General features: G+C 49.9%; 10 protein-coding genes across 37 annotated transcripts; 6 read left to right on the top strand and 4 right to left on the bottom strand.

Moving 5' to 3' along the window:
- The first annotated feature begins 1,782 nt into the window (after positions 1-1,782).
- On the top strand, positions 1,783-13,434 carry FASTKD5 (FAST kinase domains 5). Of its 9 annotated transcripts, XM_030013012.2 has the most exons (4): positions 1,813-1,881; positions 2,374-2,494; positions 5,783-5,856; positions 6,362-9,111. In XM_030013012.2, exon 4 carries the CDS (start codon positions 6,400-6,402, stop codon positions 8,872-8,874), a length of 2,475 nt encoding a protein of 824 aa, XP_029868872.1. In that variant the 5' UTR covers positions 1,813-1,881; positions 2,374-2,494; positions 5,783-5,856; positions 6,362-6,399; the 3' UTR covers positions 8,875-9,111. The 9 variants fall into 9 exon arrangements, with proteins under 9 accessions (XP_029868864.1, XP_029868872.1, XP_040976334.1 ...); XM_041120400.1 differs by lacking the exon at positions 5,783-5,856; XM_041120513.1 differs by lacking the exons at positions 1,813-1,881; positions 2,374-2,494; positions 5,783-5,856 and adding exons at positions 4,572-4,657; positions 13,346-13,434 and having other exon boundaries at positions 6,362-8,750.
- Positions 13,345-22,120, top strand: UBOX5 (U-box domain containing 5). 6 transcript variants are annotated; one of them, XM_030013066.2, is made up of 5 exons: positions 13,345-13,442; positions 15,370-16,552; positions 19,533-19,694; positions 20,029-20,108; positions 21,191-22,120. In XM_030013066.2, exons 1-5 carry the CDS (start codon positions 13,389-13,391, stop codon positions 21,479-21,481), a joined length of 1,770 nt encoding a protein of 589 aa, XP_029868926.1. In that variant the 5' UTR covers positions 13,345-13,388; the 3' UTR covers positions 21,482-22,120. The 6 variants fall into 6 exon arrangements, with proteins under 6 accessions (XP_029868926.1, XP_029868935.1, XP_040976463.1 ...); XM_041120529.1 differs by lacking the exon at positions 13,345-13,442 and adding an exon at positions 15,152-15,294; XM_030013075.2 differs by lacking the exon at positions 20,029-20,108.
- Positions 22,121-27,761: 5,641 nt separating this feature from the next.
- LOC115344879 (vasotocin-neurophysin VT) lies at positions 27,762-29,606 on the top strand. The gene is made up of 3 exons (XM_030022861.2): positions 27,762-27,950; positions 28,465-28,666; positions 29,347-29,606. Exons 1-3 carry the CDS (start codon positions 27,762-27,764, stop codon positions 29,508-29,510), a joined length of 555 nt encoding a protein of 184 aa, XP_029878721.1. The 3' UTR covers positions 29,511-29,606.
- Positions 29,607-32,104: 2,498 nt separating this feature from the next.
- On the top strand, positions 32,105-32,783 carry LOC115338880 (neurophysin 1-like). The gene is made up of 3 exons (XM_030007884.1): positions 32,105-32,224; positions 32,382-32,602; positions 32,666-32,783. The coding sequence occupies exons 1-3, from the start codon at positions 32,105-32,107 to the stop codon at positions 32,781-32,783; spliced, it is 459 nt and encodes a 152-aa protein (XP_029863744.1).
- Positions 32,784-33,727: 944 nt separating this feature from the next.
- On the bottom strand, positions 33,728-37,568 carry MRPS26 (mitochondrial ribosomal protein S26). The gene is made up of 4 exons (XM_030022845.2): positions 37,249-37,568; positions 35,764-35,901; positions 34,864-34,987; positions 33,728-34,468 (listed from the first exon to the last, which is right to left on the bottom strand). The coding sequence occupies exons 1-4, from the start codon at positions 37,536-37,538 to the stop codon at positions 34,337-34,339; spliced, it is 684 nt and encodes a 227-aa protein (XP_029878705.1). The 5' UTR covers positions 37,539-37,568; the 3' UTR covers positions 33,728-34,336.
- On the bottom strand, positions 37,567-41,012 carry LOC115338883 (progonadoliberin-3). The gene is made up of 5 exons (XM_030007900.1): positions 40,983-41,012; positions 39,331-39,471; positions 38,644-38,710; positions 38,420-38,548; positions 37,567-37,585 (listed from the first exon to the last, which is right to left on the bottom strand). Exons 2-5 carry the CDS (start codon positions 39,467-39,469, stop codon positions 37,567-37,569), a joined length of 354 nt encoding a protein of 117 aa, XP_029863760.1. The 5' UTR covers positions 39,470-39,471; positions 40,983-41,012.
- A 2,730-nt stretch (positions 41,013-43,742) lies between these two features.
- PTPRA (protein tyrosine phosphatase receptor type A) lies at positions 43,743-173,528 on the bottom strand. Of its 5 annotated transcripts, XM_030016082.2 has the most exons (26): positions 173,177-173,528; positions 145,243-145,379; positions 130,869-130,963; positions 113,658-113,729; positions 83,158-83,350; positions 73,412-73,490; positions 72,617-72,979; positions 69,798-69,815; positions 62,617-62,701; positions 61,192-61,265; positions 58,179-58,315; positions 56,207-56,297; positions 55,641-55,717; positions 54,493-54,529; positions 53,108-53,205; positions 52,843-52,962; positions 51,717-51,883; positions 50,700-50,835; positions 49,762-49,911; positions 49,545-49,638; positions 48,092-48,168; positions 46,384-46,518; positions 45,866-45,991; positions 45,226-45,377; positions 44,772-44,907; positions 43,743-44,067 (listed from the first exon to the last, which is right to left on the bottom strand). In XM_030016082.2, the coding sequence occupies exons 6-26, from the start codon at positions 73,482-73,484 to the stop codon at positions 43,993-43,995; spliced, it is 2,421 nt and encodes an 806-aa protein (XP_029871942.1). In that variant the 5' UTR covers positions 73,485-73,490; positions 83,158-83,350; positions 113,658-113,729; positions 130,869-130,963; positions 145,243-145,379; positions 173,177-173,528; the 3' UTR covers positions 43,743-43,992. The 5 variants fall into 5 exon arrangements, with proteins under 5 accessions (XP_029871942.1, XP_029871935.1, XP_029871927.1 ...); XM_030016075.2 differs by lacking the exon at positions 130,869-130,963 and having other exon boundaries at positions 83,267-83,350; XM_030016067.2 differs by lacking the exon at positions 130,869-130,963.
- A 285-nt stretch (positions 173,529-173,813) lies between these two features.
- On the top strand, positions 173,814-181,979 carry MAVS (mitochondrial antiviral signaling protein). Of its 2 annotated transcripts, none has more exons than XM_030021487.2 (7): positions 173,814-173,882; positions 174,657-174,786; positions 174,907-175,081; positions 175,480-175,712; positions 176,140-176,725; positions 177,631-177,785; positions 178,310-181,979. In XM_030021487.2, the coding sequence occupies exons 2-7, from the start codon at positions 174,670-174,672 to the stop codon at positions 178,994-178,996; spliced, it is 1,953 nt and encodes a 650-aa protein (XP_029877347.1). In that variant the 5' UTR covers positions 173,814-173,882; positions 174,657-174,669; the 3' UTR covers positions 178,997-181,979. The 2 variants fall into 2 exon arrangements, with proteins under 2 accessions (XP_029877347.1, XP_029877336.1); XM_030021476.2 differs by having other exon boundaries at positions 173,842-173,882; positions 174,369-174,786.
- Positions 181,980-185,496: 3,517 nt separating this feature from the next.
- PANK2 (pantothenate kinase 2) lies at positions 185,497-205,073 on the top strand. Of its 5 annotated transcripts, none has more exons than XR_003922750.2 (8): positions 185,497-185,816; positions 195,554-195,906; positions 196,961-197,214; positions 198,221-198,397; positions 198,653-198,776; positions 201,232-201,357; positions 201,821-202,501; positions 203,106-205,073. XR_003922750.2 is itself a non-coding variant. In XM_030009598.2 (7 exons), exons 1-7 carry the CDS (start codon positions 185,588-185,590, stop codon positions 201,869-201,871), a joined length of 1,314 nt encoding a protein of 437 aa, XP_029865458.1. In that variant the 5' UTR covers positions 185,497-185,587; the 3' UTR covers positions 201,872-205,073. The 5 variants fall into 5 exon arrangements, 3 of the variants coding, with proteins under 3 accessions (XP_029865458.1, XP_029865472.1, XP_029865479.1); XR_003922749.2 differs by having other exon boundaries at positions 201,821-202,059; positions 202,345-205,073; XM_030009598.2 differs by having other exon boundaries at positions 201,821-205,073.
- A 1,899-nt stretch (positions 205,074-206,972) lies between these two features.
- On the bottom strand, positions 206,973-239,399 carry RNF24 (ring finger protein 24). Of its 6 annotated transcripts, none has more exons than XM_030009682.1 (7): positions 239,345-239,399; positions 231,187-231,268; positions 220,542-220,691; positions 213,923-213,965; positions 212,873-212,914; positions 209,748-209,827; positions 206,973-208,686 (listed from the first exon to the last, which is right to left on the bottom strand). In XM_030009682.1, the coding sequence occupies exons 3-7, from the start codon at positions 220,682-220,684 to the stop codon at positions 208,548-208,550; spliced, it is 447 nt and encodes a 148-aa protein (XP_029865542.1). In that variant the 5' UTR covers positions 220,685-220,691; positions 231,187-231,268; positions 239,345-239,399; the 3' UTR covers positions 206,973-208,547. The 6 variants fall into 6 exon arrangements, with proteins under 6 accessions (XP_029865542.1, XP_029865505.1, XP_029865515.1 ...); XM_030009645.2 differs by lacking the exon at positions 239,345-239,399 and adding an exon at positions 233,655-235,412; XM_030009655.1 differs by lacking the exon at positions 231,187-231,268 and having other exon boundaries at positions 239,345-239,397.
- Between the last annotated feature and the right edge of the window lie 41,758 nt (positions 239,400-281,157).

The raw sequence follows: 281,157 nt of genomic DNA on the forward strand, positions 1-281,157 counted from the left end.
CTTTCCTGGGGCACAAGGGCTGCTCGTGCTCTTCAAGCACTTGAGAACAAGCACAAGACCATGGTGGTGGCCGCAGGGCTGGATGAGATATCTGTGTTCGAGGTCTCCCCCCAGTCTGTAGCTCAGATCCCCATGGGTGTCTCTGGAGCCACTGGGGACGTCCCAGGAGACTGAGAAAGACACAGGCTTTCCATCGGTCCAACAGCCGATGTCCAAGACCTCCCAACATTCGTGTAAGTGACTGAATTGCTCCCAAGCCAAGCTCAGACCCGAGCGATTTCCAGGTGAGGACACACTGGGGAAGACAAGACCCAGGTGGAGACACCAGGCACGGCCCTGGAGCCAGCGGTAGCGGGTATAGTGGCATGAGCTAATTCTCCTTCCCTCCCGTGCCAAGACCTCGCTCGGAGCAGCCGCATCTCCCACTGCAGCATCTCTCTGCGGTGTCCCCGGCCCTGGGGCTCAGAGGCTGCCACCGCCCAGAGAAACCTCTGCTGTGCTGGGGCTGTGAGCTTGGGAAGGGAGACAGTTTGAAGGAGCTGCTCTCCGGGCTGCGGGGAACGGGGCAGGGAAGCGTGGGATGTCCACCGATGGGCAGCGTGATGCTCGGTTGGGGAACAGGGCTGTTCCCCTGGCACGAGTCCTTCACGCAGCTGAAGGAGCGTAAAACACAAGCAGCCGAAATGCCATCAAATTCGTGTTGGATCCCCGAACCGTCGGGGTGGGGAGAAGGACGTTGCCAGGGAGGCGGTTTTGCAGGCTGACCCCAAGCTGTTTTGCCTTCCCCTCACAACCAGGGAGTTAACCCGATGCCCAAAAACTCCTGTCAGTTTGCAGGTTTTTCACTCAAATGAATCCCGCCCCAGCTGCTTTGTCAGCGTCACATTAAAGCAACATTCAGATCAGCATTATTTTTCTAAAAAAACCCACCAAACCCAGCACTTTTCCCAACACCAGCTTTGCTAGAGAGGTCTCCGGCTCTCTCATGACAAAGCTGCTGCCTCCCAGGGCAAAAAAAGCGTGTCAGGGATTTGACAATTTCCCTCAGACCAGGTGTAAGGTGCCATCAGCAACGCAAAGCTTTTATTACAGTTGACTGCAACTAGCGTGGCTCTCCTTCAACTCCACTTGGTCTCCTGAAGATGTGATTTCCTCAGCTGCCAGAGAATAAAAGGCTGATGCGCTGGAAGAGGTGAAAAGGAAATTCACCTGGTAGAAAGATTAGGAAGGGATGCAAGTGCTTAGTAAGTCTGTGCGCCATGCCCTGCCTAACGCGCTTCCGTCCTCAAGGGCTTATTTAATTACTGTTTGCCAGTGATTCAAAGCCCGCAGCGGACAGAAGTGTCTGGCCGCAGCGGAGCCGTGAATACTTAAAATACTCAAAAACCCGTCCAGACACGGCCCTGGCCAACCGGCTCTTGGTGGCCCAGCTCCCCGGGGCGGCCATGGAGCCTCACGGCCGCTGCCCGGCTCACCCTCCGGGCCTGCAGCCACCGTGACTGGGGTCGGCTCCCAGGGGAACGCACCTCCGGGCCGGCACCGAGCGACCGAAGGGATTTCCCCCCCCCGCCCCGGCCCCGCCGCACCGACATGGCGGCCTCCCTCCTCCTTCCCCGGCCCTGGACAGCCACGTGATCCCCCCTCCCGTGTCACATGACTCCCCCTCCCTTCATCACGTGGAGGGGGGCCGGGCCGCCGCGCCGCCGGCGCCACCCGCCGGCCGCCCCTCCGTTTGCCCGACCGCCGCTCGGCCTTCTTCGGCTCCCGTACTTCCGGAAGCGCGTCGCCGTCAGGTGACCGGAAGCTGGCGACGGAAACGACGGGGGAGGACGGGGCTGGCAGGGCGGCAGGGCCAGAACCGGCGGCGGGCGCCGGGCCCCGGTGAGTGCGACCGGGCGGGCGGGCGGGCGGGCAAGCAGTGCGGGTCGCCACGTCCCCTTCTCCCTCCTCTCCCCCTTCCCTTCGCCGCCCCCCCTCAGCGGGCAGGGGCGAAGCGGGCACAGGCGCATGCGCGGAGCCCCCTCCGCCCCCCCAAGGCCGTGCCCGGGGGCGGCAGCAATGGGGGTGTCACTGCCCCACTGGTGTGTGTGGATGTGTGTGGTTAGGTGTTCTGTCCGTGCAGGTACAGCCGTCTGGGGGAGTGGCGGGGCTCGGTGCTGCCGGCGGGGCCCGCCGGGCGGCCGCTCTGCCCCCCCCCCGGGGGTGGCCGAGCCCTTCGTCCTGCCTGCTGCCGGTGGGGACCTAAAAGGGAGGGAGGTGGTGGGGGGGAAAAAGCAGAGACAAACAAAAGAAGTGACGGGTTTGCACTCTGACGTCGTAATCTCTTGGGGGGGGGGGAAACCACCACTCCTTTTCTGTTCTTTCTGTCTTCAGCCCAGGTACAGGTGTTCAGTGTAGGCTCTTGGCCAAAACGAGGTGTTTCCCCCCAAACGTTGCACTGCTGGGACCTGGAGTTCCTCACGCGTGCCGAGGAGATGCCGTCTGCCCTTTTATTGTCAGTGGTGCTGGGCAGGGGGAAAGCACGGGGCGGGGTGGTGCGCTGCAGTGGTGGGTGGTCTCCTAGCGTGGATCCCGTGAGGAGTCCCTCTCAGGATTTCAGAGGGACCAAAAGCCCAGACAGCATTTCAGGGTGCACCTCTATCCCCTTTCACAGAGCTGATACTCGGAGACGGGTGGCATCCCTCCAGGAATGTTGTTTTCCCTGGTGTTCAGCTAACGCTCAGCTGTGCAGTTGCACTCTTGGCCGAGAGCTCAGCTGTAAGTGTGACACACAGACAAGTACACAAAGATGTTTCCATCCCAGAGGACCTCCATCAAGTGCATTCGCAGGCTGCAGGGCCCAGCTCCAAAACTCACTTTCTGACTGGCTTTTTGGAGTCACTGGTAGCGAAATTTCTGGAGAGACTTGCCCAGAGGTGGGAAGGAGTTTGGCTGTGTACAAACGAGAAGAGAAGCACAGTGGGAGGAGGAAGGAAGGCCAATTACTCAGGGTAAAAGTAAGAGAGGAAAATGGAGGAGAGGTGTAGGTTGAGTTGGAAGAAAAATGCTGTAGAAACTTCAAAGATCACAAAGATTTAGGCTGGGAGTGGGTGAAAATCATGGGCAAAAGGCCACTTGGACCCAGCCTGTTTCTTTCAAAGGTGCTTGAAGTATCTCACCCAGCCCGACCTCGCTCCCCTGCGCATGGTCGTCTCATTTTTTGCTGGATTTGGAGCAAGGGAGGAGAGGAATATTCTCTTCACTCAGTAGCTTCCCAAATGCATCACAGCTTAACGCTAAACTACGTGGATGGTATTCTTAGCAGCACGCGACGTTCACCTTCGGAGACTTCGGTGCGGGAACGCTGTGGCTTTGATTCTCTGTCTTTGAAGTGGGGCTGTCATCACCGAGAGGGGTGTTTCTGGTAACAGCAGAGTGCTGGATTTCATAGGTAGTATCGCCTTTCAACAGCAAATAGAACTTGTTTTAAATAAAACGCGTGTGTCTCCATAGTGCTTGTCAGTCTCTCAATAATAGAATAATAGATAGAAAACATGCAAAATACAGTCAGACAAGAAAGTCTCTCGGAAAGCCTAGATAGGCTAAACCTTCTCTTGTCCCAGATCATTTTTGCAGCTTGAACCAGCCCCTCCGAGTGTCCTCCAGGACAAGCTCTGTGAGGTGCTAGAAGAGGGGATGGTGTCAGAGGGGATGGCGTCTCCTTCCCCCAGCCACGGTGCAGATCTGAGCCTTGCCCACTTCACGGCTGCCTGTCTGCAGCCACATGAAGATGGCATCTGTCACGTGCGGCCAGTTCAGGCTGGACATCACAGCCAGTAGAGCCAGAAACGATATTTTCATCAAACATTTCTTTGTGCTAAACAGCAGAGCTTTGAAATCCAGCTCCTGCTTGCTGCTGCTGCTGGCTTTGTGAGGACTGGGCTGTGCCGCAGTGTCACAGCTCTTGGCTCAGGTTTTACTGCTCAGGTTCTGAGGGGGCTTTTCCTTTCCTTTGCTCGCAAGACAGTTTGGAAGAGGTAGTCTCTCCTGCCTGTCGCGATTTGACTTCTCGCGCTGGAAGGGGACGGCCGTGACCTTGCAGCTGCCTGGCTGCTGGGGAGTAGCGCTGCTGTAAGGGTCAGCAGTGCCTGGGGTCTGTGGAGCAGAGCCTGATCTGCACCAGGGGGCTGCCTCGTGGTGTGCTTTGAGATACAAATAAGGTGCCCAGCAAGCTTAGCAGCAATTGAGCATCTCACGATATTTGTCAGCCATTTGCTAGTCATCTTAAAAATGCATTGGCCTCTTTATCGTACCCTCCTCCTTGCGTGGCGGTCTCCAGAAATCTTCATTTCAGCTTGCCTTCCTTCTTTTTCCCCCAGAGCCTCCTGTTCTCCACCCAGATTGCTTTTTTCACCTCTCCTCCTGGGGTGGCTGAGAGGGGTACTGCTCCGGCAGCTTCTCCTCACCCAGCAGCTAGTGGTTGCTGCCCCCAAGCTCTGCCTGTGGAGCAGAGGATGTGAGATCTCCTCGGCTGCCTCAGTGCAAGTCAACGTGGTTGGTCCCAAAGGACTGAATTGAGCCATTTGACTTTGCACTGGAGCAAATCAGGAGCGCTCCCGTGCCAACTCTGTGCTGAGATCCTGTCCTCAGACAGAAGCCAAGCCTCAACAAGACAGAGGTAAAGCTACCTGGTGAGAAAACAGCCTGCAGAGAGCAGCAGGCTGCTGGTGCCTGTGCCAGATCAGAGATGTCTTGCCTGCCTGTCTGCTCCTGTTACTGATTTTGCTGCTGTGAGAAAGTTCAGGGCGCACAAGAGACAGCAGAGGCTGCTGCGGGGAACCATCCCCCCAGGAGGCAGTACCCCACATCTGGCACCAAGAGGGAGCAAAGACCATCACTTTGACTCTCCCCGTCCTCCCTCCCTTCCTATCTCACCCTTCCTTGAGAGGAGGTGATGCATCACCATTGCGATGCAGGAGTAGATCATCTAATGGGTCATGGGAGACGGTGGGGATTCTTGTACTCAAAAAAAATCCAGCTTACGTTCAGCCAGAGCTGCATGTGATCCCCCATCCCACCGCAGCCCTCTCCTACTCAGATACCCCAAAGCCACAGCGTTCATCCCACCTCTTCTTCCCCCAAGGCATCCATTTTGCTGCTGCAAAACTGAGTTTGCCTGCACCAATTCGACATCTTGATCTAGCCCTAATCAGGAAGCCACATGTATAAGCTGAGCTCAGAGGGATGCCCATAAAGGATTTATTTCCCCCACACAGGGAGCACAGAAGCTAATGCGTATCGCTGTTGCAGTGTCTCTGCCAGGCTTCGGCTTTCCTGATTGCTCGGCGCTCTGTGGTAGTGAGAGCACAAAGGATTTTAAAGAAGTTGAAAATGTCTGATCTAATGCATCTTTGGGGTTGGCCACATGTGGTGGGATAAGGGTGTGCTACACAGAGCGCTGAGCTGGTGCTTTTTTTTTAAATCAGCATCTGAATCATTGTAAACAGGCTCGTTTGGCAGCCGCTGCAGGCTGGCAGCATGCAGCTTAACTCCTGACAAATTTCTCATCCTCGCTCTCTGTGCTGTAGCTGGTTTAGGCAGGAGTTAGGAAGGCGCCAGGCATTTTTAAGCCTTCTGCACCCTAAAACTATGGGAGATTCTCCCAAGTCTGAAGCATAAAGTTCTGTTCCCTCTGCTTCTCAACTCGAGATGTAGCATCTCATGATGATTTGTGTTACTTCTCCCATACTCTTCCCTTTGTTCTGGGGCCACATTTCTCCTCTCAGCTAATCTTTATCTTCAGGTTACGGGCCAGCTTTCACTCTGTGGACTGGTTTTGCGGAGACTTTGCTCAGAGCCTCCACATGCTGTCTCCAGGTGCGAAGAGCAGTGTGGCACCCTGGATATTTCGACAACTTGTCGGGGGGTGGTGGTTAGTGTTTCAGACTATGGTGACTGAAGTAGCAGAATGCTCTCTTTGAATACATAAAATCTCTTGAAGCTGCAGCTCTACTGCAAAAATATGTTTTCATTGTTTAGAATGAAAAAAAAGCAGTTTGGGTCTCTTAAAAATGAAAAAGCGATGACTTTTTTCTTAACTCCCACAGTCTCTGCCAGGTTACTTGTAGCTGCTGAGTAGCAGGTAGTACCCGTCTGCCATGTACCCTGACTTCGGGTATGTCAGGTCACCTGGGTGCTTGTCTTGAACTGCCTTTGCATGAGGTGATGTTCGATAGCAGCTGCCTTACGGCGTTGCAGGGAAACAGCCGCCTCGGCTAGGGGAAACACTGGCATCGCCTCACTTTTGGTAGCGTAAAGGATAGATTAAAAAGTGCTTCGTGTTAGGTGGAAGCCACTCATTCTTCGTCTGCCCTTTTTTCAGTACCTGGAAGCAATTCTGACCCCAGTAAATTGTGATCCATGGCTACAGTGCTAATATGCCGAAGATTTCCAAGACTGAGCAGGGTGACTGCATTTTCGACTACAGCCAAGTGCAAGGCCAAGAGCGGAAGCAGCAAAAGTGAGCAGGAAAAGGAAGAGAACCCAGAAACGGCCAACACCAGAAGCGAATCTGCAGCTACAATCCAGTTGCTGAATCCACTGGACTACAGAGTATTGTATAATCCATCTGCCTATGCCAAAAGCAGAGCTGCCTCCCAGCAGCACGCTGCTGGGAGCAGTGGCCAGGCTCTCGGTGACACTTTCACCAGCCCTGGCAGGGCACAGGTTCAGCATACATTCGGTAACGCCTCTTCTCAAGCTTTGCCTTCCGTCAGAAATGCCCTGCCAAAGCCCAACTCCAAACCGCTCCTCAAGCAGACCATCTCGGCGTGCCTTTCTGTGGCACAAACCAAGGAGGAGACAGAAGAGGATAGAAGAGAGATGCATGACTCCAAGGAGGACCCTCGTGTGTTTCAGAAGGGGAGGCCTGAATACAAATCTCTCAGCTATGACAAGTTTGAGCCAGTAGAGACCCTTCCTTTAGAAGAAGGTGACTCGATTTTACACAGTGTGGCCGTATGCAAGGGCAGCCAGAGCCCAGGAACTATCACAGATTATTTTTGCAAGCTGAGTCGTTTGCCAGTGGAACAACATGCCGCATTGGTGTCCGAACCCAGGTTTAATACACTGTGTCGCTGTGCTGTCAAAAACATCGGGTTGTTCAGTACTTCAGAACTCATCGATATTTTGAAAGCTTGTGTTCGTTTGGTTGTTCCACCCACCCACCCTCTGCTGAACGCATGCGAGAATGAATTCTGCCGGCGAGTGTGGGACATGAACCTGGACCAGCTGCTGCTGGTGGCTGATTGCTGGCGCTGTCTGGAGCGTAGCGTGCCTTCCTACCTGAGCATTTTGTTCAGCTATGCCAACATGCACTGGAAAGACCTCACTTTGCCCCAGTTTGTTCAGCTTCTTTATATCATAGGTGAAGGCCGGAGGTCACCCGCAGACTTGACGCAGAAGGTGGAGAGCATGATTTTGAAGTACTTGGACTCCTTCACCTTGGAGGAGGTGGGTGCTGTCTGCTTAGGGCTCTTCAAGTCCCTCAGTGGTATCTCTGACCACGTCATGAGAAAAATTGCAGACAGAGTCTACCTGCAGATGGAAGACATGAGCACTTACGCTTTGGTGAACGTGCTTAAAGTACTCCGCTACAGTCGCGTGGACCACTTACCCCTCTTGAAGGAACTTGGGAAGGTTATTCCCGCTCGGATTCCTACAGTAAACATCCAGGGCATCATGCACATCACTCTTACCTGTTCATCCCTACACTACTTTGACGAGGGCATTATGGCTGCTGCAGCCATGTCTTTGCCTTCTAAGGTGACTTACTGCCGAAGCAAAGATGCTGCCAAGTTCTTGTGGTCGTTCGGATGCCTGGACTATGAACCGCCGAACGAGGAAGAGTTTTACTCCAGCCTGATAGAGCAGATGCATAGGAAACTCCATGAATTTAGGAAGTATCCAGAGCATCTCCTTACTGGTTTGCTTGGCCTGGCATTTGTCAAACGCTTCCCAGAGGACCTGATAGACTATGCTTTGAGGGATGAGTTTGTCCAGAAAACAAGAGGTAGTAAGTATGAGCTCAAAAAGGACCTGTTCACGCTTAGTAAGAGTGTTGAAATTGAGTGCCCGAGCTACCAAGGCAGCCGCCTTCCACCTCAGCTTTATCAAGAGATGACCGAGATGGTTTTGAATTTTGCAGAGCAGGAAATCTATGTCAGGCCTGAAATTGTGGAAGCTGCGTCTCTTCTCGAGAGCATGTTAGGTGGCCCCGAATATGTGAAAAACCACATGATCCTGCCTCACACGAGATCGAGTGATCTAGAGGTTCATTTGGCTATGGATGGACATCCCATCCCTTTCAACTTAAAGGACCCTATTACAGATAAGAAACTGAAAGACTTCGGAGTTAGTCTAACAGATGACTTAATGACTCAGCTTATAAAAGGGAGATGTAATAGCCAGTCTCCTGTGGAAGTGGAAAATGAAGCCAGGACTCCTGGGCAGGAGTGGAGGGAAGAAGCAGGAACACCAAATGCAGGGGATAGTGCTGCGCTTTCAGGTGGAGCTCTTCTTGCAGGTGCCAGATTGCAAGTTGAGCCTAAATCGGAGCGCTGTCTTGAAGTCCCCCCATCTCTTACACTGAACCGGCAGCCTCAGCAGGTGAAACTGGCGATTCAGGTGTCCAACCGAAACCACTACTGCTACTGCTCCAAGCGGCTCTTGGGGCTGCACTGCTTGAAACGGCGGCAGCTGCAGCAGCTGGGGTACGTGGTGGTTGAGCTTCCCTTCTGGGAATGGTTTCCTCTGCTCAAACGCACGCGTTTGGAGAAACTGAGCTACCTCCATTACAAAGTGTTTGACCCAGCGCTGCGTAGCAGGCCTGGCTAGTCTGGTATAGTGCTCGCTCAGAGGCTGACACTGCCTCCCAGATGCATCTCTCTTTCTGTTTACTGATTAAAATGGTCTCTGAGTGTTGGTTAAGTTTTTGGCAGGTCCTCTGTGTGCTCAGGCTGCCTTGCTGTGTTAGTCAGTTCTGCTCTGCTGACAGTCATATGTCCCACACTCTCCTTTTGTACATACATCCTCAAATGCTTCCATGACAAATAAAAACTACTGTCCTATTCATTTTTCTCTGTGATTACCTTTTTCTCCACCCTAAATGAAACTGGATGGATTTGGTGGCTCTGTGAGAGCAGAACGGTGGTATTTGGGAGGGAATTGGGATGATCTTTAGTCATGAAGCTGAGCTGGGTGCTAGGAATGCACATATGTATTTCCTTACTGTTTCCATCACTGTCAAGCTGGGGCTGGTAGTCAGGCAGTCTGAGTTTTTCCTTTAGGAGCTGTGCACGAGCAGGACAGAGCATGAAAGCTGAGTGGTGAGATGGAAGCTGGGGCTGAGGGTTGGGGTGCTCTGACCCTGAGACATTAATTTCATGCTCGGCTCTCAGCAATGCCTGGCAGAGAGGATTTGCATCGTGTTCACCCTGTTGATACCGTCTGCCACCGAATGGGGCTGACAAATCCAGGTGATTCCCCTGCCTGGGTGAAGATGAGTCCTGTGCAAACCAGACTGCAAACTCTGGCTGTGTGAAGCATCTGCTCTGGAGGCTGCTGGTTTCACCCTCCATCACATGGCTCACTGTGTTATTTTCTTGCTCAGGATGTGGCCTGGTGTCTGATTTCTGCATGTCACTGTGAGGACAGAGTTGCTGGCATCTTCCTGAGCTTTCAGGTGGTGGTTCTTGCCGAGGGGAGGGATGTTTCCTGAGGTGCACAGGGCAGACTCTGCATCTGAGCAGAGCTGAAGGGATTATTTCACATGGAGCAGCAGATGAAACTCCCATTCCCACTGCAAAGGCAGCTGAGCTGTTCTGGCGATTTTGCCGTGCAGCATTTCAAGGTGCTGAAATTAATCCTGAGGTGGAGGATGGGGAAGAGAGGTGGCAGTAAGCAGGTTGCTGTCCCAAGACAGATGCTGTATATTAGCTCATTTTGGCTGCCTGGTTTCAAATGTCTGGGCTCGTTTTTTTCCTCTCTCAAATACTCAGCGTTATGGAGCACCTTAGTTCAATGACGACTATGCACGTTCCTTACTGCAGCAGCTCTCTAGTCTTGGGTAGGACACCAGGAAGGCACTTAGTGAGTAGCTCCAAAAAGCCTGGTTTTAAATTACTTGCCCAAGACCACAGAGGATCTTGCTGGTATAGAAAAGGACAGAGTGCAGTCCTTCAGGTCTGCATTTCACCACCTAGTCGAAAGATCTTCATTCACCTTAGGGAAGGCACGCACTCGAGAGAGATGGACGCTTTTGTGGCGTCCTGATGGCACTTCATAGTCTTTAAGTCCTTCGTGATCTTTGAGTTGGTTGTTTTGATGAGTAATGACTTTAGTAATGCAGTTTTGCAGGTGTTGAATTTTTAAAGTGTTCATAAATTCAGATCCTTCCTCGTGCCACAACCACGTGAGTTGTCACTAGCACAGGAGACCTCCACACAAGTTTGGGGTGTAATGGCATCAGTAGCCGTGGGAAGCCACATCTGCTGCTCCATCCCATTCTTTTTCCAGAGCTTTTCACAGTCTGCATTTCCCAGGCTCTTTGCTAGAGGGGTCCGGGGCTCACTGTCCCCATCTGAATCTGGCTGCTGCTCTGATCAGTTCATCTCGCCTGCTTTTGCCTGTCCCTGCTGATTCTTGTTCCCAGCCTGCCTCTCTGGCCTCAGCCAGCCCCTTTACTTTCCTATCACAGTGTGTCCAGCCAGCTCTCGCTTTCCTTCTTTACACAGAAGCTTAGTCCTAGTCTTATTCCAGTTTCTCATTTAATCTGTCCCTTCATCCCCACTGTCTGTCTTCTGAGTTGTGTTTTCATGGGAAGAGTGAAAAAAACACAGCCATGGGTAAAAGCAACTCAGTGACCAACTTTAGCTGTGAAGCAAGAGTGCAGCAGAGCTTTTCAGAAGAAAGGAGAGCAGTGACTTGGACGTGCAGAATAGTGCCTTTTCTTAGCAAGATGGTGAACCTGGAAAAATTAGCCTGAGTTGTTTAAGTCTGTCAGGGTCACAAACAGGTAAGAGAAAATCCTGTAAAATACACCTATATATACATACATAGCTCCTTGTGCTGCAGAACAAGGAGGAACTGAATTGAAAGACAGCAAGTTGAGTGAGAGAATAAATTGTTTGTAATTAACCAGAGCTAATTGCCACAGATTATTAAAAGCATGGTAGAAAAGGATGAAGATTTAGAATGCAACCTCAGTAACAGCCCTAGGCTTGGAAGAAGACGTGAGTCTGTCCTGAGGGATGGCTTGCACCCATCTGTGATTTGCCTAGCATGAGGCAGCACTTAGAAAGAGGAGGTTGCATAGCGCAATGTCCGAGGGAGAATTTGACATCTGCTGTAGGCAGGATCTCAGTAGACAGCGGCTCATGAGAAGTGAGTTTTTAAAGCGATGATTTTGCGGGGGTGCAGAGGTGAAGGTGCCTCTCCCTGCTCACCGACATTGAGGGAAGGTCTCACCGAGACTTGCTGAATGCGAATGCACCAGTATGGTCAGATTGGAATGGAGAAGTCTTCAGCCCAGGAAAGAGATACGAGGAGAAATAGAACAGAGAGTGAATCTTGAGTCATTCCAAGAAAGGGAGCAAAGAGAGTTAATTTGCCATTTTCCATAATACCAGTGTTGAGGGCCAAGCTAATATACCAGGCAACAGGTTCAAAATGAACCAAAAAGAGTAGTTTTGTCACACAGCCTGTAGTTAAACCAGCAATCTTATTCCCACAAGATGTAGGTGCCAAAAGTCAAACCAGTTTAAAAGCCTGTTTGAACAATTCCACACTGGCAGCCCTGTACTGGAAGCTTCTCGGGCTCAGGCAGCCAAGAAAGTAGTATTGGAGGAGCGTTGGTTTGTACTTGCCCTGTTCCTGTGTTCCCTGTTGAGGAGCAGGAATTGCTCCTGATGGCTGTCAGACCAAATATTGGGCTAGAAGGGGTGCTTGTCTGGCAAGCTGCAGCTTTCCCTAAGTTCACACTGCTTTGGTTAAACATTAGCATTGTAACCTTCAAGTTCTGCTCTCTGCAGGCTTGGCTTCTATTGTGTTGATTTTTGTACGTGGGATTTGTACCGCGGGTACCACATTTCTCGTTTCAGACTGTTGCGCTCGATCGTTGGCAGACCGGACTGCACCCGCACGCTTAGCAGGCAGGGAAAGCAAGCTCGTTAACGCTCTGCATTTCAGTGGCCGGACCGGCGTGCCCCCAGAAGGCCAATTTCATTTTGGCTGAACTAACAGCTTCAGTTGAAAATCATTAAAGGGCTGCTTGTTCTTGAAGAAAGCCGTGGGTTCCTGATTTGTGAGGTTGCCCAGGGCAATGACATATTAAAACTAAGGTTAACGTAAGGTTAAAACTTTTGCCTCGCAGATAATTTCATTCTTAAAAGGGTTCTGATATAACCAATTTGAGTCACATTTTTTTGAATGGAAAAGAAGGTGCGTTCACTTGAGTTTCGTTAATGAACGTTGTCAGAAGAATCAGCTGGGCCGGTGTTCAGAACACAGATAATCTCTCTCAGAGCTATTAAATGCCCTCTGCTCCCTTGGAGCTATTAAATACCGATTATTAATATTTGTGTTTAATCTTAGCTTACATCTGAGGCTCCCAAAGCCCTCAAGAAACATTTCTCTTTGCGGCAGCGGTGTGTTAGTGCTGACTGGTGTTACCCTCGTCCCAAGAGGCCCCGTCTGAGCTTGTTGCGTTGGGTGTTGTCCAAAAGCGCAGGCAGGTCCTGCCTCAAACCGCTGAAGGCAGCGGATAGACGTGGCGCGCACGGAGACAAACCAGGCAGTTCAAGGCCACACGGTGGGAATGGACACCGGCTCTTTCCACCTCGCAGCGGTGCGGGGCTGCGGTGCTGAATGCCCCCGTCAGATCACAGAGCAGCCCGTCCGTGTCCTCCAGGTCCGACTGAGGCTGCTGAGAGCTCACACCAATTCCTTTGACAACCGCATGTGATATTCTCATGCTTTACTGTATCTACAAAACCTCCTGCCTCTTTGATAAACTTTCAGATCTAATTGCTAGTCTATCCATAGGTAAGACATTTCTAGTTAAAATAGCCATTTTCTCTTTGGTATTTCTCCAGGGGTTCACTGATTAATATTAATGCAATTTTTTCTCTCGATCCCGTCTGTCCACCACAGTAATTTGGGTTTATACTGGCTTCACCTCCTGGACTCAGATCTGAGCTGCATTTTAGGAACTACCGAGCTTGTAATTCATACAGGCTCCGAAACACGAGATCCTTCCACTGTTCACTGATGTTCACTTTCTTTATTTTGCTTTTTTTTTTTTTACAAGCTGAATCTGATGCTCAGAAAGTGAGCTCTCTCCAACTGCCAAGATGGTAATAAACGTCTGTCTCCCACAGTTCAAGCCAAGAATTCACTGCAACAAGGTAAAGTCATGATGTGTGGGGTTTTAGGGAGCTGGAGGGATGGAGGAGTTAGGTGGAAGTGGCATGCTGGGCTGGTTGGGGCTGGAGAGGGCTTGTTCGCTGCTCATCTGTGATAATTAGCAGTGTTTCTGGAAGACTGATTTTTGGGTGGCCATGCCAGGCTACCCTGAGAAAACAAAGCAAAGGCAACTCACAGTAAACTCCCGTCATTTTGTGTGGTCTGGCTGGTTCAGAGAGGGATTTTAACATGGGAGGCTGTGTATATGTCCACTGGCGACAGAAGTGTTGAGGACAAATGCGGTCCCAACCTAGGTAAGCTGTAGGCTCTTCAGTCTGCAGAGCTGAGAGCATTTTTGTCAATTAAAATCATTTTCCGGTGATGTGGGAGGGTTGTGATTTGGGTGGTTCTGCTCACACCTTTCTCTTCCAAGCTCACCAGTCTCCTGTCATTCCCAACAAGGAGGTTTTGTGAACCGATGTTGGGAATCTGTCCTCCTGGGTCCGCTTCCCCTTTTGTGCTTCGGTCTTGAGAGAGTCATTGATGTGCGAGCACTAAGAGAACGCGTGTCTGGGTGCTTGGGATCTGCAGCTCATGTGAAGATAAAAGCGGAGCTGAAGGCTCAGTACTTTGAAAAATCAGTATTGAGAGATTTCCCAGAAGTTACTCTTCAAAATTTGGTTTGTCCTGTCTATGCTTTGGTCAGTCTTTGCCAGGTGGTGTTAGAACACTGTATAACCTCCTGCGACTGCTTTAATGTGGTACACACTAATTGTTGGAAGGAAGAAGGCCTAATTTTGCAGGATCTCATAACGAGACAATGTTATGTGCTTATGGGTATGCGTGCTTTGACTTGAGATACCTTTTTCCCTGCAATATTAGAGCTTTCCCTTTGTCCAGTAGAATATGCAGCTCTTGGCAATGTTTGCTGAAGTTAGTGTACTCTAGAAGTAATTAAGTTTTCACCCAGCATCGTTGGAATCTCTTAGATACTAACTGGTTTTTAATTCAAAGCAACTTTTTAATTGTAAGTCTCCCCACCAGCTCACACCCCAAAATCCAAGACAGCCTTGGATTTGTAAGTATTGTGCTGCAAAAACAGCAGTACAAGCGTGACCATCCATCCAGGTGCTGTGTTGAGACCTGGCCGTGCTATGAGGTTCAGTGTGATTGTTGTGATCAGGAGGGTGTAGAGTGACCGTATTAAGCAGGTGGAATAAATAGATATTCCTTGCTGTTATTTGTTCATTTAGCAAGTGCTGCAGAGTTTTTAGGCCCCAGGGCTTCCAGAAGAGGGAGTGGGTAGAGCCAGTCTGCCCAGGAGCAGACCAGAGGGTGGGATTGCATCTTCTAGGAGACATGGGGTGGAACCCAGCCTGGTTAGACCAATCTCCCTCAGGGATGGGTAGGATTGATCCCAGAGCAGGAGGAGACAGTTGGCTAGCTGACCTCCAGAGGTTTCTCTGGGATCCTGTAACTGCGTGATTCAGAGTACATTTCCACATGGTAGGATAAGCTGGCATAATGTTTCACCACTGTTGAAAGAGAGGAGACTCCCGTCTGCCCCACGCACACATGCTCTGCTCCCAGCCACACTCTCCCACTTGATTTAGTTCACTGACCCAGCCAAAACCACAAACCGTCCATAATTTTCCTCTCTTTTAGCAGTGAAATCAGCTCTGCAAATGGCTGGCCGGGTAACAGAGGGTGCAGAGAAGAGCAGGTGGGACCATGTGGCTGGAGGAGGGTGGGAGTGGGTCTGGTCTGCCTCAGGAGCAGGGATCTCCTCTGTTGTCTCAGCGGCACATGAAACCGCAGCCTTGGTTCCTAGTTGGTGTCATCTTGAAAATCTATATAAGTGCTTGTGAAATTATAGTTTCCTTTTATTTTCTTGCTTCAAATTAAATCCAGTTTTCTCCTGAAACACAGATTTCTGCTGATGGTTATGAAGTGGAGAATCTGATCTCCGAAGACCTTGCCAGGAGAAATCGTGGTTTCCGCAGCGAATACTTTATCAAGCCTCCAGTCCACGTTACGATCTCTTTTCCCTTCAACATTGAGATCTGCAGGATTAATATCGACATCTCATCCGGGGGATACCAAACCTTCTCCGGGCTCGAAGTTTACACCTCTACCTCATGCAATAAAACCTCTTGGCAGAGCCCTGAGGGTCAGTTCTCAGGTCTGGCCGGTCAGCCTGTGTCGGACAAAGACACTTTCACACTGGTGGGCAAAGCTGTCTTAAAAAATCAAAGCAAAGTGACGTTCGGCCACAGAGGCTTCAAGCCGAGGCCTCCCTTCCATCAGATGGAAAATGTCTTCTCCTACCCTGGCTCTGCATCTCAAGACCTCTGGAACAAAGGGCCCGCCTCGCTCAGCAACGTGTCGCACTTAAAAATCTGCATCACCCACGTGGCCGGAGGCGGCTTGCCTTGCATTAAGAGGCTGGAGGTGTGGGGACAGCCTGCCAAATCGTGCCCACAGGAGGTGATCGAGGGTGTCTTTCAGGTAGCCTCCCAGTTCTTCGCCCAGGATGTCGGCAGCCTCAAGCCAGAGCTCTGGACGCCGATGGAGAGCGACTGCGTGCCCTTCAGCGCCAACGACAGCGAGCAGCAGACCCTCCGCAAGCTGGTGGATGTCGTCCAAGACATCCCTGAAGAATTCCTGGACCCCATCACTCTGGAGATCATGACCTTCCCCATGCTCCTGCCCTCCGGGAAGGTGATCGACCAGACCACCTTGGAAAAATGCAACCGGAGTGAGGCGTCTTGGGGCAGGGTACCCAGCGATCCTTTCACTGGGGTGGCCTTCAGCCAGCACTCGCAGCCCCTACCTCACCCTACCCTCAAGGCCAGGATAGACCACTTCCTCTTACAGCACAGCATCCCTGGCACCAACCTGCTCGGGAGGCCTCATGCCTCGGAAATGCTCGTACCTTCTTCCATAACGATGTCTTCTCTGAAAAGGAAAATGGACTGTATGGATCAGAGCTCCGTGCAGTCACCCTATTTTTCTTCTACAAACTTACTTGTCATGTCTACCTCAGAGAACAGTGCTAAAAAAATGAAAACTGACAATGACTCGCATTTGATCCAAATGGACTGTTCGACAGGTATCGTGGCTCCCTAAGTCACTTGTGTTTCTTGAGTGTCTTGACAGACTGGGGCCAGGTTTTCAAGTCAGGAGGCTCCAGCACAGATTCCCATCCCGCCTCTAGAAAGCTTTAAGGGTGTTGTATTTTGCAGTTGGTAGACGTTGTGGAAGTCAGGTCATCGTCTCATTCACCTCCCCGCTCCTCAGCACAACCTGCCATCCTGGATGGTGCTTGCTCCCATTCTCTTTGACTTTGTCTCTTCTCTAGGCTCATTGTTCTTGCTGTGTTACCTGTGCAGTCTGTTTCACGGCCCTCTTGTTTGCTCAGGTCGCCGTGTTTCCCTTTTAGTTTGTATTTATTTCCTTTCTCCTTCTTGCTTTCAAGCCACTGTCCATATGGAGACAGTGTTTTTCTCACAGTGTGCTGGTTTGAAGTTTCTTTATCACGGGTGATTTATTACCCCAGCCATCCAGTATGTTGTTCTTCCATCAGCAAGAAAATATACAACAGCAGGAAAAGAAATGTCTGGTGGTGCAGTGGTGATGGCACGGGGGGGGGTCCTGGCTGGTGTGGATCTTATCACGGGAGTGAGGTGGGGAGGAAAGAAGGAATGGGGCACTAATCCTGCTCACGGATTTCCCTGGCCAGGAACTGCCAGCCTGGGCTCTTGGTGCAGCTGGTTCCCTGCACGCTCAGCGTCATTGCACAGGTTGTGTCCCCGGGACACGCTGGCTCCTTACCTTCTCACGGGGCTGCTTTTCCTGTGGCAGAGGCTGAGCTTGGGGAGCATGTCGCTGCACAGCCTCCGGTCTGTGCTAATCTTAGTGCAGCAGCGCAAGGGCTTAGAACCGACGGCAACAAGGGAATTGGCAGGCAGTGCTGCCTTCAGAGCGGGGAGGAGACAGCACAGGCTGGGAGAGACTTGCACAGGGTTTGCAGTTAGTTAAAGCAGAAAACCAGGTAGTGACATTAGGCAAGGGACTTGACTTGTGCCTACAGGGGAAGGAAATGGGCACTGGTTTAATTTTATCCTTGCTTTTCTCAGCGATCTGGTAGCAGCACCGCTGGGCATAAGCTCCAGGAGGCAGAAAAACAGTCCAGAGCTGCAACCCTGAGATAAATTCCCTGAAAAGCTGAGTACTTTCACCCACCTCGGTCCCCAGCCACGCCACAGCTTCTCACCAGGCAGGCAAGGCAGCGTTGCGGCAGTGCAGGCAGACCTTTGGATCCGCCGAGCGCTGGGAGCAGACGTGTAGGATACTCTTTGTAGGTCCAGCAGCATTCGAGTGCTGGGGCGGGCAGGACTGGCGAGGAGACGACGGACTTCAGAAAGCAAAGGTGACCTGTGGTTTAAATTCCAAGGAGATTCACACCTCTCTCCCCAAAATCTGTTTGCTCTTTGTGGTTTATTCTCTAATGGCTAGTACCTTCAGCCTCCCGTCCGTGGTGAAGAGCGTGGCTCCCAGGCAATTGCTCCTCTTGACTCCACCCTAGATCTTTCGCCCAAATCCACATCTGTTTTGCCACGTTTGCTTTTTCCCTTGTTGGCACAGGAATTCCTGAAACGTTATTGGAGTTGCTGGCAGTGCAACTGTTACGTGGGTATAACTGAACTGCATACCTTCTCTCTGGTATCGTTAAACTGAGTTACTGCTTTAGGGAATAATCCCACTGGAGGAGGAGGGTAAACTTAAGCTGGGAGGTAGAAAAGAGACGACTTTAGCAATCTTGTATTTAGATGAGCTTGAAGAGAGCAGCTGTGTCTGTGAGGCCGTCTGCTGCAAGCAGTCTGGTCTGAGTAGGACGGTGTAAGTACACGGTGCATGGGTAGCTTCTGGTCACGTAAGGGCTGTCTCTCTAGGCAGGTAAGTCGAGTTTTCTTGTGTTCTCTAGTTGTCTGTAACATGTCAAAAAATGGCCCACAGCTTCTGACTGCTGTTAGTGCCTGCTGGTACCTGTCACTCCCTTCACCTTTCTCCCAGAATTGCCCAAAAATGTTTCAAGGAAAAAGCTTAGGTGGTCGTTTGATTTTAAGCAAATTCTTTAAAGGCTTGGTTGAAAATAATTATGTTTGGTGGTACCGGAAAGAGTAGGAAGAAGTCAGACTGTACATTTCTGCTCTGATCTCTCAGTCTAGAGCTCATTCCATGTTTTAGGAGGAATCATTTGTTATTTTTATTGAAGAGGCATGTAACAGCTCCCGCTGGGGATGTGCCCCAGCCCCACAGGAGCCGGGACTGCCCTGTGGGGTCTTGGAGCTCCCAGGGGAGCCGTGCCTGTACATAAATAAAAGCACAGTGTTTGGCCCAGGGAGCTCATGCTTCAGTATTTCATCAGCCTTGATTGCTGTAGCAAATGTGCAGCACTAATTCAAAGGTCTTCCTCTGGGAGATGGATTTAACAGAATTAGTGATGCAGACAACATTCTCTTAATGCATAGTCTTAATTAACGCCTTCCGTATTGCACAGGACAAAACGCTGCAGGGAGTGGTCCAACCCTGTGCCTTTGGCTTTATCCCTTGACTCAGAACTGGGACAGAGAGAAAAAAATAAGTCCCCCGGATTTTGTTAGTGGCTTAAATGTTCCCAGTTAGCTGCAGGAAGCAAGCCTGGGAGCACTGGGCTGGGACCCTCGGTGGAGCAGGCCGAGGGAGCTGCCTGGGATTTCAGAGAGAAATGGGTTTCGGGATTATTTGGAGTTTTGTCCTTTTTCAGACCTGCAGGTAGAAGCCGGCACCTGAATGTTTGTTGGCACTGGGGCATGACGTGAATGTCTGTCAGTAATCCGTAGGACTTTTCGTCTTTAGGACCCAAAGGAGATGAGGTGCTACATCCCCATCCTGGCACCTCAGTGGGGAAAAGAGACCTCTGAAGAAAACAAGTGCCAGGGCTCCTAAAACCCCAAGTGTTGTCCCAAATGTTCAGGGGCAAAGCAGCATTTCAGTTGCGCATTCTTTTTCCCAGCATCCGCTTCTCGAGCTTGTGCTTCTCTTTGCAGATCCGGTCTCTCACGAACAAAAACTGTCGGAGAGTTTGGACACTGCCTTGAACTCGGCGCTGAGCTCAATGCCCTCGTTTACGGCCAAGCTGATGAAAAGCCAGCAGCAGGCGCAAAGCGAGGGAGGCTGCAGCAGTTCGTGGAGCGTGGGCACCGTCCTCGGTAAGCAACAAGCACCGCTGGTTCACCTTTGGGAGCGAGAGAGGGGAACTGGGACTGGGTTAACAGGGAGGGTTGTGCTGCTGCTCAGCATCTTTCTATGCCTCTTCAGACCCCAAAATATTACATATATTCAGTATAAAGGTATTATATTGTCTCCCAGCAAGCTTGACTTAAGAATCCCTAACTACTGCTTTTTTCTCTTGGCAGTTTTAATGGTTTATTCTCCCAGTGAGGCAGGTTAGACCATGTTGACCCCCAGAAAGTGAGATATGTTGTCCGTGTCCACAGTCAGAGCAGGGTTCACCATGAGTCCTATGATTTGCCCCCATTGTTGGCTGTCGCTTGTCTGCGCTGCCCAAGGACGATCCTGGATGCGTTGCGCTGGGACGCGGTGCTCAGCCCAGCCTGCACCAGGTTAGTTCAGACTGAGAGCTCGCCCCGCGTCGAGTCTTTGGCTCTTTGCAGAGCTCTGCGATTTGGGCTGAGTGGCTTAAATGTTGCCTGTTAGCTGCACAGAGCAAGCTGGGCAGTTGTCACGTGGATGGGGAATGAGTCTGGTGTGGAGAGGCAGCTCGAGAGGTGTAAATCTAGCAAATACCGTGTAGCATGGTGACCCTTAACAGGAACAGGTAACGGTAGCAACATCACAGGCTGACCAGCCAAGTGTGTGCCCAGAATCCCATCAGGTTTGAATATATGTAGGCCAGGTTGTTGAGTCCTCGCAGTTTTCATCCCACCTGCTAGCTAGACACGCTAATCCAGCTGCGTACGCATTCCCAACATCATTTCTTCGGGGTGCAGGGAAGCATTGAACCCTCATATGTCCCTCCACAGGCTGATGCCCTAACTGCTGGCTTGCTCCTCTTCTTGCCCTGAGCGAGGATCTGCCTGCTCGTGGCAGAGAAGAGGGTTCAGAGGGACCAAGTGACCCTGAGAAAGGGCCGGGTCTGTGCAGCTCCCAGTGTCCCTCTCTCTCTCTCTCTCTCTGAATAGCTTTTGCTGTTTTGCAGTGACATTAAGCTATTAAGCTTTTTCCTGTCCCCTTTAAAATTGCTGCTGTTTTAAGAGTTGCCTGAGTAGCCCTTGATAGGTAGCGTGTGACAGGAATGCAAAATGATACCTAAAGCATTTCACTCGGGAATTAGTGATTTTAATCCGAGCGTTGGAAAAGCGGAAGGGAGGCCGATTTAGTCTCAGTAAAAGTGAAAAGCCCTTTACAGTCATCTGTCTTCAATTAAAAGCCTGATGGTGCAAATGCTGACGTGATCCAGCCCCTTCTGAGCACAACCTGCCCCAGAAGCTAGACCGATCCCTTTCCTTACGGTAGCGATAGAGAAAACGGGCCACGGTCCTGAGCCGTGAGCGCCTACGGCTGTGCCGTACATCTGCAGAAAGCGGGGCCCTCGGCTTGTAGGCAGGATTGGGCACGTAAGGGGTGGCACAGCGTGGGCTTGTCACCCCCCGCGACCGAGCCGCTTCTCCTGTCGCCTTTGCAGAGCACGGCAGGAGCAGCCAGACCCAAGGATGCGCTTCCTGCGGCAAAACCTTCTCCTCTTATTTCAAAACGGAGTCCGTTTACCAGCTTCCCTGCGGCCACCTCATGTGTCGCCCGTGCTTGGCCGAGAAGCAGAAGTCTCCATCGTCAATACTGTGCGGGAGTTGTAAAAGGTCGGCTGCCACGCACGACGTCAGGAGGGTTCACTTCTGACCCCCTCGGCTGCCGGAGCCTGCCGGGAGGACGAGAACAAGGAGCCGCTGCTGTTCCCTGTGTCCGTATTGATCCGTAGGAGGACGAAGGCCTTTGGAGAGCTTGCCAGATGAGCACCCGTAATGGCGGAGAGGACTTGGTCTTCTTGTGCTTACAGAGTAGTGGGGGGTGGGGGGTTAGAGCATCGCGCCAGAGCAAAGCGATCTGAGGATAATAAAAGCCATAGCTTCTTTAACAAGGAATATGTATTTATACAGAACTGATTTCCACCTGTCGCACCCGCCCTCTTACCACCATCCCAGTGGCTCAGTGGTTTAGCATAGGTGCCTTTTGGACTGTGAGTTTAGCTTCCCTGTGAGTTAAAACCATTTACATATTTGACGAGCAGCCATTCGGTCGTGGACCAGGCAAAGTCCTTGTGATTGACAACATGCAAGCTACCTGACTTCTCCCCTTCCCCGCCTCACTCCCCTCCCTCCTGCGGTGCTCTCGCTGTGCTGCAGGAGCACGTCGTTCATCCTGGAGTCCAGCAAGTCACGAAGAGAGGCCGTGGTTAATGCGTGAGTAACCGGCAGCGACCTCATCCTGCTCATACAAACTCTTGTAGAAAAGCCATCGCATTACACCAAACGTCACTCTCGGTTTATGTTGTGTGACTGGACCAGCTCCCGTCTGGCTGATAGACATTTAAGCCTTAATAAAATTACGTTTAAAGTCAGGTTCTCTTTCTGACTCGTAATTGGTCTCATTGTGCGTCTTAATGATTTCGTGGAGTGAATCTCTTTGCAGAGTACTGAATAAATGGGCTGGAAAAAGCTAAGCCGACACAAAGGATCTGCAGACACGTGGGTTTTAGAGGGGTTATCGCAGCAGCCGCGTGGACCGTCACAGGGTTGAGACTCAGATACCTAAACCCGAGGAGGTCTGGTCTTCAAAGTGCTGTTCAGAAAAAAGCCAGAAGGAAAAATCACTCGCATACGTTCTGTCTCCAGCGTGTCCTGGATGTGCCGAGGAGTAAGGTGACAGCAGAGGGTTTTGTCACCTGCATAACCCCCTGCTGCTGCCACTTAATTAGTAATTTCTCTCTGCGGAGCAGACATTACTCGCTGGTGTTGTGTGCCAGTTTCTCTGGGGTCACGAGCCTCCAGCTGACTCAACTCAGCTTTGCATGTAATACCTTTATTCTCTCTTAAAAGCACCTACTTGCTGAGCAACCCCTAATGTTCGTGGCTTTCTGGTCATGGGAAATAGCAGTCTCATCAAGCAACTGAGACGGCTTTGTATCAATCAGCATCGAACTGATCTTGCTCTTCGTCTGCGTCAGTGGGAGTTTGTAATCCGTCTCCATTTATAGCAAAAATAGGAAGTCCCCCATCTTTAAATAATAAACGCTTAGAAAATAGGCAAAAAGATTCCTAAAAATCCCACGATTCAGAGGCAGCAAAACCCCTCTCAATTCTGTGGTGTTGTCGTGTTTGCAGTGAACCATCCTGACATGATTCAGCTCTCACACCTCCTCCGCCCCAGATCTCCGGGGAACGATCGCTGCCGCAGGAGCTCCCCATCCGCGCAGCCGTCTCGTTCTTCTCTGGCGCTAACGAAGCCCAGTCGCCTCCGACGAAACCCAAAGCCGCCGGCTCAGCCAACCATCTCTCCTGCCTAAAAGTTTCTCGTGATATCCTGCCGGTGGGCAGCGATTCAGGCTGGGAGGCATCTCGCTGGGGTTGAAGGCGAGTTTTCTCTCCAGGTCCCCTTCGTTCTCCAGGGAGGGACAGGGAGAGAGCGCGGGACCTGACGGAGCAGAGGCTTTGGCAGCAAGTTTCAACCCCTGTGTCCCCCTCTTGCTGGTACAGGGAGGGCGAAGGGATGAATTTCCCTCTGCGCCCACCTCTCATTGCTTAGGGGAGGACCACGTACGCCCAGCTCGTCCTCCTGATCGCTCCCCTCGCAAACGAGCGGGGCACTGAAACCTCTGTGGGCAGCAGAGACCCTCTCTGCACCCCGAGAAGATGGGCTTGGCGGTGGGCGACACGTAGCCAGGACTTCCCATGGGGTCTTCTGCCTGGACAATTCCCCGAAAGCTCCCACGCAGAATGGGCAGATGCCACCAGCAAATTTATTTTCCGGCACCGAGTCTGTCTTCTCTTCGGGAGGCGAGGAACGGCCTTTGATGGAAGGCCTGAGCAATTTCCTCTTAACGCTCTCCTTCCAGCGCTTTTAGGAAGACAAATCCATCCCTTGCTGGTCAGCGACCTCCCGACGTGACATCTGCATCCCAGTGGGATGGATTTGGACGGACAAGTGATAAAAGCAGCGCCGCAGCAAATCTTGACGGTGGCTGCGCTTCCTTCTTTAAATGAGCATTAGAGCTATTTTCCATCATGTCATGGAAGCAGAGGAGCATCTTTAGCCGTGACACGAGAAAAGAAGGTGCTGCGCTCAGCCAGGAGGTGCAGGATCCCCCCCCCCCGCCATCAGCCTCCAGCCATTAACCCCCATCAAGCCGTGAATTCACGGCGACTGGCTGAAACGCTTCGTGACAGGCTAGCTCTCCACTAAATGCTGCGAAGATAGGCCCATTTGAGGAGCATTTGCTCATCCAGACAGGAGAAGGGAGCGCTCCTTTGTCAGCCTGACCTGCTTCCTATCCCCAGCGCACAAGCAACATGTTTGAGAAGGTTCTCCTTCTCTGCTGCATCCCTTTCCAGCCACAGCAAAGGCAGGATAACGCACAAATTGGTGAAAATCTTCCAGTTTTCCATGCGGTACCCAATATCCTCTAATTTATTCTGATTAAACTTTGTCACTTTTTGACCTCTGTGGGCTGCGGCAGAGCACCGCAACCTCCATCCTTTCTCCTGCCTCTGGAGGAGCGCTCAAAAAAAAACCCTCACAAAGCTAATAAAGTTCCCGCTGTTAATGAAGGATGGTGGGGGGAATATTCTTGTGGTTTGCACTGACCATGTGCAAGGGTGTGATCACTCAAGGATTGGAAAATCATCGTCATTTCTATGCAGCAAAGATGCTTTAAAGCTACGGGTGTAGCCGGAGGGTGTTTTAGGAGTGAAACAGCGCAGGAACTTTGCAGGTCGCTGCCGGACGCCCCGTTTCCCATCATCCGGGTTATTCCCTGATGTGAAAAGTGATTGGGAAGGGCATAAACGGCGAAGCTCTGCGGCTGAACCCTTCCAGCATCCATCCCCCAGCCCCTTTGCTGATGTGTAGGAAGAGCTGGGGCCGTATTTCAGCTGAGCCGGAGGGATGGGGAGGGTGGATTTGAGGATGCTGCCCACTCCCCAGCCTGTGGCAGGCCTTTGGGGCTTTCCTCCGTGAGCAGAGGCGAGCTGGGTTATAGATAGCAGGCAGCTAACGCCGCCGATTAATGCTGCAGCGCCCGCCTCGCCCGCCTCGCATGTCGTTAGGAGATCAGCGCTAACGAAGGGGGCTCCTCTGGGGCCCCAGGAAGAGCCTGGGGAAGAGCAGGGACGTGGCAGAGCAAATCCGGTGCTGGAGACGCGGAGACGGGACCCCTGTGGCTGATGTGGGGGGATTTGGAGCACGGGTTCGAGTAGCCCCAAAGCATCAAGCAGGAGCTGGATGTGGGTTGGGGGCTCCAGCATCGCCCCGGGGCCGCGGCTGGGTGCATGTGAGCATCACTGCCCAGCAAGGATGCTCCCGGCTGGATCTGCCCAGCCCCACGGAACCCCCATCAGCCTGAGATCACTTTGTGCCATGACTCACCCCAGATGACCTCAATGTTTTCATCCCCCGAACCCCCTTTTCATGTTTTCTATACATTTTTTGCCTCCCCCTGCTTCCCCCTTCCCACCTCATCCTCCCCTTGATTCTCGTAAGTGATTCTGCGTTGCGGCTGCGGAGCCTCTGCAACTTGGAAAAACATTTTATTAACCTTCCTTGACTTTAAAGAGCATAATTACATTTTAATCTCATATTCCCGCGTTATCATTCCAGACACAGAGTCATTTGAATGCAGATCGTTCCCGGCTAATGTAATTTTACGATACAGTAATGAAGAGACGGAGCATGAGCGTAACACCCAATTTAGAGCTGACATTTGGGTTTCTTTTAAAGAAAAGTTTTCCCAGCCGAGGGCTTTTGCGTCCTCCTCGGCCCTGCAACGCAAGTGGGTTTCGGCTCCCACTGTGAAGGGATAGATTTGGATGGGGAAACATGGCCGGTGCTAATAATATTGGTCATTAAAGCTGCCCACGGCTGCCCCACGTGAGTGATTCAGCATCTCCGGTGGTGGGCACGGGTCAAATTTGGGAACTCACCACTCCCTTGGTCCCAGGGAGACCTGAGTCAGGGCCTGCAGTTTTACCTTCATCCCAACCGGGGGGGGTTGGGGGGAAAATCACCCTCATTTTACCCATCAAAAAGCCCAGGAGCCCGCCAAAAACCAGGACCATCACTCCCCAGGTTGGTGCATCAATCCAAAATCAGAGGGCAGGAGACAGGAGCAGGCTGGGACCCCCAGCACCACAAGCTTTGCCCCAAAATAGATGCTTGCCCTTACCCCTGCGTGCCTCAGTTTCCCCTGGGCGGCGAAGCGATGCTCTGGGCTTCATCTCCCTCCAACATCCCTCGCTGGTGCCTATGAAGCCCAGCACGGCGCTCTCTTTGCTTTTCAAAGCATTTTGATTTTTCTGGGGTGGATCACAGCAGGACCACGGTTTCCTTTGGGATGCTCGAGCAGAGCTGCAGCCCCTTCCCCACCCCGGGGTACCACCGACCCCTTTGCTCCAACGGGTGCTGAGCCAGTCCGGGTCGCTGATCTGGCAGAAAAGGGATGTTAATGAGGGTCAGAAAATGAGGGATGCTAATGAGGGTGGGGGAAAAGCCATGCTCCAGCCACCCCAAGTGACCCCCAGGCTGATTTTTGTGGTTCTCTGCCTCCATGTCCCACCTTTGATGAAGATGAGTTCAGGGTGGGCTGAAGGGTAGAAAATCACCCAAGAGGCGGGACCACAGCTGGCAGCAACCCCCCCCCCCCATTGCCCACCCCATCCCTCCCAGCACCCCCAAACGAGCCCCTCTTAATCACCGTGAGCCAGCCCCAATGCTTTGGGGGGCCGGCAGCAAATGCTCGTTAGGCGCCCGATTCCCTTCTGCATATTAATTTCACGTTGCCGAGGTCGCCCTCAGCATTGCTGGAAAGGGAATCTGGGACTGGAAGGAATATTCATGGCGGGATGGGGGGGCGGATTGTTGCTGCCGTTTGCCCCGTACTGACATTTCCGACAGCCCATCGGTGCCACGAGCGCGCTGGGTCTCAGCACAGGTGGGATCCGCTGGTTGCCAAGAGAAGGGTCGATGCCCCAAAGGTGCGGTGTTTTGTTGGTTGGTTTTTTTTTTTTCTTTTGCTCTCCCCCTCTGCCGTTGGTTTCTCTGCCGTCTCGTTTCTCGGAGAAACAGAGGTGGGAGAGGCAGGTGAGCCGTGGGCGGCAATGACGGGTCCCTTTGGGCGCGGGTTGTGGCAGGGTGCCGCTCCACGCGCCGGCACTCTGCGGTCCGGTGCTGCAGCTCAGCCCCTTGGTTTAGGTGCGTCTTTGTGCACCCCAGAGTTCTTCCCCCAGCCCTGACCCCATCGCTCCCCTCCCGGACCAGTATCATTCAAACCAGCACCCCTCCTAAGCTGGCATCCCTCCCCAAACCAGCACCCTCCAAACCAACATCCCTCCCCAAACCAGCAACTTCTGAACGAGCATCCCTCCTCAAACCTGCATCCCACCCAGACCAGCATCTTCTAAACCAGCATCCCTCCCAAACCATCACCCCTCCCCAAACCAGCATCTTTCCAAACCATCACCCCTCTCCAAACCAGCATCTTCTGAATGAGCATCCCTCCCCAAACCTGTATCCCTCCCAGGCTGGCATCCCTCCAAACCAGCACCCTCCAAACCAACAACCCCCCCCAACCCAGCACCTTCCGAATTTTCATCCCTCTCCAAACCCAGCACCTTCTGGCCGAGCACCCCCTCCCCAAACCCGCCCCCCCCCCCCCCCCCAACCCCATCCAGCACCCTTCCCCATGAACTGGCCATCGCTGGGGTGGCCAGTGCCCCTCGGAGCAGTCACGGCTTGGGGGGGGGGTGGGATTCACCAGCCCTGAGCGCTTGCCGCTTGCGCTCCTGCACTGAATCACTTCAATTACAGATTCGCTTGGATGCGATTTGGGAGAAAAAAAAAAAAAAAAAAAAAAAAAAAGGACAGGGGGAGAAAAAAAAAAAAACAAAACAACAAAAAAAACCAACCCAGCCCTCTTCGTCTTCCTCCTCCTCCTCCCCTGGGAAGGGGCGACAGCAGCATAAATAGCAGCCGGCACAGCACGGGGCCAGATGCAAAGCGAGCGGCAGAGCGGCCGGCTTCCCCTGGCACGCGTGGCACAGCCGCGAGCACCCTCGACCATGGCGGAGCCTTCGCTGCCCCTCTCCTTCCTCTGCCTCCTCGCCTTGTCCTCCGCCTGCTACATCCAGAACTGTCCCCGGGGCGGCAAGCGGGCCCTGGCCGACACAGCCCTCCGACAGGTACGGGATGGGATGGGGGTTTGGGGGGGACACGATGGGGCTTTTGAGGGGGGGACATAGCGGCTCCGTGGGTTGCAGAGGCTTCTCGTTATCTGCGGGTACCCTCGGCCGTGCCACGCTCCCCCCACGAGCGGCGCGGTGCTCCCCGTTTTTTTGGGGAGGGCTGGGGGACATGCCCAAGGGCACGCGGTGGGGCGGTGGCGGAGGAATGAGTGTGTGTGTCCCCAAATCGGTGTTGTCACCTCAAGGAGGGGACAGGGCTCGGCTACAGCCGAGCGTCTCTGTCGGGGGGGGACATGGGGGGCAGCAGGGAGCCCCCAAAATGGGGCTGCCGGAGATGGGGACGAGACAGGTCACCCCGTGCCGGCGTGACACCGCGAGGGCTGGCAAATCGGGGAGGGGGCTGCTTTCAAATACAAGGGAGGGCAAGCAGGGTGTACCCCACCTTTTTTTTTTTTTTTTTTTTTTTGGGGGGGGGGAGCGTACGGGGGATTCAAGTGGCTCCTTCCCCCAGTGCATGCCCTGCGGCCCCGGGAACAGAGGCAACTGCTTCGGCCCCGGCATCTGCTGCGGCGCCGAGCTGGGCTGTTACCTGGGCACGGCAGAGACGCAGCGTTGCGCCGAGGAAGACTACCTGCCTTCACCCTGCCAGGCCGGCGGGCAGCCCTGCGGCTCCGGCGGCCGCTGCGCCGCACCCGGCATCTGCTGCACCGCCGGTAATATCGGGGGGGGGGGGGGGGGTGTTGGGGTCAGCGGGATGGGGGTCTGGAGAGTTTGGGGTGTCTTGGAGCCATGGGGGGGGATCGCAAGGGCATGGGTCTGTCCTCCGGTTAGCCTTCGCTTTACAAAGGGGAAACCGAGGCGCAGAGCGGCAGCAGTGGTGTCTTCGTTTTGAGATAATTTTGGGATAGTCAGATTCGGAGTAGAAAAAAGGAAGAAAAGTTTTACAATGAGGGTGGTGAGGCACTGGCACAGGTTGCCCAGGGAGGTGGTCGATGCCCCATCCCTGGAAACATCCAAGGTCAGGCTGGACGGGGCTCTGAGCAACCTGATCGAGTTGAAAAAGTCCCTGCTCGTTGCAGGGGGGTTGGACTAGGTGACATTTAAAGGTCCCTTCTAACCCAAACCATTCTGTGATTCTATGATAAGGATTGGGCTCGGAGCTCCTTCCCGAGCCTCCACCGTGAGATTTTTCCCAACCAGGCACACACACAGCCTCCCTGATGTGCCGGAAAAAGCCCAGGCAGTCCCGCTCCCTGGTTAACAGGAGGGACAAAGCTGGAGCGCGAGCTGTGCGGGCACCCCTGGCTGCCACCAACCCCTTCCCCACCTGAAAATAAAACACTCCCTGTCCCAAATAACCCGTCCTGTCCTGACGTTTTGCTTCCTATTGAAGAAACCTGTGCAATGGACGCCGGCTGCCTGGACGAGGGCAGCGACGGGGCTCAGGAGACGGCGGAAAAGAACCTGACGGTGCTGGACGGCTCAGCTGGAGATCTGCTCCTCAAGCTCATGCACTTGGCGAACCGACAGCAGCAGGGCAAGCATCCCCTCCTCTGAGCCAAGGCGCCGGGCGTCCCCCCCCCCCCCCATCACCGATCCCCCCACCCCAGCCTTGTAAATACGAGACCCAATAAAAGTCCTCGTGCACTGTGATGGCTTCGTCTGGGGTGCTGGGGATGGGTCGCCAGGGCTCTGGGGCTCCAGGGGACCCATTTGGGGCTCAGGGATGGCGGGGTGGGGGGGTTGGAGGTTGGTTGGCCGGTCTTCATCCCCCCCCCCACCCCAAATCCCCATCCAGCCCCGTGCGGTTTGGCTCCCATCCGCAGCGGTTTTGCTGGGCTGAGTGCAGGATTTGGCCCCGTCCTTGCAGTGCGAAGGGAAAGAAGCCCAGGCAGAGCTGGCCTTCGGGATCTGGCCATCGGGTCCCACCCCAGGAGCGCCGGCAGCACCCATGGGTGCTGAGCGTCCCAGCACCCCCAGCCCCGGGAGACTGGGGACTGCTGGGGGTGCCACCATGGTGTTACCTCTTGGCCAAGACCCCTCTTTGGGGCAGATTCGGGTCCCCCTTGCCTTCAGGAAGCAGCACGGCAGGCAGCATCTACTAAAAATGATAAAAAGTAAGGAAAACCACCCGCAAAAAATCCCAAGAGCGGAAAGATTTGGGTTCCCAGCTTTATACAACGCCCCAGGGCTGGTCTCACCTTTCCCCACCATCGCTTACCAAACTGGTCCCCTCCAGACACTGATGGGCAGGATCAGTCCCCGGGTTATTGCACCATCACCCCCCAAATTTGGGGTACTGTTACCCCAATCCCATTCCCTACCCCCTCAACGGATCTCTTACCCTGGCGGGGTCCCTGCTCCGGGCTCTCTCCGCGCCGGGATCTGACCACGGAGTGGGCGACAGCTTGTCCTTTATAATGTCCCCGAGGGAGGTGGCACCTCCGAGGAGGTGGAGCTCCTCCACGCCAGCGGGACCCATCCTGCCCGCATCAGCTCCCCGCACCTCGAAGGGGGTGCAGGATTAACCCAGTGCCTGGTCTCCGTGATGAGCATCTTATCCCAGCCCTGGGGAGGTGGGCGACCCAAAATCACCCCTAAATCATTGGGAAAGGGGCAACGCCAGCACCGATGGGTGACTTCAAGCTGGACACGCATGGGATGGAGAAATTGGGGTGTTAAGCCCAGCCCGCCCCAGGATGCAGGATGTGACCCCCAACGTCTCCTGCAGCAACAGGGACATGAGGCTGAGCCGGGATGATGCTCCAGGCTGACGGGAGCCTCCGCATCAGGGCATCGAGATCCCAAAAAGCACCAGGAGCTGATAACTGGGGTTTTTTTATCCACACTTATCTCCCCGAGACGCATCCCAACCCTGCCCGTGGGGGTCCGGGCACCCCCAGACCAGCTGTAGGGGCTCTGGGTTGGCGATTTTCCCCTCCACCCCACGCCGCAGCGGGACGGCAGCCGGGGTTGAGGGGCTGGGATGTCACACAGCAGACGCTGAGCCCCGTTTCCCGCCCATTAACGCGGACCCCAGCACTTGGCTCGTCCCCAGGGACCAGGACTCACCAGCTGCCCGACCCCGGGTGGGTGACACGGACCCGGCTGCCCTCCCTGCCGGCCACGCTAAGTGGCAGATTTCGAAGCAAGGCAGAGGGGACAAGAAGAGGTCACGGCTTTCGGACCCTGGGCTGCCTAATTCCCAATTAAGCAGGCGCAGGGAGGGACCGGGGTAATGGTCTCGATAGATGTAAGATTTGTCCGCAGCAGAGGAATTTATTCAAGGCAGGAAGCTCTTAATTGCGGTAACGAAGGCAAGGGGTCAGGGTGAGCAGGACTCTGCGTGCTTGCGTCAGGCTTCGGCCCCGTCCTCCGTGCCGTTTCTCCAGGGGGGTCCTTCACCTGCTGATGACATACACGGTCCAGGGCATCACATTCAAGCCCCCATGTGCAGCTCCAGGGCAAAAGCAAAGGGGAAATTTGGGTTTTCAGGCCTTTGCCGATGAGGTTTGGTGTTTTCAGGCCGCCTCGGTGCTGTTAGACAAAAGCAGGCGAGGACGGGCTCGGTGTCACCAGCATCCCAGAGCAGGACAAGCCCAGCGCTGAGCATCCCCCAAAGGCCAGGCAGAGATGGGTGGAAAGGACCAACGCGGCGTTTCCCACCCCAGATGCTCCTGGAGGACGATACGGGTTTGGTTTCCCGCCCCACCAGATGGGATTTGAAGCCAAGGGACACACAAAGCCCCTGCTCACCCCGTTCCCGGGAGGACACGTCCCACCAGGCTACGGCGATGCCTGCCTTCACCCCTACCCAACCCACGTCAGCAAGGTGGGACAAGCCACAGCTCGGCAGCCCTAAGGGGTTGGCAGAGAAGGGACCCCAGCCCCAAACAGCATCCGCAGCCTCCGCACGTTTCCCCTTCCCGCCGTCGGAGTCATCACCAAGGAGAAAACCAACACCTTGGCCTCGACCTCACGTCCTCGACCTCTGGCTATTAGCGGAGCCCTTCGGTGTGGAAAGCAATGCCTTGTGGTTTTTAAGGGAAATGGGTGACGCCGGTGCCGGCATGCGTAAGCAGGAGCCAGCACTATATATACACGACCACTCGCCGGGACGAGAAGCCGAAAAATCTCCGGACCCCGCAGCCATGCCCTGCAAAGCGCTCGCCGTCTGCCTCCTGGGGCTCCTGGCTCTCTCCTCCGCTTGCTACATCCAGAACTGCCCCATCGGGGGAAAACGTGCCGTCCTGGACATGGACATCAGGAAGGTACGTCCCTGCGGGCCGGGAGACCTCCTAACCCCCTCCTTCCCATCTCCCAACCTTCCCTGGGCTTCTGCAGGGAAGACCAAGGGAAAGGTTCAACCTGACCCCAGATGTTTTCTCTACTAACTCCCCGCACCTTTCTTCCCCCTTCCCCGAGCAGTGCATGCCCTGCGGTCCCAGGAACAAGGGCCACTGCTTCGGTCCCAACATCTGCTGCGGAGAAGAGCTGGGCTGTTACATCGGCACCTCCGAAACCCTGCGGTGCCAGGAGGAAAACTTCTTGCCGACACCCTGCGAGTCGGGACACAAACCCTGCGGCGGCAGCGGAGGGAGCTGTGCGGCCCCCGGCATCTGCTGCAGCAGCGGTGAGGGCAGCGCTGGGTCCGCGTCTCTTTTGGGACCCTCGTCACAGGGGTCCTCACACACGTGAGGGGGAATTCAGAGTTACGGTATAGAAGCGGGAGAAGGGACGTTGTCCAAGGGACTTTCTTTGTCCCATCCATCTGTCCGTCCATCTCCCCAACAGCCAGGGCCAGCACACTCAGGGCAGACTCGATCCTGACCCCAGAGAAGACGATAACAGACCGTGAGGTTTCAAGGGAAGGGAGAAAGCAGACAGCAAACAAATCAAGGGGGCTGAGCAAGCGGTAGGATTCCTGCGGCGCACGGCAGCCCATGCCCCCTCCTGCTTTCACGATAGTTTTCCCAAAATCCCAGCCTCCTCCCTAAGTTAGACGCTACCAGAGATCCTGCTACAAATGCTGCGGAGCTACAGGGCACCAAGTGAACACGATCTCGCTCGATGCGATTAAAAACCAGCAGGGGGGGGTTCTCCGAGGGCTGGTTTGTGCCATCTCATTTCACGCGGTGCTTTCCCCTTTCTCTTCCCACACAGAGGGCTGCGTGGTTGACTCATCCTGCGACCAAGAAATGCTGTTTGCGTAGACCACCCGGGAGAGAACAACCTGCAGGATCCCTTATCTATCGAGCTGTACCAGCCCTACATCAGGCCGAGAACAGACAAGCCAAGGTCTGTGACTCAGATTTAAGTGATGATCTCAATTAGAAATAAAACTTGTACAGAAAAAAAAAAAAAAAAAAAAAAGTCTTGAGTTTTTTGTGCGCTTGCCTGCTTTAGGTGCAGTCTCAGGAGGGCTGGCTGGAGAAAAAAAGCTATTTTTAGGAAAGCATAAATAAAAAGCAAGGATTTAAGGTTAATTCCTGCAGCTGGTGTTTTATGCGAGTGAGGGAGGGCAGAGGGACCTGTGGTCAGTCTGCCTGTGCTCTGCTGAACCACAGCAAACTCCAGGCTGGTGTCGGGCAGCCCCAAACCAGCGGGTTTGGGGCAAAGCTGAGAGTGCAGCTTGGTCTGCAAGACCACAGTAAGCCAGAAGCACCAAAGAGGACCCAGAGTAACTACAGCATTATCTACAACTTAAGCCCCAGGGGATGAGTAAAATAAGGCTGAAGGGGGGGGAATAGAAAAGGAGACACATAAAGCCACTATCATTTAGGCATCCTCTGCACATTTGCTCATTTAGCCACACCAACAGATGTGCAAAGGAGGGTTTAAAGTGTGAACAGGAACGACGGGTCCCTCCACCACAGCAGAAACCAGAGGAACAACAAATTCTTTCCCCCAACAACAAAAAGCAGAGGGTCAGCATTTCCTACAAAGCCATTCAGACCTCGTTTTCTTTTGAAAGCATCTAGAGGGGTCAACATGCAAACAGTGCCAGGGCTACACTGGGGAGCTCAGAGCCAGCATCTGCCTCGGGACCATTCCTGCTTTTCCCCCGCGCTACACGCTTTGTGTGAAAGCAGGAGGGATCCAAAGACGTGGGAGGTGGAATCGCAGAGAGTCAGAGCAAGAGGCACAGGAACACCAGCAGCTTCACCACCGCCTCGCAGGGCTGAGACAGACTGCTGGTGCCTTTGCCGCTTGTTGCGAGCCCAAGTTTCTCCCTCACCCTCCTTCCCGCAGGCACTAACCCTTCAGAAGAACCACAGCCAGACCCGCAGGCTTTCTCCAACAATTCTGTGGGCCATTTATACATTAAAATAAAGAAACCAGTTCGTAAGCAGAGCCTCTGGGCAGAAACCAGGCCAGCACCGCTAAGACAACACCGTCCGTTTGACGATCCGCCCCTCCTTGTCGATGGCGAAGTTGTAGTTGCGAGGGTTGTCCAGGCACTCCTCGATCCGCGCGTCCAGGTTCTCTGGAGTGATGAACGTTTTGGCTTCCTCCTGAACGAAGGAGAAGTACTGGCTCTTAACGCACGTTAGCGGACGAGTCACTACAGGCAGCACAGGAGCTGCGGGTGCCCACAGAGCTCATGGATCTCCGAGAGACCCTGAGATGGCACCAGCATCGCCGGGATCTCAGCAGGAGCTGAGTCCAGAACAAGGAAACCTTTATTCTCTCACTCAGGATTATTCCACCCTGTTTTCAGAGCTCTCACTCAACCTCTATCCCATCCACACGCTGTCAACACTCCTGGAAGGCGCTAACACTTGCATTCCCAGCTACCAACACAAAAAAATCTCAGGAAAATAAGCCTACAGCTTCCACATTGCTCCCACAGGCTGCCATCAAATCCCTGCTGGCAGCGTTCCTCCCAGGAGGCACCAGCTCCTCTTACCTGCAGCTGGAGAACCTCCATCTCCTTCTCTTTCAGGAAAGCCTCCAAGAGCCTGGCCTTGCTCTCCACAGCCTGTAACTTCTGCCTCTTCTGTTCTTCCTCTTCTTTCCTAATTCGTTCCATTCTGCCATACAGAAAGGAAAACAAAACAGAAACGCTTTGGTGAATGCTCACGGTGAATGCAGGGTGGCACTTCAGTGAGACACACTAATCCCTCGGGATGCAAAGCCACCAAGTTTGAGCGCAGCCAGAACAAACGGGAAGGAGCAGAGCGGTGGTGCCAGGGAAGAGAGCCCCTGCTGTCCCCAGTGTGGGGACGAAGAGAATTCCCCTCCTGGGAGAGAAAAATTAACACAAAAGCTTTCAAACAGACCGGCACTGACAGGCGTGCTGCGGACCTGAGACCTAGCAGGGTTTGGGAGCTCCAAGTCGGAGCACGCAATTCTTCTGGCAGGACCTGGATGTGGAAGCTGGAGTCCTTTGTGATGGGCCAAGGGACAGCTGGTGGGGATGGGAGAGCCGGGCTTTTCCCTTTAACCTTCTCCCGCTTTCGAGATCTAGCAGATGCTGATTTTCTTGGAAGTGTTGACACGCTTCCCGTGTCTGACCAGAGGATGGCTCCCTGGGAGCGGCGCAAGAGGGAACGTGGAGAAACTTAGCGGGAAGTCATCCAGAGCTCCAGAGCTCGGTGACTTACCCCTCAGCAGCGGGAGGTGCTGGAAACATGACCTCTGGGCATGCAGATTTATTTAAAAAAGGTCAAAATTTAGGTCAAGTATCTTTGTAAAAATTAAGCCTGACTCTAACCGACCCGGGTGTCGAATGTAGCTCCGCACGAGCAAAAGTCAAAGCCACGAAGGGAAGCGGCCCCCTCCCGACTTCGCGCGGGGCCGGGCTGACCTGCGTGCCCGCTGCCGGGCGTTTTCCGCCTCGTTCCAGGCCATCAGGCGCCGGTGCTCCTCCATCAGCTCCGCCGAGTCCTCCTGGGACAGCAGCGCTTCCCGCTTCTTCTGCAGCACCTCGGCCCTGAACTCGGCCCTGCCCGGGGGGGAGGCCGCTGAGCTCTTGCCCGGGGCTGGGCGCCTAGGAGGTTCTCCCAAACCCGCCCCATAGCAGAGCCAGCCCCACCACCCTCACCCTCCTCTGCCCCACCACGGTCCCAGTCCCACCGCCCTGGCCCTTCCCTACCACGCAGTAACCTGGGGTCTAGCCACCCCTGCTCCAAAGTGGCCCCAGACTCCATAACCCTTCCCTGCCCCACAGCCAGCCACAAGCCCCACAGCTAGCCCTCTCCCTCACAGCAGCCCCACAGACCCACATCTAGCCCCCCAACCCACCTCTGCACCACAACAGCCCCAAACGGCCACAAGCCCAACCCTCCCCTGGCCCACCACAACCCTATAGACCTGTACCCAGCCCCCTGCCTCACAGCAGCCCCACACGCAGCCCCCTGCCCCACAACCAGCCCAACCCACCTCTGCACCACAGCAACCCCAAACAGCCACAAGTCCAACCCTCCCCTGCCCCACTGCAGCCCCACAGCCCCATAACCAGCCCCCTACTCCAAAACCAGCCCCCTGCCCAGAGCCACAGCCAACCCCCCCCGACCCCTCCCCTGCCTCACAGCCCTATATCCAGCCCCCTGCCCAGAGCCACGGCCAACCTCCCAACCCTCTCCCACAGCCCTATACCCAGCCCCCTGCCCCATAACCAGCCCCCCAAACCTTCCCCTGCCCCGCAGCCCTATACCCAGTCCCCTGCCCCATAACCAGCCCCCTGCCCAGAGCCACAGCCAACCTCCCAACCCTCTCCCACAGCCCTATATCCAGTGCCCTGCCCATAACCAGCCCCCTGCCCAGACCCACAACCTTCCAACTCTCTCCCGCAACCCTATACCCAGCCCCCTGCCCCATAACCACCCCCTGGCCCATAACCAGCCCCCCAAACCTTCCCCCGCCCCACAGCCCTATACCCAACCGCCTGCCCAGAGCCACAGACAACCTCCCAACTCTCTCCCATAGCCCTATATCCAGTGCCCTCCCCCATAACCAGCCCCCTGCCCCACAGCCAGCCTCCCAAAGCCTCCCCTGCCCCACAGCCCTATACCCAGCCCCCTGCCCCATAACCAGCCCCCTGCCCAGAGCCACAGACAACCTCCCAACCCTCCCCCACAGCCCTATATCCAGCCGCCTGCCCCATAACCAGCCCCCCAAACCTTCCCCAGCCCCCTGCTCCATACCCAGCCCCCTGCCCAGAGCCACAGCCAGCCCCCCCCAAACCCTGCCCTGCCCCACAGCCCTACACCCAGCCCCCCCCCCGACCCTCCCTGCCCCACAGCGGCCCCAGGCCGGGCCTCGTAACCCTCCCTCCTCCCCGGACGGGTACCGGAGGGCGCCGAGGACCAGCCGGTGCTGCCGGTACCGCTCGATGACCACCAGCAGCTCCTCGGGGTCGACGGGCGGCGGCACCTTCAGCCGCGACGCCTTGGACTTGGCGGGGGGGTCATGCCGTGTTTTGCGACCCCGCGCCGGGATTAACCGCGGCCCCCAGGCGGGACCGGGACCGGGACCGGGACAGAAGCCGGGAACGGCTCCGGGTCCCGGTAGGACGGCGGGACCCAGCGCGGCCCCAAGGACCGGCCCCGCTCCGCGGCAGCGCCTCAGCGCCGGCAACATGGCGGCGAAAGGCGCCGCCCGCGCAGCATCATGGGAAAGGGAAGGCTCTGAGGGGGCTTGGCGGGAAATGTAGTGCGGGGGGGGGGGGGGGCAGAGGGAGAGAACCCCCCCAAAAAGGGGACAGGACCCCCCCAAAAAGGAGACAAGACCCCCCAAAAAGGGGACAGGACCCCCCAAAAAGGAGACAGAACCCCCCAAAAATGAGACAAGACCCCCCCAAAAAGGAGACAGGACCCCCCCCAAAAGGAGACAAGACCCCCCAAAAAGGGGACAGGACCCCCCCCCAAAAAGGAGACAGGACCCCCCCAAAAGGAGACAGAACCCCCCAAAAAGGAGACAACACCCCCCAAAAAGGAGACAGGACCCCCCAAAAAGGAGACAGAACCCCCCAAAAAGGAGACAAGACCCCCCCAAAAAGGAGACAGGACCCCCCCAAAAGGAGACAAGACCCCCCAGAAAGGGGACAGGACCCCCCCAAAAAGGAGACAGGACCCCCCCAAAAGGAGACAAGACCCCCCCCCAAAAAGAGACAAGACCCCCCCCAAAAAAGGGGACAGGACCCCCCCCCAAAAAGGAGACAGGACCCCCCCAAAAGGAGACAGGACCCCCCAAAAAGGAGACAGGACCCCCCCCCGACCCCCCAAAAAGGAGACAGGACCCCCCCAAAAAGGAGACAGCCCTCTCCGTGGGACACAGCCCCCCCCCCCAGCCAGGAAACAGCCCCTCACCTCAAAACACGGCCCCCCCCTCATGAAACACAGCCCCCCCCCCACAGGACACGACCCCCCCCCCCCCCGTATTGAACACAACCCCACGGGACACGGCCCCCCCCCCACAGGACAAGACACCCCCTCCCCACAAGACATTTATTCCCCCCGAGCCCATTTATTCCTCGGCTTGGCGGGGGGGGGGGGTGTCTGTCGGTCGCGGGGGGGTCTGTCTGTCTGTCCGTCGGTCCCGGGGGGGGGTCTGTCGGTGGGTGCCGCTCAGCGGCGGCGCAGCGCAGCCCCCTGTGAGGAGCGGGGCTGGGGTCGGTGGGGGTACCGGCCCCCCCCCCCGTGTCCCACCCGTGTCCGTGTCGTCCCCCCCCCCCCCCGCCACTCACCAGCAACGGCTCCTCCCGCCCAGGGGGGCACGGGGGGGGGGCGGCAGCGAAAGAACGGGACCGAGACCTGGGGGGGGGGGGGTGTAAAACCCCCGGGATGGAGGTGGTTAATGAGGGGGGGGATAATTTTTTTTGGGGGGGGGGGATAAATCTGAGGGGGATAAAGCTGAGGGGGGTAACTTGGGGGGGGGGAGATAATCGCGGAGGGGGTTAATCTGAGGGAGGGGATAATCCAGAGATCAGAATTTGGGGAAGTGTAATGCGGGGGGGGGGGGGGAATCTGAGGGGGGGTAATTCGGGGGGGGGGATGGTTGTGGGAGGGGGTCGTGGGGGGGTGTAATTTGGGGGGGGGGAACTCTGTGGGGAGATAGTCACGGGGGGGGGGGGGGAATCTTGGGGGAGGGATAATCCAGGGAGGGGGATAACCTGGGGGGATTATAACCCTGGGGGGGTGTGATAATTCGGTGGGGGGTTTATAACGCCAGGAGCGGGGGGGCTTTTACCCCTGGGGGGGGGGGCTACAAGCTGGGGGTTTGGGGTGTCACCCTGGGGGGGGGGTAAACCCTGGGGAGGGATGGTAACCCCAGGGCAGGGGGACACGACGTGGGTGGGCATCGCCCTGGGGGGGGGGATCATCACCCTGGGGGGGGGGATCATCGCCCTGGGGGGGGGGCACAGGGCCCTTACCTGCAGGGCCCGGGGGGGGGGCGAGGTCCCGTTTGCCCCCCGGGTACCAGCCGTGGGACCAGTGCTGGCCGGGGCAGCGGGGGACGGCGGAGGCCAGCAGCAGCAGGGCCAGCAGTAGCAGGGACCCACGGGGCGCCATGGCTGGGGGGGGGGACATCGGGGGGGGGGGGTGTGTGAGGACAGAGGGGTCCTTGTCCCACCGGCACCCAACACAGGGGGTGCGCCGGGGGGGGGCTGCTGGGGGGGGGGTTGGGGATGGGGATGTTGGAGGGGATGAGGACCCATGGGTGCTCTTTGGGGTGGGATTGGGGATGGAGATGTTGGAGGGGATGAGGACCCATGGGTGCTCTTTGGGGTGGGTTTGGGGATGGAGATGTTGGAGGGGATGAGCACCCATGGGTGCTCTTTGGGGTGGGATTGGGGATGGAGATGTTGGAGGGGATGAGCACCCATGGGTGCTCTTTGGGGTGGGATTGGGGATGTTGGAGGGGATGAGGACCCATGGGTGCTCTTTGGGGTGGGATTGGGGATGGAGATGTTGGAGGGGATGAGGACCCATGGGTGCTCTTTGGGGTGGGATTGGGGATGGAGATGTTGGAGGGGATGAGCACCCATGGGTGCTCTTTGGGGTGGGTTTGGGGATGGAGATGTTGGAGGGGATGAGGACCCATGGGTGCTCTTTGGGGTGGGATTGGGGATGGAGATGTTGGAGGGGATGAGGACCCATGGGTGCTCTTTGGGGTGGGATTGGGGATGGAGATGTTGGAGGGGATGAGCACCCATGGGTGCTCTTTGGGGTGGGATTGGGGATGTTGGAGGGGATGAGGACCCATGGGTGCTCTTTGGGGTGGGATTGGGGATGGAGATGTTGGAGGGGATGAGGACCCATGGGTGCTCTTTGGGGTGGGATTGGGGATGGAGATGTTGGAGGGGATGAGCACCCATGGGTGCTCTTTGGGGTGGGTTTGGGGATGGAGATGTTGGAGGGGATGAGGACCCATGGGTGCTCTTTGGGGTGGGATTGGGGATGGAGATGTTGGAGGGGATGAGGACCCATGGGTGCTCTTTGGGGTGGGATTGGGGATGGAGATGTTGGAGGGGATGAGCACCCATGGGTGCTCTTTGGGGTGGGTTTGGGGATGGAGATGTTGGAGGGGATGAGCACCCATGGGTGCTCTTTGGGGTGGGTTTGGGGATGGAGATGTTGGAGGGGATGAGCACCCATGGGTGCTGCCTGGGGTGGGTTTGGGGATGTTGGAGGGGATGAGCACCCACGGGTGCTGCCTGGGGTGGGTTTAGGTTGGAGATGCAGAGGGGATGAGCACCCATGGGTGCTCGTTGGGTTGGGATTGGGGATGGAGATGCTGGAGGGGCTGAGCACCGATGGGTGCTGCCTGGGGTGGGATTGGGGATGTTGGAGGGGATGAGCACCCATGGGTGCTCTTTGGGGTGGGATTGGGGATGGAGATGCCAGAGGGGCCGAGCACCCACGGGTGCTGCCTGGGCTTTGGGTCCACCATGGGCAGACCCCCCCGGGGGTGCCATTAGGGTTTGATTCGGGGCGAACAGGACCCACCCACCCACCCACCCCGGGGTCCCCGCGTGCCCCCAGCACCCCCCCACTCAGCACCCCGCCGCCGGGGCAGCCTCACCTGGCCGGGCGGGTGACGGTGGCAGCGGTGTCCGGCTGGAGCGGTGGCCGGACCGGGCTGGGCACCGCTATTTGTAGGGATCGGCCACGGTGACGTCGGCCACCGCTCCCACGGGAGACCGTGACCACGCCGATGGCGTCGGCCTCCCCGTGCCGGCGCCTCCTTCCCCCCAAATCCCCTCGGCAATGCGGGACAGCACCCTGACACCCCCTTTTTTTCTTTTTTTTTTTGGAGGGGGGGGTGTCTGCCCTGCTGACCCCGCTCTGGCTCATCACCCAGGGCTGGGGAGGGTTGGGGGTCCGGGGACCCCCCTGGGAATGGGCTCGTTTCTCGACGCAGCTCCCGACGGCTCAGAAAGGGCCGGATCCGGATCCAGCCCAGAGGGTCCCCAACCCCATGGACAAGACGCTTTGCAGCCCCCGGGGGATGCTCTTGGTGAAGGGGGGCTGGGAGGGGAGCAAATTCTCCGTGCCTCAGTTTCCCCACCCAGCACCATCCCCAAATTTCACCGGTTCTTTCCCCATTTCAGGTTTATCGCCCCCAAATCGGAGCTGGATGCTGGCAACAGCCATGCAACGCAAAGCCCCCGGCTCCGGGGGATGCGACGGAGCCCGGGAAAGGGATTTAGGCAGGATCTGGCCCCGGATTATCTCCAGCAGCTGCTCGTGCCTCTGCTATTTGCAGTTGGATGCGGCAGGATTGGGCCACGGCAGACGCCGCGGTGAGAGGTCGGGGCAGCTCCCCAGACCCTGAAATTCCTCCGTCCCCGCAGCGATCGTGGGAAGGAAGGAAAAAAGGGGGCAAAAACCTCACTAATATCGTCGGGGAGCAGCCAGCGCCCAGAGGGCAGAGGCGCTTGGGGTGGTCCGTGTCCATATCCGCCGCCCCCCGCCCCAATCCCGGGAAATCCTGCCTGGATGGAAAAGCTAAGCTGGAAAACTCGGATACCCCGACTCACGGCGTGCCTTTTCCCATGATTTCCTAGATTTCAACCGCATGTCCCCCGAGTCTTCCCTTGGCTGGGCAGGGATGTCACCGTCCCCCAGCCCTGCCACCCCCCCCCCCCCCCATGCTCCTGACCACCGCCTGGGTGCCCAGCCAAATCCTTGGGGTGAAATCTCCGCTCCGAACCCAGTTCTCCCAGTGCCTCCAGCGGGGGACAAAGCTCCCCCAGTTAACCAGCGCATGGTGCCCCCCACTGCAGGAGGACCAAGGAAGGCATCTCATCAGACACCTCTTTATAACAAAAAACCTATTAAAATCAAGCATATTAACCTATTTTTTTTTAATATTGAAGCGCTGCACCCCTGGGTCCTCAGGACTTCTCTCTACCCTTAGGACTTTTCTTGACCCTTTGGACTCTTCTTGTGCCCTGGCCCACCACCAGCGTTAGGGTTTCCTTACACATTTCTTCTTCTGGGAGGGAAATGATAAAAATCGGCAGTTATTTTTTGCCTCCTTTGATAAACCAAATTCATCTCCAGGATGGAACCTCCAGTGGAAAAAAAAAGGAAAAACCTCTAAACTTGTCTGGAGGGCGGCAAGAGCATCCCCCAGGCTGCAGAAAGGTCTCCCTCAGCTTTAAAAACCTGCGAGTGCTTTACCAGTGACCATTTGGAGACCTTCTTGAGGTCTTAAACCGCAAGAGGGTAGGTTGAGATTGGACACGAGGAAGAAATTTTTTATGATGAGGGTGGTGAGACAGTGGAAGAGGTTTCCCAGAGAAGTTGTGGATGCCCCATCCCTGGAAGTGTTCAAGGCCAGGTTGGATGGGGCTTTGAGCAACCTGGTCTAGTGGAAGGTGTCCCTGCCCATGGCAGGGGGGTTGGAACTAGATGATCTTTAAGGTCCCTTCCAACCCAAACCATTGTATGATGCTATGATCTCTTGAGATGCTAGGAGAAATAATCTGAAATCTCCTCCGGCATCTAGGGATGGAGGTCCCCTGGTCCAAGGACGGAGGCAAAAACCTGCAGCAAGTTGTCAACTCGAGACTGCTCAAAAATTTCTCTTTCGCTGCTGTTACAGACCAAGAAGAGGGAAGGGTTTGGGTGGCACTTGGGAAGAGACACAACGGGTGAGAACACGGACCTCGGACCACGCGGAGCCGCTTTCTTCTCCAGCCAGAGCCCCCAGACCCCACGCAGCAGCATCCCTCGCTGCTGGGAGCCCACCGGTACCGATCCTCCTGGAAGGGACCAGCGGGGACGGCAGGGCCACTGCGAGCATCCTCGGCTCGGGGACGCAGGGGTCCCGCTCCGACCCCGATCCCCGCGGCAGGTCTAAAATCCGGCAGCAAACACACGGACGTTTCCTTCAGGGAGCAAAAATCCTTTTGTTTTTCTGGGGTTTGTTTTTTGGGTTGAAATCACAATGGTCGCTGCGATGGTCATTAGAGTTTCCAAACCAGCAGCATGTGGTGGCCTGACCCTGAAGGAGGAAACTTTTTTGCTTTTGATACAAAAATTGGGGTATTTATATATATACACACACACAGAATAAGCTTTTTTTTTTCTCCTTTTTTTTTTAAAGAGCTGACCAGCAGAAAAATGTGAAACCATTTCCCTGCAGGTTGGGAAAAGCTTGTGCTTGTGGGGTTGTGGGGTTTTTTTTCAGATGAGATCCAGGATATCTTTTTCTTCTTTTTTTTTTTTTTTTTTTTAAAAAGGCTTTACTCCCTCAAAAAAAAAAAAAAAAAAGGATTTACAAACAAAATAACAGCCTGTATCAACTCTCCAGAAGAGAGATGGTATGACAATATTAATCCAAACATCACGCTATTTAATTCCCCAATAAAACATTGGAAAAAAAGGAGCCAACAGTATCTGCACTAACACTTTGCTACATATAAAATCTCCAGCTAATATGAAGCTTATGGTACCAACCTCTAAAACAGTTAAGATATATACACATATTTTTTGGGGGGGTATATTAACAAACAGAATATTACAAAATATTAAAGAAGGCAACTCTTCTGTCGTTTGTTTCGGGACATGGATTTTTTTTTTCTTCACTTGAAGTTGGCGTAGTCTGAGAAGGCGTCGATATATTCCTGCACCACCTTGTAGCAGAATTCGTACTGTTCCTGCGGGATTCGGGGAGAGCACAGTGTTAGACCAAGAAAATCCACACACGAGACATAATTTGATGCTTCGTGGTCTGCGGCAAGCTGGGACCAGGCATCGTCAGGTGTCCTCAGCCCAGACCAAGGGCAGGAACTGGATTCTCACCCGTGAACAGGTCCCATCTCCTTTGTGCCCCCAAAAACCAGGCTGCCCCCCCTCCTTGCTGGGGTGCCATCAGCAGAAGAAACTCTGCTTCCCCCTTTCTCTCTGAGGTCCTATTTTGAGCCCAAAAGACTTTTTTTGTAAACCCCTGAGCATCCTTGCAAACCCCTCTTGCGAGACCTCATCTAGTCCTGCCTGCTCCTCCCCTCCCTGCCACGCTGCACGCCCAAGCCCATGCCACAGCTGCTCCGGGACAGGTTTCCAGGTTCCTGGAGCCCATAAATACGTGGGCTGTGGCTGAGGATGTCTCCAAGGAGGCTCCTACAGCTTGTGTCAGTGTTCAAAAGGGGCTTGATGCCTTCAGCCAGCCAAGCTCCACTCTTCCAGATGACTTAACAAGAGGAAGGGGAGATACATCCTGACCCACCTCCATCCCTTACTCTTCCATGGAGAGAGAAAACCTTCAACCGAGGAAGTTTTTGCTCAACATTGAGTCCCCAGCCCATTCTTGCTGAGGTCTGGGGTGGCAGGAGGAGCGTGGGGTGGGCTCAGCTGCGCTTACCAGTGTCTGCACCATATGCGGCCTCTGTAGTCTTAAACTCTTCACTGTCTGAAAGACGTCGAGAATCCCTTCTGCCTTCACCCTTTCCAGGACAGTGCTCAGTGCACAGAAGGTGCCTGTTCTTCCTGCTCCAGCACTGGCAAAGAGAAACCAGAAGGTAAAGGAAACCATCCGTCCTGACCATCTTGGTTTTGCTGCGGGGACAATCCATAGGGGAACCACCGGAGAACTGGAGGAGCCACCGGTCCTGTCCCAGCCTCACCCAGTTTAGCTAGGACATGCACTACAAGACTGAAGCCTCTGCTTAGGTGAGCAGGAAAACCCCGTACCACGTCTGCCCGGGTTGCTCCCGCTCAGCCCAAGTCTTCTGAGGGACCTTTGACCATCTCCCAAGCGCCTTGTAGAGCAAGTCCCCTTGGAGGGGTGGCCAACCCCTGCTCCACCCGGGCTTTACCTGCAGTGCACAGTGATCGGGTGGTTGCCAGACTGCTGCTGCTGCTTCTGCACAGCCGCGATGATGTTGATCATTCCCTTCCCGTCCCCGGGGATCCCAACTTCTGGCCAGCCGTGGAAATGAAACTGCCGAATCTGTCGGCTCTTGTTTTCCTGCCGGAAGAGCACAGCTCGAGGTCAGTAAGTTGGTGGGAGACCCGTACCAAGAAACCCACCAGCTCAGGGCTTTGGGAAAACCAGTGGCTTAGGAAAGCTGTCTGCTTGTGGAGGGGAGGCATTCCCGTGACAGGGACGAGGGCAGGATGTGGGGAAGGAGGAGGGAGGCTGCGTGGTGGGCACAAGGACAAGGCAGAAGGAGTACGAGGGCTGCTGGGTGGCAGCAGGGCAGAGGGGCTGCATGAGAAGCGATCAGCAGGACAGGAACCCTCAGGGGTGGGAGGTAAGCGCAGGGAACAAAGTGGAATTGCAGGGGATGGACGCTGCTTTGGGATGATGGGGAGACGATGGAGCTGAAGATGCCAGAGGGCAGGTTCAGCACTTGAAAGAGGAATCGCAAAGCACCGTAAACATCAGCGAGGCTTAATGACAGCCAAACCCAAGAGCACCCAGAGCTCCCCGCAGGGAGAAGGCCAGACTCTTACCCTGGTGTTCGTTACCAGCAGGTCCCGCACTGTATAGCTCTCGCACTCCTCCTCTTTTTTCAGCTCCACAGTGATGTCTCCATAGGACACGGAGCCGTCAGACGGCCAGTACTGGGCACACTTCTCCTGAGAAAGCATTACAGGAGGAGACAGAGTGAAGACCCCGTATTTTTCCCATGGGCTTGAATAGAAGAAGTCTTCTCCTGCGGCTGGCAGCTGCCCAAAACCAGGTGGGATCCCACGGGCTTGTTACGGAGAGGAGGTGCCCACTGCACCCAAAGCTGCTTTGACAACTGAGGGTCCAGAGTTGGTTTATCGAACATCTCCCCACCCTGGGTCTAAAACCAACTGGATTCTTTGCATTAGAAGTAGAGGCTGAAATATATTTCCTGCCAGAGAAAGGGTGAAATAGCACCCAACGCATGTAGCCCTGGCAATGCCAGGGCCATCGGGAGATTTTAAGGGTCGCATGGATTTATTTTGCTGGTGCTTAAATGCAGCTATCCCTGGGCACTTACCTGGCCTCTCTCCTCCAGCTCCGTTAGCATCACTATGGAGCAGGATTTCCACTCCCAGATCATCCTCCAGAAGTCCTCTATCGTGTGCTGCAGTGGTCCTTGGCTGGCGATATAGGAGTCCTTCTGGCGATAACCCTGCAATTTGAAAACAGGGTTAGCGGTGAATCGGCAGCGCCTGGATGCTGGCAGCAGTGGGAGGAACACTCTTGGACACCGTCGGGTTACCAAGCTCAGTTAAATTTTGGGAGCGTCATGACCGTCCATGTGAAAGACCACAGCCTGGGCAGAGAAACCTGCTCTCACACTGGGCTACGTCCCCGCGCACGGGTGTTACACCACTGCTTGGCAGCCGAGGTGCCATCAGCAAGCGCTTTACTGTGGTAAGACCTTTGTTTTTAAAGAAACGCAGCAGGAGGAGGATCGTATCCTCTACACATGCGTGGCCTTATCCATTTGTTGAAGAAAGATTTGGGTTTCAGGCACTCCTAAGTGATGTTGCAAAGTCTGAGTGCGGTAGCAGAGCCTTGCCTAAGCTTCAGGTACTTCAGGTATAATTTTTACTGGGGATTTCTGGAAGAAGTAAGCAAAACTAGATGGAACTAGTTGATCTTTAAGGTCCCTTCCAACCCAAACCATTCCATGATCTACGATCTATGAAAACCAGCAGTAAGTCTGATTGACTGGCTCTTCCACAACCACAAAGTGCTTCTGTTTCCAAAACCCCTCCGACGTTCCCCTGTGCCCTTGCTGCAGACTGTGACTAAAGACGCTTCGTCATTTGGAGCCTGTCATTTAAGCAAAGTTCAGCAGAGGCAGGAAATTGAATCCTCAACAAAAATTGCTTACGTGACATTTAAGCTTTCTGATCTCAATGCAGAACAAGGCGGCTGCTCCCAGCTGCGTTGTGTCGGATGCTCACACAGCCAGAGCAACCCATGGGGACCCAGCAAAGGAGATTTCAGGGAGCAATTAATTTGGCATGTTATAACTGGGAACATGCTGGTTTTACTGGTTCAACCCATGGCAGTAATTGTCCTTTGGGGGAAAAAACCCCCTGCCATTAGGAGATGAAAATAGAGATTGGGCTAGAAAAGAGCAGGGCTCTGTCACTTAGCCAGTGCTGGCATCACTGCATGAAGATAAATACTCATACGAGATGTCTCCCTGAAGTCAACAGGATTACTCACGAGAAAAGGATGTGCAATCACTTACCTCCTCCTCAGAGTGAGGAAAGCACTTAACCTCTCTGCCTTGCCTCTTCCCGTCACCCAGACAGGTATAATGGGATTGACCTGGTTTTTCTCAAGGGTTTTGGGATCTGTGTATTGCTCCATTACCTAATCGAGTGGATGTTTTCTGACCAAATGAACAGTGCCATATAGCAATCATTTCCACAGCTACGTGCATCCGCTTCTCCAAAGCCACCATCAGAGCCCCGAGTTGTAGAAGTGAGACCAGGATTTGGAGGCTCTGCTCAGGCTCCAGCTCTCCTCTCCCACCATCCGTGGGTCACAAGGAAACTATATACAGAGCAGTTTCTTGGAGAAAGAAACCAGCACCATCCAGTGACACAAAGCAAAGTCAAGTGGAAACAGCCTTACAAAACCCAGAGAAGGAGTGTTTTGGGACAAATCCTTTCCATAGGAAGCAGTGTGAGGTAAAGAGTTTCCATTGGGAGAAAATGGAAAGAAGATTAAAGAAGACTCACATCAATGAAGGAAGCGTTTACGTAGTCTGTGTTCTCTTCACCTCTCTTCACTGGAATGATTACTCGGTTGAACTCATCTGAAACAAAAGTGAAATGATCTGAGTTTTCAGGAACACCTTCAAAGCATGACTCCTTGATAACCATGCACGGCCTTCAGCTGGGAAGTCACCAAGCTCTAGGTGAGAGGACAGAGATATGGGAAGGGGAGCCCTGTGTTTACAGCACCCGACTGGGACAAGGAGGCTCAATTCTGCCTTCTGCCATGCCCTGGTTTGGGGAAGGAGAAGCAGATGCCAAGGACTCCAGGAGCAGGACCTGCTCAACCCAGGGCCCCCCTTCTCCCTCAAGGCAGAAAGCCTCAGCAGCATAAACCTGCTGAGAAGAAAGTCATGGCGGGGACAGGGCAGAAAGAAAGCAAGAAAGCCCTGGGGGCAGTGTTATATTTGCCCATGAAAACCCACCTGCCCTTGACTCTGCCCCGTTCCTTCATGCTATCCTGGCTTGAGAAGGGGGTTGGACCAGATTGATCTCCAGAGGTCCCTTCCAACCTCAGCCAGCCTGTGAATCCACTACTGTGCGGACAAATGCCTCTGTCTCGAAAGCGCCTGAGCACTCACAGAATCACAGGGTGGTTGAGGTTGGAAGGGACCTCTGGAAGTCATCTGGTCCAACCTCCCTACTCCAGCAGGGCCACCTAGAGCTGGTTGCCCAGAACCGTGTCCAGATTGTTAGATCTCCAGGGACTGAGACTCCACAACCTCCCTGGGGAATCTGTGCCAGTGCTCGGTCACCCTCACACTCAAAACGTGTTTCCTGATGTTCAGTGTGTTCCCATTGCCCCTTGTCCCATCACTGGGCACCACTGGAAAGAGCCTGCTGTCTTCTTTGCATCCTCCCTTCAGGTATTTATAGACATTGATGAGACCCCCCTGAGCCTCCTCTTCTCCACGCTGAACAGTCCCAGCTCTCTCAGCCTTTCCTCCCAGCAGAGATGCTCCAGTCCCTTCACTGGACTCTCTCCAGTATGTCCACATCTCTCTTGTACTGGGGAGTGCAGTGCTGGACACAGTGCTCCAGGTGTGGCCTCACCAGTGCTGTGTAGAGGGGAAGGATCACCTCCCTCGACCTGCTGGCAATATTTTGTCTAACGCAGCCCAGGACACCACTGGCCGCCTTTGCGGCAAGGGCACGTTTCTGGCTCACGTTCAGTTTGATGTCCACCAGGACCCCCAGGGCCTTTCCTGCCAAGCTGTTTTCCAGCTGGGTGGCCCCCAGCACATACTGGTGCCTGGGGTTGTTCTTCCCCAGGGGCAGGACTTTGCACTTCTCCCTGTTGAACTTCATGAGGTTCCTGTTGGCCCATTTCTCCAGCCTGACTGCTGTCCCCCAAACCACCCAAACAGTCCCCACACCCACCGGCCGTGCTTTCCCCAGGCAGATGAACAAGTCTTACATGGAATTATCTGAAGCACCCTGTTCTTCTTCATGTTTGCCGGCAAGTTGCCCGTTCTCATCTTGTCATTCTGAATTTTGATTGAAGTGAGCTTCTGCAGAGGAAGAAATGAAAGCAGGGACAGCTTTCAGAGCCACCCAGTGCCAGGCAAGCACATGGTGGTCCCTGCAGCCCAACACCGTCTGAGCGGATCCACCAGGACAAGAACGATGCTCACCTTGAACTCCTCTTCCAGCCCGTTGCTGCTGGTCCCTGGCACTTTGTTGTAGATCTTCTGAAGGTGGATCTCTAATGAAGTCACCTCCAGCTCTGTGTCACCGTAGAGATAGTGCTCCAGAAGTGCTTGGTATATAAACACATACTGCATCTGCAAGGGTTGCAGGGAGAAGCCATCAGCCTCTGCTCCACGCTCAGCAAGTGCATCCCGGTTCCCATGCACACACTGGCTGCAAACCCACCGCCCCACTGCCCACCCGTGCTCGCTGGGCACATGGCACCCCTCCGAGACCACAGAAAAGTGGGTAACAAACTTTCTGTGGCTGTACGGGGACTGGGACCTTATTTGCTACACCACACAAAGGTGACATGACACAAAACTTTCTCCAAGTCTGGAAAAAAGGAGGCTGAGGGGAGACCTTATGGCTCTCTTACAACTACCTGAAAAGAGGTTGTAGCGAGGGAGGGGTCAGTCTCTTCTCCCAAGTAACTAGCAATAAGACAAGAGGAAACAGCCTCAAGTTGTGCCAGGGAAGGTTTACATTGGATATTAGGAAAAATTTTTTCAGCGAAAGGGTCATCAAGCATCGGCACAGGCTGCGCAGGGAAGTGGTGGAGTCACCATCCCTGGAGGTATTTAAAAGACGTGTAGATGTGGTGCTTAGGGACAGGGTTTAGCGGTGGGCTTGGCAGTGTTGGGTTAACGGTTGGACTTGATGATCTTAAGGGTCTTTTCCAACCTAAACGATTCTATGATTCTATGAAGGGGATTAAAAAGAGCAGGACCCAGTGAAAGGCTCACTTGATGCAGCATCCTTCCAAAATAAGGGATGATGCTCAGCCCTCACGTAGGCTTCACTGCAGGCCAGGGACTGACTGCACAAAGGAAATCTAACTCCAGCGAGCAGAGCCCGAAGGAAACCGCAGCAGCACACTTACATCTGTCTGTACCATCTGGCAGCGCTGAGCCCGGATCCGGCTCACGAAGCCGTATACGTCCACCTTCCTCTCTGCGTGCATCATGTCCAGCATGGCATCGATGACGATAAAAGTGCCCGTGCGTCCTACGCCGGCACTGAAAGAGCAGAAGGGACAAGCAGTCAGTGCAGCAGTGTTGGTGTTGGGGTCCCTTGTAGAGTGGCTGGGAGCGAGCCAGACGCTTCCCAGCAGTGAGTAAATAGCAAAATCTGTTTTGGAGATGACAGAGGTCCTCAGCCTGGTGTTCACTGTCGCCTGGGTTTTGCAGAGAGATGCACACAGCATCTCCAGCAACCATCGCGACTGGAGTGCAGGAAGGCACCGAGCAGGGTGAGCCAAAGCGAAACCTGAGCCATTAAGAAGAATAAAGAAGAGGCCAGCAGACGCTATGGAAAGACAAAGCTCTTTTATCGGCTGCCTCCTGAGAATAAAGCTGGAAAGGTTGATCTGGGAGGCTGCAAATGTGATCATCATCTCTGCCTTTAACCATGGGGCCTTCCCTTATTGAAATATGGACAGCTTCTGTGGCTCCCCCAGGCTTGCTGCTGTGCCTGAAACCACTCCACATGAGGTGAAACACCGTGGTCCCCATTCCCAGGCATGCTGTCAGTTGAGTACTGCCTTCTCGCAACAAGGGATATTGGCCTCTTGTGCCCAGGGCAGCGGGGAGATGCCAAGGGAGATGCCACCAATGCCCAGCAGTGGTGTTAAGGTTGGCTCACTCGGCATCCAGCTAACCCAAACAACCACTCAACATGAGTTGTAACACCATCACATCGCTAATTCCAAGAAGTTCCTTCAATTCAAATGCATTTTTTTTAACATTCCCATGTAGAACATTCCCATTTAACATGGGAAAGTTAAACAAAAATAACAAAAAAATGCCTAACTGAAAAAAAAAATCCCTTTAGTATTTAAATAAGAGACGCTTTCCAAGTGACCCTGGAAAGGCAGAGGTCAGCCGTGACCAGGACGTACCTGCAGTGCACTACTATTGCCCCCGCGTATTGGGGATTACAAGTCTTCACCTTCTTCAAGAACTTCAGCATCCCGATGGGGGTGAAGGGGACCCCGAAGTCAGGCCAGCTGGTGAAGTGGAACTGAGTCACCAGGCGCTGAGGCTTCTTGTTCGTGACGTCGCCGACCTGAAGGGGAAACGTGTATTCAGGTTAATGATAAATACTCAGATTTGCCTTCTTTCCCTAAAAGCAAGGGCAGAGAGGGAGCTACAGCCCCAAGACTGAGCTGGAAGGCTTAAGAAGTACTAGCATCCACAAGCCGAAAGGGCACAGGCCCAGGCTCCGGGGCCAAATTAGTCTCTAAAAGCATGACATTTTACTCGCCTAGTCTCACATCCCACATCCTAGGGATGAGAGATGCCAGCCTGGTCTCGGCTGTGGCTCCAGCCTGGCAGAAGCTGCTGTATTTCATTCCCAGCCAGCTCAAACAGAAGCTGCTGCTCCATCTTTTCCCACACCTCTGCTCACAGCATCCTCAATTAAAGGCAGGGGAGGAAACCACCCTCGTCCAGGCTGTTGGAGTGAAGGGCGAGGCTCAGGAGAACCCCACTTAGGGTCCAGACAGATTTTCAATCACCAGCTCTTCCTTGCTGGCCTCCGAGAGCAGCAGGAAAACAAACAGAGCGACTAAAGCATCCAGAGCCTTCTCGGAGGATGAGAAAACGTAGCGACAGATGGGAAAGCAATCAAAAGCAACGCATATGGTGCTGGATTTTGTCTCAGCTCATGGTATAAATGTGATTATTTGCAGGCGTTAAGTGTCTGTGGGTGACAGCAGGAACCGATACTGGTAACAGCAAGTGCTGGAGTGTTAGAGGACTGAATTTCAGCCTTGGCATCCATCAGCTTCCCTGCTCTCAGTACAGCCATGCTGGTACCTGCTGGGAACAGGCTCCCAGGTGTTTAAGGTGAGTAAAATCTTAATAGCTCTGGTTAAAAATGGACGCTGGGGTCATTTCATCCCAACTCTGCTCTCACAGCACCTCAGAGGAGTCGAGGACCATGCCAGCACCTGTTGGATGCCCAGCGCAGAGAGGGGAGGGATGGGATGGGATGGGATGGGATGGAGATGCGAGCCCCGGCACCTGCTGGATGCAGAACTTCCGCACGGTGTAATCCACCAGGACGGTCACATCCTCCACGGACACTCGGATGTTCCCGTATGTCCAGCAGCCCTGATCCGGCCAGTACTGAGCACACTTACACTGCATGGAGAGAAAACAGGCGCAGGTGAGCTCTGGTCCCTCACAAGCCTGGGACCAGCTCCAGGACATGCCCATGGGCATGAGATGTGCCAGATTCGGACAAAGTTGGGTTAGATACCAGCCCATGAAGCCTTCTGGCACCTACCTCTTTCCTCTCTTTCAGGTTGGTCACCATGACAATTGTCGCTGTGTTTTGCTCCCAAATCATCCTCCAAAAATCGTTCACGGTTTCTTCCTTTGGTCCTAAGGGGAAGGTAAAAACAAATGTGGTCTTTGGGATCAACCCCTCAAGCACTGAGACCAAAACCCAGCGTGTGAAGTCACACATTGTGGACGATGCAACACATTTTTTGCCAATAGATGTCAGCACAGGAGGTGCTTTGGTGTCCAGGAATGTCGGCTAACCCAAGGAACAATCCTATCGCACAAGAGCTGGGTTTTTTTGATATGTTTTATGATGAAGAATTCAATTTTTAGCCCAAGAAGGGGAAATCGCACAAATGGAGCATGAAAGCGACTTGCCCAAGGTCACTCAGGGAAATTGTGGCCATTGCAAGTAGCTCGCAGAAGTCCTGTCCCCAAGCCTTGTGTTTTAACCACGGGATCCCATTTCAATATAGCACAAGAATAGTTACCTGCTGCCTGCCAGACAAGGAGCTGACTCAGACTAGACCTCCCCTGCCAAGCCTGAGGCTAAGGGCGAGCCAAGAGAATAGCAGAGCCAAAGCTTTACCCCAGCCTGGTACCGCTGATGGACCCGATCCAGCCTTCCTTCCTCAGCAAAAGCCAGGCAAACTGGCAGGCAATGTCCTAACCCAGTTGCAAGTCAAGAGTGGAAATGCAAAACACCTCCCATGGGCAGGTAACCCCCTTTTGCTGACATGAACCTCCCTGCGAGTGGGCATCTTGGTTTTAGGGACGTGTTTGGACCGGTACAAGGAAAGCAAGAGAGCTGGATGGCTACGGATGGTGCATGCAAGCTGGTGATGCACTGTCTGGGGGCAGCTGAGCTTGGGAAGACTCGTGATGCTTTTTGCTCTCAATAGCTGATAGTCCTGCCTCCCCTCCGAAGACCACAGGGAAATTTCTCTTCAAAGGCACAAGCCCATGTTCTTGTCTGCTGAGGCTTAAAAAGGAGGAGAAATGAAAACAGATCAGCGTGGTGCTCTCTGTAATAAAAGATTAGGGGAATTTAATTAAGCAGCTCACTGGCAGTATTTCCAGAGATCACGACCACCTGCAGCTGTGGGCCAGGGTGGAAGGACAAGGCTCAGGGAAGAAAGGCTTTGACACCCTCTGGCATTCGGTATTGCACAGGTAGGGCTTCTCTTCTTCCCCCAACACATCCGGCACTAATCTTTGACCAGGAAAACCATTTTTGGAAAAAACTGTGGACCAGCTAAGCCTCCTTTTGACCAGGAGAGCTCAACAAGGCGCTGTGCTGTGGTTAGACTGGCACAGATTCACAGAGCAGAAGGATCCCAGCCCAACTGCAACCAGACAGAGCTACAGGAATAATCGAGCATTTACCTTGTGCAGCAATGAACTTGTTTTTCTCTTGGTACCCCTACAGAGTAAAGGAGAAAAAGGAAGACAAATGAAAGCTGAATTTTTTTCTAACACAAGAGTCATGAAATGCATCTGCATCATGAATAAACAGAGCCATCACCTGCTCTGTTGCTCAATGCCCCCTGTGCAGCGAAGGGGCTGCAGCCTCCAAGGGGAGAAACAGCACTGTCAGCGGGGCAGCAATAATGGAAAATCCCTGTGCAAAGAGTCCTTGCCCCAGAGCAACACTCCCCACGCTCATGTAATGTGGGAACGACCCCACTTGTTGACACAGAGCGCTAATGAAGTGGTACCCCACAGCCCTTCTGCTGGGATCAGACCCTGCATCCAGAGCATCACATGAAAATCAGCATTAATCTTCGGGAGATGGGGCTGTTGAACTCATGGGGATTGATTTTGTGTATTTCTTAATGGATATTATTTATTGGCGAAGAAAGTAAAAAGCTCTTTTGGGTCTTGCTTTTCTTCACGTGCCTCTATCTCTCTCAAAGTCTACTTCTTCATATTACCCTTCCAATTTATTTGAGCTATATGGTGATAATCATATAGGACCCATCTCCACCCAGAAGCAGAGCAGGGCAATGTTGCTTCTATTTCAGCTGGGTTGCTTGATTTCTTTTTCATCCCCTTCCCACATCCAGTCCTGTAAGCTGGGAAGTACCGATGATTAACCAGCCACACCACTCATCAGCCATTCATCAGAAATCCCCAAATCCTGCAGGAATGGCTTGGCTTTGCAGCACCCTAAGGAGTGTAAGTGTGGAAAAGAGAGGTGGGAAGAGATGTGACCATGGCAAAACAGCTGAGCAAGGGCAGAGATACAGCCAGAATTTATGAGTCCCAGCTCTCAGCCTCTTATTCCAATCATTTTTGTCTGGACTCATGACACGGAGCAGAGCACAGTGAGCTCTACCACGGCCACACAAGGGTTACAAGATCAAAAACCAGCATCATTTATTGCTCTGGAGGACATGGGGAGATGTTAATGTAGGAGGTAGTCTCTTAACCATCCTCTCCCAGGCACGAGTCACACGCCGTAAAAGTGGGACCAGACACCACCAGCCGGGGCACAGCCAGTGGGGATTTCCCCTTCAAATTACAAAACTCACATTAATGAAGGAGGCGTTGATATAGTCGGAGTCAGGAACCCCTTCAACAGGAGTCAGGTGAACCCTGGAATGATCATCTGGAGGAAAATTGAAACTCTGCATTAAAACCAACTCCCTCCACATAGCTGAAATCTGGCGTAGTGAGAAAGCCGGGTGTTGGAGCGGAGCCCGGGCTTGCTGACTCCCCTGCACACACAAACACCTTTATGCCCCCAAATTCTTCTCGCTTAAGCCCAGAGAGGTGCTAGACCTCACCCAAGGAAGTTTTTCTTCTGCAGAGCGCACACATTTGAGGAAGCCGCTGAGCCAGCCTGCCACCCCACGCCACCTGGCAAGAGCCGGCCGTCTTGGCATTTCCCATCCATTTCACTTTCCACGGCTTCCCAGCCACTGACGGCTCCAGGGAGCTCCTCCTCAAGGTATCTAAAGCTAAAGCAGATGCAGCCACCCATCTGGGAGGCGAAATGACCTCAACTGTGTCCTTGCCCATCCCAAAAACAGGAATGGGGAGCCCTGGCAGGAGCACCAGCCGTGTCTCCCCCCGCCCAACCAGCACCAATACCTACAGGGCAAAATGTTCACGTATCTGTTCTTCTCCTTGTTCTCCTCCTTGGAAGCAGCTTCGCACGTGGCCTGTATAGGACATGCTGGGAGAGCCTGCAATGGCAGAAAAGGGGGTTTTCCATGATGTTCTTACTCACGGCATGGCTGTAACTACAAAACAACTGGTGTGTCGATGCATGCTGCATCCGAGCACCCTGCCCCCTTAGACATGTTCCCACCACCCACACCCCTCAATTCCGTCCCAGCACCAGTTCCTCCTTCCCACTGAGCTCAAGGTGACCATTTAAATAGCCTGGGCTGGACGGGAGAGAGCAAATCCCTTCTGAAATGTGTATCTGGAATCTCACGACCCATGAACACGAGGTGGCAGCAAAGCCTCCGACACCAAACCCACCAGCCCAGGGATCAAGGAGCTCATTTCTTCCCACGGAGGTTCCTGCTGAGATTTCCTCCGTTAACAGTCACGCTAATGGTGACCCGAATAAAGCCCCCATCACCAGAGCGCGCCCAGCGATGGGAAGGAGCACCCATGCAGGGAGTTATTCTTCATCCAGCAGTGCCGGGGACCTTTGGGTTGGGGGGTGCTGGGGTCACAGGCGATGCTGTCCCGGTAACGGCAGCCGGGTTTCACACTCGAGCAGAGGAGGTGCTTCCCCAGCACCGTTATTCCACATCCTCTTTGAATAGCGAAGAGGATGAAAACGTATTGGAGGTATTCGCCATCCCTTCCTCCATCTGACAGGACAGACGTGCTTTGGCAACGGAAGTCTTCAGGGCAATTGAGTATTTATAACCTGAAAAATCCCCTTCCGCGGGCATTCATTACACCTATTTAGTTTCATCGAAGTGCAGCCAGGAAGGGTATCAAGTTGTGCAACAGCTGGAGAAAGTCGAGTGGCTTTTTTTTTAATCTTCTCATTGTCCTCATATTGCCGTATCATGCCTTGGACCTAAGGCTTTATGTATTTGCAGATGGCACCTTTGCAGTGCAGATGACCAGATCAACAATGGGTTTTCTTTCACTAATTAGGCTGGTGGAGAATCCAGGTAGTTCAGCAGCTCCTATGTTACATGCTGTGATACTCCAGCCTGTTATTTAACTTTGTCCCCTACCTCAGTACTGCTCTGCCTATTTTTGTATTGCCTAGGTGAAACAGGTTTATCGTCACAAGAAGTTGCAGAGCTCAGCAACATCAAGAAGAGGTTGTAGCCATCTCAGAAGAGATGCTCTGGCATCATGGGATAAGCACAATACCTGAATTACTACTCACTGCTGAAGGTCAACTGTTGTCCTATAAATGGCCATCATTCTGTTTCAGGGTTAACAGCTCATTGAAATAGATAGGGTCATTTCTGTTTCTCTGTCAGAGCTCATTTTGGCTGCTTGTGGATTTAAGACAAGGACACAGCACACCTTCACACGCCATTCATGTTGGTAGTGTTTCCCTTGTAGCCATGAGGATCGGGAGGAGGGAGGCAGCGCTTGGCAGGAAACCAGCAAGCAGCGAAGCTCTGGAACACCCCAAAATGTCCAGGATACCTTCTGAACCCAGAAAAACATAACCCCATAGCACCACTTGCTAGAAAACCTCTGCTTTCTGTAGTGAATGTGAGGGCCAGCGGCTTGCCCACCACCACAGCAGATTTAGGACCGGAATCAGTCCTCCCACCTTGCAGCCCTTTGAGAAACCCGAGGACCAGGCAGACCATCACCGCCTCTGTGAAGCTCCCAGATAAGCTCTTCTGAAGCACAGCACCTGGCACCGGTACCATTATTTTATTGACTCAGTTAGCCCCTGGCATGATGTGCCATCCCCAAGCTAGGTACCACTGCACACTGCAGCTCCTTTCTGATGTACCAGCTGTTTTGTCCCAGCCCTACGAAGTGAGACCAGGTTTTTCCCTGCTGTGCATTGTAAGCCCAATGCCGAGAGCAGCCTGCGGGATTTAAGGGCAAAAAGCGAAGACACTCACATTGAACTCCTCCCGAAAGAGCTTGTTGTCATCTGCCATCCGGCGGTTGATCTCCTCTTCCAGCTTATCAACAGGCAGAGGTGGGTATTTACGGTTGGTGCTGGGGGAGCGGGCAAGCAGCGGCATGCTCTGAGGCTCTGCAACGACACCCATGCATCAGAGGTGCCCACCCAGCCGCTCCCTGTGCCCAGCACTCACCCATGCCCAGGTGGGCACAGGGACCTCACACACTTTTAGGGCCAACTCGCATTCTTACTATCCCCGTATTTTCATAGAATCATGGCATGGTTTGGGTTGGAAGGGACCTTAAAGATCATCTAGTGCAAACCCCCTGCCATAGGCAGGGTCATCTTCCAGAAGATCAGGTTTGCTCAAAGCCCCGTCCAACTTGAAAATTCCTGGCCTTTTGCTCTTCCTACGGACCATGCACAAAAATGTGGGGATGCTGTGATAACATAAAACTCTTTCAGCACCCTGTGGTTGAGCGTTACGTTATCATAGAGGCAGGATAGGATAACGAGGACCAAGTCTAACAACCTGAGCCAATGCTATAGGCTTGGGGAAAAGTGGCTGGAAAGCTGCCCTGCGGAAAAGGACCTGGGGGTGTTGGTCGACAGCTGGCTGAATATAAGCCGGCAGTGTGCCCAGGTGGCCCAGAAGGCCAACAGCATCCCAGCTTGTATCAGAAATAGTGTGGCCAGCAGGACTAGGGCAGGGATCATCCCCCTGTACTCGGCACTGGTGAAGCCGCACCTCGAGTCCTGTGTTCAGTTTTGGGCCCTTCACTACAGGAAAGACATTGAGGTGCTGGACCGTGTCCAGAGAAGGGCAGCGAAGCTGGTGAAGGGTCTGGAGCACAAGTCTCATGAGGAGCGGCTGAGGGAACTGGGGTTGTTTAGTCTGGAGAAAAGGAGGCTGAGGGGAGACCTTATTGCTCTCTACAACCACCTGAAAGGAGGTTGTTGCAAGGTGGGGGTCAGTCTCTCTTCCCAAGTAATAAGTGATAGGACAAGAGGAAATGGCCTCAAGTTGTGCCAGGGAAGGTTTACATTGGATATTAGGAAAAATTTCTTCAGCGAAAGGGTCATCAAGCATCGGCACAGGTTGCCCAGGGAAGTGGTGGAGTCACCAACCCTGGAGGTATTTAAAAGACATGTAGATGTGGTGCTTAGGGACAGGGTTTAGTGGTGGACTTGGCAGTGTTAGGTTAACAGTTGGACTTGATGATCTTAAGGGTCTTTTCCAACCTAAACAATTCTATGACTCTATAATAACATGAAACTCTTCCAGCACCCTGGGATCAACCATTACACTATCAGAGTCAGGACAGGGCAATGAGGACCAAGTCATCAATACTGGGGGATGAAGACCAGCTTGCTTTGAATTTGGACTTCACCCTCACTCACATGGAAAGTCTGGCACCATCACCGTGACATAACTCCCAGGTGAACACAGCAAAGGTAGCTGTTGCTTGTGGTTCCTTAGTGAAGCCAAGAAAGGCCACGCGAGGGTTATACCAACACAAGTGACGGTTTATGAAGTTCACACCTTCGTTTACAGCAATGTAAAATGGGTAGGGAAGGTCTTAGCTGCCAACGTGAAAAAAAAGGTGCTGATTTTCAGTTAGTGCTTGCTCCAAAGGTGTTTGGTTTATGTGGAAGGAGCTCAGAAAAAGGATCTGAACTGAGTTTAAGGGGTGGTGGTTCCTCTTCAGCTCTTACTTTGGTGCCTACATATGGATGGAGATGCCCAACTTCAGACCCTCAACAGGCAGCTCTGGCTCAAAGCCAGAAAACAAGACAAGCTCAGGGACAGAAGAGTTTAGACATTACAGCAGGCTTGCACAAGACTTTAAAATTACATTTATGCATCTTTAAGAGCTCCAAAAAGGTTTTTATAAAAGACAAACAATGTATTCCCTGCTTTCTCTCAGAAATGTTAGTTGGTGTCTACAGTCAGTGTGAAGATCTAAGTTTTAATCAGCTGTCATCCTAATTTAAAAGGGTAGAAGGATATTTAATTATTTCCCAAAGATGTGTTTTTTCAACAAAGATTCTTATTTGAGTCAAAGAGATATTGTGAAAACTCAAGAGGAACTGTGAGTAGTTTGGTGTTGGAAGTGATCGCCCATTTTAATATCAACCACTTGAGGGCAAACATTTTGTCACTGGAATGAAAGTTGGGAAATAAATTTTCATTCTATAAAAGTTTGTCAAAATCATGGAAAACAGAGAAAGTTCAGAACAAGAAACAAATAAAAATGTAAATTTAAAAATATTTTCCTACAAAAATATGAGGCGGGAGAACAAAGCCTCCCGAGTCCCCAAGCGCTGTCATTGCACTGGGTTCAGGCTGTGACAGTGCTGCATCCATGGGCTTTCCCAGGTTTTTACAGAGGTCTGTCTTCTGGTGTATATAGTTGTATTATTCTGGTGTATTTATATTTATTCTGGTGTATAATATTTATATTATTCCCACCAGGAATAATATAAATACATACTCAGGACCACCTTCATACGTCCTTCCAAGACCACACTCAAACAGAACACAATCTTCATTTTCCTTCTTACACATTTCCAGCAAATCACCTCCCCAAACCAGTATTCAGCAAGTGTTTTCCAAAAGATGCCACTGGGTATTACGTTGTCTACATGCCTGTCAAGTTGCACATGTCTTATTGCTGTGTTGGAAGTGGAAAGGCACTGCATGGTCAGCAGACCAACCTGGGTAGCTCTGTGCTGCCCAGAGAGCTGCCCTGGAGGGCATAAACCAACCCTGCTTTTGCCACTTCAAGGGTTTTATGACGTTTTTGTAATTTTTACAATTTTTAGGAGAATTGCTGGTTATTTCACTAGCTAACTTTGGCTGATTCCAAGTGGGGAAAAAACCCAAACTAAAATATTCCATTGTTATTCTGAAGAATGTTTGCATTGACCCCTTTTGATCTGAACAAAGCTTATTCCTTCTGTGAGATCCACTTTTGCTCCCCGTGTCGCACTGCTGCGGGCCTCACCTGCATCATCCGTCCGGCCATTGGACAATCGAAAGGAGTTGGAGTGACTCCCTGCTTGCTTGTATTTCTTGAACCTACCGAAGACAAGGGAGTGGAGAACGTCAATAGATACCCACCAAGAAGCCCAGGTTACGTTCTGGATGAGAGATGCAGCCATGAAAGGTGTTCCACACTTTCTTATGGCTTGATGAATTAGCTGGTGGGTCCAAGAGGCTATGGGACCTCTAAAATATTGCCTACGGGCCTAACTATTAACTGACCACATCTGGAAAGGCTGTAGGAGACCAGAGCAAGGTGAAAGCCAGGAGGAGAAGCTTTATGGCTGCTTTTTATGGAGGACACCCCAAGGAGTTCCTGCTCCATGGGCTGATTCAGCAAAGAACATAAACCCCAGGTTGATCTGTCCTTCTGCAGCAAAGCCCTTCTCCATGTGCTTTTAACTTGAAACAGATGCTTATGTTCCGTTTGCCTGATGCTAAGGGTTTTGCTGAGTCACCGGGCAGACGGTGGTGAACAGAAACCCTTTTTTCAAGGGCTGGAAGCTAGGTGGAGAGGACTCAAACTCTGCTGCTGCCGAACTTCCAGAGGCAAAACCCTCATCAGGTTCACCGCTGCGAGGGCAGGCCTGGAGCCAGGATACGAAGGGAATTTTTCCACTGCTAAGGAAATTGTTTTTTCTTTTTTTTTTTTTTTTTTTTTTACTTATTTAATCACCAAAATGGTGAGTAAGTTAAAATGTTTACTGCAGGTGACTAAACACCCTCTTCTAGCTGAGCAGATATGCACTCAGGAGCTGGGAATGCTACATTTTGAGCAGCCCAGATGCTTGCATTTTTTAAAAATGGACCTAAGGCAGCTTTGTTATGTTATAGTTCCAGGTACGGCATCACCTAACACTCCCAACAAGCTCTGGTCATACGCCACCTCGCAGCGGAAGATGCACAGGCACGACATACAGGTCTGGTACCCAAGGCAGAGCTTGGCTCTGGATTTTGGATCACGTTTGATATTAGGATGGGAATCAAGGAATAACACACCCCATTATACATGCAAAGGACTTTCTGGCTCAAGCATTCTGTTCAGCTTCCCTGGATTACTCAGTCCAGCACCCTGAGCCTTGCAAGGGAACCTTACCTGCTTTTTAACTGCACTGATAGGACTTCGGTTTAATCTACCCTACTAAATATGACATTTTCAGTAGCAGAACAGGCATTACCCCTCATGAGGATCAGCATTACAGAGAAAGGAATAAGCAACATTTACTAGATAGCCCCAAACATAATTTTCATTATGCTTACAGGTTTCTTTTCAAAACATCGGCTGTGTCAGCTTTTAGCTTAGGAAACAGCACAAAAGGCTTATTCCCGCTCATTCAGTAATTAATTTCTGTCAAATAAGGGAAGTCAGCATTAAAGCATTTCTTACCTTAACATGTACAGCACAATAATAATAAATACTATGACTAGAAGGGAAGACAGGGCCACCATCACAGCTATAATTGGAGTCTCATCTGCAATAGGAAAAGAAAGGTATGGTTATCAACATCGAAAACATCCAGCACCATCATTTAACAGGGCAGAGCTCTACAATTTCTGCTTGCAAAATACTACTACTACTACTACTACTACTACTACTACTACTACTACTACTACTACTACTGATATAGTAATAAAAGTATTGAGTAAGGTTACATTTCTCCAGTCTGACAGTGAAGACAGATACATGATCTAAGCGAGCACGATGTATCTCAGATACTCTGAGGTTAGAATAAAAGCTGTAACCACTATTCAAAGCACCTTAGTCTTTTCTAAGAGTTGTTCACCGTGAAACTGCGACCTTGCAGATGAAAACAGCGACTGAGAAAGTTGTGAGTGGGGGTTAGGGGTTTCTTCTGCACAATTGAATGTGCCCATGGTGGCCCACCAGCCACCAGTAGAAGTTCCTGCTTTATCACCTGGGGACCTACAAAGTCTTCTGCCTGAGACATAAGGATCCATACGAGAAGTTTCTAAACAAACAGGTCCATGAGTTTGGTATAATGGGATAAGGAACCTTATGTTAAAATAGGTGAAAACTGTGGCCTTCGTAACATCCCATAGACACTTTTTTTGTAAAACCGTCATGGTTTTGCTTCCAGTTCCTTGTCAAATAGGACAAGAGGGCAATGCTTCATGCTGCATCTGGGCTCTGAACACCTTCAGGCTGAGGTTTGCTGGAGAGGTTCAGGGCTACTGAGCTACTTATCGTCTGTCTGGCTCATCGCAAAGAGGTGGCTCCTGCTGGGACTTCTTTCACAGAATCATAGAATAATTTGGGTTGGAAGGGAATTCCAAAGATCATCTAGTCCAACCCCCATTCTTTCCTCCCTGGAAATATTGAGTTTAGAGAGGAGGTGATGTTAGACAACCCATTGTGCAGGCTCTGCACCACAAGGCCACCAAGTATGAACTAATTTGGCTCGCTTCATTGTTCACTCCCTTGCAGACGCTTCTCAAGGGCAGGCACCGTGCAATTTGCTTGCAAACACACTTAGATTAGCCACGTCTGAAACATTCCCATCCTTTGGGACCCACAACAGTTTTTTTTTTTTAAATAAGCTATTTGTAACTTGGCCTGGAGGTCAGCGAAACAGTGGTCGGCGCAAGGAAATTACCCAGATGGGGCTGGAAGCCAAGCAACGCTAACCAGATAGGAAAATGGCCCCGAAGGGCATTTTTCCAGATAAATGTGGATGCTAGTGACGCCAGCTGGGGGTATTTTCATTTTCCATCAGCTCGCTCAATTTGTATGGACCACAGCACTGTGTCTACACGCTTCAGCCCCCTGAGACTGCAGGGCATGACCTCTCTTTTCACCTTCTGTGCATCCATTTCCCTGCCAGGGCAGATTCCTGCTCCATGTGTCTCAGCAATTTCAGCCAGCAGATATTCTTAGGTGGGATTTATTTGTCCATCTCTGACTACTGAGCTACCAAGGGGCACTCTGGTTATATCTCTGCATTTGTCACTCTGTGGCCGTGAGGTCTAGAAATGTTATTCCGATCAAAATATATGATTTTTGTCTAATGATTTGAAGGCAATGACCTGGTATGGCAAATAAAAACACAAAACCCTCCCGGTTTTGCCCATCTTTGTTCTTTCCATCTACTGTCCCCATGTGTCGGCATCTCCCCCAGCCCAGCAGCAAAAAGCAAGGAATTTATTGGGACGCATTTCTGCCTCCTGCACGCTTGATAGCTGTTTGAGCCTTAGCATTACCCGTGAGGCTTTCCAAAAGCAAGACTAGGAAGGCAAAGCAACCACAGAGCATCTTAGCCCAACCACAGCCAGCCCTTGCCTCTCTAACATGCTTCTCATTAAGACCTCCGACCATAACCATCATCACCATCCTGGCTGGAGGAGGGGAAGGTGACGAAGCCCGCAGCGCTATGCCCCCGCTACGCATCGTTGGACCATTTCTCCTGCCTTGGCTGCAGTTAAGCTCAGCCTAACCAGTGCTGAGCTGGGCAGGGGCTGCTGTGGCAGCGCCGGTTGGCAGTCGACATGATTTACGGGCAGGGGTTTCAGCAGGGGTGCCTCTGGCAGCAGGATGCAGGGAGCCTGGGAGGTTGGTTTTTTTTTTTTGTTTTTTTTTTTTTTTTTTTGCAGCTGTTCTTTCGACACATCTGGCTGGATGAGTTAGAGCTTTTCCACCGCGGCTGCTAACCACCGGCGTGCTGCCCGGCCCACCCAGCAAACCCCAGGCAGGAAACAAGCTGGAGGGTCCCCAGCCGGTCCCTCCTTCCCCAGCCAGCCCTGGAGAGCGGTGCCAACCCCCCCCGCAGCTCCATTCCCGCTCGAGCCTCGGCCCCGGGGTCTTCACGCTTGCAATTCGCTTGGAGAAGGGACAAGGACTCAACCCGCTGCTTCCACAGACCTACAGTGCTGGAGCACCCACGGTGGTCCAGAGCCTGGAAGGCACTGTGATGCTTCCATCTTGTCCTAGCACCTCTGAGGAGCCAGCAAACCATCTTCTGATGCTCGAGATCATGTCTCCAACTGTAGGTAGAGGTGCTATATAGTGGTCTATAGGCTGTCCCCTATACATCATGCAGACCCAGGCGCAACCGCCCAGCAGAGAGGGACAGGGCTAAGCAGCCCTCCTTGCTCATCACTGTCAATGCCTGCCCACAAAAAGTGAGTCAAATTGAGCAGGCAAGAAACTATAGGATCATGAACAAAAAAAATGACGGTCAAAGAAACAGAAGCAAAGATGTAGGATCAGTATTTCTTAAATAAAACCCCCAGAACACGAGATGCCAATCTGGAAAAGCATATCCTGCAAAATGGTCGCAGAGGAGGAGCAGAGCAGAAGCAAGAGTTTAAATCCTATCTCTGAGATCCCAAGTAGGTTTTAAATCACAGGCCAGCTATGTTCCCTGCAAACATCGCAAAGAGCCTGCAGGAAGAGATCCGTGATGCAACCTTTATTTGTTTTCCTGCAATATTTTCTTCCCAGTTGTATTTGGGAGGTGGAAGAAGAAGCCACCCCAGACACTGCAGCTCAGGATAAACCAGTGAGCGTATTCACAAAATACCTTAAATTACTCCCTTGGGACAGCATCGCATTCATGCACATGCTTTGCTCGGGACAAGGCCAGACTGCTGTTGTATGCCGCTCAGCACAGCGGTCCTCCAGCCCCATCTCCTACAAGGTGCTACCACGGCAGTGAGCAGTGTTGGGAGAGGTATGCAATGAGCAGAGCACTGCTTCAAAGCCAGAGGATCCTCCTGAGCTCCAGGTCTCTCTGCTGCTTTCTGTCCACCCTGGTGGGATACGGATGCGTTATTGCAACCCATCTGTAGGGAAATGGGAGAGTGTTCATTGCCTGCTTTCTTCAAACCATGCCTGGATGCATTTCTGGAAGGTAGGCATGGCCCTTTCTGTGCCTCTGTGAACCTCATGCAGTTCAACAAGGCCAAGTGCAAGGTCCTGCACATGGGTCGGGGCAACCCCCGGTATCAGTACAGACTGGGGGATGAAGGGATTGAGAGCAGCCCTGCTGAGAAGGACTTGGGGATACTGGTGGATGAAGAATTGGACATGAGTCAGCAGTGTGTGCTCGCAGCCCAGAAAGCCAACCCTGTCCTGGGCTGCAACCAAAGCAGGGTGTCCAGGAGGTCGAGGGAGGGGATTCTGCCCCTCTGGCTCCATTTTCGTGAGACCCCACCTGCAGTACTGCGTCCAGCTCTGGGGTCCTCAGCACAGGAGAGACATGGATGTGTTGGAGCAGGTCCAGAGGAGGCCATGAAGATGATCAGGGGCTGGAGCACCTCTCCTATGAACAAAGGCTTAGAGAGGTTGGATTTTTCTGCCTGGAGAAGAGAAGGCTCTGGGGAGACCTTACTGTGGCCTTTCAATACTTAAAGGTGGCTTATAAGAAAGATGGAGAGAGACTTTTCACCAGGGCCTGTAGCAACAGGACAAGGGGCAATGGTTTTAAACTGAAAGAGGGTAGGTTGAAGCTGGGCATAAGGAACAAACGTTTTACGATGAGGGTGGTGAAACCCTGGCACAGGTTGCCCAGAGAGGTGGTCGATGCCCCATCCCTGGAAACATTCAAGGCCAGGCTGGACGGGGCTCTGAGCAACCTGATCTAGTGAAACATGTCCCTGCCCATTGCAGGGGTGTTGAATTAGATGATCTGTGAAGGTCCCTTCCAACCCAAACCATGCCAGGATTCTACGGTGCAACCATCAGATGATCCCTTCAGGAGGTGGCACATCAGGAGGCATTAGTGTCTCTCCAGCCAAGGACCGTGGTTTTCTGCTTACTGAAATGACTGCTTTATCTGTTATGCCAACTCCAGGCACTGAGCAGGAGAAAGCAGGGCACTTCTCATCTCCACTGCCCCACTGGGAAGGGATCTGTCTTGCTGATACATCCTCACGGCTGTCTCAGACGCAGAGCTTGAGCCTGGAGCATGGCATCACCCCTTGAACAGGTAAAGTCATAAATATTTGTGCAGCTTTAGTCTTTTTACCCTGGGGAAAGCAGGCAAGACTTTTTAGTGAGCTTGACAAGGACACCTGGGTCAGCCTCTCCCTTCAAGGTTTGTGAAGGATTAAACCATCTCTTGTAGCACAAAAAGAGCTTAGAGATGCCTTAAAAGGCCACAGTTGCTAAAAGGGGATGGGAAGGACTTGCAGAATCTGCAAGAGTTGGGTGCTGCTGGGAAAGGCAAACCACTAATTCCCATCAGTCTGACTTCAGGAAAAAAACCTTTCTAACCAGAAATCAGAAGACAAGGCAAGCAGAGCCACCTGCAAACATCCTTCCATGCTGCTCAGCACCGATGCTGCAGCACATGCAGCTCCAGCACTCAACAGCCCCAAAGCTTGCAGAGATCTCTTCTGCTGATGCTGTTTTGGGAGGGGGATGGAAATAAAAGGACTACTTGCTTCCTGCAAGAGTCATAAATATAATAGTTGTCAAAGTGTACCTCCTGTCTGAGATACACCACTGGGAATGGTTTCACGTGATAGTATGAGTTCAAGCCATAAGGCAGAAGATTTTCACTAATTCGGATAAATTCACTTTTGTGCTCCTCATCTTCAAAACAACCCTCAATCAAGAATTTGTTAGGAAAGCTTTTAATTGTGGAATATCGTTGTGAAGGTTATTACTGTAACTTTCCTGATAAGAAAACTACCTATTTCTCCTCTTTCCAACGTTAGAGATTAAAAATCTTCCAGCAGTTCCCAGGGGACACACATCTGAAATGAGACCAGACATGTTCCCATGGCTCACCTCACTGTAAACCATCACTCAACATCCTCCTGAGATTTAATGAAAAACTCCAGCACAAGCTCAAAGGCCTTCAGCTCCGAGCAGAGCTTATCTTGTCCTGGTTAGTCCTGCAGAAGTCAGTGTACCTGGATTTAATCTGCTAGAGTTTCACAGTTCTGTCTAACCTTAAGAGGGTCTAGTGGCAAAGCCCCCTTAATCTAGCAGAGACTCACCTTTTAAATGGAAAAGCCACATAAGCTGATGGGAGGGTGGCTCTTGCTGTAACCTGCATCAATTTTCTTCATTATGTGATATATTCTATATATGATGTGATATATTCTACATATGATGTGATATATTCTATAGTGGTTAGGGGGTATAATTTGGGAAAGATGTACTTAGATCAGAAAGAAACACGTTAGCTAACCCTGTGTCTAACTAATCCCACATCTAGATGCAAGAACAAATCAAAACAATTCTTTTCTGTGTCCTTTACATATCCAGAAATTATTAAAATATCAGAGAAGATTGTTTCCTGGAATAAATCAGAATAGAAGCACTGACTGCAACTCCATCATCTTAAAGCAGGAGAAGAATGACCTGTAGAGACAGAATTAGTCCCTTTAGAGTCACTGGGAAAACAACATATCCCCAACATAACCCAAGCCAAGTTTTACCAACAGCTGTTCTTAATGGCAACAGCAGCCCCTCCACTTCTTGCTGTCACAGTTTTGCTCCCAGTGCTGCTTCGTGGTGTCGGGGAGCCAGGAATTGTGACCAATTCCCCTATAATAATCCTCCAAGTCACAGGACTTGGACAATATTAATTATTTTACTAGTATTAATGTTAATATTAGCAATATTCATATTGATATTGTTAAGAAGTCAGATTTTTCCCCATTTTTCATTTCTTTGCTCTCAGGAGCAGGGATGAACAATGGCAGATATCACAAAATCAGACCTAAGCCATGCCAGATCCAAGGGAATTACACTGAACATTTCTACAGCAGCTTAACCATTATTTTAAATGAATTCATTCCAACCTCTATCCCTTTTATTTCCTCTGTGCAAATGTGTATTGACAGTAACAATCGCAGAGCACCTGTCTTTTCCTCCATAGCATCAGCAGGACAGTGTGAGCTTGGCACACCAAGCAGCATAAAGTGGATTGCCGTGGAGTTTACAAAGCTGAAACACCCATCAGAACCGTGATGAAAACACACAGAGGAAGCTTGTTTCTATAGGTAGCAAGGAGCCCAGCTGCACCTCCGCTCTACCTGCTCCTATACTGCCAAAGCAATGAGTAATTGCAAATATTCTGGTAGTGATGACAGTTCTTAGAGCTAAGAGATGGAAACATGTGCCTAAGTGCTATTATATTACATGAAATGGCTTTGTGCTACTGCTTGCCAACAGAATTAAGGAGAATAATAATTATTCACATCATTTGCAGAATGGGTCCAGATCAAATAGGGTAAGTCACAGTCAATAAAGACAATTCACAAGCAAAAAAAGAATGAAATTTCCTGAATGGCTTCTTAGACTTAGGTCATCCAACTCTAAGGATGGTAATGCTGGTATTTTCAGAGCGTGCAGCAGGAACTCTTTGTATCTAATAGGACATGCACAAATTGGTACGGGATTGTTTATCTCTAAAAAGAAGAGCTCAACGCAAATTAAGATAGCACTGTGTCACTAGCTCTTCTAAAGAGCTTGATAGGCTTTGTAAAAGCAATTTTGGAAGTGTGTCATAAGGAGCGCTTTCTAATAGCAGAATACTTCTGGAAATGTTTTTACTGAGGGCTTGACTAAAGAGCAATGAAATATAAAATTCTTACCTCTTCTGTCAGAGTTACCTGCAGAAAAAGAAAACAAAAGTCTCTTAGCAACAAAGAAATATACATTTTAATAAGTCAGGAAGGATCAAAGACCAAGACAGTAACAAATTTAGTAACTCTCATCATCTTCTTGTAAATCCTTCATTTAAAACACCAGCTACAAAGCCAGGATGTTAAACTCAATTTCAGCCTTCACTTAGTAGCAAGGAAAAAGGAACAAAAAGCAACTTTTTATCAGCAGAGCACGGAGCTGAAGCCGAGCTATAACACTGATAAAAACACAACTACCGCTTTTAATCGATAACACAGTCTGTTTAACCCTATAACCAGCAAGTCACTAGTGTAATTCATTAGCACTTAAATATTAAGAGATAACACTCGTGCATAATTTTAAAAGAGCGGCTGAGCCAAGAGTTCAATTAAGAGCAGCTGGGCTCAAGGATGGGGACGATGAGCATCCAAGGAAAGCCTCTACCCGCTGTTTTGGATGTCTCATCTAGAGGAAGCCACAACAAACCTGTGCCAACGAGAGCACAGCCCAGCTCTCCTGCTGCAATGCTGCCGGCACAGGCAACCCGCGCCCCTGTTTTACATGTGAAGAGCTGCAGCACGGGGTTGAGGACAATCTTGGTAGGTTTGGAGAAGCAGGAACTGCCTGTACAACATGTAATTCATGCGGTGCCTTCTGCCCTTGTCCCTCTCTTGAGCACCACTTAATTCTTTCATGACTGATATCCAAATATCCCATTGAGACTAATGGCAAGGGCAGCCCTAAAACTAATTTTGCTCCTTGACAAATTACTTGAAATAAAGAGAGAATCGGGTTTGGTCATTTGTTCTCGGGACTGACATCAAGTGAGAAGCCACATCTGGTCTTGATAGTGCAATGGCCAATGTGTCATACCAAACAACACAGGAGTTCACCAAAACCAGTAACCCAAGTCATAGAAAAAGTAGCAAAGACAAAAATTATAAATTCAGTCCCCCACTAGCAGACATCATATTACAAAATCCAGATTTTAGCAGTACTTAAGGCTTTTGCCTCCATCACTCCCATTCAAAGGCTACGTTTATTCTGAACTTGCAGTGTGCGTGTATTTAAGGTTACTCTGGACTCCTTCACTCTGCAAAAATGCCTTGAGGAGTTGTGTTTGAAAGGAAGCTGGATGAGCTCAGGAATGGCAGGATGCTAAGAAAGTTGGGTTGCAAACTTCCTTCAGCCACATCCCCTCCTATGTTGGTAGCAAAGACAACTTCACTGCAGCTTCATGGGCTGTGGTTTCCAAAGATGCCCAGAGGAAGAGGGCACACACTGACTGTGACACTGACATGAAGAGGGGTTTAGATACCCAACACCCAATATCCCTTGAGAAATTTATTAAGGAATGTACACTTGATATCTCCCTGCATTAACTCCAGTATTATCTTCTTTCATTCTTTTCTACCCCACCACCAAGTTACCCATCCTGTTTTTCCACTAAATCCTTCACTGCCAAGGCTTTCACCATAAGCTCTAGTGGGCACTGCTATATAACTGTTGCAAGTAGTATCAAAGCTGGGTCTCAAACGATGCAGCAATGGACAAACCATGGCTGAAGAGTCACAGATCAGCTAAGATTTCTGGTCCCCTCAGCCTCTTTTTGCCTGATTTTTGCTCTTAACCTACATTAAGCAGCCAAACTACATTCTTAGGGGCCACTTTTATGATGTGCCAAGAGGGGAATGACAGCAGGATGGCAACAGAGACAACTCCTGCTCATCTAGACCTTTCAAAGATTAAAGTAGCCCAAGTAATGGGGAAAAAAATGATAATGTAAGCATAGAATCACAGAATGGTTTGGGTTGGAAGGGACCTTCAAAGATCATCTAGTCCAACCCTCTGGCCATGGGCAGGGACATCCTTCACTAGATCAGGTTGCTCAAAGACCCATCCAACCTGGCCTTGAACACTTCCAGGAACAGGGTCTCCACCCCATCATCGGATGTGCCAGCAAATGCAAGACTGAGATATCCAGCACGTGGAATACTCTGCTCAGTAAGGTCTCACACCATTTCTCCTGGTGCTCATCATGGTGGAGAGAGAGCACCTTCAGATGGTTTATCAAATTATGTGCAGCTTGTGTCTGCAAGCAGTTTAGCAGCCATCAGGTGGAGCATACAGATTACCCTACCAGATGGGCCAGCACCATCCTACCACATCATCCTGCATCCCCAGCTTGGCTAATCTTGGATAATGAACCAACTTATCAACCTTCCCCAGGAACTGGATCTCAACCCTGGTTGGCCACTTCTAGTCTAAACCTTACATCCTTTGGGACAGGGACTGTCTTGCTGTGTGTGTGCTTGTAGTGCCAAAAAGCATGGCTTGAGCCCATGGTGGCTACCAAAATACAAATAAATGTAGCAACACTCTGGATAACACAAGCTCTGCAGCTGAGCAGCAACCCGGAGTGATTTATTGCTATTGCCTACAAAGACTGGTTACGGATCAACTTTTCAGCCAGCACCTGGAAGCTGTGCAGTACTAGCCCTGTTTCACACTCCGGAAACCACAAAAAGTGATGAAATTCATCTGTGACAAAAGTGGAACGAGATCCTAGGGTTTCTGGTGCCCCAGCATCTTGGCAAGAAGCCCAAACCTTTGGTAGGATAAATTTTTTCTGATCTTGTCAGTTCAGGGAGTTATATTGTTTCGTATCACCATGGAATTTGCCCCAGTGTCTTCTCATTCCCTTTTGTTCAGCAAAACAAAAGAAGAGCGAAGAAAAAAACCTGGAGGCAGGGTGGCCTGGAGAAGAAGAGGTGAAGGAGATGCCTACCATTGTGGGAAGCAGAAGAGGTCTCTTGTGTCGTCACCGTCGCACTGACATTCCTCTCCGTCGTCTCCGCTTCTGTGCTGGGGAGAGCGGTGCGTGGAGTAGATGGCGTCATGCTGGGTAGCAGGGAGGTGGCTGGGGGCACGGGCACAGTTGTCCGCAGGGTGGAGGAGTTGAAGCTGACAGTGGTAGTGTTGGGGGACATCCTGGTGGCTGTGGTTGTAGGTGGCTTTGACGCCACGGTAGAAACAGTCACTGGAGTGCTAACGTTGAGGCTGTTTGCGCTTGTCGTAGCCCCATCTTCAGGACCTGCTGTAGGAGCTTTGGTGGGGCTCCTGGGGGAGGTGGGCACTGTCGTGGGTGGCTCTGTGAGAGGAGAAAGCACAAGGGAACCTCCATGAGATACCTTTCTGCAACACTGGAAGGTTTAGATGCTGGAGATTTGTGTGACTGTAATTACAAGGACAAAACAGCCAAAAAATCCTGAGTCCAGGACAGGGAATGCCTTGCACAGCATGATGATGTACACCCTATAAAAGCTGGTAACTGGAATACATATTATGATATCAAGGAGGTACAAAGATTAGAGCCCCTGTGAGAGAGGATCAATATTTGCTAGAGGCAAAACCTGCTGGTCCCATTTATGAGCACCTGCAGCCCATCACCCTCTTTCTGACACTTCACACTACAGTCAAGTGGAGGGCAGAAGGGGTAAGTCACTGAGCACGTGAGCACTTACTCCTTTGATCCTAAAGATGACTTAGGGCCAAAAGAGCGGAGACAGCAAGCATAGTTTACCTGTCGTAACGTTGTTAGCACCTACGCTTATCAGGCCACTTCCGAGCAAAAGGAGAAAGAACCACAAATCCATGTTGACCTGGGGAAGAGAACAAAGAACAGTTATTTAAACCCTCATGCAACATCATCCCAAAATAATTCAAACTGGGGATGCCACTGTGCATCTTGTGTATGTAGAGCTGGAAAGGAGGAGTGAACGTGTGGCTGGAGTCCCTGCAGGCATGTGGATAGGAAGGATTTATTGATATGTTCATGCATTCCCAATGGGAGGGTGCATGGAGAGATGCCAGTCTGGTGGACCAGCGAAGGCGACCAGAGATGAAGCAGGGAATGAGCAAACTGTGGGAGACCATGAGAGAAACGAGCTATGAACCTGAGCACCAAAGATAAGTACCTGGTCTTAAAGGAAATTAATAATGTGTTCATGTAACGGTCTGCAAATGAGTGTACTTTGAGCAAACTGAAATACAATACATATGAAGTCCATGGCAAGGAGCCTGGATCCAAAATGGCCAGGAACTGGAGGCAGGGAAGATAGGAGAGGTCAGCTCCTCCTGCGGGCAGTGCCCAGCAGATCCCTGCCAGCTCGCTGAAGCCCCTGCCTGTTACTGGGTGCGGGCAGAACACAGGCACAAGGCCAGGCTCAGCTCCATTCAAACCCCATCAGATTCCCTGCACGTGCAGATGAAACAAATACCCATAAATATTAATCCAAGGTCATCTGCAAGTACAGGCTGCACATTCGTTGTACTGTACGTTTCTTCCCAGGAAATGTCCTGCAAAATTACAGGACGATGACATCAGTAAAGTTGTTTCCCCCAGGCTTTCTCCCCCAGCCCTTTTAAATACAAGGTTTTTATGGCGATATCTTTCCTCTGTAGACCTCAAAAAGCTCCTGAGAAATGGGTATCGTCACCTCCTCCCAAACAGATATGGATCCAGAGGCTCAGGCAAACGACAGTGAGATGTGAGACATCATCATCCTGGCCAGAAGAAAGCCCAAAGCTGCCAAGCCCCAGACCAGCACACAGCCCTGGGGCCTCACAAGGACGGGCCAGCATCTCACATCTGCTCCGAGCCCAGAGAGGGCTCGGAGACACCTCTGCTACATGCCATCGACCGGCAGCTGCTGTACAACTCTCTCCTGTTCTTCAGGTTATTGTCACACGTCCAGTTGCATCTTCAATATCTCCTGGGAGAAGGCTGCGAGATCTCGCTGCCAAGTCAACTCAACAGGCTGCCAAGAAAGGGTTTTATTCCTGATACGCGGTCTAAGCCTCCCCCTCTTAAATACATCTTGTGTTGTTTGTTCTTGTTCTATTTATTTAAATCTGCTTCAATCTAGACCCATCCCAAACTCCGGGCAAAAGGACAACACTGAAGTCATCAACATGCTGGAAACGATATCAGAAACACAAGATCCTCCCCACCCCACCCAGGAGTATCCTCACACCAGCACCACCCACTTACATGTTTTTCCTCCCCCCCGAAAGAAAACCTGGCAAAAGTCGAACTTACTCAGTGACCAAAAGGTCAGACAAACCCTGAACCAGAAGGAAACCAAGCTCCAGAGATAAGAGTTTTCCTTCGGCTCCCTCCACGGCCAGTCCTGGGGCAGGGCTTTCTTCAAGGGGTCCCACTGGTGCAAGCAGCCAAATTTCCAGAGGGTTTCATCACTGGTTAAAATATCTGTCTGGATGAATTTGAACTGATTCAGTCCTCCTGCCACTGGTAAGAGGAGGACTGGTCCTGGAATACCTCCCTGAAGCTCTGCTCCAGGCTGGGATGTCTGGAAAACCCATAACTGGTAGGTTTTCAATGGCATGCTCCACTCTTGGTGCTCGTTGAGGTCACTCAACAAGCAATTGCACTCCAGAGCTGAGTTGGTCCTAAGCCAAAGAGGTTTTCCACCCCTCCAGTGGGGAAAGGGAGCTCGTGTCCTCCCCGTGCTTAATTGCAACCGGGAAGCACACGAAGCTGCACCACCAGCAAGAATGAAAGCAACTTGCTGCAGGAGACAGATCCTTCTAGCATCCCACTGTGAAAACCCACAGAAATAGGGTGCTCTTCGTGATCGGACCCACACGCAAAGGCAGAAGGAACGTAAGCCCACGCTGAATCTCCAAACGAACTTAGCAGCAGCACTGAGATGCTCCTGAAACCTCACAGCGACTGATGAAGGTGCTAAGGTCTCACCATCACAACTGCTTCCCTTGCCGGGAACCCATCACTACCACAACAAGAAAACAGTAACAAGGTAAAGGAAAAGACCTGGCTCTTCTGCAAACACTACTAGGGAAAAAAGGGACTGTTCGCTGTGTTTTGATGAATATTTGTATAGAAACGCCATTTTTGTAGGTGGATGTGGCTCCTTTACTCTTCCCCTCACTCCATTTCTGAAAATGAGAGTTCCCATTCATTTGGGATCCTGTTCATTTGGGATTCCTGTTCATTTGGGGTCCTGTTCATTTGGGGTCCTGTTCATTTGGGATTCCCACAGCTATGCCAGTGCTAGCTCCCCAGTAGCAGTTTGACCCAAGAGCAGACAAACCAGTCGCTAACGGGGATGCTCCCTCTGCACTGGCATCCCACTGGCTCCTCACGCTGAGATCTTGCTCCTCAACACCTTGCCCATAATTAACCGACCATTGGAACACCATATAGATATCAATCTCTTCCAAGCCTTTCTTAATGGCTTCAGGGATCTTTTGAGCTGGCTGCTCCAGCTCTTGCAGCACACCTCAAATACCAGGGGGAATGACAATTTGTTCATGGTCACTCAGCAAAGGGGTGGCAGAGCTGGGACTGGACCCCAGAGGACCTGGTTCCTCTCCTGTCTGTGGCCCTGGGAGTCCTTTTGAGAAAGTTAAGGAAGGAAAGACCTATGGCTTAGCCCATACTGAACCCACACACACTCCCTAAGGCCAACAGCCAAATGTCCCGTTGGTCCCTGAAGCTCTTTTCTCCCATCCTCAACATATTTTCCCTTGGTATCAAAAGCAGGACATGGAGGGTGGGTGGAAAGAAGTAAAAGCTGTAAATCCCCTCTTCTTTCTGCCCTCCGTTACGGGAAAGTAACCCACATACAATAAAAGAGCTTGGTTTTATCTCCACAACCACGATTGCTATATGGACGAGAGCTACAGGTGATTCCTGGACCAGCCTTGGGTACCAGTTGCAAAACCCCTTTGGGATGGTGGGATGATCATAGAATCATAGAATCATTTAGGTTGGAAAAGACCCTTAAAAGCATCGAGTCCAAACATCAATGCAGGTCTCTCCTTTGCTGAGCCAGCAGCACAGCTCCGATGCCCTGGAATTACATCAGTGGGCAGGCAGCTGCCTGCCTTTAAAACCCCCTTGATATTACATTTAATAAGTTCATTGATCCTTGAGCGGATTGCATTAGGAGGAAAGGGTTGGCAAGGGGAGAGAATACTGAGTTTCCCCAAGCCTTGCCCCGTTTTCATGAAAAAAGCTGGATGCAGGCAGTCTGTGCAGATCCTGAGTTTTTATGGTTTTATTACTGTGAATGTCAAAAGAAACAGGACGCCGGGCAGCCCCCCAAGAGCATCACGGCTTGCTGTGCAGATCATTACACAAAAATCCCGGGAGCTGCTCCTGTGACCGGCAATCAGCTGCCAGCGCCGCTTTATCACCTTAAAACCGGATCCAGAGCAGAGAGCGGAGCAAAAGAGCCCTGCACAAGGGGAGGGCTGTGCCAGCCCAGCTCCCGGCTCCCAGCCCCTGCTATTAAACACTCCCTATTCCCAAATGCAGTATAAATAAGTGCCAGCGGTACGCCGTTACCCGCTTCTTAACATAAAAGGCCTCGAGAGTCCTACCCCAAAGCTGGAGAAACCCGAGTCTCCCTTCCCCCTCGGCTCCCTCCCTGCTGGTTTCGGAAACAGAGAGGAAATACTTGTAATGTTATCAACATAAACACAGCTCTTGGCCGGCTGCAACATCCTGCGAGCTCTGCAGAAAAACACCCTGACGTCACGGCGCCGGCTCTGCCGAGGAGAAAGAAGCCGGTTTCGGCACCGCTGCCCCGGCGGGTTGGGATGCTCAGCATCGCATCTTTGTTTTAAACCTTCCTTTTCAAAAATCAGGGTTAGAAACCTGAATAATCGCTACCGGTGTTTTCAGCAATATTATATAGATATATATTTTTATATATTTTATATATAGTGTATATGCACTGTGGTCTCCCATACACTGCTTGAGAGCTTCCTATAGGAAAGGCTGGGTTTTAGGCTGCAGGACGTATGTTTTAAAATAAGTGGATCTTGTCAAGACGATTGATGCTGGGGGGCGGGGAAGGAAATAATCTCTTTATAAAGTAATAAGTGGCTTAAAAATGGTCCTTGTGTGTGCTGCTGCTATAGGGGGATTTGGATGCAGGACCACCTCCCCGTGCTTCCAGAAAGCAGAGAATTAGTATTTAGTGCTGCAGAAACTGCCCAGATCCTATCCGGATACAGCCGTCCACAATCAAAGGCAGGATTTACCCCCACCTCTGACATATTCCTAATTCCTGGAAAATGAGGCAATCTTTTTCTATGTGCAAGGAGGAGACATGACCTGAATTCTACCCGGCTTTCTGGGACCCCAGAAACCGCTGCTGCTGTCAGTAGGATGCTAAAATGTAGTGGCTCAACCGAGACCACCCGACTGCCTTGTGCTGGCCCCAACCGCAGTGAAAAATAAAAAAAATTGTTCAGTTTTCTTTTTTTTTTTGGCAGGAAAGAGGGCAAAACTAGGAGCAAGGTTAGCATTTGCACCGGTTAGCTCTTTGAAGCAGCTCACAGTAGGACAAGAACAAGCATGAGCATAAAGAAAGGGGAAAAAGGTCTTTTTTTTTTTTTCTTTTCGGTGGCAGCAAGCCATCCGCATGGCTCAGCCACCCTGGAAAACAAACCTGCCATTCCCTCTCCCCCTCCCTACTCCTTTTAAATCCCGTTTGTGGTTTTGCAGCCTCTCACTGGAGCTGTGATCCGCAGCAGAGGAGAGCTGCCCACGGGCTCATGCGATGGCAGAACAATTGCGCCGGCACCGAGTTCCCCTTCCCCATAACCCCAAACCTCTCCCGTTGGATGAGATGCAAAGGATGTAAAAATAATGATCAGGATGAGCCCCGCTGCTGGGAGCTCCGCACCGAAAAGCAAAGCCTGGTCCCCTACGAGAAATCACCCGGGGGGCCAAATGTCTTGCGGGGGCTCCTTACACCATGCATTGATGTCTTCTCTTCGTTAACACCGTGCAACGAGCTGCTTCGGCTCCGAACCGCGCTGGGATGGCTAAGGGCTGCAGCGAGCTGGCCATCGCAGGGAGAGGAACCGTTGAGTTTAGGGAGGGAAAAGGGTTTTGTTGCACTAATACGCAGTGACTAATTCCTTGCATGTGTCTCCGAAGCTGAAACGAGGCCTTTGATGTGTCACTGAAGATTATTCCCCCACCCCACCCTCTGCTTTTCCACTCTTCAACAGAAAAGATGAATCACAGCAACCATTCACCCCTTCTGAAAATCCACTTCATTTTCTTTTTTTTTCTTTTTTTTTTTTAGCTTTTAAATAAACAGGCGGCCTCCACATGAGCGACAGCCGCTGTACTGAACGGCGCACGAGGAGGTGGCAAGCCTGCGGTAAGGGCCTGGGGTTTTGCTTTCTCCACCTGCCCAACCTTCAACAAATCGCTACTTTCCTGCACCTCGATATTCGCTCATGGCATGGTTTGGGTTGGAAGGGACCTTCAAAAATCACCTAGTCCAATCCCCCTGCCATGGGCAGGGACACCTTCCACTAGACCAGGTTGCTCAAAGCCCCATCCAACCTGGCCTTGAACACTTCCAGGGATGGGGCAGCCACAACTTCTCTGGGCAGCCTGGTCCAGTGTCGCACCAGTCTCATCAAAAAATACTTCTTCATTACGTTCAACCTCAACCTACCCTCTTGTAATTTAAAACCGTCGCCCCTTGTCCTGTCACTGCAGGCCCTGGTAAAAAGTCTCTCTCCGTCTTTCTTATAGGCTCCCTTTAAGTACTGAAAGGCTGCAATAAAGTCTTCTGGAGCCTTCTCTTCTCCAGGCTGAACAACCCCAAGTCTCTCAGCCTTTCTCCATAGAAGAGGTGTTCCAGCCCTCTGACCATTTTCGTGGCCCTCAGTCCAACAGGTGAACGCACAGTCCTCTTTCAAAGAGCAACATCATCATACGTGCATGGAGGGAACCCGACCCTGCTCCCACCTGGCTTTCAGGGCATCCAGAAATATCTAGCACTGTTAGGATGATGTTAAAAACTACTGGCCTGAACCAGGATCAGTCTTTCACATGGATGTAATCTTTAGTGAGATGTTAGTCTATCCCATGCTGATCACATGGGCTCTCATAGCACACATTGGCAGCAGCAAAGTGCATGAAACCATCGTGGGTGGATGTAGAGAGCATCAGGTGTTCACCAGCCAGAACTTGGAAGGAGGTTCCCCAAGCTCCCTTCCTACCTCTGCCACCAAAAACTGGAAATCCCTGTGCTTCAGCCTGACCTACCATAAAAAGGCTCCCAGACTGGCTTTTTTCACTCTGTAAGTGAAAGACGCAGGTTTAATTCATTCAGAAATATTTGCAAGGACCTTTGAGACCACAGTTAATTATAACTTACTGGGTCCAGTCCTGTTTAACATCTTCATTAATGATCTGGATGATGGGACAGAGCGCACCCTCAGCAAATTGGCTGATGACACCAAACTGGTGTCTGACTTAGAAGAGTGGCTGATACTCCAGAAGGTCGTGCTGCCATCCAGAGGGACCTCACCAGGCTGGAGAAATGGGCCAACAGGAACATCATGAAGTGCAACAGGGAGAAGTGCAAAGTCCTGCCCCTGGGGAGGAACAACCCCAGGCACCAGTATGTGCTGGGGGCCACCCAGCTGGAAAACAGCTTGGCAGGAAAGGCCCTGGGGGTCCTGGTGGACACCAAACTGAACGTGAGCCAGAAACGTGCCCTTGCCACAAAGACCACCAGTGGTATTTGCTTACCATGCAACGGCTGCATTAGACAAAATATTGCCAGCAGGTCGAGAGAGGTGATCCTTCCCCATCTACTCAGCACTGGCAAGGCCATACTTGGAGCACTGTGTCCAGCGCTGGGCTCCCCAGTACAAGAGAGATGTGGACATACTGGAGAGAGTCCAGCGAAGGCACTGGAGCATCTCTGCTGGGAGGAAAGGCTGAGAGAGCTGGGACTGTTCAGCCTGGAGAAGAGAAGACTCAGGGGGGGTCTCATCAATGTCTATAAATACCTGAAGGGAGGATGCAAAGAGGACAGAGCCAGGCTCTTCCCAGTGGTGCCCAGTGATGAGACAAGGGGCAATGGGCACACACTGAAACACAGGAGGGTCCCTCTGAACCTCAGAAAACAGATTCTGAGTGTGAGGGTGACCGAGCACTGGCACAGGCTGTCCAGGGAGGTTGTGGAGTCTCCATCCTTGGAGATATTAAAAATCTGTCTGGACACGGTTCTGGGCAACCAGCTCTAGAGGAGTAGGGAGGTTGGACCAGATGACTTCCAGAGGTCCCTTCCACCCTCAGTCACTCTGGGATTCTGTGATTCTGTAACTTATTGTCCTGCAAACTTTTCAGAAGGCAAACCTGCTGGGATTTAAGCTCATAATGGAGTAAGATAACATCCAGCACTGGAAGGAGAACCCTACAGTGTGCAGGATGTATTTTGGGATCCCACCAGTGCCCCTCCAGCTCTACGCTGGTGTCCAGTGAACAAGCACCAGTTACTGCACACCATGATGGCCCTTTGCCAGGTACGAGACAACCTTTACTGCCTCAGAGCCACTAAAGAAGAGTCAAAAGCTGCTCAGAGGAAATGAGCCCATTATAGCCTCTTCTAAAGGAGGTTGGAGCATCTCAAGACTGATAAGCAAGACTCCTAGAAGAGCCTTCAGACTAGGGAATTATTATCCCAGTTAGGAGACAGGAAAACTAAACTGATGAGGTTTTAAGCAAAAAAACAGAGACAAACACCAATGAATGTGGATGCTTAAGTAATCCAGACATGAAATAGTTCAGGCTCCTAAAGATATGCAGAAATGTTAACAGTGGGTATCTGTCCTCTGTAACTGCGGCACATCAGATCTTAGTTTTCTGTAGTGCCTTACTTTTAGGAAAGAAATCTCTCCCTCTATGTTTAAAAACAGGCAAATACTAACATAGAGCCTAGAGACTTGATGGTCTCATGCTAAAAATACAGAAGGAAAAGCCAGGAGATGTAGCCTTCATTCACGGCTATGCCAGGGACAGATCAGTGGCACGTCTAAGACCAAGGCACTCGATGATCTCCAGCCCTTGCCCATCGAGCTGCACAGACAGGTACTCCTGGCCACACTGCTGGCACAATGATCAGAGTCAATGAGCAGTCTGGAAGCTGCCCTGAGTGCCTCGGAGGGGAAGAGCTACAAATACATCCAATTATTTTCCTAGTAATAATTTTCCTAATAACTCTTATAATTAGGATGGGTTTAATGCGCCCTCAGCCACTCTTTTCTGCCGACACCGCGGCTGTCTGATTGTGGGAGCACGTGCCAGTCCCTCTTGCACCTCTCACCATGTGCAGAAAAAACCACAGGATGGGTTGGGGAATAAATTGTGGAGGGAGACAGAACAGGATGAGGACCTTCTTGGACCTGTAGCAATGGAGAACGACCAGCTGGAGAGGGTTTTCTAAAGGACACGGCATCAAGGAACATCAAGGCGGGACAGGTAAAAGACAAGAGAAGGTGAAGTTCTAAAAAAAAGGAGAGCAGTGAGCTAAGCCCAAGGGAGCTGTCAGGTCAGGGAGGATGAAGATGAAGGACCGACTCTGAGCCTTGACCAGGAGGAAGGTGCTGGGGATGGAGGGTTTCACTGCAGGCCAGGCTGGTAAGGGATGGTGGGGTGGAAGGAGCTGCGTTGCAAAGGGGAGAGGGAGGTGAGACTTCCTTCTGGGGTAATTAAAACATATCTGCTGAAGCAACACCCCAAGAGCTTGTAAAAAACCCTGGCTAGCATGAGACCAAAAACCATGGCCTCCTGGTGTGCTTCCCCCCGCAGGATGGGCATCGCAGCTGCAATGTGGTGCTGGGAAGCGGAGAGTGACTGCCCGAAAGGCTCGAGTGAAGCTGGTTCATCTCACTATTCAAAATAATGAATTAATAAATAAATAAAAAATCCCCAAACGTCAAGTCATACAGGAATATATTTCTCTAAATATTCCATTTTAGGGTGGCCCCTTCTTTGTCCCAGGCATCATTTGTAACATGTACAAAGAAAACATGAGTGCAGTTCACATACCAGCTACAAAAAGGACCGGTTGCTTTTGATTGAGGAGTCAGGATGAAGCATGGCCATTATTTAGCATAACAACATCCCTACCTAGCAAGATGCCTTTCAGAGAATGAGCGAATGGTACATGGGGAGGAGAAACAAGGTTTAAAAAAAACAAAAACAAACCCACACTAAAAATAAAGCCCAGCTTTTGGGCTCAGCCCTTTCTGCAGGACCGAGATGAAGTCCCAGCTCCAAGCAGAGACCGAGCCGGGGAGCCGGAGCATTCGGGTGGCGAGTGTTCAGAGCATCCTACTTAAAACAAAGGTGTCAGAGGGGATCATTCGCATGACAGCCTTAAAATCTCATTACAGAGGCTAAGCTCCAATTAAAACGCATGCGTTCGGTCATGCAGCTTAATCGCTGGTTGTGCTTACCCTGAAATCCGCCCGGGACACCTGTAGGGTGCGGGGAGCAGCCAGCCCGTCCCACGGAGCAGCCCCTGGGCTAAGAAAGTGCCGTGGATCCGTAAAATCACCAATTTACCTGCGGTAATTCTGCACCGCTGCTCAGTTCAGCCCTGTTGCCACAGTAACACTTCTGGTGAAGCCGAGATCACTGATTATGAAACTAGAAAAAAAATCAGAGGCTGCTAATTAGGATATACTCCAGTTCTCAAAAAGCTCCATATTAATGACATTACAATTGCGAGCGCAGGGAAAATAGATGCCAGAAAGCATCGCTTCGGTCAGCATCGGCAGCCGCCACCAGCCGTTTTTTGGGTCTTTTTATATATGGGTCTTAAAATTCAGCTTGCAAATTCCCTGTAAATTCAGCTTGTTTTCCTTTTCTTTGAACAAACGTGCAAGACTCGGTGGAACAGTCTTTACTCTTTACATATATTTGCATGTATTAGACTAGAAAAAAAGGGTCAAGGACGATGTACAAACGGCGATAGCCACAGCGGGGCCAGGGATCCATCCCCTGCATCTCGCATTAACTGTGTTTCTGTCACAGTTTGCCAGAGAAAGAAACCAAAAGCCCAATTTTACCAGTGGCTGCAAGGGTCTATAAACAAGGTTTGCAAATGAGGGGAACTGGAGTTTAAAGCGTTTTCCTCTCTGACTTTTATTTGAGTGCCAAAAGCATTTTGAGGCATGTCTTCTGCTGAAGGCATCAAGCTGAAAAGTCTGACTGGGAGCAGTTGTGCTGCCAGACACAAGTGTTTTTCAACACAATCTACAAATAAGATACTGGAGTGTATTTCCAGGTGAAAGGAAAATGGCCTGACAGGTATTTCTGGAGCTGCAAACATAGAGTGATGGTGCTTTAAAAAATCAGCTCATCAAAACGCCTTAATTTTTCCATTCTCATCGGATGATGAATCTACCAAGAGGATGAAATGGTGCTAAACAAGCGGTCCTAAGGACCAAAACTGACTTAATAGCTTATAATATTCATTAATGCAATGGCAGATTCTGCATTCCTCCATCATCCAGGGCTGCCGCATGATGCATAGCCCGGCTGCTTGACTTCAGCCAGCTCCACTGACGGGGACCAGGAGCCACAACCTCCGAAGGGGATGCAGAAGCTGAAAAACAAATTGCTGGTGAAAGCTGTGCCCTGAGCTCAGGCACAGCCTTGATTTTGTCCTGGGGAAGGGCAGGAGTCAAGAGGTGCCAACATCTTCCAGTCCAACACCATTGGGCTGTGATGCCCTGACCCAGACACGCAGCAGAGCTTCTGGGCTGTGACTTTATACCCCTCCGTGTCAGCACACAGGATTTCAGAAGCTTGAGCTAAAACTTTTGGTCCAACAAAGAGAGAGAGAGAAGAGCTCTCCCCTGCAAGCAGCAAGGAAGCTTTAGGCAAGTAAATGTAAAAGTCCTAAGTGGGAAACACAGAATCATCAGTTGGGGGTGACCTAGAGACTTCAGCTATCACCTAGCTGACAGCAAGGATGCCGTTTTTATGAGCATCTTTTGCCCAGCCGAAGGCCATCACGAAAGCAAGCTGCAGCTTATTTGTAAAGCAATGCAAACGGCTGCTGAAGCTCTCATCCAGGTTGCAGGTGAAATTTGGATCAAAATGCAACACTGCGAGCTCTGACGCTGTTGCTGGAGATATTAAAAGCTGGAGCAATTGTAGATCATATGTGACCCACCAGAAAATAAGAAGAGAAACAATCGCGCTCTGGCCATCCCAATTTATAGAAAGTATCCCAATACCTACTTCTTAAATTAGGAGAAATAACTGGAGAAAAAATACTATATATATATATAATAAGCCTCTGAATGCTGCAGGGCTGTGCTCTCCCTGTAGCACAGGCAACGGGCACTTCACATCCACAGCAAGAGCTGACAGCACCCGCCAGCAAAGGACAGCCTAAAACAATTGAGGGGCTTTCCAGAAGGCAATGCTACCCCAACTGCTGGATGGAGCTCCTACCAATTACCCTCCCACAGCCTAATTACACCTCATCAACTCCTGGTTCAAGTAGTACAGGGGACTAGCGCTGGCAATTAAGCTGACGACTCAGGTAAGGGCTCTTCCCCAGGCTGCCCCAGGATCGATGCTGCAATGCTGTCGACAACCCTTTCCCTATGAAGGGTGAAAAGCAAAGTGCTGCACTTGGAGAAGAATCAGGGAACCACTTTCCCCCCACCACTTTGAGGCAGGAAAATAAGTGAGATATTAATTTTTTTCTTTAGCAGCATCACCTAAAGCCTTGAAAGCACAGGCCCCCTGCTCACGATGGCATGAACCCGTCTCTTCTCCCACTCACCAGTAATACTGGGGATATGTTAGGTGTAGTGTTAATTATGTATAAATGTGATTTATTAGCTGGAAAGAATGCAAAGGGCTGATCTCATATGCTAAGACATCCATTGACCACTACGTAAGAGCAACTGGCCAAGAATGAGGGCATCCCAGTCCCAAGCAGACGGGGATTGCCATGTTACAAATAACAAATTAATAAAACCTGTGGGATTCAGCTGCCATCAATGGTTTAGTTGGAGGCAATATTTCTAACCTTTTAATAGGCTTATTTACAGGAATTAGTCCTTTAATGCTGTGTGCTCATGTATATAGTACAGTATAAGCCAGTTCAATGCGACCACAGAGAGAACATCTGCTTTTGTGAGCAATTAGGGAAATTATTGCCAATTATGGGGACTGCAGGTAAGAGCAGCTGGGGAGAGAGGCTGTCTATGAGGAGGGATGGGAAGCTTTTCAAGATGCTGATGTGAGTGGGAAGTTCACTGAGAACATAAATATCCTGGCAGAAAGGAGCCTGCGCCCAGAGAGCAGCCAAAATATCCTCAGCAAGGAAAGGATTTCGGGGCCAGCAGAGTTTTGGGGCAACGTCCGTTATTCACGCTGTTGGCATTTCGAGCAGATCAATCTCCCAAACATTTCTTCTCATCAGCCCACGCTCCTGAAAAAGGACCAAACTCTTGTTTGCCTCCAGTGGCTCGATTTCCACTTTCCATTTTTTTTTTCCATCTATTTTTTCCATCTGTCTTTTTTTCAACTATTTTCCTTTCCATCTTCCATGCCGAAGAGCGGCATCCTTGTTCAAGACAAAGCGATGCTGCAGGCACAAGTCTTAGAGCCACACCAAGCCGGGCATCTTCTATCATTGCTACTGCTATAAACCTATTCCATATAAAAATATATTTATATTTTTATATATATATAAAAATATAAGCCTATTATAAACCTAATATCATAAAGCTATTATATATATTTTATATATATTGCTATAAACCTATCATAAACCTAATATCATTGCTACAAACCTACTTCCTGCTGACACAAGATTATGCAAACTGAAACAATCCTAGTCTTAAACAACAGGGTGGGTACAAGCCCCTCCAGATACCAACACAAAACCTAATGCTCAATAGTTCTGAAAAAAAAATATAATGAAAATGCAGTTTCTTATCCTTAAAGTGATTAAACAACAGCCTGGGACGACTAACTTTTAGCCCTCCCATGTTATTCACAATTCATTCTCTATTTTAATCTCCCCAACAAAAGGCTGAACTCAACCATATTATTGTCAGCAAGGGCTTTTATCATCAGCCTTCGAAAGGGTCAAGGCATGGGAGAGAACAATGACTCTCACAGGAGAATAAATACAATCTAAACAAAAATACCCTGTTGCTAAGGTTTAAATCAGCGGTTTTTTTGGGCACAGACGGGTAGCTGGGAATCCTGGTGCCACACTATATAAAAAACCAGGGGAGAACTAGGACTCGGATGGGGAAAATAACCTGATACTCAGCCCCGTTGTGTTTTTCCCTCCAGGTTGGCATTTAAAATATGAGTATCATGTAGCGGACTTTAAACCAAAGCCAACGGCTGGAGCATGCTGCTGTTTCCAGCAGCCGATGCTCCACCTAAGCCCATGCATTGCTCCAACCTCTGCGGTCCTGGGCTTCATGTCTTGCTCCAGCAAGGGCAAGAGGTGAACCATGACCAAAGATCTCCACGGTGAAACCTCGAGGTTACTGCAGCACTGGTGGCTAAGATGTTCACAAGCTTGGCAGATGGCTGCTGGGAATGATCCGTGCCGCGGGGCTGGACGCCGCTCTTGTCAGCACGGCAAGAGGAAAGATGAAGTTGGAGGAGCAAGCTTTGCCGGAGCAAAGAGGTCCATGGAGATGCTGGCCACCTTGCCTGCACAGCCACAGCACAGATGTTGGGAACGTCCAGCTAGGACCTCCTCTCAAGGAAAGCCCCAGCCCAAACCGCAACGATTTCTCTTGTGAAATCAACCCTAAAAGCAACCGCAGAGCACTGTGTGGTTTCTACATCCTTAGCCAAGGGAGCAGTACCTGTTTTTGGGGTTTGGTAGAGAAACATCCTTCCCCAGCAGTGATATGGAAAGGAACTGGGTTTGGCCGTGGTGTCCTTGCTGCTAAACAGAGCTGCCAGCTTTGCAGCAAGGGTTTCCAGCAGCAAAGTTGCTCCTGAGTCAAGAGTGACCACAAGGCCAGGAAAACCATGGCTGACAGCCCTGGCAAGGTGCTTCAGGGTAGAAGGTTGGGTAAGGGGACATCAGAGCTATGGTGGTCCAGAGCTTCCTCCCCTCTAGATGGAGCTCCAGGAGAAGCCTGAGGTCCCTACCCAAACAGAAGGCGGACGCATCCCATCATCACCAAGCATCGTCTCCTGACCTACAGCTTGGCACTAGAAAAGAGGACAAGTTTGCAATGGTAATTTCATGAAAACCAACAAATCGTCAGATTAATTATTCTCTCCTGCAATATAGCAGTAAAACGCCCATCGTGGCAAACTGGAGACAGAGTACAGAGCCCCCCCCAAAATTTTCCCCTCCTTTGGCAGGGCAATTCTCCACCCAAAAACTGCTCAAAAGCCTGAAACAGCTGCTGTGATCAGGCACAACAGGCCACCACAGCGGCAGCAGCTGCTGGAAGGAATGACTTCTCTGAAAAGTTTGGAGATTTTATTTGCACTGGGACCATAAATATTTTTGCACGCACATAAGCAGCGGTTAGGTGAAGTATCTTGGCCATTTCGTGTGCAAAAGAAAAACCACAAAGAGGGAATTTCAAGTTTCCTTGATGACAGCAGCCTGGAGCATATGAAAGACAGAACAGAGTCAAGGTAACGCTGGAATTCAGTTTTTATGGCTCATTCTGTTTTTTTGCCAATAAACAAGGTGTCCACAAGCAGGCATTAAATATCACCTTGTGTCACTTAGATTTTAGTGATATTCAAATAAACATTAAGAGGCTATGGCAGAGTTCAAATCCCCCTGTATTAGGCACCTAGGCCAAACAGCCAAAAGTACGCTAAATTAAGTTAATTTCAAACCTATCCAGAATGACGGAGCACTCAGGTTAAATATTTTCATTTCAATAGCAATGCAGTGGATAGCAACCGAGACATCCCCATCTTTGAAAGTCTTTGCTGTCCCAGCCTTTTAAAAGGCTTTGAAAAGCAGCATTCCCACAAAAACACCCATTTCCATCACGCCTTAGCTAGGAGCATAATACACAGAAGGATCCTCAGTATTGCCGTTAAATAAGAGACCCCCCAACCAGGCATTAAATGGTACAGGAGCTCGCACACAACAGAGAGCGCTTTCTGTAGCAGCTTGTTGCTGCACAAATACAAGACAAAGTCTGTTGCTGAAGACCAAGACTGTATTTGGCGGCGCAGTGGCCCAGCCTAACAAATTTGTCTCATTTTCATAGAATCACGGCATGGTTTGGGTGGGAAGGAACCTTCAAAGATCATCTAGTCCAACCCCATTGCCATGGGCAGGGATATCTTCCACTAGACCAGGTTGCTCAAAGCCCCATCCAACCTGGCCTTGAACACTTCCAGGGATGGGGCATCCACAGCCTCTCTGGGCAACCTGTGTCTCACCACTCTCATTGTAAAACATTTCTTCCTTATGTCCAATCTCAGCCTACTCTCTTTTACTTTAAAACCATTACCCCCTGTCCTGTCGCAACAGGCCCTGCTAAAAAGTCTGTCCTCATCTTTCTTATAAGCCCCCTTTAAGTATGGAAAGGCTGCAATAAAGTTTCCCCAGAGCCTTCTCTTCTCCAGGCTGAACAACCCCAACTCTCTCAGCCTTTCTTCATACAAGAGGTGTTCCAGCTCTCTGATGATTTTTGTGGCCCTCCTCTGGACCTGCTCCAACAGGTCCATGTCTCTCCTGTGCTGAGGACCCCAGAGCTGGAGGCAGTACTGCAGGTGGGCTCTCACCAGAGCGGAGCAGAGGGGCAGAATCCCCTCCCTCGACCTGCTGGACATGCTGCTTTCGATGCAGCCCAGGATACAGTTAGCCTTCTGGGCTGCGAGTGGACATTGCTGGCTTGTTTTTCATCCACCAGTACCCCCAAGTCCTCGGCAGGGCTGCTCTCAATCCCTTCATCCCCCAGCCTGTATTGATACAGGGGTTGCCCCGACCCACGTGCAGGACCTTGCATTTGGCCTTGTTGAACCTCCTGAAGTACACATGGGTCCACTCCTCAGGCCTGTCAAGGTTCCTCAGGATGGCATCCCTTCCCTCTAGCAAATCACCTGCACCACTCAGCTTGGTGTCACCAGTTTTGATTCCATGAAATGCAGCCTGCTGAAGACCAGGGGCCAACCTGGCTCAAATCCCTGCCGTTCCCCTTAGTCCAAACCAAATCCAGTCCAATCAAGTCCAATCCTTCAGTGACATACATCCAGCTCTGAGCTGTGCCCTGCCCGAAATCGGATGCTCAGCATTTCTAGATGATTAATCTATGGGTTTGGTTTATCCCAAGTGAGCAATGTTACACCCCAAGCCATCCCATGCTTGTACAGCAGTGGGGTGAGAGGAGGAGAGGAGTGCTCTTTTGAAGACCCCCCCCACCAATGTTGCCATAATCGAATGCAAGGATGCACCAAACAGGAGGGAGAAGAGTAGGAGATGTCATTTTGGGAGGTGCACAAGGGTTGAAAACAGAGTCCTATGGATGGAAAAAAGGCAACATCCAGTACGTACACAAAGCAAGAGGGATGTTATGAGCGATCGGTAGATTATAGGGCTATTTTTGGTCATTTTGACCTTAACAATACCTTCATGTTAGGCACTGTTCTCAAAAGCACTGCTTCTAAATAATTTCACTAATCTAGATGTCATTTCCAGAAGCGCCTTAACATAAACATGAACCGCATGATGGAGTGTTTGCACTGGGTCTCCAACCAGCCTCCATTCCTCTCCCCTCACAGCTTTTACAGGCATCCTACGGATTCTGGGTGTGATTTAGCTGACTTTAAAAAACAAGTTCTTCAGATGTTATGGGATCGCTTTATATCCTCTTTATATCCCTGGTACTCCATTGTATGGATGCTTGTACAGTTATAAGGTTGGATACTGAGTCCTCCCCATCTTTGACTGGTATAGAGCATCAGCTATAGGAAAGGAAGACTTGGGAGGCTTTGGAAAACATGGTGGCATCTTCATTATCAATTAATTAATTATCCCATGAGCAGCACAAGAAAGGGTTCAGTTCTGAAGTGCCCGCTGGTTGCTTTGCTGAAGGAAAACCCCTGTATCTCAACCACCACTTTGCAGAGGCTGCCAGCATGCTCGTGAGAGCAATTTTGGCCACCTCCCAGCTCCAACGCTGGCAAGTGAAGACAATGGGCACAGCTCAACCTCCAAAGCAGATCTTGCACCATTTGAAAAGACTTGCTCCAGAAAGGGAGAGCACAGGCAAAAGCAGGGCAGCCCTTGCTCTTTCCAGGTGGCCCTTCTTAGCAGCAAAAGGGCATTTCAGGTGTGGGATGCTCTTAAACTAGCTGGAGGAACCAGTTATAAATGGCAGGTGCTGAGATACTTATTAAGAGTCAAGCAAGGAACATCAGAAGTGGTGTGGACTGGAATGAAAATTAATGAGTTAGAAATAAATGGCTAGCAATCCCGACTCGCACCCCAACACGTCTCTGACTATGAGATTAATGTATAGACAGAATGAATCCAATCCCATCTTCCCCCTGACCTATTTGGGCATGGAGATAAGACCCACAAAAACCATCTCGCAAGATCCGACACGGTGCTGCTGCCATTGACTCGTTTACATCCCCACCACTGCTTCTCCCCCTGCCCTAGAGGATACTTTGCGGGACAGAAGAAGCAGTAACATCTCTGAAAGCTGCTTTAGTACAAAGGGAAAGACCCCTTCACCTGGAGGGAAGGGAAGGAAAGTTTGCGGTGACCCGGTTGCAGCTCTTGCTGAGCAGCTTTAACTCCTCTCATCCCAGATTAGCTCCTCCGAACTCACAAGCGGCAAAGCTGTTTCACTTGCTGGAAAGATGCCATGTTTGTGTGTCAGACTAAACATCTGTGCTTTTAAGCCCTGGATTTTCAGATCAGATCTACGTGTTTGGAGGGGGAAAAAACAACATAAACTGTCTGTTAGGGGAGTTTCATTGAACAGAGAAACCATTATTTCTTCCTCCCCATCCCCCATATCACCTCTCCTCCTTCTACCGGCAAAGCGGTTCAACAGATTTCAGGAAAACGCAGAGAAAAAAAATATTGTACATTTTCTGCGGTCAGTTCTCCTATTAAGTCAGAAAGAAGCTACCAGGAACACAGCGTGCAGTTGGCATCTCCCCCTTCTGTCTCACCACTGCAGGGAAGTACTCGACTTGGGATCTTGGGTTTGAGGACCAGGTGGACGGTCTCACCCCCAAGCAGCTTTCTGGGACAGGTACCCATGCAGCCAGCCCCAGGATCAACTGTCATCCTTAAACTGCATCAGACACAGTGCCAAAAACACTCAAATCCAACTGGACCCTCACTGCCAACCAAGGATGCACTCAGCTTTGGAGAGTTGGATTCCTCATTGGGAAGGTCAGAAAGGCTGAAGACAGAAAGGTCATCTCCAGCAAAGACCCCAATGGCTTTAATTGAGCCAGTAAGGTGTGGAGCAAACAGATGGAGCCATTTGACAAGATATGGCTTGGTGGTCTAAGATAATTTCATTCTTCGAGCTATGGCTGATTAGTTTTATCTCATCAGCAGAAAACTCTCTGAGAAAGTAGCCAAGAAATCCCCCAAAGCCACAGGTGTCCTTGCAGTGTTAACTGCTCTGTTGGCATTGTATGAAAAGAAGGGAACATTTCTGCCTCTGATTTACTCCATCTCATCAGAGGGTTGCACAGCTGCTCCTTCTGTAGGTCTAGGCATGAGGGTGGAACCAGCTCAGTGGTGAAGGAGTGACTTATGGGGACCTCCTGTCACGGTGTGCCCAACCCTGACGCCACAGCCAGGACACCCCACCATCGCCCCGGCACACATCATGCAGAGGCAGCTGTGGCCTTCCTTCCATCATGCTAAAATACACATGGTTTCCCTCAGCAAATCTCTGTGTGCACCAGAGTCTTCCCGCATCCTTCTGCTGTCCTACAGAGCTCCCTTTCCCATCGCTCTCCTTCACCTGCAGACCTCTGTACGACAGAAGTAGCAGCTATAAAGTAAAAACAAGCAACGCTTCACCAACGAAGGGATGTGCTGATCCTTCTCCTTCCCACATTCACAGCACTGTGCAATGGGACTACTCTGTACATATCAGCTCTTGGGGCAGCGGCTGTACTTCTGCTCAGCACATGCTCCGGTAGTTCTCCACGCAGGACCTGGCTCCGTGGGACCTCTATGTGGTATCACAAATAAAAGATGAATCACACTTAATGAATGCAGCATTCCCCACCTCTGTCAAAATGGTAATGCTTTAGGTATGAAAATGAGTATGAAACTGGGAAAGGATGCTGGTCTATCCTGTGAAGATTGTAGTTGTGTGCTCTCATGCGTTTCCATTCCTGCTCTTACAGGGTACTTCAAGGGAGACCCCACTGTAAGAGATGACAGGATCCCTCCCATTTGGTTTCTGGGGCTCCATCAGTTGACACGAGCTCCACGGCAGCCCTTTCACCACCCTCCCAGCTCTCCACCAGTGAGCCCTCACTGCTGCAGCAGACTTTTGCCCCCTGCTGACACTTGTCCCCACCCTCACTTTGAAGACAAGAGTTAAATATTTCTTTTTTGACAGCCAGGTTTAACACATCTCAGACGATCAGTTCAACCACACGGAACGCAGTCTGCGCTTATGGTCTGATCCCCCACCAAAGGGGCACCCAACGTCCCACCATCACGGTCATCTCATGTGCCTCAGCATCTTTGTTCTCTTTGTTGTCATCTAGTTTTCCCGCTTAGGTCTCACTGTGGTGGTGAGGATGTTTTAACACAGACAGAAGCCACGGAACGAGTCTCCATCTTTGGAGATCTTCAAAAGCCATCTGGACATGGTTCTGGGCAACTGGCTCTGGGTGGCCCTGCCTGAGCATGGGGTTTGGACCAGATGTTCCTTCCCACCTCGACCACTCTGGGATTCTGTGAATTTGCACCACAAAACCTTCATGTTGGTTTTCTAGCATATAGCCTCTCCAAGACCACTCTCACTGCCTCCAAAGTAAAGCAGCAGAAGTTAGCTCTAAGGCCGGTGGTGAGCTTAGGCATTGTTTCCAGCTATTTTGGAACTCTCCGATGAAGGTGTGTTAATGATCAGTGCTTGCAATCCAAGTAGAGAGGGTAAGTCAAATCATGGCCATCTTCCTTTACAGATGGCACACTCAGCTATAAAAACATTAACCAGCTTGTCAAGAGGTCCTCCTAGCTATATCTACCCAACAAAGGCATCTACCAGGGAGTGATCCCCAGCCCCTCGAAGCAACCCCACTGCTCAGGATCAGCCCACCTGGAGCAAGCCCTGTCCCCACTGCCCAGCACTGTGCCCGTCTTGTCCCTGGGTCCCACAAGGTCCTCATGGCCCAACAGCATCTTCATGTGGGGCATTTTTTGCTTCTTTTCCATTTCAAAAGACCCAAGATATTACAAGAGGTGTGATGCAGCACACCAAAATTGGGGGTTTAACAGCTTGGCAGGTAACAAGATGAGTCACACAAGCACAGGAGTATATGGGGCCATTTAATTGCACAAGCCCTGCAGTAACCGGAGGACTCAGTGGGGCAGGAGAAGGGAAATCTGGCGCCTCTTGTTCACACTGAGTGGGTCCCTGGAGCAAAGTATTCCCCGAACCACTCCTATGGTATGAGGATCTGCTTACTTGCCATGACAGGGAGGCAGGGAGCCAGCCTGGAAGCAGGTGACAAGCTGGGCAGCCAAGGACAGCAAGGCATCCTGAGTCCCAGCCTTTGGTCTTTAGCATCATCGACATCCTTCCTCGCTGCACAGAAGCTTCAGCTTCAGGGAGCCAGCTACTGTTTCCACTTTTTTTTGTGTCTTGCTGTGTACCCACCTTCGCTCTCCCAGCCCAAGGGAGTTGCCATTCAGTCTCTTTCCACCCATTTTATAGAGGAAACCAGTGCAAGGATCAAAGGAGGCTCCTGGGCGGGAGCGGCGAGCGTCTGATGTGAAAGGGCAGTAACTGGAGAGGTGGCAGCAAAGAGACGCATTAACAGGTATGGGGGCTGAGCAAATCAAGGGGTTGCTCCTTTCTGCTGGAGCCTCTGGCCATGTAACCTGAGTGCCAGTGCAGAAGATGCCGAGAAGCAGAGGAAGGAGAGAAAAAAAGACCTATGTTTGGACTGATGAAAGAAATGGGTGACAAAATACAAGGGTGAGCTCCTCCTTCTGCTTCTACTTAGTGTCGTTGCATCCTCAAATGACCCTCATGTTTTACTGGAAGAGGAAAATTTGATTTAAAGTCTTACCCTGGAAGTCCTTTGGTTGTGCTAGATGAAAGAAGCTCTACTCGGGAAGTGAAGCAACCACAACTAGGAGCTAAGTCCCTGCTGAGCTGAGCCCCGGTGTTCCCGCAAAACGGACTAACAGAAGTGGCCTTTTTTCCTTCCTTTTCCCCAGCAAGACTGCAAAATGAAAAGCATCTCCGGCATTTGGCTATCCCATGCCCACCAGCAATGTGTGTGGTTTGGGTGGTAGAAGAACTAAAGGTTTCCAATGCAACTTCTTACCCTCCCCACGTGTCCATCTATCTCCCATGTGGTTTTTGGAGCAAAATCCATGTTAAGGCAGACAGGAGTGGATTTTTATTTTTTATTTTTTATGGATCCTTTGTAGTGCTCTGATCCAAAGTGCTCTTTAGCAGCTCCGGGAGGACAGGTCCCAGCCTGTTGCTTGCTTGTATACCGAGGGAGAGAAGAACGCTCCCAGGGTTTTGCATCGCTCGCTCGCGGATGTTCAAAGCCATCTGTTAACCTCGGGCCGTATCATCCCAGCTGTTTTCAAGCAGGACTCCTCCTGTAATCATGATGGTCTCAAGTCGGTTAAAGGCAGGGCCAAGGCTATATTTACCTTGGCATCTGATTGCCAACGCTCTGCCTTCCAGAGTCCTCCTATTTCCTCCTTAAGTAATTAGTAGCCTGTCGGTGGGGAGAGGAGGAATGAGGAACTTCACCCCATTATTGCTGTGTCTTTTGCCACTGTAGCCTAGCCCTTGCCCATGCCCAACAGCTGTAGTTTGTCACAGTATCGGGAAATACAGAAGTTATCAAAGAAAACTGAGATTCTTCTTTTTGGATGTCATGGGGCTTAAGCTGCTTCCAAAGATGAGATCCAAGGTCACCCAGAAGGGCTGAAGCCAATAAATAGCCCCACAATTGGTTTATAATCCATGCTAAACAAGCTCAGTATATCAGAATAATGTTCAGAAAGGTGAAACACCTGCTACATATTATTTCAGTAGTTCCTGTTGGGGAAAAAAAGACATCACACCTTGCTGCTGCTGAAGAAAGCGTTAATCCCAGGCTCCGTGAACTTTCGCATCCCAAATGCAGCACACCAAAACACACTGCTGGCATGAGCAGTTGTCCAACTGACCCAGTTTTTTTTACAAACTGGGTGAGTAAGGACAAAACCATCTTATTTTCTTCAAGAAAAAATAATTCACATTAAGCAAGGTACAATTCTGGCATTGCTGTCCACACTGTATGACACGCCGTCCTCTCCTGACCTATTTACGGAAGCGCTGCAGCGAGTGTTCCTGCAGGGGGGATGGCGTTATCCACCGTGTAAAAGCCTAAAATTACACTGCTCTACAAAGAGCTGGGATAAATTGACCCCTCTAAGCAAACGGGTTGCCAAGCTTTTATCTTCTCTTCATTGTTAACTTACACTGAAGCGGAATAATTAGACGATACGGGGCTATACAAGGCACTATTGGAAAGCCCTGCCTTAGCAACTCAATTGTATCTGTAATGCCCACGTTGGCTATTATATATACCTACTGGTTTGGAAAGCTGCTTCTGATTTCACACTCATTCGATACAGGTACATTTATGATTTTTGTCCAATTTCCGCTACCTAATATTATGGCAAAGGGAATTAGTTGTGGATTTTGGATTAGGAAGGCAAAGTGACTTTAAAAAAAGTGGGTGGGTGATTGCTCCTGCTGCATTTTCTTGCCCTTCATCCAGTCTAGGCGTAAAAGTCTCAGGACACAGATTACTTCCGCTTCTCTGCAGAGTTCTGCCATGGTATTAAAAAAGCACAATGAAAGGGACAATAAGCATCAAGATGTGTCTAAAATTAGCAGTTTACAAAACAATCTAATTTTATAATATCCCGAGTACAATAAAAGCAAAGAACAAGTGGGCCAATTATTTAAAAGTTGCAGGATAAAAGGAAACCTTGATCAAAACTGTTATCAGGAAAAAAAAATCTATCTTTATTGTGTTGCAGTTTTGATACTAACTGAAATAACTTTCATGAAATTACCATTATGCTGCTAAGAATTAGCTAAATTGAAGCAACACGCCAAAATCACACTGCCTTGCCCAAGCGATCAATGAGAACAGCCCACAATTGCATCGTTATTTTCTGCCAAGTTTTAAATTCCAGTGTATTTGCCAATGGTTTTCCCTTTGTACACCTTGGCTCCTCACACAGGAGAGCAGAAAATGGATGGGTTTATTTCCACATGATCTTCAGTTATATTTGCATTTTGGGTCTCAAGTGGTAGCAAAGCTGCAGCTCCCAGACTGTAAGTGAATGAGTAATTTAAGTGGAAAACACCGAAGTTGCATTTCCATTGGTGTTATTATTATTTTTAATATAAATCTTAAACAAGGAGCAAAATTTGATACAATAGTCCCAGCAAAATACTATTCCTTCTGCCACGGCAGATGAAAATGTCCTTTAACATACTGGGGGAAAAATAATATTTACAAATCACTGCTGAGAGGAGGGATGCAAAACTGGCAGGGGATCAGAGATTATGCAGCATCCAACTTCTGCTGCCCCTCACAACTGGGAGAATTCAGAAGGAATTAAAGTTGTCACGGGAATAAAATCGCTGTCAAGGAGAACGGACTTTTTCTCCTGAAAAGCCATGTCCTCTTCCAAGGGAAAAAACAGATCCAGCAGAAACCTGACCTTGCACTTGTGTAAGGGGATGGACGTGCTCTGAGCACATCCTGCTCACAAGCATAGATCTAGGGGAGGTCTCTGCAGGTTTTTTCTTAGGAGAGGACACCAGAGATGGACATGCCTACTATCTGTGGTTCAATTTCTCACACTTGAAACAAGGAAATATGAGCCCTATAGCACAGAGCCAAGGAAAGATGGACGTTATAGTTCACATGGCCTCAAAAATAGACACATATAAACTGTGTTTACATGCCCCAGTGTTTCAAGAACAAATATAACCATGAAGTCAGCAACTGCAGAAAGCTACTGATACTCTTCAGAGATCTAATGAGTAATCTTTCTTCTGCTGGCGATAAAATAACAAGGTTTCCTTGTACGGGTTTTCCACATGAGACCTGCTGGGCTTAGGTTGAATGCTCAAACCCAGCATCCTACTGCTTGACCGCACTGCAGACCCAGGCTAAAGTTGCTTCTTTATCCAATGCTCTACAGTCCTCCTCTTCCCTGCTCCAACTATCTCTGTCCCGAGAACAACCTTCACATTTAGCACTAAAGCAAACTTTAATCCATCTTCTTCCTAAATGCTGCGCACAGTCCACTCTCTCACCTTTTCCCTCCTCCCAGGCCCTACAACCATCTCCTCCACCATGACATTTCCAGCCTGGCTGCAAAGCCACCCTTCCTAGGTAAGATATTATCCTCAGATCTCTCCATCCCTCCTCGGAAATTCATACTAAGTCATAAATCCTTGCTTTTCTTCCCATCAACAGAAACAGCAACCACCTTGATAGATAAATAAGGCTAGCGGTAGACCACTTGCGACCTTCAAGCCATGATTCAGCCACAACACATCAAAAGCCATTAGCCACATAATTTAGCGTCACAAGCAGGTCAAATCCAAACATGCTTCAAAAGGTTTTCTCAACACCAGCCTGCATGATGACCAAGGTTAGAAGAGAGGGGAAATAAAACGTTCATGGCCAGCTACGTTCTGCCCCGATTTCTTACCCATTCTCAGAGGTCTGTACCATGGAGCAAATAGGAAATGGGATTTCTTGTGGGTAAAAGCAATGAAAAAGCTATTCAAATCTCAGTGAAACAGTATTCAGTTATTAAGCTCTAGAGCTGACACCCTACTGACACAAGACAGTTTTGGGAGATGCCTCAACTACAGCTTCAGGAAAGCTGAAGAGCGATCACTGCTAAGATGGTTACACCCTTCTACATCTAGAAATGGCTAGAGCAGGGGCTAAAGAGTCCTTTTTAATTTAAAATATTTTGGAGTAGCAGAATCACAGCCCAGAAGAACATTAACCCTGTAACAACTGACCAATCCCTAATACTAGCAGACACCTCACCAGTCCACCTCCCTTCCCCACCCCTCAGCAGAAGGAAATGAAAACCATATGAACTGGACGGGGAAGAGATCGATTAGATCATCTTGTCCTACCCACCACGCAGCAAAAGACTGTTCCCTACAAGAAACTTCCCAAATTACTCCATCCAGTCTCACTTATAAAAGTCCAAATCAATGGAGTTTCCACCTCTTCTCTTGGGATATTATTCTCCCTGCAGCCTAAAACATCTCACTGCCAGGAAGCCTTTCCTATCAAGACTTTCCCTTTGAAAATTTCTTCATTTCAATTTGCAGTCCCCCTCTCTCCCCTGCATATGTGCATTTATGAACTATGCTAATTAAACAGATTAATACCAAAAAGGAATTACAATTTAGGAATAAATTAGTTTATTTTCCTTTCATCCTCTGCAAAAAAGCCCAACATGTCAAAGAAAGTCTAAGACTCTCTGAAATCTTCCATTTTTAAATTGGTCCCACTGCTCATAATTACACCTCCCCTCTACCCATACAAGTTACTTTGCTTTTCTTTCTCCCCCTCCTTTTTGGGGGAGGAGGGAAGGAAGGCAGAGAAAAAAATGAGAAAGGGTGGGATAAGGGAAGAGAGGAGAGGGACCCATCCCATCAGACCAGTCTAATTGCTTGCAACGCTCCCAGGCATATGAAAATGCAGGTTACGATACCGGCTTTGCCTGATGAATATTCCTAACTCCATTTCAGATGCAGGATCTGGGTTTATCCAATGATTGGCTTTTCTGCAGCTGGCAATAGGTTCCACTTCACATAAATACCAAGGAAAAGAAAGGCTGGCTTCTGGCCAAATTGCAGGCAGCAGCTTGGAAAAAAAAGGACCAAGGTCTGAAATGCTGCTCCAAAAAAATTATTATTTCTTCACAAAAATTGGAACAGCTGCAAGAGACAAATGAACCCCCAAATATCCATCAGGCTGGTGGTTACAGCACGTACTGGTAAAGGGCGTCACAAACACAATGGCTTCGACTGAAAACATCCTAAAGAAAGCCTTAATTGGAAAACTCAACTCCAATCTGCCAGTGCCTTTCCCCAACAATTTTCAATATGTAATTTTACACCCAGATCTACCTGTCTCATGGCCTGTTATTGGTAATGGATATTCTAATTTATTAAAAAAGATGGTTGTTTTGGGGCTTACTCATAATGGAAATTCTCACACTTTAACAAATAATTACCCATTCGATCTAAGAGCCCTCCTGCTACTTCAGGATCCTGCCTCCGAGTTGTCCAAGCAACACAAAAGGAAAGTAAATGACAATTAATACTCGATACTTTCTCAGCCTACACTTTTAAGGTTTCTCATCATTATCAACTTTAACTTAACTGCAAGTTCTCAATTTCCAGGTAAGTCTGGAAAGCACATAAAAAAAGAAGTTATGGGGAAAGATGATGGCAAATGGTTGGAATAGTCCTCTTGAGTTTACCTACATGACTTGGTTTGATGTGCTAACATTTGGATGTTAATGGGCAATGGCCCCTCTTTTAGAGGTTATGCATTCAGTCCAGCCATATTACAAGTAATTAAAGGCTGTTCCCATCACATGAATGTTCCTGCTGCCCCCATTATCATTGCAGCTGGTGTCCAGCTCAGCCCAGCTTCAAGTTAGAATCATAGAATCATAGAATCGTTTAGGTTGGAAAAGACCTTTAAGATCATCGAGTCCAACCATCAACCCAACACCACCATGCCTACTAAAGTTTCAAAGGTCTATGCTCACGTTCAGGAGTTTTGCTGACTGGCTATCTTCTTCCTTCTTGTTCAAAACATTTAACCATGTGTCCTTTTAGTGCTTTGCCAAATAAAAACGCCTTGCTATACAAGGGTCTGAAAGCCAAAGGGAGCATTTTTGGTGGGAGGGATGCTCCATGCAGGAATCCCCGTCGAGAGGGATGGGAAGGAAGCTCACACTGCAGAGGGACTATCTGCTTGCATTAGCAGCAAAGATTTCCCACCCTTTTACAGTATGGTCTAATATTTAAAAATACTCAGCTGACTTCAGTGTGTCCACATCTCTTGTGCCCTTTATTTTTCTGACGGCTTCTCCTGGACGGGAAGTACGGGAACATCCAAATTGCAGCGACCGAGCAAAGAGCCAGGAACCACTGCAGTCACTGGCCTGGGGCCAACTTTGGGGTTTTTGTTTAAAATGCAACTTATAGAGAGCTATAAGAATAAATATGTATTCTAAATGCTCTAACACTTATTAGAGGTCTAAAAGAAAGCAGTCTTCAAAATAGGAAATGCATATCCAAAGGGAAAGCTGGAGCACAAGCAGGCAGCCTGCCCTTCCTTCGCTGCACGTCTCCCTTTCTTGGCTGCGAGGCGCAGCAAGGAAGTGATTATAAAGCATTTATTTGCAAAATCACAGCCAATAAATCCAATAGCAACAATACCCTCCCTCGCATTGCTTGTTCCTTGGTGGGGGGGAATGAAGGAGAGGCATAGGTCCAACAAGCAGGCAGGTGCATGGCAGCAACTCTCCTTTCCAAAGCTTTTCGTGAAGCGTTCAAGCCCATAAGGTACAATATTCATCCAGGCTGTCCCCTAGCTCTGCAAACGCCGTTTTTAAGGCCTAGAAAATAAAAAAAACCTGGAAAGGCTATGAAGGTTGTGATATGAAAACCTCTGAAAAGGTTAAAAAAAAGGACTGGGCTGTTGAATGAGGAAATGAGTAAGGGAGAGCGTTAGAGAAAATAAAATGGTACAGAAAAAGCCATCTAAATTCTCCTCCCCTTTCCTGGATACAAATGCCATCACAAGAAAACCATAGGAAGCGAATCTGACTGCTTTGAAAATCACTGAGGTCAAAAGCATGACAGAAGAAAGGAAAAAAGATTAAACAAAGGGATGATATAATCTACACAGCTATAATTCAAACCTTTGAGGTATAAATAGCTACACTACAGGGATCAAGTCAACCACTAATTTACAGCACAATCAGGAGGGGGGGAGGCAGATACCCATCGCCACAAGCAGATTAATCCTTAATTGCTAATTTTTGCATTTCTGACACCTTTCTTTGAAGTACCAAAGCTGGTACCATCTCACAAAAGGCACTGGCAAGCCTGAAAATTGCATAGATGGGCCTTGCTGCTGCTTGTTCAGGGCTGCGATGGCCCATGCACAGTCCCAGATGGTTTTGTGGGTCCTCTGTGCAAAGAAAAAAGGAGATGGCTCTAATCCATAGGCACAAGAGACGATCAAAGCCCGGTATCTGCCAGTTTGACAGAAAGGGAAGCAGGACTCGGATGATGGCTCATGTTTCACAATGTTTTTACAAGACCTTAATAGCAGATAAATACTTACTGGGATATTCAAATACTTTTGAGCACTTAAATCACTTCAGCGGTTTTGTAAATCCCTCTAGAAATACTCCTAAGGACAGCATGTACGATGCCGAGATAAGAGGAGCAGGATCATCAAGATCATCAGCTAGTGGAGATGGTGGCTTTCAGAACGGGTCACCCAACCACTCCTCCAGTTTTCTGTCCTTCCCCCTTGGCTCATCTTTATCCATGCAGGGAAGGAGATGACAGTGATGGAAACGTAACTGTACGGCATTTTTTCAGTCCCCGTATACATCCCCTCTATCACATTAATTTTTAGGGGAGAAATTGCTTCACTCTTCACTGCATTGCTAACTTCTTGCTTGGTTCAAGAGCATATCCCTGGATGCAGGGGGAACGGCTGTGTGTTTGGTGCTTTCTTAGTCATACTGGCTGCATTCAGACATCCCTTGCACATCCTCACATGTCTAACAGGTTGATTAACTGCCAGCACCCTGCCTCTGCTAACACGGGTCCTCATTGCGTGCAGTCTATTTAAATCGAACAAAAAAAAAAATCCCTGGTATTTTTTGAGTTATGAGATACAGCGTTCAATGTTTCACTGAAGAAGATGAAAATTACTATCCAGTAACACACCAGACTTTGTTTAGCCAACAACTTTCTTCAAACACCATCTAATCAGTCACTAACCTCTCGATGATACCCAACCTATGCTATACAATGCCTGGGCTCATTGCTTATGGGGAGCATCCAGGTCCCACTACCAGGGGCGGCTGCTTTGTGCCCCCAGTGGGTTATTTCATTAAGATGTCTGTCTGGAAACCCTACTGCAGGATGAGTGTGCAGCTAGTGGGAAGAAACATCTCTCGACGATGCATACTTTCCTACCAAAATAGAAGCAGCATCTTTGAACACAAACAACTTTTAACTTACAGCACAGCAGTCCTTGGACAGGAGATTTGAGCCAACCTCTTCAACCAGCTTTAACTACTGAAGTCATGCAGTGAAGAATTTGTTGAAGAGCGAGTTTTGTTTTCTGTGTCACAGTGGCCACGTGCTCCAGTTGGATTAAATGCCATGTAGGCTGGTGAGAAAAAATAGCTTTGTTCCTCCTCAAAACCAGAAGTTGGACAATTCACAACAAAACTGGTTCAGTTGCAAAATAAAAGTCACCAATACAAATGCTTAAAAAATAGCACATTTTACCAAATACAGATGTTAAAGCATCCTTAGGAAAAAAAAACAAAACAACAAAACCCACAAAAAACCGTCTGGTATGAAGCCCTCTAAATATATGTTAAAAAAATTGTGCAACAGAAAATTCTTCCATAATTTTGCTCCCAAGAACAAAGACCAGGGCAGATCAGCAGCTGAAAGGGTCTGAAAGTTGTCTTGCTGTGAGCCTTGCACTTCCCAGTTACCACCCTGTCCCATGCCTTCCATGTCCCTGGTACCCTGAAAACAGACACAGCTGGTGACCTTGTTCCTTGTGGCCAGTGACCATGGCTCCCCACCACCCTCACACGCAATTAGCATTAATAGTCTGTTTTGAACATCTAAAAGATCTATTCTGCTCTCATCAGAATGAATGATGCTCCCTTGGATGGAAGGGAGCATCTGATTGTTAAAAATCCCAGTTAGTTTAAGATTGAACAGTTTAAAGCATATTCAGAATCTGAATTAAAGAATCTGATTTAAAGAAATCATAATCACCAACATTTAGGCATAAATCTACCCAGACTTTTCAGTAAGTCCTTTTAAACAGCTCTGACTTTTTAATTAAAAGCAGAATCACGGCAGAGGGGAATTCACATTGACGCTGGGTTTTGCAGATGTCTATCGAAGCCAGATGGAGCCATCCCCACTGCTCTCACTGCAGGGCAGCACTAACGCCACATTTCTATTTTCCAGAACTCAGTTTATTTTCCTATCCCGTAGAAAGGCTCTTGCCTTGGTTACTTTTGCTTTCTGTTTAGCTTGCAGAGAAGATATTTTGCACTTGGGATGAGCTCAGAGTGAAGAAAGTATCGATGCCTAAGGAAAAGTGCTTGGTTTTCTTTCCCAACTTGTTAATAAAAATATGTGTATGAATGAAATAATTCAATCGGAGATGCTGAAAAGCAGAGGGCAGGTTTTAAATAGTACTTTTCCTTTTAAAAGGAAAAGTCTGGCTCATGGTGAAGAGAAGCAGCAAATCAGTTCATTTCTTCCCTTCTGTGACTGAGAAAAGTTTATTAAAATTATCATGATTGTTGCATAAGAAAATAAAGTCATTTCAGTACAAGCAAGACTGTGAACTACTGAAGAAGAGCTTCTCCCTCTGCTAACGCTCACAATATAGGGCTGCTTTCATTAGATTATAAAGCAGCAATGCTCAAAGCACAGTATGTGGACCAAAGGTGATCCTGAGCATCCCAGTGATCATCTGCCTCACATCACTTCAACAGCATTTTCAATTAAGCACTTGATAAAGATTAATCATCATCTTCAGCAAGCTGACAGCCATTCAAAAAGCACAGAAACAGCTACTTTAAAAACAATGAGAACTCTTAAACTCCTGCCTGAGGGAAGAAAAAACTAGTGTCTAGCAGATATTATCTTTTTTTATTAAAGGGCAAATAAAATTGAACCAGGGAGTAGATATTTTAAAGTAGTTAATGCAGAGGAGAAAGTGGGTTGCCATCCAAAATCTCACTAAAACATCTTCCCAAATGATACATTTCAGGCCCTACTCAAAGCACATAAAAATAACGAAATAGCTATTAAATAGGTTTCGATCGAGCCTCTGGCTGGCGCTCAGGAAGAATACTTCACAGATTCACCTCTAAAGCAAAACAGCATAACTGGGGAAGGAGCCACCAGGAGAAGGTGGCAGCATCCCCCAGCAAAGCTGATCTTCCGTTGAGCAACTGGCTCAAAACCAGTGGTATACGGGGCTTCCCAGTTTGCTTTTGTGCCTGTGGATACCTGTTAGCATCCCTACCGTAATATTTGAGGGTGCCTTCAACGCTGCTGACAGCACCCGAGCCAAGCCGGGTGAGTGGGAGCTGGGCTGCCTCACTGCAACCCAACGGCCTGGGCTGGCAGCTGAAGAGCAGAAAATTCGTTTCCTGCAACTGGTCGTTTGAGGAAACAAATCTTCATTATGCATAACATGTGTCTGAGCTCTCAGACAGCTGACCTGAGCCTCTAATAGCTCTGGTAGGAGCACCAGCAGCATCAGCGTCGAGGTCTTCTTGCAGCCCAGCACCCGCAGGGTGCTGCAGGACCAGGGCTCTGCCTTTCTTCAACAGCAGTATTTTAAAAAAGCGGTGACAAGCCAGCGAGGTGGCCTGACGCGCATGGTTAGTGCCCCTGCAGCTGAAGGCAGTGATTCATTGCAACTGGAGTTTCAGAATGTTTTTTTGACTAACTGGTGTCTTTAAGGGGACATCTAGTCTAGCAATAGGATTAGAGCGTGCAAGCAGAATCCCTGTCCTCTCCATTGAACATTCATTCAAAGATGCAGACTCGGAAGAGAACATCCAGCCAACACCACCACTCCCGCTGCAGCCCTCCACAAGGAACCCCAGGTGCAGGAGTCATTCCCAGGGTTTCTGACTTGCATGTCTCAGTTTGGGGAAGCACTGAAGGGCAGAGCTCCAGCCCTTCCAGATAATTTGCTTTTTGCTCAGATTTAACTCTTTCCCTCCAGCTCCTTCAAGCTCATGCTGTTCTGCGTCATGCTGTCCCACCATTTGCCTTACCACGTCTATAACTTAAGAGTTCGCCTTTGGGGTGAAGGAAGCGAGATGCCGGGCATCCCGGCAAGCACCCGCTCGACGCCCATCACTTCTTCCTCCGGCGCATCTCTGAACACACCTCTCCGAGTCTTCCTGCGCAGATTAAAATGCACCAACGCAATGTGCATCTTGACCACACAATGTGCATCCTGACCAACTGCTCTCCTGAACAACCCAACCCAGCTGCAACAGTTACTCGAGACATCTTTCTGCTGCCTCATCTCTAGGGTCGTTTCCCTCTCCTCCTGCAGAGCTCTCACATCCCCTCAACTTTTCTCTGCAAGGAGGAACACTGCACTGGGTAACACGCAACAGCTAAACCCAATGGACTGCAGCTGCAGATACCTTCCTGCTCAGTCACACCTGTACCTCAGAAGCTCAGATGTCAGTTTAGATGCCATAATATCCACTCATTTTGCGGGGGTATGGCAGCATTTAATCCTCAAAACTAGTTTGCTTCAAATACAAAGCTTTTTGCAAAAACTAAGACACTGGTTTCCTTAGTGGCATGGTCTTGTTCACTCGATCTTGTTGACTTCTCCAACCCCCTGTACGAGACTGGAAGCAGTCTACATTAATTTTTTTTTTTCTTTTTAGATTTTTTTTTTAAGGACCAGGTCTCGTTGAACTTATAACCTATAAACTTCCTCTAGAACTACAGCAGTTTGACCTTATGCTTCCTCAAAGCTCAGTACAAGGTAAGACCTGAAGTTGCCAAGAACATCTGCTGAGCGAGGTGCAGTCAAGCCAGCATGCTGTACCAGCAAGGCACCTTGCAGTGGGGAAAGGAAAGAACAACGCAGAAGTAAAACGCAGCTTCATTGTAGTATAAACTCCATTTATATTTGAAGTACTTTAAAGAGCTTTTTCCCTCCCTCCAGCTCCTCGAAGAGCTCCTTGACCTTGCTGAATTGCTCATCAAGGCACATGCACCACATCAAATGGAAGCAGAATGTGGCCAAGCTGCAACATTTACTCATACACAGCCCCCATCCCCACAAATGCTCTCTGCGGCAGCAAAACCTTATGGATTACAGTATTTGTTTCCCCAAAATATCATATGCTTCACCCAGTACACCACCCTCCTCCTGCACTACACCAGAGCTAGCTCATACACTGGGCAGAAGCACCTGGGTAACAGAGAGGACAGGCGAGAAAGGGAGTATGTCTTACAAAACACATCAGCCTTGACGGGTATCTATAAAATGCATTCAAAAAGCAAGTTTGGGAATTAAATTCCCTGTCACAGAGCAACAGTCAACCAAAAGCTAGTGTCCCTCTAAAACTGTCCTCCTCCTTGGTCCCCAGATAACCCTTCCACCTTCCCCAAGAAACAATTTACCTCCTTCCCCAGCGAGCACATCCCTTGGCTCCGCGGGTACCAACTGTCCTCTCTCTCAATCAAAGTGTTATTATATTTGGATGAAGCTCAGAGCAACTGGCTGGGCTTGTAAGACCGATAACGCATTTTGTCTCAGAACTGGAGGATTTACGCATCAAAAGCTTGTCTGCGTCTCCCCAACTGCAGCAGTTTACCTCCTATTAGATATTACTTCCCATAAAATGCACCTACCTTAGACCATCATGGGTAAGGCATCACAGCATTTGCAAATACTCTGCTCTCCCAGAGAATAAGTAATTATTCCAGCCGGTCTTATCCCCCTGTGTACATCCACATACAAAAAACCCCCAACCAAATATCTGCTTGCCCTCAGCATGACTCTGTGTGAAAAGGGAACAGGTCCCTGACCAAGCATCAGTGGTTCCTCACCGCAAGTAGACCATACACGTGTATAATATAAGTATGACAAATCCGTCTAACCACCGACTGGAACTGCAAGAGGTCCACGCGTCGCTTGCCAAATTCCCACAGCATATGTAATTTTTTTTTCTTTCTTTTTAATCCCTGCATAAGCCACAGAAGATTTAGACAGCAATATTAAAGGAAAAGTCACTGGTCAAGGGAGAGAGGAAAATACCGGTGATGGTGCCAGCCCAAGGACAGGGGATTTCCATGCTTTGCTCTTGGAAAGACCTGATAGGACTGATATATTTGTTTTAGCTTTCAGCAGGGAACTTCAAGGGTTCGGACTAAAAAACACCTAAATAACATTACGAGAATTGAGTGCTGGAAAAGGCGATATGAGAAGTTAATGGTGTTAGTAACCACCGACCTGTCTAATCCCATCGCTGACCTGCACCCGGCTGACCGAATGTATTCCTGAAACCTGGATGTGGTTTACAGCACACAGTAAGGTCTTGGGGCAAGAAACCTATTGGATGCAATTCCATAATTTCATGGCTTTTGGTTTATATCAGCTGGACCAGATGTTCTCCTCTGGCCCCTCCAGCTTCAGTGTCCTCCATATTTGGTACCATGAAAAAACTGTCACTAAAGTAGCTGCACTTGTGTCTTTACCAACAAAACCCACATCTGATTAGATTTCCTCTCCTTGTCTTAACCAGGCATTTCTGCCATCTGGTCTACCCAAGTTTTTGAATACCTCTGTACAGCCACTGATGGAAGCCTCCTGTGCTCCAGGGAGGCCACTGCCACCTGAAGTTGGGGTTGCTGAAGACCTTTCATCTGCTCTTCTCTGTTTTCCACCATCAGATAGCAGGGATCTTCTCTGTTAACACAGTCTCCTGAAACGGCGAGGATGGGGGGATGAAAAGGTAACGTCAGCATGAAGGATGCCCAGAAAAATCAGGAACAGGCACCACCGATTGAAAACAAAGATGTCCCTGTGCCACTCAGTCCTTCAGGGGCATCTCCCGGCTCCCAGCAATGATGAAGGAGCCCGCATGTTGTCCCTTCTGCGTCTTCACTTCCTCAACTTGTCATCTCCTATTATTTTTCTGACCAGGAGTAGATAAACTCCCCAGTGGCGAGGAACTCGCCTTCACATCTGTTATGCAATATTGATCAAGCAGAGCAACGCAGGTTTGGCTGCAGCTAGTAAGCATTACTTGCTCAGAAAAAGATGCATTTTGAGCTGTAAAAATAGTCATTTAAATCGCCTAATATGTTACCTGCCCAGTTTGAAGGATCAATTTTATTGAAAGAGATGTGGATCAACTCAACCCTTTCATGGGACCAAATATAATCAAAGCAGAGGTGTGTTTGAAACCATCAACATGAAAACAATCGTTCCTATGGACTGAGGTCCACCAGTATCAGCAGTAACTGTGTTTAGCTATAATTAGCACTGCTTGATCTCACTGGAGACACGATGTTGAGAAAGCCCTTAAACTTAGCAAGCAAACGCCACTAAAAACTGAACCCAGGCTGCAGACTGCAGCTGCAACCCTCCTGAAAGCTGAAGCTGTGGCTGCTACACCCTGCAGAAACAAGGGCTGGCAACGTATTTTCGAGGCAACCACCAGCTTGGTGCAGTTTTCCGTTTGACTCAGGTGACAGGTATGTCAGCTGCTCGAATCAGTTTTTCAGGACCGAATTTCAATAAAAATGACACGACTCAGAAGGACGCAAGAGCAGTTGGTGTCTGTGCACTGATAGTTATGCCAAATTAACATAAAAATGAGGTCTTCCTAAACACCTGCAAGAGGAAACCTGCTTGCAGAACAAGCTACTGAAAAAAAAAAAAAAATTACTATTCAGGGAGGTAGTTGTCAGAAATAAGACAGAGTGTGGATGTGTGTGTTTATACACAGCAGCTCCAGGTACGGGTTGCAGGTCCCAACATGCTGCCCGGTGTGGTTTCTGTAAGCAGTTGTCTCCTTCACGTCCCCAGCCTGCAGTCAGCTTCAACAGCCGAACGCTGGAAGTGTGTGCTTAGTCCTGACGGTCTGTGAAACAGTTCATACAAATCCCAGGGTATTTTTAGCATGCAGCAGGCCAGGTCAGCTCACATCGGTGACGAGAAATTCCATGTAGCTGTTTGAAGCTTCATAGGAAAGAGGTGGGGAGAAGTACCTACGGAATTTAGGAGCACCAGTAATTTGTGATTTCAGGTCTCAGGGCAACCTCTGCGCTTCCAAAAAGCCCTCCAAGGGTCAGCCTACACATCAACAAATACCAAAATTTGACAGCAATTTTAAAGGTTTGAGAAGGACCACAGCTGTTGGTGGCTTCATCTGAAGCTACAGGAGCAAATCTTCCAAGCGGGGGAAAAAAGCACTTCTTGGCTTGGACACCATCCAGTGCAAAAGCCACCAGGGTGAACCAGTGCAGGACTGAGATGGGACCTAACCCATCACCTCCTCTTCGTTTCTCCTGCAGTTTGCTCACAACTGCATGGACTCAATGAAAAGATCAAGCTATGGCACCATCGCACTTTTTTGAAGAGCAATCCTTAAGAGAGAGGGTGCAGGGTCCGACTGCTGCAGCAGCCGGTGACTCCACGCTGGCGGCTACAGCTGGAGGGGACAGAGCCACGCAGCAGCAGCACGCTGATGACAAATTAAATTTCAAGTTAATACGGGAACGCATACCAGAGGAACGAGGCAACCACAATTACTGACTCTTATCTCGCAGGAAAGATCTTTCAGTTATTGTGGGTAGCACCGAAAACATCAGCTCAGCGATCGGCACTGCTGGAACCAGTGAGAAGAAAACCACACATGTCAAGCCCTTCTGCAAATCTACAGGGCACGTCCGCTTGGCTCCCACCTCCCAAAACATGTTGGCAACACAGCTGGAAAAGGCACAGGGAAGGATATGGATGGTCTGAAGGTAGCAAATAGCTTTGGATGGATTTTGTTGAAACAAGATACGTGGTTTTAGTACTCACTCAATACAACACGGCACTCAGCTCGGCACTGCACCAGTATCGATATGACTGCCACCTCCACGCTTGGATGGTTTTCTGCCCTTTTGAGTAGCTTGCTGTAAGCCTGTACTTACCTCCAACCATATGCACAACCATAACACACTCAAAAAACCCACTGGTGCCAGGACACACACACAGCCTGGATGGTATCCGCATCAGATGGCGATTATCAGTGTATCTGGCAATGTTTTGCATTCTCAAATACAGACAGCTCAACACAATGCCATGTCTCCATCACATTATACACCTCGCTCCTATTGCTTTCAACATGCACTGGTGCTCTTCCTGACCCAGGACCATTCACACGAATGGTGGGACCACTAATGCCCTACCTGTCTCATCGCTTACACCTGCACCTGATGCTCTGTGTCATGGGGATTTATTTCAGTAAATGAAGAAATTCTCCTCCTCATTTTTCCCTATTAAAGCCAATTTTTGAGAAAATAAGTACATTACACAAACTATTTTAGATGAACATCCCAACATGTTTACCTTAACCTTTTCTACTCTCTACAAAAAGAAAATAAAGAATTAGAAGCAAATTATTTAATACCATCAGGTTTAGTCAAATTTTAAGTGAGGATGACAGGTTTAGCACCCATGTAGAATTTTGAGTAAAATAAAAAAGCTTGCCTTTCTACATGAAACCTGGTTTTAAGTCACCCAAACTTCAAGTGATTCTTTCATTGCTCTTCTTATTCCTGTGAGACACTGTAATTTTAAATATTGGATAATTTAAGTCTGCAGCTTGAAGGTTTCTTCAAAACATCAGCTTCTTGCTTTTTGTAGACAGACTGATGACACTGTAGCTAATTTGCTTAATTAGCGATTTACAGAAAGATCTCTCTACGAGAATGTGAAACCCTTCAAATGAAATGCTTTAAGTGCAGAATCAAGAGACCATCCATAATGATTGTTTACTCCTATCTTCTACGTATTTTTGGGCCACACTATTTCAATCAGCAGCTCCTGCGATTGATGACATTATACTTCCTAAATACAAAACTGCACTCTGCAAGAGGCCAAGCATAATTGTCCCAAGTTTCTCCTAACAGGAGGATGTTGCTTTTTAAAAAATCACGCTGGGATGACAAGGAAAGAAGTCAGCACATAAAATAAACACACACATCCAGACGCTGTTGCACAGACCAGAAGGAGTCTTCCCCTTGGTTTCAGCAGCTTTGTTTCTATTACTCCATCTTCCCTTCCCCCAAGCACTTGGCTTTTGCTGACCGCTGCATCCAAGCACACAAATCCTTCTCCTAATGGGTGCTCTGGTACCGTGGAGCACAGGGAGAAGGCTTGCACAGATGTTCATTTTGTAAGAAACAATAATTCATGCAAATCCCTGCTCCAAGCAAATTCCACAGTAGTGCATCTTATCACAAGCCAAACAAAAAGTAGAAATACATTTGAGAACCATAAACCTGTATTAAAAGAATTTGCTCTTGTTACAGCTTGAATTTCCCCCTCTCCCTCCAACTACTCAGCCAGTAAACTATCCGACACTAAACACCAACCAAACCACTAATTCTGCCCGTGCTAATAAGAAGTGTAAACCCCAATTGCAACATAAAGCAAAGCCTGTGTTAAAGTACGATAGATGTAACACACTCCGCGTTCACGCATAATACTTTCTTACACATTTACAGTCCGAATAAATGCATGAACAAAATCCTCGCTATGATGTTGGTCTCACCAAACACCTCACAGGGCTCCAAAGCAGAACATCCAATTTTGCTATATTTAGGGTATTTGCACATTGCAGAGGTTTGTTATATTGGTGGGAACTCAGAGACAGCTCTACCACCTCTTCAGGCTTGTAAATTGAAATGTTATGAGAGTGTGTAGAGCAAAGCCTGGAAAGGCATAGGGTTCTCTTGCCTGAGTAAATCCAAGACAGCTTTTGCACTGCAAATCGCTTGCTCTCTGCTCCTGTCCTCCTGGGTTTTTTTGACTGCAAGGGGAAAGGTTGACTCACATTTAGGAGTCTGTATGGTGACTACGGTGAAGACCCTCTTTCCTATTGCAACAGGAGGCAGAGACCAGCAGCGACCATTGCACCACCCTGATGATGCTTCTAAGCACAACAGCCATGGCAGAAATGACCCAGCAAGACAAGAATCTAGACATTAAAATATCATAAAAACCACTCATAAATATATTTAACTCTGCACACATTTGTGTTTTGTTTTCCAAGGTTGTCCAATAGTTTAGTGCTTTTAACATCAGGGATTTTCCTCCATTTCATTAATCAAGAATTGAGTACTCTCTTGCCACATTTGGAGATAGACCAGCTTTCCACAGAAGCTCAAGATTATGAAAATAAACTAGTAAAATATATTTTTAGGTTTGGGGTTTTTTTTTTTTTTTTAGATGGCAAGTTAGAACCTGAATTCCAACTCAACCACTACGTTTCAGCAGAACAAAAAAATCCCTGTGCTGAGTGCTCTCAAATAAGAGTCATGCCCCTTCCAACTCTGCACCAACAGAGACCTTATTATCCTTTGGGGGAGGAAGTCAGATTTTTTCCACTTAGTTACATTCCCAGGTAGTTCTTAAATAAGACTTCCCTTCCCTCTGTGTTTAAAGGGACACTTTAACAAAAGTTAATGTCTTGGCTGTGTGCTGCTCCATACTGCCATCGTTGTGTACTGAACCCTAAAATAGAGTGATGACTGGCTGGCCACTGGCCAGCACGATTTTATTTCAAAGAGAGGACAAATGCCAAGAGGCCAAAATTAACAACACTTCTTCCTACCTTAATTATTATAAGCAAATCGTCCACCTGCATGTCATTAGGAGCCCATAAAGGTTCTTCCAGTGGTGCCCCCTGCAAACAAACCAAAAAAAAAAGCTTTTAAAACCAAAGAGTTAAAATTCAGCAACATCTTTGGACAACAGTATTTTTACTGCTGCCAGCAAGGTGATTCCACTTCATTTTACCTATATGCAAAATGCTGCTTTTCATTATTGCTCAAGCTAAAGACACACTTGAAAAAATGAAAATAACTTTTAAATACAGAAGGCAAAATCATGGGAGTTTCCAGGGTTAAAAGTGCTTTTGGGCAGAGGCAGCAGCAGGTGATTACAGGTCAGCAGCAGCAGTTACAAATGAGAAGGAGCTTCACAGCTCCTGAAGGATGTTCACAGCTTCACTTGATAGGTGCACTGCTGTTTGTGGTAAAGTAAAGCAAAGCTTAGGAGGGTCCACAGCTAGAAGAAGTAGATAATTTTTATCGTAGTGAAGGCACCATATTCACCTTGGGCTCCTACTAGTATGTATTTACCCAGGTGCAAGCGGTTGGGGCATGTGAAAAAGCAGTTCCGTGTATGTGCATTTATTCCCACCCCAAGGGAAGGGGCCAGAAAGCCACACTGTGGTCACTGGCACTTCTGATGGCCACGTTCCAGTGAGGCAGCCATCAGAGGACTTCCCCAAGCCCAAATGTCTCTGGATACAGACTTTGTAGGATCAAGTGCAATCCTAAAGGGAACGGGCTGAAGCTTGCCCCTGTGGTTCAGGTGACCTGCAGTGATGTTTGTGATGTTTTCATGTGTCTGCACAAAGCAGCTTCCCTCCCCACCAGCTCTCGGATGTGGGTTCCTCACTCCATCGCAAAGCCGCACCGCAGGGCCTCGTGGTGTAATCATGAAGTCGAGACTGTTCTGGTTGATCATCACTTTTACATGACAAGCCAAGTCGCTCCCGCTCTCTCCATCTCTGTTCTCCCTCCCAAAATATGTTTTACCTACATCAGCTCTGAGGCAGCAGCAGGCTCCTTGCAGGAGTTTGCAGAACCAACCCTTCCTTTCACTAATCGCAGCTTCTGGGCTGATGCTATACAGTAAGAAATTAGAAACCTGAGGCACTTCTAGATTTAGAGTTGAATATATTTAACCAAGTTAATATTTTTTTCCTATCGACATCTCTTCTCCCCAGCCTTGGGCAGGATGCGACCCAGCCATCTGCTTTGTCGGTGCCAAGTAGCTGTGGAGCTCAGACATAATCCCCGGGTGATCTCCTCGCTGCTTTTCATCCTACTCAAGTGTTGACTCGAGCACTTGTTCAATTAGACAAGTCTCAGCACTTCAATCAGATAGGCGCACAATGCTGATTTTTACCTCCACAGAGAAGAAAAAGTCTGATTTAGTCGAGTGTGATAGAACCAGGATCTTCAAAGCAATGAGACCTGGAGATCACGTCTGCTCTGAAGTCTGCCAGAATCGCTGCTTAACCCGAGCAGACCACCAGCAACCAGCAACTTCCATTTTAAGAGAAGTTGAGAAAGAGCAGATTAAAAAGACATTGGATCTGGCAGGGAGGAGGAGACCTGGGTTACTTTCCCGCTATTTCTTTTTTAAGGCAACTGGAGAACGGCTGAGGCGTCTGCTTTTCTCTTGTCTCTGGCTCAAAGCGAGTAACCCACAGATGTGCTGAACTTGCCGGTCCCCCTGTACCACTTGCATTTTCTTCCTTATAATCCAGCATTTCCTGACACCTCCCAGCAACACTGCTGTCCTGAGGCAGAGGGGTCTGGGGGCTGCAGAAATGCGGTCCAGCCTTCAGCCTGTCCTCTCCTCCCTGTGCAATGGGGATGAGGTCCTTCCATCCTCCAGTTAGCTATATGCATCTAAAACAAAGGGGTAAATTTTACAGGACCAAATCAGGAAGCTGGCATGAGCAACTGTGCTGTCAATATTTTCATGGTCAATTTAATCCTTCATTCATAAAGCTGCCAGATTCAAAACGCAGCCTCGGACAGTGCTAAGTGCAAGAAAAGTTGGAAGACTTTGCATTCATCTCCAGCTTCAGAAAGGCTGATAGAAGGAAGGACTCCCTTTCCCTGCCATTATCAGCATCATCTGAGAGTTAAAAGGGAATCGGCAATGAAGCTGAGTTTTTACAAAGCCTGGAGAAAGACACATGCAGTAGACGCTCATGGCTCCTTCCAGGATGAGGCCAACATCATGCTGAAGGAAAAACGTACACTGGGAGGTAATGAAAAAAAGCAAATGCAAAGGCAGAATGAAAACAAAAGAGCCTATAAAAGCTTATAAAAGTCAATGCAACACATTTGAATAGGTTTTAGAGCAGGTTGTGTCTTAGATGGCTGTAAAAACAGATCAGCAACAGCAGAAGAGAGTAATTCATGATGCATGCATGACTTGCAGTGACTCATAAACCTCGTTCCTTTTAACAGGTAAGGAGCGCGGTGCAGGCATGCACTCAAGTCACTCGAGTATGTAAGAGTAGAAACATCTTATGTTATACATACTCACAAGAATATCTTACATCCACATCTGTTCTTAGAAATTAGTCATACGGCCTGCGTGTAGAGGAAACACGATTGCCAAAGAGCAAACGTACAACAGAACTGAAAGGAGGTGGCGTGTCCCACATTCGGCTTATTCAGCCCTGGCCACATACAAGCCTTTCCACTCATCTGCCGTGCCCTGACCCCACTGTGCCCCAACGTGCCAGCAATGTAATCCGCTTGCCAGATAATCCTTCAAAAACGCGGTATCCTGAGGATCTGGTGCAGTCAGCTGACTGCGGTAAGCCATGGCTGCAACCCACCGGCCTCGGGAATAGTAGGATTACTATTTGTAATTATTATTAGTGTATGTTAGTTGTATGTTTGGATGAAAGCAATTTAACCAGGTAAATGTATACACTGTTATAGCACATCAACAGTAAGGAAGGCACGCTGGCTATAGGAAGGAACTTCCATTCTCTACAGCCAAAATTCAATTTTCCGTCTGGCAGCATTAGGAAACTCAACACTGACCTGATCCAAGTATTTGTGGACAATGCTGTAACATAAAGCTGCTTCAGAGCCTCAGTTATGAAAGAAACCCCGGGACTCAGCAGCCAAATGTCTTCCAGTACAGTGCTGTGCTGAAAGATTAAAGACTGCTTTGCAAACCTTGCAAGCAAAGTGAAGGAGAAGGTCTACCTTGTGCTCTCATATTTTAGATTCACAAGACAAAACAGTTTTATTGGTAAGATGTCGGGTAAATTGGTTGTGTTTGTATATTTTTTAAACCAACAAATGAAAGATTAAGAGCTGTGTGCTTGCAAGCTCACCCACAGGCTCCATCCCCTGGAGATGGACTGGTCCAAGGGACAGTCCTTCAACTGGCAGAGCGCAAGTTAATGCCAGAAGAGAGTTCAACCATGCTTATATCTCAACAAATAACAAAGGCAGCTTATCTCACAGAGCTTGGGAGCCCCAAAACTGCAGCTCGACTGGTGGCTTCCCATCATCAAATGGGAAAATGCTATGGATGATGAGTTACGTGCTTGGGAGTGAACAGCTCCTAGTAATTCAGGGGTGTCCAGACACCTCAGCTGAGATCAGGGCCCTATCATGAGTTATAAAGAACTGTAGGATGTTCCTTCCCTGAAAAAGCAATTACATCTGCAAAGAGTACCTACAAAAAGATGGACGGGACCATGAGAATGGTGCCATTCCTTGGTGTTTCTTCTCTCCCAGAGTAGTCCAAGCAGAAGGTCAGTGACCACACTGGTAGGAGAGCCCAAACCCAATTCACAGCCTGGTACCCTGTTTTACCCACTCCATTAAGGCTGCTACACCTCTGCAGCCACTCTCCGTAGCAAACAGGCATACTTAAAGTCATGGGAATGAATATTTTGGTGGATATGGTGGACCAGCAGGCATCCAAAACGAGAACTTCACTCAAGCTGCGCATTTCTGTGCTGGATCATCCTGCTCACTAAGGAAAAATTTTACAGCGCAACACCATTTCTTTTATAAAAATGACGAATACAAGCACACAAACTAAGAGGTCTCTTTTGGAAGAACCCCGCTGAGAAAGTGCTTTGGGAACAGCCACACTAGGTGGGACTTCAGACAAAGACAGCAGGTTTGTTAATCAAGAACATTAATGGTATAAAACTTTACACAGAAAAATGTTCAAAATCTGGGGTTGGCAAAGATGGCTTACAGTTATAGGACTCCTCCATCTCTTATTAAAATAATTAAAATAAAAGTAAGGCAGGTATTAGTTGGCTAGACGGCCCCAAATCCCGCCGCCTGCGTAATCCACCTGAAAGCCAAGTGTATCAAGGCAAATTAAAGCTGCCTTTAATCCATGCAAATCTCAGCACAGGAATCTTTTATTCTCTTACCTCCTGCCGCGAGTTTATTCCTGCCCCGCACCCCCTCGTGCTGCCAGAGCTGCGGGGGCAAAACAACACAAAGCTCCATATTTTAGTAACACGGAGAAGAAATTTTGGACCTTTTACACATTTTGGGGTGGACGCAGCTTTACACTTTCACGGTTGGGTTGAGACTGAACCCCGTTCCACCTGTGCTTGGTTTAATCATATGTATCGACACACATAAATTAGGGCAATTTGCGCATAAATTAGGCAGCATCATTATGCTAATTGGGATGGTATGATTGTGCCGAGTGTGTTTGCAATCTGCCACAATCCTCTGGGACAGCACCGGGAGTGAGTTGCTGCATCTGAAAAGGCCAGTGCTCCGCCGGCATCCCGCTGCGGCAGGTATGGCCACACGTCACCCTAAAGCAAGCCTAAATAATGGAGGAGAAGGAGTGAGAAGACCTGTTGGGATTTGCTTTGTCTGAAACGCTGGTTTCTTTTCTAAGCTATAACGCTAACCTGAAAGAATAACTCTACTTTCTAAAAGTTGCATCCTAACCTACCCCGTGATGCATGAAACAGGACGATTATAGATAGGGGCAGAGAGAGGCTGCTAGAAAAATAAACCACCATGGTGCAAACACCAAAGTGTATGTAAGGCAAATAAAGAGCAGGAGACTCAAAGTCCCTGCACTTTGCTTTATGAAACCTAATGCGAAGAAATAAGTCATCCTCACAAAAAACAGAGCCTCTGCACTTCACCCCTTCCAGCCCCCACCTTAATTGCAACAGAGGTTGGGATGCTCGCCAGGATCGGGGCTGTATCATAGCGTATCCCCGATGATCCCTGCCCTAAAAGAAAAAGAACACCTAAATCTTACCAACCGAATGAACAAGGATAATGGAGGAACAAATAAACTGCAAAGCGACAGAGGAACAAATAAATTGCAAAGCGACAGCTCCTCCTTTTTGAGATTCAGCTAAATAGCCATACATGAGTAGGTCAACCTAGTGTAGGTAATTGTCAAGGTAGACCTTCAGGGTCTTCTATTAAAACATGGAGGTTTTTTTAGATACCCTACAGGTATCCTGCAGCCTGAGCCCCGAAGGCCTGCGGGGCCGTGGTCGATGTCCCTGTGCAGAGGACGGCATTGCGGAGCTGCCGGTGATGCTCAGCTCCAGGGGCTGGGCGTGGGTCTGGTGTTGCACCACACCTCCCTTCTCCTTATGGGTACCAAGGGATGCTCCTGAAGCCATTCAATTTTCCTACCAAAACTGGTCACTAGTTTAGCTGCCAAACAGGATCATTATGATGAAAAATCCTACCTGTGGGACTTGAGCTCTCTCCCTTCAGAGGGAATTCGAGCTTGGTTTATTCTCCACAATGCAGCCGGGAGTTTTTCCTCTGACAGACACACTGGCACTTTGCCTGGCTAAAAAACATACAGCAGAAAAGCACCATGCGCTAACCCACCGCTAAAAGCGTTTAAAAAAATCAACTTTGGGCAAACCATATGGTAACACTCACTACACCACAGGTGAGAGCAAACACAATACGCTCTGTACAGCGTGAAGTAAAAATAATAATTTTTCAGAGAATAATGATGCTTAAAGACCAAACCGGCCCAGGAACAGATGCCCAAGTGAAAGGCTTTTAATGCCTTCAACCTCAGCGTTTCTGCACTTTTGCATTTCTTTGCTGCTTTGACCTTATAAATATCAAGGGATGGTTTTCGCAGCAGCACCCAGAAGCTGCCTGGCTGCAGCACGGGGACAAGCCATGCCCCGCAGACCTCCCAGGCTGAAAATATTACAGAATCCTGCAGAGGTACCTGGAGGATCAATGATCAAAGCCACAAACCTTGTTTACAAGCAGGCACAGCAAGCACGCCAAACTCAACCCAAGGCAAAGGAAGCAGGGATAAAAACGAGTTATTGCAGGAAAGGGAAAATGAAGGTGAAAGGATGACAATACTAAAAGGGCAGTGGCACACAGAAATTGGGGGATGCTCCATAAGCAGCAAGAGCAGGGAGCAAATTTGAGCTGCCCCAGCTACAAGGCCAAAGGAATTAGCAAGGCACAAAGCAAAAAAACCCACAGCCAGCTTCCTTCTGCTCTTCTGCAGCTCTCCTTGAGCACAAGTGGCTGTGTGGTGGCTTTTTTACCCCCTTCTTTAAACAGACCCCCCCGCCCAAGTAGTTTAGCAGTGAAAGCAAACTCATCTCTCCCTCCCTAAAAAGTAATATGGATGCTGGCACCATCCAGCATTAGCACCTTAGCACCCAGTAATTCCCCAGCCTCTCCAAACACCGAATACCTTGGCACAGCAGCAGCTTTAAAAACCTCTTCTCCCCACCCTTTGGTGATAATTAGTTTAAGTCTGTCACCAGCAGATCAGTTTTGGATTGCAACTAAGCCAAAGCTTTATGAAAAGGTTTTGTCCAAAGACTCTCCATATCAAATCAGTTCAAAAAAGGAAGATACAAAATATGAACTGGCTGCACCATCAGTTTGAACAGCTTCTGCTGCTAAGAAGGGAATACAGCAAGACTTAAAAAACAAGTTCAATAAAGTTTTCTTCACTGTTTTATTTCCCCTTAAAGCATAAGACCAATTTGGTTTTGTTTCCATCAGAAACAGTTTCTTTAATTGTTTCTGATGGGAGCACAACGCAGGGACCCGGCGTGCAAAGCTGCCCCAGCCCCTGCCAACTCCGAGTTAATGGCACAAGGCGCTGATCTGCTTCGCTACGGCAATTCCTGTAATTCAAGTCTGGCAAACAATTCCTAGCCTGAAAATGGGACAGCATCCAATCATTATCTCCTTTCTTCTATAAAAGAATTAAAAAAAAATCCAGCCTATTTACTCTACCTGCCTATTTACCGTACTGGCAGTACCACCACGCAGGCATGACAGCAACAAATGCCGGCAGTTCTTGCAGTTTTGCCTGTTGATGTTTCTCCTTTCATCCCAGCAAAAAGCATGTCAAAGCTAAACGAGCAATCAAGAGCAAAGAAAGCATCTGGCTGCTTCCCTGACAACTGAACAAACTGGCAGTTTTCAGAAGGTAAAGCTTTCCTACGCTTCTAAACAAGGCAACTAATTTTATGGTTGGACTCGATGATCTTAAAGGTCTTTTCCAACCTAAATGAATCTATGATTCTAATATGCAGTCACGTTAATTTTGGTGCCAGTGCTTCCATACATTCTCACTAATCCATTCATCTGTACTTAACCACCCTAGGATTTCCTGCCCCCAAAATAATTTATTAAAGACCAAAACCATAATCAGTTATCTTGTAGCTGCATCAATTGTGGACCTATTCCACCCCAGTGCAGACACCAAACCCTGGCTAAACACATGAACTCGGCGTACCGCACACAAACGTAGGTGAAAAGGTTTTGTTTGAACGGTTTCGCTCACTGCGACACACCTGATAAGAGCCTGCAGCAACGACACACCCGGAGATAAACCAGACGGGTTCAAATCTTCAAAACCCAACTAGGCATCCTGAACGGGGCGGGGGGGAAACAAACACATAAAGAAAACACGCTGTGCGTAACAAGACCATTTCCCTTGGCTAACCTTTCTGCTTTCCTTTCCTCGCCATATCTGCGTGCGCACATAGAAATCGTTCCCTTGCATTTTCTGAGCTACCTTCTGGCTCCGCTCCCGTGGATGGGCTGCAGGGCTGATGCCCGAGTCCCGGTGCAGCAGCACGTCCAGGAGCATCTGGCAATCTTCTCTGGGTGCCTGGCAAAATTCAGGTCTCCCTGTTTCTTAAGAATACTGGAAGATGCAAAGAGACCGGGCAAAGCTGTTTGAAAAGAGGTCTCCTCTACAAATTCAAGTGATATAGTTGGGGAAAAAAAAGAAACCCAGGCATGCAGAGGCAGCTACCAACCCCAAGAGCCACGTCCCGGGAAGTCAGTGGATGCTCAACTGTATGCGAGAGGCGCTCATCAGTGATGATTTGATAGTCAAATATTGGCATATGGGCCAATATGGATATAAGTAGATATGTAAACAAGCTGTGACCCTACCTGAACGTATCTTGGGAGGCACAGCAGTTTTCCTGAGCTCCGTGCCAGGGACACTAGAGCTGCTGAACACATCATACACAGGGCAATGTGCAGCCCACGCTGAAGTCTCATTGCTAACCTAGCAAAACTTTTGCAACCTTTTTATTCCTCTTCCTCTTTTGACTTCCTTAATGAATAAACATACTTATGAAGGGGGAAAAAAAAACATTTGCACGACTCAGTTGTCCCCTGTGCAGCCCAGGTTTGCTAGGAGCAGCTCGGATGGGCAACAAGACATGAGATTTTTAGCAGGGCAAGGGGACACGATGGCACGGCAGCACTACACACGCTGCCAACGAGGCCAATTTCTGCTGGTGGCTCAGGGCTGGCTCCGTTTTCGGGAAGGCATGTTAATCTGACCCACTCAATGAACAGAGCTGTCAGGACATACAACTTGTTTGCAGGAGGCTTGGCCGTATCCTATACATTTTGGGAGTGAATGAATGTAGCAAGCTGGCATTTGTGCTTCTCCAAAGGTTTTGGGAAAAAAACCTACATCCCCATCATGCTGTTGGCTTGCCAGATCTCGAATTCAAGAATTTCTATGTCTGACCAAGGGGATACACGGGATACCCCTAATCCAAACGCCATCCCGATACGGCAAACACAGCTACACGCTGTATTGCCACCACCTGCTCCGCTCACCAATGCAAATCAACCCGATGGAAAGCTCCTCGTTCCTGCCAGGAGAGGTTTCAGTTTTGTGACCCACACGTTGGGTTTTCCTGACCATCATTTCACCAAACCCCAGCCCAAAGACTGCCAAGTCACCGGGCAGAGCTTTATCCGCTTGAAGGCAACCAGGAGCTGTTTTTAAGGGAGATCCACGTGACGCAGCTTGTATGATGGACTCAAGCGGTGGTTTCAGCTGTGATTTCCGTGCACACAGGCGGCAGAGCCAGGGCAGGGACACCGAGTGACCCTTCAGGAAGCAACCCAAGAAACAAGCTCCAGACAGATTTCTAAAAATGGTTATAGCATTGGACAGTGATAGGACGTTCTTCATTCCTCCGCACAGATGGATTTCTGAGCTTTGGATATAAATACAACATTGTTGTAGCCAGGATATTGTGCTTTTCTCTTCCGGGTCGCAAGTTCAGAGCTACAGCAAGTCATGTTGCTCAAAAAGCAACGGCTCCTTTATGGCTGTTATTAACGCTTGGATTCCTCAGCACCTTTTTTGTTGGGCTCAGGGTTAATGCAACAACCCTGGACCTTTTCCAAAGGCCAGTCATCTGCATCGTGAGATCTTTTATCAGTGCTGATCAGGACACCCCGTTATGCACCTCTGCAGCACCTCGAACCCGGTACTGCTCCAGTTGAACATCAAACAAACCCTCGGTGGACAACGATAGTGCAGAATAAGGCTTTTAACAAAAGTGAAAGCTGAATATGGGGGAAAGGACCAAAGGAAAATGGGTTTTCACTTCTGGTACTGGCACCGCACCACGTCAGTGCATTCATGGAGGAGTTTCACCTCCAGGCTTGACTATCAGGCTCTGATTTTAGATTCACTGTCAAAATAAAGTTTGCGAATAAATCCACTCAATTTTATATAGAACAAGGATCCATGAACATTTTTTTTTTGCTCACATTTATTTATAAATGGCTTGAAACAACACACACCCATGTACGATAGGCGTTGCCCCAGCAGTAACTGGGGATGGACCCTTTGCACACTGCACAACCAGGCTTTTATTTCTTGTGGATTGCTCAGCACTTTGCACCAAAGATTAATGTTGGCTCTGTTGTAGCTTTTAGGCTGGATGAAATTCAGAGTTTTGACACTTCCCCCCCCGCCCCAAACACCACTGAAGTCCATGTGGACTCAGAGGACCTAAGGAACAGGAGAATTACAGCACAAATCTTTATGTGCATCAGGTTTGAAAGCATTAAGCATCTCGTTAAGGGTGTTATTACATTACAAAGGGACTATAAGGCAAATTTCTGGAGATGTAGCCCCGGAGGAGTCACCTCCTGGTCCATACCGCCCAAATTCTCCCAAACAGTCAAAGACCGAGGACCCAATTTTTTTCTGCAAGAGTTTTTGATGTTTCTGTTGGAGGGATACAGTGGATGGCAGGACAAAACCTGTGGGACTCATCATGCCGGTAGCAGGACCCCTTCAACACTGCACGAGGAGTCCTACCACGGGAATTTTGTAACCTTTGGACATATTGGAGATGGAAAGTGGAGCCAAAAGTCATGGACAAGACCTCCTCATGGATGGAAAATCTTTGACTGAGCTGTGGTGCCAGATGTTGTGTGCAGCTGTGGGGCTTCAACTTAATCCATCACGGTGATCTCCCATAGTCTTCAGACAACCGAATGCAAGAGAGCTCCATCTTCTCCAGGGGTTTCTGTTTTGTTTCATTAGTGGAGATCCTGCTCCAGCAGTAAAGTAAGCCATTCGGTTCTCTGGAAGTCCTTTCCAACCATCATATTTTTTGTTTAAAAATACAAAATGCTGCTTTAAATGGTTGGGTTTGTTTTTTTATTTAAAACCACACATTTTCAGTTTAAATTTGCTCAGGTCCTTCACCCAAGCAAAAGCAAGTCTCCAGCCAGGACTGCCTCCCCACACAGATGTCACGTTCCTACCTTAGCTACCATGACTTGTTTGATACGATTAATTACCTAAGCTTTAAAAGAAAAAATTAGCAGTAAAGGTGCCTAGTACTCAGCCTCCCACCACACCAACACCCTCAGCGTTAGTATTGCAAACTCTGAAACCCCAGTGCAAACAAATTTGAAATTGTTTGTTTCAGTTGTAAATACAATGATTGGCACTAGATTGGCACTGCTACTTTTTCTAGTGCTGGACAAGATAAGGCTTTAGGCAGCCGGCGCAGCTCTCAGCATCGCACCCGCTGCGCTGGGATGCCCTGTGGTCATCAGTCACCAGAAGGAACTGTAGAAAGCCAACTTGGAGGCTCCTGCCCCATCCACCGGACAAACCCGTGGAGGGAGGGTGTGTGGGAAGCACGAGAGTGACAAATTAAACAGCTGACTTGTATGCAAGAGGTTTCTCTGGCAGGGCTAAATGTGTTTTTTTCGCCCCCATAGATCATGCTCTTTGCTGAATTAGGCACTATGGAAGTGAAACTTGTTTCTGCAGATCATATGATGGTCAGGCACTTGGTGCCTGAGACGATCTTCCAGGCTTGGCAGCAGGAGGCACTGGGGCAAGAGCAGGAGCTTGGCTTTGCCTGTAAGCCCAAGAATAGCCAAGGCACACTCTCACCACCATGTCTGATGGAGACCCTTGAGCAGTGAAACCTATCCCGGCTGCCGCAGGGTGCAGGACAGCATCAGAAGACCCTGTGTGTTGATGGCCCCAGCCTACCAGGAGCATCAGCTGCAACAGGCATTAATAAGACAGGCTACAACAAGACGTCTATATCTAACTCTCGAGATACATAGCTGCTTTTCACAGACTTTTCACAAGCCTAAGGAAAAACAAAGAAATCCATCTACCACTTCTTAGGGAGGTATGTGCTCCAGGTAAGACAGTCTCCTGGGAAAAAGGAGAGTAATTTTCTTTTTCTATTTCCACTGCTGGCCTGCAGCATTAACAAAACCAAATTGTTTTACCCTAATCTATCCCTGTTTTCCTTACCGTCCTAAACCTTGTCTATTCAAATGAAGGTTTTGCTGCAGAAACTTTCACTGGTGGCAAAGTAATAATCAACGAGCAAGCGTACACATGGGGTTTGACTCTGCATACATGTAAATCAACAGCAAAGCTTCCAACATTTCCAGGGTACACGTTTTGCAGCAGCTCCAGCTGGGACTAAGTGCACTTGCGTTCCCACAATACCATAACAAAACAAAATAAAGACAATCCTTTCTCTATCTCCGATACTTGAAGCATTAGTGGATTATTTCTCTTATTTTCCTTCTAATAAATGAAATAATGATTTTCAGGGACTTTTTCCCTGATCTGAACAACTGTTTCTCCAATTTTGCTGATATATGCAATAAACTGCAAGCTCTCTCTATAGATGCTGTTTATTCCAGTTGAATTTAGTTAGGAAGCTGCTGTACTTTCAAACACAAAAGTCCCAGCAAAAACTGAGAACAAGAAAACAGAATTCAAGTGCCAAGATGTTACAGATATCATATAGCCGACCTCAAAGATGCAGAGGAACTTCTGGGCTGAGTAAGAGTAAAAACTGTGCTTAGAGGGAGATCCCCACTTCCACGCAGGACGGGAAAGCTCCAAGAAGGGAGGTGGGGAGGAAAGGACCTTCTTGATCTGTACAGAAATATTCTGGATTATCCCAAAAGACACACTACAGCCATAAAAGCTTTCTAGAGGAATAAGGTGGTGATGCACACACACATTCAAAGCTGTTCTTTTCCTCTAAGGCAGTATCATTTAAACAGGAGAGTGATGGTGGCTTGGAAACCCTGCATGCTCCTAAAGAGTTAAAAAGTAGTTATGGAGACTGGCACGATTAAAATTCTGGTAGAGTATATTTAAATTGCAGGGAAAGCTGAGCTTGTCCAACTGGATAGTCAGACCGCAAGTTCCCCCAAATAGGGCTTTGATTTTCCAACACAACACCTGAAATCCTCTTCTGCTTTTATAAAACACATGTGGAATCACGCTCCCTATTGCACAACATGGCTTGAGGAATAATTCCAGGTATATAGGTATAAACTGGAGGTAATCGCTCTGGAAGGGCTGAGAATTTCACTGGCAAGAGAGAAGATGACAAGGCTGGTCCCTGGTGGCAATGCTGCCTTGAGAGCTACCCACAGCGGTAGCACCTACCGATGCAAGGTCATGGGTGGCTTTGCTCAAGCAAGGCACTCGATGACAAAGAAATATGAGCAAATATCCAAGAAAAACACTAAAAGCAAGCAGCTTTCGTGGTCCATACAACCAAACCCAGGATTCATTTACTGGGTACTTTGCTCTGCTCTTCCAGGCAGTACTTTTGGGCTGTAAGGTCAGCCTTATCTGAGGAGTCAACTCAGAGAGGGGAAGTTGTCCACGTGTTTTGTGTCCATGCAGCCCATTACAAGGAGGTGAGCTCACCTTTGAGGGTTTCTTCCAAATACCTAATTTTCATAAAGGTGTTCTCAGTTCACCGAGCCTTCTCTGAAATATATTGCTGCCCCAAAGCTCCCACTTATTATTTCTGTACCCTTGCATTTCCCCCATGCTGCTCTGACACTCCAATAATTGCCACTGTTTCAGTATTTTTTCTTTTCTCAAGTCCGCTGCTTTTGCCAGCCTTGTTTTAAAATATGCTGCCAGGTTGAAATAAAACCTGAATGCATTTTGCTTAGCCTGTGAGGGGCAGGTCAGCACTGAGAGGGGAGATCTTCCCCCCCCAGCAAAAGGCATCCTCTGTGCAGACCATGCAACCATCTGAATACACTGTACACAGGAGCTCCCAGTTATCTCTTCTGGAAGGGACTACACACCACCATGTCCCTTCTCCACTAAGCCAGGCTGCAGTTTAAAGCTGGTTTTATCAGACTTAGTCTAGAACACGTGTATGGGATCCAGGAGCTCCCAGATTTGGATTACTTTCATAAGGAAAATAACCTGAGCTCTGCTGCAGATGAAAGCACAGAGACATGAGGCGCTTGAAGCCATCCTGCCCTTTGCTGTCTGCACCTAAACTATCCCCTCTGACACCGGGATTTTTATTTTGCTACCTCTACTGCCACACGTCAGACAAGCAAAAATGATTGTGCAAAAATGACTGCACATGGGTATGTCTGTATATCAACAAACCGAGCTGTGCAGTCACCACTCCAGAGCTGACACAGGAACGATTTTGCAGCTTTATCCCACGCGTTCGTTTTAAAAGCATCGTGGATTGACAGGAGCCAGTTCAATGGACTCACAGGAAGGCAAGGGCAGGAACAGGCTGAGAACAAGGCTGCCGCTTCCCTCCCGACAGCAGAAAGCAGCACACACCAACCATGAGCTGCTTTTGTTTTACATCTCAAAAAAAAATCCACCATCGCTTGCTCCAGGACTGACAACTGCCTGTGCAAGCAGCAGGGCTAAAAACCAAACTGCACCTTTGCTAAAAACCAGACTTTATGGGGTTTCAATCCTGTAAAGAGGCTTTTAAAAAAAAATAAAGGTAAGAACATTTCAACCCAAAGCAAATCCCAGAAGCAAAAGCCTCCTTTGGATGCTGTTGGAGGTCAAAGGACTATTAAGCACCTAAAAACCCAGTAAGTGACATTAAGGGACATTAAGGGATGCTGTACAGGTGCGGGCTGGGAAGATCTCAGCCGTACCCCGACACCACCTGCTCAGGGCACGTCCTTCGCCACGCCGTGGGGTTCCCAAGCCTCGGTGGTGCTTTCGGAGAGGAAAGGCAAGAGGCCCCGACGGCGGAGCCTGGCTGAGCCGGGCTGTGCAGTAACCACTAGCAACTGTGCCTAATCCAGCCCAGAGACAAAACTGCCAGGGCTCATTCATACCCACGTCACGTGCTGAGCAGAGTTTGTGCATGGCCACAACTACTGCATATTTTTTTTTTTCAGTTTAAGCTTAGTTTTAGAACATTTTTTTTTTTTTTTTAAATAAGCATATTTAAATAAGTTTTTACAAAGATGCAATTTTAATAGATAAGGTTGGGGTCAGCTTTAGTCTAAAGGATGCACAAAAGCTTTTTCCACTGCATATTCACTGTACAAAATACATTTATTTCAGTGCTTTATTTCCATAGTATTGCAGAAATTACCAAGAAAGAAGCTGCTCTAGTGCTGATGTTCTTGATTTTTTGAAAGAATTACAAGAAAGAACAGAAAAATCATGTTGAAGAGAAAAGGATGAAATCAGCAGTTGTTCTGCCCCATATTCAGGGGACAGCATTGAAAAGCCGCCTAAATGACAAAATAATGCCAGCACCACATCACCTATTAGGTGTATTAAAAGCAATGAATGTCAAGACTAGAAGCAGAAAATCTTAGAAATGCCTGTTTTCTACTGAGGTTTCAGAAGACATGAGTCATCAGACACATGGGCTAATGAACTGGGACCAAATTTCACTGAATTGCTAATCCAGATTTTTGGTAGCTTCAAGAAATTTTTATTTTTAATTTTAATTCTAATTTATCTGATGCTAAGTTGAGAAAGCCAAAGATTAAATGAAGACAGAAAAGCTTTCAACCCCCTGCTTTTGATCTATGAATACAGTGGAGGTGGGATGGACCCAGGTGCACAAGGAAAGACAAGGAAAAACTTGAGGTATGTGGTAGCTGCACAAATACACATATATTTGTCCCTTTTTCTCTCTGGGCACACTCAGTTACCAGCACCAGGCGAGAAAGGGATTTAACAGCTTTCCAGCGTCTCCAAGAAGGTCAGGCAGAAGAACAAGCCAGGCTCCTCACAGGACTACACGGTGGGAGGACACGAGACAACGGGCAGAAGATGAAACAAGAGATGTTCAAACTGTAGGGAGAAGCTTTTCCACCGTCAGGTCAGTCAAACAGGTTGCCCAGAGAGGTTGTGCAATCTCCATCCCTGGAGGTTTTCAAGACCCAACCAGATAAAGCCCTGAGGAGCCTGGTCCAGCCTCACAGCTGACCCTGCTTGGAGCAGGAGGTTGGAGTGGAGACCTCCTGAGGCCTCATCTAAGCACCTGAACCACTCTGTGAGCCTGTCTTCTCAAGTATCCCATCAGCAATTAAAGCTTGTGCCACAAAGTCAGCCTGTCATGCTACAAACACACAAAAACCTGGATGACGGAATTATTTTATTCTGTATAAAAATGGGTACACAAGAGAACAGAGGTCCCAACACCTCGTTTAAGAGGCATCCCAGCACTGCGATGTTGAAAACCTTCTAGATAACAACCTGAAGCCCCCCCTTTTGATGTCACCCCTTTCCTGAGATTCCCCTCCACACTAACAAGACCTCCCCCCCCGGCACTGTGCATGCAAACAGCCTGCCGCCTCCCCAGCCAGCCCGGGGAGATGTTATTCTTCTTGCAAAAAAAGAAAAAAAAAAATCCCCTCGATTATTTATGCCGCTCTTTGAACAACACCAGCTATTGTCAGGGAGTGTTTTACAGCTCTGAATGTCACATTGAGAGTCCGGTCATGCCAGTAGGAAAGCCTGCCACTGCCACGTCCCAGCATAAAACGCTTTATTCAAGGCGCCTGGAGTCCAGCGCCGGCTAAAACCTAAAAGGAAGCCGGTGGGTGTGACAGCCACATTTTATACAATGATATGAAATGAAGCAGGCAAGGGTGCTAGATTTTTTGGGAGAGTGTAAGGTAGAAAAACTACAAGGAGCATTGTACAGAGCCAGGTGAGGCTAAGTGACCGAAAGCTTTGGCTCAATGTTGCTCCAGAGGAATTGCATGGAGAAGCGTGGGGGCGAGCAGAGCTGGAGACCTTCCCAGCAGGACCCGGGGAGAAAGCAAGGAGGGAGCTTTTGCTGTCAAGAAAACCGGGCTGGCTCAGCGGACAAGAAACCCGTTTCCTGCCTGATTGCGACTGTGTGAAGGGAAACAGGGCTCTGGAGGCAACCGTGCAAACAAAGCACAGCTACCTTCAACTCCCACCAGGCAGGAGCAAGAGCTTGGGAGCACCCAAAAACCACTGAGCCATGGCAAGTTTTAAAAAAAAAAAAAAAAAAAAAGGTTAAAAAAAGCAACAGGCCCTTTTCCATGGTGTGTTACGTTACAAAGCAAAACTGGAAGGGTTGCAATCTTCCTCTGCCGCACCCCGAATGCCAGGTTTCAGGTTACTTCACCCGACGTACCTGCAAGAATTTTCTCTGAAGCGCGTTATTTCTACCGTCTCCGGTAACACCTAGCTCTTACAGCCAGCCTTTAATCTGCAGATCTTCAAAATGTCCTGCAAAGAAAGCAAGTGTCATTTCCTTCCCTCTCCCACACCCCCGTGCTCCAACGAGGAAGTTATAACCCAAGTGAAATAATAAATATCGCCCAGCAAAAAGGGAATGCAGTTAGCGATAGGAAAGCCAGCGTCCCCGTGTTACTCTAACCTACAGGATCCATCCTTCCAGCCTCCGACTCAGGAAACAGCTTTTCATCGCCGGGTATCAAAGCTCCTCCCAGTTTTGGCATATCCACCTCTTCTGCCTGCAGAACTAGTTTAAGCGCTGAGGGTTTGAGGTTTTTTTTAACCAGTTCGTGGATATTTGCACCGTATCCAGCATCGGTGCTCACAGCTTTTCCAGCTGCCGTTGCACATCTCACGGGTCTGTTTACCATCAGCAAACATCTGAGCAGTAATCCTGGATTTATCGCTTCAGCTTCCTGATAACTCCCCCACGGCTGCTCCCTCAAAGCCCAGAAATCCAGTTTACTGCCCTTCGCAAGGGAACCTCTGGGCATTTTGAGAGCTGTATCATTTTATCTCCCCCACGATCTCAATTGACTGTGAAAATATTTGGTGAAACTTATTAAAAGCTTTCCTGATATAGGTGCGCAGACTCTACCACTACTTCTGCCCACACAATTTTCTCTAACATCCAAAAAAAAAGGCAAAGGCAAACTTTTTTTTTTAAATACAGTCCTATGCTGCTCAGCACTCCTGTTCCCGTTATCTCTGAGGTGCCCATGAATTTTTCCAGTGACGACACCACGCTGCTGCATAAATCTCGATTTATGCAAAACTTGATCCCTTTTCCACCCATCTTTTGAGCAAAGGGTTTCTCTTTTCCTTTAGCTGTAGCCTGACGATTAACTGCATAATAACTGGAAACCCATGCTGCCAAAAGACTCGTGTGTTGCAGTCCTTTGCTAAACGCTGCACAAAAGCCTTTAGACTTCAGAGGATAAGAAAGGCATCAGGAGTACATACAGCTTCAAGAGATATAATATCAACACCTAGAACAAAGAGAGCTACATGCAAGCATCACCCTCAGAACTTTCTTTTTTTAAGATACTGCCTTTTATTCTCAATTTTAAACAGCAGCAGCAGGGAGACGGACTTTACTGAGATCACCAGCGAGGCTGGTGGCAAGGTGCCACAATCCACCGTGCTGTACCCATTAGGTACCGCTGCCTCCTGAGCCGTGGGATGGAGAGATGAAGAGAAAGGCTTTCAACACCAGACGGCAGCTCTCTGCAGCAGGCAGAGAGCATGCGGAGTGTGGTCAGGGAAGGGCTGAGAGGTACAAAGGACCTGCACCCCGTAGCTCTCACCTACCACCTATTGCACACTGCGCATCTCCTTTGAGGTAGTCAGTTCATCTCTCATTTAACAGCGGTGTGGTAGAAGGCAGCCTGGGCTGAGTTCATTAATTCAGGTCAGACCCCAAAGCTGAGAATTGGAGGGTTATGCCTAGATGTTGAAACAATGGCAGTTTTGGAAAAGCAATTAGTCTCCCCACTAAAAAAATAAAAAATTACTGCCATGGGGCCCCATTTCGTCTGAAGGCGAAGGCCTGGGTGCTGCTGCACTCAAACTGATACGAGCGCAGGGGTGAGAGGCAACCCTGAAGGCACGTGTTGTAGCAGCAGGGCAGAGGGTCTGTCCTCATCCTCAGTGAGATGGTCTGCAGAGCCCTGAACAGGCTGCCCCTGAATGCTTCCATCCAACCCATGTCCCAGGGGGGAAAACCAGGGGAAAACTGCTTTCCTCCACTTTCCACCATACGTAGCTCTGAGCAGAGCTCCCAGTTGGGGTGAAGACAGGACTGAGGACACACAATGATGGCTGGGATGCCTAACGAGAACTGTGGCCAGCAGGTTGAGGCAGGTAATTCTCCTCATATACTCCACTCTCATGAGACCCCCACCTGCAGTACTGTATCCAGCTCTGGGGTCCCCACCAGAAGAAAGACATGGACCTGTTGGAGCAGGTCCACAGGAGGGCCACAAAGATGATCAGAGGGATGGAACACCTCTCCTACGAGGAAAGGCTGAGAGAGTTGGGGTTGTTCAGCCTGGAGAAGAGAAGGCTTCGGGGAGACCTTATTGCAGCCTGTCAATACTTAAAGGCGGCTTATGAGAAAGATGGGGACAGACTTTTTAGTAGGGCCTGTTGCAATAGGACAAGAAATAATATTTTTAAACTGAAAGAGGGTAGACTCAGAGTAGATATAAGGAAGAAAAGTTTTACAATGAGGGTGGTGAGGCACTGGCACAGGTTGCCCAGAGAGGTGGTCGATGCCCCATCCCTGGAAACATCCAAGGTCAGGCTGGACGGGGCTCTGAGCAACCTGATCGAGTTGAAGATGTCCCTGCCCATGGCAGGGGGGTTGGACTAGGTGACATTTAAAGGTCCCTTCCAACCCAAACCATCCTCTGATTCTGTGACTGAAGCCACATCATCTCCATGCCCAGGACAAATAGAAACGTGAGCAGCAGCTGTGGCTGCAGCCCCAAGACTACCCTGACCTCTGGTGTTGATAATCCTTTAACTGAAGGAACTTCTGATACATTTGACCCCGCTCACAAGTTGTCCTCTCCTACATGAAAGGTGGCCAGAGCAAGCTAGAGGCAGCAATATCACTTAATAGTGAAGAGCTCCCAGCTTCCTTCCAGGCACTCAGGCTGGAGAAATAAAAGGCATTTAAAGCAGGCGACAGAGTTTTTAGAAGATGATCCGTTCCTCCTGAGGTCTTAGTGGTTTGGTATTTTTAAGCCATGCAGTATTCAACCTTCCTCAAACAACTCTAGATGGCACAGAATACACAAGGAAGCCTGTGCCTCTTTGGGGGCACAGTGCAATACTTTTCCTAACCAAAATATTATTATTGAGCTGATGTAATATTGATCAAGGGATAACTTCATTTTCTCCCACTCAGTTCTTCCCCCATTGCCACTGGGGTTCATGTTGGCATATGTTATTTTCATGCAGACAGAAAGTAATTATAGGAAAGCAATCATTGGGCTACATTTTTTAAATTTAGTAAAATATTAATGAATAAACTAATTTTTTCATTTTTCATGTCCAGTTGCTACATGCACTGAGTCTATGACTCCACCACACCATGGATGAGACGCCTTCTCCACCACAGTCCAGACAGCAGACCTACCTGAAAACAGCACCGCTTGAAAGCTGTGGTTGATAACTACTATCTTCAGAACAGAATTCTGCAAGAATCAGAGGATGGTTTGGGTTGGAAGGGACCTTTAAATGTCACCTAGTCCAACCCCCCTGCCATGGGCAGGGACATCTTCAACTCGATCAGGTTGCTCAGAGCCCCGTCCAGCCTGACCTTGGATGTTTCCAGGGATGGGGCATTGACCACCTCTCTGGGCAACCTGTGCCAGTGCCTCACCACCCTCATTGTAAAACTTTTCTTCCTTATATCTACTCTGAGTCTACCCTCTTTCAGTTTAAAAATATTATTTCTTGTCCTATTGCAACAGGCCCTACTAAAAAGTCTGTCCCCATCTTTCTCATAAGCCGCCTTTAAGTATTGACAGGCTGCAATAAGGTCTCCCCGAAGCCTTCTCTTCTCCAGGCTGAACAACCCCAACTCTCTCAGCCTTTCCTCGTAGGAGAGGTGTTCCATTCCTCTGATCATTTTTGTGGCCCTCCTCCGGACAAAAGAGAACAAAGCTTTTTGGTTAAACAAAATATTGCATCTTCTTTAGGCATTGAATAACCTCTCACATATGCTTCATGCACTTATGGAAACCACCCAGGTAATATGCAGCTTTCTGCTTTTGTAAGAAGCTGATGGATTAGAAACCAACTTGAAAGACCATTTGCTAAATTTGTTGAAAGTATTTTATCACTAATCACTGGATTTGGACAACTAGTTTCTCCCCACTCCGAAAATGAAAATTTAATCTATCAGATTCAGTTAAGTAAAACAGAGAAACTATTAAACATGCAGGAAAATTTCAGTGTAAACATTGTAAAGTTGTCTTAAGACACAAACAAGCAGGCTTGTTGCTGCATCGAGGTGTGTGAATATGGTCACCATCATCATCAGACCATGAAATGCCCATCATGGTGATATTTTTTAGAAAGAGAAATTGAAGTTCAACTCCTGTAGGTAGTCTAAATTGAAGATAGAAGGGTTTCTAGGGTAAAAAAAAGCTACAATTTTAAAATATTCAAAATACAAAATTGACTTGGGTGAGTGTTGCACTAACCAGTCTCAATGAAGGCATAAAACCTTTGTTCTTATCTTTCCCTGGGCGTGCACCACTGCTGCCCATCATGTGTCTTGTTGAGAAGCTATTTCAACCCAGCTCTCTCCACAAGCTTCATAAAAGGATTTCATTGCAACAAACGCCAAGGCAAAGAGAAAGAATGACTTAAAAATCCAAATAAAGCTTTTTTTTTTTTTACCATGTAATTGCAAATAACAAACATATCTGTGGTTTACAGAGGAGGCAATAAATTAAAGCTACAGTCACAAATCAGACCAAAAAAAGATACTTAAGTCATTCAATCCACCACCCTGGGATGGCTGTGGCCCCATGGGATGCTTCTCAGTTTTGTGAAAGACTTGGAGTCCTGAACTGAGGAAGTACAACATGAAGAACACTCTCAGAAGTTTTTTTTCTTATAAAATTAAGCCAGCCCTCTGGTGCTTCCTGAGCACAGCCTCTTCGGTTTGGTTGCCGCAAAAGCAAACGGTCTTTAGCAAATAAGCTTTTTATTTGTGAACTGAGCACATCATATAAAAAAAAAAAAAAGTCTGATCCTCAGCAAAATGGTTGCGTGTGTTTCTTCTGTAACTACCCGAAGATGGCTGCGACACTTCAGTTTCTAGAAAAAGAAACTGGCACTTAACATCTTTTTAACTTTAAATTGGTGCAAAAAGATGCATTTCAACCCATTAGGAAGCTAAGGACCCCAGCATTTTAACTTCCCCTCTGATAAAGGCTACAACAGAACGGTCCCATGAGATCTACCAGCAGCAGCAGGACCTGGTCCTGGAGATAGCAATAATTCTGCTCACCTTTGGCTACTCTCACTAGACACTGCAGAATTAAAAAAAAAAAAAAAAAAAGCCAATCTCCTATATTTTTTTCATTTTCATTGAGCTATACCCCCTCAACGAATACTCAGAATGCATGGGGTGCCTATTTCCATAACTTTGGTGAGCAAAAGTATTTTAGGAGTGGTCACTAAACAAAACAAGTTGAGGAGGTTTGGGTGTTGTGGTATTTTTCTTAAATTTTTGTTATTTTTTGATATTTTGAGTTTGGTATTTTATATAAAACCTGTAGCCAGACACATCCCAACTCCTGGAAGTTAGTGTGGAAGAAAAAAGCCCTATAACCACATACCCATGGACTCTGCACTAGTTTCCACTGCACTTCCAGAATACATTTCAGAAAAGAGAATTTAGGGTGATTGAAAGTCATTATGTCAGAGATGAGTTTGTCTGAACAAGTATATCGTAAATACTTCCTTTCCATCAGCTGAAGTTCAGCTGGGTGGGAGTCTATACAGACAGACACCCCTCCAAGTGCAGGGTTTGGTTTCAGAGCAAGTCCATCCATTAAGACCGTTAGGACTTTCGAACGTGGTATAAGCAGGAGAAAATGCCAAAGCTTAAGTGAATGAGCTTTTCAGCAGGTAAATCCAAGACTAGGGTGATCATGGCTGATTTAGGCTGTGCTGTAGCCATCTCCCTACACCACAGATGTGACAGCAGTACAATAGCATGAATAATTTTTCTTACTCACTCCCTACTGAACGACAGCATTCAGGGTCTATATTAAGAACATGAAAACGATTAACATTACCATTAACCTCAGCCCCACCCTAATTGCACTACATAAAAGCATACGTAACAATTACAAAGATAACATTGTGTGTCATAAATATCACACACAGGAATACAGCAGTCACAGCATTTGTTTCCTGACCCGGGAAAGCTGCTATAATTGTAGTGTATTGTGCTCATAGAGGATTTAGGCTTGGAAGTTGGTTGCCAACAGCCCTTGTTTGCTATAATTTCCCATCAGGTTCATAAAATGCTTTGGGTTCCCAATCAACACCGTGTCAATGCACTGCTCCGAGTTCTGCACCATGTGGTTCAGCAGGAATTTCACGTTCTCGATGGAAATAAATCAAGATCATCCTGGGGATATACAAGCTAGATGTGGAGTTGTCAAGCAATTAGAGCAGAATTTGCGTGTTTGGGATTTTTGATGCACATTTCACAGCTAAGGGTGCCTAAACTAAAATCATCTTTGCTCTTGGAGACCGTTCATCCAAGTCAAGAGGACAGATATTCAGGAGACCATTTTGTTTTTAAGTAATTTGGCTATTACATCACACATAATTCAGAGGTTTGCCATTTCAAACCTGGACAGCCTCCAGGGGCTGGTGTGAAATTACTCAAATTCACAGAAACCACCACACCCTCTTGGATGAGTGCTCTGTCCATGGCATTTTCCCCTCCTGGTGGAAACCATCCTTGCAAGCAAAATTCTACCAAATATTCCCCCACCCCTTTCTAGATAAAGAATTTAAACTGCCCAGATTACAAACTTGAGGAGTGTAAATGATACCTCCCTTCCAGTGAGCCCCTAATGATGTAGTACCTGACAAACCCGCTGGTTTTTGAAGTCCTGTCTTTATAAAGTGGTCTTTCATCTCAATGAAGCCTTCTCCATTCCGTATTTCCAGGTAACACCAATACTAGCTTTTAGCTCTAAATGCTTTTCTACCAAGCTTAGAGAAGGTTAAAAGCAACACTTTCACTCATACTGCTATTTTCCAATTAAAATTAGCAGATGACAGTGACCCAAATAGACAGTGCTGGAAAAGGGGTTCTCCAAAATGAAAATACCAACATTTTTGATGCCCCTAATTGATACTGTAAGCTGTTAGCATCTCACTTTTATCCCCGTGGTAACCTGCCGGTTTAGGTCTCTTCTCGATTTCATCTTCATTTTCCCCCCAGGAAGAACAATCATTTCCACATCAATCCCTCCTCCTTCCTTACGTAAGGTCTTTTATAAATTATATAGAGGATTTCCTTTTCTGGGCTATTTCCCTGAAAGTCATCAAGTTGGGCTTTTTCTCCTGCCACTGGCAGTTGTGCTCTAGCTGCGATGCTGGTTGTTTGCTGAGGACCCTGCAAGGCTCAGCCCGAGAGGAAGACCAGCCTCCCAGAAAGGTTTCAAGGGTGCAGCTGAACGCTGACCATTCTGTAACGGCTCAGCACTTAACGATAAATACCTCCCTCATTAGTATGCTGAGCTACATTAGTTCTGCCGCTTACAGCGCTAAAGCACTAAAGTGGGGCTGAATCTTTAATTTCACAGTATGCAACGTGATGCATTAGATACTCGCGGGTCTCCAGGCATGGGGCACTGACGGCATTTACACAGCATTTTAGATGTGTGAGGTGCTGCCAGTAAATCTGTTAATGCCTGTAAAAGAAGGAGCACATGCCTCCGAGTGAACAGAGATGAAGTCATCTGTACGTAGAATAGGGGATAATGCGGCAGAGGGTCAAAACAACTGCCCAGTATCACACGTGAGGCTTTGGTAATACCATGACCTCAGTTGAGGAGTTGGCATCATCCTACAAAGCAAATATGGATTACGTAAGAAGCGAATTTATACTGCAGACTTTCCATCAAGCCTGGGAAGTCTTACGATCTCTCCACTCAATTTCCCTGCTACTCAATTTTCACAGAACTTGCAACATTTGAAGACTTTGAAGTTTCTCAAACATGGCTGAAATTGCTCAGTGGTTCAAAAGGTTACTTGAGATGGAGGGGCTGATAAATGCAGACTGTGTCCTGTCACTGCTCTCCTATCTTTAGGAAATTAAACTTAAGAACACAACACTTTACTCATCATTATATGAAAACTATGAATGACAGTCATCACTACAGTTGTACCTGTACCTATCAAATATTAGCATTTTAGCTAATTTCTGCACTAAGAACTCTTTGTCTCTATTGAAAACAATGTTCCCCAATGAACACAAGCAATACATCAGCCCTGATGACCAGCTCAGAGTAAGACCAACCAAGGCTAGGGAATAGTTCCTTGTACTCAAAGTTTAAGCAAAAAGGTGTCAGGGATAGCAAAAGGCTCCTAGATACTCAAAAGAGGACTTGCAGTAGGATTCTTCAATGCATATGTAGCATTATGGCTTTAGAGGCTTTAAAGGCATTGCGCAGATTAATCAAATAGAATAATGATCTCATAGTGAAGTGTTGAGCTGGAATTAAAGAGATTAATGTTTGGGTCCCAGCTCTAGAAGTTCTCACCCTTGGGGAAGTCATATCAACTCCTGCATCTCGCCTCTCCTTTCCACAAAACCTCCTTTGACTTACTGATTGTAGAACCTGAGTGAAGATGCCAGAGGGAAGGCCCATTCCAAAGACCTTTATCATTATTTTTTCCTTAATACCTGCTATGAGGCACTGTCTTGTTTTATTCATGATTCTTTGAAGAAAGATCTTCCATCTTAAGTGAATAAAAACAAGTATGTGTTATCTTTTTAATAGTATCATGTGCTTCTACTGGCGAAATATGATTCTGAACAAATACTCACATGAACATACCAGAAAATGTGCAGTGTAATTTCACGTAATAAAGCATTTGATGGTACTTCCTTACAAGGTGTTTGTAGACCCAAAGGTTCGGTCAGGCAAAATTCTGAACTTATTGGAGCACTTCTTGGCCTAAATTCACACAGACGCAGAAGGGCACTGCAAGAAATACTGTCCCATACAGTTCTGTTTATTTTGTGATCTCCCATTGCTAGATCCCTAAAGACTTTGGTTCTTCTAGAGTTAAAGCAAGGCTCTTCCTTTTGTTTCTGAAGCTTACATCGTAGGAAGCAAGACATTTAACCATCATGGTTGATTTCTAACTCGGTTGCTCCACACCAGCTCACCTGTAAACCCCTAAGAGTCTGACATCTGGCATTTTTAAGAGTTCCCATATCCCAATTCCTCTGTAAACCAAAGAGGACTTCTTGGAATGTGGCTTTTTCTGAAGGCTCTTTGGAAAAGTTCATTAAGTTCAAAGTCAGGCTAGCAACCTCACCATTGCCCGAAACAGAAAATGCAGGCCAGATTGTGGTGAGGATGAAAAGAAAGGGGAAAGTACATGGGTCGAAGAACAACAACAAAGTTCAGTCACATGTCAAAATGCTTTTTTTGTTGTTTTTTAATCTAAAATCAAAACTTATACTGAATCCAAATTTGTGCTGTGCAGTTTAACGAGGAAGGGCAGACTTCCTTCACCACGAAAGGATACATATAGCACACAGACAAGTGACATAAAGAAGAATTTGCAATGCAAAGATAACTGTGTTTCAGTGGTGACATCTGTGTCATCCATAACCCAAAAGCCATCATCGTATGACACCAGCAATAGGTGACAGTCAGAACTGAGACACTAATGACCACAGCAACCAAACCATCCTCCCCACACTCAGCCTCAAATTGCACTGGGAGGTCTCAGAAATCCCACAAGATTTCAACCAATCTCCAATTGCCTTGAAAGCATAATTAACTTCAATTGTCTTTTGATTTTATCTCCATTTTCTCAGGTTCTAGGCTATTTGGGAAAGCACGCCATGTACATACACGTGGGTATGCACACTGGTGCATGCACATACTTGTCTGCAGTTACCAACTTCCCCGTGTATCTGCTTTTCTCAGGGCCTCCTCGGAGAACAAAACTTAGGGAGGAAGCCTAACCTTTGGGAAATTCTCCTTCTTATCCTGTACGGTCACCAATAAAAAGATTTCTGCTCCCACCGCACGTTGCTGATACAGATGAGCTCAAACCAAGGGAGCATTCAAGCTCAGCTTGGCTCTGCTAGGCTCAGCTCTCCACTTCCCCCAGTGTTTTCTGAAAAATTGCTCTCACAGGGATTTCAAAAAAAGATGCTGACCTGGCCCTTGCAGTAAGGAAGATATTTTCTTCCCTCCTCCACATAAATTTTAAAGTTTCCTGAAAAACAGAAGGACAGGATTTGGAGAAAGCGATGGAGAACGTATACAGAAAAAAGACCGAGGAAAGTCTGACCTGGGCTAAAGACTAATTGACACTCCAGACTACACCCACAGCTCTGTCCATTTTCCATTTATTCTTCTGAAGTTCCCTGGCAGCAGTTGGGGCACCAGAAACCAAATCTCCAAATGTTGCTGCTGTCTGCGTGATCGTACGCCCCAAGATGTGAGCACATAACTCACCTTCCAGGAACTGCAGCAACCAAGTTCCCCCTCCACCCTCTGTATCTTGCCATATGTTGTGAGCCTCTAAATCTCTACGTCACTGGGAACTGAGAATATTTTGGTGGAATTTAAAGACAAATAATAATGATCAGTGTTGCTTCCACTGCAGCAGCGCTTATAGATTCCTACTGAAGAAATCAGTGCTGGATCTAGCCAGAGATTATACACCTATTCGTTCATCTCCCCTTCTGCCAAAAATGAGATTTACCAGAAAAAAAAATGTTTTTAGTCAATCAAGGGTCTCAGTGAGTCACAGGCAGGTGATCTACACTACCATTCTCTCTTATGGGCCAAGAGGTAATGCAAGCAGCAAGACTGCATGTCAGCGAGAGCAAACATGGAAGAAGAATGTCAGCTTTAAGGAAAAATTTATGACCCTGCAGGGTAGGTTCAGTACTAGTTTGATTCAGAAAAATAGACTGAGTGTAGCCAACGGGTTGGAGAATTCCATCCAAAAAAATAGAGGGTTGTTTCACTCTCAAAAAGCTTTCCTATTCAGTAGAAAATTCAGCTTGCTACAAAGTCAGATGGAAGTTTCTGAGCCAGACCAGGCAGGGGTTCACCTATACACCCAAATGAGAAAGGCCAAGAACAAGGCATCCAAACACGCAGCCCTGCCAAAACCTCAGTGGTTTTATCATCTACAGTTCAAATCAAGACCTCCCGTCCTGCTGTTCGCACTGCACACGGAAGAGTTTCCAAGAAACGTCTCTTGGCAGAAATCCCAAAAACGCAGCTTCCGACCCGCTGCTAGGATTGCAGCCGCTGTGCGCAGCAGCGGCTTCTCTGCAGATTTTGAAAGCTGAATTTCCTACGAAGCCGCCCCCATGCCACATCCTTTACTGCTAGCACAGCACTGAAACAGCACAGTGTTTCCAAACAATGCCCTCGATTCCTCTAAACACAACTGTTTACACAAGCCTAAGGCTTGCCTATGGCAAGCCTGGTGCCCTAAGGCTCAGGGAGAAGATGAGCCCGCCCTTGTTCTCATTGCAAGTTTTGCATGTCGTCGGGGACATTTACCCCCTACCCTTCCTGTAAACCTGTTGGGACGATGAAAATAATTACGGTGGAAAAACCTGAGGTAACTCAGCTGTAGCTTGGTGAAACTGTCCTATCCAGTAGGGTAAGCTGCAACAGACACTGAAGCCCTGGAAGATCAGGTAATAACGAGCCAGTGCAATCATCCCTGGCTAGGAAAGGTCAGGTTGGATGGGGCTCTGAGCAACCTGATCTAGATGTCCCTGCTCATTGCAGGGGGGTTGGACTAGATGACCTTTAAAGGTCCCTTCCAACCCAAATATTCTATGATTCCTACTTGTGCTCTTTGAGAGACGTGGCAAGTGTTTGCTAGTGGGTCTGTTTCTACCTCCCACCCTCCTTCCCCTCCTCCAATAACGTAGTGTTTTCAGTTCAGCCAGTTTTGATTTGAGACCACTGCCACCTCTGCTCAGAGGTGCCACCAGACCTGGGAGCACTACGATGTCTGGGATCCCAAGGTTTCCAATTACACATGTAGAACCTTTTAGGATGTAATCGAGGTTTCAGATCTAAACTTCGAAGTCTTCTTACCTGCGTTCTGCAAATGCAAGCTCCCTGGTCTGCCAGCACTATACCCTGTGCTAAGTCTGAGCTAGGATAAATGAGCGATATTGCTGAAATGGCTGACAAAAAGAGGACAGTAACTTGTGACAAGTGAATGTGACCAGTGAAAACAAAGCCCAGAAATCTAGCAATACAGGGGAGTGGACAGCTTTGTATAGACTTCATGCATTAGTTTTCTCCCACATAATCGAATCTGAATGCTTTGGACCTGCAACATGAATCAATAAGTGATATATAATGAAACACTTTAAAAAGGAACCCATAAAAGGTTGCTCAAGCCTTTCCAGCTGACATCGGCTATTTCATAACCCCAGTTTTAGAGAGAAAACCTACCCATCCCAAAGCATCTTTCCAGTGGCCCACAAGAGTCAAGAGGCTTACAGCACAGTATGATGTACAACTCTGGCACCCCAACGTCCAGCTCTGCATCTTGCCTAGCAGCCCACACTTCCTGAAACAGCAGAGCAAGTCCATCACCTTAGCTGTGGACCTTGCTGTCTTATTCCGAAAGGATTTTGCTGCGGAAAGGAAGCGTTGTTGGACTATTTCACTCCAGCTGACAGAGTCACATCCACATCTGGCTTCATCATGCAAGACAAACCACTCTCACGCAAGCAATTTTGTTGAGACCGTTTACGCTGGCCAGTCAAATCAGACAGCACTGGCCACAGCAAAGCATCAGCCCATGGCCGCTCCTCTTCATGCGAGTTCAGGCACATCCTGCTAACCCAAGTGGCTTTAGGATTCCAGCTGGCGACTGAATTGCCAGCTTCCAACCCCAAACAGCTAAGAAGCCTTGATAGCCACATCCAGACCACGGGCTTTTTTGAGAAAGCTACTGCCTGAGTGCAGGTAGCATCTTTGTCCTATGTATTCACTGGATTACGATAGGACCTCCATTATTTTAGCAGATATTTGAACATATTCATCAGTCTCTTGCTTCTCTAAAAAGGCTTTTCTTATACAAGCAAAAATTGAATAATAAACGGAGTTTAGGCTATTAACGTTTATGGTGTGCATCATAGGCAAATTTCTTACGTGTCTCTTACTTTAGTCTCATTGAACTTAATCCTTTTCTGGGACCAGCTATGGAGAAAGCATGCACCAAAGACAAAGCCCTTCTAGAACAGCTGGCCACTTCTCAGTAAATCAGTGGAATTAATTCAGCTGTTGACCTCAATAGGAGTTTTCCCCAAATCAAAAAGCGAGCCAAGCAGACTAACGAATACACGTAGCAAAACACAACATGAAATTCAGTTAAGTACATACACACACACCCACTAACAGACCTGAAACACATTGCTAAGTATCACACAAATTCAAAGGGAAGTATTTAGTCATCCATAAAAGTTATGATTGACTTCAATTTGGCACAGAGGTATCGCACCAGGTTTGCAAAAAGTTCAAAGAATTTTTATGTGAAACCATAAATTGGTCAAGCTTGTGAAGCACGCAGTGTCAGCAGGACCCTATGTGCAAGCTTTAAAGAAATATCAAACCACATATACAAACTTCATCTCCAGACAGGGTGAATCTGTGAAAGCCACAGCAACAAGAAATGCATTAAAAAACAGACCTCGTTTATAAAAATCACCAGGTTTCACACACACATGTCAATTTGCCACTCTAGCAATACCATCCTAGCATCAAATCCATTTTGGCTGGAATGAGTCCTTTGAAATACCGAACGAGAAATCTTACAGTAAGATTTTTATTTTTTTTTTAAAAGCATTCCTCAATCTTTTCCTCAAGTCAGACCATGGGAAGAACTGCGACCAGAACAGCTGCCCACAAACTCCCTGCTGGATGTTGTTTTCACTAATGTCCTGAGTAATGATCCTTCTTACTCCATGACCTTCCTTTCCTCAAAAAGTCTCTGGGTTTTTTCTTTCCCCCTCCTTAAGAAATCACTCATGCCAGAATTATGCGACCATCTGTGCCAAGGTAATAGCAGAAGTCAATATATTTCAGTCAAATACTGGTTTGTATAACCACAAAAAAAAAGCCTTAAGAAAAGCCCTCTTCAAAATAGTGCAAACATTGATACCCAAACTCTGCATGCCTCACAACACAAACTGAAAGTTTCAAAAATGAAAGATTCTTTCAAGTAAATAAAGAGAAAATACTGCATTCATGAAAGTTTGCATCAAAACAAAGGCAACCCTCCAGTCTAAGAAGACCACGCTCATTAAGATCAAAGAGGGGAACGATGGAGCGCAGGTTTCACCATGTAAACGCTGCAAGACTGAGATGCGAATCCATGAGAAAGCTGTACAAGCAGCACCTCCAAAGGCTGCTGTTTTCTTGCGTAGGCTACAGCAGTGCTAGCTTCATACCCCAAACATCTCATTAATGTTTCTACTATACCTTAAAAGGGACGGTCATTCAACTTTTCACCTCCCCAATGCGATGGTCAAAGCTTTTCCGATTAATATCAAATCGGGACGACGATGGGTAGTACACAATCAATCCTTATTAAGGCTGATGATTATTCTCAATGCGCCCTGTAAAGGAGAAACACCCAGTTAATGGCTTGTGCCAAGACGAGCGAGTCATTTCACATGGATCCGCCATATTAAGCAAACAGCCTTTTTACTGCCCCAATTGCTTGAGTTTTGTTGTGGATGACTGGGACTGTCTCATATAACTGAGATTGTCCCAGCCACTAACGTAGTCTCCATATAAAATAAGTTCCTCAAAGTATTAAAACACAGCTGGAGGTACACCAGCCTGCAGAAGGCATGGAGATGGTCGAGAAGAAGACTGAAGACCATAGCTCAGGCCATTTAGGGAGCAACCCGAGGCTACGTAGTCTGCTAATACACCAGGAGCCTAATGAACAACAACAACAACAACAACAAATTAGTCTTAAACTGTTCTGTTTTGCAGAGAGGACAACAAGGAACATACATCACTTGGCCTGAAGCTGGAAAGATCTCCATTTGCGCCAGATTTTACATCCAAATCTAGAACGCTGCCTTAAAAACTACCTTATTTTCTCTTTTCTAGAGAAGGCAAGGTTTGTGGGCAGGAGCGGGGCATTTGTTAGGCCAGCCAGCATCAGTGGAAAAAGGGGACAAACCTTTCAACCGCACAAACTCTTCTGGAGGCCTGACACAGGGGATGGTGACTTCAAAGCTACGTTCCACTCACGAAAATGGCTCTGAGCTGGAATTAGGCATGTATCAGTTAGACCACCTACAGGAGCAGATAGGTGGCTCTCCTGGAATTGTGGGTATATCAGTAAGGAGGAGAGGAAAACAATAACTATTTCATCAAGTTGGAGGAGAGACAAGTGAACTATTCCCTTGACAACCAGCTTAATGGGACCTGGTTATTTTCTCAATTACTCAGTTATATATATTCAAGTTTCTCAGTTACTTTATGCAGGGCTCCTTCCAGTTTTAGATTTCATTTTCAACCAAAACTCGTCACACTTTCCACATGCCACACAACACATAAACAGGCAAGATGCATTTTTATAAGGTAAGGCAAGTGTCAAATAGCTAAACCCACCTATGATATTATAATGTCTTGGCAAAATACAATGTCCTCCTCAACTGTAGCAAATGAAAAGCTGATGCTCTTTGTTATAATGCTTTATTAGAGCATTAAAGCCCTATCACATAGAGAGTAAGCTGCTGTGGACAGCACCCAAACCACCCACCAGCACCCAGGCAGCAAAGCCGGCGGCAGAACTGATGCCCAAGAGCTCCAACAGCAGCTCCTAGGTTTGCCCCTCAGCATCTTGGTGTAGCTGATGGAGACTGCCAGGCTGCAGATCACCAGTGAAAGAATGAACATCCCCACTCCAACACAGAGTATTGCAGTGAGAGCTTTTATATTTGCATTTGATAAACAGGACAATAAATTTATTTATTTTAAGTTGTTGTAGAAAGGAGATATATTCTGCAGACACAGGGAAGAAGCAGCAGAGCATCTTCTCCCTTGTGGTGCAGCAATGCTCCCCGGACGCCCACTCCACTGCTTTGCATTCCCCATCAAATAACCCAGGCTTGCTCACGGCAATGTGGATTCCTGATTCGGCTTTGTAGCAAAACAGGCTCCCTCTAATTATCCCTTAGCCTGATGACATCTAAATGGTGGAACAGGAATACGTCAGAGACTCAAAATGAGAGAGTGTGAAAACAAGACTGTCTCCTTTCTCCATTCACACCGCAGGTCCCAAGCGCACGAGGACAAGCTCCCGCCTGAGTCATTCCCAGCAACGCTTTGCAGCCCAGCAGCAACCACAGATATTTCCCACGCAAGTGATTTTTTTAAAAAAATTATTTAAAATGAGAGGATAGCAGGAGCAACTTTGGGACTGCAAGGAGCAATGCTGTGATTAGAAGGATCAGTCATGTCTACAGAGTCTTATTAGAAGTAATTTATATGCAAGTAAAACAAATATCCCCCACTTTTCTACGAAAATGCCAAATTCCATACTGATTTACACGCTTTACAATCTCACTGACTTCAGAGGGATTGCCTCCAGTGTGAATCACCAGGCTGTGGCCTCCCAGCAATACAAAGTAATCCCTTCATATTCCTCCTTTCAAAAACCCTATCATCCGACCAGGTGCTGCAGCTAAGACCCCACGAGCCAAGTCACAGCCCTGCGGCGATGCTTCTGCTCTCCCTATTAAAGCTTGGGGAGGGGGTGAAAAGGAAATAAAAGTCTGATGATGGAAATGCCGACAAGCAAAAACCACGGCCTTGGCGAGCCCAGCATGCGTGACTGAGCATGGGGGTGGCCGGGGGGTTATTTGGGGCAGTGTGGGGGGAGAGGCATGAACCCTCCTTCAACCTAATTAAATCCAGATCCAAAGCCATCCTGATCCGAGAGCATTAAGTATTTTTGTTAGGAAGGGCAGGGATAAATTAACTCCTAACTCAGGCCCTAATCTTTTTTCATTGTTGTTTAAATTCTCCCACTTCCTAAGATTTCAGCATTTCCTTGTGATAAAGAGGAGCTCCAGACTGCCAGCTCATCTGCCCCTTCTCTCCAAGGCACGTGGGCAGATACTTCCCCCAACCAGGCTCTTAAAATTACACGACCATTTACAGACATCACTGCAAAAGGCAACTGCTGACCCCACTCTCCATTTTAATCACAGCTGTTATTTACAGTGCTAGCAACGCACTGGGACAGAGGCTAATAAATGTTTAATGGCCCAGTAAACACCAAGGGCTTTATCTACAGCCCATTTCAAAGCCTGATCAAATATAATAATCCTTTGCATGTCTGTCTGTCACTTCCCTGGCCTCCTGCGGGACAGGAGGAGATGTACATGGCTGCTCTATATTCAAACAAGAAAGGGGGGGTTAGCTATAGGCACACGGATGTTTTCCCTGCTTTCATCTCAATTTCTTGCTCCCAGAAGGGCAGGACTACGCACCAACCCGTCGGACCTCAACTTCCGTATAATATAGAAACGCAGGTGACATCTGCCTCTAGGATTCAATAAAGCAGTTATCAATAACAGGAATATTACACACAGGAAGCAGAGAATATGTGGAAGAAGTTGAGAGAAGTATCGTTTACTTACAGACTGGGGTACAGAGGAAAAAATACCTGCACACCTCATGAAGTGCTGTAGGAGACTATGAGACCAGAAATGCTGAAACTTTTTAGAAAGAAGCTTTATTAAAAAAATTATGGCAACAGGATCAATACTCAAGCAGTTTATATATTGCACAACTTGCACAATGTACAGGATTGCCAAGTAGCTGAATTCTTCACCTGCATCTACCCAGGCAAGTGCTGACTTCTGCCAGACCAAGCGATTCAGCACACGGGGGAGAAAAACAATTTTTCAGGCACATAAACCACTTCCTCAGATCTGAAATGGAAGATGTATTTTCACCCCCAATTATAGCTGTGGGTGCATTACTCAATATTCCCTCCCCATGCAAGTCTTACTTATCTTCTAGACCCTCATATCTCCAATATGATATTTTAAATGAGTCATTTTGACACATTAAAGCTAAGCAGTTACATTTTTATTACATTACACATGGCTGTAACAAGCTTCCCTAAAGACCTGATGTTAAAATCACAGTCCAATTACAGTTCGGTAAACTCACATGAACAAGAGATAAACACACCAGAAAAAGCCACAAGGACTTCACAGGTGAGACCTCACCCATGACACAGAGTTGCCCCGTGGCACCATCTACCTATTCAACACACGGGGTCCAGGAACCAGACCTGTTCCATAGTCTTCTGGACTATATTCAAGGTTTGATTTTTTTCAGCCTCCAAAGTAGCCCTAAACCCAGGTCCTGATACCGGCGAGGGCTTCTGATATAGCCAAGGCCAACTGACTTCACCAGTGCCACCACCTCTTGGCTCACATGACGGCAGAGACCGGCTTCTCAGTTCGATCTGGTCAAACTGGAGGGTCCTCCAACTCCAATCCATGCAGAAGGTGAGGGATCATGGCAGGATTACAAAAATGGAGGCTCGAGGCCAAAATAAAGGAGCCTGGAAGCAGGGCTGTCGTCAGGGCGTAGCTCACCCATGCTGCTGAGCACCGGCCCCTTCCCTCCCCTCCATGGGACGTTCTTATTTAGGATGGCCAGCAGACTCTTGCAGAGGATGTTTTAAAACTCGCAGAGCTGCCAAAAATGTCAAATTAGAGCACAGCAAGAGTTCATAATAAATCCACCCAAGTGAACCGCAGCACTGCTTAGCTGCCTTTTTGGGTGAAACCAAAAATCATGAAAGCAAAGATCTACCGGCAATTACACCCAAAATGCTTCCTGTCTTTGCACGAATCTTTGTTTACTTTGGGTTTTAGTGGTAGATGGGAGCACAGACTACAATTTGTGGGAGATAGGTTATTGCTGCTAATGCAAAGAGTTTTTTTTCTTCCACCCTTAACAGATAAAGCAAGCACTAAAAATGCCACTCCGAAACAGCTTGGTCCTGCAGTCACAGATGGTAGCAAAAATTAGCATTATTTATTTGTGGCTTTAGTCACTTTTAAAAAGAAAAATAGATAAAGGAAGAAATGCACCTGAATTAGGACTCCCTACCCTTTCTTTTGCAACTAATACTTCAAAATGCAGCAGGGGAAGAGCATTTCGCAGAGTTCTAGGAAACCACTCTTCGAAAAAAATAATACATTTACCCAAGAAGGAGAATGAAAACAAGCAGAACAATAAGAGTCACGGAAGTTTGCTCCGAGGAGACATCTGGGAAGGTGAAAGGAGGAAGCAAGTGAAAGAAAACACAGCATAAAGATACAAATTAATCTAAAACAGCAAGAGAAGAGTTATTAAGCCATTTCACATTTATACAGCACTGCATACAACAAAGATGTGGTCATATAGTGCTATATGATTCAAAATAGAGCTGCATTTATATACACAGCCATACCCCTACAGAGGGCTCAGCCCACCCCTGTATCTCCTGAGGACCTCAACCTCCCTGTCTCAGAATCCTAGAGCGATTGAGGCTGGAAGGGACCTCTGGAAGTCATCTGGTCCAACCTCCCTACTCCAGCAGGGCCACCTGGAGCTGGTTGCCCAGGACCATGGCCAAACAGGTTTTTAATATCTCCAAGGATGGAGACTCCACAACCTCCCTGGACAGCCTGTGCCAGTGCTCGGTCACCCTCACACTCAAAATCTGTTTCCTGAGGTTCAGAGGGACCCTCCTGTGTTTCAGTGTGTGCCCATTGCCCCTTGTCTCATCACTGGGCACACTGGGAAGAGCCTGGCTCCGTCCTCTTTGCATCCTCCCTTCAGGTATTTATAGACATTGATGAGACCCCCCTGAGCCTTCTCTTCTCCAGGCTGAACAGTCCCAGCTCTCTCAGCCTTTCCTCCCAGCAGAGATGCTCCAGTGCCTTCGCTGGACTCTCTCCAGTATGTCCACATCTCTCTTGCACTGGGGAGTGCAGTGCTGGACACAGTGCTCCAAGTATGGCCTTGCCAGTGCTGAGTAGATGGGGAAGGATCACCTCTCTCGACCTGCTGGCAATATTTTGTCTAATGCAGCCGTTGCATGGTAAGCAAATACCACTGGTGGTCTTTGCGGCAAGGGCACGTTTCTGGCTCACGTTCAGTTTGATGTCCACCAGGACCCCCAGGGCCTTTCCTGCCAAGCTGTTTTCCAGCTGACTGGCCCCCAGTACATACTGGTGCCTGGGGTTGTTCCTCCCCAGGGGCAGGACTTTGCACTTCTCCCTGTTGAACTTCATGATGTTCCTGTTGGCCCATTTCTCCAGCCTGGTGAGGTCCCTCTGGATGGCAGCACGACCTTCTGGAGTATCAGCCACTCTTTTAAGTCAGACACCAGTTTGGTGTCATCAACCAATTTGCTGAGGGTGCGCTCTGTCCCATCATCCAGATCATTAACGAAGATGTTAAACAGGACTGGACACAGTATTTACCCCTGGGATACATTGCTAGTTACTGGCCTCCCAGTAGACTTCATGCCACTGGTCACCACCCTGTGGGCCCAATCATTCAGCCACTTTTCAACCCACCTCACTGTCTGCTCATCCAGTCCATATATCAACAGCTTCTCTACAAGGATCTTATGGGAGACAGAGTGTAAGGTCCTACTGAAGTCCAGGTAGACAATATCCACTGCTCTCCCCTCATCTACCAGGCCAGTCACTTCATCACAGAAGTTTCTCAAGTTGGTCAAGCAGTACTTCCCTTTGGTGAACCCATGCTGACCATTCCTGATTATTTTCTTATCCATGAAGTGCCTGGAAATGGTTTCCAGGATGAGCTGCTCCATCTCCTACCTGTACTTATAGTTTGGGCTCAAAAAAGCTGGAGAATCTCACATTTATCTACTAGAAATTGCAGGGAAACAGCACACACAAGAAAGAAAAATACTTGTAGGTCACTACAAAATCTGATATCATACAGGCAAGCTCATCACCAAAGAGTTTAGTTTAGATGAACAACCAGTAAAAAAGGCACAGAGAGCATCAGCTATATGGATGATAAATATATATAATTTTCTCCAGTAGCGAAGCCTATCCTCACTGCAAGAAATTGCCATTTACTTCCAACACAAATGGATTACTCATGGACAGAGAAGCCGGGGGCAGAATTAACTCCTGGAGCCCAGCATGTCCCAGGAGATCAGATTAAACTCAGTCTGCTCCTTTCCTCCACTGCACACAGACCAGGAACCCAATGGCCTCTTTGAGTGATTCCACCAGCACAACAATTATTTTAATTTTTAGCTTCTTGATTTTGGCAGAGATTCTCTTAGAAGCCCAATCAAGAACAATTAAATGCAAGAATTAAGTGAAATAAGGCACCAAGAAGGTTTGGTGCCTGTCCCTCTTACCTTAAGTGGGATAGAAGATTAAGTGCTCAGCATACAGGCTCCTGAGAAAGCCTACAAAGAGAGGCACCTTCAGAAGAGATCCAAAAAGCCTTTTTCTTAATAGAAACCACCTAGTATTTGCCAATAAGAAAAGCTAAATCCTGGAAGACCAGCAAGGTGGAGCCCTGGCTTCAGCTCCCACTTGGGCTCAGCATTTCAAATCCACTTCCCACATAGCAGGGAGAGCAGCCTAGTCAGCCCACAGTCTTTTCTGTCCTTCCCTGATGATGCTACGATGCTAAGCAGCCAAATATGCAAGTCACTACACCAGAAAGTACACAGCGTAGTGATTAATGGACTTACCTAGGAGGGAAGTTCTGGCCACGGTCCTCTTTCTCAGGACTTCTTATGTATTTTACGTTAGACATTCATCTAATGTCTAACGGACTTGAGAAATCACAAGCACTCACACTGCACACACTGCTGAGAAGAGGGACCAGGACACAGTTCTTTGCCTTTTATGTTCCAGCAATAAATCATGTGCTTCTCTGTACGGGTGCTCAGGTTTGAGTGGGAAAGAGAGACGCAGCACTTGTGCGCCAAACAGCCAGACAGTGCTGCAGGTTTCTCACCAATGATCAAAGGAATGGGAACCTAACACCTAGACCAGAAGCATCTCAAGGAGCTTCCAAGTGTTGGCTGCCCAAAGAGCCCAGGTTCCTGGGATCACAGTTATGATTTTTTTTTTTTTTTTTAAAGAACAAGTCTTCAAAAATTGTCTCTTACTCAAAGGCTAACAGCTGTATGACAGTCACATTCAGATTCAAAGTTTTCTACTCATTCATGAGTTCAAAAGTAAGGCTAAGCAGATGCACCATTAAGTCCAGTTTCCTCATTTTTGAGAACAAGTATAATTATCCCCAACTTCACAGACGCAAGTCACTCCTAGAGAAGTGACTTGTCACACAGTGAGATGACAGAGGCAGCAACAAAAGCCCACTCACCCTACCACTGGTCTCATGCCTTGCAAAATAATTGCCTTCCCACCCAGAACTAAAGGTTACAATTACAGTGAGAATGAGCCAAGCCGGAAAGACGTATTTAAAAAAAAAAGGAAAAAAATGGAAAAAAGTTTTAATGAAAACATGCAGGCGATTCTAAGAGAGAAGAGAGGCCCATTTTGCACTGCACCTTGTTTGCTCGTGCTTCGTCTCAGTTGCCAAGCACAAATTAAATACTTTAGTTAAAACTTTGCTCATCTGGTACCTTTAATACTTAGTCATTAGAAACTGAACATCTGTTTTGCTTTGAGGCTTTCAGCAGTGACTCAATGTTATCTACAGTGTTGGACCGCTGAAGATTAGTATTCCTGAGGGGTTTTTTCCCCCTCCCCTAGCAACAGGGCTGCTTGCTTTCAGGAGGAGGAATCAGCCTACAAAATTGTGTTGCAAAATCATTAAAGTTTGACACAAGTTGAGGAGGAAGCACGGGACCCAGAGAGATTTCATCCTCAGCTGGAAACAAACTGGCTGAGATCTCTACCAGCACATACCTGTGCCCCATAGCTCTCTAGGATCGATATGCCGTTGCAGGGTGATGCATGGCTTTCAGGCTCTGGAGCAGCAGCAATCTGCTGTTGAGTTTACAGTAAGCATGATAAACACACCGCAATTAAAATGACTCCAGTAGCTCTCTCGGCATGTGCATCCCCCCAAGCCTGAAAGCAATCCCAAAGGTTTATCTGTGATTTAACCTCCACTGGCTTCAGGCACAGCAGATAGCTCAGCATCACATATCTTCATCAGCAGTGAAGTACCCGAGGTAGACGCATAGCTTTAGAAAGAGGATGCAGCAGCAGGAAATATCCCTGCACCGAGGGACCCAATTAACTTGCTGATATAAGACACCAGCATCCTATTAACACGGTAGACGCTGTGCATGCACAAAGGCATGCCACGCCTGGGAAAAGGACTTCAAGGATAACATATGCTGCGTGTATGTGCAAGGGAAGAGCCTGGTCATCATCTTGTCCTGCTGGAAGGGAAGGGATCTGTGCAATATCCAAGCCAGCTGACAAAGCGATCGTTAATAGCCATTCCCCCCCGATTTGTGCAGGGCTGATCCTGCAGCTCATTCAGTGAATGAGTATTTTCCCTAGAAGAGCGTTAGACATAAAGCAAACCCATAGACCTCCCCTTTACTTTGCCAAACGGCAGCTGTAAAATAGACCCATGTTTCTGAAAGGCAGATACTCAGGCACAGGTTGGCTTTACGGGGTTTTGCTGTCACCCACATCAGACATGGGCACACCACACTTGAAGGGTTTTACAATGCACTTCACCCTTGCGTACAGATAAGGGCACTGCCGTTGAGGATGCAGATGTTAACCTGCTGGGGGACAGAGGTCCACAGGGAAATCTGGGGAAATGTCTGTTCCCGACTCCCACCTGAGCGCTTTAACCTCCAAAAGGTTTTTTCCCTCCTTCAGTAAAATCTTAAAGATCAGTGTGCATAGTTACAGCCTGAGACTGTCCAAATGAGCACAACAGGCCACGTCTAAGATCCGTTTAATTCAATACCTCCAACAGCAACCAGCAGCAGGTCCAGGAAGTAAGGTCAGACCTGCACCAGCACGTACCATTTTCTCCCCAGAACAGTTGCCAGTCTCCAGCACGGACTGTTTCTGCCCAGGTGTCTTCGCACTTTCCTTCCATGAGTTTATTCAGTCACCTTTTCGATCCATGCAAGTTTTAAAGCATCCCAAGGCAAATAGCTTAACACATGGGGTGGAAGTGTGGGGGAGGATGTTCTACCAAGAGAGTACCCTCAACTCCAAAAATTATGATACCCACAGCTCACAAAGCCGCACTGAGTTCTCACCCCAAAGTTTTTCCAGTGTTAATATAGACCACGACAAACAAGCATTGCCATGCAAGTCTTAAAGATTCAAACCGCGCTCTTCATGAGTACCTCTGCGGGCAAAGAAGCAGAAGAACTGGTTTGGAAAGAGAAAAGGAAAGAAAATACAGATGACTCTGATAACATGTCTAATTAATAAAGCATAAACTAGATGGGCTGGTTCAGTCTACGCATCCCATCTGCTTCGACTTCAGTCGGGATGGTTCCCATCTCCACAAGTGCCGGTTTCCATCCAGATATTCCTGCATGCTGACAAGCCAAAGACATGCCTTCAGCACCCGGGCACATACGCTCTTCCATGGCATTATCCCATGTTCTTCTCTTAGGAAGAAGGGATGAACAATAAAAAAATATGAGTGCCCAGTATGCAAAACATGGTCCTGAGACACCAAGGCTGTATCCCAAGGACTAAACATTAGAGTTTGGTATGAGTTTGCTGTAACTTCATAGTCACCAGTCCTCCATGGCCTCTAGATAAGTACTTACACTCACCTACCTTTAAAGCCTTAACCTCATAACAGCTAACACTTTTTATTCTGTTGCACTTTACGTGACTTTGCAACCAACTTGTGTGAAGTTCTATAGTGTAAGTGCTGATTTATAAAGATTTATTTGTGGAGTGACTAGGTATGGCTCCCTAAAGTCATCAGTTAGAGTTACAATACTAGACATTCAGGTTCGGACAAGGTCTTGTTCTCTGCATGTTTCTGGTCCTCCTTTTGGAAACAATCAGCAGAGAAGACACATACTGTAGAGTCCCAACAACAGGAAACATCCAGACACTCTCGCAAACATGCGCCCTGGCCCTAAAAGCTTCAACAAAAGGAAAAAGCAAGTAACAAAAGCAAGGGGAGCATCTCCATCGCTCCGCAGGAGGTCAGCAGCAGAGCCAAGGACAGGACGTGGGAGATGGAGAAGCACATCAAGTGTCTGTGGCACCCTGACAAGACTAACTCTGCAACTTAAAACAAAACGGAGGAGAGGTCAGTAGGAGATGCAGACAGCATAACGTTGGGATTTCAGCCAGAGTGCCACAAAAACCATGTATGAATTCAAAAAAAGTGGCAGGTCTTTACATACACAAAGTACTATTCCTGCTTCCCCAGGGAAAGAGGAGGAGGGGGAAGATGGTTCTATCCCATTTCTGCTTTTTAAGATTTCTCCTAAGTTATTAAATCTGTGAGAAATTTTGAGACTTAGCAGCTGAGGACAGCCAGCAGAGACCATAAGGAGCAGAAAACTTGCCCCTTTCAAACCGAGGCAACCTCACAGATCACTTTTTCCTTTCTCCGCTGTTTAGCACACTGGAAATACCCACTTCGTAACAGGCAGCAGAACGGAGGCAAGAGCTGTTCCTACAGCCATGCACAGGCCTCCAGAACAACAGGAAACCAGTGGTCAAGCAGTGCCGATAGTCCTGGTGCTTTCACTGCACTAACGCTCAATTGAGGACAGGCTGACTCATTCACCCCAGTTAAAAACCCAAACACCAATACGAGTCAGTCTGCTGGAGCTGGTAGTTCATTTTTTTCAGGTTTCATTGCTACAGATGGATTTCATGAAAATGGAAACCTTTCAAGGAGGTTAAATCCTTCAGAGGCAGAGAGGAGGCTACAGTCAATTCCAGACAAGCATCTCCTGTATCACTTCATGCGTGCCCGGAGTGGCTGTTGGCACCTGCTCCTGAGCAAACAAGCAAGAATCAGACCCTGAAAAGATAAGTCTATTATATTCTTTATGCAGCACAAGGGAAGAGGAATGGGACTGAATAAGCAATGTCCTATTGGGAAAGTCCACACCACACCTACGATTACATATGAGGAAGAAATCAGCCTAGCGTTCAAGCCAGCCAAACGGGGAATGCCAAACCTTTATTAAAGGAAAGCCTTGAATAACTCAGATGCAAACAAACTCATATCCATCTGGGATCCCAAGCCCCTTTCCCCATCTTCGTACTGAAGAGCTATTTTTCATAAAGGTCTGATCTGCAGTCAGGGCTGGGTAGAGGAAGGACCGGGGAGGATCTCCCATCACAGAAGCATCCCTAGCCCAAGCCGCTGAGCTCCAGCCGTGACTTCCCACAGCACTGGGGGCATCCAACTGCTGCAGCTCGCTCTGGCCCAGCTCCCGTCTCCACACCCCTCAAAATTCAACAGCATTAAACAGCAGAGAGCTTCTGTTTGTAAATCACGGTTGCTACACCAAGGATCGTCATACATCGCAACTGCAATGTCAAGGGAACAACAAAGCGGTGATGGCGAAATCCTACAGCACAGATTGGTTCTCCAGACTTCTCTCTTAAAGCTAAGTGGAGAGGGTGCACGTGGGTGGCTGGAACTTCATCCCAAGGTCAACCAATGCAGGAAGCCTCAGCTGCACTGCAATAGTCAGGATCTCAGGCAAAATACTTAAAAGCAAGTAGTTTTCCTCCAGAAACAGACAATAAGTTTCCAGCAGCATCCTGGAAGCCTTTCTTCTGACAAGGAACTGGTTACTTAGGAATGGAGCTAACTCAGGTACATGCACAAAATAAAAGGCAGAAGAGAAGTTTAACTGGAACTTGCTGACTACACTGAGACAGTACAGGGGGGCAGGGGAGATCGGGGCAGCAGCCAGTGCTTTGGAATAGGCACAGAAACAAGTTTCCACGGGAGTGTGTTTCTTTAAAGTCAGCTGTATTAGATCATCTTGTCCCCTAGAGTATGTTGTTTCCTAATGTTTTGCCCAGACCAATTTCAAATGTCAAAAGCAATGGTTGGGTTTGTTGGTTTTGTTTTTTTTTTCTTTTATACTACCTTGAGTCCCCACAGAGCCAGTCAAGGATCAGAATTTTAGACTCTGTTCTGCCTTTCACATTACAAATGCAATTACCACTGCAGCCTGGTTACAGCATCTTCTGTCATACAGATTCTGCAAGAGGCTGAAAGAACAGCTTGCCTTTCAAATGGAGTTAGAAAAATTCAGACAAGTCCTTCAGTGCTCAGTGGTCATGTGCCAACGAAATTTAAGAAAAGCATGTGCAGTCTCAAGGGAAGAGCATCCCTTAGAGAAAGCCATTCATACCGTCTTCAAAAAAGGACATGATGAAAAGCCCTTGCAAAGTACTTACCCTGAAATAGAGACTACTCTCAAAATAGTCTTATTCCTCTTGCTTTTCAATCCTTTCATCCAGTTAATGAAGAAAAATCTTCAATACAAGGAGATTTTTAGATGCATGTGACAGTTTGGATATGGTCAGTCTTGCCATACCTGGATGCAAGAGATGTAGTATCAAGCAAAGTAATGCATCACAGGGCTAATGTTAAGCTTAGTTTGACTCCTCTTCCCAGACACGAAGGATGTGAGCATCTTGGATTTAGCTCTTGGATAACCGTAAGTGGAAATTAGCGCTACAAGCTAGAAACATCTGGATATAGATAGTTAAACAAGATAGTATCGTCAGGTCACATCTGTTTTCCACATTTTCACTTCAGCCTACCAAGAGGCAAGATTCAGGTGGTCAGGGCACTGGCTGGAGATGGGAGAAGTTCTGCGGTGGGTTACTTGGGGTCCCCCGAGCCAGATGATCATACAGGCTACTGCCACCGGGCGAGACCTCCCTTCTCCTCCACCTCTCCACCCCAGGCATTCCCACAGCCGCCTGTGCCAGGCTCTGTGTCAGCCACAGCGGGCCAACTCGCCTTGCTAACCTGCCAGAATGTCAGCCGGGACAGGGTGCTGTGCCGGGGAGAGCGGGTTTGTGCCAAGGTAAGCAAGCTGAGCTGCCTTACCCGATTGTCAGATGTGGTCCAACACGTGCAGAAAGGAAGGAACAGAAAAATAAACTCACCAAAACAACACCTACGTCTTACATCAGCTCACCTCTGCCACAGAACAACTCATCAGCTCTTCACTCATTAAGTCCCTTTCGACACTGGGGCGATAGCCCTCCTTGCTCAACCAAGTACTAACTAATGAGCCAACACTGCTGTGCCTGAGCCCCAGAGAATGCCTAATTTTGACGAGACAGGGCTTGGCCCCCAGTTATTAAGCAGTAAGTGGGAATACTAAGTGCAAATATTAACGGTGAAATAGGCACAGCTGGCACCAAGGTTAAAGGGAGGTTATAGGACAGGACTAAACCACTGAGTTCAGCTAATAGCACATGCCTGGCTATCAAAGATGACAAGGTTTAGCAGCTTATTATTAATAACGAATCCTCTGCAGGATGTTTTCTGCTAGGAAAAAGCAAAAGTGTTGCTTTTTCAGCTGCCCATTACTTAAAGTGAGCTGAAGAGCCTCACTTCAGAGGGAATAAATCCATTTTGGATCAGGCAGTGGGCAACTCGAGTGGGAAGCAGTCAGCATCATTAGATACATCATATCTATTCTCCAAGCAAGAGACTTCAGGCTTAGAATATTTCAAAACCCAGCACTTCTCAACAAGCATGGAAGCAGCAACTCCTTTCATTTTACATCTCTCTTCTTTTCCCTGTGGACAGCAGGCAGCCTGGCATGATACAACAGGAATACCCCAGTCCCTCTCTGGGCACAAAACCTGCGAGCAAGGGAGGCATGGATAAATGGGAGTAGGTTGGCGAGTAAAGGGAATTTCATGGAAGAGAGCTCACAGAAGACAGGAATATTAAAGAGTTTCAACTCTGAAGCCAGGAAAGACTTAACAAATAAGTGCTTGAAGCTGCTAAGAAACAACCCTGCCCAGAGGAAAAAAAAAACCTACAAGTGGAAGAATTAAGTGGGCAAGTGCTTGACATAAGTGCAATTTTGTCAATGGAGACAATTTATGGAACAGGTTTGTAAAAGCAAAGAAGGAAGGGGGGAAAAAAAGGGCAGCGCAGGTCCTGCCAGACTTTCTGCCTGCAAGCACCTTATTCCAAGATCATCTTTCAGCTCTTGGCCGTGGAGATGGAGGGGCAGGATCCAAGAACCACTCACAGCAGGGAGACAAAAACGGATGAAAACGGTTTCTCAGTGTCTCACTCCTGTACTGCAGGATGGATCTGCAGCGAGATTTTGGCGTGATCCAGCACCGCTGGTCTCAGTAGCCCTTGCCTGCTTGCTGCGGGCAGGGCAGAGGGTGAGGTGGAACTCCTGCCACCACCTGCACTGGGGTCTGCTTCCACAGCACCGCAACCACACGCACATTGGACTGCTCCAGCCTGGGCCGATCAGAGGAGCGAGCATGCAAGGATGACTGTGAAGAGAACTGCAGCAAAGCCTGGGAGCTATCCTGCAAAAAGCCAAACGCTACACAAAGACTGAAATAAGCCAAGCTTCTGAAGGGCCTGTTCAACACCGCTGGGCTCTGAGCAAAGAGAAAATGCAGCAGAAACAAGCAGGTTTTTCTGAAGTAGGAAGTTTCTGAAATCATCAGGGTTTATTGCTTCCAAAATTTATACCTGTACAAGCTCAATGTCTCCAGCTGGCACATCTGCAGTCCTGGAGTTCAAGATACCGTGAGGCTGTATGCCAGGGCATGGTGGAGATGGGAGGGTTTGGCAACTGAGGTACAGGAGGGAAGGAGGAGACAACCCCAAAAAAGCAAGCCATGAATATAGCTCCAGAATAGGATGGACCAAACTTGCGCTCAGAAACGAATTCAAGTGGCTTTTATTAGCAAGAACAGATTTAAGCACTGCATACATATTCAGTTCTTTCCCCCATACCATCGCTTCCCAATGTTCCCCAGGCCTCTCCCTTGTCCCCAGAGGTAGATAGATCCAAGGCATCTGCAACCCAAGCACAGCTCAGAGCCGGTATTCGGGGTCAGATCCAGGATGGAAGAGACTTTGAGAATGTCTGAAGGGAGAACGCAGTTCAAATACTTCAAAAGCTTTGGAGCATTTTATTCAATGTTTTGACTGCTTCAAAGTAAAATTAGGTCCCAGCTTCCAAAAATATATGAAGCAAAACCATCAGCAATGAGAAAAATTGATTCCAACATAACATCCAACACTACAGTTTGATGGGGTCATTTGTAACCGCACATCAGGTGACCACAGATAAATTGGGGTAGTCAGACATGTTTGAGAACTGGCTGAAGAACATTGAAGAGCTACAACAGGGTCACTGGAAGAGCCTCATTCAAGAGGGACACAAATACCTTCATATCTTTGACAAAAGCCACTGTTATCCGAGAGCTGGCCCAAAGGTGGAAGTTAGTAGCCCAAGCCCAAATGTTGGGTTTGTGCCACAGCAGCTGTCAGAGGCCACACTGTTTCCCAAGGCTTGATCCAGCATTAGCTCTCCAAAAGTCTCTAAAAAACCCACCAAACTGAATGAACCGAGTGGCTGAACTTGGATTCCCCCCAGACCAGAGGCTACAGCACCTTTGGAGGGCAGCAGAAGGGAAGTCTATGTCCGTGCTGCTCATGGTACATCTGCTCAGCCCCCGAAACAAGGTTTCAACGCTACGGCCAAGTTTGGCACTTCCATCGTTAAAAAAAAATTATTCTCTGATTCCTCGTCATGCCACACAGAAATGCACGATGAAGAATCACAGGTGAAAGCAAACCCACGAGCGCAGCTCAGCATCTGCTCCCATCCTCAACCCTCTGGCACCCTTCTCCCAAAGGGCCAGGCTGGGGAGCAGGGCAGGCCTTTGGCTGTTGGGAAGGGGCTGCCGACAGCACCGCTCTAATAAGGTCTTGGGGGAAACACATCCTTCACCTCGCATAAAACAGTCCTGCAACCTGCTTCTCATGGTAGAAACTCACCGAGCCTGGCACGCCATCAGCGCAACTTGGACCCCGGGGGCAAGACACTGCCAGTCCTTTGGATCAAAGGACAGGAGAAAAACCCTCTTACACTGCCACAGCCTGAAGTGCATCTCCCTGTACTGAAGGCTTTGCCACATTGCAGATCTCGCCGTTGGAGATGCTGGCGCAGGGAGAGAGGCAGGAACGTCTCCGGCTGTGGGGAGATCAGAATTGAAAAGAGGCTTTTTTTTTTTTTAACCCTTTTATGCTTCCCTATCCCAGTCTCAAACTGCAGGAGGGACATGGAGGATTGAGCTCTGGATGCCAGGCACTCGCTCGGGAGGCTAACCTCATCAAGAGTCAAGTCAAAGCACCCCAAAGGAGCTGAGCTGCAATTTGTCACCTAAACAGCAAAATAATCCTCCTGCAAATGCCCTGCACCAACAGGCCAGTCCTGTTAGTGAAGACAAAGCTCAAGCAAAGCTTTAAAAGATCTGTAACTATTACTGTAACAGGCAAAATGGAAAAAAAAGGTGGAAGCAGCAGCCTTCTTCCTTCCCCCAGGCTTGGGAACTGCTGCTGGCAGGGTTTCTGGCAGGGCTGGGAGCCTGCCTGCACTCCTGCGTCAGAGTGGGGACACCGCACACGCTGCCACAACCGTCTGGGGGGCTGGAAACAGCTGAAGTGACACGGAAGGTGTTGGCCGCAGGATGGGACCGGTCACAGCCACCACTAGCGTGGCAGAGGTATCCTGAGACGACCTTTCCGCGTTGGACTGCAAACTGGGGAAAAATGTCCATGTCCCCATGCAAGCTGGCTGCTGTGCTACCACCCGTGTCCTTCACTAGTTAATTACTTGCATTTCTGAAACTACATCACCTTAATGAAGTATCAGAGGGAGAAAAATCCAACACCAAATATAAAGAAACCATCTCAGCTGGCCAACAATACCTTCTCTGCACAAATGGGTGGCATCTCGGCAGACAGGGCTCCAGGAACCCAAATTCCCTTACATCTGCATCGCGTTTCGTGGCCCCAAATTAAATCCCTCTACGCACACCACAATGCTCTTCCTGTGCTAACAGCTGCATGAGGAGCCGCACCATGAGTCCCATTAGAGGAGGAATCCTTAAATGCTGCAAAACACAGTTTTAAAGGTTCTCCCCAAACTGAGCCAAACTGTCAGCAGGTGAGACCTCCCTGCTCCATACCCACATGCCCCAGATCACAGGCAGGAACTTGTTTCGGGGAGAAATGCCAGCTTAAACTGATTAAACTACAGGTTTGGTCTTTCAGTCCAAAGGCTGCTAGCATGTCCAGGGATCAGTCACCTTTAACAATCATCAAGCCAGGCACCACCTCACAGGGAGAGCAGCCAGCCCTCCTCCTCCCGCAGCAGCTAGGAGAGGCTTGCACTGCTGTTCGGCCGCCACATCTTTCCACGGCAGCCAAACACACTAATCTCCAAAGATCCCATGTCGGCAAGTCTAAAACCACTCTGCAAAAAATAAAATCATTCCAAATAATCCATAATAAAGCAGCTGAGCCTGTATTGAGCAACTGCAAAGTTCTTGGCTTCCTAAAACCAGTCATGATCTTGCAGTACCTTCAAAAAAAAAAAAAAAACAACCCAAAAAAACCCAACATTGAATAGGTCAATTCCTGGGCTTGGATGCTGAAGGAGCTCAGCTTTCCCATCACCGGTGAGATGGCTTTGCTGCCCAGGAGCCCTGGCTGAAGTTTCCACCTAGCTATCATCAGACCTGCGTGGCTCATCTATGAAGCACTTTTTTCCTGCAGTACTTTCCACCTCTCCCATGCACGTGTGCACAGACTTCCCTGTTCTCCGTCCACCAGTCAAATAAGCACAGTTTTCAGAGCAAAAATTCAGTTTCTCAACCTTAAAGTTCAAAAGGGGGGTTGTTTGGGGGCTGAGCTTCTTGGCTTTGCTCCAGGGAGGTTGGAGAGGGAATGGAAATGGATGTTTTCAGGTACACTCATTAAGTGCTGTGTAATTATTCAGTAGAGGCAGGCTGCAAACTCTAGCAGCATCGCACCTGCAATTGCTCTTCCACTTGCAACTGAACCATTTTCAAAAATGATGAGCAGAAATGAGCTGGGTGGATGGCTGAACGGCTTCTTTCAAGTTTGCAGAGAACAAGAGGCATGAATCTCCTACCAGCTGCTGGGTTTGTGTCCCACAGGAGCCAAAGGACTCTCTCCTTCAAGACGCCAAGCATCCTTAGACCCCCTCGATCTACACAGGAACAGAGACCAAGCAGCACCTGGCAAGATGAGGTCCAGCTAACTGGTTCAACTAACACTGACTTAAGGCTCCACTGAAAACGTCAACCTCTCTGCTGGCAGAGATGCACTGTAGGGAATGCAGCGGCTTTGGAAAGGGGGAGAAGGCTTGCAGGGAATGATGCTGGGGCTGCAGCACCTCCACAGAGAAACCACCACCCTTCCTAACAGCACATGCCTGCTCTCGAGCCTGCTGACAGCTCACTATGCCCTCTTCCTGGAGGAGCATCACAGCGTTGGGCAACGGGGCAGCATCAGATGCTCCATCCCACACTTCTCACTCAGCTGTACGAGAGAGAAAATAAGGACAGAGGGCTCCCTGGGTTCCTCTTTTCTTGCCACAAGCAGGCTGAGATCCAGCTGAGGGTATATGCTTCTAAAGCAGCTCCCTGCATTTCACAATTTACCTTCAAGTTTCTACATGAAGAGGGCAACATATGGGAAGTTACATAAACTCAAAACACCCCCCTACAGAATATGCTGTATCCTGGAAAAAAGACAACTACCTCTGCACAGGCACTGAAATCAGTTTAACAAATTTCAAGGAAGGCAGAGAGTAAATCCTCTGTCATGTAGGGGATAAGACATGGACACAAGAAGCAACGTCAGATACTCAGATGTCTACACAACCTCTCTTGGGTGAATCAAGAGATCCGCCACCTTTGTGAACACACACCTGCAGCACCGTTTTTACACCTGTATCACTAAGAATTCCCCTGCAGCCCTGACCGAGGGACATGACCTCCTGCAGGGACCCTCTCAATAGCAACCGAGAGGGATGGAGACACTTTGGCAACCCTCCAAGCCATCTTAACACACTGGTGGACCCAAGGGGGAAAACGCTTACACGGCCACCGGGTTTGTCAGCCTCTCTGGAGCCTCGGCCAAGGAGGGGACAGGAGAGCCGTTCTTCCTCTACACGCCAGAGGAGACAAGCAAGAGGAGATGCCCTTAGAGACTGGGTTGCATAGTCAGACAAGGCTGCAAGCTGCCCATCCCACGCCTCCTTCAATCATGTTTTAAGATATGAGAAAGGATGATCATGCCTTTTAAGTTACTCACCTCTCAGAAGAGCAGAGATTCATCTTAACCCTTACAAAGCTGCCTTTGTACATCAGCTAGACCGTGCCTCAGTTTCCCTTTGTAACAGTACCTCTTTTGTGCATTTTATTTGTTTGGATGTTGGATTCTGGGGCACCAGACCTGCCTGCTCAGCGCAGCAAGAGCTGAAGTACAGGCCCAGACCAGGCACTGCTGCACCGCAGACTAATGGCTGGGTCACAGATTTCACCTCCAGGTACCTACTGGAGTCAAAAAAACCCCAAAACCTCATACAGAACCACTGCAGATCAAGCCAGGTATAGAAAAGATAATAGATGAATTGGCTGAATATTTTTTTCTAAAAGGCAGTGCTATGTAAGAGGTTCCCCCACAGCCCCACGGGAAATGTCTGTAGCCTGCTCTAGATGAGCTCACCAACCCGTGCAGACTTTCAGAGCCCAGCAGTGGACTGAAATTCAAATGCACCCGTTACACAGCAATATGCATACACTGAATTTCTCAAATAGTTAAAATGATGGAAAAAATTAGGGATCTACAAATTAAGCTGTTGGAGGCCACTGCCCGGTAGAAAGATTTTGAAGGACCGAGTGAAGAAGAACCAGTCTTCCAGTTAGCCAAGTATCTAAAAACAAACTGCTGCCACTGAGTCAACCAAAGATCCTGCCTGGCATTCCCACCCTGCCACCAGAATGAGAATGCAAATTGTACACGGCGACTGGGATTAAAAACATCTCTCTTTCTGTAGCCAAATAGGTTTAAAGTCTCCTCAAGAGAAAATCTTGAGGATTATCCATGCTTTCCAATTTATTATTAATTTCTAACTCATCTCCGTTCATCTCTAATTCATCATTCAGCCCTAGCACTAGGGTCTTCTAGGAGATGGATGTGAAGCTGCAGCATTTGGGCTGCCACAGACAAATGCGCTGCCCTTCTGATCTAGCAATGCAGAGAAACAAGGGAAGACTAAGTCTGTACTTCCAGTTAGAGACTAACTAAATATGTACATGTACAGCTGAGAGCGGGCCTAAAGTTACGCTTCTGAGCTTTCATACTCAAGAGTGGCCAGTTTGCAAGAGAGCGAAATCTAGAGGCTCTGAGATACACCACGTGTTAAGCAACACTGGAAAACACACATGAATATATTTATTTTCAGGCTTCTCAAACATATCCATAAGAGATTCGCTTCTGGAACAAAAGGGAGATGCTTATCTGCTGGCATGATAAAAACATTATTCAAATTGTAAAGCAGGAGGAAAGTTTTGCATGCTGTCCTGCCAGACGCTATCACAAGAAAAATTTATGGTACCTCAAAACCTTCAGGTTGAGAGCCAGAATAACCCCGTGCTGTGCGCGCGGTGCCTGGAACAAGAGGCTACCCTTTCCCAGAGCGCTGCTGGAATCTTTATAAACCACTAAAATTCTTTTTTTTTTTTTTTTTTTTTTTTTTAATTAAAAAGAAACCAAACCCTGTTCTTCATATTTCTCTTCTTACTCAGCAAGATTTACTTACTTGAGGGTTTCTGCCTTCTAGAAACCTCTAACGGCACCATGACTGTAATATCTGTCCCTTCTGCCCCCCAGGTTTAGCTCAGTCCCTCGGGCCACCTTGCCACCAGCAGCCAGACCTGAGTTGCCTTCCTGGCTTTTCTTCCACTAACCTATTTCACTGTATAGGTGGGTTGCTTCTTCCTCCATCTCCATTTCTTCTCCTGCCCCTGGTCAGGGGCTGGGTCTGCACAGCGTGTAGCAGAGTCTTTTGCAGATGGAGAAAGCATGGCTATGGCCGGTGTCTTTCTACAGTAAGTGGACTGACCTCCAGGTCAATGCAGGTCCTCCCTTTTCTTTTTTGTTTAAAGAAAGATGAGCAAACAGAAAACCCTCCCCAGATTTGTCAAGACCTCTCTTGAGATCACATCATCGGTTATCACTTCAGTGCTCACCTGAAAGCTCACAAGGGCAAACCTGCTATTTCAAAGGGTGAAGTAAGAGATGCCCAACTGGGAGCAAGCAGGACTTCAAGCTGGTTGCAATGCACGTTGAGGCCAGGAACAGATTTCCTGGCTGCGGAACGCTCTCTGACATGTACCATGACGTAATTTACTAACACAAATTAGTAATATCAGCCCTTAGCCAGCCGCAGTTTGTGAATGAAGTGTTTGAAATCCCCAGAGTATGAATTGAGATACTAACTCTAAAAACGCAAGCAAGGGATGGACCCCACACAGTCCCAGGGATTAAAGGAAGATCTGCTTCTCGGTTTGCAAGTTCACCACTATGGCTGAACCACTTAGTTGCAGCTATTATGAGCATTCCCAAGGGCAGCAACGCTCCAGAAAAGCCCCAGAGCTGCCTAGTTCATCCCATTCATATCAACTCTGATCACTGCTCTTCCTACCACCGGGTCAACCAAAGTTAAAGATGAGCCTGCGTGAGCACACCAGACCATACACTATAAATAACAGACACAGAAGATGACACACTAGATGCACGAGCCAGGATGGTTGGGTATCAGTTTTGGGGAAACCCTCTACAAGTTGCCTTCTCGTCAGAAGGTCCCCGACTCCTTGGAGGAGAACACCTGAGCACAGACACAGGGAGACATCCTGCCTTCAGCAGTTAAACCAGAAATGTCTGCTGCTCTCTGCAGCCCCAGAGCAAGGTCACTGCTGACGGGGTGGAGACCAAAGTGAGCTAAACCCCTGGGTTTTAGATCATCAGAACAATCATAACTCGGAGAGATTATTTCGAAACATCAGGCGTGATATGGGAAGGCAGTCATCCCAAGGGGGGCTGGTTCAACCACAGAGCAATCCAGTGTTGATTGATTCACTGCTCATACCTGAATCAAGGTTTCCTGTCACCTATTACTTAACTCAGATACACAAAACCGACAAGCTTGAACACGCCAAACTCTGTTTTTAAGACTGGTATGCTGCCGCAGCACCTCTCCAATCAGCCTCCAACATGCTTTTATCGACCTAGCTTGGAGTGTCAAACAGCGTTTTGGACCCCCAAGTTACGAATACAGGTCTTAGAACTCCCTGTCTAACCCTGCAGGCAGGTAGCATCCATCCATCAGCCAAGGTTTCTAGCAGTCGAGCATCCAGACACTGGGAAGCCCATCTCACTCACGGTCTCCTGCCAGCTGGGATTTCCAGGCTAGACATCCCCCATTTCCACTGCCTCCAGGGCTCAGCCTGAAGAGACGTTCACGCAGCACTCTGGAAAATGAGGACACGGCCTCGTTGCTCACCAGCCCCACCAGCAGAACCAATGAACCTACCAGTGCCAAGGAAGGCGGCTATGGGACGGGCAGGGGCGATCCTGCCTGCAGTACCTTCGCACTGTAGTTCATCTCGTGCTTCCCAGGTAAATGCTGGGAAAGCCAGGAAGGATGCCTGCACCTCCCCTTCTTCAAACACACAGTGATTTGAGGGAGGGAAGGAATTTGGCTGGCTTCCCTTTGCTACGCAAAGGAAGGGAGAACAGGGATGTCTTCCCGGAAGGACCAGAAAATAGCCGTGGCTTGAGTTAGACTGTGGGGCAGGATGTGGAAGTCCTTGTTACAGCAATAAAAAGGACTCAAGTACTTGGCCGGGGCGCCAGGAATATACCAACACGCCAGCCTGGCTCAGAAGCAGCTTTCCCCATCAGCACAGTGGGAACATTTTTGTTTATTTGTGTTAGCCAAAAAGGAAGGAGGTGGTGGTCCGTTCCCCTTCACCACGGATGTCCTCAGCTCCCTGCAGCAGGCTTAAAACTGGTGACACCTACATCTCTTGCCCCCTCCTACCAACCTGCAATGTTTGGTCTCAGGTACAGGTTTTAATTTTGCTTTAGAGGAGGGATGGCATGGCACGACCTGACTCACGCAGGAGAGGCAGAGGTTATGCTCTTGTCTACTCTTCTGAAGTCAAAGGACTCTTGTTCTCCATCCCAGGTCCAAATTAGTACTAATTATTCCATGCAAAATGGAGTTGCTTCAACAGGAAGGAATTAGGACAACAAATTATTCTGGAATAAAGAGGACTCGCTGCCTAAGCAAGCGATCTGTTTGCACATGGAATAGAAGGGGCGTTCTCCCACACAAGTTTTGGGGAAAAAGCAGTACCCACTCCATTTTTTTAAAAAATTTCTAACCGCCACGGCTGTTACAGTAGCCACCAGGATTTCCTACATGACCAACACGCCAAAACCCAACCCACACTCAGTTGTTTCAACTTCCACCATCAAAACGGCAGCCACCATAAACACAGCAGTACCATATGTGTAACCACAGCAAAAGCGGGTTTAACGGCCACGGCTGATGCTTTCAGTTAGGCGAGTTTTCACTTGGGGCAGGGAGGGAAGGGGGGCACAGGCACGCACCCTCCTGGAGCCTAAAACGGGGTTTCCCACGATGGAGACACAACCCTCAAATTTAGTCGAGTCCCTGTAGTCCCACCAGAGTCACACATCCTCCACTTCCCAACCTCAAACTGGCTCAACACCAACCTGCAGGACACACACAGCCCCACCAACTGCAGCCGTACAGCGTGCGGTTAGATTTAGTCCCACAGGACACACGGTGGTGGAGATGGATTATTTGTGTGCCCCGCCATCACCTCCTCCCCGCACAAACACAGCGGCACCCAACCTGGAGGGGCGGCCCCCACCTTGCTGTACTACAAAACATCTTACCTGAAAAAAAAACAAATCCCACATGGGTCAACGTGGGGCAGACATGGGAAGCAGCACCACCGTCACAAGGGTTTCCAGAGCCATGCTGGAGACACAGATGAAATTCAAGGTCTCCTGAAGACATTAGCCAGAGTAAAGTAGGAAGGAGCCAGCTCCGGACTTGTGGCTGGGCAGATGTACACGACAGTGATGGCGTCTGCCAAGGCCAAGACACGTTTCCCACGAGCTTTGGCTACACACATGAGTTTCAAGCACTGCCAGGTACTACGGCTTACAGTACAGTCACGTGAGTTGTATCAGAGAAAAAGGCTTTCCAGCGTTTTTTGTGAGTTTAATGAGAAGAAAGCACTTGTGACAAAAGCCACTCTACCCACTTACAAAAGCTAGAGACTTCAGGAAGAACAGGATCAGGCCAGCCTCTAGCGATATCCAGGACCAGATGCTCCTGAGGAAGATGCAAGAAATCATTCTGGACAGTTCGGGAATCGCTTGCTTATCGGTAAATCTCTTCCTAAGCCCTTCAGATAGTGATTAAGCACAATGGTTCATACCCCATATATTAAATATTAATCCTCCCTAATGTGACTGCCGATGTTCCGGTTATCCGATTCAGATAACCGCACACCCCCAACAGCCCATTCCTTTTCCACCCCAAACCACGTAAACACAATGTACAAAACCCAGCAGCGTGTTGCGATCCCGCTAGAGGAGAGCTGGTGATATTCTTGTCGGCCTCCAAGCCTGGAAGTAAAATAGCTGGATCTCACCAAAAGCAGGAGGGAAAGAGTTAAGAGCAGGGAGATGAATCAGCCCACTGCTGTAAATGCGGACATTTCCTACCTCTTCGCTCTAGTGTTTCTTCCTGTCCGCAGGCTTTGGAGATGCTTACGGACCTGGTCGCATTCAAATGATTTGCACCGCGACAGGAAAGCCCAGGGATTTGTTTTATTTCAAGAGGAAAACACGATTTGTGAATGAGACCAGAAAGCAGCCGTGAGGGCTGACCTCCTTCTCACATAACACCAAGAATAAAGTACCAGCCAGCAGCTTGTGCATTTGCTGTACTTGCTACTCCTAACCCTACGGGTGCTCCGTTCTACCTGAAATAACCCACGCCACGCTCCCCAGCGTTTCAAAGCATCAGGCAGACCACGACCGCACAGCCGTGGCTCAGCACTGCCCTACCCAAAGCAGTTACAGCAGACCCGCGGGCCGAGCACGGCAGAGGTCACGCAACCTGCGCCCTTCCCACTGGATCGGGATCTGCCGTTCTGCTGCAAACACAGAGGGTTGGTGGAGAACAGATGTAGGTCGTCGGCACGAGGAGACGGGGAGAGAGGGAATTCAAACTACTCTTCCACAAGGATGTTGATGTTGGACTGGGACCAATATCACGGGTCCGCACAAAGCATCAGTTATTTGAGAGTGACATTTCAGAAAAGCGGAGCTATGTATCCCATTAGCTTGAAAACAATACAGCCGCACCAACGCCAGGACAGCAATGCCCCTGGAAACGGGAAACATCTATTTTCAGCACCTCCCAGTATCCCCCCACTGCTTTAGCAAACTGTTTTTATAAAGATCAGGCAAAAGCCCTGGAGCTTCCCACAGACACCTCCCCAAAAAGCTCTCCAACAAGGATGGAGAGGAACATGTGGAGGGGGAACGGGGCAGCACCCATTTTCTCCCTAGCACAGACACCTAGTCTGTCTCGCGCAGCATCCCCAGGTCCCAGCGAAGCTGTGGTCCGTGCCCCCCCCCCCCCCCAAAATGTCCTGGCTCTTCACCTTGGCCACAGCAGAAGTCATTGGGGGAGCTGGCTGTGCTGTGACGATCCCTGGGGTCCTATTACTCATCATCAAGCCGGTTTCCCAACCTCACCGTGGGAATAACGGCATGAGTTTGCATCTGATTCTTGATGGAGAGAGACATAAATCCTCCTTGCAAACCCGGCAGCTCCCTGCATCGGCTTCAGCCACCCCATGCACCTCCTTCCCTGCCACCAGCTGCTGCAGCAACAGGAATTAAAATAAAGATGAAAAACTCCTGTTGGGGCTGCAGCTTTATTTGCCCACACCCCTTTCATTTCTAGAAGTCCTTGTATAGGACAGGAAGAATCGCTAAATATTTTCAAAGCATCCTGCATGCTCACAGCAAGCTCCCCCAGCCACGGACAGGCAGAGAAGGGATGACTAATTTTTTTAGCGTAATAGGCTGCAGAGAGCGTCCTGCGAACAAGCAAAGTAAATTCCTGAGGCTCTCGGCAAGGACCGTGCCACTCCTTGCGAAACTTCCCAGCTGGAACCTCACAGCCGAAAAGCCAGAAAACATCGTTTTTCCCTCCTCCAACAAACAGGGTCTGGGATTCCTTTCACGACAGTATTTGGATTTTAATGTCAGTCCATATTTAGCAGGAGGAAAAAAAGCCTCCCTTCCTTCCTGTCACATTTTCCACCCCTGATGACATCCAAGATCAGAAATAAGCAAGCGCTGGCCGAGGAGGGAGGACGCATCTACCCTAGCGTGGGAGAGCCCGGAGCATGGCAGCCCGTACGTTCCCATTTGGGATGCGCGGGGACACCGGCGAGGAAGGGACACGGCCCTTGGACCTCATGGTGAGGATGGGCGTCCCCTCCAACGCTCCGTCTTGGAGCATCTCCCCGAGGGACAGCGCAGGGCGGCAGCCAGGCCATCAGCCTACAAGGCTGACGTACCCCCCCCCCCCCCCAAAAAAGAAGCCTTAAGTCCCCGGCACGGGCCAAGAGCTGCCGAGGAGGCTGTGGGTCGGGCCGAGCGCGGCCGGTGGGTTGCTCACTCACGGCAGGGTCCTTCCTGCGTGCCGGTGTCCACGGAGCTCGGCGGTCCTGCGGCAGGGAGAGGCGAGCCGTGGCGGGGAGGAGACGGCTGGCGATTTTGGGAGCGGGGTGGGTGGGGGGGTGTCTGACTGCGGCCCGGCGACGTGCCCTCTCCGCCGGGTGCCGGGGCGAGGGGTCCCCAGCTCGGCCCCCCGGGGCCGCGGGGAAGGAGGGGAGCGTGGGCCGCTGCAGACCCACGTGTGGAAGTTCGCGTGCCCGATCCACGATGCACTTTTTATTCTTCCTTCTTCTTCAAAAAGCATAATAAAACTCACGTGGAGGCGGGGGAGGAGGCGAGACCACACGGCAGCCCGGGCCGGGCCCCACGCAGAGGCCGCGGACACGCGTGGGTACCGCCCGCAGAGGCCCCGCCTGGCGCTCCCCCCCCCCCCCCCCGCGTCGCCATAACAACCCCGGGCCCGTCCCCGTCGCCTCCTCCCCCCCCCCCCCCCCCCTCCCGCGGCCGGGCGGTCGCTCACCTGCGGCGCCGGGCCCTCTCCTTCTCCCTCGCCGGCTCTCGCCGCCGCCCGAAGGCTCCGGTACGACGACGACGACGACGCCGGCGACCGGCCGCGACCATGGACGCCGCGCCGGGAGAGGGCTGGGGGGGGGGGGAAAGGGGGAAGAAGGGGGGGGGTGGATGGGGGGGGGGGGAAAGTGGGAAAAGAAGGGAAGGGGAAGGGGAAGGGGGGGGGAGGCACCGCCGTCCCTCAGCGCCCCAGCCGCGGGGCTGCCGGCCCTCAGCGGTGCCCCCGCAGCCGCCCGCCCGCTCCTGCCGCCGCCGCCGCCGTTGCCGCCATGGTGCGGCTCGCGCGCAGGGCGGGCTCCGCTGACAGGGCCGGGCCGGGGCGGGGCGGCCACAGCGGGATCCCTCCGCCGGCTCGCCCGGGGCGGGGGGGGAAGGTTCCCGTTCCGCTGCTGCCACCTGCTGGCGCCGGGAGGCGGGCCCGTTCCCCTTGTGCCGTTCTCGTTCCGTTCCGTCCCGCCACCGTGGGGTGAAAGCCGGGATGCGGCCGCGGGGGGGGGGGGGGGGGGAGGAGAAGGCGGGCATAACCTCCTCCGTCTCCTCACGGCGCCTCATCACCGCGACGGGCGTGCGCGGCGCCCAATCAGCGGCGGACACGGACGGGGGTGGGCGGGCTCGGAGCCGTCCCGGGAGTGCGCGGCGGAGGCGGCGGGTGCAAGGTAGGCGGTTTGGGGACCGGGCCCCGCCGAGCGGAGACCTCCCGGGGGGGGGGGGGTCTGTCAAGTTTAACTGCGAGCACAAAGTGCTCCCAGCGCTCCCCTGGGAGCGGGGAGGCCGGACGGCGGCGGTGGTGGCGTGGTGGGCCCGGTGGAGAGGCCAGGCGGGGTCCCGCCGCAGCCTGCCCCTCCCGGGCCGCCGTTATCCCGGGGGACGGAGCTTTTCTTCCCTTTCCCTCCGCTATCCTTTTCCATCGGCGAGAAGCCGCGTCTCCCGGGGCCTAAAACAGGCTCCCAGCCTCGGCCTCCTTCGCCCGGCGTGACCCTGCGCCGCGACGAAAAACCCCCGGGGCTGGGATCCACCCGGCCGCAAAGCGGATGGGAATAAACGCGGGGCGGGCAACGGCAGGCGGGAATTAGGCTTGTGAAAGCAAGGCCGAGAGCTGAACTTTAACCTGAGTGTTTTTTCTTTGCTTGTTTTCCACCCAGGATTTCCCCCTGCGCCGATTGCTGCGGCGAGGTTGAGCGTCAGTGCCGAGGGGCCGGGCTCCTACGGAAAAGCCCGGGCTCCCATGGAGAAGCCCAGGCCCCTATGGAGAAGCCCAGGCCCCTATAGATTAGCCCAGGCCCCTATAGATTAGCCCAGGCCCCTATGGAGAAGCCCAGGCTCCTATAGATTAGCCCAGGCCCCTATGGAGAAGCCCAGGCTCCTGTAGAAAAGCCGAGCGTTACCAGCAGCCCTCCGCTCACGTTCAGTTTCTCTCTCTTTCTCGCCAGGGGCTGAGCCAGGATGGGTTTTGCCGAAGACAAAGTATATGACTACATTTTGCAAAACCTCAAGAATTTCAAGAACATCCGTGTGGCGTCGCTGGCCGATTCCCTGAGCTGCCTGACTGACGCCGACAGAGTAATTCCCTGCTTTCCCAAGTCCTGCTGGGCTCCTTCCCCAGCGTAGAGCTCAGGCAATGTACAGCTGCCTTACCTCTAAGCCAGACCCTCTCTTAGATGCCCTGTGTGTTTTATTTAGGATGAACTTCACACCCGGGAGGAAATGCGGGGGAGCCAGGCGACCGTCTATAAGTTTTACCAGCACCTGAAGTGCCGGCAGGGCTGGGTGCCGGATCTCATCGACGCGCTGCGCCAGAACAACGCGGGGCACCTGGCCGACGAGCTGCAGCGCGTATATGACAGCTGGCAAGCCCGTATGTAGCCTCGTTGTCTCTGGGTGCTGCCCTGGGGGTCTGGTGGAGATGGAGACCCGAACCACGTCTCCTGTTGTCCACCAAGCAGCTGGGCTCTCTCCCTGCCCTGGCTTCCCAGGGTGTCTGGCGGTGTCCTTGGGGTGTCCCCAGAGATGTCCCTCACCCCGGTGATGTGCCTGAGGAAGGCGGGTTCCTTGTTCGAAGGTGCTTGGGTTGGTGGTGGGCTAGGTTTCTCACCTGGAGGGGAGATGAAAGATAAATGAAGGGGTGCTGTGGCCTTGGCCAATGTGGGGACAGAGCAGGGGCACATGAGGGGCTGCCTCGGCCCTGTGCTCATCCTCTGCCTCCTCAACTTTTCCCCCAGTGTCCCTGCTCATGAACTGCCTTGGCTCCTCCAGGTTCCCCGGCTCCTGCCGCCGCCTTCTTCCCTCCTGCGGCTAGCGGCGCCCGTCCCGATGTCTCCTCCGTCGGTGCCCAGATGCCATCCCCGGGGCCGAACCCTGCTCCAGGCGCCCCGTTGACTGAGCAGCCGCGCCGAGACCTGCCCGCTGGCAGCCGTCCGCTTCTCCTGCCCAGTGCTGCCACCGCCACGAGCACGGACCTGGATGCCAGGGCCCCGGTACAGGAATCGGTGAGCGGGGCACGCATCAGATGGGGACACAAAGGTCCCTTTTGGACCGGAGTGTTGGTGCTGTGGGGTGTGGGGAGCCCATGGTAGGGCCAGGCTCATTCTTGGACACCCCAAGCAGCCTCTGACTTCTGATCTCTGCTGTGTGCTTGCTGTGTCTGGCATCTGATAGCCTATATATGGCCCTATAACTGCTCCTCTCTCCTGCTTCCCCTCCATGGATGGGAGCGCAGGGTCCACTCTGTTAGTCCGGGCTCTCCTCCACAGCCCCTGACCCCATGCAAACCTGCGAGCTGTGCGGTGGGTGCTGAGGAGAGACCCCCTCATCGCCAGGCTTGTGTAGGTCACTGGGTGAGGGTTTGGGGCACCCCGGTGGTCCCAGACCCCGTCATCCTGGCATAGCAATTTAACACAGGTCATTTCTTTCCAGCTCCCCAAAAACCTGGAGCAAGAGAGTCTCCAGCCGCCTCCTCTTGGGAGCGCAGCCTGTGATGGAGCGAGCGATGGGCACAGCGGAGAGAAGCGTTTCCCGCACCCCATCGAGGCCACGCAGGTGGCAGTGGGGACCCCCGGGGCAGGTAGCGTGGCCGTGCCATTGACTGCCCCCCCTGAGCGGGGCCGGGACTGGCTGAGCCGCCAGCAGCACCCGGTGTGTGTGGACAACGGGTGTTTTGGGAACGCCAACCACTTGCACCGTGGCGCACCGGGCTTGGGTCTGGGCAGGTCACTCCCGCCGAGGTATGTGGGCTCTGCTCGCAGCCCCGAGCAGCCCAGGAACGAGCCCGAAGAGGATTTCTATGCCTCCACTGAGTCACCCCCAAGGCTGGAGGAGGCTGCTCGCAGTGAGGGGCCGCAGCCCCCAGACTCACTGCCAAAAAAACAGGTTGTGCCTGGCTCCGAGCACGGTGAGGCTCCGGGCAGCTTTGTGGATGTGCGCAGCCCCCTCCTTATACAGCAGCAGTTCGATGCGGAGCAGAAGCAGGTCGGGAAGCTGCGAGAGGACAGAGGAGATGGAGGTAGGTTTCCTTCCTGGCAATTCTGTGTAGCCACCATGCCAACAGGGAACAGGGTTGAAGGTGCTGCCGGACACCTCTCCTGCTTGTTGGTGAGGATGGAGAGTGGCAGAGAAGGTGTGGGCATGGGGTACAGCCCTGCCGGGAGGCCATGGGGACCCTCCCAAAGAACGGTGGTAGCTGTGGCTGTTGGTACAGGACAGCCCAAGGTTGCGTCTCCCTTTGTGACCCATGAGCACTCATAGAGGTGTAGAGAACAGCTCTCTGCTGTCCTCACCCATCTCCTCTCCCATATCCTGGGCCGCAGTGACCTCCTCCAGGCAGGGAGCGAGGTTGGGTTGTGCAGAAATCCAGCCTGGCTGCTTGTCTTCCCCTGGTTTTCCCTCCAGTAGTTGTTGCTCGCTGTATTTTGGCACAACGTCCTGACCAGGACTTGGCAGAGGCACTTGCTTCATTTCCGATGTAAAATGACCCAGTTAAATGCCTCTGCATCCCCATTTCAGCAGCCTGGGGTCACCCTCCTCTCGAAGGGAGGAACAGATTGGGGGTGCTGGCTTGGCTGGTGCCCTCTGGTTTACCTGCCAGGAGAGCTCATGTGCCACAGCAGAGCCAGGGCCACACGGGCAGCACATAGTGGTGCTGGGTCCTCCCCTTGTCCGACCTTCTCAGCTCTGGGCTGTGCTGTGGCTCGGGTCCCTCGCCCGTGTCCTGGACTTGCCCCAGGCTGCAGTTGCCGCTGCTGTGCAAATTAACACGGATTTGTGAGGAAAAAGATGAAAACCTGTAAACGCAGGCGCACAACCTGCCGTGGAAGTGGGAGTATCCTGTTGCAGCATCCCTGGGGAAGAGCAAAACTCACCTTTTAGGTCTCCTGATTAATGCAATACATTTTGTTTTCTCCCTGGCAGACACTCAGATGGAAACAACCATCGCAATCACTACCCCTGCGTCCAGAGATGCTGCCCCATCCTGGGACACCTCCCTGAAGCCTCCTGTACAAGAGAGGAAACTGCCTGCTGGGGAGACGGCCAGCAGCACCCCCTCCATGCTGACGAAGGAGAAAGTAGGTGACCTTTCCCATTGCCGTTTGCATTTCATTCAGGTCCTTGTGAACTCCCCCTGGTTGGGAGATTTTGTGCTGCAGTGTAAGATTTTTTGAGCTAGTGGCGAGTTTATTCAGGGCTTTTTTCCCCACTATGTTTGTGTCCCCATCCGAATGCTATATTTTGGAGCATGGGAGAAGGGAACCAAGGTTTTTCGGGCTTTGACTCCTTATTTCCTCTCCTTGACTTGCTAGTCAGTCTCCTGGCTTCCAGGTGCCTGCTTCCATCCCTCTCCTCGCTGTTTGTCTCCCCCTCCTTTCTTCCCATATTCCACCCGAATCCCAAAGGCTCCCTGGAGCCCCAATACCTCCCTGCCCCGCTTCCTCTCCCAGCCCTGGGAGTTACCTGTGACCCAACCTCGCTGTTAGTGGCTGGAGATGTGGTGGTTAGCGCAGAAGTGGGCTTATCGTGTGACGTGGGTGCCTGAGACCAGGCCAAATGGGTGCTCCCCGTAGCACCCAGCCCCTCTCGTTGTCTCCCAAAGGTGCTCCCGACCTCGGCGGACCCTCTCCCAACTGTTGCGGGAGGCTTTGAAGGCACATCTGGGAGGACAGCATCCCGGGTGAGCTCTGCCATGAGTGTCTGGGCATCTTGCAGCAACGTGGAGAGTGATGCGGAGCTCAGCAAGCCAGGCATCCTCCTCTCCGTGGCTGGGGAGGGCCCAGAGGCGTCCGGCAGATGCCAGAGCTCTCAGGGGCCCAGCGGCCCCTATTCCGGGGCATCCAATAGGCTCACCTTCAGCAGTGACCCGCTCATGGTTAGCACAGATAGCTCGAGCTCAGGAGAAGTGCTCTCCAGAGTCTCCTTGGGATGCCCGGCTCCAGTGGCTCATGAAGACCCTGGGGGAGAGGAGGCAGCTGGAGCAAGCAGAGACTCCTGTCCGCCTCCGAGCTGGGACAGCACCTCCCTGGGCACCCACGAGGTCCGCGTGGACCATTACCCACGCGCCCAGCTCAGGGCAGACAACGACCTCCAAGATGGAGCCGGTCCCCTTGGAAATTCTCAAGTTTTTGACTCGAGCAGGGGCCATGACACTGCGACCAGCTCGTCTCAGGTCAAAGTCCCCCCAGGGGACAGCAACGGACCATCCCTGCCATACATCGTTCCAGCTGTGGGCATCGCTGTGATTTCAGCTGTGGCATTTCTGGTGTATGCTCGATTGCAGAAATAGCGCTGGAGTGGATGGGATGCCATGACCGTCACTCAGCCTGGGCGATTCCTCTTCCTAGCAGGAATTTGGCCAAGGTGTTTGAAGCCTGAAGAGCAGTGGGGGGGGGGCACAGTAGGGACGTTGTTAAATCTCTTTCTGGAAGGTTTTGCTGGAAGAGGCCTTGGTTGTGTGATGCTGTTGGGTTTGGGTCTGTTCCCCCTCCGTTTCCCAGCCATCTTCTTGTCTGTAGCCTTCTCCTTTTACACCCACAGAGAAGGTCTCATTCAGGGAGTGATCCCTTGAGTCAAAAAAGAAAGTCCTCTTGGCAATCCTCCACATCTTCCTTGTTTGGTCCCAGGAGGCCCCAGGGAAACATGTCCTGGTGGTCCAAAAGGTGACCTGCACCCCGGTCCCTCTGGACAGTGCAGTGAGGACAGATTTTGCAGACATCCTGTAAAGGCTCCTTATCTCGGCTTCAGAACATACCAGAGGGTCTGTGCAGCAGCCTTCACCAGGTGCCTCATGTTGAATTTGCCTTACTTGGTGTCCCTGGCTCTGCTGCTGGGACCTTTGCTCATCTCTGCTGCTCCATTCCGCCAGTGCTGGGTGCGCAGGCAGGACCCCAGTGCAGTAAGTCACACTGCCTTCTGCTCATTCGTGACAAGAGACACTCCTGTGATGAGAACACGCCAGGCCAGACCGTGTGCAAGCTGTCCCCTCTCCCAGGAGCTGTTGTCCCACTTTGGTGCTTTTCTTTGGAGCATCCTCCCCTGCTCCTGAGGGTCAGGGATGGGCTCTGGGGTCACTTCATGCAGCACTGACACCCTGGAGATGAAGCTGAGGGTCAGGAAAGAGCTGCATCTAACCAGCTTTCTCAAGGATCAACCTCATTTCACCCCCCTCCAGCCAGGGAAAGTGGGATTATGCTTTAAGAGGAACATTTCACACAATGCTAGCATTAAGTGGACTTGGTCCCACACAGGATTGTTGAGCGTCTTTGATATTCAGGCTGAATTTTTAGAGCCTGGCTAGGAGAGTGGATGTAGTTCTCACTTTTCCCGATACCTGGTGCTATGGGATAGGAATATAGGAAACTTGCGTCCAGGCTGAGACACAAATAGGATTGACTCTGCATGCTGCAGGGAGGCCACATGCGGTGGTTGAGATGCTCTGGGTTATCTTGAAGGTCCCATTTAAAATTGCAGTCCGTAATTTCCCTGCTATCCCCAGGGATCAGCTTGGAATGTGAGGGGATTGGGCTGCAAGATTTCTGAGATAAAATCCTCAAACCCAAATAAATATCCCCAGCTTCCCCCTGCCCAGGGCAGCTTTTGGGAGCAGAAGCAGCCCTGCTCAGTCGCTGTTGGCATGCATTTCTAGCTCAAGGCAGAGTTCAGTGATCACCAACTGTGCTGCCCACTTCTTCTGTTTCTGTGGCTACAGGTTGTTCGCCATCTCATCTACTCCCTCCCAAAAGCACAGGGGCACAAAAGTAACAAAACTACTTTTTTGTAGTTAAACAGTTATTACGGCTAGAGGATTCTTTTTTTTTTTAAGCTCTAAAGATGCCAGTGCAGACTTTCAGGTGTTCCCACCCTCCCGTGATTTGCTGGGGGGCAACAGGGGAGCTGTTGCAGGAGGCAGGACTGGGCAAAACATTTGTCGATCTGCTGGTGGATTTGCACAGCAGAAGGTTCGTGCCATGGGCTGGCATGGTTTGAATCCGGCGAGCCCACAAGGATGCCATGGGCTTTAAACCATTGCAGCGGCCTGGTGCTGGTGGCTGGGCTGCACTCTTAATCCAGGCTGTTGCTTCTTCCCTGCTTTACTGTGGGCAGTAACTTATTCCTCCTGGATTCCCGCCGTTTGGCACAGCTTCCCGAAATACGACCTTCCTGCTGGCAGGGGAGCAGGAGGGAGATGAATGCCCCGGTGCCTGGCTGCAAAGTGCAGCCATCGTGCCCAGAGCTTGGCCTGCGCTGGGAAGGGTCCGTCAGCCCTGCGACGGGGCGAACGGCTGCTCCTCCCTCCTAATGCTTTCCCTTTGCCCAAAAATACAAGAAGTGCCTCCCTTAAACGATAAGGACAATAAATATGTGCAATAGTGAGGTGTTGGTTTTGATCTGACAGGGCTGCTCTCTAGGTGAACTTGAGGTGCTCATTACTTGCTCGGTGCCCGGTGCTTTATCTGTCAGAGGAAGGGACAGTGCTTTTAAATACACCTGACTTCTACTGACCCCATTTGAAGATAACGTGGTGACTTGTCCAAAATCTCCCGCAAGCAGGGAAGAGAACCCGGGATTCATCAGTCCCCAATAAGATGGTTTTTTTTCCTCAGCTTTCGTAATTTTGTCAGTGAGGGCTTTGTAGAGACCTGTCACTTCCCTGTGAAAGCTGCAGTTTTGAGCACTAAGAATTGCTCTTTATTTGCAGTGGGTAAGGAAATGTCCCCAAATCCTTTCACCTTGTTAAAAGGCTCGTGTTTACTACTGAATATTGCACCAAAATAAAGCAGAATACGTATTGTAAAGCAGAGTACATGAGCCTGCATACCCACACTGCAGAATCCATCCCAAAATTCATTAAAGAGAGGGGGCGCGTGCCTTCTCGACACGCTTTCTGCGTGATTCAGAGGATGTCCGTGAGATCCCAAACCAGCAGCATCCATACCAAGGCCCTCTTCTCTGTTGCTTTACCTGCCTGCAAAATTCTTCACATATTTTCCCACTCCTTTTTAGCAATGGCTTGTATGCTTTGCCTTTTCACATCAGACTGCTCTTATGAAACAGCTGGTTTATTACCACTTCAGACTCGATAAAAGCATACATTCAGTTTTCTGCTGTGAAGTGCCGGTGTTTTCACAGTTGTAATGTAGCACTTTAAAAGCATAATCAGCAGGTGAACCTGCAGGAGGGAACTGTGTCCCCGCACATCTTTTAAAAAAAGAAAAAAAGCCTTTTACTAACTGTATAATAAAATTGTTTGCCACTTCGCATTCAACTTATAAGGTTGCCATGTGTGTTTGTAAGATGAGGGGGATGCATCTGAGCTTTTGAAGCCTCTGTGGAACAAGGAAAGTTTTCCCACAGATGTTGTCTGGAGAATTAAATCACCTAACTTACCTGCTTAGGGAGTGGAGGCTGTAAAGAAGAATCCAAACAGCCCTCCTCTGCTTTTCTGGGGAGGCTTGCAGCAGTTCATGCACCTTGGTTTTCCTATTTAAGAAGACAGGTGCTTTTAGAAAAGGCTGTTTGTAGAACTTTTGCCATATACAATTCCAAGCAAACTCCATCCGTGGGAGTTGAATGGTTTCCCTTGCTGTGGAGCTGCGTTTGGATTTCTTGGAGAACCCTTGCCTGCGTATTGAGGAGCGTCTGCCAGAAATTCATCTTCCTCGCCTCTTCCTCCTCCTTGGCCTGCCCCTGGGCAGCCAGTTCTGGTAAGACCCTTGCTTCAATCTTAGGAGTAGCATGCTGAGCACTTAGGGGTGACACCTCCTGTTCCAGCATCCCAGAGACTAGACTTGACCTCCCAGGGTTTGGGGGTAGGTTCAGACAGTGCCAAGAACCACCGACTCTGCGGTCCTCTGGTGAAAGGGGCAGATAAACCCCTCTCTCTTGCTTACAGTGACGTCTGGATCTGTGCCAGCGTCTTGAGCAGGAGGTTTATGAAACCATTGCTAGAGGAAATGCTTTGAAGGGCGCTACTGGCACAGTGACACAGTGAGACTGAGGCCATCAGTCCGTATCAGGAAGAGGGGGACAAGATTTGGGGACAGTTTCCAGACCTCGTTTCGGAGCGAGCACAGGTCCTGGTCTAGAGGATGCCCACCATGGCAGGTCATAGGAAGCCCAGAGGGCAGGTTCGAGATGAAGTTGGGGAGGGTGTTTCTCAATGCAGCATATAGCTGAGCTGCAGAAGTTGTGTCCTCAGGATGTTGTGGTTGCCAAAGAGGAACTCGACCAAGTTCTGGAAAGAGAAATGCACCAAAGGCTTTTAAGCAAAGGTCTGAGCTGCAAAATGTTTCGAGCTAGAAGAGTGTTTGGGAGCAATAGGGCTATAGGCAGCTGTGGCTGAGCGGTGGCAGGCTGGGAGGGAAGGGACTGGATGTAACCAGGTGCACACCATGAGCAGATGTGTGCTGAGGTGGACAGTATGCACCAAGCCCAGCACACTGCTCACACTTCTTGATGATCCAGATTCTCCCAGATTGTCTGGTTCAGTCAGATCCTGGGATCGTGCACAGAAGAAGTAGCTGGGCCACCTTTGCCCCGCTGGGATCAGCTCCGGCGTGCAGGCAGCAGCAGTGGTTGCTCCCCAGGTACCGCACCCCATCTGCTGAGCAGCTTTGGGCTTGGCCTGACCTGCAGAAAAGAGATACCAACGTCACCAAACCCGCCCCTGTGCCCGGCTCCGGCTCAGCCTGCGCTGGCAAGGGAGCCCTAGGGGTGAGCTGGCCTGCGGTGTACGCCTTTTGGGGACAGGCAGGAAGCTTTCGAGCAGCATGAAGGAAACAGCCCTTTTCAGTAGCATTACATGCGCTCCACTCTGCCTTTTAAAGAAGAGGCTCCCAAGGGCTCTGCTGTGTATTCACAGCTGAGACATCCCACTAGCTCTCCTCGCTTTCTGCTTTCCCAGCTAGAGCTCTTGACTTATAACCCAGGTATATGAAACGCATTCAGGGTTTGGTATTGACAATACTCTGAACTTCAGGCAGCGAAGCTCAGCGAGTTTGTTTTTTAACAAAATGAAGGCAATGCTTTTATGAAGAAGGGTTATTTTTCTTCAGAAAGGTTATGCTTCATCTTGTATCAGCACCAACACCATTTGTATGCTTTTTGCACTTGCCCAACAGGATATTAAAATTATACAGACTAAATCTGACCAATCCCTTTGCCCTGTTTTCACCACAGCAACCAGAATTCAGCAAATTCTTAGTGAAATTGTGACACCTTTTTTCAATGTCGGTCACTTATCCCTTTGGTATCGAATTAATGCCTGAGGATTGTGGTGAGCTGAGATTAACACGGTGCAGGTGAAGAGCACCATGGGTCACTGGGCTGCAGTTACATGCTTGGCCATGCTCTAGGTATGTTAGACATCAGTTAACATTCCACCTAGGAACCTCCGTCTTGTTACAACGGGAACTGTTACGGCATGATATAATCTGGGAGTCAGTTTTTCTTCTTGAATGTCATCCTGTTGATCGTTGCTTGCACCCCTCTTTATGGTCACCTCAATTTTTCTGCTGCCTGGATGGCTACTGCTGCAGTTGTTAGCTCAGCATTAATAAATATAGGGTCAGAGTTCAAAGAACTGGATGTGTCAGCACTTAAATTACATTGTGACATATAGGGGAGCCCAGGATTGGGCCTGAATGTATCCTGAAGCCTTGACCCTTGCTTCATTGTCTCTCCTCCTAAACCTCCCCTCTCCGTTCCCATTTTGTTGTGTCTGTCCTTTCTACTACGCTTGCAAGATCTTTGGAGAACTTGAGTGTTTTGATCTGCCCTCACTGGAAGAGGGAGTTTGGGTCCAGCTTCATCTCTGAGGCCTCATGAAGGGGAGCGGGACTTCTTTCTGCTGTTCGTCTGTCTCTGTAGGAGGGAAACCTTAGCTCTCCGCAACAAGGCCGTAGCCCTACTAGTTGTCCTCCAGGACATGTCGAGCTCAGAAACATCCGATTCTGTTTCACTTCACATTTGTGCCTGTAACGTGGCCCGGAGAGGCAGCCTCCGAAGACGCCGCTTTCAAGCACGCCTTTGGGACAGAGCGTCCTCACAGGCAGCGTCGGCGGCGGCAGTCTTGAGCTTCCCAGAGACGGCAAATGAAGGAGAAGGGCGAGTTTAGGAGGTTTAGGCCCCAGGCCTCAATGGCCCCAGGCCGGCCTGGCCCAGCCACCGCGGGAGGGCCGTGGCGGAGGCCGTGGGGCGCAGGCCCGACACGGTGGGGGGCCTGGGGGCCGCAGAGCCGCCCCACAGTGAGGGGCTGAGGGGGGGCTCGCTATCTGCATATGCAAATCGTATGCAAAGCAGTCGTCCCGTCCCGTCCCCCCCCCCCCGGCGCGGCGCGGCCCGGCCCAGCCCAAGCGGGCCTACTGCGGTCTTCCCTTCGGCCCCTTCCCGCGTTGCCATAGTTACCCGGGCTGTCAATCAGCCTGCCTTCCCCCGCCCCGCCCCGCCGGACGCCTCACATCATTGGACAGCTGCCGTGTCATTCTCTTTCCGAGGGAAACCCATAGGGCAACGCTGTCACATATCTACCCGCCCCCGCCGGCGCCTTCGTCCCCGCCCCGTCCCGAGCCTGCGCATTCGATTGGGTAGCCGCTCTCGTCACTATCCGCGGCCGTCCGATCCCTCTCTCCCATTGGAGAAGCCGCCTGTCGCTCCGTACAGCGGAGGGCGCGGATTGGGGACCGCCTCACGGCCTATCCCGCCCCACCCCGGAGGGAGGGGGGGGGGCCGGGGGCGCGCGCGCGCGGCGCGGGGAGGGGGGGCGGTGGGGGGCCGTTTGGCGCAGGCGCGCTGGAGGCGGTGGCTGCGGCGGCGGCGGCCGTGAGGAGAGCTGAGGGGCGGCGGGGCGGGCGGCCCATGGGGCCGGGCCGCGCTGCGGATGGAGCCGCTGCGAAATGGCGGCGGCGCGGAGGAGAAGCCGCCGCCGCGGCGGCGGGGAGGAGGAGGAGGAGGAGGAGGGGGGACGGGACCGGACGGCGGACCCCCGCGGCGGCGGAGCAGCGGCGGCGGCGGGGCGGGCGTTGACAGCGCGGCGGGGCCGCAGCCCCGCGAACGGGGCGGCTCCGTCAGCCGGCAGCGGCGGGACTCGGTCCGCAAGAACCGCCCGCGTGAGTGCGGCGGGGGCGGGGGCGGCGGCGGCGGGGTCTGCGGCGGGGGCGGGGCTTGGGCCGGGAGGGGCGGGGCTTGGGCCGGGAGGGGCGGGGCCGAGGGAGGGGGTAACGGGTGGCGGCGGGGAAGGGGCGGGGCTGTGATGGGTGGGGCCGGGTTGGGGCGGGGTCAGGAGGGTGGGGCGGGGCTGGGGGAAGGGGGCTCCTGAATGGGGAGTGGGTGGGGGGTGACCAGCGGTTTGGCGGGGAGGGATGTGGGGATACTGGGACAGCACGGGGGCGAATGATGGGCCCGGCATGGCCCGTCTGGGGACAGCACGGTGGGGACAGGGTGGGGCGGTGACATGGGCCCAGCATGGCCAGTTTGGGGACAGCACCATGGGGCTAGAGTGGGGTGGTGACATGGGCCCAGCATGCCCAGTTTGGGGACAGCACCATGGGGCTAGAGTGGGGTGATGACATGGGCCCAGCATGGCTGGTCTAGGAACAGCACGGTGGGGACAGGGTGAGACGGTGACATGGGCCCAATGTCACCAGTCTGGGGACAGCACTGTGGGGACACGGGGTGATGACATGGGCCCAGCATGGCCAGTTTGGGGACAGCACGGTGGGGACAGGGTGGGACAGTGACAGGGGCTCACCAGGCTGGGGCGGAGGGTGGGACAAGCTGAGCCCCAAGAGCTCAGGGGGATTGAGGGTGAGGGCGAGGGACAGGAGACAGAAGGACAGACGGAGGGGCCAGGGTGTGCAGCCAGAGCCAGGGGCGAGGGCTGGGTGGCTGGGCTGGTAACTGGTAGAAGAAAAGCAATGGAGAGCAAAGAGAGTGGCGCAAATTCTGGGAGGGGAGAACCCCGCAGTTTTGGCTGGGATTGGGCACAGACCAAAAAGGACTGTGTAAGGAAAAAACCTGTCCCTCGAACCACGTTTTTCAATGCCGTGCCAGAAACAGTCCGTGGAGTGAGTTAGGTGCAAAATGGATGGCAGCCTTCATTTTGGCAGCAGCAGGAGCTGCCGTTCAGGTGGCTGTGGCTGGTGACTTACTTCAGCCATGTTTGAAGTGGAGCTGAGTGATTATTTCTTTACTTGTGCCGGAGTCCTTCCTGTTGGAAGGAAATTGCCATACCCTGAAAATGAGATAGCGTCAATGTAGTTCCCTGTTGCCTGCTCAGCTATTAAAAGGATGTCAGCAAATGAGTCCAGGCTGAAAACAGGAATCAAAATTGTCGTGCATCTCGTGGCAAGACTCGGTCTGTTGGCTGTCGATGCTGAGTTGTTATTGTTAGCGTATTAATGTAATGTGTCTTAAACAGCGTTCTTTCTCTTTTTTTTTTTTGGTTGCGGGAAAAAAAGGAAGCTTCTCTTTTGCCCTGTCTTAGTGTGAAAAATTGGAGTTATATACCAAAAGACCTTTGAAGACATTTGCTGAACTGGATGCTGCTTGCGTTACTAATTCCAGGCAAGTGCAGCTCAGCAATGCTAATGTAGTGTCAGCGTGGCTGCGCTAACCTGCACTCCCTTTGCCTCTCCCTTCCTTTCATTTCCAGATCGTGCTGGATTACAGGAGTGGTCCTGCACCAGGAAATGACTGTAAAGTTAATGTTAAATAACTGAGGTGACTGCGGGGGTTTCGCTTGCTGAGGAATTAATAGGATGAAAGAAAAATTTAGCAGAGTGTAATGGCACTAGTAGTGGCGAGCATCCTCGCGATTTAGATGCAGCAAAACCTACTTTGTATGTGAAAGTCCGCTTGTGTGGCTGTTGTTCTAAGGAGAGCACAGCAAAACCTAACAATGGGAGCTGTGGGGTTATTAATTAGAGACATGCTAGTTAAGAGGTTGCAGCCAGCTGTAGGGAAATGTAGGAGATCTCTGGTATGAAAATTAGGGTGGACTTAGATAGAGCTATGCATTAGGTGATTATACTTTTCTGCCTTGCTCGGGGGCAGTTTCTGTGTCTTTTATGGAAAATGTAGATTGAAGTTGGCCATTGAGGTTCTGGTTTGTTGCAGTAAAGTTAAATGCAGAGACTGGTGTGGGATACTTTTAGGAAAAAAGGTGTTCTGGTAGCTTCCAAGACAGGATTTGGATCCAGTTTGGAAGGTCAGCGTAGTACGATTCGGGATTACAGCATAGCCTGTCTTTCCTAAATGATTTTTGTGATAATTGGAAGAGAAATGTGCTGGAGCAAGTACATCCCTTAATAGGGACAACGTCTGATGTCAGAGTCAATTACGTTTTGAAGTTAAAATGCTCGATCCCACCTTAAGGAAGATTCAAGCAAGCCTAAATGAAAGCAAACCGCTTAATGGGCGTCTGATCAAAAATGTCCTACTTTAGCTCCCACTTGTCTGCTGCTGGTATGTGGCAAACAAGCTCAGTGACCTTGAGGCTTGTCTTGCCTGCCTGTGCTGGCAGATGCCCTGGCAGATGAGCCCTGCTTCCCCAGGAATGAAAGGATTTCAGCGGGCTGTGGTTCAAGCTCGTGATCTTTCTTCATCTGTAGTCGTCTGTCTGTACCCGTAATGTGCAGCGAGGGCTGTTTCACTGCAGAGATCGGGGAAGGTCTGGGACCGAGGGGAATTAGATTGGATGTATCTGAAATAACCTGACCTGCAGCAGTCCAACCGATGTCCGAGCTGCGTGCCTTCGTGCGTCTCGGGCTATTAAATGTTTCTTGGTGCGCTTCATAGGAACTGAAGAGCTTTATTGCAGACCGTGCAACCGTGATTTTCAGTATGTCACAGGCAAAAGGAGGAGGAGTCAAGGACGCTGCTGCCCTCGGAAGGGAGCGAGAAGTGTCCCTGAAAACGCTGTGAAGCAGAGATGTGTTGAAGTTCCTAGCTGCTTTGGAGTATTATGTCGGTGGGGTGTGAAGGGGAGCTTGACAGGGTTATTCGTACAGGTGGAAATGATAATACAGAAAAAGCTTTATCAGCTCCAGAGGCAATACAGAAGAATTCCTTTCTGGTAATGAGTTATTGGTACCATTATTGAAATCTACACTGAAAAACTGGACTGGAAATACCCCAGATGAGAAAAGAGGATGTTCACATTTACATATACTTTAATGTAACCATGGGATACTGAATGGCTTGCTGTGGGTGGGGTTAAGTGCCAGGCATAAAACCGATGATGACCAGATCATAATGAGCAGGGGAGTATTTTTTGTAACGACTCTTCCTTATGGTAAGAGAAATAGGTCAGCGATTCAGTTCATCAGCTTCCCCCCTTTTCACCTTCCCATACTCTCTCCTGGCTCTCCTGTGCTGCTGCACCGCTCTTCTGCTCCTTCCTGAAAACCCGGTTTCCTTGGCAGAGATGAGTTCAGGTTATTTCCCTGGGTAACAAAGTATGCTTCTCCTTTCTGTAGTCTGTTTGTTAGCTCTCTGAAAAAAAAAAAAATTAGCTTTTTTTGATGCTTTTGCCAGGCGTCATCCATAATGTTTCACTGTTTGACAGAAGGGGAGGGGAAGTAAGGTGCCTAAAGTGTATTTGTATTGTAGGGTATTAATGAATTCCAAAAGAAAGCCTATACCTAAATTGTCAAGAAGAACATCCTGCAAACAGTTTCTAAAAATGTATGCGTGTATGGTTAAAAAAAAAGAAAAAAGCATGTCCTCATCCATTCTGTAGTCCTTTCAACTGACACCTTTTTTTTTTTTTTTAAAGTTTTAGTATCTCTTATCAGAATCATGCAAAGACATAATGTACACATTGCTTTAAATTCTCAATATACACAGTATCCAAGTAGAGGTACAAATAAAATACTGTTTTGGCAGCTCCTTTGCAGTACATAATTTAAGCTTTGATTTTTGAATACCTTTTCATATTTTGGAATTGTGTATGAAATGTGAATTCCTAGCAGAGCCTATTTTTAGAGATGGGAGGATATGTAGACTTAGTGTCGCTTTATATTAACTGCTGATGAATATTTTTTTTCCCCAGCTGTAAAATTTCCATCATGGTATAACAATATTAAAATATAATGTTGAATATTTTAGAGTAAGTGTAGAGATGCTGTCATACGCTCAACTAAATCGTCAGTCTTCGTTGCTCCGCAGGCTAATCTTTTTAGCTTCTGATATAATTGGCTCATAACTTAAGGATCAGTCTGAAATACAACTTGAGCTGCTTGTCGTATGAAGAAAATCCACCATAGAGATCTTTAATTATATCGCCTCTTTCATCTTGACACTTCTGCAGCTTTCAGAATAAGTCTGTTGTGGTTTTTTTATTTATATAGTGTCCAATTTTATAAAGTAATTTACATAACAAATAAAGCCATTATATTTTTCTTGCCCCAAGGAGCTTGCAGTCTCACTCTAAAAGGGATTTGAAGATGAAGGGAGGGTGGCAGCTCTTGCTGTGGGAACACATAGTATCCTTCAGCTTTTCTGTGTTAGTACGAGCTGTAAGCCCTTAACTTTGTTTGCAGACTGCTCTTTTGTTTGTTGTTGCGTATCCATAGATCTGTCCGTTAGAAGAAGGTTTATTTTTAAGACAAAGAGCTGTATGTACGTTGTGTGTATGAAAATGTATGTGTAGAGCTGCTTTTTAAAAGTGTATATGCTAAGGGAAAACAACTGTCAGGCCAAAACATGAACAATTTTTTTTCTTGGGGAAAAAAATTGCTTTAAGATACTTTATAACTGCTGTTGCAGTGCATTGCATTAGGGAAGCAAATGAAAATAAGTCTCATCATTGTGTGCCCCGTCTGCTGAGCAGTGCCACAATTTTACCAGTTCCTTAAGTCACCTTCTTTGTACCCTTGCTACTTTTCACGCTGAATTCTGTTGGATTTATTTTTTGTCTCACACAATGTTTGAGAGTGGGGTAAGTGGCTGTCATCGTGCTAACAAAGTAGCGTGGAGAGTTTCTTTAAGGAAAGGGACTGCAGAAGGTTTTGAACGAAGGGCAGTTCTGCCTTTGAGAAGAGGATTTCTTGCCTTTCTTGTAAATGTCCAGGTGCCCGGCGAGAGACTAAACACACTTCCCAGAAGGTGCCGGGCAGGAGGAGAGTCCAGAGGTTTGCACCGCGATGCTTCTGCAATGCTCTGCCTGCGGGTTTCTCGTCCTCCCCGTCGTTCTCTGGCTGGTGAGCGCTTGGAAAGGAGAGACCCGTGCGAGGCTCCTTCCCAGCACGGCGGGCTCCAAGGAGCAGCGGGGAGGTGGTGCAGAGAGGCAGCGTTTGCGTTTTCTGACTCGGCCATTAAAGCTGGCGTTTTCTTGCGCTGGTTATTTCAGCAGAACCTTCTGACTGAGAAAAATCAGCCTCCGGGCTGCCCAAAGGCTCCTGGATGCCACCAGTTCTTACGCTGCTCTAGATCTGCCGTCTTCTGCAGCAGCTCTCCTGGAAAAAAACGCTTCGGAGGCTTAAAAGGGAAAGATCTTTGGATGGCTTTCAACTGCACTGTAGATGCTGGGAAAAATCAGTGTTTTAAGAGAACTCTCAGTAGCAGATGGTGATGGCGTTCATCCAAGAGAGCTTCCTCCCTTTGAAGGCATGGGTTTTTCTAGTGCTCAGATATGGAAGAGCTGTCGCTGCCCTGCATGTTCGTGTTGGCTGACTTCCTGTCAGCGTAAGGAAAAAAACCCACGGTTCTACATGTCTCTGAAATAATTTCCTCCTCTTGTTTGTGTGCCACGCCCCTTTCCCGCAAAAACTGGTTTATAGGGGAAGTTTTGTCCATGCCCCAGATTATTTGAGTACTCTCTGCAGGTTTTACTGCATAGAAAATCCTTTACGGTATGGTGAAGGAGCACTTAATTTTGAGCTACCACACTTCTTCCCTGGATTCTTGACCTGTGGCTGGGATGTATATAATGAGAGATCCATAATTAAGAATCGTTTGGTTTAAGTTAATTACCTTAATAGGCTGTCTTTCAGAATTTATCCCTGGTGACTTACTGAAGGTATAGCCGAGCCGTTGGCAGATGGAGAACACCAGCTGCTCCGTGCAGAGGCTTTCTGCAGCTGGTGCTGCACGGGTGTGTGAAGCCGGCTCCGGTCTGAGGCTGTGTCCCTGCACGGGGCGTTGGATGCTCTTTTTGGGGCAGCTGGGATTTAGCGGGGCCAGTGCTGAGCGAAGACTAGTAAGCCCCGGACCCAACCTGACTGCAGTTTACACCCAGCTCTGCAGGCATCATTCCTGTCTCCCCGTGAGCCATGTCTTCTGGTGGGCCAGACAGTGGATAACTGGTGTGGTTTAACCCCACGCTTGATGTTCTGCTGGTTCAGTGGCAACTATAACAACACCAGAATAAAAAACAAATTTATATATATAAAAAAATTGAAGGTCTTGAGGGCAATGAGAATAAGCTGGGATGAAGTTTATAAGGAGCTGCTGTATTTTTTTTTGTGACTAGGAAAGCTTCTAGACTGAAGGACTGACTTGGTGATTGTCATGGCCTAAAATCTGGAAGGTTTGTGTTCCTGAATGTAGGGAGTTTGGTGTGTGAACTTTACAACCAATGTTAAAATGAACTAGTGTTACTCTACTGAACAAATGTGTGTACTGCCAGCTGAGTGTCTACTCTGAAGTGGAAGCCCGTTAGCTTGTGATGAAGCAGCCCGTATGGCATTTTCAGTTACGTGGCTTCAGCGGGGCACCATGCCTTAGGTTTTTGGATACTTTTCTGCTGCACCCCAATGAGGGCATCTCCAAGATCCTTGCTCTCTCTCCTACCCTATGCTCTCTAGATTTTTACCCTTGCGTAGCCTGGCAAAGTGAGGTTGGGGAGAGGATTGCTGTCTCTAAATATCAGGGTGGGGATGCTTTAAAAAAAAAAAAAATTAAAAAAAATGCAGGCTTTATAATGCAGAAAAAAAAATTGCATGTCCTGACAGGAACAAGTATATTCCAGAAATCAAAAGGAGGTTTCCCAGCACCAGGACAGGACCTTTCGGGAACCAATCCCTTTGTCAGAGCAGAGATGACAAAGCAGCCGAGTGCTTTTAAGAGTGGGAAATTTGTGAAAAGGGAGTCCAAGATGTCAGTGACCACAACAGACAGAAGACTTTGCTGAGTAACATGGGAAGCCTCTTCCTGTTCCTTTTCTTGTGTAGAGCTTGTTAGTTTTCCAACAGAGTTTAAGCAGTATTGAAAAGCACAGTGCATGTGGGGAAACTAGTTTTAGTGATCCTGTACATGAACTGGGTATTTAAATAGAGCAGTCTTTACCAGTTCCAGTCACTGGAGGGACTGGAGCAGCAGCAGAAGGCTCTGGTTTGGCTGCCAATGCCCTATTTTTACCTGCATGACGTTGATGGTATTTTTATTGCTTCTTCTCTCAACAGCAGAGCATGATCCTTGTTCAAAGCATTTTTCTGCGGTAGTTAGTTCATAAATCTGGGACTTCATTCAAACAAAGGCAGAACACTTGCGGGGGGTGGGATGTCCTATTCTGCCATTAGTATGGGAACTGCTGACTTACGGATGTATATGCCATATTGGAGCTGGATTTAATATGGCATTAGGGGGGCCTGTGTACGGGTTTTTAGGTTTAAGGTGTCAGGAAGAGCAAGTGAGTGAAGCAAGTGGATGCTTGGTGGGTTTTGTTTTCTGCCCTGGTGCCTGCCGTGGCGACGTAGAGCGTCCATCTCCCTGATGGGGTGGTCGTGGTCTCTTGTCACTTCTGTTTGCCAGCTCAGCTGCTGTTGCCACACTCCTCCACGACAAGGCCCTTTCTTTTGGGGGTACAGAAATCCTGGAGTTTGTCCTCCCTGCCTTTCCCTTCACTTATACTCTGGGGTCTTGGACTCCCCTTCTCGTGAGGGTGCTCCTCCTGGTGTGGTGTCCCTGGGGATATGGTTCTCCTGATGTTACGTGATGAGGCCCAGGCAGCCAACATTCCTCTCTTGACAAGTAACTTTAATTTAGCTACAGTAAAGTTTTCTTGAGGGAGTCTTGAAATCACATACATATGCTAAGCTTTTCTCCAAGTAAAGCACTTAGTAGACTTTCCATCCTGAAATGCTGATAGAGTTTGCAATACTGAATTCTGGAGTATGGAAAGAGAAATTGTCATGAAAAAAGTCCTTGAATTGCTCCTGCTTTCTCTCTCTGTTGGACTGTGATTCAAATTTGTCTCTCCCTCATTCATGAATAGTTATTTTTATGTCTGTTCTTGTTTGAAGTAAATGCATTAGAAATAGAGAGTGATTGGGATTTGGATGTGCCTCCTAAAATAGAGTTTGCATCTTCTTCCAAGATTTCTTTTGGTGATGGTTGGGGGTGGCCTCTATGTAAATATATAAAAATAGCTTGGTGGTTTAAAAATAACGTGGGTAACTGATGGCTCTAGCAGCTCCTGGGGAACTGTGATGCTCTAAAAGGGGCTGTTTTACCTCCGCTCTGTACAGCAACCAAGTTAACCCGCTGAGGAGAGAATACCTCGTCTTCAAACATGTGCTTGCCTGTCGGGTTTGTGGCTTTTCAAAGATCGTTTTTCTTTCGGAGTGAGTTCCCCTCCTGTCCCTGAGATGTTTTCTTTGCCGTTCGGCTTTCTTAAGTGCTGCCTCTGGGTATTTGGGTATTGCTCTCTGACTGCTTAGTGCTCCTGCAGCTCGAGTGGCGGGGCCTCGGCATGCATCTCCTGCGCTGCTGGGACGGGGGGACGCGGAACGTGCTCTCGCTTGGCAGTTCTGCGTTCTGGGGGTGGCTGCTGCTGCTTCCCTGAGTTTAACCGGAGAGATACCGGCTTTCAAGTGGCAGTAGGAACAAGGGCTTCTTCGTGTCGCACGCTTATCTGTCTGCAGATAAGCAAACGTATTTTGCAAAAATAACAGTAGCGTGTTATCATGCCTGTCTCTGACATGTAAGAATTTTACTAAAACCTGAGATCCTTCTTTCCAGAGGAATGTTAGTAACATCTACGCTGCATTCAGGTTTATTTTCTAAACATTCCTTCTTTTATTTTTGGAAAAAAGCGTAAGGGTTTAATCCTGCTGCCATAAGCCATAACATGTGGCTACATTTTTCTCTTTGCTCGGGAGCCCATGTATCTTGTTAGCTCTAGCCTATCCTTTAGCTCATTAATGGTAATATTAATCTGTTCCAGTTCTCAGCTCTAATCGCAGATTCCATCTGATCAGGGTTTTCTCTTGATCTTTTCCAAGAAGCTCATTATCTAATACAGCTGTAAATGTTGCTGGGCCTGACACTAATGCATATTTTGTACCATGGGGGAATTTGACTAATAAAATAATCCAATTAGACATTTGTTTTTGTCTCCCTGGGGCATCTTAGATTACTTGTCTACCTCAGTTATGTGTTGTAATTAGTTAACGTTTGTACATCCCTTTGATGTAAAAGCACTGGTATTATCTTTGGCTCTGGCTCTGAATCAGAACTTTATAAAATAGCTGGGGATTAAAATTGCGGCAGCATCAGGCGGGTGTATGGATACTGTCAGACCAGCTCTGTGTGCATCTTCAGTGCTGCATGGTGGTGGTGTAAGTATTTTGAGTATTGCATATCAAATGTTGGGAGCTCCTGAACAGGAGGTATCTCAGAACAGGAGTCGTGCTCATGTACAGAGGAGTCTCAGCCGCACTTGTCAAAGGCAGACCAGACTGCTAACATTTCTTTCTTTGTTTTCCACTTGAAAATGAACAGATCAAACAGGCCTGCATTTTGCAGTCCCTAGAGAATTGCATTAATTAATTCGGTTTATAACTATTTTGCTGGTGGTATGACAGTATCATGCCCTGTTTCTTTTTTTTTCTCCTCTTTTTAGTCTTTCCTTGGTTTGGCTTGGATATTGGAGGGACCTTGGTCAAACTTGTTTATTTTGAACCAAAGGACATCACTGCTGAAGAGGAGGAGGAGGAAGTGGAAAATCTCAAAAGCATCCGCAAATACCTGACATCAAATGTAGCCTATGGATCTACAGGCATTCGGGATGTGCACCTTGAACTAAAGGACCTTACCCTGTGTGGACGTAAAGGCAATCTGCACTTTATACGCTTTCCTACTCATGACATGCCTGCTTTTATTCAAATGGGAAGCGAAAAACACTTCTCAAGCCTCCATACTACCTTATGTGCCACGGGAGGTGGAGCGTACAAATTTGAGCAGGACTTTCGCACAGTATGCATTTTTGGCTTCTATATGATTAGGAACTGGTAGTGAAATTTTTTAAAAGCTTAAAACTAGAAAACTTTCTCTGCAGACTCTAAAACTTCTCTAAATCTTAGCTTTGGAAGAGTGTACCTAACTCAAATTAAACTTGATTCAGGAAACAGCATGTGGAGTCAAGTTCACATCTCCAAATTAGGATACTTTCTTTCCTGAAAGTGCATGTAACATTCCTGTAACTCTAAAATTATTCACTAACTTCCATAGCGTGTGCTCTTACAAGACTTTCTCTGTATTATTAATCTCTGATTATGGTGATCTCAGTCTTGTGGTTTTTTTCCTCATTGCTGTCTTTCACATGGTTAATATTTGTTTTATTGTTGCTTTGCTCACATGCTGTCATTTCTAACACACGTGTGAGTGAGCTGACTGAGGTTCAGTCAAATTTGGTGGTAAATTAACTGAAAGGAGGTTAGTAGTTGGGATTTGACATCATCATGTGGCTTCATTATAAGTTTGATTCTTGTTCATAAGTGAAAAACATGTGTGATAAATACTTTGGTTAACCAGGGCTTGAAAAAATGCACCAAATAAAGAGGCTTTTTGTGCAGTCGAGGCAGTGACATGAGGGGAAAACAATTTCATAACTTCCTTTTTTTGTGTGTTTTTGGGGATGGGTTTTGGGGGATTTTTTTTTTTTTTTTGTCAAACAGTTAAGTCCCTTCTCATTTTTCCTTTCTTTTCATGCTAGTGCCTCAGTCAGGTCCTAAATCAGGCCCATGGAAGTTGATGGGATCCTTTTGGCATCCATCTGTGGATCCTGTTGTTCGATTCCCTCCTCTCTCATGTCTGCACACTTTAGGGCTGGGGTAGTTAGCAGCCCGTGTGCGTGGAGAAAGATGGAGCCCTCCTGTGATCTGTGCTTCTTTCTCAGCCACTACAGGGAGTGATGGAGATAGCTGAATTTAGCTGGCAGGGAATGCATTTTTCTAGCCCTGAGCATAAACACTTGAGATCCCTAGCTACTTCTTGAATATTCTTCTTTCTCTTTTTTTTTTTCCGCCAGATGGGTGACCTTCAGCTTTGTAAGCTAGATGAACTCGATTGCCTTATTAAAGGAGTTTTGTACATTGATTCAGTTGGATTCAATGGACATTCAGAGTGCTACTATTTTGAAAACCCGACGGATGCTGAAAGATGTCAGAAGCTCCCATTCAACTTGGAGAATCCGTATCCTCTCCTTTTGGTGAACATTGGCTCAGGGGTCAGCATTCTGGCTGTGTATTCAAAAGAAAACTATAAACGGGTAACGGGCACCAGGTGAGTGCTGTGTGGAGGTAAATTGAGTTTTATTTTAGAGTGTGGAATGCGTTTCTGCATTGTAGATGACATTTTCAGGGACAAGCTGCAATAAAGGTGGTGAGTTGAATGACCAAGCTCCTGGTTTTACTGCAGTCCCTTACCTCTGCCAACAAAGATCCCTTCTGGAAAAGAGAATCTGAATTTCATGTTTCGGTCTCTTTACTGCAACCAGCCTCTTTAGAAGCTGTTTTTTCAGTTGCCCTGCTGCAGAAATTAAAGTGTTTTATTTGCCATCAGAGAGATCCCATAGTTTGGGATTATCCCAAATATACTCCTAATGATCATGTTAACAACAGTTAGCTTTGATCCTAGCAGTGGAGGTTTGCATCCTGACTTCCAAAAGTTACCCCGTTTTGGTGGAAGGGATGCTGGCACAGCAGTAATTCCCCAGACAGTTGCTGGAGTGCTGCAGCTCGCCTTCTTGAAGATGTGGCTCTTGTTGCCAAGAAAAGCCAAAGAGCTCTGTGGCTTTAAGCTTTCCTGAATTACCTGAAAGTTAGCGATAATAATACAAAAACCCTCACAGTACAGATCTCACTCTTACTATACATCATTCTTGGCATGTGTGCACAGTAAAGTGAACAGGACATAGTTTTTTCCCCTAAATTTTGAATAGCTGTGCCCTAATGCTCCAGTTATCCCTCAGGACTAATATTTATTTTAAGATTGACTTCTCTGAGCGCTGGGAAGAAGGTGGATATTGTAAAATAAGAAAATAAATTTCTCATTTAGAAACATGCCCTCTGCAGAAGGCTGTAAGTTATTTGAAAGTAACAGTTTTAAAGAAAACTGCTGCTCTTCCAAGACTGCTGTCACTGCGAAGAAAAGAAGCTGAAGGAATGGGGCAACCTGAGCTAACTCAGATGCGTAGCTGAGTAATCCGAGCTTTCAGTGATCGAGCCATTTTCTTTCTCTGTGCCTTTAGAAGCAAGGTGGGTGACTTTCATTTTGCTTTATGTTGCAGCCTTGGAGGGGGAACCTTTTTTGGTCTCTGCTGCCTTCTTACTGGTTGCTCCACCTTTGAAGAGGCCCTAGAGATGGCGTCCCATGGGGACAGTACCAAAGTGGACAAACTAGTGCGGGACATTTACGGAGGAGACTACGAGCGATTTGGATTGCCAGGCTGGGCTGTAGCGTCCAGGTAATGACTTGACTGATTCTGATTTTTATTTTCACTAGAGATTCTGCAAGGATGAAAAACTGGATTTACATGTCTTAGGAGAGCTACCATTCCTTCTGCTGTTCTGTTTTAACAGATCTAAATTACTGATAGCAACGCTTTTTAAAATTAAAAATAAATACTTCAAGATGAATCGCTTTGGCTAAATTAGCGGTTCCCATTTTCTCCTGGAATTCTGATGCAAATGGACCTTTAACTCAAAAACTGTCTTTACAGCTTTGGAAACATGATGAGCAAGGAGAAGCGGGAATCTGTCAGCAAAGAGGACCTCGCGAAGGCTACTTTAATAACCATCACTAATAACATTGGCTCCATAGCGCGGATGTGTGCACTTAATGAGGTATTAAGGGGAAATATGTTTCATTGCTTCCTGTCTGAAGCATCACTTGTGTGCTGCTGTCACGCAGTGTGTCTCTTTCCCTGCATACGCTTCTGTAGGTGCGTGTTCGTACTTATCTTTTTGGATGTTCGGTAAGTTGTAATCCGCTCGGTTTAGATTCTTCAGTAAATTTTGTCCTTGCTCGTCTGTGTAGTTTGAGCCAGACCATTGTGCTGTGAACTGAAGAGCTGTGAATGAGTTAGGGGTTGGCTGTTGGTCTCATTAGGTCCTCTGCTTGGTCGGGAGTTCAACAACTTCTCTGCGGTGGTTTGAGGAACGGTAGGTGTGCGATAAACTACAGCTCCTGGGACCGCTGAGAGAGAAGGAACGGTGGGGCGGAGGGGCGGAGAGGCTGGATCCCTTTCCTATATTGTTTTTACGAGTTGCTCTCAATTTCTCGGTCAGGCCCCACCACTTCCACAGCCGTTCCTGTATCTTTGTGCTTTCAGCTTCTTTACAGTGCTGCCTTGTTGCATTCATGTCAAGCAGCATTGTACAGGGCTATGAAAGAACAGAGACATGCTCTCCACTCCATTCTGAGCCTGTTCCTATGGGATGAGCTAACGGGGTGAAGCATCCTCCTGGCTCCTGTTGCTGTTGGCAGATGCTCACTATTTACCTTCATTTACTGCTGAAACTAGGCAAGACATATTATAAACAGTCTTGCCCACAATACGTCTGCTGAGTTCTCACTCTAGAGTACACAGCTGAATGCAAAGAGGATGCTGAATAGTTAGGGGGAAAGCATTAATGAGCGTGGGTATGGAAGGAAAATCCGTAGAAGGACATGAGTGAAGGAGCAGATGGGACTTGACCCTGATTCCTTGGTAAAAGGAGGAACTGAAAATTACTTTCTTGCTGGAGAAAAGAAAGCTTCAGAGTTCATCACTTGGCTCAGGAGAGCTATTTTAGGATTGAAAATTTGGCTAGAAGTCTGATTTAAATCCAAAATATCACTACTTGGCTGGTCTTTTCCTTTCATTCAGAGTTGTGTTGGTTATGGGTTTCTAATTCTTTTTTTTTTCCCTTCCCCCCACCCCCAGATTAACAGTAGAGAGCCATTCAGCTTTTTTAATGATGAGTCAAAGGCCAGAGCTGGGGGGAGAGAGAGTAGATGGCACTTGATGATCAGCGCTCCTAGCCAGTATAAGGGTCTCATAGCGAAAAATCAACCATTCTATTCAAATTCCTAAGCTAGAAAGGCTGTAGTTAGATCTGTGGGTTTCCGGGTAGTGTGGAAGAGTCTGAACGAGAGCCTGTCTTAAAATGACCTGGCTGGTACTGCTTTCTGACAGAATTGTGGACATTTATAATGTTCTGCAGATCCTGCCTGACACTTTCAGCAGTTAATTCGTAGAATCGTTAAGGTTGTAAAAGACCTTTATGATCATCGAGTCCAACCATTAACCTGACACTGCCAAGGCCACCGCTAAACCCTGTCCCTAAGCACCACATCTACACGTCTTTTAAATACCTCCAGGGATGGTGACTCCACCACTTCCCTGGGCAGCCTGTTCCAATGCTTGGCAACCCTTTAGGTTAGGAAATTTTTCCTAATATCCAATGTAAACCGCCCCTGGTTCAACTTGAAGACATTTCCTCTTGTCCTATCGCTAGTTACTCGATAGAAGAGACCAGCACCCACCTCACTACAACCTCCTTTCGGGTAGTTGTAGAGAGCGATAAGGTCTCCCCTCAGCCTCCTTTTCTCCAGGCTAAACAACCCCAGTTCCCTCAGCCGCCCCTCATGAGACTTGTGCTCCAGGCCCCTCACCAGCTTCGCTGCCCATCGGCACCTCAAGGTCTTTCTCGTAGTGAGGGGCCCAAAACTGAACACGGTATTTGAGGTGCGGTCTCACCAGTGCTGAGTACAGTTCTATTTTTTTGTCTTTCGATGTAGTCTCTGGCCTCTCCCAGTGCAGTTCCTGACCATCTCAGTGCACCTTTCTGGTCTCACCTTGCTGTTCTGAACTGTCTCTTGCTGCTGCCAGACCCCAGGCCGACTCAGCGTGGTCTCTTGTTTGCAGATCGTCTCTTTTGGGTCCAATTTCAAAATTCTAAATTCAGAAAGCTGCAAGTGGATTATAACTCTTCTCTCTGCAGCTCCCATCCCTACTCACCAAGGCAGTTACACTCCTTAGCTCCCAGGAGCAGCTATTTGGGGTGATGCAGTTTCTCTGGATCTGGTTGCTTTAGTGTTGACTGCTGATTTCCCTCTGCTTTCAGCTGGTTGTTTTTCATCAAGTCTCAGTGGAAAATGTATTTGAAAAGCTGAATATACTGTGCCTTTTTAAAAGGCACTATAAGCGTAACTTTTTTTCTTCTTACTCTAAGGTGGGGTTTTCATCGTTGCAAGCAGAAAATGGAATTTAGCCTTAATGTTCCTTTTTTATTTTTTTCCCCTTAATACTTGCAGAACATTAATCGAGTGGTGTTCGTTGGCAACTTCCTTCGGATCAATACAATCTCAATGAGGCTTCTGGCATATGCTTTGGACTACTGGTCGAAGGGACAGTTAAAAGCACTTTTCTTGGAACATGAGGTGAAATTAACTTTTTAAATTTATTTTGTCTCGTGGCAAAATGCAAATCCTTCGAACGCTCTGGAAACAGCCGTGTGGAGTCTGTAGCTGTTGACGATACACATTGTGCAGCAGGATCCCAGTGCTTTGTTACTACAGCCACAGTTACTGCAATGCCCAGTGTAGGGTCAGAAAAAACATATATATTGTTCCAGTAGCTGATATCAGAACTGTTTACTACCAATTTCATCTTGCTTGTGAACTTTCTTTTAAGACTATTGACAGTATAGATGATTCTGTGCAGTTCTGCTTCCTAATACAGCGATTATAGTTAGAATCTATTTTGTAATGTACCTACCCATAGTTATTTCTTTCCACCGTCCTTTATAAGTTGTTAAAATTACACTGTACGTGTAATATTGTTCTTGTGTCAGGTGTGTGCCTGTGTTTGAGTTTTTAATATATATTCCTGTCTTCTCTTCAGGGTTATTTTGGTGCAGTCGGTGCTCTTCTGGAACTCCTGGATTCAGCCTAATTCCATGCAGATTCTGTACGTTGGACCTACGAAGTTGTGGCACTTCCTGGGTCACTAAGCCCAAGTTTCGCTTTAAAACATCTGTTCACTGACTGTTAAACTAATTGTGCGTGACCTAATCAGAAAAGGAAAGGACTGTTGCGTTTCTGTCTGTAAACAGTTGAAACCAGTCTTCGATTACAACACAGGTTTGTTTAAAAGGAGTATATATGCAAATGTACTGTCCGAAGGTGGTGGTTCTATCTGGAACATCTGTAGGGCATTCAGTCACATCAAACAGCCCTTTTTATGTAGTCTTTTCCATGTTTAGTGGTGGTGACATAATAGATGTGCACTCTATTCCTTCCATCAAGATTCCTTTGAGTGCTGAATGTCTACCCAGTTCACAGTTTATATAGAGTTCAGCTGCAGCGTTTTGTGTTCCGCAAACGAAAGGCATCGTGTTCACATTGTGCTGTTAATTGTCTGTAAAGGGGAAAGAATATCAGCACAGCCCTGGCATGTAAAAACCATACGGACCACTTCTGTCTCCTCTGAACCCTACAGTGGCCTGTGAAACACCGTTGTGCTGTCAGTAAGGCTTTATTCCTGTTACCGCAGCTTCTTATCTATGTATACGAGAGACGAAAGGTAAGGCACAAATCCTGTGTCTCGGGTTGATTCCAATTTCAGCCTGTAACACTTCTGTACAGACCACAGTACCCTTTAGGGTGTGCCATAGTGCTGGATAGTGTTGGGAGTGTCTGTCAACCTCTGACCTTGAGATCTGCTAAAAGCAAATTTGAGGATGAAGTAGAGTGGTGGTGGGGCTTTTTGTTTGTTTTTTTTTTTTTTTTTTTTTCTCTGTGTAAAACTTGGCTGCATATAACTATACCAAAGAGATTATTTTTTTTTCAGTCATACACTTGGGATCTTCTCTGTAATGTTCCATTTTACATTTATAAACTGCTAAACTACTTTGGTTTCCGGGGGAAACCTCTCCTTCCCATATGCATGCTGTGCTCTTCTCTGTTTTCTCTGTGCGTGCCGTCTTGCATACCGCCTGCAAACTGGGTCGCTGCAGTCTGGAACCCCTAAAGACGCTGCGCTCTCAGGATGCGGATTTAGAAATGGCTTACTGCGCGCTGAATAGATGCTGATAGCAGACAGCAGTTTAAAAAAGAAAAGCAGCACGCGCACGGTTTGTAATCTGCCCGCCCTTCCTCCTGTCTCTGCTTCGCTCTGCTCTTTGCAGAAATTCTTCCCAGGCTTGGACCTCGCATTACGAAATGAAGATGATCTCTATCGTGTCCTCTTGGCCGTGCTACTAGCATCAGTTATTTCAGTGTAACTGTGCTCCAGTCGGGGAGTGTGGAAAAAGCTGCTTTTCTGAAAAGCCATCTGCACCTTCCCTTGATGATGTAAGCTAAATGGAGATGCTACTTCACTGTTCTCTGCAAGACGGTGCTCTGGCTTTCCAGCTGAGCAGCTCAGCTATATGTAGAAGCCGTCCTTCCGTGAGCAAGCTGAAGCAGCCTTTTGTGGAAATGCAAGCACGGACCAGTTCAGTTCATACTTATTGGGGTTTATCGCAGGACATCGGAATGGCTGTCGTCCTGGCTCGAACACATCTTTTAAGGTCACGGTTTCTTTCCAGAGAAGTTGATTTTCAGCTCTCTGATCCCGATGCGCCTTTTGATGACCGATCGCAGCGCTGGACAGCCTGTGCTGGTTCGGGAACTTGCAGTTTGGCCGCAGTAACGTGCAGTAGAGGTGCAGGAGCAGCACAGCAAATCGTGTCCAGCTCTACCTGTTGCTGCAGCCCGAGATCCGAGTACTCACAAGGTGCTCCACAGTTCGCTGGGTTTGTTGCACGGTACCGGCCTCTCTTTTGGGCCTGAAAAGGGAAGAAACTACAAATTTGGAAGACGTACTCTTTGCTAGGTTAGATGTTTCTGTTTCTGTCAAAGCCTGTCCTGTCAGCTCTGCTGGGTAAGTGTTCCAGACAGCAGACACAGCGTAAAACAAGGCATTTTCTCAACTTCAGTTAACCGTGGGCCTGGAACTTCCTGAATACATCCAGTAATTTGAGAACAGTAAAATGGGGGGGAAAAAAGAGAGCAGTGTTCACATGAAAGGTAATCTTTGCTGTGTGCTGTCTGTAGAAGACAGTTTGTGTGCTTTTCCTGCAGTATAGTGCAGGTTTCAGCTGTATCCCACTCCGCGTTCAATATAACGTGGTACTTTTAGAGGTGAGGGGTTGGAGCAGGATAACACAGAATCAATCGTAGTGTGGTTTGGGTTGGAAGGGACCTTCAAAGATCACCTAGTTCCAACCCCCCTGCCACGGGCGGGGACACCTTCCACTAGAGCAGGTTGCTCAGAGCCCCATCCAACCTGGCCTTGAACACTGCCAGGGATGGGGCAGCCCTGATTTATTCTTCATTTCTTGTGAAATCACACAAAAGATAACCCTAAGGAGGTGTATTAAAAACAACTCCACTTCCCAATTGCTGATTGTAGGTTTTCTAGACTTAACTCTTTCTCTACCATATAAAAGGTAACACATGGCACATAGCCGGCTGCAATTTCAGCCAGGTCACCCACCCTCACAGTCAAAACTCGGGCCCCGGTTTGACTCGTGGAAAAGAAACAGAAACACACTTCGGCTTTTTGAAATGCCCTTGTGCCCAGGACCCACTTCGCTCCTTGGTGTAATACTTCAGCGATGCGCTGGGCTGCCGCGGGCTTATCAGCTTTAATTAGTCCTGGGGGTTTTATACAGACCACATCGGTGTTGGGAAGGTGTATAATCCTCCTCTGAATCCTCCTAACATACAGGACGGCTGGTTTGTTTTTTTTTTTAATAGCAGTAGGCTTTGGGAGCTGAAGAGCGACGGAAGGAAGGAGCCACCTTGAAATGATTTTGTTACGCAGAGGGAAGCTGTTGGAGAGCAGAGAAGCCCCTGCAGCCTGCGAGAAATCCCTGCCCAGAGGCGCTGGAGTAGGTGCCGGGCTGGCGTCCCTGGGAGCAGCGTCCCGCGGGTTTTCTTACCCCTGTTCGTTCTGCGCGCTTGTGTGTGTTAACACCTTTTTTTTCCTGTGGATTTTGAGTAGATCCTGTGTGGTCATGTCCAACACCAAAGTCTTTGATGTATTGTGTGTATTTTTTTGTAAATTTTTTTTTTGTTGTTCTTGTAATAAAATATTACAGTTATTTTTATATACTTGAAACTTTTCTCTTGTTTGCTTCTTGCCTCGTTCTTCCTAGCTGCGGAGCAAAGGGATGAATGTTGATCTGAACGGGTGTCAAGAACATGCTGGTGAAATAGGTGTAAACGAGCCCTTTCAGTTGATTTTAGGAACTTATTAAAAATAACTGTCGTCAATCCTCGATTACTCTTCACTCCCTGCATGTTCTGGTCTCTGGAAATGAGTTGCATTTCAAAGGGGGGGGGGGGGGAAATATGTAAAAATTCAGTATTTGCCTGTTGCTGGTAGTGAGGATCCCTTCTCGATGCTCGGTCCCATCCCCGGCTAGTAACGTTTTTAAGCAGATACCTTAAAACCAGGCTTCTAAACCAGGTCTGACTAAAACCTGAACGCTGGCACGGGTCTGTGCTGCTGGGAGAAGGTGGATTTGTGTACGACCGGGGTTGGGTCTGGGCTTATTTTTGCAGCTCGGTTTCAAAACCCCGAGGCTTTCTGAGGGACGTGATGTGGTTTTCTTAGCAGCAGGCTCCCAGCACCGGTAAGTCCAGCGAGGGAGGTGGTTCTCGCATCGTTCCGGGGCAAATTGCAGCATTTTAGGGTTTGGTGAAAGACTTCTTTGATGGTAGGTGATGATCGGTGCTTTGGAGGCCCTTTAACGTACGGATGACGTGAGTTGGATTGGAGGTGGAAGCAAGGCATCTCTCCAGAGCGGGAACCGTGGGATGGAAGTAACAAAAATAATTGTGATTTGTGCGTCTTGTGCTCTTGGCTCGGCCAGACCCTCTGCTGCTTTGTCCCACCGGCGGGAATCTTCACCCAGCGAGCTCTCTGTGCCCGTGGACTTGTCGGGAGCTTCCAGAAGTTGACTAGGAGGGCAGCAAGAAGGTGGTTCCTCGCGTTTCCTTCTGGAGAAGTTGAAGCAGAACATCTCCAGGTGGGAACCTAACCCCCCCCCCCCCCCCCCCCAGCACCCAGCTCTGGGGGTGCAGCCAGCACTAGAGGGCAGCAGCCCTCCGCGCTGGGCAGGGACCGGGGGGGGGGACAGCAGGACAGGGGGACAGCAGGACAGGGCAAGGTGGGAGCCCTTCTTCCTCCACACCAGGTTTCCGCAGGGATGGCAACTTGGGATGGCCCCAGCTAAGCAACCCGTCAAGGGGAAAGGCAGCCGGGGGGGGGGAGAGATTTGAGAGGAGGAAAAGGGGATTTTTTTTTTTTTTTTTTTTTTTTTTTTTTTTCTGCCCGTTTCGTGAAGCCTGGAGGAAGAGCGTGGGTGAAACGAGGCGAGAGGGAGATGGGGAATCGAGGTGGACCCCAGGAAATCCCGTAGCGTGCAGGCTGGGAGCTGAACTCCTCCGAATCCCGTGGGCGGTGGGAGGTTGGCGTTAGTCCAGCCGGGTCTCGTCCCGGGGAGCCCCTGCTCCAGGGTTTGGCCTGGGAAGGCTGTTTGGAGGAGAAACCTCCAGGCCCTGCCCGGGACGCGCAAAATCCCCCTCGGCCGGGGATTTCCAGGGTGCGTGGGGCAGCGAGCCAGCCCCGCCGGGGTGGGTGCTGATTTCCCCGATCCGGCACCGGCCGGGAGCAAAGCTCCGCTCCGGGCCCAAGGGATGTTGCTGGAGGGAGACACGGACAATGGGACCCCCCCCCCAACCCCAAACCAGCCCATTTTCCAGCTCCCCCTTGCAGAAAGGGCTGGAGCCAGAGGTGGGACAGTGGGTCCCAGCCCCACTGGGGACAATCCTGGGGTGATACAGGGCTGAGCAATGAGGGATGCTCCCGTTTTCCCATGGGAGGATAGACACTCCCCCCCCCCAACCCTGTCCCGTGGCCGGGGTCTCCCAAGTGGAACCCCCCCCTTGCAAACACACTCCTGCTTCCAAAACCTGCTTTTATTTACATTTCAAGTCAAATCACATGCAAACTGTTGTGTTTTTTTTTTTCTTTCCTCGTTTTTCCTTAAGAATAGTGTGATTAGCAAAAAAGACGCATTATTAGAATTTTAAAATAGCAATTAAATATACAAAAATATAGCTTACAAAAAAAAAAAACAACCCCCAAAAAACAGCGAACGTTTTAAAAAATATTCTGCTGCAGAATTTGTAGTGTACAAACACGTCTATGAGGCTCCACGCTCCATAAACAGTCTCGGGAGTCCCGCGGTATTTACAGGAGGGGGGGACGACACCCGGAGCCTTCCCAGCCCTGCGCCCCATCCTGCACCCTGGGGAGGGGGGGGGCGCTGGGAAAGCCACCGCCGTGTAATACTGACACCCCCCCGCACCCCCCCCCCCCCCAAAAAAAAAAAAAAAAAAAAAAAAAAAGGAATAAGAGTTGCAAAGATAGAGGGGGACGCTGGGGCGTTTGCTACGGTGCCCGAATTCTCCCCGCGAGGTGGTCAGAGAGGCGAGGGGGTGGCACAGGCCCCCCCCCCACACCAGGAGCTTTTGCACTTAACGACGGTTGGGTCGGGGTGTTTTGGCAAGGCAAAAAGCTGCCGGCTCATGCGTCCCTCGCCCAGAAATTCCCCCCGGGGCCAGGCTGAAAGTGATGGGATGAACCCAAAGGGCAGGATTTTTGCCTGCCCCCCCCACCGCCGCCTCCCCGCCAGGATCGCGCCCATCGGAGGGACTAACGGCCCCGCTGAGGTAGCCCATCGCGCCGAGGAAGGGGACGGGGAGGGCGAGTGGGGTTACCGAAACCCGGGAGACCCCACGCAACTACCCCCCCCCTGCCATCTCCCGGGGGCGACGCCGGCTTCCCCGCCCCGGTTAGCCCTTTCGGAGGAGCAGCGGGTGCCGAGGAGGCACCCAACCACCGCGGCACGAACCCCGGCGTCGCTGCGCCGAGACCCAATTTTCTAGGCAGAGGTTGCGAAGGCAAAGGTAACCCTGTTAAAATAAGGGCAAAGAGGAGAACGGGGCAGGAACCAGCCACGATGCTCCAGGGTGTCCCCGTCCCCCCCCCCACCCCGCGTTTTGGGCATCGTTTTTGGCAGCGGCGGAGGGGCGCGGGGGGGGGGGGGGCAGCAGGGCTGGGAAGCGTACCGGGGCGTTCGGGGAGGGGGGGGGGAACACACGTCGCGGCGTTGCAGGAGGCTGTCGGGCACCGTCGGGTGGCTCGATGCTGCTCCGTCGTGTCCCACGCCGCTTCCCGGCGGACGTCGTGCAGGAGAAGGGATGTGCTGGAAGAAGGATGTCGTGCAGGCGCCCGCGGAGGACCCGGAGTCCCCTCGACGTCCCGGGAGAGGAATCGAGCCCGGGCTCGAGCGCGAGACCCTTCATCCCGGCGCGGCTCCGCGGAGGCAAGTTTTTGGGGCGCGGGGCTCTTCCGCTTCGGCCGGCGGGGACGTGCCCCCCCCCATAAAGTGCTCCGGGCTCCCGTCCCGGCCGCCCGCGTCCTCGCCTGTCCCTCCGTGCTGGTGCCGTAGTGCTTTGGTTGTCTCCGAGTCCCCCGGGCCGGCGGCGGGGCAGTCCCTGGGGCGGCGGAGCTATACGATGTTCTCTGCGCCGGGGAGGGGGCCCTGGGGGGGGCCGGGGTCCTGCTTGCTGTGCAGCTGGGCCAGCTGCAGCACCGGCATGTTGCAGAGCGGACACACTTTCCGCACTTCCAGCCATTTGATGAGGCACCTGGAGGTGGGGGGGGGGACACACACAGACAACGGGGAGGGGGTTATTACAGGGGTGCTGCAAACCCACCACCCAGCTTGGTGCTCCGTGCGCCCCGTCGGGGTGGCAGCCACCCCTGTCCCCCCCACGGTGGGTGACGGGCCATGGCCTGGGGGGGGGGCCACGGGCTGGGTAGGATCTGTTGTCGCCCTCCCCGGAGCACTGATGCTGCCGAATTTTTAATTTGCCATTTAGGTGCCTGTACATGGTATTAGGACATTTTTGTGTGTGTGTATAGACACGTGGATATAATATATTTTTATATATATAACTGATATCTATTCGTAAAGTAGATAAAAAATGTATACACATGCATAAAAAGACATAAAATACATATATACACAAAAAGGTATATATGAATATATTCATTTTATAAATACATAACCTATCAACTGTATATATACATCATATATATACACAACATACATATATAATGTGTATATATTGTGCATATAAAATTCACAGTGGTTTACATTTTTATAAGATACATACATATAAAATTTATATATATACATTTTTCTTAGAAGCATAGCCTGAGTTGGAAGGGACCCATCAGGATCATCGAGGCCAACTCCTGACTCGCCACGGGGCAACCTACAAGTTAAACCCCAAATCCAAGCGCTTTGTCCAAATGCTTTTTGAACGCCAACAGCCTTGGGGGCCGTGACTGCTTCCCTGGGGAGCTTGTTGCTGTGGTTCTGAATATCTATTTTATAAATATATATAAATTTTGTATATGTAAAAATATATATATACACACACACAAATGTACATACACATTTTGGAATGTATAAAGTGAAGCGGTTTTGCCCGTTCACGACTGGACTTTTGCTGCTCCAAAGGCTCCAATTCATTCCATAAAGGGCTTTTGCTGCAATTCCCCTGTTCCCCTGGAATTGGGGTGGGAAGAAACCTTGGAAAGGGGAGCAGAGGCCCCAGGAGACCTCACACCAAGAGCCTCCTGGGGCCGCTGGGCAGGATTTGGGGCAGCCCAGCTTCCGTGTCCCGTTCCCTGCACTCACTTTCTGTGGAAGGCATGTTTACAGGGACAGATCCCCAGCTCGTCCTTGGGCTTGAACTCCTCCAAGCAAACGGCGCAGATCTGAAAGACGCGAGAGGTGGAGAGAGAAGGCAGTCAGCAGCCGGGAAGCATTCTTTTTGCACATACAAACTACACAGGTATCTTCGAACCGGCCAAAATACTCTCCCCGAAAAAACCCTCCCCCTAAGCGATGCCCTCGGCCAGTTTCTATCTTTTTCCCAGTGCTCGCCTCGCCCCTGCCTTTGCTTGGGGGGGAAAAAAAAGGGCAATTTGGCTTCTGATGCCAGTGAGGGTACACTGCAGGGAGAGAGCGATACCTCCTAGTACCACAGGGAAAGCAAATGCCTCTTTTGCTATAAACCCTCTGTTTTGACCAGGAAACTGCTTTTTTTTTTTTGTCCCCTGTGCTGCAGAAGTCACGTTTGGGAGGTTTCTGTATTGCAGAGGGGTGAAATCCCCCCTAAAGCCTTCCCAGATTTCGCTGCCCCGGCTTTGGGATTGCAGGCTGAGCCTTGGGTCTCCCTTTCCCGGTGGATGGGACCCTGGAGCCTCCCCCAGGAGCCGCAGCCACAAGGCTGGGATGTGTTTTGATGTGCCAGGAGGCTTTAGGGTGCAGGGGGATGGATCCATGCTGCTGCTTGGTCCCTGGGACTGAGCTGCATCCCCAGGGGTAACTCTGGGAAGAGGAAAAGGCAAAGGGTGCATCTCCGCCCCGGGGCTGGGAAGGTTGGTGGCTGTTTTCCCACTGGGCAAGAGACCCAGCCGAAATCTCCTTCCCCCATGCTGCTGGTTCTTCCTGACTCATTTTGGATATTCCTGGGGATTTTGTATATGTTTTTCCCAGCCCCCCTCCCCTGCCCCCCCAGCCTGGGAGTCTCCAGCAGTCCGAAACAAGGGCCAGCCCCGCTGCCAAAAGCCTTCGGGATGAAGCAGGCGGCTGGCAAGCACGGCCGGAGGCTCCCGGCTTTCCCAGGGACACGGCGCCCGTCGATACTTTCCAGCCACCCAAAGCTCGTCGGAGACTTTTTTATTGAGCGAGCAAATGCTGGCGTAGCTGCTCGGATCGGTCCCCGAGGAACACACACATCTTGAGCCCCGTGAAAGCCAGGGAGAGGCAGCGTGATGGAAAAAAGAGGAAAAACAAACCCAGAAACGTGGGGCTGAAGAGCTTGGCGGGGACTTTCCCCTCTGCAAGGCTCCGGGCGAGCCCTGGCAGCCATCCCGTGTTGTTGCAAAATCCCCCCTGCGCTCCGCTTTCCAGAACCGCTTACTGTAAATACCAAAATCCAAATGCCCAAAAAGGGATGTTTTGGAAGGGGCTGGAGCAAAACCCTTCCAGCCTTTCCCAAATCCCAGGGAAGAGTTGGAGCTGCTCTATCCCCTTCCCCATGGACCCCTTCGTCTTCCCTGAAAGCGTTTGGGCTGGGAGAGCTGTGGCGAGCCGGGAACAGAGGTGACGGAGGAGGAGGACGGAAGGTTAGCACTGCCATTCCCAGCTCCGGCATGCTCCCAAATCCCCCCCGCAAGGAGCTTCTCACTGCGGGAAGTGCTTTTAAGTCTGCGTGCCTGCAAAAAACCCCACTGCAAGTCAATTTAATGCGAGCGGATCAGAAATAGGGGCCTCAAGCCTTGGCTGCAGGGAGCGTAGGGTGAGGATGAAATGTGGGACGGGCTCTCGTTGCTCTGCTCGGGGAATTAAAAATAAAATAGCAGCTTATAAACAAATGGAGCTGGTATTTAACAGACAAGCGGACTCGTGTCTCGGATGCGGGTGGGCATTTTTGTTGTCATTAGGGGAAATAAATCCAGCCCGTGTTTGAAGCAGGGTTTGAGCAGCTTCCTGCTCAACTTCAGCATGAAAAATGGTCTGTAAATAGGGACACTTAGCCCTAAAAGAGCCTGGAAACCTGCAGAGAACAACCAACGTGTTTTAAACCTGAAGGGGCAGGTACGTAGAGGTGGATTAGGGTAACACTGTTACTCCGAGACGTGTTTCAGTCTCTGGAGATCCTCTTAACTCATTAACACAGAGGGACCCAGCAAGGAGCCACTGCTGTGTCCACATCGTGGGGCCGGGGCCGGCGCTGGTGCAATTCCCCCTGCAAAGTTTAAATGCAAAGTCCGCCGGGGCTTTGACTTATGGCTGCCGCGGGCTCTGCCCTCCTCCCAAAACCGAGAAGAAACCCGCATGGTTTTGGGGCTGGAAAAAAGGGGTTTTAATTCTTAATACGTCCAAGTAGTCATCCCTTTGCCTGCCTCTTCCAGCCAGCTCTCCTCCGCAAAGCAGGAGCGCGAGGGGCAGAAGTCTAGGGAACGTGTTTATCTTTGATTTCAATTAAATCCCAGCAGAGTTTACTCTGCCCAAGTAACGCGGCTGGCAGAGATGTGCTGGATATCATCATGCTCTGACGGTGGCGAGGCAGAGCGGGGCTGGAGGGGGCATAACCGTCAAGGGACACTGTTTATACACAGCTTAGCCTGCATCTGCCTCCCCTTTTATACACAGATTTTTATCGCAGTGATAATAATAATGCAATAAATAATAAAAATAATAATGTAGTAAATAATAATAATGCAGTAAAAGCTAAAGGGGATCCAGAAGGAGGAGGGAGATGGTTTAATGCAGACCCCCTTTGCAGATGTGCTTTTACCGGCTGCATAAACAAGCAATTAGACTTGCTCAAAGAGAAAAGCAGCATCAGGAGCTGCTGTTAACCTACCCTGGCCGTGTTCCCTGTAATGAGGTAGGAGGCTGCAGAGCAAACCCCGCTGCTGGCAGCAAGCGGGCGGTGATGCCGGCACACCTCTGCAGCCGGATAAAATCACCGCAAACACCCCGTGCTGCCCCCAGGCACTCACAGACCAGGACGAAGGCTTTGAGGCTTTGGAGTGCCCCGTTTCTCCAAAAACAAGTAAAGCAGTTGTGCTTTCCAGATTTCCAAAGCACACTAGCTGTGTGTTTTGCTCCCGATGGAGTTAATTTTGAGTTTTTGCAGCCTCCTGCCTGTGCCAGCCTTTGCCTGTCCTCCATCCCCTCCCCAGTGCGAGGAAGAGGAGGGTGAGGGAGTCTTTGCCGCTACGCTACCGCCCCAAGGACGTACTCACCTCGTGTAGGTTCAGCTCCTTCACCTTCTCCTTGAGTATAACCTGTAAGACAGAGCGCCAGGGTCAGGACACAGCTTCTGCCATGAGCATTCGCAGGAAAAAATCTCCGTAAAGAGAGATCCCGTTTAGCGTCCCAGTAGAACTGGAAACCCCCAGTAAACCCGACACAGCCAGCGAGCACATCGGGTCTTTACCCCTGTGCAGAAACAGGAGGAAGGCAGCGCTGGCACAGCTATAAGCACTAACATGAGGACCAAATCCAGGAGGTCTCCTCCCAAATTTAAACCTCCTGGGCTCCCACACTCTGCAACAAGCTCCTGCAGGGACATCTGCCACTTCGTTTTCACTTCATCCAGGCTAAACACCTGGAGAGGGCTATAAATCCAGGACAACCATGTGTTATTGTATCAGCCCAACTCCACCCGGTTTCCTGCTCCAACGACAGATCGGAGGCAGAAAAATTACACAAGCCCCGGAGAAAACAGGACATTGAAGCAGCAACCTGACACCAACCTCTTGGCCGTGTTTATTTTAACAAGGGCGCTGGCGCGTGTGGGCGCATGCAGAAAACAGCTGGGTTTGCCAAGGTGATGTGGAGGTGTTCCCTACGAGATCCCCATGGCTGCGAGTGGTCCAGAGCAGCTGGGTCCAACCCGGGGAGCAGATTCGGACCCCACAAAACATCGTTTGATTGCTGGGGAAGTGACGGCATTACTGCTCACCAGCGGGAAATAACGTGAGGGTTTGGAGAGGTTGCCCAGTTGAGGTGCTCCAGGGGTGGAGATGTCCCCACCGCTCAGGAACCTCATCTGAAAATGCGAAGACCTGCAGACTAACAGGTGAGAGATGCTCCTGGGGTGCCCAGCTGGTAGAAAAAAATTAGATCAGCAGGGACAGAGATTTGCCCGGGTGTTACAACTTCTCTTCGAAGAGCAAAAGCCTCCAAAGGAGAAGAACAACACAAGGAAACCTGCAGGAGTGACTACTCCAACGTGGATATGGCGCTAAGCCGAAGGGGAGAAGAAGACAACTTACTGTGTATCATCTCACCTGTTTGTAGGCGTAAAGCTCTTTGTGTGCTTGATGTCTGAGCCTGCAATCAAAATAGGGAGAAACATGAAGACAGGTAAAAAAAATCAGGATTACTGTAATACCCCAAACATTTCATTTCCCCGCTTTCCAGATTAAATATATATATATTTAATTTTTCATTTTGGAACCGAGAATGGCCACATGAAATGACGCATTTAAGCAACAACCAGCTTTCCCTGTAGCTGGGAGGGCAACATCTCCATCCAGAAGCAGGCAACCTCCTCCCCTTTTCCTCTTTCAACCTCCTCAATTTTCCACACAGACATCACCTGCACTTTGTTAAGTCATCACCTGCTTTGTTAAGACCAGCAAAAGCTGTTGAGTAAATCACGAGCTGCCATAAATACCCCCAGTTTCCAACCGCTTCTGCTGCCAACCATTTCTAGACTGGACGCGGCACCTTTTTCCAAGCGATGGGTATTCAGACCTGAGGAAAGCTCTGCTCCCTCTTGAGCAAGGACGGGGAAGGAAACGTCCCCGCTCAGAGGTTTCCCACCGAAGCCCCCATCATTCTGCTTGGGTGATGTTAGTTTCCTCAAACACAGCTTTATCTTCTATCACAAGATCAATCGTGCTGCTTCTGCCTCCCAAACGCTCAGGAAGAAGCATTCAACAAAAGGTCATCCATCTGGCTGAGCAAGCAAAGGATGGCTATTTATCCGAAGACAACACCAGAGCAGAAAGCTTTGGAAAAGAAGCAGCGGGACATCTTCCATCTCTTGCCTCCTATCACGGGGGGGGACAACTTAATAACCAGAGATAACGAGCTGCCAAAAACTGCAGGAGAACGAACCTGTATCTTGGGATTTTTTGTTTTGGGGTTGATTTTTTTTATCAGGAGAGCAGACGAGGGTGCGCTATGTTAAAGCACAGGGTGACAAGCCCACGCAATCTTGCCCTGGGGCCAGAGTCGATGCAGCGGTGGAGCAAAATCAGGATTATAAATTGCATAAGCTGCTTCCCCCCACCTACCTTTCGAAGCACCATGGTCAGCACAGTTTTGGGTTTTTGGGTGTTTTTTTTTTTACCCAACAGCATCCATTCCTGGAGCAAATCAAGGGACGGAGATGGAGGGGATGAACCTATTCCAAAAACACCTGCTGCAGCGGGAAGTCCAGCTGGTGGCAGCAGGAATTTGAAGCCACAAGCAAAGGGCTGGTCCCATCCCCTCCCTCCCCAGCCTCCCCTCTCCAGGACGCATGGCCTTTGTCCCCATTCCTAAGGACTGAGCAAAACAGCAAACATACACACATCACATCCCTCCATAGTTTTCAGTTCAAACTATTATTAATAAAACATCTTTCCACAGCAGAACAAGCAGCAGCCCATTTCCCGCAGCCCATTTCCCACAGCCCAGTGGAGTGCTCTGCAGGTATCAGCTGGCTGGAGAAGCTGATTATGCTCCTAAAATAAATACGTTTTAAAAAAAACCAACCAACTAATATTGCTTCTCATTACAAGACATGGCATTTAGTGAAGTGCTCTGGAAACTCGAGAGGGAAGTCATCGAGGATAAAGAGTTGGCCAAGGACCTTTAATAAGATGTCAATGTGTGTCTGCAGGGCTTGGACAGCGAGTATTTTCCCCAGCTAGCCTTGAGCGTGATTTCAAATGGGAAACCCCTTGTCTGTAATTTCACTTCTCTGAAAATATTCTGGGGGCTGTCTCAAACCCCAGCTGTTTCACCCTGAGCTCTCAGAGGCCTTCTGATCCTGCAAGGCTGCAGTGAGCGAGTTATAAAAATAGGATGTAAAAATATTATCTCTGTCCTTTTTGCTTGAAAACACCCTCCCCAAACGTCATGGGCCTTAAAAGTCAAGGAATGGGTAAAAATGCACCTTAATGCTTCCGGGAGAGTTGCAGTAAGTCAGCTCCTGAGCCCTGAATTTAGTGGGGAGCCATCCCACCTCCTCTAATGATGCTGCCTGGCAGAGAACCTGCCTGCAGAGCCACAGATAAAATTGCAGCAGGCAGGAAGGAGAAGGCTGGGGTTTCATCCCTCCGCCAACGACCCTGAGCAGAAACACAAGCAGAAGATGCACGAACAATAGCGAAAACAGGATGAAACCGGCCCGATCCGCAGGGATCCCGCCGGCTGGGAAACTGGTTATGAAACACAGATGGGGCAAAGCAAGATGCGTGGCTGGAGACTGCATACAAGGGGAAAAACTCTCCCAGTACGGAAAAAAGCATGTCTTACGGAGCACCGAGTGGCCGCCGAGACATTGGCCCCGATAAGCCAAAGCCACCGGAGGGAACGTGTCACGCAGAACAAGCCCAAGCATCTGCGGATACCGTGGAGGTATCTGGACCAGCGATGGGGAAGAAGCAACCACCTGGCCACAGATCCGTGCAGCTCTGTGCCATCGGAGCACGGATGCTACAAAGCCACGGGCTGGTGCTGAGCTAGACGGGGAGACTTTGCCAAAAAGAAAAAAAAACCAACAACAACAAAAACCCAAAACTCCCTGAAGGTTACGGGGAACGGCACGAGCACATCTGGTCCCGAAGCGTGCAAGCTCGGTCTGCTCCTCCGTACTTTCCTTTCGAAGCCAGGATCCTGGGCCAGATGGATCCCGGTCGGACCTAGCGCAGCTGTCATAACGAGACCCCGGGTCCTGGCAAGCGTTACTCCCCATCGGACCGAGGGCTTCATCCATCTCGTGTCAAGAGCTGCGACTCTGGAGGAATTTCTGGCAGATGGCTGATTTAGATAAGGGACCACACAGCATCTTAAAAGCCAGCGCGTGGCTGGATACCGTGCGTGCACGCACGCCATCACCCATCCCTGAATTTAATAACTGCCTCTCGTGGATTTTGTGATCTCTTCCCAAACTTTCCATGCCTCCCGCAGGAAAGGGAGCACTCCATTTATCTGGGTGACTCCAAATCATCTATAGCAAGCCAACAACTATGGGAATAAAATGCAGAGGAAACAACTTTTTGCAGGTTTACCTCCAAGATCTGCTTATTTAACGCTTTACAGTAGAAAGAGTAGAAAGCTACCGGGCACTGGCTCTTTGCCCCGTCACTGCATCGCTCTCCCCAGCCCAGTCCGGCTCCTTGGGCTCTCCAAACCCAACCACTGAGTTTGATCCTGGCAAGTTTGAACGCAGAAGGAAAAAGCCCTGTAAAAAATAGCTTTTTAAGGGCTACGTACCCTGTGCCTCCTGTAGACTTTGAGCCGCTCCAGTCTGAGCAGAGACGAGCCCTGTGCAACCCACAGCAAAGCACAGGTAGAGAGGATGCTACAGCTTTTATCCAGGATGAGCGTGCACACCTTCCAAATGCTTGGCAAGCACAGCATTTCGCTCAGCATCCTTCTGAATTGGGTTTTAGGGGACTGAAGGCAACAGGAGGTTGTTACCGTTTATCAATTCAGCAGAGATCAGACACAAATGGCTGCCTGCAAAATTTCTTTTTCTTCCCTTTTTTTTCCCCTCATTTTTCCAAGCAGAGGCAGCAGCCGTGAGAGTGCGACCCTTGCTTTATACTGGAGTGGTTTGCAGTGGCAGAAGAGGTTGAGATTCGCCTGGACTGCACACAGACAGCGATGATGTTTGCTTAGCTTTTGGCTGAAATTCCTATTGGACTCCATTTTGAGCCAACCCGATTAAAAACATCACTCCTTCCTCCCGTTGGACTGGGCAGCACACTCCGTATTGACACAGTTGCGAAGCGCAGCCCACATGCCCTCCTCCTCTGGCGCATGCTTTATTTAATGCCGTCAGCTCTGTGATTAGAGGTAAATACACCAGATATTGGCTCTTCCACACTCCGGATGCCTCCCCAGCCGGGGATGCGGAGAAGGGCTGCATGGGATGCTCTGATCCAGAGCAGGCGATGAGAACCAGGGCCCGAAGGATGGTGTCATGAGCTCCGCTTGTTATTTGCCAATATTTGCAGATGTGAGAGTCACGAGAGAAGAGGGAGAGGATGGGCTGCGTTGCCTCTGCACCTAAGCAGGGCCTGGAAAAGCCACGAGCCGCTGTTACCTGCAAATAACCCTCACGGGTGCAAAGCGGAGCCCTGGAGCTCCCGAGGGGATCGTACTTGCCCGCACCCCTCTGCCCTGGGTCGGTTTCTCTGTGACGACATGGTTTGATCCATGCTGCATCTGCTTGTTAAATTAACACCTCTCTTTTATACAGCCTCCAGATGCAATTCTGTATTAAAGCCACGCATCTCATTGCAGAAGGGGTCAGGAATGCATGGGGTAATCCAGGAGGCTTTAGCAGCTGGTTCAGGACGGGGAAAAATTCAACTTAAATTCAATATCTTACTTTGTATACCAAATCCTCCTGCTGCAAGGCTACGGGTATTTGCTTGCTACGCAGCCAGACACCAGCAATGCTTTGGCGTTAAATGGCAAAGCCTTCCTGGAGCAATCATTTGGGATGCTCTGCACTTGCAGGCACATGGTCCTCATCCCGCTGTCCATCTACAAGGCTTTTCGAATCACGCCAAAGCTCAAGCTTTTCTGCCCCACACAAGCTGAGATTACACAGCAAATTCAAAGGAGGTGGATGCTTCTGGGGCACATCGGCACACCTAAAACCCATGGTATGGCGAAACCCTCCAAAATGGGGGCTGGAGGATTCTTGTTTGGCTCTGTTTTGCCAATAATAGAGCTAGCAGTGGTGGTCTGAGGAGCAATTTGTAGAGTCTCTGTAGAGTTTAGGGCTATAAAGGGATCATTAGATGATCTAATCCAACCTCCCATCTATCATAGTTCGTTAAATAGCACTTTGTTACTCCTGGGAATGGGAGCCAAAACGTCTCATCCAGAAAGGTCCTCTGTCTTGATTTAAAGACATGAAGAGACGAAGGATTTGCCACTTCCCTTGCTGGCTAGTTTCACCCGTTACTCACCCTCTCTCTTACAACACGCCTCCAACTTCTAAATTTAAAGATTTTCTGGCTTGATCTTCCAGACATTACTACTTGTTATTTCTTCTTTGGGGCAGAACACACCCAGCAAGACCCAGTGCCCAGGAAAATACTCTGAAAGTCCAAACACTTTTTCATTTTGCAAGTGAGCCATATAGATTCAAGCTCAATCTGGGCAAAACACGTCCTTGAGCCTTCTGAACACCATTTGTTTATTTTTTTTGCATCCCCTCCCATTGGCATCCCAATTAAAATGCAAACACTGGACACAGATGCAATATCCCAGCACAGACCTTGTTAACATCAAGTACTGAGATACAAATTGCCAGGTGGGGGATGACCCCTCGATCTATTTCTGCCTTGTCTGCCGGGGTGGACAGATACATTGCACCTTCAAACACCCTTTTCTTGTGCATAATTGCAGGCAAAAATAAAGATACGATGCCCAGGGAGCCCAAATCACGCCTGGGTAAGCCTGGATTTGGGCTCACCTGCAAGTTTTATGAGGTTTTGCTTTGTACAGAGCTGAAAATAGGCAGAAATTATCAAATATTTAGAAGGCGACATTGAAATCTTGCTTCCCTGGTCTACAAAAGCAGGACAAAACATTTTCAACACCCTCTGGGTAGAAAACCTGGTGGGACTGGCTGCTGTGAGCCAGCCAGATGCAGCCTCCGTGGTGCAAGAAGAGACCAGGTGCCTGTCTTACAGGGACGGATGGAGGGAATGCAATGGATATACGGCTAGCAGGGAGCTGGGGCCATCTGAAAAGCCAGAGGGCAGGGAAAGGGGATGGAAAAGCTCTTCGGCAACTTGGCAGGAGAACTCTGGGTGCGCAGGATTTCGGCAGCCGCTGCCAGCACAGAGATGCCCTGTGCTCCTGGCCACAGGGAGAGGCACAGCCAGCCCCGCATCCCAGGTTATCAGCACAACTTGCCCCCATCACCACCTCAATTCCCAGGCACCACATTTTTCCCCACTTGCCTCTTGCTTTCCTTCCGGCAGGAAGAGTTTCTCCTCTTAATTAGTGGCCCAACTCACTCCCCAGTGGCCCATAAAATAATTAAAACAAGCCCCAAACTGGAACAACCTTTAACCCTCCTGCCCCGCTCCCCATCGTTCAGATTAACAAATCAACTCTGCATCATTAATCTCTAAACTGCGCTGTTGAATGAGCAATTTGTGTACAATAACGAACAGAGCAGGTATTAAACATTTCTTAAGCACACAGTACACAAGTTACTCATTAAAGAGGAAAACGTGTTGAAACATTAAGCAGAAAGCAGCAACCATAAAACATCCCTTTCCAGTCTTTCTGAGAAGCCAACCATATTTTCATGCCTGTTTGAGCATACATATATCTCCTGTTTTAAAGCGGATAATGCAATTGCCTTGCAGGACTGGTAACTCCAAGACGTGTTGGGCAGACGGCGTTCAGCGCTCGCTGCGTACGCGCTAGGTCTGTTAGCTCTATTAGGGATGAACGTTGAGTCTGACACTACATGGCTGAGCAAATTCTTTGACGATGAGGGCAAGTTAAACCACTTCAGGGGTCACATCAGGTTGGCACGAGACGCACCGCGGAAAGACAAGGTGATGCCATCCTCTTTTTGGGATGGAGGGATCAGCAACAGCCTTGGTCTGAACCGGGGCAGCTCTTGAAAGCAGCTGGCGAACTTGCCCTTACCTGATCAAGTAGCAACAGAAGAGCAAACTGAGGATGAAGACGAAGATGGCCGTGCCAAAAACCACGATGTATATGTTGAGAGGCAGGTTCTGGAACCCGATGTTCGGCATCCTGAAACTGTAATGCTGGAAGTCCGAGCTCATGGGTAGGCTGCGGAGACAGGGAGAAAACATGGATGTGAGGCTCCTTTGGCAGCACGGGATGCCCTTCGGAGATCAATGGTACCTCCAAAGGTAGGAGGCAGGGGAAGGAGAGGGCAATGAGCAGCGCTGCCTTCTCGCTCCTCACCCCCCCTTGGTGAAGGCATCCTTGCCCAAAACCGAACCCCCGGCTCAGTAACCCTGAAAACAAAGCAGGGCTGGACGAGCCGGATTTTTCTTCTCCCGCTGGGAGCTTCTCCTCCAGCTATTTTCCCCTCTTCCTTACACACGTCATCCTTTAAGTTAAATGCTGCATCAGATGGATGGTGGGGATTTGCATCCAAGCAGCCCCAGCTGCAGCCAATGTCCCCCAAGCCCCTCATTAATTAGGCCAAAATATTGAAAGCAGCCAGAAAGCCTTATAGCAAGGCAGGTTTTCTTTCCCTTCCCCTCCTGCGGTTTCCAACACCAATTCCTCATTCTGTAGAAATCCCCCCTCCAAAACCATCGAGCATGCACATGAACCAGCACAGGTTCAACACGCTCCCAGAGCATCCCTGGCAGAAAGGAGAGGACAAGGACGTGCTACACGGCAGCACCGCCAAGAAATTATAGGGGCCATAAAACAGACTTGGTTTGTTTTTTCCACGAGATCCAGGTTTGGTGGTTTAAGGGCATTTTTGCAGGTTTCAGCTTTATTCCTCAGTACAACCCCCGGCTGCTTCCCCCCAGCAAAACCCCCAAGCACCCGTGAGCGGCAGCAAAGAGGAAGATGCAGCGATTTTGCCTGTTGACGTACCACATCTCAGACGCGTGACCAAAACCTCCCTCCCCTCAGAGAGACCCAGTTAAACCACGAGCAGCTGCTTGGGATAACAACTTCAGAGTATCATCTCTCCCATGATTTTAGTTTTATGATTCACCGCATGGGACACTAATATTTTACAATAACCCTAACAGGGTGTTTTTCAGGAGCCAGGCAGAAAACCAGCCCCATGTCTCTGTATCGCCGTAAAAACTCCCTTGCTGCCAAACACCATGTTAATACTCAAAACCTTTAACTGGAAAGCACATACTTATTATTTCTTCTTCTTACTCCTTTCTATTGCAATCATTCTCTGAGCCACTCACCCTTGAATGATCACAACTGTCTCTAGCCAGGCATAAAGTTCACCCACCCCCAGCTTAGAAAAGGAAGTTAAAAAATATGCCTTATTTTCCTTTCTGCCCACAGGAGAGGGCTGGACGTGCAATTAAGTTTCACAACAAGCAGGGAAAGTACCTGAAGTCTGAATCCTGTTTCCCAAATAAAATTACTAGGGGATAACAAAACCCTCCCCCGGAGCGGGGAGTTTTTAACGGCGCATTAATTGCACAGCTCCCAATTTTGCATGGGGTGAAAAGACGGCGGGGAAAACGCAGGACCTGAACCCAAACGTGCCGGGCAGCGGTGCTCCAAAAATCAAAGTATCCTCTGAATGTCCCATTCCTCCAAGCAGCACCCTTGCTTCTGCATCTCCTTTCCCCCTTGAGACCCCTTTTTTGCCGAACATCCCGGGCTTTCCTCTATCCTCCCATCATATATTCATTGCTCATATATATGTTGCACGCTCCCCAGCAAAAGGGAGCAGACTCACCTTTCATCCCGGCTGCTTCGCTGGCACTAGCCCCTTGCCCGCACCCTCCTCGCGCCCCTTGCTGAAGACAGCATCTCTGCCGGTGCCGAACGCCTGCCCGAGAGCCTCCTCGCTCCGGCTGCTTTCGGCTTCCTTGGCTCGCTGGAAATTTCGAGGCGATTTCTGGTAAAGCCTGGATTTGATTAAAGCCTCCAGAGACCAACACGCATGTTCAGAAACTCTCCCGGCCAACGTGGAAATGCTACAAGAGCTCAGGGAGCCAGCACACCCCCCCTGCGAGCACTGGTGGGGATGGGATTTTATAGCACAGCAACCACCCAGCAGCTCACACTCCTCCACCAACGCTTGCTCTGCTCAGCCGAGCTGTTTTGCTTTGCAAATAAATTAAAAAAAGCCCAAACCAGCCCCCAAACCTTTGTTCCCAGCTCCAGCAGAGTTAATGCGCAGCTCAGCGTCGCTGCATAGAGTTGGGTTTGGTTTTCATCTCTGCACCATTTGCTGGGTCAAAGGGATTTTAGACGGTTCAGGGGCTCTCCCCTTGGTCACGCTCATGTGACAGAGGATGTTTCGGCTGGAGGATGAAGCTCCGGCTGTCCCCACTCGCCCTCAGGCTTGTGCTGATAGTCACTGGCGTTGGCCAAGGTGTTGGCCAAGGTTGGCTGGCTCCAACTCCTCAACCGCACAAGAGAAAAATCAAACGTCCTCCACCTGGGAAAGCTTTGGGTGATTTTTTGCGAGGAAGGAGAGACCACTCTGGAAGAAGAGGCAACAAAACGAACCAGCACCACACTATTATTTTTCTTTCCTTTACAACTCCTTTAACTTTTGATGCTCTTCTTTCCACAGCTGGGGGCTTTGGTTCAGGTCTCCCACCAGGAGATGCCACAGCGGACGAAGTACAAAAAAAAAAAAAGAGACGGCGGGTAAGGAAGATCCAGGCTGCATTTAGGGCAGCAAATCTCATCAAGCCAGAAAAACTCCTTACAGTCGTGTCCAGCTGAGCCGTGCAGCTCTTCGACCAGTTCCCCGCAACAGCTACAAACCATCACAGCCCCTGGCAAAGAAATGGTTGGTAGAAACAGAGCTCCATCCCACCCACAGCATCCTACTCTCTTCTTCCAACAGTACCACCTCCCTAACATTTTGCCCCAAAAGGACGTCACCAGTGCAGCTGCAACGTACCTGCTAGCCATACCGTGGGAGTTCAGCCTCCCGCGGACAACCCTTCGGTCCCCTGTGGTGCAAGTCCAGCGAGTCCCACACCAGATTCATCCAACCCCCATGTGAAATAACCTTCTCCACATTGGAACCACCCTGGTCCTCACTCCCTCCTGCTGCAACAGCTGAGAAACGTTATGGCAAAAACCATGGAGGTTAGAGGGAAAAAATAAGTTAGCCTGCAGAGGATCCAGGAAACTGTTAACTTTAAAAGACTCCACTGAAATCTGATGATTTTAAACAGCCAAGCTTTGGGGTTGGGTTTTTTTTAGGGGAGTGGGGGGGGAGGAACTGTATTTTAATCTGCTTCAGATTTGTGAAAGCGCAGCCAAAAGAAATAAAAAAGGAGTCATAAAGAAGGATGAAAAGTTTCTGGTGCAGAACAAAAGCCTCCCTGTTGCTCTCTCCATGGCCAAGGCATTTCAGAGCAGGCAGATGCCCCTCCTGGAGCACCCGCCACCCCCGGCAGGTCCCCGCAGCCCCCCGGGATGGGGGGCACAAACTGCCCGGAGAAAAGGGGGTTGGTACCACAGAAACCTTATAGAGGGGAGGATTTCCCCAATTCTGGATGAGAACCCCTCTGCAGCGTGAGGTTGTGGCGGGGGGGAAGATGCCGACTTGCTCTTCATCTAAAAAATGAACCTGCTGTGATGGCAGAGATGAAGCCGTGAGGAATTTGGGCAGGCACCTGCCCGATGCCCCATTTCCCTGAGCTCTCCGGCTGTGCCTGGGTCCATCGGGTCTGCACGACCTTGCAGAGAGAGAAATCACAGGAAGAGGACTGTGAAACATCGAGGGCCGGGAAGGGTGCCTGCCAGCCAGCAGCACTCAAAACAGAAGAAATAAGTCTGCTGAAGAAAGATAAACCTGGGGAAAGAGTGGGAAGAAAAAGCCCTGAACCAGGAAAGTTGTACAGGAGTCCCAAGGGCTGACTGGAGGAAAATCTTTCAAATGCGCATAAAAAAAAAGTAAATATGTATATATATACGCATGCATATTTCTTCACAATGTATCTATACATAGCAATGTATTGTATATATAATGTATTGCAAACAATTTATGGAGAGAGAGAGAGAGAGATTGCAAACACCTTTGACTAAAGCAAAGGAGAGAAAATCTGATTTTCCTAGGCTGCAGCATGGAGGGAACTGGAGGGTATTTATTTAACGATACAACAGCTTGCAAAAATAAAAAGGAACGGCAGTGTCCTCGCAATGGGGCCATATGCGGGGATGCAGAGAGAGCTGGAGATGGCAACGCTGCAAAGCGGAATGACCTGACTCCTTGCCTCCTCCTTTGTTACACCCTCCAATGAATCAGCAACACAGGGCCAAGCACATCCCCGTTTCTTTGACGACTACAAAAAAGAGCTTTAATTAAAAGCCAAGTTACGGTTAATGGCATATCAAGAAGTCAGGAAGTGAAGTATTACAGGTCAGCATTAACTCGTCAGCTTCGCAGTGCTTTGATTACAAGTTGGGCTGTTAAAGGCAAACCTAAATAAGCCACCTAGCCAAATTAATCCCTATTATAATCATAGCAAGCACTTAATGCGCTTAGTAAGAAGTCCAACCTCTTACCTAAAGCTTTCATCAGGAGATCTCAAAGGAATTAATAGAGGAGGCAATTATCTTCTTACAGGCAGAGAAACTGAGGCAGGGAGGAGGGGAGCAAGACAGGAGAGCCGTGGTCCCCGAGGCCGGGGGGTGACACCAGGGATGCCGCTGGTCCACTGCAGGTGATGCCATGAGCCCCAAATTTTTTCTTTCCTGCTGCTTTGCCGCATGTATTTAAACTATGCGCTCCTTCTCTGGGTTTTACTTATTAAAAGGAGCTGCTTGCACTTTTTTAAAATGTTATTATTATTTATTTAGAACATCAGTGCATAAAAGGGCCACGTGAGTGCTGTGCATCATACCTAAATATAGCCCAGGCGCTGGGCGGAGGGGTGGTTTCTGCCTCTGCTGTTGTAAATAAAAACCCATTTTCAGAGGGATTTACCTTATGGTTTGAGACGAACAACTTCCTCCGCAGGGATTCAAAGCAAACCCAGGCTGGTCTGAACCTCCTGAACCATTAGCTGGGGAAACTGGATGGAGCCGGTGGTCTGAGCCCCCACAGCATCCCACTGGCCAAGCTGGCGGAGCCAACCCATGTCCAGGAAATATTGAGCTTTAAAAACGCAACAAAGCCAGATACACGCAGGTTCCTGTCACTCAATCGAAACCATGAATCTCAGGGAAAAGAAAATGCTAAGCCATGGCGAAACTCCAAGTTGAAATATTTTATCGATGGGAAAGAGTTCAAGCAGGCGCGAACGGCGTCTCGAGTTTCAAAGGCGTTACGCAAGTCCACAACGTGTTTTATACAGGTTTAACCAAAACGGTTATTAACTCAGTTGAAAGTTAAACTGTGAGCAGCTGACAAGACCTTTCTAAAATACCCCAAGTTGTATGGCGAAGCGGGGTATTCTTCCATGCAATAAATCCACAACATAAAGGTTATTTAATAGGTATGCCTAATAGGACAATATTTAAAAAAAAAAAAAAAATTCCCAGGTGTTTAAAAAGCAGCAGCGAGAGATGCCTGCTTTTAACTCACGGGCTAACTCACCCCCCATTGTGAACCCCAAAAGAAAAGCGAAGCCCTGACCTCAAGCAGCTGGAAGGAATTTCCTCCAGCTCCACCTCTGGAGCTGGTCCAGCACGAGGACCCACAGCGCGGCGGTGGGAAAATCGCAAGCAGCTGCAGAGCCAGCCCCCAAAACCAGCATCGCTGTCGCTTGAGAGATGCTGAGATGCCACGCAGCCGCATTGCCTTCGCCTGGGATGGAATGGGGGGAAATCTCAATGTTGCTCCGGCCAGGAGCGATGTCCTTTGTCGTCCAAAAATGGGACAACAGCATTGAGAATGGGGCGGGGGGGAAATCTTGGCATGCCGTGATTTTAGTAGAGCTACGATGCTACTATGGGGACGGTGTCAGGCTGCAGCCTGGCCGCATCCAGCGCCGGCTCCGAGCATCCAACCAGACCCACCTCCTTCACCGCCAAAAAACCGGCAGCGAGCAGAGGAGGAGCGTGAGCAATGGAGCACGGCTCGGCGGCGTTACTGATTAGTGGGATTAACGACTGCACGGCAGAGTGGGCCAGGAACGGAGAGCATCCCGACAGGTCCCTCCCTCGTGGTCCCTTATGCTGCGGGGCAGAGTCGTATTGAGATCCAGCAAAGCTTATCCGGGGCGATGCTGTGCCACGGCTGGGGAACAGAGGAAACTTCTGGGTGTCAAATGGAACAAAACCTGTTTATTTTAGCCATTTCAGCTGCGTGCAGGTTTTGGGGGGTGGAGGTGGATTTTTGTTGTGTGCCTGGACAACCAAGAAACCAAACTGACCTCCAACCAAGAACCGCTTCAAACCTTTGATCCCTTCTCCCTGAGAGCGAATCCGATGCTTTTTTTGAACTGGAATCAGGAAATTTCCTGGCCTCATTCCCCGGCTGGCCGACACTGAGCACAAAACCTTAACCCTCTCCACTGCCTTTGGGCAGGGGGACACAGACAGAGCGATGTGACAACGTGACGAAGCAATCGGTCACTGGAAAAAAATAGAAGAGTCTTTATAACAAAAGAAATACCCAACAGCACAACCGGTACCACTGCAATTTTCAGCAAGTGCTTTTGACTCTGGACAGTTTAACAGACAAATGATCCCACGACCTTAATACCGAAGAGCACCTTTAAATGTGAAAATGTTTTTGCTACCGTTGGCAGAGAAATGTGCAGAAAATAGGTCAGCTGCAGCTCCCATCGCCCAGTTTAAAGTCAAGTGCTTTTGCCCAGCGTTGTTGGGAAGGCAAACTCAGCTCAGGGCTGATTTTGCAAGTTCCAGGAAAAAAGGCAAAAATAAACAGGGGGGAAAAAAAAAATAATCAATAGCGCTTTTTAATCCGGTCTGCAGGAGGGAGGAAGCAGAGTTTGGAGGAGAGCCCTGCTCGGGCTCCCGTTGGATCACAGAAATGAGAAATGGAAATCACTTATCAGAAGGGTCTGAAGCGGAGTGTCACTTTGAAACGTGCGCACAAGCTGTCCACGTACGGTTCAGTTTGCTTCTCGGCAATGAAATAACACTTGAGGAATTTTTTCCCTTTGGCCCTGGGGATTTTTTCTATTTTTTTTTTTTTTTTCCCCTTTCCTAGCACGCGGCTCCATCCCAGATCCAACGTCACGACCCGCTGAGCTCACTCTTCCTCCCGAAAGCGCGGTGGGAAAGGATGTGCTGCTGCCTCCTCCTGCCCCCAGCCCTGTTCATACTCACAGTGGTGAAAGCAGAAGGCAGCAGCCCCCCGGTACCCTGTATGGGGTCACGGTGATGGGACCACATCACCCCATCGCTCCCTCCACCCCTGCCTGCAACCACAGCACTCAATGGAGCAGCATCGCCCCACACCATGTAGCTCAGGTGCTAAAAAATTTAATAACACACATGTTACTAAAAACTAGAGTATTTTACACCAAGCAAAGCACCGAAAGCCAGGGCTGAAGTCAGGCACAACCGTAGGGTGGGCAGCTTCATGCCACACGTTGCAGCCCCCCTGCGCCAATTGCTTAATTTGGTGGAAATAATCTTCCACCTCCGTTTGCGGTTGCTTTTCCTCATTTGCAGAGTTTTCCCCAATTAATGGGTTACTTGGGGAAAGTGGATCGGAAACCCTGTGAGAAAGGCTCAGCCTATGCCACTGAAGGGCCAGACCAGAGAATTTGGTGTTAAATGCTTGGGGGAATTTGCAAATTCCTGGGTGATGACACTGAGAGACAGGGGGTCTCCCAAAATATCACACCTGGAAGAACATCTTGCTTTGATCCAAGTCATCTTCAGGCTGAACAAAAGCAAATTGCTTTCTGCAGAGCAGAAGAGCAACCAGCCTTCTCCACTCTTTTATATTGAGAAGCAGATGGACTAAATGATCTTCTGAAACCCTTTTTCCCCTGCTTCCTAAGCTCTTTTGGGGGGGAGAGGAAGGGGGGAGGGGAAGGGGAAAAAAAAAAAAATCAGTGCAACATCCAGGGATCAATAATCCCTACAAAATCCTCCTGGAGGTAAGCACCCTGTGCCGGCAATGGGAATCACAGCTGCTAGCAGCCATCCTATAAAGGCAGTAAGAGGAGCCAAGTGCAATTTGGGATGCAGGGAAGCATAATGCTCTCGTTTACACTAAATAAGGTTGCTAGGTTATGGATTTTTTTGGGGGGGAGGCATAATCTGAAAGAGGATCCAGATGGCTGTAAAGCCTCACGGTGGAAAAGCAGCATGAGGCCAGAGAGGGAAGAATTCCTCTTTATGCTGCTGCCGTCTGCTCACAGATCCTGGATTTCAGTCCTCAGGAATGCTCTCCACGGACCCTTTTAATTGCACCATTTATATTTGCGGTAAAAATTAAGGAGAAGAGGTAGCTGGATGCAGAAGAACAAAAAAGCTGGTGTCTGGATACTGGAAAAAAGTTAGTAAAAGAAATCATACTGAGGAGTTGTCCCCCTAAGCCCAGGCCAATTCTGCAAGGTTTGTATTTTAAGATGCTGACAAGCATTAAAAAGCCCTCAGGAAAACCCAAACAAACCCAAACGTCAGCCTGCTGGGAATTTACACTAAAGCCACGTCACTGCTGTTTGCTACTTTTCCTAATACTTACAGAAAAATGAGCTGCGCAGTTGGCCCACCCTTCCTCTGGTTTTAACAAAAGTACTGGGTTTGGGGGGAGTATTTTCTTTTATCATTCCTTCTGCCCTGCTAACAGAGACCAGGGGGATTTTGCAATGCTTTAGACTCCAGCAAAAAAACCCTCCCCTGAGCCGCACAGCTATGGGACACAAACTCCTTCACTCCCACAGGACTGGCACAAGCAAAGGTGGCTGCAAGGATTGCAAAACCCTCAAAATTTAGCTGGAAATGGAAAATTGAACTTTTCCACTCCCAGACTTGCATGGCCAAGTGAGGTGCTTGATGGAGATAAATATGCATAAACCCAACATACACATCTCCTCCTCTGTGGTGCAGAGTTTCAGCACCAAAGGTAATGCCATGGAATACCATCCTTCTTCCCTGTTCTGCCCGGCATCATGGCCTGACCTTAGTGGGATGGAGAAAGTCAAGGGACCTTAAAATTCAGGGTTACCTGCATTACAGGGGTCTGTAACCAGGAGGTGATGGATAGCCACACGTGAATTTTCAGCATTACCTACCCACACCCCTGCTTTCCTGAAGGATGTTGCTTCTTACATAGGTTTCTCGTAAACTGAGCCCTAACTAAGCAAAACCCCAAGTTATGGGTGTGCTGCTGATGCAGGACCGGTTTAAAAAACCCAAACAACTTTTGAGAGGGTTACTTAAAGTTTGCATTTTTCTTGCAGCCAACCGAACAAAACCTGCTAAATATTTTCCAACTGCTTCAAGGCTACCAGGGCCTCCTTGGGCAGCGAAGCTAAAAAACACCAACGCGACTTTCAGGCATGTAATAGTTTGCCGTCGGATCTATACAAATTCCCGGGTGCTGAATTGCCTACTAGAAGGCAAAATATATGAGTGGCACTAACGAGTCGGCTTAGCAACGAGCAGGCAGGCTGCCTCGAGTGTCTTTTTAAAGGTCAAGAGAGCACATGATGCCTGGGAGCCTTCACATTTGGTTTTTACTACAAGATAAAGATACTTCCAGCAAGTCCTGCTATTAAATTGCAGCCGCACAATCTTTTAAAACCAGTCTTTAAAACCAAGACTTTCCTCCCCTCCTCAAATATCATTATCCCTCTTTCAACCCATTCCTACCCTTCCCTGTCTTCACCAAAATGGTGGCATTTGAGGGGAAAACCCGCGTCGAGATGAAACGCAAGGAAAGGTCCCACCACCGTGGGGATTTTCGGGTAGCGCCGCCAAGAAGCTTCATTGAAATTCAGCGGGAGAAGCCGGTTTTCCTCTGCTCCGCGGGGGCTGCCATGTTAAATCACATTTGGATTCACAGTACAAGGCTGCTAAAATACCACCGCGGCGGCTATTGGCACATTTCAATGAAAACGCCGTGGCCTCATTAGTATAGTGGAAATTATGAGCTTGTCTTTGTATATATTTAAAAGCTTGCCTCTGAAAGTATATTGGGTCGGGGCCAGAAATTCCTGGCTTGGAGCTCCTACCACTCGGCAGTTCAGGATTGCCTCGCTCAGGCAGGTCAAGCGACCGTGCAGCCATCGACCCGGGAGAAAAGGCATTTAAAAAATACCCTGCAGGGAAAGGCACAGGGCAATATTGCAAGAGGAGGCAACAGGGTTTGAACTAAACCCTCCTCTACATTAGCTCCACGCGTGGTTTTCCGTGCGAGCCTATTAGTGATCGTGTCCTAATACAAGCGCAGGTTATAATTAAGAGGATGCAGAAGTGTAGGGTGCGTGGAGTTTCATCCCACTCCCATCGCTCCTGACAGCCAGGGTGAGAGCATCCCGTCGACCCAAAAGCACTGTTCCCCTCTACAGATGGACCATGAAAGCCCGAATCCTATGCAATAAGGGGCAACCTCGTGAAGTAACATCATTTTCAGGATCTGCTCATCTCAATATGTGATTTTGCAAGTCTCTATCAAGGAAAGCTTTCGGGTCAGCTCCCTACTTACCCGCACGGGCGCCGCAACGCAGCCAAGCCACGCAAACCCAACGTATCTGCTGAACGGCTACCGTGGTTTGGTGCCAGGGACGCTGGAAAAAAGAAAAAAAACAAACCCTAATATTGCACAAAAAGCCAGAGCGAGCAAGGGAGAGGATGAAATTATTGTTTTTAAACGCTTTGATTGGCAAAGACTGCTATAAATTGGTTCAGCTCTTAATATCAGCACAGAGATCCCCTTTTAAAACGCAGCGATGACGTTACGCGGCACAGAGAGAAAAGGGAGGGAAAAAAAGGCCTCGGCTAATCCTTGCAATTTTATAAGCATCTCAGACACTAATCCGTTGATCTCATTGAAAAGGATTAGAATTACTCCCTCGCCAGTAAATTTAAGAAGTTTTCTATCAGATGTAAACAAAAGCGGAGAGCAGCCCGCAGAGACGGCTGCCACACAGCAAGTCCTCGCCGAGAAATCCTCACTGGGGCAGGTTTTGGGGTACAAAAGGGGAATTTCCATCCTAGTGCCACCGAGGGTTGTCTGGAGCGATGACGGTATTTGAGGTGAGCCCAGTCAGCCTGCCTGGAAGGATCCCGTCCCAGGCGAGCATCCCACAGGGGTGTCACGACCCATTTTTGGGGTCCCACTCTCACAGGAATGATGCTCCAGCTAAAAAAAAAAAAAACCAAAAAAACAAAAAACGAAAACCAAAAACCCACCCCCAAGCCCTCAACTTGTTCTGCACTGGCTAAGGAAAACATTATTTTATAGTAAGAAAAAAAGCGGGCAAACTTCTAGGCAGCAAATTGGATAATTCACACAAAAGCTGAGTTTTGCCCAGCTTCGCAGCAACCTTTGTCCGCACAGCTTTGCGGCAAGGACTCGCGATATTAAGGTGGAAAAATATAACACAGCATCCTCGTGTAAACAGTCTGGCACCTGTTGCTATGCTTGCCATGACTAATTCATAATATTAAAGAATAAATAATTTGATTTAGAAGATGAAGCAGGCAATGTAAAACCTGGTTTTTGATGCCAACCACAGTTTGCTCCTAAGTTTGATGCTCTGGCTCTTAAGAGGAACGTTAACGGCTGAAATAAATCAAAACCTAAAGGAGGCTTCAGCCAAAAAGGATTCAAGTGATCCTTCAGTGAGGAAAAGCTACTTTTGTTAGAAAACATGACAAGCAAAATTTTGTTAGTGCTTACTTCTTTCCTCTTTTAAATTCCATCCAAAAAAAGAAATCTAAAGAGATTTAAGTTTCAACCTCAGTTTAAACCAGGACTCAATCTCATCAGGGCTTGTCTTAAAAACACTCCTTTTGGAGGTGCTTGACGGGATGGCAGCAGAATCGCCCTTTTCCAGCCCTTTTTAATGGGGTACCACATTTTTTTTTCTCCTTAGGCACAGAAGAATATTCTCTTGGCATCAGGAAAACACTCGCCATCCCCGCGCAGCCCAGCTCCTAACTCCTTGCAACATTTCCACTCCCAGCTTTAGCATCCAAGGCTCCTCCCGACTGGAATAAACCACCCGACGCCGGGGCTCGTCTCCAGCCCCATCCATCTCACCCAGCTGCACCACATCCCACCCATTCGCTGTCACCACCCTGACCCGTTTCTGCTGCTGTATCGGCGGCAGATGCACGGGGAAGATGTTGCAGGAGATGCGAGGGGGGAGACGCTGCAGCAGATGCAAGAGGGGAGATGCAAGGGGAAAGCCTTGAGTCGTGAGCACATGACAACTCAGCATCCCTCAGGCAAAGCCGCAGCCGAGGAAATGATCCATTTTTCCTGCTTTTACTCCCGAAGTGCCACCCCCAAACAACGCTCAGCGTAAAGTGAGGGTTTTTTTGGTGCGAATGCAAAGCGAGACCGTGGTGGAGGGCTCAGCTGACAGACAGCCGACCTACGCAAGCGCCAGCGGATGGGCTCCAGCCAGCGCTTAGGCGAGATTATCACTATTTATTCAGCCACAAAACCACCCAATGCTGCACAATCCCATCCCACTTTGGATGGCCACCACTGTCAGAGAGTCTTCAAAAGCCTCATCTTTTATTTCAGATGCCAAGAGAGTGAGATGCTGGGTCTTAATCCGGCACTTCTCAGCTAAAAAGCAAAACAAAAAACCAACCCCGCAGCTGCGTTAATAACCAAGGAGCCAGGAAATTGCCCCAGGGGAAGCCCAGCCTGGCGACGGGTTTTTATATAGAACAATAGAAAAACGAGAGTCTCTAAAGTGCCGTGGAAATATTTGCCTGCTCGCGAGAAAGCTCTGTGTGGAGAGAAGTTTAATTCGATCCTTACGGTACGCCAGCAATTTAATTTCGTGCAGGCTGCAAGCACGAAGAGCCTGGTCGGCAGGGGGGGGGAGGCACGACGCTGGGATGAAACTATTTTAGTTGGAAGCCGTCCGGTGGGAGACTGTGCTCCCTCCCATCCAATTCTGATGAGTAATTTGGCTTCACCCATTTTCTTACCTGCTGGGCTGCTCCTCCTGGCTTCAAACAGACGGACTGAAGAACCGAAACCTCCTCCTTCCACGCCTGTGGGTTCCCAGGATGGGAATCTGCACAGCCCCGGAGCTCTTATATTTTCTCCTAAATATTCCTCCAAGCCAAGAAGCTGGAAAACCCACTGCTATTTGCAGGCAGGGAGAGCGATAGTGGCCCTGAGCTGGCCGATGGCTGAAATCAGGAGGGCAGCTGCTCTCCCCACTTCACACTTTCAGTTTCTCTCTTGCAAAACGCACTCCTGGCGTGGTTTCCTCTAAGGCGCTTTGTGAGTTAAAAGCTGTATTAGCGGCAAGATTAATCCTCCACGGGGATAAAAAAATAAACCAGGAGAAGTTTTTCTTGCTTCCTTCTCACATTTGCAGCCCCAGAGCTGGAGCAGAAAATGCAACCGGCTGAAGGACTTCCCTGCCCGGGCTTCCCGCGGCCCAGCCCTCGCTCCTCCTCCTACTTCTCGGCGTCTCGCTCGCTTTTTCTGAAGGCTGATCCAGTTTTAGCTCTGGCATCGGAGCAACCCGAGACCTCGCAGCCTTCAGCTACGCCGAGGCAGCTGCTCGAAGCTAATTTGGTCCGTGGGCTCTGGCGCCCGGCTCCTGCCACCTTTCCACTCATTGGCATCGAGGCTTTTTGCTTCTCTCGGAGCAGCGAGGTTGTCCATCCTCCCCAAGCGTGTCTTCTCCTCTCCTGCCACTGCTCATCCCTACCTTGGAGGCTGCACAGCCGCTCCGTCCTCACCGCCAATGCTATTGCTGGCATCCTTTTGAGGTGCTGTGGATGGCTGCTCTTTCCTCCTGCCGACATCCCTCTGGCACCACAATCAGTCCATTAACAGGACACAGGAGCCCTTGACATGTGGTTGGAACCATTTAGGTTTCTTCTTTTTAACTTTGATGGAAATTAAATGTGCCACAAAGGTAGAAAAACCACATGGATGGCTCGTGTCATCACTCCAGGGAGGGAAAAGCATCCGAAAACGATGCAGCTCCATCCCCAGGTCAGGTACCGCTGCATCCCGGGATGGGGGGAAGCGGGTACTGCTCCAACCCGCCGTGCCCGATGGAGAAGATGCCAAGGTTTTCCCGTTCCTCAATTTAGGAAGCAAATTACCTCTGCCCATCGCTACCGTGAAACCGCGGGGGTTTTGCATCCTCTCCTCGAGCGTGCCTTCGATGGCATCACCTGCATTTCTCAACCAAGCAAGAGCACCACCAGGGTCAGGCGATGGCTGAGCTCTCTTGCAGATAAGCCCTGTATCGCATCATCGCTGATGTCATTTTAAACCATTGTCAAGTGAGTCAGGGTGAGGGCACGGGCAGGGTGGCCACTCCCGACACAAAGTCTAAGCGGTTTCAGGGCAACGTTGCTACGAAGGGACAGGAAGTCTATGCAATGTAGATGTTATCTTATGTCAACAACACTCAGCTTTATGATAATAATCACAGGAAACAAAAATAAACAGAAACCCAGCTGAGTGACACGAACCACAGCACAGACCGAGACACCCAAAGACCAGGGAAAGCTTCAAACCCCAAAAAAACACCCTCCAGGCTTTGACACTGATGGTTCCAAGGTGGTTAAAGACCACCAGAAGCATCTGTACTCCTTCTATGCCGGCCTGAGGGATGGGGTTGCCTGGGTTTACTGTGTACCCAGGTGAGACAGCAAAAGTCTGACCTGGTGGGAGAAGACCTTGTCTCAGCTGTGCCAAGTCCTGCCATCCCATCGCAGAAGCATTTCAGGTCGCGGTGGTGGGAACAGGAGGAGATGAGCACGCCCAGCCATGCCCCTCTTCACCTTTTCAACATCCAGGTGCTGTTTTATGGCTACGAGCTAATCATTTGCAACACAACTTCTGCCGCACGGCCAATGTAGAGGCGATGGCCGGGCTGTTGGGAGGGACGACCCAAGAGGAAACATGCGGAGAGGTGGTCCATGAGCACGAAAGCCCTCCTAGCAAAAGCCGGGTGTCCTGGTATCATCCCACACACCATTTAGTCCAAGAGACCAGCTGGAAACATCAGTCCTTCTTGGGTAAAACCGACGGGCTCTGTTCAGTCTCACAGTCTGGAGACACCCCACCAGCAGCTCTGCCGCTTCCTCGCCACGTAACCCTCAACCTCCTCCTCCCCATCACCCGCCTCTGCCCCGGGACATGGCCAGGACCATCCTCTGGCCAAGAACGGCAGTAGCAACCAGCAGTCATCATCCCATTTCCCACATAGGCTCCTCCTTATTTGAAGTTTGGACAGATGCCACTAGCATCCAGAGCATGTTGACCACGCTGTCCTTCACAGCTGGTCCATCACAGGTATCTCCAGTTGAGCTTGGAAGCAAGCGGACCACAGCCTGGGCTGTACAAGCAAGAGGCACCACCACGGCTCACCCACCTCCACAGCTCATCCCCCCAAATCTGAGACAGCCTTGGACTAAACGGTGACCCGATGAGCAGATCTAGAGTGTCCAAACCTAGCTGGAGATGAGAAGGAAGGCTCTAGCCAACGGGTCAGCCTTGGCATAAACTTTTACTGGGCCGAGCAGCGACAAAATAAGCAAACTAGCCGAGCCAATGGTCAGGTGGAGCTTTGGGAGGTTGCGGAGGGGATTTCCTTTGAGAGCAAGACCAGGAGACCCAGGAGGTCATCACCACCCTCACCTCCAGCAGCTCCACCACCTGCTCAGGACCAGGACCTTCATCTGCGGGCGTCAGCCCCGAAACACCATCCCTCCTGGCTGCTTTCAGCACGCACTGCAAGGGTGGAAGGATTTATTTTCCTTCTTTTTTTTTTTTCTTTTTTAAATACCTCAATTAGCACATTTTGGGTTCCTTCCACGTTGCCCCTAAGCATTTCTTCTGTCAGGGGCTCTATTCTTCCGCCGTCAGTTACTGAAGGCAAGGGCTTGTTATTTTTCCGGGCTGGGGGCCAAATTTGTATTTAATTTTTGCTCCAGATGGCACAGCACTCTAGATGCATCAGCTGGAGCATCTAACCTGTATGAATAAAGTAATAGAGCAAATAACCTGATTTACTCAGGGGCTGTTTGACATGCTCAGGGTAGCTCTGTTTACACCTGTCACAAAAAAGAAGCATTAATATGAATTCAGGCTATGGTCTCGCTATCAAACGGAACACCCACAGGAACAGAAGCAACAATAGGACTCTAGAAAATAATCATAATATTAAAATTTGTATTTTGCTTTCTCGCAAGCATAAAAAGAAGGCTTATTTCAGCCATCTAGGCAGTCAGGTCTGAGCCTGACCTGGGTTTCATTCACCTTCCTCTGTCCTCATCGGCCCCAAAGCTGCTGTTGGCAGCAGCTCGTGCAAACCGGGGTTGAACCTCTCCTCCCACGAGCAAGGAGAAGTGTTGGTGAACCCAGATTTTGGTGCGCAGAGCTGAGAGCTTATGGCCTTGCTCACTCGAGGAGACGCAAGGAGGACACGAGAGGACAACCACGAGATGCTCCAGTTACGCTTCTGGCTAATTCACCCCATTTCTAGGAAGCTGCCGCATCCCTCCGGCACAGCCTGCAGCTGGGATACGTTCCCTGCAAACTACATCACCCAAAATAACCCAGAAAAATAAATAAATAAATAAATAAAGATGCGAGTAGTCGGTTTATCTGCCTAGGCACATGAAACGCCGCATAACATCAGCTGAGCCCACAAAGGTCTGGAAACAAAGGGATGGGGGGGTGTTTTGTGCTTGTCTTTGCTCCGTTCAGAGCATCCTCGGGCCCGTCCTGGCAGCAGCGGAGACAAAGGAAAGCCAGGAGCTGTCGGCAGGAGCCAGCCGGGGAAAACCAGGGTGAGGAGGCACCCGCATCGCCCTCCCCAGCAGCCGCGGAGCCAGGTTCGCGTGTTGCTGAACACGTTATACATGGCAGGAAACTCGAGATCAAAGGAGAGGAGCGTGCCAGAGCAAGATGTCATCCAAACCTCCTGCCAAAGGTGCGCAAGGGAGGAGGGAAATAACCCCCAGACACACACGCTGGCGCATCCGAAAGATCCGGCACCGCTCGTAGGTACGCAGGGTGACCAGACCCACAGAGATGCTCTCCTCCACACGCCCAGGCTAAACCAAAAACAGGCTAAACTAACAAAAAAACCCCCCAAACCCCAGGAGGTGCATTTTTACCCATCGGTTTTCAGTCCCGTGGGACCCAGGCGCGTCCCCTGCCAAAGCGGGCGAAGCGGCGGATGCTGGGAGGGCTCCGTACGTGCCTGTACGGCAGGAACAGCAGCCCTGTGTAACTCTGAAAAGCAGCTTTTCCCATTTCTGGGTGGTTTTTTTTTTTAAGCCAAAGAAACCCGCAGAGTCCTGTTCTCGGTCCCAGGAAAGCGAGGGGACGTGCTTGATCCCAAGCCAGTGGCTAGCAGGAATGGGGTGACCCGGGGACCCCGAGCCGAACATGGGGTGGGACCCCCAGGAGCTCCCCCTCGCAAAGGGGGTCTGGACGGGATGGGCACTGGGTGGGCACACGTCCCCCGTCCCTTTGCAATGCCCCAGCCCCCTCCTCCGTCACTCCTGGGCGATGCAGTCCCAGGCCACCGTCCAGCCTCCGCTGCCCCCTCCTCCGGGGTGTCCTCTCTGCCCCACAAGCGGGGACCTTATGGCAGCCCCATAGGGCTGCCAGCCACCCCAAAGGCACCCCCCCCCCGGTCACCCTGAGCAGGGCCTACCTTATAGGGGTCTGCGTGGGGGGCAGCAGGGACAGGCCTTGCCCTGCAGGGCGCAGTCAGGAGCAGCCCCATTTCCCTATGGGGGTCCCTGCCCCACAGGGGAACGTGGAGCCGAGAGGGAGGGCGGCCTGTCCCCCACAGGGGTGCCGGAGGAGGGTCCCTGCCCCACAGAGCAGTGCACAAAGAGGGTCCCTGCCCCACAGGGGTGCCAGACGAGGGTCCCTGCCCCATAGAGCAGTGCACAAAGAGGGTCCCTGCCCCACAGAGCAGTGCACAAAGAGGGTCCCTGCCCCATAGAGCAGTGCACAAAGAGGGTCCCTGCCCCACAGAGCAGTGCACAAAGAGGGTCCCTGCCCCATAGAGCAGTGCACAAAGAGGGTCCCTGCCCCACAGAGCAGTGCACAAAGAGGGGCCCTGCCCCACAGGGGTGCCAGAAGAGGGTCCCTGCCCCACAGAGCAGTGCACAAAGAGGGGCCCTGCCCCACAGGGGTGCCAGAAGAGGGTCCCTGCCCCACAGAGCAGTGCACAAAGAGTGGCCCTGCCCCACACAGCGGTGCACAGGGAGAAAGGCCCTGCCCCACAGGGTTGCTGCAGAAGGGCTCCTACCACACGGCGCTGTGCACAGGGAGGGGAGCCCCTGCCCCGCAGGGCAGCCCACAAGGAAGGACCCTGCCCCACAGAGATGCTGAAGGAGGGGCCCTGCCCCACAGAACGACGCACGGGGAGGGGGGGCGACCCCCGAGGAAAGGCCCTGCCCCACCGAGCGGCGCAGAGGGAGAAGGCCCTGCCTCACAGGGGTGCCGGGGGAAGGGCCCTGCCCCACAGAGCGGTGCCCAAGGAGGGGTCCCTGCCCCACAGAGACCCCGCGGCCGGAGGGGGGGGACCCTGCCCCACAGAGCGCTGCACGGGGAGGGGGCGCCCGGTCCTCCGGCCCCCCAGGGGGCTCCCGCCGCCCCGCGGCCGCCCCTCACTCACCCGCCGCTGTCCCGCCGAGGCTCGCACCGCCCGCACTGCCCGGCGGCGGGGAGGGACCCGGATGGAGGAGGCCCCGCCCCCCTCCCCTCGGCCACGCCCCCGCCCGGCGTCGGGCACCCCCTCCGCGCCGCTTCGCCGGCCGCGCTGCGCCTGCGCGGCGCCGCGCGCGCCCCCGGGCGGGCGTGGCGGGGTGGCGTCACGGCGGGGGTGGGGGGCGGGGAGGGGGAGAGCCGCCATTGTGGGGGGGGACGGGGGGGACAGGGGGTGACATGGGGGATGTGAGGTGACATGGGGGACGTGGGGTGACATTAGGGTCATGAGGTGACATGGGGGACGTGGGGTGACATGGGGGACGTGGGGTGACATGGGGGCCATGAGGTAACATTAGGGATGTGAGGTGACATGGGGGATATGAGGTGACACTGGGGACGTGAGGTGACATTGGGGTTGTGAAGTAACATGGGGGACATGAGGTGACCTTGGGGACCTGAGGTGACATGGGGGCCATGGGGTGACATGGGGGACATGAAGTGACATTAGGGATGTGAGGTGACATGGGGGACGTGGGGTGACATGGGGGATGTGAGGTGACATTAGGGTCATGAGGTGACCTTGGGGACCTGAGGTAACATGGGGGATATGAGGTGACACTGGGGACGTGAGGTGACATGGGGGACGTGAGGTGGCATTGGGGATGTGAAGTAACATGGGGGATGTGAGGTGACATTGGGGATGTGAGATGACATTGGGGAACGTGAGGTGACATTAGGGATGTGAGATGACATTGGGGATGTGAGGTGACATTGGGGAACGTGAGGTGACATTAGGGATGTGAGATGACATTGGGGATGTGAGGTGACATGAGGAACATGAGGTGACTCTGGGGATGTGAGGTGACATGGGGGACGTGAGGTGACATTAGGGTCATGAGGTGACATTGGGGACAGCGTGTCACTGAGGGCGAGGGTATGATGTAGTGGGGACGTGAGGTGACGCTGTGGACGGGGTGGCACCGGGGCAGGGGGGTGGTGTGGGGACATGACGTGGCTGTTGGGGACAAGGGGTGCGGGGTCGGGGAGGGGGGTGGCAGGGGGTGCAAATGGGGACAGGGCATGGCAGCAGGGATGGGGGGGGTGGTGACAAGGAAGGGGATGGGGGGCCAAGAGGGGTGACACAGAGGGGACAGGAGGTGACACGGGGGGGCCTTGCGAGCGGGCACCCTCCTGCTCTGGTCGGCTCCGCCACCATCCACGCCCAGACCCAGCCGGCTGCGCGGGGGGAGAAGGACCCATCCCTGTCCTTGTCCCCATCCCCAGGGACTCGACATCACTTGCGAGAGAAATGACATCACACCCCCGGCACCGGGCTGTCAGCCGTCAAGTATCACCTCATCGGGACGAGCTTTCGTTGTCCCGAAGACAACGTGTTTTCTTTTCCCGCCCATCAAAGACGAACCGGGCAGGCAGGAGGAGAGAGACCAGCTTGCACCTACGCAGCGGGGGGTCCGCGTCCCAGCGCAGCCGGAACCGAGTAACGTCCGTCCGGCGTGATGGCGGCGTGCGCGCTGCCCGTCTGCACATGCGTCGTGAGCTGCAGCGATTTATTGAGCCCAGGATCTCGGGTATATCAGTGACTCATCCCAACCTTATCAGAGCTCCTCGCAAGGTTTGAGCTTGTCTGGAGGATGTTATTAATGTGCAAGGAAAGTCTTATCTTCCTTCTCCTTTCACAGACGGGCGGGCGAAGCCCGGCAAGGCCAGATCCGGTGGTGGGCAAGCCAGGGAGAGGAGGCAGGGCTGTAATTAGCTGCGATCCTGTAATGAGAAACCCATGAATAAGGTTCAGACGTGACGTTTCCATCCCTCGCCCCACGCACGGGGCCGTGCCGTGGCAGCAGCCGCGTCCCGGTGAAATCGGGTGGCCTTTGCCAGCGACGCGGCGGTGGGAAATTGCTCCTGCAGCGGGGAGCGATGCTGCTTTCCTGCCTCGCCTCTCTCCAGGCTCTGCGGAGGGCTGAGAGGCGAGGGCCTCCCCGGGCGCTGTGAGAGCATGAACGAATCCCAGCTGTGACCTCCTCTCCCCCGCCAGCGGAGGAAGGCAGTGGTGTGAGTGCGGGATGCCCTAACGAGGCATCCTGGGGGGACTTGCAGCATCTTTGAAGACGACGCTGGCCCTGACCTCGGGATGCCTGGGCGATGAGACAGGGAGCCAGTTTGCTGGATGTTTTTACTGAGTGAAGCCTTGTTCCTGCTGTGGGAATCCCCACTTCGCATGGGAAGGATTTGTCTGAACATGCTCAAGCTGCCTTTAGCTGGGAGTCCTGGTGTCGACGAAGAGACTGCAGAGCCGGGGCCCCGCGGGGACCTACCGCCAGCAGCTGACAGGATGAATTTGGGAAGCAAATGCACTCGGAGATCAGGTTCTGCCGTTCCTCCCACGCTGGCCAGGCCTCGGCACCCCGGGGCGAAGCCCGGAGCTGCAGCTGGTGGAGAGGAGAGCTGCTGGCCGCACACACAGCCTTTTGTCCTTGGCACATATACAATCATAGAACCACAGAATGGTTTGGGTTGGAAGGGACCTTAAAGATCACCTAGTCCAACCCTCCTGCCATGGGCAGGGACACCTTCCACTAGACCAGGTTGCTCAGAGCCCCATCCAACCTGGCCTTGAACACTTCCAGGGATGGGGCAGCCACAACCTCTCCGGGCAACCTGGTCCAGTGTCGCACCACCCTCCCAGGAAAGAACTTCTTCCTCACATCTAATCTAAATCTACCCTTTCGCAGTTTAAAGCCATTACCCCTTGTCTTATCGCTACACTCCCTTGTAAAAAGTCCCTCCCCATCTTTCCCGTGGGCCCCCTTTAGGCACTGGAAGGCTGCAGTAAGGTCTCCCCGGAGCTGAGGACCCCAGAGCTGGAGGCAGTACTGCAGGTGGGCTCTCACCAGAGCGGAGCAGAGGGGAAAATCCCCTCCCTCGACCTGCTGGCCACCCTGCTTTTGATGCAGCCCAGGGTACAGATCGGCCTTCTGGGCTGTAAACGCACACTGCCGGCTCACGTCCAGTTTTTCATCCAGCGATACCCTGCAGTCCTACGCAGGGCTGCTCTCAATCCACTCGTCACAGCAGGCTGTGATAACGAACGTGAAGGCAAGCCGTGTGCTGCATCTGATCACGCCGCCTCCTCTGTTATCCATATTAAAGGAAGAGAGTTTGGCCCTTATTAATAAATCGTTATCCTCGAGCTGGCTGGTGGAGTCAGCGCTGAGCTGCGGGGATGTATACAGGCTCTAATGCCTCATGGGGCTTCGTGCGAGGGGTGGGAGAGGGAAAAACGGTCCAGCCCAAATTTGCCGGCAGGGTTTGGGCAGAGGACGCTGCCAGCTGGATGGTGCGTGAGCACAGGTTTTCCACGGATCCGGATCGGCCCTGTGGCACGCCCCCGCTTGCTGTCGCCGCAGTCCAAGGACGCAAGGGGCAGGGTGTCCCCGCGGGCTGCTCCTCTGGGAGGTCTGCAAGGATTGACAGCTGAGGGATCGGGGGCTAGCACTGGGGAGGGGGTCTGAATGCAGGAGAGTAAGACTTCAGCTCAGTCTGTCTGTCTGTCCGCTTCTCCTTAAATGCCACCTCCTCCTCCAGCTCTTCTGAGCTGCCGGGACCTGGGAGGAGATGACATCCACCCTGAGGAGGTGACAAACGCAGGCACGAAGGAGTTCGGGGTAGGGGGTGCAGGTGGAAACCAGGCTGTGACATTTCACCAGAGGGAGAAGTTCCCTGGAAGAGAGAAAAAAAAACAAACCGGCCCTGCAGCCAGGGACCTTCTGCCTCTGGACACCAGCTGCCTGCGAGGCAGGGTGGCCAGGACGGCGGGGTGGCCCTTGGGACTCCCAGTGCCCGCACAGGGCTCCCAGACGCTGCCCTACGCCCAGGCTCTGCTGCTGGTGATGGCAAACAGCTCGCTGCGATCTACCTTCCTCCCTGCCTCGGTTTCCCCTTTGGGAAGCACTGCTGCCTCCGTGGGGACGTGGCCGAGAAAGTCTCCTTGGTGGAAGGGGAAGGATCGGATGAGCGGTGTCCTGCCTGCGGGCTGGTGGCGTGAGGCTTGCGGGATGGGGGCACCTAAAACTGGCTCATCTGGGGGAGCGGGGATGCACCTCCGAGCTCTGATTCACCACCCTGAGTGCGGAGGAAACCACGCCGTTCACTTTCTCCCTGCTCCGTGCGCTCCTGCTAATAACACCCCGCTCTATGTATGAGAAGATCCAGTTTTTCCTACTCGATGAGCAAAGGCAGCTGAGATCCAGCACGGCTGCATGCCCAGACCTTACGGCAGGGAGATGGGGTGATAAGGGAGGGTGGGTCTGTCTCGTTGGGAAGGTGGAAGATGTCTCCTTTCTCCTCTCGCTCCTCTCTGGGATGTTTTTGCTTTGTGATAATCACCTATCCTCAGTCCTAAGAGGGGTTGCAGGCCGGGTGGTGGACCACCACCCCCACCTTCCATCCCATTGCAAAACTGCTTCTGCGCTGCACAGGCATATCCCCCACTGGCAAAATGCATAGAGCAGATGGAGCAGAGGCTGCCTTCTCTTGGGCAAGGGATCTCCTGCTCCTCTTACGATGCACATGATGCTCTTCTGCACTGATCCAGCCTGCAGAGATACCCCAAAGTCTTTATTCTGATTTTGGGGAGGGAGCAGAGGGGGGTTAAGGACTTGTTATAGGAGCAGCTCGTCTTTGGGAAGCTTCTCTCATGGCACATGAACCAAGCCAGCTGCAAAGCCCTCCTTCTAGCCCAGTCCTGAGTTCAGGTGGTGCTGGCCCATGAATGCCATGGCAGATCTGTTGTCACCCCAAGACAAATGGGGTGACAAGACCAGGGATGGCACCCGTGTGTCCCTGTGAAGCGAGTGGAGGCTGGAGTGGTGGCAGCAGCCCTGACTCACCACTACCCACAGCCTGCCAGGATCTCCTGCTTCTCTGAGGTTGCCTTGGGTGGATCATGACTGGGCTGTGGGACAGGGACAAGCTCTTTCCCAGTGGCATTTCAGCCTTCCTTGCGGGTGGTGGCAGAGTTTTGGGTTCCCTGTGGTGAGTTAGACCTACATCCACCCATGCGGCACTGGTGGACCCAGTGTGGTCCCAATGGAGAAGTGAGCTGGGCGAACCCAATGAGATACTTGCACTTTTGGTGCTCTCAAGCCCCCTGAAAGCAAATGCTAGTACCCAACTTGTCACTGCCCAAGGGCCCTCATCTGAGCAGAAAACCCCAAATTTGTCTGGCAGGCAGGGGAACACCGACCTCAGCAGGGCTTGGGTGTAATTTTCCCTATTTGGATGAAAACTGACGAGGTGGCTGTGGAGAAAAACGACCTCTGATTGGCAACAGGGAGGAGATGGTGGGAGGTGTAGATCCGTAGTGTTATTGCTGCCTGGTGAGATGTGCCCCCGCAGGGCCCTCCCTGGCCGCAGCAGGGATTTCACAAGGCTCATCAAGGGCTGATCCTTGGCTGAGGCCCCGATGAAATGAGGCAGAAGAAGGTGTTAGTGGGTCTCACAGCAGGACTCCTGTTTGACCTTCCCTTCTCATCGCTGAGATTGACCCTCTGGCTGTTTCTCTCAGGCTTTTTCCAGAGCCATGTTACCAGGTGAGGTCTATGCCGCTGAAATCTCAGCCCTCAGCCCATCTGCCAGCGGCAGATAATGTGGTGTGGGCTCAATTTTGCCAGCAGAAATGGGCTTTGGTCATCTTGTCATGCCTCAGTGGTAGAGAGGACATAAAAACGGCCTACCTGGACCGTCTGTCCCCATATCTTGTCTCTGCCCTGTCAAGGGGACTTTCATCCTCACCAGCCTGACCCACCTGATCATACAGGTGTTGTGGATGGGAGACCTGGTGGGCAGAGGAAGAGATGGGCTCCTGCAGACCATCCCCTTCTCTGGTCCCAGCACCCATGGCATATTGCTGTCAGGTCCTGGACACCTTCACGGTCCAAATGTCGCCCTCCAGCTCCTTCGCTGGAAACAATTCCCCTCACTCTTCCCCTTTTTTTCCTTCTTCATCCACCATGACCATTTGATCTCCCCACTCCTTGCCTCCCCTTCTCCATCCTTTCACTCGAGGTCTATGGGGTGGCCTTGCTGGCCAATCCGAGAGGGAGCATGGCCAGCAAAGGACACTTGTTGGTGAACATCAGACACGTGCAGAGTGTGTCCATCTCATCTCTGCCTCTGAAGCACGATGTGGGGAACCTCCCTTCCTCCATCCCTGCTGCGGCGATGTTGTTCAGCCAGTAGCACAGGCGTTGCTCTGTGCTTGGGGTGCAGGATTGCTTTCTCAGACCTCTTCTCCACCCCTTTCACGGCGTCAGCAGGACTTTGATTTTGCCCCTTGCCAGACTGACGGGAGGTGGAGCAGGGCAGACTCTTCCTCTTCCTTGTAGGAGGGCGCGATTACTCGGGAGCTTTGACTCATGAATGACTTTGTGAGTCAAGGAACAACACTGCTTTTGCAGGGCTTGCCCACGGGTGACCCACCTCCTTGTGACCCACCTCCTCGGTCCTTGCACCCACTCAGGGTGATCTCGCTCTGAGCATCACGTCCAGCTTAAGGAGCGGAGCAGGAATTGCTCTGCGGTGTCAACTCAAGCCCTGCGTCTCTTTCTCTCCGTTGATGCACCTTGGGGCACAGCTGCAGCGCAGGATCCTGCCAGTCCAAATAGGAAAGGGGAGTTTGGGTAATCACTGCTTGCATCCATGCTGGGAAGTAAATGGGGTCGGTGCCTGTTTTCAGGTGCTTGGAGGTGGCACGGCATAGCCTTTGTCCGTATGGGTCCATCATCCTCCTCCTGCTCTGCCCCAGACCATGCCAAAAACGTGCTAGGGAAAAATGAACAACCTGGACATCGCTGGGCAATGCTGAAAGCTTTAGCTGGTGAAGACATGGCTGTAGGGCTCGGAGCTACAGGCAGGGACTGATCCTGCCAAGAGTGTCCAGCCCCTGGCAGTTTGGGGTGTCCAGAACATCCTGGAACTGGGCTCAGCCCGGTCAGAATGGAGAGCCAATTGCCATGGGTGTTTTTCTACCACTGAGGTCAGAAAAACTTTTCCAAGTGCCTTCTTCCGGAGCAGGGACCGTTTGCTGGTGGATGTAGGTGGTTTCCTCAGATGCGAGGAAGCAGTTGGGAATTCCCGTCAGGCAGCCAGACCCTCACTCACGCCATTAACACCACCGGGCTGTGCCTGCAGCCTCCCACTCTGGGAAAAAGACCCTCATTGATTCTGAGTGCCCTTGTCCTCTGCAGGATCTGGCACAAGGATGGACAGGCAGGGAAGATGGGTGGTAAATGGAGAAGTGGGCTCAGGTGGATGTGGCCCCAGCAGTGGGTAGATTTGCAGAGGTGGGAGGGCAGGACTGCTCCTCACTCCGGTGATGTATGGACTGCAGAGGGGTAAGGAGGGAGAAGGACAAAGGAGGGATGTCTTTGGAAACAAACAAAAAAAAATCTATAAATAGTAAATGAGAAAGTTCCCTAAACAGAGGTCAAACCGGTTTATCCAAGACAGCGTGTGCATCAGCTGCACGGTGACTAATGTATGGAAAATGTGATGCCCCGTTGCATCGATGCTGCCAGGGCCACCATGGCCTTGTCCCATGACTGGGGACGCACCATGTCCCTGTTGGGGATGGGGTGTTTGCCAACAGGGACCAAGCTGAGAATTGCCACACTCATTGCCTACAGGGACTAAACCAGAGCCAAGAGCTGAAGGCGGGGAACCACATTCCCCCTTATCCCTTAGGAGTGCACCGAGCACATCATCCCACCCATACAAGACACAGGCAGAGAGTGAAACCAGCCGGGTTCTTGGTTGCAACCTCAGCTCGTTCAAGAAAATTCACCAAAACCGGACAGTACAGGCAAGGGACACGCACGCAAGGATGAGAGCTCCTCCTGGCTCAGAGCCACGGTCCATCTCTGCTAGTATCCGTCCACTGGCCAGGACCAAGGGGAGGTGCTCGGGAGGAATGCAAGCCGGGGGCCAAGCCAGGGTAATGCTTTCCACATTATATTCTCTCAGTTTCCGGCAATTTGCTGCTTCGGGACTTCCTGAGCCAGAGGTTGTATCCGTATCTTTCTATTTAACAGCATTTGATGGACTTGTGGAGATGGGGTGATCACGCATGCGGTGTTTCCTTGGGAAAAAGAGTTCAAAAGTAAGAGTGAGCACTGGGAGAAGGCACTTTTGTGCAGCTGTGGTTCAGCCCCAGGGTTGCTTTAAATATGCTTTAAATATAATAAATGCCGTGCATACAGCGATGTAAAATCACCCTCCTCCTCTCTGCCGGCTGTAACGTGGAGGGCTGAGCAGGATTCAGCCCTGGGGCCAGTGGGTTTGCACATGAGGCTGCAATGCAAAACATCTGGAGAACATCAGCCATAAAGAGACAGGAATGCTCCAAACTAGGAACGGGTCCAAACTGCCCTTCGCAGACTCAGACAGTCACACACACACACTGTCTCACCCCAAAGCTCTGCCAGGGCTTCTGTTGGGTTTTTGATATAGGTGCATCCTGTCCAGGAGCGTTAGGGGTTTGCAGGTGGGATCCATCCCAGGCACATTTTTGGGGCACGCTTGGTTGCGAGGCTATGCAGGAGCCGGAGTTCGGAGCTCCTGTGATCCTCCGCCTGTTCCGTCTCGCCGGCATCCCCCTGAGACTCGGCAGTTTCAGGGACTGTACACCCCTCCAAGCAGCTGTGTTGGAAATAGAAGGCGATTCCCACCTTACCAGGGGCAGCCGCTTCCCTCTAACACGTCAATTTAGCCATGAGGTGGGGCGATGGACCAAAATTCATCACTGCCCTGGGGGTTTTGAGGGCAATTTGCTTTTTGGAATTTTTTTTTTTGGTGGAAATAGGGATCTTGCAATCAAAGCAGGAGGAGGGGAGCAGAGAGCCCAGAGCATCTTTATTAAATGGTGTCCCTGCCTCAGATCCTTGCAGTTATGCCTCAGTTTTGGACCACACTTGATCAGCTAGGATCGATTTAAAATTAGGCTGGGAAAAAACTTGGCAGGAGCATCCGCAGGGACAAGGGCTCCTGGGTAAAGCTGGGGACAACTTTTACATGGGGTACAATTTCCCAGCAGGTGAAAATTGGAGGAGATGCACTTGTGCGGGGAGGTGGTAGGGTGCTACCTGGCTTGCGGCATTGGAAATAAGTCAGGATGCAGGCAGGCGGGGGAGTGGGATGTCCCCTGTCCCATGGCAGGTCAGTAGGACATGGGGATGCTGCCATGCGCAAGAGACAGCAGCATTTGGGAGGAATCAGAGGGGAGCTCATGCGATGGACAACATCAAGGGTCTGTGGGTGGGGAGGGCCACCACTGCAACATCCAGCAGGTGGGATGACCAGAGCTCTTCTGATTGCTTAATGCTTTTGGAGCTGAGGACACTGAATTTGGGACCCAGCACACTCTTTTTGGTGACCCTCCTGCCTCATGTGAAGAGTGGGTCCTGCACGGAGTGAGCTTTAGGTAACAAATGCGTGTGCAGAGGAAATCATTCTATCCTGAATTAAATTTAACAAAAAAAAGAGAGGAAAATAAGTCCCCTGGAGCCTCTGCAAGAAATGGCATCTCCAGCCCCGTTCTCATGGCTACCGCTGGCCCCAAGCTGGAGGGGCCAATTAACTTGCCTCTTCCACGTCTGAAAAAAATCTGGCGAAGTGGTCATCAAACGCCTGCTCGTGTTGTGCGCTTGATGCGAGGCAGATGCTTCTCGTCTGAAGTTGCCTTTAAGTCGGGAGCGAGGAAAGTCCCCACCCTTTGTACCGAATGCAGATTTACCTCCTGCAAGTATGGGCAGAGCTGTGACTCCTGATAGCATCACACACCGGTAAACACAGGGAGCCAGCAAAGCCTTCCCGTGGAGCCGGCCGAGCCTGGTTGGGAGAGCAGGGAGAAGGAAATGTTGAATGCATCAGCAGCAGAGGCCACCTGAAATGGCTCTTCTCTAATCCCTCCTCCAACACTCACCCCTCCAAAGGGTTTTTTGGGGGTTGTGGGTCTTGGCCTTTCTCAGAGCTGTTTGCCTTGTGGTTATGGGAAATTTTGCCTCTGTTTATAGGAAGATGCAGTCCCTGCCCTGAGCGCCTTCCAGCTCCAGCTGCTCCCCTACCTGGCGTGCAAGGAGGGAGCAGAAGACTTGCTGGGTCAGCGAATCCTGCCCATGGGTCCTTTCTAACCGGTTTTTCTCTTGCTGAACTTCCTCGTTGGACTTAGACACCAAAGCACCATGCAAACGTGGTGCTACGCTGGCAGCAGCACGACAAGATGGTCACCCTGACCGTCCGAGCTGAGCGTTTACACCGCGACAGGAGTTTGCAGCTCCCAGTGCCGTCATCACCCCCTTGCACCAAAGCAGGGTGAGAAGGGACTTCCCATGCCACCTGCGGACAACAGCTATGATGCTCCTGCAAAGCTTCCCTGGCTCTGGCCAGCCATGGAGAGGAGCAGATAGTTTTTTGGGAGGTTGGCATCAGTGCCAGGAAAGGGCTTCACCTCTCCCCCCACCCTGATGTGCGGGTGGCACATCTTGTAGGGCAGGTGTGGCACCGGGACTCTCCCCATAAACCCCATCTGAATTTACCCTCCGGATAAATGGGGAGACTGGAAGAACTGGGGCTCAGCAATTGGAGTAATTTCTGGGCATAAAGAAACCCAGCATGCCACATGTCCACCCCTGTGATGTCCCTGCCTGTCACCGGGCTAATTGGGGAGGTAAGGCTTCACCAGATCTCCTCTTCCTGGGCAGTGCTGGGAGCAGCCCAGATAAGCTGTTGCCTGTGTGATGCTTAGTCCAGCGATGTTTACTTCTGAGCCTCATGATATCCTGGAAATGAACTAATCCTCTTTTGATAGCTCGGGAGACTGAGACATGACTCACTGGGGTGACCTGTTCTCCCCAGAGACATCCAGCTTCGGCGAAGCACCTAGTGATGGTCTTTCACATTGCCCTCAGGAACAGAGGGGGAAAAGATCACCAGCTCCCATGGGAAATGTGTGGGACACCATCACATGGAGAGAAGAGAGCAGGAGGCCCTAGAAAACATATTGCAGCTCCCCCCAAATTGGAGAACTCAAGGTCAGAGCTTTGGCTTGAACTGAAGACGATTATTACCTCTGTAGAGCAGGGCTGGGAGACCTGCATGCAGCTCAACACGAAGTTGTCCTGAGGCCTTGGGAGAGGCCAGTCTTGCCGGCTTGACCCAGAAAACTTGGGATGTGTCCTCAGACTTTTGAGGCCAGTGTTGAGTGGACGCATTGGGTAACCTCACTCAGCAGTTGGCCAAAGTCCATCCTGAACCTGGGTGCTGCAGCAGAGCCACCCTCCTTGGAGGGCTCCAGAAGATGCCCTTCACCAGCTGTCCCACCACCCCAGGGAGATTCAGGAGAGCTCATAGTGCCCTTCCAGCCAAGGGCTTTCCCGTGGGGTAGCAAGAATTTTTAAGCTGAGCATCTTTGGGATTATTTACAATCTATGGAGAACACTGGTCTCAGGGAGGAGGCACCTGTCTCCATTCACGTAGCCGATGCCCTGTTTTTTGCACGGGTGAGGAGCAGTTGACCTGGGCAATGCTTCATACGCCTCTTGGCTGGATGCCTTTCCCGTAAAACTGGGGTGCATCACATCCAGCTGGCAAGCCAGTAGGGAGCTTTGACTCAGCTGGACTTGGCTCCAGCTCTGAAACTTCAACCCGTTCCCTTGTGAAAACCTACTCTTCTTGCTGGAAGGAATTTGCTGGATGAACCTCAGGTCTCACTGTATCTTTTTATAACTCTCTTTGGGTGGAGAAAGCTGAGCCACCACGTGAAAATCCCCACCGGAGAGAAAAGCGGTCCGGATGCTCGGTTAGACGGTCCATATGAGGGTGGCAGGGGACATCGAGCTGAGGTCCCCCTCTGAAGGCACCACAGGGTGGGAGACCAGCAGTGCTGATCCGTCCTGCTTCTGCTACCACCTGGCCCTTTTTATGGAGGGGGACAACCTCTTCCCTAGAGCCTGCAGCTCCCTCCGTCCCTGCCGTGCCCGTGCCAGGCTGGAGGCCACTGGCATGGCCGTGAGGAGGGAGGCAGGGAGCAGGGAGCTGGAATTTGGAGGATCTATTTCCATCCCTGTCCTTGATGCAGCGCGGAGCCCTGGACACCCCCAGGTGTTATGCAACTGCTTGGCATCAAAACACAGACATCGGAGCCTTTAATTAGCAGTGGGAAAGTGTTTCAGGGACTCTGTGGGTGGATGCTGTGCCACCGGATCCCCCTCCCCGGGGCTGGGATACAGCCTGGGAAGGGTGAGGTATCACCATGCCCCTCCAGCCCATGAAAGCACCCAACGGCTTGTGCTGATGGCCAAAGCAAAGTGTCCCCGACACGTGTGGGGTGCCCTGGGGGACTTGAGGAGCTTTATTCCTTTTTTTTTTTTCCGGCCTCCTGAGGTTTGTCTCGGGGGTTCCCAGAGCCAACGGTGGGTCTTCGCTTTTTGTGGGCAACACCAAGTTGGGGAGCAGGGCTGCCATTCAGCAGGATGGAGAATGAGGCCAACAGGACCCTCCTGAAATTCAACAAAGGCAAATGTCACATCCTGGGACAGGCTGGACACCTGCAGAGCAGGACCTGGGACCACCACAAGACCGCACCTGGAGACCATGTCCCATTTTGGACTCCCCAGTCCGAGGAAGACCTTGGTGTCCTGGGTCCAGCCCAGCTGATCCACCACGCTGGCTGGGATGCGCTCAGCATAGCTGGGTCTGTCTTCTTGGTGGGAGGGAAGGGGAAAGTCACAGCTAACGTCAGCTGGGACAAGAGGTCGTCGTCACTGCCAATATTCATTCTAAGGCAGCCATGAGCAAATTCTATCTGTTTGCATACTGAGATCTATTTGCATATTAAGACAATTAATTCTTCCCAATGTCTTAGGAGGGCTATCCTGGTTGCTTTGCTCAGACCCACCAGGAACTGAACATTTTCTTCTCTGCTTGGAGCAAAACACATGCAACACTGGGCAGAATTCAACCCCAGGGGAGAGGAAAGGTTTGTTCCTAGTGAATTGTTTGGGATCACCTGCTCCGTGGCTGTGGCAGGGCGATGCACACCCATGAGTAAGGCACACACAGCCTCAAGTTTGATCACACTCATAACCGTGATCTTATTTTGAAGCAACTGATGATGTTTTATTCCCCAGCCGATCCTTGTTCAAAGGTAATACAGCTCATCTCATTCCTCAGCTCAGCTTGGCCTTTGTGCTTCCTCATGAGGAGGAATATTTCTTCAAGCTGTGGCTCAGACAACACATTTTTTGGCATAATTGGGCTTTTACTTTGGCATTCATCATTCCCAGACATTTGTTTGCCTTGAAAGTTCTCTACAAAATGTGCTGGGGGGATGCTGGGGTCAAGGTGCTGGGCTGCCTCCATCTTCTCAGCTCATCAGGCTCCCCGCTTTCTGCTGGAAATCATGGCCCCATGGAGAGCCCAGAGGGTCATTGCTCTGGTCAAACCATCTGACGGTGGATGCAATAAAATCTTGGAGGTGGCAGGGACTCTGACGACAGGGCTCTGACTGTCCTGTGGCCACAAAAATTGGGGAGGGGGGGGACGACAGTAACATCTGGAAATGCACCAGGTAACTCAGCAAAACACCCACCCACCCGTGTCCCGAGGGGACCAGGGAGCACGTGTGAGCGGGTCCCCTGTAAAATCTCAATTACCGGTCTCCGAAGGGACTGTCTTTGCCTGGGCTGTGAAGCAGAGCTGAGGGCTGGGGATTTTCAGCTTGTGATTTGGACTTGTGTGACGCGGGATGGGTGTTTTTGGCGGCATCGGCGCTGATGGGATCCCCCGTACAGCCGGTTTCCAAAGCTGGATCTCGGTGATTTCCAGAGTGCGGCGGGTGGCCTAGGACATTGCCATCCTCTAGTGGCTATATCCAGAAGCACAGCAGTGCTGGTGGGGCAGAGATGTCTCCGGAGCCACAAACACCATGCAGGGCATGTGGCTCTTCTCTGGGGAGGTGGGAGCGTGGGGTTGGAAGGACCTCCATGGATGGTCCCCTTTCCCCTTCCTTCATCAGCAGAGAAGGTCGGGGGCAGCTTTTCTTGCCTGAAAAGAGCTCCTTGTCCACTACCACTAGGCTTTGGAAACCTGTATTTAAAACTCTGCTTTGCCAGTGATGCTTTTCTCAGGGACTGATGCTTTGCCCTGATTTGTGTTGATAGGACAAACGGGGCTGTTGCATTACCTGCTGAGTGTGAAGACAACAGCGCTGCCCTGCTGAGGTTTTCAGTATATTTACCCCATCGTCATCTGCACAGACTCTGGGGAGAGACCCAAACCCAGGCTTCACTGCAGGCTGGTCCACGTACAAGTCCTCATGTCCAGACTGACGTCTGCAGCCAACACCAAGCTCCTCCATGGGCTACATGTCTTGGGTCTGGCTCTCCAAGGAGAGGTGGATTTGGGGGCCAGCTACTAACTCCATTCATGCAGATAAATTCCTGTGGACTATCTGGAATGAGGAGCTGTGTTAGATATGAATGTGAGATCCCTGTCTTTGGGAAATTTTTGCCATTTTTAGGTTGTGCTCTTGACACCTCCCCTCCTTACTTCAGCTCCAGCTTCGAAGTGTTCTTGACATGAACCTACTGCTTGGACCTACAACTCTGTGGAGGTTGTGTAGTGTTGGGGAGGACAGAAAAGACCCTTGTTTCCTCTTTCTGAGCAGAAGAAAGTGTGTTGGGAGCTGCTCCAGGGACAAGGAGTTGCTCAGTGAGGGATCCAGGCTGGAGGTCCTGTGGGCCAGGAGACAGGGTTGCTGCAGGAGGGCTGTATCCATGATGCTGTCTGAGCAGCAGGTGAGGTTAGCATCTGGCCAAGGCACAGGGAGCTGGTTTTCGTGGGAGACAGAGGAGGGGGAGATGGGAAGGTAAAAGGGGTGACTTTGGCTTCCCTGTGTGGATGCGTGCATTGTGCTTGAAGGACCCCATGTTGGACTTTCAGGGATGGTGGAAGGACACCCCACTGCCTCCATTCACCAGGTAGCCTGAGAAACCAGCTGGAGGGCTGCAAGCCAGCGTCTGGCTCTGGAAGGACCACCTGCTCCTCTTGCTGCAGAAACAGATGATGGCTAAGCTGGTGAAAACCTGGAGTTAGCAGGAGTGATGGACCAGTGACTACTGCAACCTGAAGTCTAGCTTTGTTTTTTTGGCAAAGCCAGGGTTTTACCAGGTCTCCCAGATCCATCAGAGTGCTGGGTCTCGCCTCCTTCCCATGCCTTGTGCCAGGCTGGAGGCACCGCTTTGTCATGGAGGGAAGCATCTCTGGAGGGTCACGTCTTGTGGGAGCGGAGCTGGTGGCTGTTGGGGTTCAGCAGTGGAGCAATGCTCTGCAGAGAAGACTAGGCAACTCAGTCCAGTGATGGGAGGGAGAGTGGAGGGAGAAAAGAGATTTCTGCAGAAGGGAGCTTTAAAGCCAGTTAATATTTACTTTTTTTTTTTTTTAAAAAAAGGACCCAAAATGGGGCTAGGCCCTGAGCCAAATCTCATCAAACCCTGGTTGGGGACATGAGCGTCACAGGGCCTGCAAAGCGGCTGGCACAGGATATTTGCTTTGAATCCTGACAGCCTTGTTTCCCCTGCCTTCCTTCCTCTCCCAGACGCGGTCCCTTCTCGCCGCAGGATTTCCTGCAACGATGGACGCAGCTGTCCCAGCCACAACATACCTCCCCTCCGCTCACACACCAATGGAAAGGGATACGGGAATCAGGGGAAGAAGGGATGGGGGATTGACCATGCCTCCCTGCAGGCGATGATCATGCCCGGAGCTGTGGTTGCATCTTCTGGCTCCTTGGTGGGAGATACACATTGCTGGATGTACTTCAGATGTGCTTTTTGGGATGCTGACCCTACCTCCCTATCACTCCCTTGTCCAAGAGTACAAAGGTTTGAAATCTCACCCAGTTCTTGAAGTGTGGCGCAAACTTGAAATATAGCTTGAAAATGTAGTGGAAACCCTATCTTTTTGCACCAGAAACTGTTTTTTTTGTTGCATTGTGTCTTGCACAAAGTGATCCTGGTCCGTGAAAGGATAGCTTAGGAACCAAAGCAATAAAGTCAATGAATAGAAAAATTATTACAGCAACTAATTAAGAACAATACATCAGGGATACAGCTGATGTTGACTGTTGGCTGGGATCTCTGGTGCTTTTTCTTACTGCCCTGACTTGTGTGAGGGTTCACAGGAATACTGCATGAATAGATCTTCATACAAGAAAAATGTCTGGTCCATTCAGCTGCACAGAGGCGGCTGAAAAGATAGGACCTAATGGTTCAAAATCAAGAAGACAGGCCAAAATAAGCCCGAATGAGATACTTTAGCAATCCAACAATTCCTGAGTGACTTTTCCTGAGGTCTGAATGTGCTGGTCTGTCCGTCCTGCTGATCCCAAATGAGATGTAAATGTTCTTGGCCAAAGCAGATTTTCAGATTGTTCACAGCTTTTGCTGTATCTACAATTCTGACGTTTTGTGGTTTCGATGGAAATCTGCTACCCTCCAGCTGTCTGTCGCTGGATTACAGTCTCCAGCTGCATTTCTCACTGGAGCACCAGCTCTGGCGTAAGCAAGCCCAGAGCTCTGCAATGACGTTTCCACATGTGTTCAATGTCTGAGCTGGCTGGAAACCCCAGGTCAGTCTGTGCAATTTGGGACTGTATTCTGGTGAGGCTTTTGGTGTTCTTAACACAAATTGGGAGCTTGTGCATCATGAGCCTGCTTTTCCCAGGGCAAAGAGGACTGCTTTGTGCCTTTGGAGCAAGCTACCCATGCAGAGCTTTGTTTGTGCAGTGTTGAATTATTTTGGTAGTACTGTCTCCTTGCTAGATCCCAAAGCATCCCTCTTATTTCAGGAAGAGACCTGTCTTCTGCTGAATATGTCATCTTCTGTAGTCCAAGCATTGAAAGGCGATGCGTGATTTCCCTGTGATTCTACGTGCAGCTCAGAGAAAGCATGTCTCTGGGCAGTCTGGTGCTCCAGGAACTGCTCATGATCTGGAAGACCAAGAGCTCCTGTAGATATCACTGGAAAACTCTGAAATGGATTAGTTTGCATCCCTGGACATTCTCCCAGTGCGATGACAACCGATGACACCAGTACCATGGGCTGCGGGGTAGCTGTGAAGGGCGGCCTGAAGTGTGTCTGATGCCCATGGAGAAGGGGCTGAGAGGACCTCCTCTGACTGTGGTTGTGCTTGTAGGGCTTTATCTGGAGGACGTGAAGAGTATCCTGTCCTTTGTCCTGAGTGGGGAACGGGCTTCTCGTTTTCTTTACCACTTCACTCCATCCATCCATCTATCCATCTATCCATCCATCCATCCATAACTCACTCCTTTCTGGTGCCCCAGGGCAGCTCTATTTCAGTGGCTGGTGAGGAGCTGCCTGTCTAAAGGGAGAGCTGGTATCTATCATTAGCATGCTCCTTGTTGCCTATTATTATAAGATTTTGCCTTTAATTACTGATAACTCTGCCAGACTCTGCTTTTTCTTCACGCTGGCTGGCTGCCTCCAGGCTGAAATGTTTTTGGAAAATTTCAGCTAAAATAGCTCAACATTTTGCAAGAATGAGATTAGGAGAAAAAAAAAAAGTTTTGCCCCTGTTGGGTAGGGAGGGAAGATTCCAGCTGTTTTCTGCAGCTGTTTCGTTCCTCCTGCATCAGAGGGGGCCCTGAAAGTCAGAGCGGGGGAAGGTCCTTGCATTCACTGTACCAGCAGTACTTGCCAAGGATGGGGTTCTGTCCTTGAGCAGATCTCGTCCTTGGCTGGCAGCAAACTCGCCTCCATTGGCCACGTGCCCATTGCAGCCTCCTCCTGGGATAGCAAGGCTGCTCCTTCCTGCAATGCTCGATCAGGGAAAAGGGAGAAAGGGCTGTAGGAAGCTGGCCCCAAGCTCTTTACATCTTCCTGAAATTCCTTTTCAGTTCCAGAGAAGTTTGTTATATGTGCATTCTATGGACCCAGTGCTTTCTCCCTCCCTAAGGTTCAATCCAGTATAGGCAACATTGCTCTCTGGGACAATGCCCTGGGACATCCCTGTGAGGCTGGTAGATTTAGTAGAGGACCTCCAAGAGACTGGGGCTCTTCTGGAACAGCAGCTGGAGGCAGTTGGGATATTCCAATCCTACACAATTGGACCCCTACACAATTCAACCAAGCCCTGGTGTCCTAATCCATCTCCTGTAGTGGTAGGATGGGACTGTAATGCTGTGCCAGGTTGAGTACAGAGCTTGTGGCCCTCACTAGAGCATCTGGTTCTTCATTTTCTCTATAAAAACATTTTGCTTCTCATGCTAGGACTGCTCAGCTGTATGGTTGCACCTCTGGTACATACGGAAAGTCAGTATGAATGCCCAGCTTGCTTTTCCCGAGATGCATCAACTCATCTAGCACATTTTAATGAAGCATGATCTTCCCTTGCTGGAATTGACCCCCCAAACATGAATCCTCAAAATCCCCTGCCACTACCTTTGTGGAGACAGGGCAGAGGCTGCAAACCAGAGATGTCACCGAGAAACCCTCCATCCCCTTCTCTTTCTTCACCCTGAGCTGAGAGGCAGGTGGGGCTCCTAAAGAGACTGGGTCTGGATTAAACTTGACTTTGGCATTGCTTTGCTGTAGGAAAATGTCTCTTTGTTACCATGCTGTCTCCCACAGGATGGGACCACGTTTGTATGGAGAGGTGGAAGAGGGAAAGCTGGACTTGTTCAGCCTCTTCACTCTCTGAAGCATCGTTTGGGGCTGTCCATGCAAATTCTCTACCAATGTGCCTAGATGGGGGTTCTGCCTTCCCAGACCTTGGCCAGAGGGAACTAGGATCCTGCTTCTACAGTGCTTACAAAACTCTTAATTAAATTTGCTCCATTTTTTATTTCTGCAGATGTTAACCTTGCCTTTTCTTTTAGCTGAATAGCCATTGTTTTTGGTGGCTTTCATGGCATGTAGGAGAGGGTGTGGAGAACACTGGCACCAGTTGCCCAGAGAGGTGGTCGATGCCCCATCCCTGGAAACATTCAAGGTCAGGCTGGACGGGGCTCTATGCAACCTGATCGAGTTGAAGATGTCCCTGCTCATTGTGGAGGGCTTGGACTAAATGACCTTTAAAGGTCCCTTCCAAGCCAAACCATGCCATGATTCTATGATTCTATGAATTCACCACGCTCCTGTCTTTGCAAAGCACTGCAGGTTGCACGGGAACACTGGAGGACAAGGGAAAGCCTGAGATGTCCTGTGGCCATCCCTCCTGCTCCTCTGTCACAGGACGCCTCATGTGGCACTTTTGGGTTGACCTGAAGTGGCTGTCCCTATGCCCTCCATCACGAGGGGCTTGTGCTCTGCGGCGGGGTGTGCAGGCAGCTGTGCAAATAACCGAGTTTTGCCTTCAGCTTTACACTGAAAAATCAAAGGGAATTTTGGGGCTGAGTCAAACAAAGTAAATAAACAGAAGAACCCCCTCCACTGAAAACAGAGACTGGAAAAAAAAAAAAAAGGAAATCTGACCCAAACCAAGAGTTGTTTTGCTTTTGTTTCTAGCCTTAACTCTGTTTTGATTTAGTACTGCTGGTGTGAATAAGCTGTGGCAGATGTTGACTTTTCTGAACACCCCCCCGACTTTTGTGTATTTTTTCTTCTTTTTTTCATCTGACCAGAGCAATTTGCCAAGTTCACAAGTTCTTCTGGCCACTTAAATCCACATTTTTCAGTGGAAAAGGCAGTCTAAGCCAGACCCCATTACATTAGGGTGCAGTGGCTCACGTAGGACACTCGTGCAGGCACAGACTCGTGGTGCTGTCTTAGCTCTTGGTCTCCAGATGCTGCTCTGGAAGGGTGTGCATGTCCCTTTGGTCGTCTCTCATATCAGCCAGCCCCTTGCAGATGGTGACCTGAGCTTCTCCATGGCCCAGGTGTCCCTGGTGGGCAGCTGCATCCCACCCCAGAGCCTGCTGGGACTGCCAGGCTTTGCAATTCATGTTCTTGATTCAACCTATTTTGGTATCCCGTGAGGTGACACATGTCACAGGGCCTGAGGAGCAACATCCCCCTTCTCTTCAGCTGGTCTTGATAAAAGAGGACTTGAGAGAAGGTTGAAATGGTGGGCCATGGTGTTTTACAATGACATTTCTGTGTTGCAGGATAATAAATACACCTGGGTAGCCTTGCTAATTTATAGTAAGGTCTGGAAAAATATATGGTCATTTCAGTCTTGCAGCTGACGTGAAGGAAGGAAGGAAGAGGATTTGGCAACAAGAGTGGTCTTGAAGTCTTGGCTGTGGCATTTGGCCTAACATTAATTAGGACTGAGTCTTCCTGTGACAAAAGGAACAAAATCCTCAAAGCAGACTTGACTTGACGCAGACTTGGCTGAGATGTGGATCTTGGGTCTTGTTTTTTTGGAAATGAATGATTGTGAGGGTCGTAGAATCACAGAATCATTTAGGTTGGAAAAACCCCTTAAGATCATCGAGTCCAACCACTAACCTAGCACTGCCAAGCCCACCACTAAACCCTGTCCCTAAAAGCCACATCTACATGTCTTTTAAATACTTCCAGGGATGGTGACTCCTGGGCAGCTTGTTCCAGTGCTTGACAACCTCTTTGGTGAAGAAATTTTTCCTAATATTCAATCTAAACCTCCCCTGGGACAACTTGAGGCCATTTCGTCTTGTCCTATGACTTGTTACTTGGGAAAAGAGACTGACCTCCACCTCGCTACAACCTCCTTACAGGTAGTTGTAGAGAGCGATAAAGTCTCCCCTCAGCCTCCTTTTCTCCAGGCTAATTGACCCCTCAGTTGAGTTCCCTCAGCCGCTCCTCATGAGACTTGTGCTCCAGGACCCTTCACCAGCTTCGCTGCCCTTCTCTGGACACGCTCCAGCACCTCAATGTCTTTCCTGTAGTGAGGGGCCCAAAACTGAACACAGGACTCGAGGTGCGGCCTCACCAGTGCCCAGTACAGGGGGACGATCCTTGCCCTAGTCCTGCTGGCCACACTCTTTCTGACAGTGGTCCTTCAGGTTCTCCTTGTTCTTTGCCTATCTGTCCTTCTTCACCGTCCCTTTTCAGAGTACCTTGTGAGAGCTGAGTCATTAAGCTTCATAATACCTAGATGTTAATACAAAGGTGATTATTGCACCCTAGCTGCTGAAAGGCAGCCCATCTGAGAGGGGACATCTGACCGTGCAGCTGTGCCCCACACCACTGTGCCATATTTTGGCTTTTGCACAGCCCTTGGAAATCATAGCAGGATCTGAAGGAGGCTGGAGGTAACCGTACTTTGGAAAGGTACCAGGGGCTCACGGTTAATGACATAGCCCTCACCAAAAATGCTGGAGGGTCACTAGTAATGAAGAGGTGACAGGACCTTGGCTTGATTTGCCATGGAAGGCAGGACCTCCAGCAGACCAGCAACTTTGTTTTGCTACCCCAGGCTGGTTAGGGTCCAGAGCACATTGCCTGTAAGGAAAGGCTGAAGGCGTTAAAGGGTAGCTACAAAGACCATTGCCCACCCCATGGGCTCTCACCAGGGTGGGCCCAACCCCAAACTCTGCTGACCCTTCTGGAGCTTTGAGTAAATTCAGACCCAGATGTAGATCTCCATCTCTTTCTCTTGGCTTCATCAATACGATATGGCAGTTGGACTACATGATCACTGTAGGTCTCTGCCAACTGAAATATTCTATTCTATTAATTTCTGATACTCAGGTAGAAACATGCTGGCAGCTTTTGACATCTGGAGGCAGGTCTGAGCACTTTCCTTGGACCACATCCTGGTGCCAAATTCCCTGCCTGATGGCAGCTTTAGCCCTAGCTCAGGAACTTGTGTCTTTCAGCTCTTCTTCTACACCACGTCACACCACCAGCTCTGTTGGCTGGGAGACGGTAGGAAAAGATGCTTTCTTTGGCTGTTTTCTGAGCCAGCAGCTGGGACAGAATAAACGGACACTTTCTGGTCCTGGGTAGTTTCTCCAGGCCTGTACAAATTATTTGAGTTCTCTGGGTTTGCGTTTAATGGGTGCTCTGAAATGCTGATATTGAAGGCAGAAAAGCCAACAGAATGGTGTTCAATCTGCTGCCAGCGAGTGCTCACCATAACCCATAGCAAGCTCAAGGTCTTCAAGTGCAGGGCATGGTGGCAACGTGCCAGGGAGTAGAGGGAGATGGAGAAGGCTCATTGCTGGTGACCTCCTCCTTCCTCCAACCCTGCTGTCCCTGGGCTGTCCCATCATGTTTCAGGCTTCGCAGGAGTAAGGTGATGGGAAATGTGGAAAAAGAGTAGGACAGCAGCAGATGAGCAGTGGCTGATGTGAAGCAATCTGGTGGAAAGGCTGAAACCAAAACCACGTCTGGAGAGGACCCTGCCAGCACACCCAGCTGCCTGCCAGCCAGAAATGTAAGGTGTGGGACAAAGAAGGCATGGGAAAAAGGCACCGGTCTGTTGGATATAGCTCTGACAGAGAGGGAAACTGAGGCAAGGTGCCCTGACTTGCTGGGTGGTTTTTGCTGGGTGTTTTGCTGCTTCTGCAAAGTATTGCTTGGTCAGGGTGTTCCCAGGGAAAGCTCCCTCCCAGGCTTTGTGCTGGGGCTTGCTGCAGGGTTCGCAGGAACCCACAGGGATTTAAATAAACCCCAACAAGAGCAGGGTAAGCAATTTCCCAGCTCTGCGAGCTGTTCTCAGCAGGAACTGCACAAGGTAGACATTGCATGAGTTGCTTTCCAGGATCTCTCTATGGGCAAACCAACAAAGGTTTGGGGCAGTGGGATTAGGTAGAACTTCACCTGCAGATGAAAATGACCAAGATGCATGGCTGAGATTTTTCTTTCATGCAACCAGATCAGAGTATGCCCTCACAGCCCAGGTATATCTGGGCTCTTGTTCCACGCTGCAGGGTAAACAGGATGTTGATATAATTAGCTTTCCTGTCATCAACCCTATAGTAGCTGTAGAGTGGAAAAAACCCTCTTGGCAGCGTTTGGCCATTTCGTTACGGAAAGATCCAGTGTCTGATTTCAGCCCCCTCCTTCCCTCTCCTTCCAAGCTGCCAGTGGGAGGTCCCAGAGGTCTCCTGCTTCACCTCTTTAACACTTCACCTTCTTCCCCATCCCTTTTGAACCCATGAGGTGGGGGAAGAGACACTTGGAGTTTGGCACAGGGAAAAAAAATGGCTTGGGACATGATTTCTGAGAAGGTGGGCTCCCTATGGAGAGCATCTCTGCCATGTGATGAGCTGCCTCCAGCCTCTGCTGTTGCTGGAAAGAAGGTGGATGCTTGTGGGACAGAGGAGGAGACCTACCCACCCATTGCCAGGGATTTATATGGGGATACAGGGATGGTAGGAACAATGAGTCCTGCAAATAACCCTGATCTGGGAAGGAAATGGTCTGTGTGTCCTAAAGGAAAGGTTGAGCTTTGAATCCTTCTCCCAGGGAGGTAAAACACCCCAAACTGTTGGTACTGTTGGCCCACTGCAAATGCAACAAGAATCATTGAAATCTGAAATAAAACAGCAAAAATGAACCAAAAAACATCCTCTCCCCCATAATGTTGCATTTTAGGAGGATGCAAAACGGGATGTTTGCAGAACATCAAACTTTCCCCAACTCCCCTGAGCTGGGAAAGGCAACGCATCCTGCCAAGATATATATCTATGCATTCTGTAATTTTGGGGGGGAAGGAAGACAGGTCTGTCCAAATATTGCTGACTGGCTGAAGCCTGGAGGCAGTGGGCAGAGCCCCATGCTGGGAAGGGTTGCAGAGGCGTGGGTACATGTGCATGGCTTTCGAGTTATGTCCTTGGCTTGTGGCTAGACTGGGGCAGGGAAGGGACAAAACCAAGCAGGATAAAAGCTCCTGGGTGGCCCGAAAACTCTCTTTGGGCCAGGAAGAAGCATCCCAACCCTTGACACGAGACTGTGTGGAGGCTGGTTGGTTTTAAGTCCTGTAGGGCTTTACTTGCATGGCAAGCATGGCATGGCGGGGATGGGGCTGATGTGAGCCAGGATCTCACCTGGATGTGGAGTGAGGAGGCTGGGACCTTGGGTGGGCTCTGAGGTCCCTCAGTTTCTGTACAGAGGTTTGGTTTCAAAGGATTTACTGCCCTCACACCTGCTCCTTACACGACTTCTTCTTGTGGGAGCACCATGTTGCTATAAGCATGATGATGTATCTTGCCTGGGTAGGGCAGGAAACACTGGCAAAAGCACATTTCTTCCTGGGCAGTGACATCTTCACAAGGGGAACCGTAGTGTTAAATTGATGCAGCTCTCAGCCCGCCTGTGCTGGGAGTGAAGAGGGTCTTGCTCAAGCCCATGCTCTGTCATCTTCCCCATTGGCGGCATGTAAATGTGCTGTTGGGCCAAACTTCAGCCAAGATCTGGGTCCTCCAGACCTTGGTGCATTAATGGTGTCCAAGGTCTTGCTCATCCAGGCTGTAGGGCAGAGGTTGAAGCCAAAGTAAGTGACCGATGCTGCCTGTCCATAGGGGCTGTCCTGGCCTCGGTTCACCAACAGCATGATAGAAATAGCATGGGTTGTGCTTTCGGTCTGCAGGAGTCTGCCTCAGGCTTGCTTTCGCCTTGCAGCTCGGGCAGAGCCTTGTCTGTGGCTCAGCCCTGCCGCAAGTCTTGCCCTTTCTCGAAACACGAGGAGCCGGTTGACCTTGACAACTCAGTGCTCGCTCTCTTTATTTTCCTTGCAGAGACATCCCTCAGGGTTTTCCCAAGCTAGATTAAAACCAGAGCGCCCTTGGATTACAAAACAGAGCCACAGTCACATCTTTTTCCTCTGCTATTTTCCTTCTCCCTCCCCTACCGACTCTTCCCAGTACAGGCAGACCAGCTGGAGCCACTGGCACTAAAAAAGCATCCAGGACCCAGCAGCCACCCGTCGGCTCCCAGCCAGCCAGCCAAGAAACTTGAGCTGGGCTCAGGAACCGTGGGGGAGAAGCAGTGGCCAAATTTTTGGAGGTTCAGGCTGGGTTGACCAGGAGGTCTCTGAAGGAGGGCGTGCAGAGAGGCTTCGAAGCACTGTGGCGAGTGACCCAGCTGCACGTACCTGTGGGCAAACCTGATCTTCCCTCTCCTGCATTGCCAGCAGAAGTTTGTGTCCCGGTGGGTCTTCCATCCCTCCTAGAGGAGAAAATCTGGGGAAACACCAGCTACAAACACATCCTGAGCTGCTTCAGGTAAAATCTGGTGTCTCACTATCATCAACGTGTCCGTCTGAAAACAAGAGAGGTGTTACTGGGTGCAGTCCACTTTGGGTAGTTACATCCTGATGGCCAAATTCCTTATGTATTTGCTGGCCAAGCATCTTGCAGCGTTCGCATATGCAGGTAAGATGTGCTAAGGCCCACACCACCGGTGGCTGCAGCTGGAGAGGAGGGTGAACCATCTCAGCTCAAAATTATGCCTGTGAAAAAGGGGAGGGAGGTGAAAGGAAGCTTGTGACCGTAATAAAGTGCAAAAGTCTGGGCCAAATAAGTAGGTCTCAGTGGAGTGGTGACCCTAATCTGAGATGGTGGCTTTCACCCTGGATTTGCGACTCAAGCAAGAAGAGCAGGGGAGTCTATGGAGTCTCCTGTCAGCAGGAGACCAAGTCCATAGTCTGTCTGCTGTGGAGGCCCTTACTGAAAAGCCAGGACATTGCTGCTAGCCAAGATGCAGTCGTTAGCAGGACGAGGAGCAGTTCATACTGCAAGGTACTCAACATTATCTCATTTACCTTGGTTTTGCTTGTCTTCTTTCAAATGAAGTCCCTTCCTTTCAGCTAGGTCCTAGAGCACCCGAGAGCTGAGTTCATTTTTCCCCAGCATATGGGCACGGCTGAGTCCGGACATCACTATCATTTGAACCCGCTCCTTTTGCCTTCTTAAAGCACAGGGGCACACAAGCGTTTGCTGCTTGCAGGCCAGCCCAGCGCTGGCAGGACCCCATGGCAGGCAGGGGTCAGTGAGCTGGAAGGCAGATGGATGGAGCCTTCCTTTCCAATGGCCAGATCCCTCTTCTTCAGCAGGTCCCGCGTGAGCCAGGGCTTACAGCCTGATCTGCAGAGCCTGCACTTGCCAAGGGGAACCCCGACTGCTGGGGTCCTTGATGCTGGTGTTTCTGTTTGCTTTGGCTGATGGCAGACGCTCTGCAACCTGCAATGAGCCAGCTTCGCCCAAGGCTTGTAACGGCGGGCAGGGGATCTGAAAGGAGAGGGATTCCCCATTCGGATTACTATTAGCTACAGCCAGGGGGAAGGAGGAGGGTTGTCTGTGTTGCTGCCGGTCAGACGGGTTGCAGTCTGCAGGATGGTGGGAGATGCCTACAGGCTGGCTCAGATGGGCTGTTTGTGTCCATGGAGGGTGGGCACTGCTCCCACCCTCCCCATGTGCTGGCAGACAAGACCTGGAGTGCCATCTCCTCCACTGACGTCCTCAGAAGAGATCTGGTTCCTCCTTCCCTCTATATCCCATCCATTGTCCGTGGAAACCAGAGGCACCAGGCACTCCAGTGGGCTTCAGGCCAGGCTGGCACATCTGGCCATGACTCCATGTAGGTCTGCAAGAATGAAGAGTAAAGTATCGCTCCATGCAAGTGGAGTAGCCTACTGCTTGTGTCATGCTGATTCTTGAATTACCTTATCTTATCAGTGAAGGGCAGAAGTCATCCTGGCCAGAAGTGAGCTGGGACCAGAGGTCACATGCTGCTTTTTTCCTTGCAAAGTCTTTCACTGGTTTTCAAAGCCACATGGGGTCCCTAAGACATTTGTTTGCCACCTTACGGGTCAAAGAGGGCTTGGGTTAGGTGATGGAGAGCTGGGGCTTGGTTCTGCCCCATCCCAGTGCTTGTGTCCCTGGAGTGTGAAGTCATAACTCATCTCAATGCCATGAAGGCTTCTGGGACAGCTCACGCTGCCACAGCATTTGCTTTGTGAATCAGTAAGAGATTTTTTGCTTACTGTAAGGTCTCCATTGCTGTCTCATACGGCCAAGGTCTTCTGAAGGGCTGACCAGCCCGTTGGCGGTAATGTCACAGCCCACGAACCTTCCTGCGGACACGGATGCTTCACATTGATGCTTGTATAGGAACTGACCTTCCCTAAAGCTGAATTTAGAATCAGTTTTTAGTGTAAATGCATAAAAAGAAGACTGCCTTCCTTCCTTGGGTGGGACTCTTTCCCCTTCAGCCACATGCCTTTGTTTGCTCATGGGTATTAATGTTCAGAAGAGATAATATCCCAAAAGCCATCAGTTGGCGTCAGAGCAGAATAGTTTCCCTGCTGGGCTGCAGTAAAAACAGGCACTTTTGAACATAAAATGTCAGGAATTCTAAGCTCCTTAACTTCCAGTTTCATTACCCACTAATTAGATGATTTCCACACTTCAAAGGGTGATAGAAAGATGACGCAGGCTTGTGGTCTGCAGACGTCTTCTGGACTAAGATGGCACGGCTTGCTCGAAGGTCTCAAACACTTCACTGAGCAGACACTATGCAAGCCTTGGAGTTGGAAGGGAGTGATGCTGAAGGGAATCACCCCTAAAATAAGTGAGATCAGCAGGAGAAATGAAGGAGGGTGTTTACAATATGTGAAGACAAGATATCTGAGCACTTCTGAGGTGAAGTGTTTCTGCTGGCCCTTCTGCTGTTTGTGTCGCCTTTATAGCTGCATCACCTTTGCCGAAACGTTCGGCTCATGCCGCTACATAAATAGTTGTAATCCCCCAGGAAAGAGGCTCCATTCAGCTGCCCACACACAGATGTCTTCTGCCATCAGAGAAACCCTCGGTGTCAGGGCTCTGAGGGCACTAATACGCCTTAAAGGCCATGACCAGCCTCACCTGTGACCTCCACCCCCACCGATGAGCCCTGGAGCTCTATTTAAGCTCAACCTGGGGTATTCAGTTTCTGTTTGATGTGTTTTGGAAGAGCGGTGGTCTTTAGCTTGCATATCAGTTTCTTTTTAGCTGTGTTGAGACTTAGTTTTCATGTCTCTTGAATGTATGTAAGCCTTGACTGAAGCATAAGAGCCTGCAGTATCTCCTGGTCCTTATTTACTGGCCACAACCAGCTCTGTGGTAGCATCTTTGTGCATGTGTTGTGTGCAGGAACCAGAAACCAAGCGTGGGATTTGGCTCAGGGACTGAGATGCCTATGGGTAGAGGTATCAGCATGCTGGGTCTGGATGTCCCGAGGTAGGTGTGTTGCTGTTTGAGATGCCTGAGAGTAGCCCAAGCTTCCACAGGGTGCTGGATGGGACAAGGTAAACCTTCTCCAGTCTCAACCAGCAAAGTGGGGAGGCAGCCCTAAAGCATCTCTAAGGGTACTAGATGTCTGAGAAACTGAATGATGTTGTTCCAGCCAGCCAAAACTGCTTCCAGTTGGAACTTCAAACTGGTCCCAGTGGGATGGGGGGGTGGGGGGGTGTCCTCCACACCAGCACATCCTCAGCATCTTTTCTCTTCCACTCCCACATCACAACTGCTGGCCTTCACTGTATTGCTGTTATCTTGCTCGCTGTATCCACAGGGGTGATGCTGCCAGCAGCCCTCTGGGGCTTTGCTTGGTAACATATTGTCCTTTCCTCCCCTTCCTTGTGGACCCTTCTGCCTGACTGCAGAAGGTTGGCAGATACTGGTTTGGGCTGGGTGTGTTGCAAGGTGAGGACACAGTGGGAGAGATGGATGCGTTGTGTCTTGCCCCTTCTGTCTGAGACTCAGTCTACCAACCCTTCTAGCTTGGTCATGCCTAGATTTTGCATCTTCTCAAGATCCTACTAAGGTTGTTTTTCTGCTCCAGCGTCCCAAGTGTTGTATAAATCCAGCTGCTTGGTCTGCTCTATGACCAATGGCTGTGTGGCCCACAGGGTCCCAAAAGGAGAGAGGAGCTAAGGGAATCTGGCCAGAAGACCGACTCCTTGCTCTGCGGGGTGGGATTGGAAGCACTGCAACTTGGCAGGTTGCTGCCCAAAGCTGAACCAGGGCCATGGTCCTGTCACCAGCCGGTCCTTGGCACAGCTTGCAGGTGCCCCTGGGGTTTCCCAGGATGATGGTTTCAGTTCAGGGTTTGTAATGTAAGCCAGCCCAGCTGAATTTTGCCTCCTTTGGGATTAAGTTCCTGAAAGGGGCACATAGCTCAAACCATAGCTCTTGGTTATGAGGGCTGAGCAGTCAGATGTTTGCAGTGGGGAAGTTAGCAAACCCCGGGGCTTGAGGCCAATAGGATAATTGTCTCTTAGGATGGATGTGCTGGTGCCTCCGTACTTCTGACCACTGTGCGAAGTGCAGTTCGGAGCTACGGGTGGGGATGGCTCCACTTGATCAGGCTGTTCTACTGCTGGAAGCCATGAGAGACCTCACCTACAGGAGCTTTCTCTCCACCTCTGCCACTAGCTACTGTCAGCTCATGTCCTGCAATTCAAGCCTTCCCAGATCCCCCCTCTCTCCTGCCTAGCATCACTGTGGAAGTTGTCCTTTACGTATATTTAAGGTACTCTGAGACGTTGAGGGCTGCTCAGCCCAGATCTCAAAAGCTGGGGACGTCAGGTTGCCCATGAAAACACTCATGTTACTCCTTGGGTGCTTGATGGCACAGTCTGGAACAGCACATTCATTATTTTCCCTACCGTACATGTTTTTTGTAGGTTTTTTGCACGTGTAGCACAGAGACCATTGGGAAGGATTCCCTCCTTGCTGTCCTGAGTGTGGCTGGGTGGTTACTGACAGTCCTCCTCAAGCCCAGCTCTGGAGCCAGGCTCATGCCATTGCTGGAGACCTGAGTGATTTCATGACGCACGTGTCCCTGTCATCGTGGGCATCTAGGAAATAACATGCAAGTGAGCAATTCCTTCCTCCTCTTCCTACTTCAAGTGATTTACTACCCCAGTAGCAGGGATGGCCACAGTATTTACAGGCAACATGCAATGGCTTTAACCAGGAAAGTAGCCATCCTTCCCTTTAATGTCCCATCCCTCATGTGGGGCACTGTTCCTCAAACCCCTTGGAGACCTACAGACCCTGATTTCCTATTATATGGTTCAGATTCAGTCCCAGAGTTGTTTTGTCCCAATAAGGTCTCGCAGGGACAAGCATGTGAGCTGTTTCGTGCCCTAGCACACAGGGTGAGGAGGGGAAGTTCACCTAATCAAGGCATCTCCTATCACGTTAAGGTTTGACATCAGCATCTTCATTTTCTCTTAATGTAGATTTTTCTGGGTGTGAATAATGTAATGAAGCTGAAACATAAACCTGAAGGAGGTACCCCAGCAGGAGAAATGTTTCAGATCATTCAAGATTGAAGTTAGTTTCCGAGGACGGTATTTCACGTGAAAATCGGTTATAAATAATGGCATTTCATACCTTAAAAGCTTCAGAAATATCTTCAGCAGTGAGTTCCACAGATTAATGGCAGGTTGTAAGTAAAACATTTTATTTTTTTTTTTCCAAATTGCAGTTTTTTTCCTATTTGCCTACCAGGACAAATTTGGAGAGGCAGCTGATGTTTCTGTCTTCCTCTACTTGCTGGTCTTCACTAGTCTGGAGAAGCTGGCTGCTCTCAAACCATGGGAGGTTTTTGGTTTGGAGCCTCGAGTTTGCTGGGAAAGTACATAGGGAGTTGTTTTAAGATAGAGATTTTTTTTTCAAAGTTTTTTTAAATTTCCCCAAGAAATAGACAGCTAGCACTCATCCATATCTTGAATAAGATTTTATCAATTTAATCGAGAACACTTTTTTTCAATTAAAAAATGCCATAAACTGCTGAGAAACAGCAATGACTGCAGTCCTGGGGAAAGCTCACATGTTCAGTTGGGCTTGTATTTTCCATGCATGCTTTTGCCTCAGGACAGCTTTTAATTGCATCTTAAAAATGCCACTGTGGTCCTTGCTGACACTTGGCTTTCTTGAGAGGTGGCTTGTGAAGTGTCACTGACACCAGGGATCTCCCTGGGAGCAGCAGCACATCCCCTAATACAGAGATTTGGGGAACTGCTGGATGGAGGAGTGATGCATGAGGTGTTGTCCGTGGTCTCCTCAGGTGGGTTTTCTCATTGAGTTTGTCCTTTTTTCTTTAAGGATTTCATTGGGGTTGGCGAGCGTCAATACAGCACGATTGGGTGGGGAGAGCAAGCGGTGTTCCTGCTTCTTGGAGAATTAGATCCTTGGGATGGAGGGATGGGGAGAGGTTTGGGGAGGGAATTGATGGGAAGAAATTAAATAACGAGCAATATTGCCAGAAGTGGCCAAAGGCAGTTGAGAGGCAGGGCTGAGCTCCCTGCTCCAGAACCTGCTGGTTTTTCAGCCCTTATGACCCCAGGTCAGCGAGGAGAGACTTGGATATGACCCCATGGATGTAACTGTCCCTTGTCACCATGCTGGATGTTGTGGCCTCTGCTGAGGAGCCCAGCAGCTTTGCTTGGAGAGGGATGGGAACAACCGTGCCCAAACACAAGGTCATGGCCAAGCTGTGCCTGAGATGTTGCACAGGGACCTGGTCGCTGTGGTTGAGAAAGCCCTGATCCACACGTGGCAGGGTCTGGATGATCTGGGGAGTGATTTGGGGCAGCATGAATGTCCACCCTGGTGCGCTGTGCCAGGGGATGGCTGGGCTCCCTCGGATTTGCAGGCAAGCAGCCGTGCTGGTGGTCTCCAAAGGTGGGGAATGAGAGACGACACTGAGGTTGCTCCTTGCAAATACAGGGGGAGGTGGCTGTGCTAAAGCATTTCAGCAAACTGGGCACCTGCAGTGCCTCTGCAAAAGCTCTGTGGTCGGGAGCCATGCCCCCTTGCCCCAGGGACAAGCCCTGATGGGTTGGGAGCCTCAGCTGTGAGGCTGGGCAGCCCTCCCAGCTCTCAGTCCTGCAGAGTGATGGAAACCTGTGACCATCCATCAGCATCTCCTTCCTTCTCCCTTGCTGAACCTGTACCTCCCAAGACAACTGCAACCACCCCCTGCAAAGGAAAATAATACAGCTCCTTCTCTCGAGTGTACGCCGGGCATCATCCTGCATAACCCTCCAGCAACCGCCAAGCAGAGGGGGTGAGTTCAGCCTTCAACATTTACCCTTTGGCTCTAAAACAAGGGTTTTCCTGGGGTGAAGGAGATCCGTGCTGGTCTTGCAGGCTGGACCTCCAGAGGGCAAAACCCATCGTACACATGTGCAGCCTGCAAGGAGCAGGGAGAGCACTGCGCTGAGGATTTGCAAGGTCCGGGAGCTGCAAAGGATGGGATGCAAATTCTCCTTGCATAGCTGCGTGGGCTGTTCGCTGCAGGAGGAAATGTCGTAGTGATCTCAGCTGGTTATCGGCTTTCTCTGCCCTGAAGCATAAGGGCTGTGAGGTGCTGCAGCTGCCTCCAGGCCACAGTGACAGCAGATGCTACTTGTGGAGACATCAAAATATTTAATCCGTTGTTGGAAATTATTATCCGCGGTGTCATTGCGAAGGTGGAGATCAAAAGAGCACAATAAATGTGTCAAAATAAAACCGGAGATGAAGGGAAGTTGCTAGCAGAGGATAATTATCAAACAAAGCGTAGAGATCTTTTCATCTCTGGAAATTCCCTGTACTGCAAAAAGTCACCAGGTGGAAGTCAGGGGCCACAGTATTTCTCATGGCAGCTCTGCTGCCTCTGGCAGAGCTGTGCTTGTTCCCCCTGGGATAGAAACTGGCTTTCTGCTCCCGCAGGCCACAAAAAGCAATGCTGGGGTTTGAAATGTGACTCACAAGCTCTCCTGCTGGGATTTTTCCTTTAGGGCTCCTAAAATACAATTGATTTTTTAATTTTTCCTTATTGATTCCCTTTGCGTGAGCTTTGTATTTCCTTGCTAGGCTGGAGGAGTCTGCAGGGCTCTCCTTGCTGGTGGTGGCTTTCCCCGTGCTTGCTTGATCATGTCTCTCTGCTACACATGTGCCTGCTTAATCCCCAAATAATTTCCTCTGGATGAGGTGTGCTGGCAGCACTTGCACAGATGTTTTGTATTGGGTATGGAGCAAGACTGTGCTGAATGGTGCCCACACCTGCGTGTGGGGCTTTAATTCCAGAACATCCTTCTGGCCTGAGCAGACACTGAAAAACCCCATCTTTTTCAGGAATAGACTTGGATTTAACTGCTGTCCTCCTGGACAGGCTCCTCACCTGCATTGGGAGTGGGGTAGAGAGCCAGGGATGCTACATCAGCACCTCTTCTATCTTTACCCAACTCCTCCTTTTTCAGGTAAGTGGAGGCATTTGGTGGGTTTAATTTTTCTCTCCTGGCTGTGGTTTTTTTTCTTAGCCATGATGGAGAGGAACTATAAGATCCTTATAAAGGACACAGTAGATTTTGGTGCTGAGTGTTGGGTCTGGATCTGTCCCTGTGCGTTCTGAGCGAGGGATCCCAGGAAGAAAAGCTCGGCATCCTCGATCTGTGCCTGTTCTCTGTCCCCTATTCTTCCTATTGAAATAGTTTTTTGTCCTCTTTTCCAAGGAATGTGTCCATTTTCTCAGGTACCCATGACAGCATTGTAGCAGAGGACTGAAACAGGCTGTTTGTGTAAGGTAATGCACATCAGTTAAAAAAAACCAACCCACCTCTCATAGGATAAACAGCCCCTATCTGCCTCAACAGGCGTGTTTGGGATGGGAACTGCTCTTTGCAGAGGAAATGTGGATCATGCTGTAGTAAAGTCTAAAGAGGCTAGAGCCGGGAATGGTTTCTGCATGAAGGTCTCTCCGTCGACTGTCTGAGCCCTGGCATGATCTGAGAGATCTCTGTACGGCATCTGAGATCTTTTCTGTATTGGGGATTCACTGCGTACCCCATCAGTCTGCAAACTCTATTTTAAACATGGGGTGTTTGCTTTGTCTGCAAAGCCAATGTGGGTAGGTCACCTGGATGTGATGAGAGATGTTCCTACACCTGGTGCAGGGGCTGTTTATGGGGAGCGTTGATCTTGGATAAGTGGTTATCCAGACAGTTTGGGTAAACAGAAAATGTGGCTTGTAACCAGCGCTGGCGCAAGACCTGTGCTGGAGCAGCAGATCAGATGGAGAACCCACTGGATGTGACTGGAGAGGCTCCTCCAAAAGCTGGCACCCAGGTTTGCTTTGGTGGCCTGAAAACAGGCACCTGGTGGCATCTGAGACTCCTCCATTGTCAACCACCGATGTCCAACGTCAAGACGCGCATATTGAGGTTTCTTAATCTGCCAGCTGAATCCCACCTCTGATAAGGAGATTGCAGGATGGCAAATGCAGAGGCCAGGGGCTGAGGGGAGAGCAAGGCTTGCCCAGCCCATGCCAGGGTGGTGGAGCTGTGTGTAGGGAAGGAGGGTCCTGGATATCTTCTGGGAAACTCTGCCCTAAAGCCACAAGACAATGTATGGTGAGCTGGAAAAATACACACAAGTGTCTCATTTTCATCTAGATTTGTGCATGTGCTGGATAAAGAGTGATGATTTTTGGAAACCCCTTTGGGGCTGCCATTCCTGGAGATGCTTGGTTAAGCTGGTGGTTGTCCTAGGACTTTGGGCAGCTGAAAAGGATCCCACTGGATCTGGAATGGGGGTGCGTCTTTTGGATGGGGAGACCCTGGCGGGTTCAGACCATTTGGGAGCAATAGCAGGGAAGATGGTGGAGATGCACCATGAGGATGTAGTTAGAGGGGGCTGTTGGGGAAGGTGGTCCTGTAGGAAAAGCTTGTTTGGTAGATCTGGGGGGTGCAGTAGGAAAACAAAGGATTAGCAGGGTGGGAGAAAGGCTTTCACAGTGAGGAAGCAATGTGTTGGGAAACACTGTGTCTGGGAGGAAAGCTGGGCAGGATTAAGCCAAGGTTGCTCAAAAAACCACCAGAAACTTGAGATGCGTAAGCTGTTTTGAGGCCGGGGGTTTTGTCCCTTCAGGGTTCTGTTTTTAGCAGGTTTACCTTTGATATTTAATCTTTCCTTTTCTTTCAAACTTTGTGCCTGCATTTGAGGTTAATTCCTACAAAACACCAGCCGTCACCTCAAGCCACGTACAACGCGTGCTCAGACAGGTCCCGTCGGAAGCGGTGCTCAGTCAGGAGCTCGGGTTTGGGGATGAGGTGGGATGCAGAGCCGGGTGGACAGGCAGCTCCTGACCTGGAGCTGTACCCGGTGGCAAGGGACCACCTCTGGCTCCAGTGGGCGATGTGGGGGTGGACAGGGCAGATCCAGCCTTCACCAACAGGACCCCCATGAAGAGGTCTGCTAGGGAACATCATATTGCAAAAATCATAGTGATGAGAGCTCCTTGGGAAAGCATAGCCTCTCGATTCAAAGGGAGGTGCCACCTGAGGTCTTTCCAAAGCCAACTCCTCCTGTCTCTCTCCCTTTCTCGGTGTAGATACCCACTTCTAGAGGTCAGAGCGGTGAGGATTCACAGGACCCCAGCAGACATCCAAGAGATGACCCAACTGATGAGCCGAGCAGTATGCAATTACCTGGCTGCTTTCAGAGCCGGTCACACCACCCTGATCCTGCTCTGGGAACACGGCATGCCATGTGAGGACGGGCTCCGGGGGCCCTTGCAGCTGCCTGCTTGTGCACCTGGGTGCTTTCATCTCCCCGCTTTCCAGGGAGAGAGCTGCCAGGTGCTTTCCCATGGAGCTGGGGCTTCGTCGCTGCCTGTCCCAATGACGAGCCCTTCGGGATGGGTTCTTCAGCAGCTTTTCTGCTGTGCGGTTTGCCCTGTACTGCTGGGAGTCCCCTGACATGAGGCAGCAAACAATGCCTGGACCCAGGCTGTAGGTCCCATTCAAGCATGCTGAAGCCACCATGTACTCATGAGGGGCCAGGAATTGGGTTAGAAATTAGAAATTATTTTTTTTTCTAGAATTGGAAAAACAAGAAAAGCTCTTCAGAAATGCAAACCAGCCTGCTGGCACAAGAGAGATATTCAACAGGATGAAACGTGGGGTTGTGTCCTCCTGGAAGAAGTGGTAGTCCTGGCCTTTGATGGGCATTGCACAAGCATGTGATGGAGTCGTGCTGCAGTCTGTGGCAATGAGGCCGAATGCTTTGGCACGTGAGCTCCCTGTGAAAGGAAAGGCTTTTTGTGATAAGCTGTATTATCACAGGCCCTTATGCAACATCCTCCCACATTCCCGAGAGATGGGATCTGTAACAACACGGATGAGAACTGGCTTGTCTTTGTGCTCGGTGCTGTGTCAGGGCCTGAGCGGGTGCTGGGAAGGGGTAGGACCACACAGCTGGGGAGAAGCAGGGAGGGATGAATAGCTGAGGCTCTTCCCCTCTGCGGCTCTGTTGGCTCAGCTGCATGTGGATCTCGGCCACGGAGTCCATTTTGCTCATGCAATGTCTTGCGTATGCCTTGGAAGGAGGCATCAGGACCCAAGCAGGTGGATTTGGTGGCCTGGGTCTCTGTTAAAGCCTGTCTCTCTTCCTAGAGCTCTGTTAGGTAGTGACTTAGAGGCAGGACTCTTCACAAATGCCCTAAAAGCAATTCATGGGTTAATACTCCAGGGAACGTGAGAGCTAGTTCAAGGCAAGGTCCATTTCCCAACAGCAAGTGGAAGTGACAGTGCTCACCACAATATCCTTTTCATGACAATAAAGGTCTGACTTTGAATGATGAAACCAAGAACATTCATAGCTGAAGACTGTCATTAAATTGCCCCTTGAGGGCCTCGCTAGACGCAGGTGTCGGGGAAATACAGGATGTTTTGTGTACGCTCGGCACACTGAGTCTCATCCCAAGGAAAGGGACATGCTTGGTCTGGAGCAAAGACAAGAGCCGTTTGCTCTGTCTACCTGGGTCGCCTCTTGTAGCTGGGAAGAGATGTGAAGGCTGAAGTGATGTGCAGGGAGTGACCGTGCCTGAAGTGACAAGGGAGGCAGGAAGGAAAGCTTGAACGCTTTCAATAAGTAGGGGTGGGTGTAAGGGAGGGTTGTCCTTGGTCCTCACCCTGAATGGTGAAAGGAATCCCTGGTGAAGGAGATGCTAGAGCAACAGGAGGACAAGCAGCAGGAGACATGCAGAAACCTGTATTGCTCTTGGAGTAAATTAACGTCCCCTCTGAAAGGAACCTGAGCATGATCTTGGGCATAGTTTGCACCAGAACCCCCCCTCCTCTCATCCATGTCATGTTGCATGGATGAAATTGGTCTAGACCCAGCCCTTTGCATCCTGAGCAGTCCTCTAGCCCTCCAAATCCCAGGTCGCACTCTCAGATTCCCCGCACGGGCCCATGCCCCTTTGCAACACACTACTGCGCTGCAAATGCCTTTCTGGGCTGTGACACCGCAGGGACGTTACTCCAGGCACTGTGAATGGGACAGAAACGTAAGAAACGACTGTGGCCCCAGGAAAGCCATGGGAGGTGCAGTGGGGATATGCACAAGCGTCATCTAACTGTGAAGATGCGAGCCGCTCTGCACTGCTGGGACCTGGGGTCAATTCTCACTCTCCAGCATGGTTGCCTTCAGCAGGATAGAGATGAGCACTAGGAAGGGGAAAAAAGTGGAGGGGAGAAAGAGGCAAAAGGAGAGAAATGGGGAGCCAAGGGGTTAGGGGAAAGCAGAGGAGGAACAGCTCTCTCCACCCTTTCCTTTATCCTACGTATGAGAAGATGTGGGGAGAAAGCAACACAAGTGGAGGAAGGAGGTGATGCTAGCGGGTCACCTATGTCTGAGACCATGCAAAAAGATACGGGGAAGGGTAAGGGAAGAGTTAAAAGAGCAAAAGTTTTGCCTTCACACCCTGGGAGGGGAAGGAAACCCCTTGCATTCAGGGAAGCATGAGTATTGAGCCAGATCGGGGCCAGAACACAATCTGTTTGATTTCCCATCACCTACGGTGGATGCAACGTGGCTAGATTTGTTGGCAATGAATTGCACCGTCTCTGCGAGTGGTGTGAAAGAGCGCTTCCTTTTGTTTGCTTTAAGCCTGCTGCCAGGCTATCTTGGGACCTTCCAGTTCCTGCAGACTACGAAGGCTGTCGGCTTTCCCCTGGCCGAATGTCATGCAGTCCAGAAGCACAAAGGCTTGATCCGAATTGGCACCGTCTCTGCGGGAAGTTGTTGCGTTGCGGCTGACCAAAGGCGAGCCACCCCGATGCCTCGAGCTGCCGCAGATCTGGCTTCTCACGCTCCGGTTGTAGGTATTTGCTTTGATCTGCTTCGCTGGGAAAATGGCCCCAAAGTCCTGGTGATAAGCTGGACTCTTGGGTTTCGCTGCAGCACCGAGGAGGTGGCTGGGATGGAGACGGCGGCGAGGATGACGCTGGGGGAAGCCCATGTGCATCTCTGATCCCTGCCAGATGCTGGTGGAGGCTGAGTTCAGTCTAACCCGAGCCCTTCCACCAACACTGCCGCTGGGTAAGCCAGACCTTGTTGCTGTCTGTCCCCTCTTCTTCTCCTGATGATGGATATTAAGAGGCCAGCTTTTAGAAGCAAAGTTCCCGCTGGAAGCACAGCCTGGTGATGAAGGGGAGCCAACATAAACACCTGGCAAGCTTCCCTGGCCAAGTTTCACACCTAGAATAAATCAAAACATCTTCCTTCCTGCTCAGGCAGCCCCCAAGGAGTCGCTTGCTCCTGCCACACACACTTTCTGTTCTTTCCAGGAGAAAACTTGCTTCCTCTGGAAAGTTTGCACCATGAAACCTTTTATTTTAGACTGGCCCCCTCAACTGTGGTTCCGGCCAAGGGCTGGGAAGGGGGAATGCTAGTCCCTCTCCTGTACTGACTTCAGGCATGCTTAGCCTGGGAGGTCTGTGCATCTGTCGTTAATTAGGGCTCCACAGTGAAAAAATATGGAAAAAAACTCACAAACAGCTCAGGGTGAGGAGGAACATCTTCCCACCCCTCCTGGTGATGGAGTTTCTTTGGCTTTATGCAACCTGGTGTTGGTTCATTGTCCAAACAGCTATGAAGTCGGGTGGGAGTGACAAGGTCCTCTCAGTCTGTCTTCCTTCTGATATACTATTTACAAGCTTGCTGGCTTCAGAAAGGTAGAGTTGCCCTGACATGCCAAGTTAGGTGGTCCTTGATTTTATTTTGCTTTGAAAGAATGATTATTTGCAGGAGAGGATGAGAACTATGGTGAGGAATTAATCTAGGTTTTGGAACAAGTCCGTAAGGAAATAATCCAGTGCTCTGTGCTCCTATGGAGGAAAATCACATCACCTGGAAGACAGCCGGGTGCCCCATCAATGCTCCCACCCTCTCTCTGCCCTGTGGCTTCTCATGATGGTCCCTGTCCCATCGAGCTCATTTCAGCTGCCGAAGTGTAAGTGCCGAGTGCTGTTTGATGTGACCTGGGATATCCCGTCTGTCCTCTGGTTGCTGGCCCAGAAGGACGTGGGTCTCTTGCAGGTTCTCAGTCAGGCATCTCAGATCCCCGTGGCCCCATGAAGATGGCAAAGGTCTGGCAGGACTTCTGTAAGAGGAGTGGTTAGGCAGGCCAGGTCTTCATAGCTTGGGAAAGAAGAGGGGAAACACAGCAGGTCCATCAAATCCAGGGTGATATGGAGAGGTGGGAGGGAATGACTCATTCGTTGAAAAGCGATTTCTCGGAGGAATTTCTGGCCAAAGTCTGGGAGGGATTCTTGGACACCTACACCAGAGCTCTGGCCATGCATTTTGCATTGCTGGAGAGGATTACATGTGCTGGTGCGATAGCAAAGCAATCCTCTGGCTCAGCTTTCCACCATGAAAAATGGTGATTTCCAAAAACACCCTCAAAAACATTTCCAGGCAGTAAACTCTTTGTCAGCCCAGTCAAGCTTCAAAGCAGGAGGAGGAAGGCACAGCTAATTCAATGAATATTTTTTGTACAAGTATGTACTTGGAAAAGAAGCATCCTATTGTGTTCCTTCGGAAGAGAGGTAACTCCACGCTCCTCCAGGAGAGAAGGGGCAGCAGGAGGTTCAGCATCGTGCTGCATTTACAACATTTTCACATCCTCGGGTGAAAGTTGACACAAGGCTGCCAAGTGATGTGATAAAGGAGGAGGGTTTTTTTTCTTCTTCTTTTACAAAGTCTTCCTCCTGAATGACCTGGTGACATAAGATCTTAAATTTGGAATTACTTTAAGAGCTGCTTTAGTCTTCCCCCTGCCCGACTGGGAGGGAAACAGCGATTTCATAGCAAATCTCTTTTAGGATCGCTCTCCTGTCAAAAGCAACAGCAGAAAGCAATGACGAGAAATAGGGGGTTTTGTCTCTGGCAAATTTTGCTTCATTTTAGAACAATGTATTCCTTGTCTTAGCTATTAGCTAAAGTGATTAACTTATTATCAATGATTTATGACTCCTCTTAAGCTATTGCCAGGCTTATTGGACTGACGTCATCAAATTGCTCCACTTAAGTGCAGGCAGAGCCAGCAGATAAGCAATCCTGACTAGTTGCTACTGTTCCAGGCAGGATTTGCTGAAATGTCAACGGTGTGAAAAGCAGAGATTCAGTTTTCTCACCCATGCTTTCCTCTTCCTGTGGTGATGGTCCAAGCTCTGGTGTTGGAGCGTGAACTTGTGCTTCACCATCATGAAGCTCCATCAGTGGTTTCCAGTGGAAGCAAAGGTAGAAGCCAGTAGCTACATGCTGCCAATAAGATTAGATGCATCCAGCAGCTGACAGCCCTCGGCTATGAGTGAAAAGTGGAGCATCCTAAAATTGGCTGCTCCTTGAACCCCTGATAAGGGGCCTCTGTAGTTGCTGTGCAGAGAGCGGATCTTGCTTTTCTTTCATCATCCTGAATGTCTCTGCTCCTCTGGGTCTTCTGCCCCATTTTGGACCATGAAGCTATCTTATAGGCAGGTCTCCGGTGTTTTTGCCCTTGCTTCAAGTGTTCTTCCTTTCCCATTTGGTGTCCTCTGCAAAAATGCTTCCTCCTGGAGCTTCAATGACCTCTGAAGCAAGTCTCTATGCCACTGTCACTGACCTGAGTAATTCTCCAGCTGGGGGCAGAGAGAAGGAGATGGGGGCTGCAGAAGGTCCCTGGAAAGTTCAGGGCTGGATAAGCTCTTGGAAATACCCATTTGATCGTTGCATCTCATTGCCCACTCTTCTGGCTCTCCTTCTCTTTTCCCTTCTGCAGATTCCCTCCCCTCTGGTGTCCTGGAGGGAACAGGTCATGGCTGAGCTGGAAGCTCATCCATATAAGCCAAAAAGCTGGCGGAGTCACCTGCATTTGCCATATGAATCCCCTTTCTGGTCCTTAAATGGATGGGGGCCAGGTCTGGCAGACCTGGACAGGCAGGGTCTGAGGCTCTCATTGCTCTGTGAGCTGCACAGCAAATGTTCATCCGTCTGGGGTTTCAGCAGAAGAATATGGCCCCATGTCATCACAGCCTGTTTGCTGGGCGTGCCAAGAGGGAAAGCAAGCAGGAGGACATTGCTCTGCAAAGGGGGGGCATCCTCCTTCCTTCCCTGGGCTGCTCTCCTGCAGCGCTTCACTCCTTGTTTAGGGAGGTTACGCAGCTTCTGCTGCGTTGTCTCTTTACCCATCTCCTCCCACTCGTCTCTCACGCAAATAGAAGTGTCTTCAAATACAGCCCAAAATGTAGTCTGTGCCCCCAGGCTGGGAATTCTTGGTCTGGAGGAGAGAGACCAAACAGGTCCTGGAGGTGGCTGTGGGTGCTGCCACCTCCTGAGGTGCTCCATTGGAGTCCTGTGCTGCCGGGACACCTCATGGACCAAAGCCATCTCTGCAGCTGTGGGCACACATCCCTCTCCCACCTCTGCAGCCCAAAAACATAAGGAGGGTTTACCT

Source organism: Aquila chrysaetos, chromosome 1, assembly GCF_900496995.4.
Source record: "Aquila chrysaetos chrysaetos chromosome 1, bAquChr1.4, whole genome shotgun sequence".
NCBI lineage: Eukaryota > Metazoa > Chordata > Aves > Accipitriformes > Accipitridae > Aquila > Aquila chrysaetos.

Excerpts from the sequence above, each read along its gene's own strand:
- FASTKD5 (XM_030013004.1), top strand. The coding sequence starts at position 6,400 with ATGGCTACAGTGCTAATATGCCGAAGATTTCCAAGACTGAGCAGGGTG.
- UBOX5 (XM_041120529.1), top strand. The coding sequence starts at position 15,172 with ATGTGGCTGGAGGAGGGTGGGAGTGGGTCTGGTCTGCCTCAGGAGCAG. Across the intron at positions 19,695-20,028 it reads GAGCGTGGGCACCGTCCTCG|GCTGTCGCTTGTCTGCGCTG; the intron begins GTAAGCAACAAG and ends CCCCCATTGTTG. Across the intron at positions 20,109-21,190 it reads CTCAGCCCAGCCTGCACCAG|AGCACGGCAGGAGCAGCCAG; the intron begins GTTAGTTCAGAC and ends TCGCCTTTGCAG.
- LOC115344879 (XM_030022861.2), top strand. The coding sequence starts at position 27,762 with ATGCAAAGCGAGCGGCAGAGCGGCCGGCTTCCCCTGGCACGCGTGGCA. Across the intron at positions 27,951-28,464 it reads CCGACACAGCCCTCCGACAG|TGCATGCCCTGCGGCCCCGG; the intron begins GTACGGGATGGG and ends TCCTTCCCCCAG. Across the intron at positions 28,667-29,346 it reads CGGCATCTGCTGCACCGCCG|AAACCTGTGCAATGGACGCC; the intron begins GTAATATCGGGG and ends TTCCTATTGAAG.
- LOC115338880 (XM_030007884.1), top strand. The coding sequence starts at position 32,105 with ATGCCCTGCAAAGCGCTCGCCGTCTGCCTCCTGGGGCTCCTGGCTCTC. Across the intron at positions 32,225-32,381 it reads TGGACATGGACATCAGGAAG|TGCATGCCCTGCGGTCCCAG; the intron begins GTACGTCCCTGC and ends TTCCCCGAGCAG. Across the intron at positions 32,603-32,665 it reads AGCGGTGAGGGCAGCGCTGG|TTACGGTATAGAAGCGGGAG; the intron begins GTCCGCGTCTCT and ends GGGAATTCAGAG.
- MRPS26 (XM_030022845.2), bottom strand. The coding sequence starts at position 37,538 with ATGTTGCCGGCGCTGAGGCGCTGCCGCGGAGCGGGGCCGGTCCTTGGG. Across the intron at positions 35,902-37,248 it reads CTGGTCCTCGGCGCCCTCCG|GGCCGAGTTCAGGGCCGAGG; the intron begins GTACCCGTCCGG and ends CCCCCCGGGCAG. Across the intron at positions 34,469-34,863 it reads TGGAGGTTCTCCAGCTGCAG|GAGGAAGCCAAAACGTTCAT; the intron begins GTAAGAGGAGCT and ends TCCTTCGTTCAG.
- LOC115338883 (XM_030007900.1), bottom strand. The coding sequence starts at position 39,469 with ATGGCGCCCCGTGGGTCCCTGCTACTGCTGGCCCTGCTGCTGCTGGCC. Across the intron at positions 38,711-39,330 it reads CCCCCCCCCGGGCCCTGCAG|GTCTCGGTCCCGTTCTTTCG; the intron begins GTAAGGGCCCTG and ends CCCCCCCCCCAG. Across the intron at positions 38,549-38,643 it reads GGCGGGAGGAGCCGTTGCTG|GGGGCTGCGCTGCGCCGCCG; the intron begins GTGAGTGGCGGG and ends CGCTCCTCACAG.
- PTPRA (XM_030016048.2), bottom strand. Across the intron at positions 49,639-49,761 it reads GGCTGGAAGAGGAGTTCAAG|AAGCTCACTTCAATCAAAAT; the intron begins GTGAGCATCGTT and ends CTTCCTCTGCAG. Across the intron at positions 45,378-45,865 it reads TGCTGGTAACGAACACCAGG|GAAAACAAGAGCCGACAGAT; the intron begins GTAAGAGTCTGG and ends CTCTTCCGGCAG.
- MAVS (XM_030021487.2), top strand. The coding sequence starts at position 174,670 with ATGGGTTTTGCCGAAGACAAAGTATATGACTACATTTTGCAAAACCTC. Across the intron at positions 174,787-174,906 it reads GCCTGACTGACGCCGACAGA|GATGAACTTCACACCCGGGA; the intron begins GTAATTCCCTGC and ends TGTTTTATTTAG. Across the intron at positions 177,786-178,309 it reads CCATGCTGACGAAGGAGAAA|GTGCTCCCGACCTCGGCGGA; the intron begins GTAGGTGACCTT and ends TGTCTCCCAAAG.
- PANK2 (XM_030009598.2), top strand. The coding sequence starts at position 185,588 with ATGGAGCCGCTGCGAAATGGCGGCGGCGCGGAGGAGAAGCCGCCGCCG. Across the intron at positions 195,907-196,960 it reads TTGAGCAGGACTTTCGCACA|ATGGGTGACCTTCAGCTTTG; the intron begins GTATGCATTTTT and ends TTTTTCCGCCAG. Across the intron at positions 198,398-198,652 it reads GGCTGGGCTGTAGCGTCCAG|CTTTGGAAACATGATGAGCA; the intron begins GTAATGACTTGA and ends CTGTCTTTACAG.
- RNF24 (XM_030009634.2), bottom strand. Across the intron at positions 213,966-220,541 it reads TTCTGTTGCTACTTGATCAG|GCTCAGACATCAAGCACACA; the intron begins GTAAGGGCAAGT and ends TTTTGATTGCAG. Across the intron at positions 209,828-212,872 it reads AGGAGCTGAACCTACACGAG|ATCTGCGCCGTTTGCTTGGA; the intron begins GTGAGTACGTCC and ends CGCGTCTTTCAG.